Here is a 251,902-nt window from a genome sequence, read left to right on the forward strand (position 1 = left end):
CGCACGCCCAATGATGGTCCACGTCGTTCGCCTCAAACCTTATCACGCGAGGATTGCCCTCCCAGTGAGATATTGCCATTTGGAACAAATATTGGGGGCGAAGCCTCCTGCATGGCACTTGGGTGCTCCCTTACTACATATGGGAGACACCCTTAAGGCAAAAGAAAGTCCTTGAAGAGCAATCCTCCTCATAGCTCTGGAAATGATCTTTCGTTGGTCCTGACTTGAGGTGCTCTTCATGAAAGATTCCCAGTAGGACTCTGCTAAGTTCGGTGATGGGGGATGAGGAAAGGTGGGACATGTAAGAAGGATGTGTAGGAATTAGTGCCTCGAGCATCGGGTCGATGCTTCCTCACCGGGGGAGCTAATGCTGCCAGTGTGGAGAAGACAAAGAAGAGAAGCAGAAGACGACGAAGTTCCCGTTTCGCGCTCGGACCGTTCGCCCCTGGACTTCACCAACACCGCGGGCTCTCTGTGTGACCGGCTCTGCGGCCTTCACACGCTTTCAAGGCAAGAGGATTGGCCTGCTCGACAGAGAAGTCCGAGCTCCTAAGAGTATGACGAGGCAAGAACCGCACTCCCGAGGAAGAAAACCTGAGGCTAAACGTCCAACTCGAGGGGCAACTAATCCCGGAAAAAACACTCATCAGAATATTAGGAATGTGGTTACAATCGAACCAAAGATGCACCTACACCCTAACAATACTTAAAACAGCAACCAACCAAGTGGCCCGCATGTTAAGGATCTCGAGGAAAAGACACGGCATGAAAGAGGCAGACACGCTAAAACTGGTCAGAAGCCTGGTGATCAGCAGAGTAACATATATACAGCCTCCCATACTACCACTGCACAAACTACGAAGCGCAACAAGCGGACGCAATCCTGAGGAAAGCCCTCCTACCGCAATCAACATCAACCGACAAACTACTGGCTCTGAGCCTATAAAACAGTCTCGAAGAACTCCAAGAAGCGCAAATAATAGCGCACATCTAAAGACTAAAACTATCAGCAACGGTCAGAAGACTCCTGAGCAGATACGGCGAAGCTACCATAAACGAGACACTAAGCACGGAGACGATATCGAATGAATACAGAAACACCATCCAAGTAACACACCGATACCCAGGAAAAAGAGCCAGGATCGCGCGTAAAAGCACTTCCACGGTCGCCACAGGGCGTGTGGCGGCAACGCGCATGTGGGGATTGGGGTGGGGTGGGGTGGAGGGGGGATTTCCGAGTGCAGTCTGCCTGTAAAAAAAACCTGTTTCGGACGACGCTCGTTTCGGTTTTTGTGAGATAGTAAGCGTTTGTTCGTATTGCCTTATCTTTGCAATCGCCCATCCTTTAAGAAAGAATGGAGATGGTTTGGTCGGCTTATATTAAAATTTAAGATCGTAAAGTTCCATCGACTGTTTAGGGACGCCGTAGTAGAGGGCTTTGGAAATTTAACCATTTAACTCGCATGGGATTCTATTAACGTGAACATTGCACAGCACACGAAGCGCCCTCGGTATATGGATTACCAAATAATGTGCGCATCAAGTTTAGATAGATAATTTGGTGTTTCTTTTACTTTGCTTGCTTTAACTGATGCATGAAGAATGTAATAATAAGAATCTATGATAATGGGGAGAAGTACAGAGAGGAGCGATAGCAGGAAAGGACAATTTTGTGCATTATTTACAAAATAAGAAAAGTGAACGAGTTCGCGCACGCGCGCCGTTGATGTCTCCTTCGCAACGCTGGAGGCAGGGATCTTTAATATTTACCAGTTGCGAGGCTTCCCATAAGGCCCATGTATAAAAAAACGGTTTCGATTGGTCGAAATTCAGGTGTCTACGAATTGTGGAGGCGCCCGCGGCAACTAAACAGCGTTTAAATGGCAAAATCGCCATGAAAAGTAAAATATATGTTCCGAGAGTTGCAAGACCGGAAATTTCTAGAAATAAAAAGAGGCGATTTCCAGAAGGCGATGAAAAATGTTTCTGGCAACTGTCTGGATGTTGGATATATATGACGTTGGATAAAGACGCCTTATCTTCATCCATTGCATGTGCATAGCAGTGTATGCTGCTCATTTGTTTATATTTACCTCTGCAGCGAATATATCATGGATTGATTGCCTTCGGCGAAATCCAAGGTATGCAGCAGCCATTTCGTGGGAAGTGCAAAATCTAACGAAGGGCACGACCCAAGTATTTCCCCGTCAGCTTACAAAAGAGCAAGTGAAAGTAGTTGATCTGGACGATATCACAGGCATCACTTTAAAGTTGTAAGGATGTAATCTGGGCCGGTTGGCGCATTGCATAAAGCCAGCAGCGCAACAGTCAGGATACTTAAAAAGTCAGCAGATAAATATATTGGACCTCAGTATGGTCCAATATATTGGAGGTCAGTATGGACCTCGGTGGGTGCTGTCGGGTCGTAGTGGCGAAGGATTGGTGGCGAAGTCAAAAGACGGCGCAATGCGTTGAACGCTTCGTCGCACTCGACCGACCACGCAGTTAAGTCATTGTTTCCTCCGAGTAGTTTCGTCAGGGGTGCAATTATTGAAGCAAAATTCTGCACGAAGCGCCGAAAATAGGAGCATAGACCTATGAAGCTTCGAAGTTGCTTGAGCGAAACCGGCTTAGGAAACTCCGCCACTGCGCGCAGCTTGGCCGGATCAGGGCGAACACCTTCCTTAGAGACGATGTGCCCCAAAATAGTCAACTCCCTGGCACCGAAGTGACACTTCTTGAGATTCAGTTGCAGGCCGGCGTCAGTAAGGCAAACCAAAACTTGCCGCAAGCGCTCTAGGTGCGTAGCGAAGTCGGTGGAAAAGACAACAATGTCGTCCAAGTAGCAGAGGCAGATGTGCCACTTGAACTTCCGCAAGATGTTATCCATCATCCTTTCGAATGTGGCGGGCGCATCGCACAGACCGAAGGGCATCACATTAAATTCATAGAGGCCATCTGGCGTCACAAATGCGGTCTTCTCTCTGTCAAAGGCGGCCATTGGTACTTGCCAGTAACCTGAACGTAAATCAAGAGATGAAAAGTACTCGGCACCTTGGAGGCAATCAAGAGCGTCGTCTATACGCGGAAGGGGGTAATTGTCCTTGTGGGTAATTTTGTTGAGGCGCCGGTAGTCGATACAAAAGCGAAACGAGCCATCTTTCTTTTTCACTAGCACCACTGGTGAAGACCAGGGGCTTTGTGATGGACGGATTACACCACGTTGTAGCATGTCCTCAACTTGCTCATTGATCACGCGACGCTCTGCCGCTGACACACGATAGGGGCGCTGTCGAAAAGGCGAGTTAGAGCCGGTCTGAATGTGATGCGCGACTGTGGAAGTACGGCCGAGAGGTGTGTGGGCGGCGTCGAAGGCGAAGCGAAATGTCTGTAAAAGGGCCACAAGCTGAGTCCGGTAGGTGGAAGGAAGAGCGTCATCGATGGCGGTTCGGAAGAAGTCGTCTGGCAACGAATCAGGCGTCGGATCGGACTGCAGAGCATCAATGTAGTTGCTGCGGTAGGTCTCGGAGGCATCCAGGTCAGAGAGAAGGTGGGCTGGTTGAATAGAACCCGGAGATTCCCCACGTAGCAGAGTAATCGGGTGCGGAGACGGATTGTAGATGAGTAGCTTCGTGAAGCCACCGTGAACATCGAGAACAGCAGATGGCAGCGGCAGGTGCTTGCGGTGGATGAAGGATGCAGACGGCGTAAATAAAACACTAACGTCTGACACAGCAGGACACAAAAGAGGCACAAGGGCACAAGCCTCTGGTGCTACGTCGACATTTTCAGCGATGGTGAGCTTTTGAGGACACACTGAACGGTTGTCGTCGGGCAGTGCGTCGCACAGTGCAGAAAATTCTACTTCAGCTCGGGCGCAATCGATCACGGCGTTATGTTTAGACAAGAAGTCCCATCCGAGGATCACGTCGTGGGAACAAGATGACAAAACGACGAACTCGACACTGTACAAAATACCTTCAATGACGACACGCGCTGTACATGCTGCTAAAGGTGCAATTCTCTCTTCACTGGCAGTGCGGAGTGACAAACCGTTAAATGACGTCGTAACTTTTCGTAATCGTCGGCAGAGTTGCTCATGAATCACTGACACTGCAGCACCCGTATCGACCAGCGCATATACGGACAGACCATCGATAGAAATCATTATAACGTTCGTGGGAGAAATATGAGGCCTTGAGCTTTTCGCAGAGTACGCAGTTCTTGCCTCGGGAACCGCGGAGCTTAGTTTCCCTCATCAGCAGGGGGTGGTCGCCGGCGCATTGGTGACAGTGACCTGCGACGTGGAGAAGGAGAACGATTGGTCGTGTACGAACGCTGTTCGGCGGCGTATGCAGGAGAAGACGGAGCAGAACGAAGCAGCGGTGGGGAGTACTCCGAAGACGCAGGCTCGGGACGCGCAGCCATGCGGCGACGGCACCGACGGGCCACGTGTCCAGGGCAACCACAGTAGTAACAAATTGGGCGATTGTCAGAAGTACGCCACGGGTTGTAATAGCGCGGAGTCGCAGGATGAAGCGGAGCCGTTTGAGGAAGCGGTGCATGGCGTAGGACAGGCTGCACGGGTGGTAACGGCTCAGGCGGAGGCCGCGCAGCCACTGCCGCGTAGGTCAAAGGGGCTGGGACAGACGGTTTGCTATATTGTAGTGGTGCTCCGACGTATGTCAAAGGAGCGACGGCAGGAGCTTCAGGAAGCGTAGGAAGGGCTTCTGCGACTTGTTCGCGGATGACTTGCTGCAACTTTGGCGCCAAAGAAGAGGAAGCGTCAGGACGATGGGGAACGAGGGACAGTTGACGGGCAACTTCTTCTCGAATGAACTGCTTGATTTGTTGCAGCAAGGGGGACTGTTCTGCGTCAGCTGTTAAAGCTGCAAGAGGCTCCTGATGTGAGAGCGAAGAACGAGTGATTTGACGGCGCTTGCGTAATTCCTCAAAATTTTGGCATGCATTGATGACGTCGACCACGGTTGCTGGGTTTCTGGCCAGAAGCATCTGCCACGCGTCATCGTCGATTCCTTGTAAAATATGACTAATCTTGGCCTGTTCTGTCATTGAAGCGTCCACGCGCTTGCACAGATCTACAACATCTTCAATGTAACTCGTAAAATTTTCGCCGGGTAGCTGTGCACGGCGGCGCAAGCGTTGCTCAGCGCGCAGCTTGCGCACTGCAGGCCTACCGAAGATATCGGAAAAAGTAGTCTTGAAAGCAGACCACGAGGAGATATCGGCCTCGTGGTTGCGGAACCACAGGTTGGCAACGTCCGTCAGGTAGAATATCACGTTATTTAATTTGAGACCGTCGTCCCATTTGTTGTGCGTACTGACCCGCTCATATGATGACAGCCAATCTTCCACGTCGTGGTCGCCGGTTCCGCTGAAGATGGGAGGATCACGCTGGCGCAAAGCTCCAGCGCAAAACACGGCGGATGAGGGGCCGGTTGGACTGGGGGTGGTAGCGTCGGTCATTGCTTGTGTCGGGAGTGTGCGGCTTCGAAGCTCCAGGACGGCAGGAAATCCTGACCTCCACCAAGTGAAAGAGGGTGTTTACTGTCCTTTAACAGGGATAATAGCCCTCTCCAAGTTGCACAAAGAACCACACAAGAGCACAGCCAGCCTAGGCCTTCCACAAGCGAGCTCGAGCAGCGCAGCGGCACTTTGTCGTCCTTATCCTCGTCTTCGTGGTTTTCTCGCCTACTTCATCCTTGTCTTCGTATATCCTCGTGTAGTTCACTACACTTACTTTTAATTTGATGGTTTCCGATGGCGCACTGATGAATTTGTATGGCGACCATGCCTGATGACATGTAGACTTGGTCGCCATACCTTAGAGTATCCAATGTCCCCCACCTGCGTGACAAAGGCACCATCACTGGTTGCTCGTCAATGCATGTCGTAAATGAAACGCTCAGAGTGATTGGCTGTTGGAGACACCATTCACAGCACTGCAGAGGTGTCTCATTGTACTAAGTCCTATCGTTGAAGGCAAGTGCAAAACAAAAACATCCGACAAAGATGGGAACGAGCACAACGCAATGAAAGGCGCTCTCGGTAAGTCATCTCGAACGCTGCACAATTGGTACAGGAAAAACTGAAATCGTATTGACCAAATGGGTGGGAGGTGAGGATGGTGGTTGCTCACAGTAAAAAGGCAATTCCAACAAAGTAGACTAGAACATGTGGAGTGCAATGGGAGTTCCAGGGACATTGACACTACACAAAAGAGCTACAATCGGGGTATCTACAATGAATGTATATTGCGATACTCGCAGTGCAATCATGAGTGATACCACGCATCCCAAGGATATCCTTCACATATCCCAGGGACATCATTCGCAAGTTTTCTTTCCCTGTGTAAACCATGCACCAAAACATCTGCCAGCAGAGAGCCAAGTCTGAGGCGATGCACAGAGCAAGTTTTGAAGCCTCTCTTGCTTGCAGATCAGCTGCACCCTAAATGAAAATGGGCATAGAAATATGACATTGCTCCATATTTGCGGCCAAGTCGGCAGCACAGTAATATATAACAGAAGGAAGGCTTTAATGAGATTGGTTAGGGCAGCCAACCGGAGGTTAATAAAAGCACAATTTGCCAACTACAATTGACTTGTTGGTCATTGTTCACATTTTTCTTCCTTCATTCCATTAGCTTCAAGGAGCAATTAAAATTAGTAATAACCATATCGATATACTTGTGGAGCCCACAAGAAGGGTGGAAAATAAGTGGGCACTGCTGCAAAAATACAGGGCATAACAGAGGAAAAGTTCAACAAACGGACACGGGGGCAAGATGTTTTCTCAAAAAAGCAAGCACAATCGAGGCAGTTCGAAAACCGGTAGACTACGACTAGACCCAGGAGGTTTGATGATGCCCACCAAAAGAACTTTCCTATATATGCAAGAAGCACAAGCCATAGCTTAAGTACTGGAGTCCTTGGCACTCTATCTAAATAATGTGCCTCGGTGCCAACATGGCCACTGTGTACATTTCATGGTATGGTTTTTTTTGCTTTCTTGAAATATTGGAAAAGCTCAAACTTAAAACAGGCAAGTACAGCGTACGCTGTGGCTTTTAATTGTGCAACACAGTTACACTCTTCGTGATATTTTTTATCTCTTTGATGCTGTCAGAACCTGTTACACAGCCCATAATCTACAAATCCCTTTAACTATTTTGAACCACTTCAGCGGCAGAAAAACAAAAAGAACAAGATCCAGGGAGAAGGCCCCAGTCCATTAGCCTGCATTTCGAAAGAGAGACTATTTCCCTGTTGTCGAGCTGTTTGTTGATTGCCAGATTCTCTCCAGGCACGTTTTTATTCTGTGTTGCCAGAAATCCCAATTTTCCCTACCTTCTCTCTCCAGCGGCAAGAGAAAGCTGGCTTAGCTCGCAACTTGTGTAAACAGTAGTGCTGGCTTCGCACGCTGAGAATAGTTTCAAAACGAAAAACAGACAAGGAAAATGGACGTCACCAGAAGAAAAACACATAGCAGATGCTGTATCGCATACTGCGACACAGTGCTATGCTGGCCGAGCAAGGGGGAGAAGGGGGAACAAGAGCATCAATCTCTTGCAACTAATCATTCCTTTTCCTTTCTACTTAAAAAAACTTGGATGCTGTAGTGAAGATGATGTGTGAAGAACAAAGCTAGGATGAATGAAGCTATCGTGGAAAAGAGTTTCCTAGATTTCCCCCTTTACATGAACCAGAGCAAACGAGCAGCCCTCCCCCCCACTGCCCCCCTCCAAACTAGGAGCACACAGCACCCAGTGGAAGTGAAGGAAGCCTACTTTACTCACTACCCACAAGGCAGTGGGGGGCAAAGTGCTCCAAACTCTCCAAGTGCACCTACCATCCGAGGGAGGTGCTACGATTGTCCGTTTTTGGTGCGCAAAGTTCTTGACTCCAAGACGACGCTGTCACATCAGGCACCCAGTGCTCACTCCAAGCTCGTTCATGACAAGCCTAAAAAGCACCGCGTCTCGGCTTAACGTTGTAGCAACAGCGCAATGCTCTGGTTATTAACTGAATGACATATTCAGAAAGTGGTAGATAGGAGCGGTAGAAAAACCACAAGGAAACAAAAAAAAAGGCAAATACAAACAGCTACGTTACTTGCACTGTCTGTATGTGTGTGCTTTCCGAATAGCTCCTTCCGGTAATGGCCAGAGCACTACGTTGTCCTGTCTTTCATCTCTCCATTGCGTTCTTCGCTACTGCAAAAATGTCGATTTAATTTGACATTGTCACTCAAGACAATTGAGAGCCAAACACTTGCATCTCGCCACATTCCAATGAGATCCTTTCAATAACGTTCATTCACATACACGACGTCTCCACCAAAGAGCGTGGAGACGGCCGGCTCTGCAGTGGAAGCCAGTATGCGCACAACATGCCTCCTTGCTTCAGACTCCAGGTAAGGTGGCACAAACAATCGCAATCATTATTCCACACTACTCAGTTCCAACCTGAACAATCCTTCAACGCAAACTATATGGCAGATGCCGGATGAGACGAAAGGCCTACATACCATGTGGGACGCTCCTAGAACAAACCATCAAATAGACAAAGGAAAAAAAAAGCAATCCTTGCAGGAAGCTCCCAGCATGTTGAAAACCATTGGATGAAGTCTAAATCTGCACAAATCTAATAACTCACACCAGTGGTTTTCACCAAGTTCTTTTGACACACAAGTTGTACAATCTATGGTGGCCTGCCTACCGTGTTTTTCTGCAAACTCTAGACACTCCGAATCCAAAGTGCGAAAGTGGAAAGAGCTCCTAAAAGCTAATTCCCTACCGTCTACCTCTCTGTCAAGACCGAAAATATTATTTCAAAAAAGAGCTAGCGAAAAGCTCAAAAACAGCTATGCTGAAATCTCCTAGCAGGCTCATCCTAAGTTATGAATGCAAATGCGATGGAATTGGTACTATGCATGCCACTAAGATAGTTATGAGATTGGTGAGTAAGAGAACCGTAGTGTGAAGATCACAGAAAAGTAATGCCCGGTTTGTTTCATCAAGATTCAAATGACAACGTGCCAGTTGTATCATGTGCAGTAGGCGTAGTATGTGGGGCACATGCCGGAACACTTCTAGTGAATCTGCCACATTAATATATTGCCAGACGTTGCAGTCGGGGGCATACAGGGACGTCAATGTCAATCTAACTCTTTCGTGCAGTTTCCACCATGTGCCTGGCAACATGCTTAACATGCTCAGGAAATGAACGAAACGCAAAGAGGTGTTGAAAATGGGAAAACAAGACTGCACGATCCCATACTGACCACCGACAGCAACTTTAAAAGAAAGGACAAAGCCATGTCGTCACAGAGAGTGCCGACTCACAACTAGATTTTTTTATCAGAAAGAACACACATCGTATAGCACCAACTAATGCATAAACGTAAAAAACAAAAGTGCAGATAAGGCAACCAGAAGCACATGTTGGTATGTTGAATCTGGGTACATGAATTCTTTACCGCATAGAGTTAACTCTAGAGAAAGGGTTTGCAATTTTTTTTTTCCATATGTAGAATGCCTCACAAATCTCCACTGTCAGCCAATCCGTGAACATAAGATGTCAGATTGAGCTGGTGCTTGACATGTACCGCCAACTGGTCAATCTCTCTAAGTTTTGTTGCTCCTGTGACCTTTGACCTTCAACACAGATCCCCATAGAGAGGTTGCACAGGACTGTGCAGGCAATTTCGTCACACTTAAAGCGTGAAACGTAGGCGCCAAACAAAAGTATGCAAAAGACAAAAACAATAAAAAAGGCACGCCACTTTGGCTCCAGTACAATCTTGCTTTTCGTGGGCGTTTCTTTCCCAGCTTTTCGTTTGGCAAGAACCTTTCACGTTTTAATGATTGTCCCCCAACCGGACTACTTTTTGTCCAGCTCTAGTGTTTACAGCATGCATTTTCTTCCACTCCTCTCTTTGCCTCAAACACCAAGCAGAGAGCACTTGGGAATGAGGCATGGCCCTGGTTGGCTTGGGAAACAGACTTCTCCCACGCTCACCCTCTGAGCATGAGCATGGATGCTATTTTGAAGACACGGGCCCTCATCCCACAACGGAGAGGACAACGCGTTGCTTTTGCTCGAGAGTTATGCTTGCTACTGCATATTATAGGACTGCTGCCTACGAGGCGAACGCTACAACCTCCGCGCACTACTTCTCCCTCCTCAAGGGCAGCCGCAGTGCACGAAGGCAACGGAAAACAAAACGAAGTGCAAGTTTGTACAAAGTGGGTGAGAGATCGCAAAAGCCCACCACTAGATGGGGCCCAGACCACGCGCACGAGGTGTGGACGTTAGGTGAGCGCTTTTCAAGATAGCTGTGCTTAGAGAGTCCAAGTACTACAAGCTGAGCAGCCCAGGTAAATCGGGACAGAGGTGCGATTCTGAACAGACTGGAGAGACGTACGCGTGTTCCATTCGTGGGACCTCGCCCGGCCGCTGTGATGTTGGGCTGCGATTAGGCGCCGAGCACGCTAAAGGTAAGACTATTCGATTGCTCAGTACCGTAACGAGCAAGTAAGGAGTCATAATGAGGGGGCCGAGAAGGGACCGGATGGTTCCCAGCAGACCAAGCTTCACTTGAATTTGCAGCCGAGTGCTGCAAATCATACGTGTCAGACATGCGCGGTGCTTAACATGCACAAGTCCCACAGACATGAAAGCTGCGATGTCACACCAAAACACTGCAGTTGCCTTTGTTTAAACACTGCCTACGAGGCACAACGATGTCCGCTCGGTTGTCGATATGTAACTATTACATAGTGACAACCTTTATTTATTTTTGAGTCGCGGAATTCATGTCTTTTTGTACTTTTTTCTGTATTCTATTTTTGTATCTAAATCTTTCGGCAATGCACTCTTTACTGTGTATTTCGTGTATTGTGTATTTTTTCTGTGTATTTTTTTGTGTTGCTTCATAAACTTTCTTACAATATTATTATTCTTTATATTGCCTATCGAAATCTATTACCATGGGAGGTCCCACCTGCGGTCTTGTACCATGGAACCTCTCGCTGTATATTCTTGTATTGTTTTTTTTATTCGAAAATAAACTTTCAATTTAATTCCAACACACCAGGCTGTTACTTCGACCTCATCATGATATTCTCTTTCACATTGTGCACATGACCTGCTTCCAAAAGATTTGTTCCTTTTGTGATGTTTGTGTCTCGAAATAATTTTTCAGCCCCATTGATAGCTCCAATTCCCACCTCGACAATCAGCGGCACACCGCTAGCAGACACCATCCCTGCGGAGACGCGGAGGGAGCCTTCCTGACAGGAACGAGGAACCGGTCGTGTGGGGCGCTGAATGTAGCTTTGACGGTGGCGGCACCTAGCGGGTGCAGGATGCCTATGAACCGCTTCTAGATGGCGCGACAATTGATAGGCACCCGAAAGGTGCGTACTAAAACCAGTCACTTTTTGAAGCAGAGTATCCCAACATGGTATGATCCAAAAGCTGTGGCTGGGCGGTGGCCCTTCCGCCTGCTTCCGTTGCAGTTGCTGTGTCGAGTACACTGTAGTCCGAAACAATAAAAAAAGCATTTAGTAACAGGCTAAGCCGTATTACTGCGCCGACAAATCGCAACAGCAAACTAAATCTGTTTATTAGTATTTGACTATACCCAACACAGCAAACTGCATCAAACACTTGAACTGATAATTTTTTCTATTTTGCATAGGTAAAAAGGAAAGATTTAACAACTTGCACCGAGGAAGTCTTCTGGGGCCATCGATCACTGCAGACTTGAGTTGCGTCTAATTTTATAGGCTAGTTTACCGTGATATGCTCAAGGACCCGTTTGGTGAAAAATCCGCCCTCGGCGTGATACAAAACCATGATGGTATGAAAAAGAACTGAACAAGGGTAAATGGGGTACGCCTCAGTTCGCAGATGAGCCAACGTTTCGACAAGTGGACTTGTCTTCGTCTAAAAAACCATGATGGGGTAGAATTGCAGCATTAGGAGTGATTAACCGCAGGAAATTGTTTTCCCAAGAGGCGAAATTAAGACCGCCACGAGTCAGACATGCCACCGCTGCGCCACCGAGGCAAAGTTCATTCGATTGGGTTAAAACGCAATGCGTGAAAGCAAGCGTGCCAAATCGTATGCCAGGAGACCTCAAAGCGACGGAGAGACCCTTCTACACTGCCCAGAGTTTTTTACACACCTCCAGACGGCAAGAAGTGGCCGCCCGTGCAGCTGTATGGTGGCGGCTGGTTCAATCGTACAGGACACGGTGAACGCCAATGCCGCCTGCTGCTCATTAAAAAGGCTCTCTTTCTCTTGCTTTCCTTCGTCAGTACTGCTGTTGCTGTGACTTGTTTCGCTCATCATTCCTCTCTTCTTCCCTAGAGGGCAAAGTTGTTTGGAGAACTCGGAGAGGGCAGCGTTGCGTGAGGTCAGCCATAAAAGCATTCTGGCGGCATTTCGGCTCACTAAAGTGCTTATTTTGCCTTCGCTAGGCATTGCAGCACTTATCTTGCCATCGGCTAGGAATTGCAGATGCCCTTGCCACGTTGGAACCAGACGTCTAGAGGTGAAAGTTTTGGCAAAGAAAGTTGTTCAACATCATCATAAACCAGTGAAACACATCGGCTATGGCACTCTTTGGGAAGGCTACCCTTATGCCTTTAAAATCGAGCCACAACATCAGGTTGACAACAGAATGCACATCAACGGCTTCATATCTTTGAAAAACCGAAGGCCACGCAGAGGTACACTCGAAGTCACACTTCATTTTAATACAACATTCAACCACTTGCAGCAAAATCCGCAAGGGCAGATTCCAAGGAGTCCGACAGGGCAGAAGCAACCTTATCTGAAAAACAGAACAGCCCAAAGCACCATCCAATGAGTACACAAACACACACATGCATGCACACACAATATGTGAACTGTCAAGAGTTTCTTCTAGATAAAAAAGAAAGAATGGCACCATAACGGCAAAAACTTGAATCTAAGAGGCCATTGAATTATACCTCAGTGAATCATCGGCGATAAAAGCAAGTGCACAACAGAAATAGCACAGTGTTTGGCACTATGTGGTGCACCCGCTAATAGAGTCGACAGCTACATTGTGGACGGTGCAAGAGGGGGACACATACATCCACCAGAGTCACCTTCGCTGCATAAGCTAAAAGCTAAGAGCCAGAAGAAAAGTGAAAAAGGGAGGAGAAAACAATAACACGACCAGCGGCTACTGCAGAAAAAGAAAGGCGTGACAGCATAAATCGCTTGCGCTCGCCAGCTTCCCTTGAGGATCATCGTTCACTTCCATGCAGTTTGCTACTCATATATCACTAATATTTTTCATTTTTGCCCCCAGTCTCCCACAGATACTAATTAGGATACAGTCGTAAGCTATTAGAACATATCAAAGACCACCCTGTGTAGACACCGACCCCCGCTTTCACCCAGTCACACGAACATGCCCGCATGGCCAAGGGGCAGCATGTTTCACTTGGGAATCATCTCAATAGGAACCCCGAGTCAGCCGTGCCTGCCATATTGGCTATAACATGTGGCCCCGTGACATCAAACAACCTGACGATTGGTTGGTGCATGGCCATGCCACCAGCCAACATTTGCCTGCCATAGGCGTTCGTGATTTTTTGCTTGTAAAGCCGGCACCGACAATGCGGGACTTTCCTCGAAACAGGACCTTTAACGCTACGACTGATCAGACCAAACTTTTCGAGTGGCCTAACATGAGCTTGTCCCTACAGTTCACCTCCTGCATATGCGATCTCTATCTGCAGCTATCGATCCTCATGATGACAGGTCATTTTATTCACTGTTTCATGAAATGCATATTTGGGCACACAGTAAAACCTTGCTGGTTCGAACTTCAAGGGAGTAGAAAAATCCCCCAATGATTTTCATGGGATCTGAAAATTAAAATTAATTATTCAAAAATCACATATCCAAAACAGGCCCCAACAAATGAAACGATTATAACAAAGCCTGTTTCTATTATCGATTTCTTTCCTTTTACCAACCTGGTCTTTTACCTGACAATATGCGATAATTATACAACTGATCTATTTGAGGTACCACATTCCCCACAATGATATTGTTTTAAGTGGGTTGCATTTTTCTTCTCTGCTCAGCTCATTTGAGTACGCTTGTTTTCTATTTAATCAATAAAATGGCTTGAAGTGAAACGATCCCTCATTTCTACTCAGTGAAAGCTGGGTTTGCTTAGTCCTTTCTCGAGTCTGTCAGCCTGGCAAACACGTCATCTAAAAGACTTAAGCTACATGCTGCACAGCCAAAATGGTGTGCGGAATTCAAGCTCGCTTACCTCAAACTCTCGGCTTATTCATGCTGATACATACCGAAAAAGGCAGATGTCAGCACAAACTCTACATAAATGCAGCAAACTTTTGATGGTTCCTTCAATGTTCTAGAGTTTATACACCAAAGCAAATGACTTGCTTCGTCTGGGTCTTCAAGTGTTACAAGTTCTTTGTCCCAACAAGGGCCCCAATATTCGGTAGGCAGACAAGCACATGCAAGCCAGAGTTCTTCCTTCAACCCAACTGGAAACCACACAGAGAAAGGACACCATAGCTCACCAGAGCGCTTTCGCTTCTTGAGCATTTTTTTGAATTCTTTACGCCGAGCCCTGTTCTGCTGCAGCCCGGAATCGATCACACTCTCGCTGCTTTTGAAAGGCCTGGTGACTGCCGCCTTCTTAGGTGTCACTTCTGTTGCCGTCCACTGTGGACCCATCAGCTCCTAGAAACAACAGGAAATGTGCTGTAATTAATGTTTCAACGATGCAAAGACCATTTTGGAGCAGGCTTGCAGAAGGTTCTCGATATCGAGAATGGCAGGAATGCAAATACTGGGTGTGTTTCAAATAATCTGTACCACGGCTCATTTAAAAAAAAAAAGACCCCCCCCCCCCCCCCCCCCCCCCCCCCTACAAATAACAGCACTGCATGAAGATTTGAATGGTGGATGGTTGCAGATGGTCGCATTTATAAATGCTTCCCAATCACCTCATAGTTTAATAATGAAAGATGAATCAAATTTTTTACATTAACATTAGTGCAAGTATCTATGAAAAATGTTGCGGTGAATGATCAAAAACGTGTATTTTAGCCATTTTAGCCAGCCCAATCATGATTCATGTGGTTTTTGTGTTTGAGATATCGAATGAATTCCGCTCACCTACCGTAGTATTAAATGCACATGATGAGTTAAAACAAGATGAAAATTTTGGCCCTGAATACAATTTTCTGTGTTATAAATATGCCTGGCTTAAACATAACCTCTTCATTTCACTGCTATAGCCCCATCTCCACGTAAATGACGCAAAGCACTCTCCCACCTGGCCTGTATCCATACACGCACTGGTTTCTTCTTCAGGCGCTAAGTCTGCAGTACCCATGGACTCCAGAGGGACCACATCCATTGGGCGCACCATGGGAAGGCCTAGCAGAAAAAAAAACAGTCATTCCCAAAATCTTAAAATGTATAGTAACATTGCAAGTTCTCCTAAGCCCTGTCCATAAAGAGTTGCCGCGGAAAGGATTTCAGCATCATATTTACACATAAAAAAGTAGAGTTCAGGTGTCCCCTTGGAGCTGGGAAACACTGCCGTTGTGGAAAAATAAACTGAATTGAAATTTAACTGAATTCAATGGTTGAAAAGTTTTCAAATTCCATTTGCAACAGGTACATTTTTTGCTGTTGGGCAAACTTCAACATGGTCAGAGAGCCACAGAATCAATGCTGAGCAAGGTAAAAATTTGGACACAGCAGCCCCCAGCGTCTCACCAACATTTACCACAAGCACTACTGCAAATTTTTAAAAATTTCTATTGTGTTCTATTTGGCTACAAGCCCCCTGAGCTCTCCTGCAACCTCTAACCACGAGAGCCTTCAGGGATACTCCGATTAATGAATGATTAAACAACTGACAGAACTAGAGTTGCACCTACATGCCTTTCAGCAGCAGAAAAACGACACACACATCAATGCTGGCGCACATCAAGACGGCTTCTGCATAAGCATTCATACTGTGTAGCAGTAAACCCGTGAATCTGGCTGATAGCCAGCACTGTGAACCCTAACAACTACCAAAATCCATTTGCATCTCAGTGAACATAACTAATGAACCCTGGCACAATGGTTATCTGCATCTGAGATTGAACACAAATGGTGTTTCCTGGTTTTGCCAAGTGCTCTGCTTTGCACACACTGTCAAGACTGTCAAAGAGTTGCTCCAAAATCCTGCACAGCGCTTCACCAGTGTGATTTCAACGTATCGGAAGCATGTGAATGTGAGAGAAATATGCATGGGCATTAGAACAGCATGACGCCATCCCAAAGCAAAAATACAAGACTGGAATAATGCACCAAGCAACATCCAAAGTGGCCCAACTGATAGATGCATGTGCCCAATTGCAGCCGCAAGACTGCGATAAGGAAGGCGGAACTGAAACTATGTGAATAGAAATGGGGTCTTCCGATCACTGCGCTTGTCAGAGTTCTCGTGAGGTGCGCAAGCAACACTGTTCCATGCAATTCAAATTTGGGGAGGCCTATTTCAGTAATCCCTGTGGCTGTGCGAGTCATACCTTGTTGCGACCTCCTGCCTAAATAAATCCGTGCGAGCTTGTCTTTTAATGAATTAACAGAGGTCAAATTAACAATATTTACTGTACCACAAACTTTGAGAGAAAAAGTAAATGGCAAGCTGTTGTATTCAACAGTGGAGTGTGGAAAGCCCCTTGCCTCTTTTCACAGATCCATCCAGCACCTAGCGTCGTGGCAATGCAGCCACAATAAAGGCGCACCTAAGCACCGTTTCTCATTACACATGATACACTCCCGATTCTGAGCAGGATTAGCTGTAAGGCAAAACCAGCAGAAACCACACCTTGTAACTCGCGTTCTTCGTCTTCAGCGAGCGCATCCAGGTCAAACTCTGCGCCCAGGGCTGACGCAATGCTGCTGCCTTCCACACTGGCCGGGTTCTCGGGGGGCTCCGTGCAGTACTTGATGCGGCCACTGAAAAATGCAGACACAGGCTACTGGCATCCCGCGCATGTTGCTGGTCCCCAAAGTGACTATGCAAGCCCACAGAGACACCCTACCAGTTCCAGTCTGCGAGAACTTTGCGGGCGGCAGCCCCCGAGTCGGGCAAGCCCCCCCGACGCAGGCGACCCATGCGCTTGGCCAGTATTAGCAGCAGCTCCTCGGGTGAGCCGTATTCGGGCAGCCGGTACTGGAGCATGAGCTGCTCTCGTGATGCCCGTCGCAGGATGGAGCACGCAGCAGCTGCCGGGTCTGCCAGGGATTGGGGGCTTTTAGCGTTGCGTAGTGCCACTTCAATCGCATCGCCCGAAGCCAGCACCACGCCGGGGCTGTCCAGTAGCCACACGTGCTTGTCCAGTTGCACCCGCTGCAAGCACCTGCACAGTAGTGGAATACGCTGGCCAAGTTAAAGGAGCCACAGGGTGAAGCTACTGTGGTGGCCTCTATTTTCCTCGCCGTGCAAGATTATCGGCCCACCTGATACCGTGCCCGGTACAGGCTACCTGAGCGACTCACTTGGTAACCCCTGGCACGGCTCCCACTGTGCAGGCCCGAGACCTCTTGAGGCTGTTGACCAGGCTGCTCTTGCCCACATTGGGATAGCCTGCACACAGGGACCAGTTGCACTCAGCTGCTTACAACTCTGCCAATACTCGCTACTCTCTGCAGGCACAAGTTTGCCTCATACGGAGTCTGAGTGCCACCATGGCAGTTGCGGGCATGGCAATCAGTAAAGGCAGATGAAATTGACCAAATTTTTCAAATAAACCTCACTTCCATAAGCTCATATTTATTCAACTAGTTGGTTATATATGAGCTTTTATGGCGTGTAAGCGACTGTGGCTATTATGTGCCAAACACAAGGCCAAATAAAACGCACTTCCAGAGCTCACTTATTCATCCGTAGAGTCGTTGCTTCCAGCAATTTCATAATTGCAGGGTTCGACTATATGTGGTTTTTTCTTTATGTTGACTCCGTACAGAATAACTCAACAGAGTATCCTTCTTCTTTACATTTCTAAAACAACACCCAAATAGCTAAATTGCCTGAATGTGTTCTTGTAGAGTAGAGCACTGACCGACAACACCAACCGTGATGCACCCCTGGATGCCCTGGTTGCGGCAGTAATTGCCCAGCAGCTTCAGCAGCAGTTGGGCACCCAGGCAGGCCTTGGTCTCACCAACGGGAGGGGCCCCCTTCTGCTGAGACTGCGAAGCAAAGTGCATTGTTGATTACCCCACCTGGTACACAACAGCAGCAGCGGAAAGACTGCACTGACCAGGTGCTGCCTCTGGGTCTGGGTGGACGCCTTGAATGCCACAGTGGGCAGCTCTCGGCGAAGGTAGCGCAGCCACTTGGTCAAGTTCTCTCGGGGGATCAGGTCTGCACATAGTTGACTCACATCACTGCACAGCAATGGGCCAGCAAGTGTCGGCCACAATAACTTGCCTTTCATAAGCGACAAAAACATTCTTGCTTCATAAATACAAAAGTAGTATGTACATGACACATGGGTTTACTGTCCCTAAACAACGTCGGCTATGACGGACGCCATGGCAAAGCACTCTGCATTACGGATTAATGCAGACTACCCAGGGGTTCTTGAATATGCACTGACACTGCACAGTACAGTACACAGGCGAAATGTGGCCTGGACGGAACTCACCTCCCCAAACTCAGCAGTTCAGTGGCCAACCAGTGAGTTACCGTGACAAGCAAATACTCATGTGGCAGGCTACTTTACGAGGTGAATATTCTACTCATTCACTTCAATCATTTTATCATGTTCATGGCCATCCTCACGTAAGAAGCTGTATGTAATAGTACTGTGAAAGCATTTTTGTGACATCTCAGGGCAATGACCATTTCAAGAGTACCACTGCACAGGAGCAGGCAGTCAGCTGCGGGGGTAGTGCTTGATGTGTTGGGCGCCAATAGCAAGTCTGGGCAATGCATCCATGCTGCCATCTGCTTTCCAGTGCATACTTTTTGAACGAAGCTTGGGGTAGAGCCACACCATATATAGCAAGCGTTAAAATGGTTTTGAATCAACTGAAAGCGCCGCTCTGAGAAAAGCTCTAGATAAACACTATTTACAAGGCAATGCATTTTAGCTTTTTCTCTGGCAACTTACATTTACGTGTTGAAATCGTGTCTGACCAGAAAATGAAGGGTTCTACGTACGCACAATTGGCTGGTCAGCATATTCTAGAAAGTCTCTTCTCAAAGGTGACTCAATGCACGTGACCAGACTGTACTACGCACCAATCTTGTTGAGCAGCAGCACCAGACGCTTGCCCCTAGACTGCACCAGTTGCTCCAGCTGCGGACTGCGTGTGCCCAACGGGTCTCTTGCATCCAGGACCTGCAAAGGTTCCCACCCGCAGTCAGCACACTGGCCCTGCCCTGCTTGCAACCGATGATCCCAGCTTATGTACAAATGCACCTCATTTTTATTTCACTTCTAATTTCGAGACTTCTAATGAGTGACCTACATTTTTGATCCCCATTCAACTGGGAACCATGATTATGTGACCATGCTGTGATGGCATGCATGGTGGTGTTGCCGCTGGACTGGCTGAAACACTTAATGTTCCAAGCAGAATGCTAGGCACCTGGTTTCGATAGCACACAGAGCGCCGAAAGTGTTCGGTTTAATTAAATTAATGCACCTATACCGAGGGTCCTCAACAATTTGGTTTTTCGCAAGCCATGATTGCTTTTTATTTCGTGGGTATGCTTGACTGTTTATTGTGAATGTATGCTCTTTTCGATGTCATTCATTCTAGAGTGTTCTGCCACATACCATCTGAATCACCCTGAAAAATTCTCCCGCCTTAACAAGAGGCTCGTTTGCTGTGAAACCATGACAAAACTTACGCTCGCATTGTTGACATTTTGTGGAATAGTAAGTTTAACATAGTAAGTTTAACAATGGTGCTTACCTGGTTTGGCCAAACATGGTGAGAAACCAGAACCGCCTGCAGAGAGACTGAGGGACCGAACGACGCAAACGCTGAATTTCTGGCGAAGAGCACTGGTAGCGCCATCTGGCATCACTATGAAAGCGTACCGTGCTTGCATCGGCGCTTCAAAGCCGTGGTGGTTTCCTCCAGCAATGCTAGCTGGTACCACTACTGCCTTTTGGCTGAAAAAAAAATTGTGCTGGCATTTTTCGCTCCCCAGTCTCGTCACAGACAGTTCTGGTTTTGCATCATGGGCAGCCAAACCAGGTAAGCACCATTGTCATACTTACTAAGCAACAATAGGGTTAACGCGTAAACTTTGTGCATAGTTTAATAGCAAACGCACCTCCTGTTGGAGCGGGAGAATGTTTCAAAACCATTCAGATAAAGTTGCAGAACACTATATGTACGCTGCGGATAAAGGCAACTGGTAGCAGCTACTTGAGGCGTTGCAGCATATCATCTGGTTATGAACAGGTTTCACTTGGCACCAATGATAATCCCCTAACAGGCAGCGCTCACTCATATAGCACGATATTACTAAATATCCTGAAGGCTACACTTCTCATGTGATGTGAACAAATCTCTGGTTTCGTTTTGTCCATGGGGTTCAACACGCAAAATGACTCCGGCAATAAAAAACAACCAGAGTCCTTAATGTGCGCTGACATCGCACAGTACACGGGCAAATCATGTTATGCTTCACCAGGGGTAGCCGGATCGAACCCGGATCTCCTGGCTCGGTAATCAACTGCTCCTTCCACGAGGTTTCTGCATCCATCCTAATCAACACTTCCTGTTTGGTCAATGCATCCAACAACTACTAAAAGCGCACTGTAAAATGTCATAAATTACTGCCCATAAGCAGATCCTATGCTGTCAACAGTCAAGTGTGTATGGCTGTATGCAGCAACACAATCAAAAGTTGCAGTTTGCCACCTCTGGCAAGACACCAATGGAAGCCATCACTGCCACAATAAGCCACTCACCTGCAGCACAACGTCAGCGGCCTCGACGACTTTTCGCATCTCCTGATATCCCGTCCGGTTGGCTAGCTCTTTGAGCAGCTGCTCCTGACCAGTCTGCATTAAGTGGTCACGCAATACACCCTGCACGGCCAAAGGAGAGTGCTTTTACCATGTACACAATGCTCCTACGTTTTCAAGCAATGAGTGCTGCTGTTTGGGTATCGCGTCACGCTATAATGCATCGGACCTATCTACGACAAATTTCACATGACTTTGATACAAGCAAATAGCAGTACAAGATCGCAGAGACTTTTATCACATCAGGCTAGTGCCTCATTTGCCTAGTACCGGAGCAAATGGGTGCCAGAATGCATGAAGGCATTTAAAAGTGCCCAAATACACTTAGTCAAAACACTGGTCACGATGTTACTTAATTTGTCTTTCAGTCAGTGCCAAGACACTTTTTATTGCATACAAATATATGTGCACACTTCCCTACCTTAGCCAATTGCCATTTTGTAGTACATAGAGCGTGGCAAAAATGCGTGCAAGCATACGACTTTTCACCACTTCAGTCCAGTATATTTTGCATTGGGCCAAGCAGTTACATAAGGGATAAAATCATTAAGAAACAGATGCAGTAGTCAGCTAGCAGCCAGCACTCACGCTGACTACGGCACTCTCGTACTGTGCCTGGCGCTTGGCTGCATCGTCTTGCAGTTCTCCCAGGTCCCTGTGCTTGGCATGCTGTTCCTGGCGGGCCTCCTTCTGGCGACGCCGCTGCTCCTCACGCATCTGCTGGTGCAACTGCGCCTCCTTGAGAAGAGCCCCCTTGAAGGGAAGGCTGTTCGGAATGCCCGGATCCTTGGGCTTGTCTGCGTTTCCAACAAGGATGCAATTTTCACGGACCATGGTTCACAAGTGCCTGGCTTTTTTTTTGTTGCGAAACAACACTACAACAGCCAAAGAGAGACCTCGGGTGACCGTAGCTACGCCATGAAGAGGCGTAGCTATGGCCTCCTCATAAAGAAATCAGCCTGCCATGATATTAGAATTCACATTACCCCTATGCCACGGGTCACTCCTTTCATATGGGAGGGTGATATCAGAATTACCCTGCCAGAACCGTTTGCATTCTCGTTACCCCTACGACACACAGGCACGTCACTACGGCTTGGTTGAAGCGCGACTTTATGTGTGGGCTGGTAGCGTAGGGTAGGTAGCTTTCAAGTCATACCCTTAAAGGATAGGCTTAAATGTCCCAAATAATGTAGCACCTTAGACTGATAGGGCGTGATAGGGGAATAATGTAGCGGGCAAAAGAAGCTTCCGCAGTTGCTTTCGCAATTCAACTAGGGTTAACTAGAGGTAAACCACAACAAATTTTTTCCCCCTTTGTGCGGGGAGATAATGAAGTAAAGAGAAACAAGGTGCAGCTGCTGACAAGACACTGCAGAGAAGCAATCTACATTGCTGTCGGGCTGGTGTATCCGCATTCCACTTCTACGCAACCGAAATCCTACATGAGAGAAGTGCCTTTGCAAGAACTTTATATTATAAAGTCCAACATGTGAGAAGCGACTTTACAAGACCTGTTATAAAGCCGACCACACAACAGTTGTCAATGCAAGAACAGACGTCAGGATGGTTGACGTTGAAATCAGAAGTCTGCAAGGTCTGCAAGCAGCGAGTGCAGAGCAACACCGCTGGTCACAGGACTCGCGTATTCGCTACTTAAGCGACACTAGCTACAACGTTACTGAGTGAGAACTGACGAAATTTCTCATAATGGTTCAACCCGTTCTCATCGGTGCGGGTACGAAATATTCAATCTCTCTACGCGACAATTGATCACTAGACCACTTCGGCAGTCTGCTACTCACGTTTGCTAGGGTTTTTCTTGGCTTCCCTCCGTTTCTTCTTCAGATGCTGCCGCACCTGTAATTCCACACCGTGTCAGAAACGACGACCAGAGTTCACGACGTTTAAATGTCCGGATATAGAAACCCACCTTTTTCTCCACTTTGTAGCGCTGCCGGCATGACACTCGCTTACTCTGTTTCTCTGAAAACGCACGACAGAAATCGTAATACGACGGCGATTCAGACAAGACCAAAAAAGAAGAACGCGCAGCGCGAAAACGTAACGTCAGACTCACTCTTCATGTTCGGCATCCTTCTGTCAGACAAGCAACGAAGACACTTCTCTTAAGTTTTTCACGTCAATGTGTGTTCACCAGCAACACTCGCAGATCATCAACTCTTGCCGTTAAACATAGATCATACCAGGCTTGAGTTGTAATTTAGGATAAGTTTCGGACAAACATTTTCTCACGTGGTGACCGACGGTGCTGCTAAAGTTATGCTGACGGACACCGTGAAAATAAGACTAGAGCAGATCAACTAAAAGCATAGTAGAAGTCTTCTTTGAAACAGTAACAGTAAGCGCCAATAAATTATAATATTTTTCTTATTTAAATAAAAAGTCATAAGAGTAATTAGTGAGGAGAGACTTTGTATTCACAAGGGGTTTAAGATTGAGCGATCTATGCAACGTTACTAGATCCCACGCAAAGCGGCGCCGTCGTCGTCGTTAATGGCGGCCTCCATGCGTGTCATAGAAATACGCGCAGTGAGCTGTTTTGCGACAGATGTAACGGTTTAGCTAACCGTGCTGCTTCTCTAATTTGCGTACATAGACGAAACTTTAACTAGTTTTGTCCATTGTATCTTCAAGATGACTGTCAAGCAAAAAGGTGAGTGATGTAGGGAAACACATTACCCCTTTGGCAGCGGGTTCAACGCTCACACGTTTGCCTTGCCTATGTGTGCACATAGGCGTTTCTCAGGAAGCGCTTAAAGTCAAGGTAATCTCGGAGATCATCAAGGAGCTTCTGGCAGCTCAGAAGGAACAGAAAGATGTCAATCTCAACAGGTGGGCGCGGCTTCAAAGCATGCTTGCGAGGTTGCCACTGCGACTGATTGCGTTTTGCTCGCAGCGTCAAGTGTCAGATCTCATCCAAGTACGGGCTCAGCTCGCAGCCGAAGATCGTCGACATCATCGCTGCCATGCCTCCCGAATACAAAAAGGAAAGTGAGAGCCAACGTCATCGACCTTGCCGTTAATTTTACGCTTCATCCTCACGCAGGTGCTCTTGCCCAAGCTGAAGGCAAAGCCCGTGCGAACGGCCAGTGGCGTAAGAAGTTGTCGCACAGTAAGTGACCGCGGGTACTGAGACGGAATTCTTTGCAGATCGCAGTTGTCGCCGTCATGTGCAAGCCCCATCGGTGCCCTCATATCAACATGACAGGGAACATTTGCGTGTAAGCAGATCTCGCTGACAATCGCGGCTGGATGGAGTGCGAGTGGAATGAACGTGACTCATGTTTTTTTTTTTTTTTTTTTTTTTTTCCCAGGTATTGTCCTGGAGGCCCGGACTCGGATTTCGAGTATTCCACGCAGTCCTATACTGGGTATGAGGTGAGTGGTTGATCGTACTTCTGTCTAGTTTCAGCTCGCACTGTTCGGCTGAGGAATGGGCGCTGTCGTGGCAGTCATTGCAACTTTCACTTTAAGCAGGATACCTAACCGCAGGATAAATGATATAATGGAGGCGCATATAATGTGCTCTCACCGTGCAGCAGAAAAGAGGGCTTCGAGGTTCATCCCCGTGCAAGTAAGTTGTTTTCGTTGGGCAAAGTGAGCTGTGTGTGGAAGCTTGTGTGACAATATTTGACTGTGCCAAAGCTAGCCATAGTTCTGCCATCTTATGTTGCCCTCTCTGAGCAGTAACCTGAATAAGCGTGCGACATGAAAAAGCAGTTGCTTAATGTTGATACTTACCGGACATTTTTTTCAGTAAGCCCTTCGTAATTGGCAAGCACTGTGCAAAGGAAGCATACAATCTTTGAAACCAAGTGAAGCAATACTTTCTTTTTTCTTATGATGACATTGATTAGGGTTGGAAGTTACTTGCACAATGAATTTAGTTACAAGGTGCATAAATTTGCAGATAAGGCAAACATGATGGAGGGGTTATTTGTACCCACAGTCCCTGCAAGTTGTGTCTGTGCTCTGATGAAGCTGCAGGGTATCTTTTGAAGGTATCTGTGTTGCTTGCATCCTAACCTTGATTGTACACAGTCTCTATCGGTAGCAGTGGATGTGGAATTCAACAGGATAGTTAAGCGGGCGAGTTAGTGATAAATTAAAAAAAAAAAAAAAACTGACAGTAGAGTGGATGTGGAGCATCTTGGTATACTAAGTGCCACCTAGAATGTGGTCGAATGGCAAGGGGGATGGACGTGCAAAAACCCTCGTACACTTCTGCATTCTGTGCAGCAATGTGCTATCTGAAATCACTCTGAAAGTACTGTTCCACTTTAATCAATTTCGCCTTAAAGAAAAAAAGAAAAAAAAGATTGTATTGTGCATTTATTTCTGCTTCCCTTAAGTCAGTGACTTCCTGCTTACTGAGTCAATCATTTTGCTTTCATAGCATCATAGCCACAGTTGCTTTTGCGCCATTAAACCTCATATAACTAACGTTTTGCTGTCTTGATTATAAGCAGCACATATATGCCATGTTATGTCTCTCCATGCAGCCAACATCTATGCGTGCCATCAGGGCCCGGTATGATCCATTCCTTCAGACAAGGCATCGTGTTGAACAGGTAGGCTATGAGAGTAAGCAGTGGCTTGGCTCTAGGCATTCTGGTCACCTCAGATGAATTAAGGAACTCATGCATTGTCATCTGTTCCTCACGACAACTAATGTCCTCAGCATATGATTTGCCTACTGTGGTATTGCCATAGTTTATATATACTCTGACATAGTCCTTTTGATTGTGTCTGTGTTTTCGCTGCCGAGGCTGGGCTCAGCTTGTGATATCATAAGTTTGGCCTCTCCTTACAGTGAGGTGCCTTAGGATGACATGTTCAATAGTGTTTTCATCTATCTCTAAAGCCAACCAGTTAGTTGGAGGCAAGCAATTTAGAGAGGCATGTATGGTTAAGTCTTCACAGTTGTCTAATAGCAGTCATGAAAATGGCTATTTGAAAAAAAACTGAAATGATGTGTATCATGTGACAGTTTTCAAAAGAATTAGTATCTTTGAATGAACTTGCGTCCACAAAACAGGAGGGAGAACCTAGAGGTAATGCACCTGGCAGTCATACATACATGCCCAAGTCTGGTTGTTGCCATCGTGAGACAGATTACATCTACATTGTGATAAAAGGTCCTCACTATTCTCTTCCATTACCTCTGTCTTCGACCAGCAGTAGCCATCCAGTCGTAGCATACTGTATCATCTCATATCTCCACCTTATGTTTGCTCATCACAGCTATTATTTCCTGCCCCCTTTTTCTCTCTCTAACAGGCCAGGAGTTACCTGCATAAGGAAATGTGCATGTCTCCCTCAATGACCGTTTCTTTCACTTCGATTTGAGTGTTATCAATGTGAATTTATGCTGTAATTCATGTTTTAGTTTGAGGTTACTGTTATTTTTTCTGCCCCATACACTATGCTGTTTGTTAGTAGTGTCATAGATTTTCTTTACTGTAGTAGGTGCAATAGTAGTGCAGGAAGTTCTGAGTACATACGCAGCCACGCATCACAGTTATATGTGTCAAAATGTAAATAGAGTTATTCATTTCTTGCACAGCTGTGTGCGTGTGTGGATGTTTGTGCAGCTCCAGCAGTTGGGTCACTCGGTGGACAAGGTGGAGTTCATCGTGATGGGAGGAACTTTCATGTGCCTGCCTGAAGATTACCGGGACCGGTTCATCCGGAGCCTCCACGATGCCCTGTCGGGGCACAGCAGCTGTTCGGTGGCCGAAGCCGTTCGGTACAGCGAGCGATCACGCACCAAGTGTATTGGCATCACCATCGAGACACGACCCGACTACTGCCTCAAGAGGCACCTGGGGTGAGGAGGCACCTTTCATGAGTTATGGCAATGCCACACGCTACTGCAACGTTGCTGTAAATGGCGCGGCATGTAAAGCTGATTGCTCAGCATGCAGTGGTTGCATACGGATGTGCCAGAATCCCAGTCACTGATTCACCTGAACAGTGATTTCATGATGCATTCCTTTAAGCTTACCTTTACTTTAATGCGAGCATCTAGACGCATACACGCAGCAGACATCTTGTCCATACCCAGATTTACCAAATGCTTCGGAATGGTATTGGCATTTTCCACCACCCCAAGTGCTGTTGGAATTTGTACTACCATAAGGGTAAACATGCAGTAATTTTTTTTTCTTCAATAACTAATCTCCCCATGAACTTAGTGTGCCTTCACTATAGCATCACTAGCAGTGTTTTCTGGTAGGCTGATTGTCTCTCGTAGCCTGAGTTGCTTGAGGATGTTAAACCCTGTAAACCAAAACTGATAATCAGTGGGATTCGTTTGCCTTCAAAAACTGCAATAAGATGATGACGAAAGAAAAAAAGGACAGCCAGACAGGCATGACACAGTTCTCTTTCTGCATGTGTACGCTTTCTTCTTTTGTTCTCTTTTTCCTTCTTTCGCACAGTTTTTGAAGCTGTACGCATCACTAGCTTCAGGCAACTCAAATAAAAGACAAAGATAAGGGCAGAAGTTGCTTGGGTCCATATTTACTTTTCTTTGGTTTGCCTTTAGCTAGTTGCATGGGACACAGCTTAGCCCGGAAATTAATCAGGCCCTGTACCCCACGCGTGGGGTGGACTTTTCGCAGGGACATGCTGCAGTATGGCTGCACGCGCCTGGAGATCGGTGTGCAGAGTGTCCACGAAGATGTGGCCAGGGACACCAACCGGTGAGTCAGCTTCTGGGGACTGGTTGAGGACAAAGCTACTGATTTTCTCCTTCTTGAAGAGAATGGCAGGAAGAAGAATTTTTATTTCGCGATACCGTTGATGCAGAAGAAGTAATGGAAAAGAGACCTATACTCCGTTTCATACATCAGGTGCAACGCAGTGAAAGCTACGCAAGTAGTCCGCGAGAAAAAAAAAAGGAGGCTTATCACTACGCACTCATTTTGTGGTCGAGTGGTTCCTGCGGAAACGGGCTCTATTCCGAGCATACACATTTGCAATAACTTGCTTCGCATGCCTAGACATTTTCGCAATGCGGATCGTATAGCAAAAATGCGCACCGAAGAACCATTTTCTCAAAAAGAGATGTGCAGCGCAGAGGGCACAGCCAGCGCCATCTAGTGGCACAGCTGCAAGGTTGCGGGACAGCGAAAACGCGACACGGAAAACGACATAAAAAAACATACAATTTCACTGAAGCCGAACCTTTCTCCCTAAAAAAGGTGCTCTTCATGAAGTTTATGGCAAATATAAGAGGTATTAGGCTTGCAGACAAAATAACTATTATTTCCTCTCGTCAAGAGCAGGCACTATTTTTCATGGAGAGCGCAAACAAGAGCTGTAGCTTTGGGAGTGTTGCACTTGATGTATGAAACGGAGTATAGATCTTTAGCCCATGGAATAGTTATGGATTAATTCCATGAATATGATGTACTGCTGTAATTCAATCCACTGGGACTAGTAAACACAAAAACAGTAGTATATATAAAGTATAGCTAGTTATATATATACTATTGCATGCAACGCGAGATGCCCACATACTTTTCAGTGTCGGTGTCTGTTAAAAAGCCCCAGATGGCCAAAAGTATCTGCAGCCCTCCATTACGGCATTACTCATATTTTGAGTCACTTCGATATGCTAAACATGATAAACCAAACTTGTGTTCATTCTTTGCATTTCATTTCATATATTTGGTGGCATTATAAATCTTGTATAACTTGAGATTCGTTTTGTAAACTTGTGAAGTGGTTTAGGTTCAAGTGCTGTCAATGAAATCCCTACATTCTTTATTTATTTTCAAGAAGTTTGTGTACAGAAGTGACTCCTTTGTGACATTTGCCTACTGTAAACAGCAGCATTGAATTTAGTTTATTAAATAATGGCAACAAAAAGCATGATTTGGAAAACTCTCTGCTTCTTTGTGGGCACTAGTAAAGTGAATGCAATCAGTATATACACACACTGCTCACGGATAACTCGAGGAAGCTCTTGTACTTTATGCAACCACCTGTCTAGAGACAAAATTGGGCGGACACGCAAGTCCCGCCTGATATGACAATCTGGCCATATCACCCACCAAGGGTTGGCTTACATGGAGCACACCCTGAGTGGTCGTGTTGCTCAACTCTGTCCAGTGATAAAAGTAGCCAAAAAAGGAAGATAAGAGACATGGGTGATGGTAAAGGCAAGAATTAAACGAGCAGGAGGAAAGGGAGCAAGGCATGTACAAAGGCCCTTTATTGCTCCTGGCTCTCACTGTCGGCACTGTGTGGGGCTCCTGAGTGATGTTATCACTGACACGGGTACCACTAGATGTTTGTTGGCCTTCCTTGCCCCTGGGTTAGTGCCTGGGTGAAAGGCTACAGCCTGCCAAGATTTCCAGCCAAAATTTTTATTGCTAGACACCAAGGAAAACAAATAACGAAAATCAAGGAACACAGATGACATCGCAGCTGCTACAATGCAGTGCTACAAGTGATGGTGGTGACGCTTGATGTCAGAGTAGACGTTTTGCATGCTGCCAAGCAAGAAGTCGATCGGCAGAGTAGCAAGGCAAAGCTACACCAATGCATTACAGGCATCCCTTCAACTTTTGGAGCAGCTGTCTCTGATGAAGTTTGCGTTACCTCACCATTGAAGGCTCAGCTGTTAGAGTACTTGAATGCTGAAACTAAGGATGCGGGATTGAATCCTGGCCACGATGGCCACGTTTTGAGGTCGGTGTGCGTTAAAGAACCCCTGTGGTTGAAACTTCGCAGAGCAGTCTACTGAAATGTTCCTCATAGCCTGAATTGCTTTGGAATGTTAAACCCTGTGAACCAATTGGGAGAAGGAGAAAAAAAAGCATGCCGTCTGGCTTCTGTAATGAAGCTCACTGATTGACTGGCAGGAAGAGACATCAGCAGACTGAAATCATAACTATACCTTTTGATGTATCTTCATTCACCTTCAGAAAAACATCCAACCACCATCTAGACGACCTGGAAAGGTGCCCAGTTGTGTGCACAAAGACATGCAGTGGTCTGCAAACACAATCATGAGAGAAGATGCAAAACTTGATGTCAAAGCATCAATGGTTTTTAATGCCGTTGCCCACACATAGCATAGCAAGGCGTCGCCCCTGTGTTCTTACTCTTTGTGCACCGCATATGTTAGCTTCATGATTTTGTCTCTGAACCACATCCGTGCATCCCAACATATGCACGTTCTGACAACACAAACCTATGCCACAAGGCAGTTGTAGCCTGTCAGAAAACCTCACCTTGTGCTGCACCTTGTAGTCAGCCACTCCATTTCTGGCTGTATTTGAATTACTTGCTGTACAATAGTGTTACTTAGCAGTATTCGGTGGTTGTGCTGAGGATAATGAAGTGCGAGAGACTCCCAGAAGGAAACGACGCTGAGGGTGGGGAGATCTCTGCTGTCGTCAACGTTAGTTGTGCGAACAGTTATCAGACTGTGGATCAGTTGTGCGAACAGCTATTGGACTGTGGATCTTCCCCGTAACGATATGTACAGATTGGAAAGGGGTGTGTACTATCACATTTTAATGGCTGTTGTGTCCCAACTCTTTTTTTTTTTTTTGGTGCCAATACTACACATTTTGTAAATGTCTCTTGCACACCAATAGTAATGCGTTTCTTTGTCAAATGTTTAGGGGAATTCCCCAAGGTGGAGTAGATTTGTAATAAGGGAGTAATTACTCATTGCATCCACCCAAGCGCAGCCATACGGCTACAAAGGAAAGCTATACAGCTTTCTCAGAAGCTTCGTAGTTAAAGAAAAATTCGTCCTGATCCGGGAATCGAACCCGGCACCACCGCCTTTTCGGGGCAGTCGCTCTACCGACTGAGCTAACCAGGACGGTCAGCAGATCAGATGGTAGGGCGAGAGCGAATTGATCTATAACTCGAAGTGGGAATGGTGTTTGTCAAATGTTTAGGGGAATCCCCCAAGGTGGAGTAGATTTGTAATAAGGGAGTAATTACTCATTGCATCCACCCAAGCGCAGCCATACGGCTACAAAGGAAAGCTATACAGCTTTCTCAGAAGCTTCGTAGTTAAAGAAAAATTCGTCCTGATCCGGGAATCGAACCCGGCACCACCGCCTTTCCGGGGCAGTCGCTCTACCGACTGAGCTAACCAGGACGGTCAGCAGATCAGATGGTAGGGCGAGAGCGAATTGATCTATAACTCGAAGTGGGAATGGTGTTTGTCAAATGTTTAGGGGAATCCCCCAAGGTGGAGTAGATTTGTAATAAGGGAGTAATTACTCATTGCATCCACCCAAGCGCAGCCATACGGCTACAAAGGAAAGCTATACAGCTTTCTCAGAAGCTTCTCAGAAGCGGTGGTGCCGGGTTTGATTCCCGGATCAGGACGAATTTTTCTTTAACTACGAAGCTTCTGAGAAAGCTGTATAGCTTTCCTTTGTAGCCGTATGGCTGCGCTTGGGTGGATGCAATTAGTAATTACTCCCTTATTACAAATCTACTCCACCTTGGGGGATTCCCCTAAACATTTGACAAACACCATTCCCACTTCGAGTTATAGATCAATTCGCTCTCGCCCTACCATCTGATCTGCTGACCGTCCTGGTTAGCTCAGTCGGTAGAGCGACTGCCCCGGAAAGGCGGTGGTGCCGGGTTCGATTCCCGGATCAGGACGAATTTTTCTTTAACTACGAAGCTTCTGAGAAAGCTGTATAGCTTTCCTTTGTAGCTGTATGGCTGCGCTTGGGTGGATGCAATGAGTAATTACTCCCTTATTAGTAATGCGTTTCCTCGCATGGTCTCAATTCTGGATGCTTTGCTTCCCTTCCAGGGGCCACACTGTGCGAGCCGTGTGCGAGTCGTTCCAGCTGGCCAAGGACGCCGGCTTCAAGGTCGTGGCGCACATGATGCCCAACCTGCCCAATGTGGACTGGGAGCGCGACCTCGACCAATTTGTGGTGAGGGCCACGTGTTGGAATGGGCTTAAGCACTGGTCGTGCCGTCGTATTGCTTCTCAAGACGTATACACGGGCACTAACATGTGCTGCGCGTGAGACAGTGGCAACTTCTTCTGTGTGCTCTTGTGTCTGTGTCCTGAAGCTATCAATTCATATCAACTCTGTTGTCTTTGTGAGCATTAGTGGGAATTCCCCTGGTGGTCAAAATTATTCTGTGGCCGTCCACTGCGGCACCTCTTTCTCTTTTTCTTCTTTCACTCCCACCTGTCTTCCTTCCCTTAAGGTGATTCAGGGGTCCACCAATAAGTGTGAAAGTTACTGTGCCTTTCCTTTCCTACAAACCAATTTGCATTTTATTTTTAGAGCTGTGAAATATTGAATTCATTGACAACACCTTGAAAACCTCTCCTGTATTGTTTGTTATCGTTTAGGCTAGTTTGAACATTGCTGGAACAAGGGAGCGCACCTTTGAGAATTATGCTTCAGAAAGTTTGGTTTCACTATTGCATCAGTTGCTGTTTGGTGAATAGCTTTTTGTGTCTGTTTCAGGTTGTGCATAGGACACTGAGTGTTGTGCTAAGGGGAACCGGCGAAAAAGTTATTTCTAGCCATGTTATCCTGAAAATAGTGGGCTAAGTTCTGTCCCTGAATTAGGCTCTCATTGACTGTCCCCTCTTGGGGGGGGACCACCACAGGAGCTGTTTGAGAACCCAGCCTTCCGCATGGATGGCCTCAAGATCTACCCGACGCTGGTGATGCGGGGTACGGGCCTGTACGAGCTGTGGAAGACGGGCCGCTACCGCAGCTATCCGCCGGGTTTCCTGGTGGACCTCATTGCCCGCATCCTGGCTCTGGTGCCCCCTTGGACGCGAATCTACCGCGTGCAGAGGTGTGCTTTTTTTATTTACCAAGGCGCTTGTTTGAAGGTTGCAACCTTTCATCACATAGGGGAACTGCCTACATGCTATTGACAGTGATGGCATGCTACTTCCTTGTGCAGGGTCCAGAGCCAGGTGGCCTCTTTTTTGTTTTCTTTTAAGGGTCATTACTTACTCTGGCATATGGCCCAGAAAGGAAATGTTTGAAACAAGTGTACAAGCACAAAGTGCGAATTTTTGGACGATGGTCGCACATGCTGAGCGAGTGAAGGCGCAAACGAAAAGGCGAGGCAGAGAAAAAACACTTAAGGCGTGTGTCCTCTTGTCCTCGTCTTTTTTTATGCCGTGCTTTTACTTACTTAGCACTGAAAATGACTTTTTCAGGGAGTCTGAAATGTTGTCCATGACAAACTGCATTTTGAGTGCAGTACTAGGTAGGTGTGCTGATATTTGCTGTGTTTACTCGGCGTTCCTGGTGTACCCAAATAAAAGCAGGAAAGTGAAAGCAGTGGGGCAACATGTTGTGGCGTTAGCAACATTGTTCTCATGAGCACAGATTGAAAGCATACAGTGCTTCTAAGGGCCCCTGGCACTTTGAAAAATCTGCATGTAGTACACTGTTTTCCATGCTCAGCAGACAAAAAGACACACGGCTGCGTGTTCCTCTAAAGTTCTGGAATATCTTAAATATACCAAGCTGCTCAGAGCAAGAAACCCAAGGCCATCGCGAGATGGGACCACGTGGCAGTTTTTGTTTGAAGGCTGTGATGAGTGGTTGCACTGCAGTTGCTTGCTGTGTGGTTCCAGGGACATCCCGATGCCTCTGGTGACCTCTGGTGTGGAGCACGGTAACCTGCGGGAGCTGGCCCTGGCCCGGATGAAGGACTTTGGCACTAAGTGCCGGGATGTACGTACACGGGAAGTAGGCATCCAGGAGATCCACCACAGGGTGCAGCCTGATCAGGTGAGGACACCACGGCCCTTGTCGTGGTTAGCTGTGCTAGTCTGTTCCTGTGCCTTGAAATGCAGGGGAATATTATCAGTACAGTTGAGCCCACTTATAACGGCCCCACTTAAGGGGAACCTTTTTCTTTAGCCTTCATGTTTCAGCCCCATAGGTGAGTATACAGGTAAGATGTAACTGTTGCATACTTTCCGCTTGAGCAATACAGTAAGCTGCTACTCATAATCTGTGAGTACTTGCTAAATGCATTACATCCCAATGTTATCTCTCTTATCTTGTCTTTATTTTAATATGCGGTGACTGAATTAATTTCCAAACTTTCCTCCGGCATTTGATCATTGGGTTTCTTCCTGCACATGAGGGGTGCAGCGTTTTGAGCAGCTGAATCGGCCCCTTGCTTCCTTGATGGTGAGGAGATGGGGGCTGTGGGTGCAGGTGGAGCTGGTGCGTCGTGACTATGTGGCCAATGGGGGCTGGGAGACATTCCTGGCATATGAAGATCCCCGGCAGGACATCCTGGTGGGGCTGCTGCGTTTGCGCCAGTGTTCGGCTGACACCTTCCGCCCTGAGCTCCTGGGCGGCTGCTCCATCGTGCGCGAGCTGCACGTGTATCCTTCTGGCTGGCAGCCTTCCTGGGGGGTGGGACAAAATAAAGGGTGCCTGTATTAATAGATTACGGTAAAATCTCCTTAATTTGGCCCTTATGGGACCAGGAAAGATGTTCTGATTATCCGAAAGTTTAACTATCAAATGTCCCTAAAAAACTGTCAAGTACCATGTGCATCCCAAAAATTTTACTTGCAACCAGTATATTTAAACAGTTTTCTAGGTAGTCCTCTTGAATTAGCCTTATTGAACAACAAAAAATGCTCCAGAGGAGGCCATACATTAGTTCTACTTGTCTAAGACACTCAGTCTTCTTTAAAAATATGGCTACATTTAGCTAGGACACTGGATGCCAGTTTCAAGTACTGTCCAGGGTAGCTACACCAGTCCCAAGTGTGAGAATAAGCTAACCTAGGCAGAGAGTGTGACACACATGGCATAATAAAGAGAGAGGGTAAAGGGGAAGAGAAGATTTGTTGAGAAGGCAGGGGAGAGATGTAGGATGAGCGGACTGTGCAGTGTGCAAAGGAGCAGCTACCAGCCACTATGTGCAGCTTGCCTCTGCTACTGGCGGCAAGGAAGGGAGTGCTGTGTTTATGCATAGCCTCCTTAGTTTTCTGGTTGCCCTGAGTAGTTTGAGCGACTGTTGTTAACACTGCAGTGTTTTCTGTGCGTCTCCTTAAAAGGGGGAATCCTGCCCCTTTGTTGTATTTGTGGTCACATTGTATTTGTGCAAATACGGTTAGCGGACCTCATAGCACAGGTGATTATGAGAAAGCTATGTGGCTAAGGCACTCAAGATACTAATTGGCATTCTTGTTGCAGTAACCTTGATTAAGCTGACAGGTAAGCTGTTTTTGTTTGCAGCTTAATCACAGATGCACATTGCTGCTCACTGCAATTTTGTGTGCTACTGTCCGTTCCTATTCATAGCCAACCTGCATCCTTTAAAGTAGTGCCTGGCATTGGCAAATACTTTTACAGCTTGGCCAAAAAGATTAAGCTGACAGGTAAGCTGTTTTTGCTTGCAGCTTAATCACAGATGCACATTGCTGCTCACTGCAATTTTGTGTGCTACTGTCCGTTCCTATTCATAGCCAACCTGCATCCTTTAAAGTAGTGCCTGGCATTGGCAAATACTTTTACAGCTTGCCCAAAAAGATACACATGTGAATGAAGCGAGGACATCACTGGGATAAAGAAACCTTATTTTCTACGGTGACATATTTTATATCCCACGAAGTGAAACCAATGATTCTTGTATATTTTGTGGGAAGTTTTTGTGCAGTAGCAGCTGCTGGCTTCGCCTTGATTGCCCAAGGTCATTGAGAAGTCAATTTTTTCTTGCCAAGTGGCTGAATCTGCCCTCGGTATCTCGAAGACTAGTTAATAAAAATTTTCACTACCTGTAAGTACCCAGTATGGTGCAGGGTATTTCTAAACTTTATGAATCTTACTAGAAGACTCGTATTATATTTGTGCAAATATGGTATAATACTACCACTTTGAGCAGTCGATGGTATGATGACTTGTCCTGTAGAAGTGCGCGGGAACATTGTTGCCAAAGCTACAAGCACTAGAGGCATTACCTTGGTAAAGCAGATAGGGGAGCAAGCATGTAGTCTCCAGCAGCCCTTTGTTTGCTACCAGATTCTGTGTTTCGAGCGATCTAATGATAAAATCAATTTCATTTTTATCGTTTCGTTCCTACTGACATACATGTACAGACTTATCAAGAAAGAAAGAGCATGTAGCTGCTAACACAAAATTTCATGGATTCATGGAAGACTTAATCAGAACTGTGGTCAGCATCTTGTGAGAGTGCAGCTTCAGTTATGTGAGGCATGCATTGTGATCGAGAAATGAAGGAAAATGCACTGTTACTGCTGTCACTAGCACATGAAAAAATCCTGCTAAGGTATGTGCCATTAACCAGCAAAATACTTAGACAAACTATCAATTCTACAGATTTAATTGTGTTGGTTGCAGTGTGTGATAGTGCAGGTGCGGCACAGATGTTGACTTTTGCGTGAGGATGTTTATTACTGCCCACAATTGGACCTTGACCCAGTTAATGATACAGGTATGGCAGCGTGGTCCCAGTGAGCGCTCGTGATCCCACCAAGTTCCAGCATCAGGTGAGCCGTCATATTGCATGCTGCCATTTACGTGTGGTTTTTGATGAAGTTGTGCCAAAATATTATTCCAGCAACTTAGAGCCGAGGACAGTGTTAAAGAAGCTGAAGTATATGTGTTCAGGCATGACACTGGTTCCTCGACACAATGTGTCATGAGAAAGATAACAATGCAACCCGGTCTCGAGCCCTTTACAACCTACTGTTAGCGCACGGCGTGCATGTGTTTTGCAAATCTGCTTCGGCAGCGCTGCCAACACTATTCCAAATAAATGAGATGAACGCACGTGCAGAGGAACAATTAGCTCAGGTAGGGCTACTTTTGGGTTCTACCGTATTTATTGGGCTTTTGTGTAGCACGGTCGTGTATAAGGTCACGAGAAAGATTTCAGACATGCCGTGTGCTGATAGCTTGATTGCAGAATCCCCAATCACACTTGCTTTAACAGCGCCATCAACATCCTAGCGTTTGGTTTGTTTTTAGAGTAGAACCCTGCCAATTCGAACTGTCAGCATTAGAAGTGAGTTTGTTTAAATATAAGTCCCAACTATACATGGAGGGTGAATGCCGCATGTGAGAAATTTTAATTTCGGTATGCAAATTAATGGCAGATGTCTGGAGCCAAAGTTTCTAAAGATGTGTAGTTCAGCATACAGTGCTCTTGGTGTGCACACTTTGTGATTCCTCTGGTGTTGGGCCCATTTCAGAGTGCAGCAGCAGCTTGTGTATGTGTAGCTGTGATTATGGTCATCTGTCTCCTCCCACCTCTGTCCAACAGGGCTTTGGTACATTACTCATGGAGGAAGCGGAGCGCATTGCCCGTGAGGAGCATGGATCGCATAAGCTGGCTGTCATCTCTGGTGAGCTCTTCCCCTCGCGAGTCATCACTCATATGGCACCTGACCACACCACACTCTTCCGCCGGTCGTGAAGCAAAGCTCTGGGGTTATTCGGCCTCTTAAAAACATATGAATGGTAATGAACGCGGGCAGGCAACAACAGTGCTTCGTCAGCTATCCTGTTGCCGACCGCAGTGTCTGAGTAACTCTGGGTTTTTTCACGAACGAATCTCACTACAACAAAGTTCGCACGACCTGCAAAAAATTTCACTGCAGTGGGAACCTCGCTGTAGTGAAATATAAGGCTAGATCACTGCCAGACTGGGCTGGATAGCTCAGGAACAGCGTTTAATATTTGTGGTTTTTCACCGTAGAAATCAGCATCATGGCGGGATTTTTGGAGTGCTCCAGAAATCTCTGCCAATGAACAAAACCACTAAAAGCCAATGCAACCGCTCCCCTAGCTGTCAAAACAAGTTTTTTGTTTTGTTTTTTTTCTGCCTTTGTCTTTTGAGAGTCCTTGCTAAGACAGCGCTTTTTGTGGACATTTCACTGTGGTCATCTCGAAGGGGATTACGAAATAGTTTAAAACAGTGATAATTTCATATATCATTGTCATCACCGGCCTTACTATGCCCAATGCAGGGTAAAGGCTTCTCCCACATCCCTCCAATAAACCCTGTCATATACCAGCTGTATTCATTTAATCCCTGCAAACTTTTAAAATTCTTCTACTCTAAGGTCGTCTTCCTCGGTTAAAGCATAATGTCTGTTCTGCAGCTTGCACAATGGCAGCGCACCACTTTTTATGGGTGCAGTGCTCTTACTGCTCTGAGGGCCACCAGGCATCAAAAAGGGGACACACTTTCATGTGCCCCTCCATGGGCATGCGAGCCATGGGGAACAAGTTCTATTGAAGTTGGGGATTGCGTCAAAGCTCCAGGAGATGGGGCTTTTGGGAAAGCCACTGGCAATCATTAGAAGTCCAATTCTGTTGCTAGTAAACTCAAAGTTCAGTAAGCTAATTAAAGGTAGAGTATGGTTGATTTCTGCATTGCCTTTAGCAGTGAGGCTGACCACACAAGAGTTGTCGCAAGCCTTCGGTCAGCTAGGCTGGTCTCACTGCACGACAGCTGGCACACCGAACGCTGGCTTCCCTGCATGATACATCGAAAACAAGAACGCCAGATCGATGGCCACTTCCAAGTGTACATGACATGCGCCTCGTCATGTTGTTTTACAGCACTCAAGGCTGTGCTGCCGACCAGACTCCATGTGCTAAATTTGATTGTCAGGGCATCAATAAGATAATCACCTTTTGCAGGGGCACAGCGCACAGTTTGATATACGCCATGCGCAGCGGCTATAGGGGCGCCACTGAACGCCGCATAGCGCCGGCTGTCGGAACCCAAGGCGGGCCTCATGCGGCAAGCGTGGCTGTGGTGCGCGCGTGCGATCTGCCGCTTGTGCGCGTCTCGCGGGCACTTCCGCGGTGACAGTGTGCTCAAAAGGATTGCACTTTACAATAGTGGACATGTGTTCGATATCATGGTCGTCTGGAACTACATCGCCTCCATATGCATCAAGTGTCTGCTGTATACGAGCGTCAACAAGGTTACGTACGAAGTGGAGGTCATTTTGAGTGCCCCGCTTTCATAACAACGTCACACTAATTCGTTCATTCCTTCACCTATGAATCAATGTTCTTTCTTTGCTTAATGGTACACGCTTGCTTCGTCTGCATGCAATATATTGCTACAGTAAGCTAGGCAGCGTCGTCGAAACTGCGAACGGTTTCGTACCGGTGCGACCGCAGGAAAAGCCAGCGAGCTTGCAAACCAGCATTCTCAGCATCAGAAAAATAGCGCATATTGGATTGCTGTAGCAAGAGTTCAGTCTAAATAGCAAATGCAGCGACATGTTATGTTTTCGTAACCTTGCCAGACAACAGAAATTAACACTGGCTCTGGCCATCAAAGTAATTGCGTGGCAAGTTTCAAAACGCATATTGGCAACTATCTCTACAATAACCCGCTGCAGTGGCTCAGGCTAGTGAGGAGGATCGAGTTACCGGACCGATGTCGATCGCACCGCCTGCGTTTCGGTGGAGGTGAAACGCAAAATGCAACCGTGTGCTGTGCGATATCAATGCACTCTAAAGATCGTCTGGCAAAGTGTTTCACAAATTTAATGCGTATTGTATCTTTCCGGCCAGCGGAGGCGACCACATTTAAACAAGAAGTGTTCACGGAAAGTGCAATGACAAGCAGAAAAAACTGAAAACATAGTTATCATTCAGGCCTGCCACACGGCAAATTTAATGCCTTTTTCATCGAGTGACGCTCGTTCAAAATGATATTTGTTTGCTGCTGCATAAGAAAATATGACATTTGATCAAAATGACATTAGGTATCGAATGAGTTTGAGGTACTCATCGGAATGCGATCAACGAGAAAGTGTGTTATGTCGGCACCAGAGACTCGGTGAGAAGGTACTCCCAAAATAAACTACAAAAGTGCCACCGGCATTAAATACTACTGTGCTCTTATAATTTTGCAGCCAGTCATCTATGTGAACTATGCCAAATAACATCGTAAAAAAAAACGCACCCACCGCTGCCAGCCAACCCATAGCCACTGCACTCAGCACAGGCAGAACAGGTCGCTCCTGCTGCTGCGGTCCGGCGGCGGCGAGTCGCTGACACGCCATTTTCAGTCGCCACCTTCAGAAAAGCATGCTCTGTTCATCTTAAATAATATGCGCTTAATTTGAGGAAGGAATCTAAAAAGATATCTTTAGTGAGGATCGCTGTTATGTAACGAGATTTTGGAAGAAGTGATAACAGCAATACAAGCAAATTTCTGCCTTTAGCAGCTGCCGCTGGTGTGACGCAGCTCATCCGATTTCGTTCTCTAGCTGCGCTGCTGAGGCATCGCTGAAGCTACACCTTCAGTTTACTCTAAGACAATTTGTGAGACAATTGAACTGATAGTAAGGCTGTTTTAAGAATAGGAAATTTACTATTTCCAAAGCACTTCCAGCTACGGCTTCTAAGCGAAACCGTTTAGGCGTTAAGGCCTAGCAACGAATAGGGCCTAGCACACAGTCAGAACGCCGTCGTCGGCCGCCTTCGCGGGCAGCGTCATTGCGGTAAGCAGGCGGCATGCGATGTGGCAAGCGTTACGAATTTGCCATGTGCTTTCTTCAATCAATCAATCAATCAATCAATCAATCTTTATTTCAGTTTGTACATACAAACTGAAATATATCTGAGCATATCTTGATGAGGCTAAGCTCGAGCATCTTCCGACGGGTTTTAATACGCCAAGCGAACGTTCTGGCGAATACGTACAGGAGTCAACGGGGCTGTATGCTGCGCCGTAGGGCGATACTCGAAGGTTCTATAAAAGCGTCACCGGACAGTACACTAGATACTGCCTATTTTACATGTTGCTCTTGACACTTGCTTTAGTGCGGAGAGTGTACGTTGTTGAAACTCGTACGCGTTCCGCAGTCGAGCGCAGACGTGCGTACCTTTCGTACCCTTTCGTAAACAAGCGCCGCCGACACAGCCGCTAGATTCGTAATTGATAGTCCTAATCAAGAGGTTGGTTACAAGGAATGCGAGACATGAATGTCAATTTAATGGCTGCTTTCGTTTACAGTGCCGTCATCTTCGCAGCATATTGAAGGCACTCTAATATTTGCATATCAATCACAGTTACTATAACTTGGAAATGGCATTAGCTTTGATCGTGTAGCAGCGCGTCAAAAAAATGACATCAACCTGAACAAATGTCATTCAGTGTGATTGCTTGCTTTCTGCGTCGAACAGCCGCGATTCACTGCCGCCGTCGCTCTCGTGAAGCATCACTGGAAACTTACACAAACGTGTTCCTGGCAAGGTTTTATGTGTGTTCGAAAAACCAACTACACAGCAATTCTTCCCGGATATTGCTAAAGGTTGACAGCGGCGTTATATCTGTTAAACCGCAACTAAAGATGAAAACACGACGCGTGCGCATAGACGCTGACATGAACAGCGTCTAACCAAGCCCGCCTACGCTTTGCGGTTTAGCGATAGGCTGCGCTGTCGGCGTTTTGCGCATCGCGTATACCGAATGTCCGCTGAACAGGAGCTCGATAAACACAAATAACACTGCTATACTTATGCATGGGATTTTTAAGGGGATATTCTGCTAGCTCAATATATGCAGTAATTCGATATATCCGGAGTCAATATATTCGAGATCAACTGTATTCAAAAGTGCATTGGAAGACACGCAGTGAAACACATATGCACTGCGCTGAATTAAGCACTGAATTTTGTTCAGGAAGCATATCTGTATGCAGGTTGTCCCACGTAACCTAAAGTTTCAAGAATGACAGGCACTTTGAACACAGACTGGAGTGGATGCATGATGTTGGCTGTTGACTAGACTAACTCTAGCTATTTTTATTTTCTCTTTAATTGATTAATTGCAATTAATTATTGAAATTTCGAAATGCTGGCTGGAGACCTAAGTGTGATATGTAAAGCTTTAGGGTACTACGAAAAAACACTCAGAATTGTTTCTTGCACAACATAAATCGCACCCTTTTTTTTTTCCTTTGATATACGAAAGAAAAAGAAACCATGTTGCTTACACAGCACCAAACCGCCTGTCAACAACTCGACGACTGCTTCAAGTCTCGAGTCTGCTTCCCTCTCATGATGGGGTCGAGCTGCCCTCTGCCTGGGGTCAACTCATCACTGAACTTCTCTAAAGTTCATTGTCGAACTCTGCAAGTCCCAAACGATGGTCAAACTAAATCTGTGACAGGCTGCTCGTGGACTGCTGTTCTGCTCTCAGGAGTCTTAATGGATTTCTACTTTTGATGATCACTTTGCATCTCCTAAATAAACCTTGACCGGATAATTGGGGATGCTATATGCACTTTGTGCAGTAAAAAATTTGATTGAGGGAAGGTAAATACAATTCTACGCCTGAAACTATTGATGCTTGATGGTGATTCTTGCACAGGTATTTAACGCAAAGGCATTATATATGGCTCGTCAACATTGAAACCTGGTATCTCTTAGACATCAGCGTGATGACATCACCAGTACTGATAATATAGTCATAATGGTTTATAGTGATGAGCTATAATGCAATGATTAATGGCTGTTACTAATTAGTAATGGCATCAGTGATAGTGTCAGGGATAGCAGCCTTTGTGATAAATGCTCTTAGAGTAACTTAGGGTGTAGGCCTACAGAATCATAAAGGACATTACTAATGGTGAGGGCCATTATTGAGAATGTGAAGGCCTTTAGAGCGGGGGCTATTGCATTCGCAGTATGCAAGTAGCCTTAAGTGCTCTCCGTAACTTTACTCTTCAGTAAAAAAATTTAAGAAAATGATACAGATTCTTTGGAATGAGTGAAAGTTGCTATATTACGCGACAGCTTGTGTGGCTTGCTTACTTGAAAAGTCACCGTTGGCGATGCTATTGTGGTGTCGGGAAAAACATGCACATAATTTTGTATCAAAATTGAAATGCAACCATTCTTTGTATACATCATTCAGATTGGTGTTACGCCATTTCGCTTCCAGTTTAGCATCCAACTGCTAGTCAAATTGGAAGCTGGTTTGCGATAGAAATTCGAAGGGTGACATATGTACCTTGTTCTTATGCTATAAGTTGCAAGTTTAGGCATCCACCAAGAAGGGAGACAGATACTTCGCCTTCCTTTCCCCAAAATGCAAACCAGCGAAAAAATATCGCGGAATGAAAAGGCAGTGTTAAAGGCAGCATTGTGTCTATTCTTAAGAGGAAGCTTAAGCATCCTCATAATTTTTTTCAGTTCTTGAAGAATGCATTTGCTGTTCATTCAGTGTTATCACTGAGTTGATGTGCATTAGGCTCAGGACAACGTGGTTTTTTTCACCATGCTTTTAAAGAACTTTGGTCTCATTCTTCATGTTCACTAGTGGCTGCTCAGGACCATGACTTGAGTAGTTGAGGATATTTTCTAATCCAGATTTGACTGTACTATTGAAAATTTGTTCTGAGTTTGTGAGAAAATGTTCTTTCTGTCTCGTTGCAGGTGTCGGCACACGCAACTATTACCGCAAATTAGGCTATGAACTGGATGGTCCATACATGTCTAAGGTTCTTGTAGCTGATCCTGCTTGAGTGCTAATGCTAAAGTTAGTTCTTGGGCGAGCTTTATTATTCATAAGAAGCACAAACACCTGTACATAAAATAGTCTTGTTTACTGCTGATTGCTTCGTTGATTCACGCTGTCAGCAAATTATCAGGGCTACCTCGTGTAGTACCACCTTGCTCGCAGTGATGGTCGATTATTGCCTGCAGTAATGTTTTTCTTTTTTTGTTGTTGTTTTTGTGCTGATGTTTGTTCTGACCGATGGTGGCACATTGGTTAAGGCACACAACTATTTATTCCAAAAACTCTTCTTTGATCCTGGTCGCGCAACTGCATTTCAATGAAGGCAAAACACAATGCGTATGTTTACTAAGCTGTGTCAGCGCATGTTAAAGAAACTTGGGTGGCTGAGATTATCGGAGCCTTCGTCTTGCGTCCCTTATGGGTGATGTTGCTTTGGGTCATTAATCCCGCCTTGTGTCCCTTGTGGGTGATGTCTCTTTGGGCCATTAAACCAGTCTTGCGTCCCTTATGGGTGATGTCGCTTTGGGACATTAAACCCTATCAGTCAAACTATCTCCCATGCAATGTTGTCTGTGTGCATATCTCCTCTTGGATGCTGGTACGTTGAATTATACGGACACTAAGAGCAAATGGAAGGCCTGCATCGACATATTACTGTGTTCTATGGACAAATTAGCTTGCAAAATTATAAACTAAGGAAGGCCAAATAAAAGAAAATGTGGGGACACTTAAAGGGGCACTAAAGAGCATTCTGCAAAAATTCATTTTTCTTTTATTTTGTTTCTCCAATTATATAGCTTTAGTAGCAGAGAATGCAGGCGTTAAATAAACCCACAGCAACAAAAATACGCCCCAACTCTGCTTTCGCAAGACTTAACTTCGTCACTTTGTGGTGGCCAATGAAAGACCTTTGAAGAAGCCTAAAGCAATCTTCATTGGTGTTTTTGAATATGATGTAAGTAACATATTGATAGAACCACTGCATATTTGTGGCTCAGAGTGCATGCGACCAAAACAAGCCAGACGCAAGTGCATTACTGTCTCAAGATTACTGTGTCTCACACTGCCACAACAGAACGGCAAACTGTCCTGCAATTTCCTAAAACTTATTCCACACGTTAAGGGATTCCTCCTACTCTCTACAGGAATGTTTTATCTGATATTAACATCAATATTTGCCACAGAGGAAAATATTTTGGAGTTTATAGGAATTCTCGGGGCGTGTATATCAGGTTCCCGCAAATAATAGAAGTAATAGATGCCTTTAATATTCTCTTTAGTGCACCTTTCACTCATTTCAAGAGTGGAATGCGATCACGTTAGAAGCTTGTGTTACTGCTTTTGGTTTCTTTCATGGCAGCCTGACATGCTAGTTGTTCCTTTTTTATTTTTGGTAGGGGTGTGAGGACATCGAAATTTTCAAATACGAATTGAATTCGAGTAGGAGAAAAAAATTGTCTTCGAATATCGAATATCTGATCAGTAAAAAAATAATAATGGAAATTGAAAACATACCAAATACTGTCTTTTTTTTTCTTTTCAGAATTAACATGTCTTTGCCAATAAAATTAAACTACAATTGCACAGAAGTGTACGCTCTACTGAAAAATCCAGTATAAAGTTTTACAGAATTTTGTAAACTGGTTTTTTGAACAGGAAGGACCTGCATGAAACTGGGTGGAGCTGTCATATCACCGCTGAATACAGTAAACTCGTTAATTCAGTCTTCAAGAGGCCAGAAAAAATGTCCATACGATGGGCCTGCAAAAGCTGCCGAAAAACATTTGCATCACAGCAACCTTATCTGATGAACGCCTGCAAGAAGGTCATCGGCATTTGAGATGAAACCGAAATGAGCATGTTTTTTGTTTTCCCGGTTTTGCCAAGAGCTTCACTTGGTGCACAATGTCGAGAAGGCCCTCTTCACAAAGTGGTCCCGTCGCGTTTTGGAAGTGCTTCACTGCAAATTCACGCCTTCAAACATTGCAGAGAAGCATCGCCAAGACACGACGGGGCGTTTTGTAAACAGGAATCTCTCCTTTTGCGAACGTGCCTTCCTGGCACTGCAAGTCTATGCGGCCAAGCATTGCGGTGAAGCGCGCAGTGCGAGGAAACTGTGGCGAATTCGAACATTTTCAGTGCATTCAGCAATTTTTGAATATCAGTTTTTCGAATACGAATCTAATAACAAACATATTCGATTCGTATTTAAAATTTCGAGTATTCACACACCTCTAATCTTTAGCACTTAAAAGATGTTGCATATCCGGACTCTACCACCGGTGCTGTCTGGTATGTCATGTCACCAGTGACCAGCGCATTTCTCAACTGCCAGCACACCTGCGAACTTGGCCCCAACTTGAGGTCTTTTTGACGGTGCATACTTCTGCGATCAGTCAGGATTCAACTGTGCTACACCTGCGCGTGTACTTGCCAGCTTGGCATGTCTAACAGTCTCTGCGTCACACAACCCACTGACCAGTCAGTGGTCAGCCATGCCACGTGCCCGAGCTCCTGCCAACTCTGCCATGTCACACGATCTCGTGACATTACAGCCCACTACCAATTAGCGGTCAGCAGTGTCTCCTGCCAAAAGTGCCACAAATTCCCTCTGATTGGTCGAGAGGTTTTGTCACGTGGTCTCATGACTCTGACCACAGCTTGGCGATGACGTCGCTTGACCTGACAGCCGAGCGCTGATTTGCTGAGGCTGTAACGTTATAGTGTTGGCTTGCACATGCATGTGCCTAATTGGTCTTGTTTTGAAAATGACTTTTGCATGAATGAAAGTCGACGAAGACTGCGATGCACACCGCGATAAAGTGGTTCACATGTGTGATGTCGGGCAGAGGCGACAGCGTAGTTCCTTAATGCAGTAGCCAGGGAAATTTCAATTTTAGGCAGCTTATACAGCTCGTTCGGCAGAAACACCGTTGCATAGTAGTACTGTATTAGTAGCTGGCGCCGCAAGTCGGAAATCATCGAGGTTGCGTGAAAATCGTATCATAATAATTTGGGGTTCTAGTGATTTATGATTGACTGATATGTGATAGGTGATGACGAGGTAATGAAATCATTGTAAATAATCGATTAATTAAAGAAATGAGAAAATGAAGATTCAAAGGCATTAAAATGCTCAGAATGAAAAGCCAATGTTTGATGATTTCAATAAAAGCTTTAGTGTCTAATTTATGAATTAATAGAAATAATTAAAATAAAAAGGGGAACCAAAGGTGTTAAAATGCTCAATGAAAATCCAAAGTATAATAATGCTGATTAAGAAAATTTAGTGTAACTGATCAAGTAGTTGAAAATAATATAAAAATCAAACATTGGAAAAAGGAGTGCAGAAAGGTGTCAACATGCTCAGAGTGTAAAGCCAGTGACTGCCGATGCCAAGTATTGGTGCATAAAAATGGCCGTAGTTTAGCTTCGGTTAAACATAGTGTGAATCGATGGCTTCAGCATGGGAACGCAGGAGCGGCGGCGGCGTTTCGCAAGACGCTCGTCACGTTGTTCCGACGTTTCCGCCGCTCTTTTGGCTTTAGCCCCTTGTCCTCTGGATCGTCAGATGCAGCTAGCGACAATCCTAACGAGCATGGCTGGCTGCTCAGTTGCTATTCCTTCGAGTCCATGGCACGGCCGAGGCGCGCGTTTTCTTGCCACGCAGATGGTGGTGGTGTAAACTTTATTGGCCATAAAAAATGCAGGTGCTGGTGATAGTGGGTCGCTGATCTTGTAGCGAAGCTCGACATGAGCTGTTTCCAGTAAGGTAGTGCCACCTCTGGAGAGGGAGGATGAGTGTAGGTGAGTAGTACATGAAGAAAATCGGCCGGCTTGCCACATAGTCGGCAGGAGGCGGAGAAAAGGTCGAGGAAGCGTCCGTGCATGACTATTGGGTTTCGCAGTGTACACGTTTGTAGTCGCCGCCAGAAAATTGATTGCATGTTGGATAGCGATGGGTGAGGCACTGAGTATATCTGCCTATTGGAGCGATAGTATTCAAGAATTTCTCTGAAGTTTAGCAGACACTTTCCATCGACGGAGGCGACGGAGTGCTATCCCGTCCGGAGGGTACGATCTCTGGCGAGGGCGTGTGCCTCTTCGTTTCCGGGTAGTCCCGTATGAGCTGGCGCCCAGATGAGCATTACGTTCAGCTGGTTGGGGTCCAGAGCTAAAATTTAGGATGGCTGTTTGAGAGTCAGTTTTATTTTGGTGCCGTCTATAATTGGAAGAGATGGCTAGAGTGATAGCCGCCTCCTCAGCTATAAGGTGTAAATGGTTTAACGCGTGAGCAGCTGACGTTTGACCCTTGACCTTGCCGGGGTGGCGCAGTGGTTACGGCGCTCGACTACTTTGCCCAAGGACGCGGAATCGAGTACCGGCCTCGGCGGCCGCTTTTCAATGGCGGCGAAAAGCAAGGCGCCCGTGTGCTGTGCGATGTTAGTGCGCGTGAAAGAACCCCAGTTCAGTCGTGTCCGACTCTTCGTGACCCTATGGACCATATCACGCCACGCGTTACGGTCTGTCACTATCTTCCTAACATCACATAACTTCATCTGCAGCGCCTCGAGGATGCTATCTAACCATCGCGTTCGTTGCCTACCCCTTCTCCGGTAACCCTCAACCTTTCCCAACATCAAAGCTTTCTCCAGCGACTCCTCTCTCCTCATCAGATGACCAAAGCAGCTGAGCTTTAACTTCAGAATTTGACCCTCCAATGAGCAGTCAGGGTTTATGGTCGACAATATCGACTGATTTGATCTTCTGCCAGTCCAAGGAACTCGCAAGTCTCCGCCAGCACTACAATTCAAACGCGTCACTTCGGCGGTCAGCGTTTTTCACAGACCAACTCTCGCATCCATACATCACAACTGGAGATACCATAGCATGAGTTATACGGATCTTGGTTGCCAGTCTGATGTCTCTGCTTTTAACTAGGGTAGGCGTTTAATGCCAGCCATGGCTCTCCCAAAAGCAGGCGCACGTCTCCTTATTTCATGGCTGCAGTAACCTTCCGGGGTCTTGGAGCCCAAGAAGAGAAAATCTGTCACGGCTTCCACTTCTTGTCCCTTGATGCTCCAGGACTTAATAAGGCAAGACGCCATGATCTTTGTCTTTTTAATGTTCAGTTTAAGCCCAGACTTCTCACTCTATTCCTGTGCGCGCATCAGAAGTCTCGAGTTCCACCCCAGGTGGTAGAAATTTTCGGAGTCCTCCACTACGGCGTCTCTCATAGCCTCAGTCGCTTCGGGACGTTAAACCCAACAAACCAATCCAAACCAATTTGATATTTACCTTTGGTGGGAACACAGCTATCCGCAAGTTCCAACTTGACCTCGAAGCTGTTTAAAAGTCATCGCAAGCAAACGCGGTGACCTTGGCTATGGTGGCTAGACATACCTTGGCTTTACCTCACGTAGTGAATTAGCTATGGCTTCAAAAATTTTGAAACATAAAACGTTAAAAACTGTCTGTAAGTAATAATAATAATAATAATTGGTTCACAGGAAAGGAAAGGCAGAGTGTCACACTTGCTTCTGTGAGCACCTAAACCCCGTCTTAAGGGAAGGGATGGAGGGGTAGAAAACATGGAAAGAGAAAAAGAGGAACCGTAGCTGAGGGCTACGGAGTATTTCGTCCACCTCATTAACGTACACTGACATCAGAAGGCGGAGAATATAAATTGTAGAGAAGCCTGGAAAGCCCTGTTGCGGAGCGAGGTCCCTGCCCCATAGCAAGCCAAGTCATCTTTATTTCAACATCGCAGAGATGTTAGGGGCGTAGCCAAAAAGCCTAACAGAGGCTTGACGAGGGGCTACGGCCCCATAAAAACACTTGGCAACGCACTTACTATTAAACCGCTACCAAAAAACATGCACCCTGCTTTTCATGAAGGCAGGTGAAAAGCAAGAGCAAAGGCTGTTGAGGCCAAGTTAGAAAGCTCTGAATATACTGTTTATGTAGACGCGGCGGAATACAAAGGAGGCAACGCTTGCTATCGTGGGCGTGAACGACTCGGGTAAAACATTAATGGCAGGTTCAATAAAAACAAACTACTCATGGACAGCGGAGGAGGCGGCCATCGCCATGGCGATGGTCGGCACAAAAGCGGTTGCCATAATTAGTGACTCCAAATCTGCTATAAACAATTTTGCGAGGGGCATGATCTCTAAACAGACAGAGCGAATTTTAAGATATAAAGACTGGAACCAAAAAGAGGTGGAATTAATATGGGTGCCGGCACATTTGGGGAACAAAGGAAACGAGTTGGCTCACAGTATAGCTCGAGGTTATGTCAGCCGAGCAGTGAGCCAGGTTGATTGCCCCAATTTCTCGAGCGATGCACTAATCTCATTTCATGACTACACTAATCACTTTAAACTAGAAAGGCGGATATATCCTCCACCAGACAAGAAACTAGACAAAAGGCAGGAAGTAATCTGGCGTCGGCTCCAGACGTGTGCCTTCTTCAGCCCTTCTAAATTAGCGCACATGTACCCAGCACAATACAATCCAAATTGTAAACACTGCGGCGAAATAGCTGCATACGATCACATATTATGGAGCTGCAAAAAAGCGCCGCCGCCAGCGGACCTACTACCAGTCCCTTCTTTTGAGCGGTGGGAGGCTATACTGGCCAGCTCAGACCCGTTAACGCAAGTTCGGGCTACTGAGTGGGCTCGAAAGGTCGCCGAGAGCAACGGACTTGAGGCCATCTAAGTGTAGCGCCCACAAATCGCTAATTGCTGACAATAAATGTTTTCCAATCCAATCCAATGGCAACTTTGGTACGACAGATAGCAATACAGATATACATTTCTTTCTCTTTTTTTTTATACAGAAACAGCAATACGGCAAAGCAATACTTCCAAATAATGAAGAAACAAGGACATAGACGCAAAACAGAAGGCATTTTTATGAAAAATACAGTTTCAGTCAGTTCATAACCAACAGCAACAAGCCATCCGCCTGGCGGAAGAAGCCGCGAAGAGAAAAGACCTCTTTGCCTGTTTCTGATCGCGGAGGTCTCGGCTCCCGTCCCTTAGGCCTGCGTGCCGGGGGCGGGGATTGGGGGCCTCCTTGTCTGGTGGAAAAATTGTTATCACATCACAGTGGCTGCTCCGGACCCTACGGGGCTGGGAATGGTAGACCGGGCCTTGCCGCTTGCGGCGGAGGGGCTCGCCTGTTACCGGCGCACGTGTCTGTTGTAGGCCGTCATTGCACCCGCCACTGCTGTGGTGGCGGATGACGGCTGTTGCGACGCGCGTCTTCTTTTTCTTCCTTCTCTATTTTCTCCTCTGTTCGCACGAGGCAGCTGAGGTGGCTCAGCTACAGAGCCAGAGGAAGGGCGGCAGTTCCTGGTCCTACGGGGCTGGGACGGTGGGTCAACGCCGCTTGTGGCGGGAGCTAGCAGTCACCGAATTTTATTGCGAAAGCAATACTGCTAGCACTTTTCTGCCGTCGGTGGAGGTGGTGGTGGTGAAAACGTTTAATAAAATTTAGAGTTACATGAAGGTTGCTCTGAGGTCAGGCTTAGTGCCCTTCCCCTCACAAACACTACTAGGTGGAGTCCCTAGTACGGGACCCCAATGGCTTCCGCTGCCGCCATTGCGCGTTTGACCAAGGCCTTTTGGGCTTACAGGTCGGCGGCTGAGGCCGCGAATAACCAATGTATATTCGCCAGTCCTTAGTCGTGGAGGTTCCAGCCCCCGTTCCTCAGGCCTGCGTGCCAGGAGCGGGGAGTAGGGGGCCTCCTAAATCGGGTGAAAATAAAATTTTAATCAATCAATCAGAGCAGGGGCCCCAACTCGTCTCTTCAACCGTAGTCGTTCCTTCGCTCGGCGCGGCGGCTACTACGTGACGGCCTCCTCGGCCCGCCGCGTGAGTGCGCTCGCTAGGAGAGGATAAATGGGGCGCCGCAGGCGCGCTCCGCTAGTCATGTCTGAGGAGTTGTACAAGGCGTCGCTGGAGCGACGTGCTGCGCGCAAACGCCGGCGCCGTGCCGAGGAGACATGAAGAAAGGCAAGAGCGGTTGGCTAAGCAACGCGCCTATGCCACAGAATAGCGAGCCCGGCGGCGTTCTACAAGTTCAGTGTTCAGACCAAGAGTCACTACTTTACAGACCACCAAAGCGTGTTCATTGGAATAAACAAACAGTAGAAACCATGTTGTGTCCAGAGTGAATCCTTTAGGGGCACAAAAGGCGAAGCCATGCCAAACCACCAGCAGAGCCAAGCGCAGCCAGGGAGGTGTTGCTTTCGCAATCACTCAGGCTTGACCAGAGCTAAGCCACAGCTAATTTTTTTTATCTGTTGTAGGCCGTCATTGCACCCGCCACCGCTTAGGTAGTGGACGACGGCTGTTGTGGCGCGCGTCTTTCTCTCCCTCTTCTTTTTCTTTCTTCTCTACGTTCTCTCTTCTGTCCGCACGAAGCCGCGGAGGTGGCTCAGCTACAGAGCCAGTAGCAGGCCCATGCATTTTCTTTTCCTTCTTCCTACAGCCACAAAAACAACAACAAGAAACAAGGTCCGAGCTTGCCGGTGACGACATCGATCAGTTCAGTTCAGTCGTGTCCGACTCTTCGTGACCCTATGGACCATATCACGCCACGCTTTCCGGTTTCTCACTATCTTCCTAGCATCACATAACTTGATCTGCAGCTCCTCGAGGATGCCATCTAACCATCGCGTTTGCTGCCTACCCCTTCTCCGGTGAACCTCAACCTGTCCCAATATCAAATCTTTCTCAAGCGACTCCTCTCTTCTCATCAGATGACCAAAGTAGCTGAGCTTTAACTTCAGAATTTGACCCTCCAATGAGCAGTCAGGGTTTATTGTCGACAATATCGACTGATTTGATCTTCTGGCCGTCCAAGGAACTCTCAAGAGTCTCCGCCAGCACCACAATTCAAACGCGTCAATTCTTCGGCGGGTAGCCTTCTTCACAGTCCAACTCTTGCATCCATACATCACAACTGGAAATACCATAGCACGAGTTATACGGATCTTGGTTGGCAGTCTGATGTCTCTGCTTTTAAATAGGGTAGGCGTTCAATGCCAGCCATGGCTTTCCTTCCCAAAAGCAGGCGCGCGTCTCCTAATTTCATGGCTGCAGTCACCTTCCGGGGTCTTGGAGCCCAAGAAGAGAAGATCTGTCACGGCGTCCACTTCTTGTCCCTTGATGCTCTAGGACTTAATAGGGCAAGATGCCATGATCTTTGCCTTTCTAATGTTCAGTTTAAGCCCAAACTTCTCACTCTCTTCTTGTGCGCACATCAGAAGTCTTGAGCTTCACTTCACTTTCTGCCATTAAAGTGTTATCGTCCGCATATCTGAGGTTGTTGACATGTTTTCCAGCAATCTTCACTCCAGCTGAAGACTCATCCAGACCGGCCTTCTTCATGATGCACTTAGCATATAGGTTAAGTAGACAGGGCGACAGTATGCAGCCTTGTCTCACTCCTTTCTCAATCGGAAACCAATCAGTAAGACCATGCCCAGTTCTGACTGTGGCCTGTTGCCCTTCATATAGGTTCCTGAGGAGACAGATGAGGTGAATTGGAACTCCCATCTCTTGGAGAGCTTGCCACAATCTGCTATGCTCTACGCTGTCAAACGCTTTCGCATAATCAATAAAGTAGAAGTAGATGGGTTTCTGGAACTCTCTTGCTTTTTCCATGATCCAGCGAAGGTTGGCAATCTGGTCTCTAGTTCCTCCGCCCTTGCGAAACCCAGCTTGGACGTCCGGAAGCTCCCGATCTACATACTGCTGCAGCCTACATTGGAGGAGTTTCAACATCACCTTGCTAGCATGCGAAATAAGCGCGATCGTGCGGTAGTTGGAACAATCTTTGGCACTGCCTTTCTTTGGGATGGGGGTGTAAACTGACCTCCTCCAATCCTGTGGCCCCTGCAGGGTTGTCCAAAGTTGCTGATATAATGTATACATAACGTTAACAGCGTTGTCATGGTTGAGGTTTTGAAGCAACTCAGCTGGAATGCCATCAATTCCGCTAGCTTTGTTCTTAGCAAGGCTGGCTAAGGCCCATTCAACTTCTGTCTTCAGGATGCCCGGCTCGAGATCAGTAATCACAACCATCTTATGTTGGGTTTGCACATCCGGGTCCTTCTTGTACAGTTCTGTGTATTCCTGCCACCTCTTCTTTATCTCTGATGCTTCAGTGAGGTCCCTGCTTCGTTTGTCCTTTATCACGCCCATCTTAGCACAGAAGCTTCCTTTGATATCTTTGACTGCCTTATACAGACAGAGCTTTCGTGTTCCCTGTTGTCCTCAACAGTTTGGCACTGTATGTTCAGGAAGGCATTCTTCTTGCTATTTTCTGAAAATCCGCATTGAGAACCTTTTATCTTTCTCTTTCCCCCATAACTTTTGCCATCCTCCTTTCCTCAGCTATTTGCAAAGCCTCTTCAGATAACCAGTTTGCTTTCTTGCATTTCTTTTGCTTTGAAACTACCTTAGTAGCAACTTCTTGCATTATATCACGAACATCAGTCCACATCTCTTCAGGCTCTCTGTCTTCTAGATCTAATTCTTGAAATCGATTCCTCACTTCCACAGCATATTCTGATGAAATTTGATCCAGATCATACCTGAAAGGCCTTCTAGTTTTCTGCGTTTTCCTCAATTGAAGCTTAAATTTGGCAACAAGATGCTGATGATCGGTGCCATGATCGGTGCCACAATCGCTTCCAGGCCTTGTGTTTACTGCTTGTATAGCGCTTCTCCATCTCTGCCGGCAAAGAATATAATCAATCTGATTCCTGTACAGAACGTCCGGTGAAGTCCATGTGTACAGGCGCCTTTTGTGCTGTTGAAAGTGAGTATTCGCTATGGTCAGGTTGTTTTCTTGACAAAACTCTACTAGCCTCTGCCCAGCTTCATTTAGCTCACCGACATCGATCAGCAGCCTATAAAAATAATAAAAAAAAATGAAAAATCAGTGTCCATGACCGCTTGCTTTTCCGTCATATCATTAACGGCTGAGCTTAAGTGTCCCACTACTTTTTATTATTCCGAAAGCAGGATACGGCTGTCCTGTCGGAAATAAGTGTCCGCTAAACATGTCGGCACGAAAACGTCGCCTTATATGGATGAACATGAAAATGTATAATGGTGTTGAGTTATACGTTAATGATTGTGAATATGTACAAGTGTGGTTGACCAATTGTAATATGTTAATTAAATCAACTGAATTAATTTAATGTTCTGTTCGAATCAGCGTTTGTGTCAAATGTAGGTGAAAAATAGTGTGTAGAAAGTTTACTTGGTGCGCAAAATATACTGTGATGAGATTTAAAACAAAATTTTTGAAGATAATTTTCTAATGCGTAAATAATATATATAAATAATGCAATTGCCAAGATCATGTGCAGACAGCTGCAGCGTACGAGGAATAGCAATGTTCAATTGAATTCAATTAGTTAACGAATTAGTTCTTTAACTAATTCAATTTCTAAAGGTGCTGCATTCATGTTACACGACCACGTCCTGTGGCAGTCAAGTTGAACAAGTATGTCACGTGGCTATGGGAGTATCACTTGACAAACTCATGTGAGTATAAAATGTCTGGTGGTGCATGTGATGTGATAACAACTTTATTTTTCCACCAGATAAGGAGGCCGCCAATCCCCGCCCCCGGCACGCAGGGATAAGGGAGGGGAGCCGAGACCTACGCGATCAGAAGCAGGCAACGAGGTCTTGGCTCTTCGCGGGTTCTTCCGCCAGGTGGCTATGAGAGTACACGTCACAAGATCACGTGACAATCAAGTTTTATTGGAATTTCAGGTGGCTATGAGAACGCCATGCGACGGTGTACCGTCCATTCCAGCACTTGCATGGGCGCTGCAACGAACGCGCACCAAGGAATGGAGAGAGAGAGATTTTTTTTTTTTTGTCAGTGAGATGGTAATGGCCGAGTTCCTCAGCCGTTCCAGGTAGCCGGCAGTTGCAGTCTGTCGATGACCTAGCTCTTGCGCTCTTGCTGTGGCCCGGGACTGGACGTCCAGCTCCCGACTGGCGAGAATAGCTTCCCATTTTTCAAGCGAAGAAGATGCGACTAGACCGGGCTAAACAGACGGATGTAGATCCTTCGCGCAGTCCTGATTATGTGGTCTAAGGTGGCAAGCTCGCCGCGCAGTTGGCAGGACGGGTTTGCGATATGTGAGGAAAGATATTGGAAAAAGTCCAGGGGTACCAGGGGTTTAGCTGCGAATGCGTTTGGAGGCGCCGCCATGTTGTATATATCCTGTTCTCGGCTGAGTGAAACGTGCGGAGGAGGCAGGCTTGCTCTAAGCTCTTTGTAATAATTGATCATGACCTGATAGGTATCCAGTGTCTCACCCCGTGTAACACCCGCGTCCGAGACCCCCATCACCAGTTCGACTAAAACATCGAGCATACTCGTGAGCGGCCTCATTACACGGGACGCATAAGTAGGCCGGGACCTATACCCAATCCACTTCCTTCTTATTTTTTGGCATTGTACTAAGAATTTTGTAAGCAGTAGCGGAAATACAACCCAAGTTGCGCAGGGTCATTTTGGAATCACTGAGAATGGTGCTGGTGTCGTTCTGAAGATTGCTATTGCAGCCTCTTCGGCATCTTTCATTCGGAACGTGACCACCGAATCTGGTATACATATCCCGCGGGAAATTCTCACCGCGCTCACAGCGAAATCTTTGCTAGTGATGTATTTTGCCGCATCAACACTCACGGCAATATCGTCCTAACGCCTTCGCCCTGGCCCTCCGCTTGCATGTTCTTGGCGAGTGGTTTTGACCGAATGTGTTCTCCTACCCATCTTAAGTGGTAAAATAATTTGTTTTGAAGGGCCCCACCCCTTAGGCCTAAGCTTTTCACGATACAGATCTCCGCTTCTGGATGTCTGAGCTTTTGTTCTTGAGATGTCAGTTGTGCATCAAGGAACTCTTCGAGGGTGCTTCCGATCCCAGAGACAGAAGTCTCGCGGTGGACGTGTTGGGAGACCGAGAGCCGCTTTTTACGCTTGCCACAATTTAACGTATCGGTTTTCCGGGTGTCCAAGTAATTAAGGGGTTGCGTACACGAGCCGACTGACGACAAAAGCCTGAACGTTTATTTCTACTGTGCGGTTTGACTGGGCTGTTGAGGTGGGCAGTCGTCGAATCTTTCCTGTGCTACGAGAGCAGCCCAGTGCCCAATATGGCAACGCCTTTCACCCCTTTGAAAAATTTGCAATGTGTGTGACAGCACACGACCCGCCAACTAATCAGAGCGCGGTATAATGCCACCTGCTAACTGCCACCTGCTACAGGCATGCTTGTGTTTTACCGCTCGAAACGCCAACGCCAGATTCCCTGCAGAATGAGGCCTGTAGTAAACGTAGTTGCGTTGAAATATTATCCAATGTTGTGTCGGTTCCGATTATTCATGCTTGATGTACAGCGTCAACCTTACAAACGAAGATAATGATTTCATTTTAATGGTGTAACGAGGAGCTTGGCGAAACAGCGTTCATGGTTTACGTGTTCGCTCTATGCAAAATGGGGGTCAAAGACCCATCTTTCCCGAGCATTGCGCTCCTGAGATATGCCTAGCCGAGGAAAGCCTGTGTGTATCAGAAAAAGGGTCCACATGTTGCTGGTCGGCACTGGACTCTTCCAAGAAGCACTGGAAGTGACCGCGTTGATTGCTAAGGCATGTCAGGTCCGTGGGCTTAGTCTTTTGTCTTCGCTCTGTATACGTGACTCCTGTACACAGAGTAAGAGAGCGCTTCTCGTCGTTCACGGGAGAACCAGAACGCCGAACTCGTCAAGGAGAGAGGGTGCACGGATACGGTTCGCGAAACTCGTTCCGCCCTCGACGGCCGCCACTCCAGAACCGCGTCACTCTGTCAACACGCGCCTTCATCGACAGCTAGCGTGTCATCGTCTGTTGAAATGGATCGCGGTCCCTGACTTCTCGTAACCTCACCACGGCACCCGCTGTTGCGCCGACCTACGCATCTGCGCCAGGTGTGTGCACAGTTCGCTATACAGATCTAGGCGGCTCTTGTCACAAAGCAGAAACCGTGCGCTAAGCCTGCGTGCGCGCGCGCGCGCGTGTGTGTGTGTGTGTGTGTGTGTGTGTGTGTGTGTGCGTGTGCGTGTGCGTGTGCGTGTGCGTGTGTGTGTGTGTGTGTGTGTGTGTGTGTGTGTGTGTGTGTGTGTGTGTGTGTGTGTGTGTGTGTGTGTGTGTGTGTGTGTGTGTGGGCGGGCGTATGAAGAGTACTGAAGTGTAGTTAGGACAAGCTCGCGCTGGCCAATCGCACAAACAAGATTCAAGATTTCATTGTGGAAATCTTGTGGAAAACAAGATTTCCTGCCCGTCGCTGCTTGATTATGAAGAAAGTGTTAAGAACGTATGCCGTTATGTTTGGCATTTGCTATTGGGTATGTGCCATCCTAGGCCGAGATGAACAAGCAAAGCTCACAAGACGGCTACTTCAATCCTGCCGCGGTGGCTTCGTTAGGGCACTCGACTACTGAACCCAAGGACGCGGGATCAAATCCCGCCGCGGTGACCGCTTCTTTTTGATGGAGGCGAAACGCAAGACATCCTGATGCTGATGTGGCCTTTCCGCTTACACAACACTTTGGATTAGGCGGTTATAAAATTAAAGAAAAAATAAAAAGCGAGAAAACTTTCCTAAATTACAACTGTTCGTGTGGGTGAGTTTGTCACCAAACACTGTACTGTGTATTTTGTGATGACAAAGCATTGATTCACAGGAGGACTCAGACTGGCACCGGATGTCACATCCTCAGAACTCTCGATGTTCACATCCCGGCTAACGACCCCCCACTCCTCTCCATCCCACGCCCTATCCACTCCAACTTTCTTGTCAAACCCCTTCCCCGAAACTCCCATCCACAAAACCACGAGCCCCGCCGCCGAACCCGGGCAAAGGCGCTCCACAAATATTACGGCTCCGAGACGGATGCCGTACGGGTGGACGCCGCATGCTCGGGCGATGAGGCGGCGGCAGCCGCGGTGAACAATCCCCTTCAGTCCATTGCAACTCTCCCTCCCCCCCCCCCCCAACTCTCCCCCTCCCCGCCCGAGCTCTCTACTTCCGGGCAGCCGTAGAGCCGCCTGATTGCGATGGGATGGACGAGAGGCTGCAAACTTACAAGGAAATTTTAGAACACTACAGGCTTAGCAGAAGGTCCCTGCCATCACCGGACCGAACGCTAACAAGGAGGCCGTCGCTTGGCGGCGCCTGCAAGCTGGGAATTTCCCAAGTCCTGTCTGGCTTTTCCACACGCAAGTGGAGGAAAAGGCGGACGATAAATGCGAAACCTGTGGAGAAAGGGGTACTCTGGATCATATAATCTGGCAATGCCTTGATTCCCCTGGCGCCAAGGAAAACATAAATAGTAGAGAAGCCTGGGAACTGCTACTGCGGAGCGAGTCCCCTCCGCGAAGAAACACCGAAGCCGCGAAGAAACACTGTCGCTTCGCCTGTCTTTAGTCGCGGAGGCCCCGACCTCCGTTCCATAGGCCTGCGTGTCGGGGGCGGGGAGTAGGGGGCCTCCTACATCGGTGGAAAAATAAAGTTCATAACAACAACAACAACAAGAACCTAGGTAGTCGAAATTTCCGGAGTCCTCCACTACGGCGTCTCTCATAGCCTGAGTCGCTTTGGGACTTTAAACTCCAAAAACCAAATCAAACCAAAAGCCGCCACCGAAACTCTTTCGCAGTAGTAAACAAATACTGCGTATTCGTGTAGTTCTGTATTCCTCGCAAGAGTGCGCATGATGTTCATGCTGTCACTTGTGATGTCATAGTGTTCAGTCCAATTAGAGCGGCTTGTCACAGCAACGTCATGCCTCATGTCCCGAACGTGGCGATGTGCACCTGCTTTGCTCTCTCCTCCTTCCTATCATTGCTTCGTGATGCTAACGCCACAAAACCAGTCAATGTGCCTACTCGGAGCATGCAAAGGTCGATGGTCGCATACGATAACTAAACATTTGGCCGGATGATTTTATGTGACGTCAACAACGTGGCTGGAGCTCGTCTGGATAGCATGGTTTGGTTTGGTTTGTGGGGTTTAACATCCCAAAGCGACTCAAGCTATGAGAGACGCCATAGTGGAGGACTCCGGAAATTTCGACCACCTGGGTTTCTTTAACGTGCACTTACGTCGCACAGCACACGGTAGTCTTGATTTTCGCCTCCTCCGAAGAACTGCCACCGAGGCCGGGATTCGATTTTGCATCCTTGGGAACAGCAGTCGAGTGCCGTAACCACTGCGCCACCCCGGCGGGCGGTCCACAACAGCCGCTGATGCATATTCCAGTCAAGCGCGTTCATTCAGGCGCACTGTTGCAGATCCAAGGTAGCGAAGGCACCAGGCAGAGGGGTGAGGTGGCTGTTCCTGGCCTACGGGACTGGGACTGGTAGGTCACACCGATTAATTGCGGCGGGGGCTAACCTGCCACCGGATTTGTATCTGTTGTAGGCCGTCATTGCACCCGCCACCGCTTTAGCGGTGGACGACGGTTGTTGCGACGCGTGTCGTTCTCTCTCCCTTCTTTTTATTGCGAAGCAATCCGGGGTGGTGCAGTGGTAAGACGCCCGACTACTGTGCCGGAGTACCCGGGTTCGAACCCGACCTCGGCGGCTGCGTTTCGATGGAGGCGAAACGAAGGGGCGTCGTGTGCTGTGCGATGTCAGCGCACGTTAAAGATCCCCAGGTGGCCGAAATTACTCCGTAGCCCTCCACTACGGCTCCTCTTTATCTCTTTCCACTTTCACTCCCATCTTCCTCCCTTCCTTTACGGCGCGGTTGCGGTGTCCACAGAAATCAAGTGAGACAGTTACCGCGCCTTTTCCCTTCCTATAAATAAATAAGTTTAAATCAGTTTGCGCGATGTCAGCGCACATTAAAGATCCCCAGGTGGTCGAAATTACTCCGTAGCCCTCCACTACGGCTCCTCTTTCTCTCTTTCCACTTTCACTCCCCCTTCCACCCTTCCCTTACGGCGCGGTTGAGGTGTCCACAGAAAACACGTGAGACAGTTACCGCGCCTTTCCCTTCCTATAAATCAATCAGGTACTTTAGCTACCACCTCAGCCTGTGCCATGCCGCGGCCGCATAGCCACGCTTGACCTTTCGCGTGACCTCGCTGCGTGACGTCATACCATTTTCGTAAAAACGGGGCCCCATCTCACGCCGTCGCCTTGCGCGGCGCACAGCCACGGCCGCGGCCTGACTCCCGCTCCTCTCACCAGGGGCGCTGCGCGCTATGTGACGTCATACCATCTGCTTAAAAACGGGGCCCCATCTCACGCCGCCGCCTTGCGCGGCGCATAGCCACGGCCGCGGCCTGACTCCCGCTCTTCTCATCAAGCCCATGAGATGCCGCCTCCAGCCTATATGCTTCGGCAGGTTGCAAAGAGAAGCATCAGCGAGCTACGGAGACAGAAGAAGAACGAGAAGAACGGCTTTCCAAGCGATGAGCTCAAGATGCAGCCAGGCGAAAAAAAAAAAAAAAACGCTCAGCGTCTTCGGCAGCAGAATCAACAGCAGAAGCAAGTGAGGAAGTTATAAGTTTGGCCGACAGTGTGGAATGTGCATCTCGTTCCAGCACTACTAGTTCGGAACGCCGGAACGCAGCAAAACGGGAGCGACGTGCCCAAGAAACTCCGGAACAGCGGCAGCAGCGACTCGAGAAGGAACGTGCGTATCGAGAGAGGCAGAATGAATCTTGGCTAATGGTTTACCTGAACGCATCAACAGAAGAATGCTCATCTGCACAGGAGTCTTCAATAAAGATCCTAGAAGAGACCCATCGTTCATCGAAGCCCTCGACTCCAGATATTCCCTTGAACTATGCCAACTGCAACCAGTGTCAGCAACTCAGTGGGGAAGCAGTTTAGACTTAATCATGTACAGACCTTCTGACGAATACGTGATAAGTGATGTGCAGACCAAGAGTCATTTCTTCACAGATCACCGAAGCGTATTTATAGGTTTGAATAAAAGATGAAAACGAGTAACATGTGTGTGTCGTCATTCTTGTCTGTGCGTGTTTACTCATGCCAAACATAGTAGAAACATAGCACAGCCAAGAGTATCACCATAGCCATACTAGCATAAGCATAACCAGAGCATCACCGCAAGCGGTACAATAGCAGAACCCACGTATTGCTTCGCAATTACCAGGCTTAACCAAGCTAAGCCACAGCCAATTTTTATCTTTTTTCTTCCCTATTTTCCTTTCTGTCCGCACGAGGCAGCGGAGGTGGCTCAGCTACAGAGCAAGTAGCAGGCCCCGTGCATTTTCTTTTCCTTCTTCCTACAGTCGCAACAACAACAGGCACCATCCACACACATATATGTTCAAAAACTCACGCCTTCAGCGCCCCTGGGTGCTGGTGTACGGGTCAGTTTTCATTTAATTACGTCACGTGTACGTACGCTATGGCGCGAATTTTAAAGTGGTATTTTTCTGAGTCCACTTTGCCGTTTTACGACGCCGTACTTTTCAGGCAGCCTTTAGGCGCTAGCCAACCTTTGCTAATCGTCATTCAAAATTTTTCTGGCCCTGCTAATTCGTGCAGTTGGCAAGCAAACAAATGTGACTGGTGAAGTACACGGCACAGGAAGGGAGCAAATAGCAACTCTTCCAAATGCACAAGCTGAGCACACGTCTTATTAAAAAATGCTCACAACAACTCACTGTGAGAGTCCATCGGGAAACTATGTAGCGTAACACCGGTGGCACAGTCCTCGCTGTCACGATGTGCCACTGTGTGTGCTGCATGCCGAGAGCCCAGCTCGATAAGCGATAAAAATTTAGAATGAAACGAGAAGCGTACCAAAGCTATGCGACAAGATGGTTGCACGTTGAATGGGAAAACTACGGACTGATAAAATTAGGAAGCATCCTATACGAACGACGAAGCAACTAGTTTGCAAGACGAGACTTCCCAATCGGCACATTTTGAGACAAGCAAGTTGACTTCGTACCGTTCCCGTGTGCACCAGCGCAGTCTGCGCTAGACGACAGTGATAAGAAACTGGACGCAAATTTTCCAGTCACTAACAGGTCTCAGACTGACAAAAGAGTCGAAATAGCAGCAATTTTCATTTTTTTTTTCTCATTTCGTTCAGTCCGACCAGACTGTCCCACCTAGGATGCACCAACCTAAAAAAATACCAAAGCGTTCTTACAAACTGAAAACAAGTGGATATCTTTTATTTATCTAAGATTTATCTCACATGTCCGCTAGTATTATTTTCTTTTCGCCTACTGGAACATTTCATTTCATTTACTGTACCCTCAGGGCTTTCGCATTACAGAGGGGGTGGGAGTAGTAAAACAAAACAAAATCAAGTACAAGAGGAAGCGTGACACAAAACGATTCTATTGAAAATAGCTCAAAACGAAATTCAACAAAAAGGAATATAGTATACACGAGTCAACGAAAAGCAATCAAACAAAAACATAAAAAAAAAATTCGTGAACCAACTTGGGATTAATCAGATTTCAACAGTGCGATTAATGCGGCTCTGAAACGCGCAGGGTCGATGATGCAAGTAACTTCCTGTGGAAGATGGTTCCAGTCATTGCATGTTTTAGGAAGGAAGGAATTAAAGCAGGTCATTGTCCTACAATGGGGAACAGCGACTTTTTGAATGTGGTCGATGCGAGGCGAGATGAAAGATGGCGCTTCTATGCAGGTGACCTTCAACTGCGCGTTGTGGTAGTATAGCTTGTGGAAAAGACAAATGCGTGAAAGTTTACGGCGAGTAGACAGTGATTGACGCTTGAGGTTAGATTTCATACGCGTAACACTTGCTGCCCGATGATAATTTCCAACTATGAAACGGGCGCTTCAATTCCGCACAGCCTCTAGTTCATTTATTAATGTGATATTACGGGGTCCCAGATGGAGGATGCATACTCGAGTTGCGGGCGGTTAAGTGTGGTGTACAGTAACATTTTCAATGAAGGTGGCGATGAAGAAAAATTTCTGCGGGCATACCCAAGCATGCGGTTAGCCTTCGAAGTGATGTGCTTGATGTGAAAATTCCTAGAAAGATTATAAGATATGTTAATGCCAAGGTATTTGTAGGATGATACCGATTCGAGACGAGTACTATTAAGAAAGTAGTCTAAATCTGTTTGTTGGTTACGAGTGACACGCATGCATTCGCATTTAGGTGTGTTTAATTCCATCTTCCATGATTGGCACCAGTCATATAATTTGTTTAAATCAGTTTGTAGGCATGCAATATGTCATTCGAATTATTAATTACTCTATAAATTGCACAGTCGTCGGCAAACAAGCAGATATAAGATGAGATGTTAAGAGGCAAGTCATTTATGTAGGTCAAAAATAATAATGGCCCAAGAACCGATCCTTGTGCCACGCCTGAATGCACAGGGGCTGATTGTGAATCGTGATTGTTTACACAGACGAACTGAGTGCGGTTACTAAAGAAGGCACGAATCCAATTGGGTATGTTAGGATCAAGGTCAAAGCGGATCGTTTCAAAAGCAAAAGAGAATGACTTACTTTATCAAAGGCTTTTGAGAAATCTAAGAATAGGCAATCTGTTATGAATCCAAAGTCTAGAGAGGCATGAAGGTCATTCAGTGAAGGTCATTAACTGTGTTTTACACGAAAAGAATTTGCGAAATCCATGCTGCTTTGGAGTAAAGAACTGGTTAGATTCTAAAAAGTTAACAACTTGACTAAATATAATGTGCTCGAGAACTCTACATGGGACGGAAGTAAGTGAAATGGGACGATAATTAAGTGGATCGTGAGTATCTCCAGATTTATGCACTGGAATGACTTTTCCGGTAAGCCAGTCATAGGGAAGGATGTGATGATAAGCTTTGCGAGAAGAGACATTGCAGTATAATAGAAGAATACTCAACAGTATTTTTAAGGAATTTGATGCTGACATTAGGTAATTAACGTTTTAAACATAGCTCTAAACGCTCAGATGTGGATAGGAAAGTTGAGGGGCATGAAAATGGTCCGACTCAGGTGCTTCCGCTCCGCCGCGGTGGCACAGTGGTTGGGTGATCGCTTGCTGAACCCTGTGGAGTGCCTTTTGAAACATGCCCACATGCCGCGGGTTCGGGCCAGAGCAAGCCGAGTGCACAGCTAGCATCCACTGGACGCCTGCACTTTCGCTCCGAAGGAAGCAAGATCCCAAGTTCATGCACACGTGTACATTATACAGAACGCTGCATTACAAACACTGCACTGACTCCCAGACCTCGTTACAACCCTATAGCTGAGTCACAGCATCAGAGAGCGGGACCGTGGCGCCGCGGGGCCACGCGCCTGATGTAAAGGCTACTGAGGCTCGCCGACCGCATGGACTGGATTCATGTATACAGTAACTCTAGCGTGGACTAGAGCAACTAGAGTTACGAACTCTAGCGGGGACAACCAACGGAATAAAGCGCGCGCGACACATCACGAGGAAGGATTAGGGATGCGTGGAGCATATATCAACGACACCGGTCGCACATCGATGGCTCAACGCGCGTCGCCACAAGCACTGGTCCTCCCGACTCAGAGCGTCGGCGCCGCACAGTCGAGTGCTGCGCTCTGGACTCCTTTCGTGCCTGGACTCGGGGGATAATAAACGTGCCAATTTTACTAACAGCCTAGCCAAGTTGCAGAGGAAGGCTTGTGTACTACTTCATCTCGATTTGCAACAAAAGAAGGTGCGCACGTTCACAACCCGCGGTCCCCGGCTAAGGCCGGTAAACGAGGAGGGGAAAAAAAAAAGAAGAAAAAAAAAAGAAAACGCACGCACTGCATGCTGTTGCCTGAGTCAGTGAGGGTCTCCCTGTTCGCTGCTTCCTGCGCACGGCCTGACGTCGAACCCGCAAGAGCGCCGTCACCTCCCTCTCGGACTGACGCCACAGGAAAGGAGGTATAGCTAGCAAAATAGCAGCAGCGATGTCGGTCCGGGGGCACAATCTCCACAACCCAAAGGACATGGGTTCAAATGGCGGCCGCAGCGGCCGCTCTTCGATAGAGGCGAACAGGGGTTCGTGTGCTGTGCGAAGTCAGTGCACGTTTAAGAATCCTAGGTAGTCGAAATTAGCCATTCACTACGGCCATAGCCTGAGTAAATGTACAAGCTTGAACCCTACGACAACAACAACAACAACGAAACAAAAATGCATCCGACAAGGAAGCCTTACTGTAGCCCTTTTTATTCGGACAAAAATAACCTCCCGCGAAGTTTACGAATGCCACATGAAAGCTCTCTCCGTGCCCGCGAATCTGCCATCTAGTCCCGTATTTATCTCCAGCTCAGTGTCGCCCGCATCCACCCAGATCTTTTCTCCTCTGTATGCAACCTCTGCGGGGCACTCAGAGACTCTCAGAATATATTCTCTACGTTTGCTCTGAGCTCCAGCTACTATCCGAATGACAGCTACCCGACATAGAGCATTATAGGTTAACAGTGCAAACGTAACGGGAGCACGAGAGAAGAGGACGACACAACGAGCACTGATTTTCAACACTAGAGATATCGCGGTGTCCAGCTCGGACCCGGCTGCACAAAAGCGTCGCTGAGAGCCACCCGGCCACCCTACGCGATATCCAGCTAACCTATGAGTACAGTCTCTAATTATAAGGAATCAATCACTACCACTACCGTGATTACAGCGCTCTCATCCGTGACTCCGTAAAAGGCTGCCGAATGCGCGCCTTCTTTACTCTTCAGAGCCGAGCTTCGCTTAGCTGCCGGTCGCGAGATAGGCGTCACGGACTGCTGACGTCGTGCTTTTCCGGCGCGTCGGATGTACCCGCTGCATCGTGCATACGAGCCAGACACAACGCATCGCAGATGGCGCGAATCTGCAGCACTTTCACGGAAGGGAACACTGCAATCGCACATTGTAGACCAAATCTATAGCGCTGTAATCGCGGCGCAATCTGGCACACGGAACGCGCTTTCTAGCGGTGTTTCTTGAAATTCTCGGGCTTTCAATCTGTCATGTAAGAATGGCTATGCTAAGCCGCGCTCGGCAAATTTCCTTGTTTTGTGGGGGTTCAACGTTCCAAAGTGATTCAGGCTATGAAAGACGCTGAAGTGGAGGGCTCTGGAAATGTCGACCACCCGGGGTTCTTTAACATGCATGGACGTCTCACAGCACATGGACTTCTTGATTTTTGCCTGTATTGAAAAGTGGCCGCCGAAGCCGGGATTCCATCTTGCATCCTTGGGCACAACAGTCGAGCCCTCTAACCACTTCCGCTACTGCGGCGGGATACAAATTTCACAGCTAAGCGTTTAGAGCTATGTTCCAATAATGAAGTTTTACTAAGCGTGGCGAACACACTTCTTTAGTAGGCATGGTGTTCCTATACTTCACTTCCATTCTGCTTCTGGGTTGAACAACTAGCTGCGATTAAAAATAAAGTCCAATCAATCAATCAATCAATCAATCAATCAATCAATCAATCAATCAATCAATCAATCAATCAATCAATAAGTCAGTCAGTCACTCAAGCAAGCGAGCACCTGCGGGGAGTAAATCGTGGTATCAGCAAGACTACAGGCGCTTGCGTTTGGAACTCAGGCACCGACAGTGACGCCATGCAATGTTTTCATTGTAAACATCAGACAGCGATTCAAAATTAAAAAAAAGTGTGAATAAGCACGCGTTAGTGATTCAATCGCATGATGACTACAGAAGCACAGATCAAGCGTGACAGTACAGTTCTATAGAAAAAGGGAGCCAACAGTCACTGACAACAAGGAAAGTATAAATGACTTTTATTTCTGTCGGTCAACGCGAAATACTAATGTAATCGTGGAATAACCGATTAGAAAGCAGAAAAACAACCACATGGTGCTGGTGGGTTTCAACCCACGACCTCAGAATTACGCGATATGTTGTGTACTACTAAGCTATATGGCGACGGCTTGTGATATAGCAACGATTCGTAGGCCTGCCATGTCGATCCCAAGAACGAAATGTGCGTGTAGGACGTGCCTGCAATATTACAAAGTGCGTAATAGTGTAAACATTTGTAGCCTGCGGACTGCATTGCAGAAAATACGATAAATCTAACTGACTACACCCTCGCAAACTTTCTCAGAGGTTGCAGGCCCTGTACTTCCCTGTACTCTGTACCTCCTTATTGCCCATCGGCGGAGACAACGGGCCAGGCAAGATACTTAAAAGGACTGGTAATTTAAAAAAAAAACGAAACCTGTGCCCCCCCCCCCCCCTCCCGTAGGCCAATAATTGTTACAAACATACTACCGTGAAGGCAGCCTGCGGACACAGTAGAACTAACAGCAATATAGGGGCCGCTTCGACTTGGTATTATGGCGAGGTCTAACGAAATAAGACATGCCCTTCGAGGCAAAGGTATACACATATGAGGAAGGCATGCAGCAACGACCGTTGATGTTACTCCCATGCACTGGCAATGAGCCCGTCCGCTTTGCCTTACAGCTCTGTACACCAGCGCGTGGCGGTGCGAGGCGGCCGAGGAATAACAGATAGAGAAAGAAAAATGGCGAAGGGCGCCACGCGCGAAGTGGCTCGTAGTGCGCGTAGCCGCATTTCCCGAGGGGGAGATACATCGTCCTTGCGTGTCACAACCCAGGTTGGGCAACGCGGTGGCCCCCGTCGACGCTGCGGCGCGTAAAGGAGCGGCCGTGCGGGCCGCCGACGAAACAAGGACGGAAAAGGCTGCTCGGATGCCGGATTCAATGAAATTAGCTGCGAGGAAGTGGGTAAACACGTGGTCTGTCATCGCGACGGACCGAAACGTATTTACTGACGTCTCTGTCATTTTCCTTTCAACCAGACGTTGTGGCTTGAGCGCTTCATAAAAAAAAAAAAAAAGAGAAGAGTTCAACGCTGCTGAACCGAATATTGAGCGAAAGCAATAGCTGCGCGTGACCAAGCATTCTTCTTCTTCTTCTTCTTCTTCTTCTTCTTCTTCTTCTTCTTCTTCTTCTTCTTCTTCTTCTTCTTCTTCTTCTTCTTCTTCTTCTTCTTCTTCTTCTTCTTCTTCTTCTTCTTCTTCTTCTTCTTCTTCTTCTTCTTCTTCAGCCCACATAAAGCCAGCCCACACATAAAGCCCCGTATGAATGTGCCTTAGTGGCCTATAGGGGTAATGAAATGCCAAGGTCTTGGCAGGCTTATTCTAACATAAGCGTCCCATGTGAAACGAGAGACCCAAGTTGACAGCTCCTGCCAGCCCACATATAAAGCCCCTCTTTAACCAAGCCGTATGAACGTGCCTTATTGGGCTATAGGAGTAACGTGAATGCCAGGGTCCCGGCAGGCTGATTCTGACATAAACGTCTCATGTGAAACGAGAGACCCAAGTCGGCAGCTCTTGCCAGCCCGAGTGTCACGTTGGGTGTGACGTCACAGCGTCACGTGGGTAAGACGTAACTGCGGCCGGGTCACGCGAAGGCTGGACAATGCGAGTAGTATTGCTTTCGCAATAAAAATATTCAATCACTGCTGCGAGCAGTGGACGATTGAGGCGCTCCGGAAGGTATCTGGAATGTCTAGAAACAATTTCCAGCTGTGTAACTTCCAGGAAGTCACGGTCTGTCGTAGGCGGGGGCTCGCGGATTGATCGCCGCCTCGGCCTGTCGCTCGAGACTGTTTGGTCAGCAAATTTTTCTATAGCTGTACCCGTGTATTTAAGTACTGCCACCGTCGCCTCACTCGCGGCATTTGTTCCTGCAGTCTTTATTAGTGGTATCTTTTTTGACAGAGACATATGTCGTAACCGCGCACCACGGACCCAAGAAGACCGCTACGTTCACGACATCGACGCGGGCCGTTGTCTGCACCCGGCGGCAAGCGGAAACCTTTTTAAACGATCAATGCGTGGTGTTCGTAGAGCCAAAATTCTACCTTGTATCTTTAATGATTTGACTTCATTCACCTAGCCCTCATAGCCACTAGAGCTTTGAAACTAAATACACTGTAATCATCATCATCATCATCATCATCATCAGCCTGACTATACCCACTGCAGGGCGAAGGCCTCTCCCATATTTCTCCACTTAACCCGGGAATATACATGTAATATACACTGTAATAACACTGTAATATACGTGGCTTAATACATTTTATTCGATCTATCGACATTGATCACATGCGGGGCTGATGTACAGATATCAAATATAAAGGGAGTAGAACGAAGTGGGCGTTCCAGGCATTACAGTTTTTTTTTTAAATTTTTACTGCAAAATAATTATGTAGCTCCGATGCCGAGCATATTTGCAGCATGTGTCAGGTCTGCCATTTTGCAATGAAAACAACGACACTACGCCTAATTTCACATCGGCTTGCTGCTCACCTCTGACAAAAAACAAACAAACAAAAACAAAAACGTTCAAAAAACTATCCGGCCTCAAGAGGTTGGATAGAAATGTAATCTTCCACACAGTTGATTGATTTCCAAAAATAATTTTATTTACAATGACTATATGCTCTGCTAGTATTGTTCTAACATGGTTCGCCAGACCCACTCTCGTGAACAAAATGTCTCCAGGACGCAAAATGCGCTGCAGCTATAACGCCATAACCCTGTTAATAAAGTGCCCGTGACAGGGTTGTTTGACATATGACATTTTTGCATTTTACTGAAAAGAGCCTGTGATCGCATTCCCGAAGTTTCAGTTCCCTGGAAAGTGTTATCGCGTTCGAAGTGGGAAATTCCTCCTATTGACAGCAATACCTGTACAGAAGTGCTCGCATTACGTTGCAAGGGCATCCATGGCGCGGCGTCGTAATGCAAGCTGCAGTGCCAAAGGACATGTCATATTCCTTTTGTGTGAAATAGAGGCAGTGAACGTCCTTCGTGCAGGAGTACGTCACTGAATTAAAGGAGTCCAATTTTGGGGGGCTCCGTCTTCAAGAGGATGACGTGATAGCGTAGGCGACCACGCGAAATGTAAATCACTGCTTTAACCAAGCCACATGAACGTACCTGCGTGGTCTGGGGGTAACGTGTCTGACTCGGCATCCAAGAGCAATGGAAAGTTGATTTTGATTCCACCTTGCCACCTCAGATGGGCAATCCCAGTTGCTAGCTCCTCCTATATGGTCTCAATGAGTGAGACAAACCAACGAAGAAACAGCTGTGCTCGTCCATGTTAGCTTCAAGCAACCACATGAGAGCGCCATGTCATTGACTTTTCACTCACACCAAGACTGGATTTTCTGAGTAACAGGACATTTAACACTATCGCGTAGTAGCATAGCTTATCGTCAGTACGTTTATAGCCTGGTGAAAATTACTGAGGAGACGCAATGCCGACGGCCGGTGGGCTGACGCTTTAGCCGACGCACCAGTCGTCACATTGCACCGGCGACGACACGAGTACGGCCAGCGATCGCCTATCGTCGTTGTGCGACAGGCTTTCAATCAATCAATCAAACAAATCAATCAATTAATAATTAAAATTCATTGCCAAAAGAATCTTGGTCACCCTGGGCGATATAAGCTGCAAACGCCCAAATCTTAATCGACAAAGGCCCACAGGGAGCATAACAGGGCAGCTGTAGACGTTAGATTTTGCATTACAATGTAGAAGATGTTACAGGCCAGCGACGCCGACAAAATCGATGGTCATTTTGGCGAAGCCTGAAGCTCAAATAGAAAAAAGTAAAACAGGGGCGTGAGAGTGACGCAGGACCGTCTTTTCTGCATGCGCTTCTTCAGGCTTCTCAAAAATGAGAAAACTCCACCAACTATCCCATGAAACAGCCTTGATGAAACCGATGTGTTGCGCCGTGTCTTCGTGAGATATCGGAGGCTGAGCGCAACCGTTCACGCCTGATGAGGCAGCGGCGTGGGTATCTTCGTATGTCGCGGGGAAAAAAGCGGGACGATCAATTAGTATGTTCAGGCTTTGACCCTCACTAGCGAAGTCCTTAGGGTAGGTGTGTGCATAGTTTAGCGATTGGTAATAGCGAGGTTACAATAATTATAGGTTGTAAATGCCCGTTGAGTGTAGTTCTAGCTATTGCGACCTCAAATTGGCGATTGCGTTTACGTCGCAATACTTGCCTGCAATAAACGGCAAGTACAGCTCTGAATGATATGCGACCGAAGATCGGCAAGGGAAGCCGAGAGACGGGAGCCATTAACACTGCCGCTTCATACCCTTAAAGAGGCAGCTTCGTGTTCTAGTGCAGCCTTGCGATGGTTTGCTTCTTCGGTTATCGAGTCGACGCAGGAGCGGACAAGAATTGGCATTCGGCAGTTCGAATGCGCCACGCCCTTCGCAGCGTACAGCAGACACGGTTATAACACCGGACGCGTTGCTTTTCACATGCGGGATCACGTAGCCGCCAAAAGAACACTGCATAACACAGTATATTATTCCAGGTGTATGCAGCACGACTCCATTTACTTCGGCTTTTCCGGCAATCTCAAGACAGGAGCCAGGAATGAGGCCACTTTTCCAAGTATTCCTAAACTCGTGTACTACACAGAAGGCCTCGGAAAAAAAAAAACATAATCAAGTTTTAATTTGCAAGGCCAAATAAAAAGAAAACTTTCCGGGTGGCCGCCATCTGCATCGTGCATCTAAGCTCCTTAGCAGACGACATAAGGTTGGTCTGCTTTGGAGATGTGAAAAATAAAAACGCAGCAGAACAGCAGTAGCATAACAGCAGCAGAGCAACAACAACAACAACAACAACAACAACAACAACAACAACAACAACAACAACAACAACAACAACAACAACAACAACAACAACAACAACAACAACAACAACAACAACAACAGCGGCGGCGGCGGCGGCGGCAGCGGCAGCAGCAGCGGCGGCGGTGCCGGCGGCAGAGGCGGGCGGCGGCAGCGGCGGCGGCAGCGGCAGCAGCGGCGGCGGCAGCGGCAGCAGCGGCAGCGGCAGCGGCAGCGGCAGCGGCGGCGGCGGCGGCAGCAGCAGCAGCAGCAGCAGCAGCAGCAGCAGCAGCAGCAGCAGCAGCAGCAGCAAGCAGCAGCAAACAAACGCCAACCACGTCGACTCCTTGCGAAATGCACTGGTCACTGGCCTTGTTGAAAGCTGTGACAAAAATGCTTCGCCTCGGCCCGAAATCTGCCGAGGAACCACCGAACTCCTGGCGGTTGTACGACAGGTTTTCAGATGGGCGCCGGACAAGGCTTGTTATACATTTCGCAAGAATTCGACTGGTTGGCGCTTGTCCTTGTGTGTTCTCTGTCTTCGCCTATTACTGCCACGCCGTTTATGTCAAGTAAAAAACTTGATTTGTTAATTATAAGTGAAGATTTGTTTCTTCACTGAGGTCTGTCACGTAGGCCTTGCTGTACAAGCCACATGTACAAACCGCATCGACGTATCTTTCGCAGGGTTTAAAATAACTGACCGTAAGCAGTAAAAAAAAAAAATAACGTCTGGTATAACGCGTTGAGTTTCATAAAAAATGGCGAGGGTTTGAGCATAACATGAACCTAGATATGGTAGCGAAAGCTCTGCTAGACATCGCTTTCCATAGTTTAGGAGCGTAGTACTGCATCGTTTGACGGCTTTGCGATTTTTTACTGTTCTAAATAAATAAATAAATAATAAATTGATTTACAGGAAAGGAAAAGAGCGGTATCTGTCAAACACTTTTTCTGTGGACACCTGAACCGTTGTTGTTTTTGTTGTGGCTGTAGGAAGAAGGAAACGAAAATTCACAGGCCTGCTACTGGCTCTGTAGCTGAGCCACCTCCGCTGCCTCGTGCGAACAGAAGAGAAAATAGAGAAGAAAAAAAAAAGCGGGAGGGAAAGACGCGCGCCGCAAGCCGAACAGCCGTCGTCCACCACCGAAGTGGTGGCGGGTGCAATGACGGCCTACAACAGATAAAATTTCGGTGGCAGGCAAGCCACCGCCGCAAGCGGCGGTGACCTACCTGTCCCAGCCCCATCCCTGAACCGCGCTCTAACATCGCACCATGTAGTGTTGGCCCTAAGCACGGTGCAAGAATATTATTCTTGCACCGTGGCCCTAAGGGAAAGGAGATGATGGGAGTGAAAGTGGAAAGAGAGAAAGAGGAGCCGTAGTGGAGGGGTCTAGTAATTTGATCGCCCGGGGATCTTTAGGATGCGCTGGCATCGCACTGTACACAGTCGCCTCTCCGTTTTACTTCCATAAAAAAGCCCCCTAATAATAATGATGTTAATAATACTATTAATAATAATAATAATAATAATAATAAGAAGAAGCGAATTGCAGGAAACGAAAGGTGCAGTATCTGTCAGACTTGTTCTGTTGACACATGAACTGGGCCGTAAGGGGAGGGAAGAAGGCGGCAGGGAAAATGAAAAGAAGTTTGGTTTGGTTTGTGGGGTTTAACGTCCCAAAGCGACTCAGGCTATGAGAGACGCCGTAGTGGAGGACTCCGGAAATTTCGACCACCTGGGGTTCTTTAACGTGCACTGACATCGCACAGCACACGGGCGCATTGCTTTTCGCCTCCATCGAAAAACGGCCGCCGAGGCCGGGATTCGATCCCGCGTCCTTGGGAACAGTAGTCAAGCGCCGCCGAAGTAATTTCGACCACCTGGGGATCTTTTAATGTAATAATAATTGGTTCGCAGGAAATGAAAGACGAAGTATTTGTCACACTCGTTTCCGTGGACACCTGAACCGCGCCGTAAGAATGTTGTTTAAAATTCGCGAAATGAAAAGGGGGTGTTAAAGGCGCCTCAAGTCAACTCTTAAGGCGAAGAAGCGTTCCATTAATTTTCTAAAATGAAAATCTCTGATCGCCTGAATGCGCCAAGTGCAACGAGGCATGTGAATAGTTCAGTGCGCTCCGTTCCAAGTTATACTAGTTCACTGAGCTGCCGCAGGGCGATTTCTTGAAAATCGCGACTAAGCGCTTTATGCATTCCAAATTAGCAGCGCATAACTGCAAGTGCCGTGAGAGATAGATGATGTCCAGAAGGTTTCAAGAATCTGGTGATATTGTGCCTAGTACGAGCGCGGTGAATCTGCGCCAACTCAAAAGCACCGAAAGTGGGTTGGCGCATGCGCAGAACAGTCCAACTGCAGCTCTGCCCATGCTTATTGTCGTTGGGGTTGGTTACTCATTGCGGGAACACTTAAGCGCGTGGTTTTACCATTGGGATCCTACGCCGCCGCCCCTACAGGATACAGAAATCTGGAGGTGAAGGGTGGCTGTTCCTGGACCTACGGGGCTGGTTGATTGATTTATAGGAAGGGAAAGGCGCGGTAACTTTCTCACTTGTTTTCCGTGGACACCTCAACCACGCCGTATGAGAAGGGAGGAAGGTGGGAGTGAGATGGAAAAAGATAAGGAGGAGTCGTAGTGGAGGGCAAATGAGTAATTTCGACCACCTGTGGATCTTTAACGTGCGCTGACATCGCACAGCACACGGACGCCCTTCGTTTCGCCTCCATCAAAACGCAGCCGCCGAGGTCGGGTTCGAACCTGGGTACTGCAACACAGTAGTCGGGCGTCTTAGTATTTCCCTGATGGGGCTGGGGCAGGTGGGTCACCGCCGCTTGCGGCGGGAGATGGCCTGCCGCAGAATGTTTATCTGTTGTAGGCCGTCATTGCACCCGCCACCGTTTCGGTTGTGGACGACGGCTGTTGCTGCGGCGCGTATCTTTCTCCCTTTTCCTTTTCTTTCTTCTCTGTTTTCTCTTCTGTCTTTCGAACCCGACCTCGGCGGCTGCGTTTCGATGGAGGCGAAACGAAGAGGCGTCCGTGTGCTGTGCGATGTCAGTGCACGTTAAAGATCCCCAGGAGGTTGAAATTATTCCGCAGCCTTCCACTACGGCTTTTCTTTCTCTCTTTCCACTTTCACTCCCACCTTCCTCCCTTCCCTTACGGCGCGGTTGCGGTGTCCAGAGAAAACAAGTGAGACAGTTACCGCACCTTTCCTTTCCTGTAAATGAATCAGTCTCTTCTGTCTGCATGAGGCAGCGGATGTGGCTCAGCGACAGAGCCAGTAGCAGGCCCGTGCATTTTCTTTTCCATCTTCCTACAGCCACAAGAACAGTCGGGCGACTGCGCCACCCCGGCGGGGCGGACCTACGGGGCTGGGACAGGTAGGTCAACGTCGCTTGCGCCGGGCGCTAGCCTTCCACCGAAATTTTATCTGTTGTAGGCCGTCATTGCACCCGGCACCGCTTAGGTGGTGGATGACGGCTGTTGCGGCGCGCGTCTTTCTCTCCCTCTTTTTTCTTCTTTCCTTCTCTACTTTCTCTCCTGTCCGCACGAGGGCTCCTCTTTCTCTCTTTCCACTTTCACTCCCATCTTCCTCCCTTCCCTTACGGCGCGGTTGCGGTGTCCACAGAAAACAAGTGAGACAGTTACCGCGTCTTTCCCTTCCTATATAAATAAATCAGGCATCGGAGGTAGCTCAGCTACTGAGCCAGTAGCAGGCCCGTGCATTGATTGATTGACTGAATGTCCTTTATTGAATGGGAAGGCTCACGGCCATGAATGGGGGTAAATGGGAGTAGACAGAATGTTCATTGTTTAGGTCGTCACTCAAATCATATTGCTCTAATCAGGCCATTAAGCGAGCCATACTTGGCAAATATCATCTGTGTGTTAGCATCAGTTTCTAGAAGGGAACGGTAGTTCAGGCGGTCGGGTTTGATCTCGAAGCATCCAGTAGAAAAAACAGGGCAATCCCAGAGTAGATGAGATATGCCGCCGCGCGTTAGAGTCGTACAGTGGGGGCACGTAATCATTTCCTCTGTATACTGACGCCAGCGGGCCATATTACGTAAGCCCGTGCATTTTCTTTTCATTCTTTCTACAGCCACAACAACAACAACCCTACAGGCTACAGTTAAACCCCGCCGCGGTGGCTCAGTGGTTAGGGCGCTCAACTACTGAACCGAAGGACGCGACAACGGATCCCAGCCCTGGCGGCCGCTTTTTTATGAAAGCGAAATGGAAGGCGCCCGTGTGCTGTGCGATATCGGTGCAGATAAAGAACCCCAGGCGGTCAAAATGTCCGTAGCCCTCTACTACGGCGTGTCTCATAGCTTGAGTCGCTTTGGAATTTTAAACCCTACAAAAACCAAATCTAAAAGACTGGTCTGCTGACAATTTGGAGGTGGTGAAGGGTGACTGTTCCCGGCCCATAGGGGCTGGGACTAGTAGGTCAACGTCGCTTGCGGCGGGGGTTAGCCTGCCATCAAATTTTATCTGTTGTAGGCCGTCATTGCACCCGCCACCGCTTCGGTGGTGGACGACAGGTGTTGCGACGCGCGTCTTTCTCTCACTCTTCTTTTTCTTTCTTCTCTATTTTCTCTTCTGTCCGCACGAGCTTCCCCTCATGGGGCTGGGGCAGGTAGATCACCGCCGCTTGCGGCGGGGGCTGGCCTGTCCCTGAATTTTTATCTGTTGTAGGCCGTCATTGCACCCGCCACCGCTTCGGTGGTGGACGACGGCCGTTGTTGCTAAAGAAAATGCACGGGCCTGCTACTGGCTCTGTAGCTGAGCCACCTCCGCTGCCTCGTGCAGACAGAAGAGAAAATAGAGAAGAAAGAAAAGAAAGAGGGAGAGAAAGACGCGCGCCGCAACGACAGCCGTCGTCCATCACCGAAGAGGTGGCGGGTGCAATGACGGCCCACAACAGGTAAAAATTCGGACAGGCTAGCCCCCGCCGCAAGCGGCAGTGACCTACCTGTCCCAGCCCCAAACTTGGTTTCTCGTATATGGACTAAATGACACTTGCACCGCATGTTCGCAAGAAACGCGAATAGTGTCGAACAGGGCTCTTGGTAACGAATCATCAGCCTGACTACACCCAGTGTAGGGTATAGTCACCCCCTCCAATTAATCCGGCACTGGGCGAGCTGAGTCCATTTGATTCCTGTAAACTTCCTAACCTCATTCGCCCACCTTACTTTCTGCCGATCAGTGCATAGGTTTGCCATCCCTTGGAGTCCATGCATGCAGTCTGTCACCCTTAGAGACCACCGCTTATCTTGCCTATAGGTATCACCTTTGCCACCTCGTGACGTAGCCGCATCACCGAGGCGACGGGAAACAAGGCAGGAGCGCCGAACGCGCATATAGGTTCACCCAGCAGCAATGACACACAAATGTGGGGTGTAGCGACAGCCGGTGGCAACACACAAACGGGCCAAGTGCGTCCCGCAGACAAGCACACGTGACCTTGTTTGTCCGCCGACGTCGCCACCTCGCGTGGCAATGAGCCGGCTGCTTCCACCGGCGACGCATCACAGGCGTCGCGCAAGCGCCATCGGCGTGTACAGCGAGCAGCGCCGACAGCGGCGGGCCCCGCCTTGGGCACACGCGCGGCGTCGATAACGAAGGGCGCGTCACTACAGTTTCGCGGTGCGCCGACGTTCGACAGCGCGCGCAGTGCGGACACCGCGACTCCGTCGACACCATGGCCGGCATGTGGTTCGTCGTGTGCGTGCCCAAGGATGAAGGCGAGTGCCTCTGCATTGTGTTGTGTCGACGGTCTTTGACAGTGTTCCTCAGCCGTGCGCTTAATGTTTTGTTTCCTCTCTAAATTTCCGGGAGGAATCCGATTTATGTTCCTTAGCAAATGACCCAGTTCACGCCGCAGCATCTTGAAGCGAGTGCTTTGCATGACTTCGCTTGTGTACACCCCCTTTACCAGTTTCAAACTTTCGCCTATGGCTCGATGGAGGTTTTCCCAGCTTACCAGAACAATTTTCGGGGAATTTGCAAAGCCAACGAAACCTCAGCGTTTGACCCGGCGCCTTTATTTTAGCCAGAATACTTGCATGTAGACAGCTGATTGTTGGCGAACGCTGGTAGGCTGTCAGCATTAAGGTACATTGGGGGTCAACCCAACTTGATTTCGCTAAACGCCCAGGTGGGCTGGTGAAAAGGGCGCAAACGTTGTTGATGCTTGTCGCGTGGGTCTCGGGACCTATCCTCAGATATAAGCTGGACAGCTAAAATTTTTACGGTACACTTTTCGAACTATACGCATTTCGCGTGCTGACGTTGATGCTGCGAAGCTACGCTCCGATGCCCCGTGCACTTGAAGCGAATAGCGCGCGTTGAGTTGCCGAGTCTGCGAAGAGCATTTGTGCACAATTCGGGGATGGGAATCTGTTGGCTGAGCCTTCCCGGAAGCGTTTCTTGGCGCTGCCATGCTTAGCTGTCTGCGTCGAAGTAGGTTTGCCGAGCTGAAGAATTCTCTTTCGGTGAAATCTATCTGACCAAGCTTTCATTTTTTTTTTTTTGTATGTGTGTGTGTGTTGACCTGCTGTGTGGCAGGTGGCCTATAGGACGTCCTGGAGGGTGCATTGCTCTGGCTTAGCGTGCGGTCTGAACTATCTGAGACAAATGGACTTATTTCACTTGCTTTTCTTTGTCTGCACTACATGTGCGGTACAAGTGACGCTGCCTTCGGTAAAACACTTTTCTATGCGCGTCAGATTACACGCGGCTCGGTATGATTTAATGGCGAATTCTTCCTGGAAATTGTGTGGAACACGAGCGCGCTATATGTAGTATGTTCGACGCGCGAACGCTACGCTTCTCGCATTCTGTTCCGGAAGGAGTTCGGCTTGGGCGGCACAAGCTGCATATAGGAGTCGGTATATAACTTACAGGTGATGGCAACGGTCGGTTTTCTACCGCTGAAATATTGGTCGCCAGTTCTACCGCTGCCGAAGCTCCCCAATTCAATGCAAGGTGAGGCGCAGTAGGTAATTCGGTACGAGAATCCAAAGTGGTCGACCCTAGTCCGAAGCTCCCACATCATGCAGGATGGCAAAATCACAGAGCGGACCAGTTTGGCCAAGAGCGCATAACATGTAGGTTTGGTTTGACTTGAGAGCACGTGAGATTTTGCAGCGGCCGCAAGCTTGTCCACCTGAAATTACTTATTCGATAGTCTAGTTCGATCCGGCCGCTCTTTGCAAGCTGAGATGAAGGCCAGGACGGGTATTAGGACAATTTCTGTAATGCAAATAATAATAGCTCCTGCGTTAAATCATATTGGTTCCTGTCACCAATTATTTTTGCTGACCAACCAACGCCGCTCAAAATCGATTTTTTTTTCAAGTTGAGAGTGAATGGGCTTTTTTTGCGTCAACAGGTCTTTGCGTTAACAGGGGTCACAAACAAATACAGCTGGTGTCATTACCTCGGGGAATGTCTTCGTTTTGGCACTTTTAAACGCTGTAGCTCTTTCGATTCCACCACAATTATTACTGAGGAAAACGGTCTGGTTAACTACAGTTCGTCGATTTTTCATTGCGGTGCGACTGATAGATTCTGTTGGAAGTAGAAACAAGAGAGCGCTGCACGTTAAGAGCACTGTAACACCAGCCGGGACTCAGATTCGCTTCGTCAGCTTCAAAACACGCGCAGAAATCCGCGAGCTGTCGGCGTGCGTCAACCTCCCCACTCGGAAAAGAGCACAGAAAATTTTCTGCTGCCGCAACAAAATTTCTGCATTTTTTAAAGCGAACATATTGAGACAACTGAAAATTTTGTAGTAAAATCAGTTTTGCGTGCTTAATACAGAAAAGTATTAGAGAACTACAAAATGCAAAAAAAGTACTGCTAAAAAGCAATAAAATTACAAACAGCACTGACGAAAGGTCGGTTACGACAAGACTACGGAATATTTTGTCGTATTTCTGACATGGTTCTGTAGTAATTTCTGACTGGGTCATGTTCTGCCGGGGCGGATATTGAGTCGGCGCCGCCTTATGAACGCTATTTGTAGCGGTGTAATGATGATGAAATGGGGAACCTTTTGCTTACGGCAAATCTTGTCTTCGAGAGCACTGCTTACGCACGACGGGTCAAAAGTCTGTATGCGGGGGTAAGAAAGCAGAGGGGACATGTTCACACAGACAGATCTGAGAGCAGATAAGGCAAGTACTGTTATCATAAGAAGCAAAAAAAAACTATCATGTCAGCTCGATTCTGTCCCCAGTCGTCGAGTGCATACATCTGCTAGGAGCACTTCTTTCGATGACCCTTGCGAGGCTTGACAATAGGATATCTCCGAATACGATGCTACCGCATCGATTTCCTTATTCGTTGCAGTCGTCTCGGGTTTCCTAGTTCTTGTGAATTTTTTTTTGCTTCTTTGCTCACTCACTGTGTCAAAGATTTCCCGGGATATCACGAAGCTGTAGTGCACTTGGCTCGTTTCGCATATGTGACGCACCGAGCGAGCTGCGCGTCTTCCGGCAAAGACGCTGCTCGACGGAGAAAGATGCGGCGCTTGTACGAGCCACCGTGGTCTGAAGAAAACGAACGAGAAATTGGTAATCGCATGAGGACTTACTTGCCTCAGTGCCGACTACCACCGGCACCGGCGGCTGCTTCAAGAAGTCTCGGATACCCTCTAAGGCTGCTCAATGCTCCCCGCGTTCCAGGAATGTGTTTTATGTATTCACGTTTTAACGCTTCATGGCTTAACAACGTAAAACAAACAAAAAAGCCCATAGTTTCATAGCAGATTTGTCCAGTTAGGTCACGAGACGTACCATAAAGCGGAAAACGGAAGTCATGCGTATTTAATGCGTGCCTTTTTTTTTTCTTCGTATCTTCAATAAGAGGCCTTCGACACTAGATATCATGTTGCAACTGTGCCTAGTGTATCAATGATTGTTTTCATAGCGGACAAGTAACTTAGCTTGTATGTGGTTTCTATATGAACAGCTTTCAGCAGCTTAACCATTTTGTATTTATCAGTTAAGCTATCATTGCGGTCGAAAGTAAATGAAACAACTGCGATAAATGGGTAAGTGGCATTGACGCCGGTACAGGAGTCCCAGAAAGAGAGTATATATGTAGGAGCAAACACAAGGGAAAAGAATTGCGGAACTTTGACAACGTTGTCGATCTGTGCCTCAGCATAACCTAGGCCCTGGCGCACATTCTATGGGTTAGTTCCTGTGCTAAACAGCAACTTCGTAATCCAGTACACAGTCTGTTTTACGATTTTTCTTTTCAGGGAGTTCGTTTTAGAATTTCGGTAACTGCTCGGCAAAAAAACCAACCAACAAAAAAACCTGCATGTTTCTACGGAAACAAAGCAACTTTTTTTTTTTTTTTTTGGTGTACGCAGGTGTTGGATGTTTGGTGTATACTGTGTGACACCTCGGACACCCATACTTAGCCGTGCGGGGCATTAGTGTCCGCAAAATGAAAAAAGGGGGCCCCTGCTGCATATGGCTGAACCGATGCAACGTGTTTAGGGCCTTTACACCCCTCTGCGGAGCCAACGCTCCGATTTGGCCCCCGCTTCCTGGAGACGGCGAAAATCCCGAAAATCCTAAAATCCCCGAAAATCCGGCCTCCGCGGCCGTCCGCCTGCGTAGGCGTTATGGGCAGGTGGTAGCTGGCAGCTGACATGGCGGAAAACTGGATGGAAGTACAGTTGGCTGACATTGATTGGCAGGAGCTGCCGGCTTGAGCCTCCTCTTTCGTATGGGAGGGTGATGTCAGAATGAGCCTGCCAAGAGCATTCACGTTACCCTTTGGTCACGCAGGCACGGATTGATTAAATCGGGCTTTGTATGTATCGTGGATAGCCTAAGCTTTAGCGTCATACCCTTAAGTGAAAGCCCTTCGAAGTTCCCATCTAGGAGCTCAAAGTTCTGTGTTTCAGCTCTCGCACCTGTCTTTTCCTCCGTTGTTGATTTTTCCTGACGATGAGGATGGTGAGGCCAGCACCCTGAGTATTTGGTTCTAGTAATAGAGGGCAATGCTTGCATGCAAGTTTCTGCTCCATCCCGATGTTGGGCTCATTCATGGCCTCTTCTCTTTTAACGCGATGTAGTTAGAGCCTCCGTTCTGCAGAAAATCCGCCCTTGTTGACAGAAAAATCAGGGGCACTACTCTGGCAGCTGGTATGGCCAGGCAATGCTTATTCTATTATTTGTGATTGATGTAACGATACCGCATGCTTTCACAAAGTTGGAAGGAGCTCTCAACTCAGGTTGCTTTATCTGAATTGGAATGGCGGGATAGGCAACAATCTTCCAAGGCTCTCGGATGCCGAGTCCGGCACTCCTAGGCCATACAGTCACGTTTGTGCGGCTTGGTTAAAGCGTGGCTTTATTATTTCAGTGTCGAGTGGTCGCTTACGAACGGTAGCTGGATAACGCGGTAGCATAGAACTTTATGCTAATAAGAACGTGGGAGATATTAGACTAAAATTGAGGGATTGGTAATTAAGGGCCAACGAATATACATGTGCGCGAACGAGAAACCACAAAGGGAGCCGCAGACGGAAACAACTAACGCTATCTCGTCATACACTGTAAACGGATATTGTGTTCTCTGTAAAAAAGAGGGCGCGCCAACTTGGCATCGCTGTTATTTGGCAATAATAAGAAATATTCCGATTTTTCATGTTATCCGTAGAGAATACCCAGTGAAAACTGCTCGACTTGCGCTTTACTCCATAGTTTCAGTAACCCTAAAGACATCGTGGGACAATGATGAAAGATCAAAAAGTTGCAAATAGTGATCTTGATAGGCGTTAACCATCAATCCACGCAGCTCTCTAAATACATATCGTGGAACTATCTCTGATGGTGACTTGAAACGCTTTACGGAGGAAGCCTAATTGCATGGGATCACTAAAATAGCGAAATGTTTGATGTCTACTAAAAAGACCAGGAAAGAAGACAGTGTCAAGAAGCGCGTCGTTCCCTCATTTGCGGCAAGTATTTTTTGCGATTCCGTTGAGGTAGGCTACATAAAATTAAGACAGAATATATAGGAAGCCATCTCGCTGCTACAAATGCCAGAAGTATACGGCCCACTCGGAGCTGCCCTACCGAATCCCTTTCACCCGTTTACTCCATTTTTACGAAGTGCACATCCAAAGCACGGTTCGTTGACGAACCTCAATCAAGGGAACCTTTATTACTCCACCTTGAGGTAAAGGGGAGGAACTAGAGCATTACTAAATTCCATTCCCGATGTTCCCTACGGCACGATCCGCAGTCATCATAGCGCAGCCTTCGCACTGTTTGCTATTTCATATTACCATAGTTTTACAAAGAGCGACAAATCCTGCAGAAATTCCTGGCCCTTAAAGAACTGTGTAAATTCTATGAAATTCTACACAGGTGGTTCAGAAATAACGTGTTGGGAGTACAAACGTACAAGCAAAATGGGAAAACACATTACTGCTACCTTAGTGGGCAGCCGCTTTTACTGCTGCGTATTGCGTACTCGCTGTGGCTATTGGAAAAATAAAGGGTATATTGTCACGGACAACAGGGCTAGACGTAACAGACGACAAGACGAAGCTGTACCAGCAGGCAAAACGTTCGGCGCTCAGCACGCGAGTCAACTTCAGTGTCCTCTTCTTCCAGGCGCAGCAAGAAGATGGAGACACCAGGTGGCATTACTCCCCCCCTTAAAAAAGAGAAATAAGGGACGGAGCGCGAGGTAAGGTGTCCTACGCAACAACGAAACAAGCGCATAGCGCACTACCGCGTGAAATAAGGCTTCATGCGGACGACGTGCACGACCTCGGAGCGTGGTTGCCGACGCGAGGGCTGCACAGTACCCACTGGAAGAACTTCGTATGTTACTTCCGTGACTCGGCGCAGAACTTCGTAAGGTCCGAAGTAGCGGGAAATCAGTTTATCACACAAGCCGGGCCGACGCACCGGGGTCCATACCCAAACTTTCTCTCCGGGATGGTAGGCGACGTGTCGATGACGGAGGTTGTAGCGGCGTGCATCCGTGCCCTGCTGTTGCTGAATGTGAATTCGGGCAAGTTGACGTGCTTCCTCAGCGCGCTGAGCAAACTGTTCGGCGTCTGGCATGAGTGGATGATCATCTGTGCAGGTCGGAAGCATAGCATCCAACATCGTCTGAACGTCACGTCCGTAGACTAGGCGAAATGGTGTAAAACGCGTCGTCTCTTGGGTGGCCGTGTTGTAGGCATATGTGATGTAGGGAAGAATTTCATCCCAGTTTTTGTGCTGCCAGTCTATGTACATTGCGATCATGTCGGCGATGGTTTTGTTGAGTCTCTCCGTGAGGCCATTCGTCTGCGGGTGATATGCAGTAGTTTTTCGGTGGCTGGTATGACTAAGCTCGAGCACGTCGTGCATGAGCTGTGCCGTAAAGGCGGTGCCTCGATCGGTTACGACTAGGGACGGTGCGCCATGACGCAACACGATTTGCTGCATGAAGAATTGAGCGATCTCAATTGATGTGCCCCGCTGCACTGCCTTGGTTTCCGCATAACGAGTGAGATAGTCGGTCGCGACTATAATCCATTTGTTACCCGTCGATGACAGCGGAAATGGGCCCAGTAGGTCGATGCCGACTTGGTCAAACGGCGTCCGAGGTGGAATAACAGGTTGGAGCAAACCCGCGGGTTTGAGAGGAGGTACCTTCCGACGTTGACACTCGCGGCAGCCTCTGACGTAGCGATGGACGGCGTCAGAAAGTTTAGGCCAATAATAGGCTTGACGAACTCGAGCGAGTGTGCGTGCAAAGCCTAAGTGGCCGGAGGTGGGCTCATCGTGGCAAGCAAAAAGGATGTCGTCGCGCAGGTCGGCCGGCACGACAAGAAGGTGCGCTCGATCAACAGTGCTGTAGTTTTTCTTGAATAAAACGCCATTCCGAAGACAGAATGCAGAACGGTGCCTTCCAAACTGGCGGGGGACGTCAGCAGCGCGACCCTCCAGGTGGTCAATGACAGGTCGAAGGTCTGGGTCAGCTCGCTGTCGGGTCATTATATCTGAGGCATTCAGTAGTCCAAGAAAACTTGTGTCATCCGTGGCGTTATCGACAAATCCGACGGGTGCCCGCGAGAGCGCGTCAGCATCTTCGTGCTTCTGACCAGACTTGTACACAATGGAGTAATCAAATTCTTGAAGGCGAAGGCTCCATCGTGCTAGGCGCCCTGATGGATCACGGAGATTGGCCAGCCAGCACAGAGAATGGTGGTCAGTAACGACTTTAAACGCGCGTCCATAGAGGTAAGGCCTAAATTTCATAGCTGCCCACACAACTGCGAGGCATTCCTTTTCCGTAGTGGAATAATTTGTTTCAGCGCGCGAGAGCGTGCGGCTGGCATACGCAATGACCCTTTCCACGCCAGCTTGGTGTTGAATGAGTACAGCGCCAAGGCCGATGTTGCTGGCGTCGGTGTGGATTTCGGTGGTAGCGTCTTCATCAAAGTGCGCAAGAACAGGAGTAGTTTGCAGTCGTCTGCGCAGCTCCGCAAAAGCCTCCTGTTGCTCGGCGGCCCACACGAACTGTGTATCATCCCGCGTGAGGCGGTTTAGGGGTGCGGCTACCTTGGAAAAGTCGGCGATGAAGCGGCGGTAGTACGCACACAAACCCAGGAAACGTTTTAAACTCCTCTTCGTGGTAGGAACGGGAAATTTTGCGACAGCGGCAGTTTTGTCGGGGTCTGGCCTAACGCCTGCGGCACTCACGAGATGACCAAGAAACTTCAACTCTTTGTAGCCAAAGTGGCACTTTTCGGGCTTGAGCGTCAAGTCAGCTGACCGGAGGGCATCTAATACTGCTCGAAGGCGTTCAAGGTGTTCTCCAAAGGTTTCAGAGAACACGACAACGTCGTCGAGATAAACTAAACAGATTTGCCATTTGAGGCCAGCGAGAACGGTGTCCATCATGCGCTGAAAAGTAGCCGGCGCTGAACATAGGCCGAATGGCAGCACTTTAAACTCATACAGTCCATCTGGGGTAACAAAAGCTGTTTTTTCGCGGTCCCGCTCATCAACCTCAATCTGCCAGTACCCGCTCTTCAAGTCAATGGAGGAGAAGTACTGGGCGCGACGAAGCTTGTCGAGTGAATCGTCGATACGGGGCAGCGGGTAGACGTCTTTTTTAGTGATGTCGTTCAACTTTCGATAGTCAACACAGAAGCGAAGGGTGCCATCCTTTTTTTTCACAAGCACGACAGGGGACGACCACGGACTGTTGGAGGGTTGGATGACACCATCACGAAGCATCTCCTGAACCTGTGTGTGAATCGCTTCACGTTCGGTCGTTGAGATGCGGTACGGCTGCTGGCGTATAGGGCGGGCATCGTCGGGAGTAATTATACGGTGCTTCACAAGAGGCGTCTGCCGAATTTTCGATGATGTCGCGAAACAAGCACTGTATTTTAAAAGAAGAGAACGTAGGTCGTGCTGCTGCGTTTCCGAGAGATCTGTACTAATATCCAGACGATCAAGGGATGGGTGCACATTTTCAACTTCTCCGAACGTAAAACATTCAGAAACGTCCGCTAAGGCGTCGGCGAATGCGATAGCGGTAGCGCGGAAAAGATGGCGGGGCTCGTTCGTGAAGTTAGTCACCAGGAGCTCAGATCGGCCGTTACGGAGATGGATGAGACTCCGCGCCGAGGTGATACCGTGGGTGAGCAAAAGGGACTGGTTGCCCTCAGCGACCGCCGTTCCGTCACGCAGTTCATCGCAGTTAACGGTCACAAAAACACTGGAACGTGGCGGAATAGAAACGCTCTCGGCGGAAATTCGAAGAGGGGCGTGGCTTTGGCGGTCTGCGGTGTCAGTATCATCCGCTTTCTCAGTTGAAAAGGTCACGGTACGCTTCCGGAGATCGATAATGGCCCCATACTCCCGAAGAAAATCGACACCAAGGATACAGTCGCGGGAGCAGTCAGGTATTACAAGGCAGCTTACAACAAACGTGGAGTTGCGAATTTGGACTCTCGCCGTGCACTGACCGCTCGGAGTTACGACATGCCCGCCAGCGGTTCGAATCTGCGTGCCAGACCATGGCGTCATCACTTTTTTTAGAAGCGCCGCTAGCTTCCCGCTTAAAATGGAAAAATCAGCACCAGTGTCTACCAATGCGCTAACCTTATAGCCGTCGAGGACCACGGGTATATCCAGCGAGAGTCTATCTTCACGTGTACGAACTGTCGTCGGGGCCGTCAAGTCGCGGTCGCTCACGGGTGGCGTTGTCGGGGGGTCTTCGTTGCGTCGATTTGAAGCGGCCTCGCCCCCTGAGGTCGCTGTCTTTAGTTTTCCCGGCTCGGACTAGACGGCCGTCGCTGCGCCATCCAGGAGGAGCTGGGCTGCGAGGATAGTCGGCGTGGAGACGGAGATCGTGACTGTCGTCTAGAAGTTGGCGCCATGCGCTGCTGGGCTACGTAGTCCTCAATATCCCGGGGTCGTTGGCCTAAAGGAGGGCTACGCATGTCGATGGGGAAACCCTTCAGTCCCAGTTGTCGATATGGGCACTGTCGATACAGGTGGCCAGGTTCCCCGCAATGGAAGCACAGGCGCTGCCGATTTGGGGCACGCCACAGGTCTGCCTTTCGGTAGGGTGGTCGGCGGTTGTCGATGTACGGTTCGGGGTGGGCTGAATACAGCGAGCCTTGGTCGGGTGGCGGTAATTGTGTGGAATCGGTTGGGGCACGTCGCAAGATGTCCGCATAGGTTGGCCGACAGGGCTCGGTGGAAAAGGATGGCGGGTTAGCGGATGGTACCGAAGGCCGAAATGCTTGTTGGAGCTCTTCTCGGACAATACTAGCGATAGAGCCGATCGTCGGCTGGGGAGCACCGAAGAGCGTCTGGAGCTCTTCGCGCAGAATGGACCGGATGATGTCGCGAAGAAGGTCGGGACTAGCCCGGAAGGCCGAATGCGGCTCCGTGAGCGAAGCGGCGAGTACCGGCCTGTCGTAGGTCGTAGACCGCTGCTGGAGCATCCTTTCCATCGTGACTGCCTCCGAAAGAAACTCTGCAACTGTGCTCGGCGGATTGCGCACGAGCCCAGCGAACAGTTGTTCCTTAACGCCGTGCATGAGATGGCGTACCTTTTTCTCTTCGGGCATGGCCGGGTCAGATCGTCGGAACAGCCTAGTCATGTCCTCCACGTACATGGTTATGGTCTCGTTCGGCATCTGTATGCGAGAGCGTAAAGCCCTTTCCGCTCGTTCTCGGCGATCCGGGCTGGTGTAGGTGTCCAGGATGCAGCGGCAGAACTCGCGCCACGATGTTAGGGCGCCTTCGCGATTCTCGTACCATGTACGAGCGCCATCTTCCAGGCTGAAGAAGACGTTCCTGAGCTTTGCGGCGTCGTCCCACTGATTAAATGCGGCGACGCGTTCAAACTGGGTGAGCCAGTCTTCGACGTCTTCCGTCTGACAGCCGTGGAAAACCTTAGGCAGTCGTGGGTTCTGGAAAGTGTAATACGTTGGCGTTTGCATGACAGGTCGAGGGGCGGCTGCGGTGGTGAATTCCAACGGCCCGTGCTCAGGTGGTAGGCCTAGGTTCCTCCGGCTAGTGCGGTGAACAGGCGTGTCAATTGGCACAGGACCTGAATCCTGGGTATGCGGAGGAGTGCGGGACATATACTGGGATCGATACCCTGCGCCGACACCAAAATATGTCACGGACAACAGGGCTAGACGTAACAGACGACAAGACGAAGCTGTACCAGCAGGCAAAACGTTCGGCGCTCAGCACGCGAGTCAACTTCAGTGTCCTCTTCTTCCAGGCGCAGCAAGAAGATGGAGACACCAGGTGGCAATATATAACGTTGCAAACAGCCTTATTTGCATTCTACACGCCTACTCGCAGCTCTTCAGCGTAGGAACTCGATCACACCGCTGCTCGGATATCGTATACCCAATACAATGACTGCATACTCCAGGATGTGAAATAAAGTTCTGCTTGGCGGCATTAAAGAGGAGAGCAGACGTCTCAGACTGGTAACAAGCAAATCCAGAACGTAGTTATTCACCGAAGCTAGCCGCTCCCTCCGAGAGGACCCTGTAGTTAGCGCCGCCGGGGCCCGGGGCAGAAGATCATCGCCGCCGACAAAGCGACCCTGCCGAAATTTGAACTGGGCTCAAATTTTGCGTTAGGGAGTATATTGCTCATTCTTAGAAATTTCAAGGCGAAAGCTTTCTAGGCTCATGGTGAATACCTCGCGTCTACAAGATGTCCGCGAGATGTCAGTGAGACGTGGCAATAGGTTCTAACTTCAACACATAATTTCGCCGGTAATGACGTCACAATATGTTCTGATGACGAAGCCAAAGAAAAGAAAGCAATGAAATTACGAGTACACGGACACGCAAGATAGATGAAGAAGAAAAAGAGGAAAGGCCTTTGCCATTAAGTTCTTAAACGAAGCTAAATTCATTCCTGTATTTTTTTTTTTCAGGTTTCTAAGGGAAGCAAATGTATTAAAATGTATAATAAATGAGGCTGCCCCACTAAACACAAGATATAACATTGCGATTGGCTTATTGTATCCTCAGCTGTTTATTCGTCACTCATCGCGACCAAACACAATGCAAGTCGCATTCTTCAACTTCGGCATCGTTGGACAGTCGGATCAGCCTGTACTCTTATCGTCTGTGTGCACATTTACATTCCGCGTTCTTGCCAGTTCCTTCGCAAAAGAGTTTGGCAATTTTCTTCTTTTTGCTTGGGTCATTGCATCGACGCATCGCGACAGTTAGCCATAGAACCGTAGTGTACAGCCTTTGTCATAAGTGTAAAGTCCGTGGGGTCTGCTTCTGAGCCACTTCGTGCGGCTTGTAATTCATTTCCAGTGTTCCTTGTCCCTTGATTGTAAGAATATTTTTTGTCCTACCCTCTCCAGTTTTAGGGACCTCCACTAATGCTAAATCAGCTCCAATAAACGGCTCAGAAACAGACCTCCTGGGCTCTGCACTTTTGACAAAGGCTGTACTTCTCCTGTCCCTTCACACACTGCTGAGTCGTTCCGCATAGGACCTTTCCAATTCGATGATTCGAGCAATGTTCCTTGGGGTGTCTCCTGATTGTTTTCTCGCCATAGAATGAATTGCGATGAAGCATAATTAGTTTCGCAAAGACAGGGTGTCGATTAAGGTACGTGTAATGACACATATTTTTCGTCCGTGAAGTGCTCGCATGGTTTCTGTTTTCGAAATCCTTCGCGCCTATTTTTGTTCCCCCATTGAAGGGGTGGCGGTAGTATACGCCGAAACAGTCGGTCGCACGTTGTGCCTTTGAAGGCCGCTGAATTCGCCCCAGTCGGCAGAAGAGAATACACCTTTTCCGCGAGTACTGGACCTGGTGAAGCACATCTATCTTTAGATTAAGGTTAATACGACTGACTGTTTCACCATATACCACCCACCGTCACTTGATTGCACGAACAAAAATAGGCGGGAAGGATTTCGCAAACACAAAACATCCGAATATTTGACGTACCGAAAAATATTCGTCGACGAAACCTCACAGCCATTCAGTCTGTGTCGGGTTTTGCGGATATTTTATGGTTTTGCGTCGGTATTGATGAGCAAAATAGCGCATGTTCGGTTTTCCAACCACTTTCACAGCGGACGCCTTTTCGTCAATGTCATAGCAGGCCTTCGCATAAGCGTGGATTGCGCAGCACGAAAAAGAATTTCCCTCAGGCTGCCAGCCGGTATCACCCTTTGTCGCGCTGAACGAGACAAGCGTGTATGGTACCGTACCGTACTGTAATACAGGTGCTGTCGTATAAGATGAGTATCGAGTCGGCGTTATCTTTATACGCATCGCTCTCGTCCGCTTCACAAATATCTCGGCGCTAAGTCCGACCCCGTCGCCGCGACTCGCGAGTGACCCAGCGCCAACACTGTACTGTTCATGGTTACGGCTGTTTTATGGGTTGACGGTGGGTTCCCATTCCAGTGGAGCAGCCTCCCATCGAAACTGCCAGGCAAAAAAAAAAAAAAAAAAAAAAAAAAACGCAAAACAAACTCAGAACTGAAAGAAACTTGATTGTTCTCGTGTAAGTATGCTCTTATTCGTTCTGTTTCGGCATGAACACCCATTTGGCTAAAGCCAGCCATGGTCCCTTGCTTTAACGCCCAGTTGTACTTACCGATTCACGGCGCGCCTCCTACACCGCGCTTAGCAGCAACAGATTGAGATTATACAGCGTTTCGGCGAAGTCTGCCTCTAACATTTAAAAATAGGCTTCTAGGTGTAATATGAGGACTTTTGCGGTACAGTGATACCAATATAGGTGCACATAACAAAAATAGGAAGATAATGTTAACTTAATGTTAATTTGAATAAATTTCGGGTTATCTTAATCACACATATATCTGGCCAATTGTATTTACCATACCAGTTTTCAGGATCTTGAAAACGCGACTGTCCTTCACGATGATCCAACAAGTTTGGGATATTTCTGGTGCAGCTTTAAAATCGTCGCCTGCGGAGTACGAATTACGACGTCTATCAAAACGCGTCACACCGAAAGTGACGCGTAGCCCATGCACAAGGCTTTCTCCGAGCAGAAGCCTGAAAAGCATGCACCCGCATGTCCTGCGTGCGCCCAGTGCCTCCGAACAGGCGACGGACACCATTCCTTGTTCGCCTCAGCTGCAGCGGCTGCACAACTCCGTTCAGAGGAAAAGAAGCGAAGATCCCCGAATAAAGGACCACGACAGACCAGAATCCTACATTTTTGATCGCATGCATTCTCTTAATGAAATGAAAACGGCGTTCCTCATTCTTTGGAACTGCCGAAGTCTTCCTAAGAACGTCAGCGACATTAAATATCTCTCACAATTTCTTGGGCTGCTATGTTTACAAGAAACTAACTTAGGACCTGGAAAAAAAAAATCTGAACACTAAAATATCTTTGTGCGGCTGAGAGAAGTCGGGTCGACTCTCAGGAGGTGTCGCTATTTTTATACAGAGTGGCACTGCAACCAGGAAAATCAGCTCAAAAGTAAATATGAAGACATTGCTGTTACAATTCTTCATTTTAAAACGATAACAATGTATGTTTGTAGTATGTTAGCCTTTTATCTTCTCCATGAATCATTCCTAGCAAACCACGTCTTGGGAAGCTCCACCTAGCTGACCGTTGATTGTTCACGGTAACGCGCTTTGGTAAAAGGCAAGCTCCACGCCCGCACATATTGCAAGTTTTTAGACTAGACGAGAAACTTCATAAAATACACGACTTTCTATACAGATGGTTAAAAAACAGCCCAATACATTGGAAGTGATGGAAGGAAACGGCGAGGTAACATCTATGCTCATCAATTTTTACTGCTGAATGTTATGCTGTACGTCTCAATAGCTGTAGAAACAATATTAAAGAAAAACATTAAAAACATTATCTACTCAGACTTAAAGCCTACTCATAGCACTGTGCCACAAAAATGCAATAAAGGCCTTAATTGGAGATGTAATGCAAAATGCCAAAGGCTGACAAACAGAAGCAAAGACAAATAAATTTCCGCTCGGTCTCTGGCCACATGTGGAATCGGTGAGAACGAGAAGGATGACTATCATGGTAATAACAAAAAGGCATGTCTCGTAGCATGGCAGACTTCATGGCATAATGGAGTAAACAACATACTGCATCTGGTTAAGCTCATCATTGAAGAATGGAAGTTATGCTGCCATCAAAAGCACATTATTGAAGCAATCCTATGTCGCCTGCGCATTGAACATACACAATTCAGTTCAGTTCAGTTTATTTTCCAGTTTTGTTGGAAGGTTTCCTGGATAAAAGCTGCTAGTGCAGCTTGACTAAGTCCAGGAAACCGTTGCAAGGCATGGCGTACACAGCAAGCGTGTCAACAAAAATCTAACAATGAAATAATACAAACATAATGAAAACTCGCCATATACAGCAGAAAAGAAACATCAGAAAGACTCACGTATAAAAAAAAAGTTTCATACAAAAGTAACAGAGCTGTAAAGTAAATAAGAGAAAATAGAAGATTGCTATATTAATGCAAATCAAGTAAATAAGAGAACCTTACAGCCATCTGCACAAAGGTAACACAATACATACGGAAATAATGCATATAAACAAATCAAAGCAAGATATATTCATTTCATAATTTAACAAAATAGCTCAGTACTTTTTTGGTAAAGCCAGAAGTGTTTTTAAAAATATTCAAAGTGCGAGGGAGGTTATGAATTAAAGACTGCAATTTGTAGTTATTACGAAAAAACGGCATTGTCCATGTGTCTTGATTCCTTGTGTCCACCGAAGCATGGCAAAATTCTAAAGATGCCAACGTTGATAAATGATTTGTGACATTGTCGGAAGGAAAATACATTGTTTGCAGAAGACAGAATTCATAAAGATTGTCGATGCGAATGATGTTATGTGTTTGAAAGATGTCTGTTGTGGGAAATGATCGTTCAAGGTTAGCAATCAGGCGAACGATTCTTTTTTTGTAGTACAATTAATTTGTCTATATTAGTCTTTGTCGTCGTAGATCATACTAAATTACAGTAAGTTAAATGGGAATGGAAGAGTGCATAATAAATCTGAATTTTACATTTTAAGAGCAAAGTGCTGCGACACCGTGACAGTGCACCTACAACAGAAGAAAGTTTTTTGCAAAAATAATTGATGTGCGTTTCCCAGCATTACCTATGCTCCTCAAACAAGAAAGCCTACATGCGAAGTTTGTGATGACGAATTAACAATAAACTGTGCTCTGCTGCCATACACAAAACTTTAGGAAATAAGAAAAAGGCATTTTTAATACCCATAACTAACACATCCAATTACAACCAAGCCTCTCGCTAGGAGAAAGACCTTTGTTGAGATTTCACGTGTTCTGGATTTTTTTTTTCTTTAGAGGAAGTGAACCTTCTAAAGAAACTCTGAACTACCCTATCTGACCAATTTGACCTATACAGAAGTATAATTTTTAACACAACGCATTTAACCCTGAGTTTGGCGCATGATGGCCTGAGCTGCCTGTGTGCCATAAAACCCAACACATTATTAGCCTGCTTTGTTTTCCGCCCACAATTATATTACTATGGTGTAAGTCTTCCTGTTTTTTTTTCTTGTTTTTTTAATGAATGATATGATCCTCTTAAATACCTTGGCTATGAAGAAATGCGTAAAACGGCGTTTGGAATCACTCCGATGTGGTCATTTGTGTGCTATACAATCACGCTGTGGAGCTTTAGCAGGCGCGCTTACCGTGATGGAAGCGGAAGGCTGACGGCGCCAAATGGTGAACCAGCTTAGTTCGGTCGAATGGGATAATCTCTCTGCTGCCTCATCCGTCAGAGGGAACCCGATGCCAGCTTGGCCTCGTAAGTGGACCGCCTCTATCGGCGAAACGGGCAGTTTCAGCGTATACTATGTCGTGGCCACCGAAGCTGCTACATGGCTTTCTTTTCTTGCGTTGTTTAGAGAAAATGGGAGAAGTGAGTCTATATAACAGGGTAAAAACGCAAATAGCAACCCTGAGCGCCACTCCACCTTTTAAGCGAAAAAAAAAGCTTGTTGGTGCAGTCGGCTAGCGCTCTCCTAAACGTGTACAACTGTCGGAATCCCACTGTTAACTGTAAATTACTGTTTATCATTGTTATTAACTGTTTTACGTACTTGCACAAAGCAGGTCAACGGCCATTTGCCTCTGATCGTTTGTTGATTTTGATGTTGCATTTAGCGGCGCTTTTAGGCAAATTTTTTTTTTTTTCATTTTCGCGTACAAGTTTTGCTTGTGTTTTTGTACGCACACATATAATGTACGACTTTTCGTTGACAAAGCAAGTCAAACCCGTATGTGAAACACGTGGAGAACTCACTCTGAACCTCGTTTCATTCTCATGCGTGAACCTTTAACATCATAATAAAAATTGTTTTACTGTATTTTCAAATGAAAACTTTTGCTGATTTCTCTTGGAATTATTTTGTTGATTTGTCGTGTTTCCGATGGAAAGAAATGTCTTGCACAAACTGCAGAATAAATGAAGTGTGCTTCATTAAACAAACTATTATAACCTTGTGCTTGACGCATCACAGCCCTAGCTGCTTATGCGCTAGACAGCCTCGGCGCTGTTCTGCGATTAGCCATAACCACGATGCGACGCTTCTAGAGACCTTCACTCCTTGGCTTCGGAGATGCCCCTTGCATGTCCGCGAGGTCTGTGATTATTCGAACCACCAAGGTTGAAGAGAAGTCCTCGTTCGTGTTTTAGCGGTGTGCTTCAAATGGCCAACTCCACTGAGCGCTGATACTTGGAAACCTCTACTGCTGCTCGCCAGACACGAGTCAAGTGAAGTTTGGAAACCATACTAATGCCTGACTTAGCTACCCCACACCTCCGATCTGTACGTCTGTGTTCTTGTTATGGTCCGATCATGTGTAGATGGAACGAATTTTACGTTCGTACGGCTTCAGCTCCCTGCGGATTTGTGGCAATCCGTATACGTCGGTATTGCTGTCTCAGCTGAAGGGATCTCACACTTCGAGTCAGTCCATTAATACCACAGTTAGGGCATCTTGCCAGACATCGATCGAGCTCGAGTAAGCTCCGGAAGCAGAGTTGCTTCCTCCGTTCGCTCAAGAATGGCGCTCTGTTCGAGTCTCATAGCCGGCCATGCATAGCACAGGCGCGACCGATTCCCGGACTTCATCTTCGCACCGTCGAGGTCGTCCTTGAGACGCCGAAAGGTTCCCCCTGTGCGTTGGGCTCGCTCACTCTCGGCATGTTTGCCATGCAAAGCGTATGGAGGCATTAATTCGCTGCGCTGTGCGCACGCATAAAGGAATCCTCGCTCTCCCCTCAAGTTCAGGGGCTCTGTGATCGCGGAGTGAGGTGGCGGCCACGCGTATATTTGCCGTTTCGCGATGTGCATGTAGCTGCGTGGCTGTCAGAGCTGACGGGTCTTCAGTGCTGTCAGCTTTTATGTGCACTTTTTCGAACCTGGGGGTGACAGACAGCTCGCGTTAACCAAATACTGTTCGGCATATCGCGCATTATACTGCGTAAAAAGCGAATAATTTTCATTCTTGCTCACAGAACTAGATGCATTGCCAACTTTTTTGGAGAAATGATACTTTACAGTGCAGTATCATAGCAAGGTCAAGGTGTAAGGAATTGCGCATGGCATACATATATATTGTGTATGATGTGCATGGTATGGTATGGTATGGTATGGTATGGTATGGTATGGTATGGTATGGTATGGTATGGTATGGTATGGTATGGTATGGTATGGTATGGTATGGTATGGTATGGTATGGTATGGTATGGTATGCAATAGTATTGTATATATGGCGCGTCTCAAAGCGACATCGTCTTTGACGAATGCTGCGGGGGAGCGCTCCGGCAATTTCGACTGCCGAGTAGCGCTCATTAACATGCACCGAAATCGTACAACACGGGTGTGCATTTGCATTTCGCTTCAATTGGACAGCGTCGGACGCGGCCAAGATTCCATCCCGCGTGCTAGGGTCAGCAGTCGAGCGCCCTATCCACTAATCCGCTACTGCGGGGCACCCACTAGAAATACATCAGCTGGCTTGTTAGCGAGGTAGCGCTGAAATGTCTTTCTGTGAATCCATATCTCGCAAACTGTTGTAGCTCACATGCAAAATGTGTTTGAATACACGTGTTCAGCGAAGGAAGGAACGCTCCATTGTGCCGTGCTGCCATTTTCCGTGTCACGTATCGCTCTTGAAAGCTTGTTTGCTCCGGCGGCGGAGTCGTTTCTGGAGTGAATCCGCGCCTGATAACCTCGTAGTCGTGTGTGTGTGTGCTTGTGTGTCGTTAAGCGTGCCTGTTTGCTTATCTCGACCGGCACAATTGTGCGTGGTTTTCGCTCCCGCCCGACTGCATCGGCTTCCGAGGACGCCGCGAACGGGGTGAAGGGTGCCGACAGGAAGCGACACCTTGGCTTAAAAGGGGTGCATATGCTCCCCCATAACGCAAGTGAACTAACCCAGACTCTTGTTTTCCCGAGATGCAGGCCTTTTCGAGCAGTCACCAGATTCGTTTCGGGGTTTCAGTGCTTTACACGTTTAGATAATATACAATATGCTATGCCTACCCATCGCCCCGCCAGGGTGGTGCAGTGGTTACAGCGCTCGACCACCGTGCCCAAGGAAGCGGGATCGAATCCCGGTCTCGGCGGCCGCTTTTCGATGGAGGCGAAAAGCAAGGTGCCCGCGTGCTGTGCCATGTCAGTGCACGCTAAAGAACCCCAGGTGCTCTAAATTTCCGGAGTCCTCCACTACGGCGTCTCTCATAGCCTGAGTCGCTTTGGGACGTTAAACCCCACAAGCCTATGCTTACCCATCTCTGAAGCTGCCGTTGAGACACTGTTGAAATTACCTGTAAAATATAGACAACGAAAATTACCGACTGCCAGAGTCAGTCCAGTTAGTTTTCGCTCACGACTCTGACTCCGACGCCAGGAAGACGAGGGCTGTGGGATGACTTTTAACTATGAGTCCGTTATTATTTGGTAACAGATAAAAGAACTACATGTTTTGAGGAAAACAAACAGGATATATTAGGCAATGGAATACATGGTACGTCCGAAGAGGACCGAATAATTTATACGCATCTGCTTTGGGTCTACGTCTCGACGCTTGCTAGCAGTCTTCCTCCTTTTCCTGCTGTGTTCGGAGCCTCTTCAACGCCGACCGCCCTGCGCCGGAACCAGGGACTCACAATTTGTGAACGTGGCTATTGCGGTCGAGCGGCTTTGATGGGTAATCTTCGAGGAACGCGTTTTCGTTCGGCGCTTGTTCGTCTTAGAGAGTCGCGCTTTCTCCGAACGCTGCAGTTCGGTTGGAAATACGGATACATGGAACCGCGATTTATGTCAGTGTGCCCGGTGTTCTCGTCTGTTTCTACTTCAAGGCCTTTAAAATTGTCGCGTTATAAAGCAGCCTTTCCGACTATCACCTCAGGCTAACGTTCCTGGAGTGCGTTGTCGACGTAACCCAGCCGTGGCATAGCGAAGCCCCACCTGCATCGGCTACCAGGCGGCAGAATGGAGAGGGAAGTGAGCTTGAGAGACAAATGATGACTTAAGGGATTGTGAAGTTGTGAAGAGGATGGAAGGACGAGCAACCGGAAGGTGATTACTGTAGAAGGGAGAGGGTATGATGAGAGCCGAATAGGGTGCAACCTGTGCGTGGTGCTACGTGAGAAGGCGAGTAGTGACTACCGTGAAGCATAGTAGTGACACAGCAGGAGGACGGAAATGAATGGCGGGTAAGCGTGCTGCTAGTGAGGAAAAGACGGAAGCTTTAGGTGGAAAGCGGAGGATGGTACAGCAGAGGTAGGGGTTACACTATATTTGAGCTGGCTGATACGTAATTATGTCGCGACGAATATGGTCGCGAGACTACACGAGGTCAGTGGCTCCGTCAGATATTTTTTCGAAGCGCCTGGTCTGATATTTTCTGCTGTCCGCTCCATACCAATGTTAGCAAAGGGTCACTTCAACACAGAAACACGAACGAGAACTTCATTCTATTCATGCACTAAACCGTCCCTTTCGACTGCTTCCTCGTGACTTCTACAACTGCTGAGACGTCACGTAACCCATACATAGTCATCGTCTTTGGGAGCGAGGTTTTGGTGAAACACCTAGAAAACATCTCCTGACACTATGTAGATCTCACGAGACCTTGGTGTGAAGGCAATTGTAGCCGAAGCATCATTATGTCTGCTATTTACTGCTTGCTTAGAGGGTGTATTCAAAGAGATGGAATGGGAGCACTTACGCATTAGGGTCGACAGAAAATATCTCAGTAATCGGAAATTCGCAGATGACATTGCCTCGTGTGGTTTAAAATAACTAGCGAAGCGCTGGAAGTGGTAGGCGAATATGCCTGTCTACTTAGGGCAGGTAGTGACCGCAGATTTGGACCACGAAATGGAAATAACTAGGCGAATAAGATTAGGATGGAACACATTTGGAAAGTATTGAAACATTATGACTAGTAGCTTATTGGTATCCCTCAAGAGGAAAGTGTATAACAGTTGTGTCCTACCGGTACTCGTCTTTAGGGCTGAAACATGGAGGTTAATCAAGAGAGTTCTACTTAAGTTGACCGCTCAGAGGGATATGGAACGAAAAATGGTGGCTGCAACGTTGAGATAGGAATTGTGAAGAGTGGGCCAGAGAAATAACTGAAGTTACTGACATTCTAATTGAAATTAAGAAGAAATGGACATGGGCAGGACATGTAGAGCGGAGAGAGGACAACCGATGGTATCATCATCATCAGCCTGACTATACCCACTTCAAGGCAAAGGCCTCTCCCATTTTCTTACAATTAATCCGGTACTGAGCTAGCTGCAACCATTTGACCCCCCCCCCCCCCCCCCCGAATTTCTTAATCTTATCCACACACCTAATTTTCTACCGCCCCCTGCTACGTTAATCTTCCGTTGGTATCCAACTGGTTACTTTTAGGGACCATCGGTTATCCTCTCTTCGAACTGCATGTCCTGCCCATGCCCATTTTTTGTTCTTAATTTCGACTAGAATATCAGTAACGAGTTATTTCTCTGACCCACTCAGCACGCTTCCTATATCTTAACGTTACACCTACCGTTTCCCGTTTCATGGCCCTCTGCGTTGTCCTCAACTTAAGTAGAACCCTTTTCGTTAACCTTCATGTTTCAGCCCCATAGGTCAGTACCGGTAGAATGCAATTGTTACAGTTTCCTTTTGAGTGATACCGGTAAGCTACTTGTCATGTTTGAGTACATTCCAAATGCGCTCCATTCCAATCTTATTCTCCTAGTTATTTACTTTTCATGGTCCAGATCTGTGGTCGTATACCTGTCCTGAGTAGACATATTCGCCTACCACTCCCAGCGCTTCGCTACCTATTTTAAACTGCTGTTCCTTTCCCAGGCTGTTCAGCATTACCTTAGCCTTCTGCATATTAACCTTTCCTACATTTCTGCTTCTCCTGTCTAGATCATTTATCATTAGTTGCAGTTGGTCCCCTGAGTTACTTACTGTGGTCTCTAAGAGTAACCAATTAGATTCCAAGGGAAAGTAAGCGTAGCAGGGGGCGGCAGAAAATTAAGTGGGTGAATGAGGTTTAGAAATTTGCGGGGGTCAAGTGGATGTAGCTAGCACGGGACCACGTTAATTGGAGGAAAATGGGAGAGACCTTCGTCCTGCAGTGGGTATAGTCCATCTGACGATGATGGTGGTGATCGTTGTGTGGGATATTGGGGAGTAGTGTAAAAGTGCACATATGTAGAGGCGTGTGTCCCTCAGATTTTTTTGCCTTAGTCACGGCCGCTCGATGAAAGCGTACCGGTATCAACTGGCCACATCTTGGCATATCGCGGCACCAAAATGCTCGAAGATTAGTGTTCAAATTTCACATACCGATCACCAAAATTTTCGTCAGCCTCTTCCGCCTATACTTGCTAATGTTCTGCTCTGGTCTGTGGTGTGAGACGGTCTCTGGTCATCATTCTTCGCCTCTGCGGCATCCCGAAGCTTACTTGTCTGCAAAAACCACGCATGGCGGCGTGAAGGTGCCCATACTGCTTCGAGAAGCTTAGCGTTCATGAAATATTTATACACTACGACTTTGCACTGACTCGCGAAACATTGTGCTTGCGAAGAACATGCCGCTAGCAACGGTCGGGCTTGCTTGTGAAGGAATTTCGTTCAGCATCTGCCCAAATATCGTGTCTCTTTCTTGCGCAGGAGGAATAGCGTTGTGCATAGCAGCAAACCTGCGAGCATGTTTGATGCGCTGTCTTGCGAGGGGCTTCATTGTCCTCTTATCGGAGAGCACTGCGCTCTGACGATAGGGCTGCGAAGATAGTGCGTGCGTTAAGGGGTAAAGTAAACAGACCGTCGCCTCCGGTGATCTTTTATGGCCTGTACTTGAGGGTCTGAGGCGGTGTTTATTTCTTGAGGGCCCATATGTCACCACGACACGAGATTGTCGTGCTGGGCAGCGAATGGACTCGGAACGCATTGCCTAGTGCACTGGCGTGGGCTAGGATGAATAATATAGTCCGAATCACACCGTCTTATTGAAGGGTGCGAGGAAATGGAAGATGGGCTCGCTCTAGGCTCGCACCTAAAGCGCAGTGAAATGCTGAGGAATGACGCCCATGGGTGCGTCCGGCTTGACACCTCTAGTGTAAATCACCACACGCCTGCCTCCGAAGCCTGTTTTCTATTCAGGCCCGACGACCAGAAGCGTCCTTGCGTTAAAACCTCATGCGCAGCCAATCCAATCAAAGGCACTCTAAGCGAGCAGCCGGTGCGGGAGAACAACTCATCCCTTTTCTTGTTGCATGCTAAAGGCGCCACTAAGGGCAACTCCATCCAATTCTTGTTCTTGGTAAAAGGTGGCTTTTAGGCTGTATCTAGCACTGGTGACGTGTAACAATACTGTTCAGCAGAAAAATATGCATTTGTTGTCGAAGACTGCCCAGTTCCCAACTTGGCACTTGTCTGGTTTTCGTGTGAACTCAGTTGGGGTATTAATGCCTCGCACAAAATGTTAGTCGCTCACGGTTTCATCAATAACACACGGGGCAACAGGAGATTAGAAAAATTTTTATTTTTCAGTGACTCCACTCTGGATTGATGGATGGGATTTTAGGAGCTTTTCGTTTGAGACGTGTTTAAAAACGCTAATAGCTAGTTACACCAACCTCTGATTTCTCACAACAATGCTTAGAACTTGCATGGGATCCCTCGAGATTAAGTCTTTAGTGAACCATACGCTATATAAGTTGTGGGTCGCATCTCTAGGTTCCTGCCTGCATTTTAAGCCACCAATATTTCGACCATTTCTAATGCCTTCTTGATACTGTATATGATGGCACGCAGTGCCTACACTACTTAAGAGGGCTGAGAACCCTCTATCAGTTGTGTTGTCGCATCCCTTTAACGACCAAGAATGTCTTGAAAAATAAATTAAATTTAGCATAGGATAAAAATATATATGAGGTATACTTAAGCCGCACCTTTAAGGGTATGTGGTGCTATATAGCGTAGGCTATATAACGTATGAATGTGGGGTAATGTATATGCAATGGTCCTCGCAGGTTGATTCTGGCATCGCTCTTTCACATGATAGGAGAGCCCCAAGTGCGCAGCTCTTGTCAAACCTAACGTCAGGCAATCCTACGTCCAGTCAGTGCGCAGCCATGTCAGCTGACAGCTACCACCTGCCAGCGCCATGCTCGTGAATTTTCGCTCACAACGTCGCCTCTAACGCCAGCATTGACGAACCTTTAAGGCTATCGCGTTAAAATAATTTTCAATTCCAATTAAGGCAAGTAACCTCCTCCGTTTAAAGCAGCTGTTTTGCTTCCGCTGCGACCGCCGCGATCATTGCCAGAACAGCGCCATCTGGGCAGCGAAGCTATGCACCCCATTCTGTGGACAGTTCACTGCGCTTCGTCAAGAAAAATCTTTCACTGAAGTCTGCTTCAGTGGAGAAATGCGAAAACAGCGTTTTTGCTGCTGATGATCCTGAATGACGTGACAACTCTTTGCACCGTGACTCCAGTGTGACGTCCTCACCTTTTACTAGCCATCCTGAATCACTTGACATGTCTTCGATGTAACTCCACATGATTAGTATGAAGCTACATATAACTCTCATGACGCTATGACCTATGATAGCGCCTAGGATAACGCAGTGGCTAGTCATGGCTACATGGCTTGTTATAGCGCTGTATGACTGAGTATTACGTACGCTTTATGACTTAGCATTACCCCAGAAGCGATATATCTGATAAGATGATATACACCTTCGGGCGACGTCGCGTGGCCGTTTGGCACCGCGACTTCCGGCAACACATTTTTCGGACTCGCCCGACGACAACTGTTCCTTCTCATGAGCCAAATAAGGCTTCCGCCTTAACAAATTAAGATAAGAGAAAGAATGGGCCGTCAGGCATTGGTCGCAATTCTGTGTCTGTGCACCACCACCGCCACCAGCTGCTGGTTACGCATGAACAAAGAGAACTCGTATGACTGATTTGACAACACGGTTGCAACTACAAACATTAAAAACTACTTGGCAGCGTGTCAGACTTTTTCTTTGCGAGAGCAGCGCAATTATGACCTTTAAACCTTCAGGACTGTCTCACATTCTCGAAGCTATACTCAGTGGAGGTCAATGGCCAGTAGGTATTGAGGTTTTTGTACTCTGTTTGCACACAGTGTTAGCTGCATTTGCGCAAATAAGGATCATCCAACGTTGCCGTTCGCCCTCGCGCACTTCAGACATGGTGCTATCATCAGTACTCAAGAGCTAAACGGATTCCCTCCGTGTTACTACTACGGCTGAAAAGAGGGCGAGGGGTTTGCTGATACGCTGCTCTGTATTTTTCATACGAACAAAGCTTCCATGACGTCATGCGTTTATCTTGTTCTTGCGTTTCCTGGGACAAGCACTGACGCACTGCTTGTAACGAAACGACGCTCTCGATTCTTACTGGTGCTATCAGCCATACACAGGAATGATTAGTTTTTCACCATACTGCTAACGACACACCACCGTAGCCTTGGAGGTTGAGAAAAGTTTTCATACCGCAGATACCGACTGACGATGCTGCAGAAAGCCGCCCGCCCAGTGATGGATTTCTGGCAGAGTTTTTTCGGACTTACGAAGCAGACAAATGGGCCTCTGCAGGTATGCGGTTTCCTAAAACGCGTCTGGCTGTCAAACCTTCCCGCTGGGCTGCGGTGGTCTTGTCCAGTTTCCGACGAATCATGCTCGTTGCGAACTTGAAGAGTTCGTCTTGTGCTTGCAGCCTCACAGAGACAATTCCGAAGAGCAGACTACGCGTGTTAGAGGGCTTTAGCAGGGCTGGTGTGACTCGAGACTTCCGAGAATCTGTGCGCGGCAGTGAAGAACGCAGTGATTATTGCTTTCAGCGGGATTGCTCTTGTTGCGTGTACTCGATGTGGCTGCCCACGGACTGTTTTTGTCGCTGCTCCTCAGGTTCCAGTACCGCTAAGAAACCCCCATCTGAAATTTGGTGGAGCCTCCGAGTAACAACGTCGGTCCTGGAGCTCTCTCTCTCTCTCTCTCTCTCTATATATATATATATATATATATATATATGTGTGTAGCCTCACACTCATCATACCTGCGTTGCCTGAGGACTTCAATTACCAAGCCGCGCAAGCGGGCCCGCGGGACCGACGAGCATAACGTGAAAGATAGCGCACTTCTTACCAACGGATGAATCTTTACACCAAATGGGATGACTAGACGAAGCTCAATAACGTTTTTTTTTTTTTTCTCATCGGCATAGCTAACTTGCGGTACCGTAACCCTGAGGGCGACATCCGCACTTGGGCTGCTTTTAAAATGAAGTTCTCAAAACTGTTTGGTCGGCCGGCTGTCAAGAAATTGAGCGCAGAGCAGCGCTTACATTGAATGGTTACAGCAGGTCGGCGAAAACTTACAAGCTAATAGAAGTCGTCAACTTATGCAAACGTGTGAACGTCATGTCTGAGGCCGACAAGATCAAACACACCTTGAAAGGTATTGACAATGCCGCCTTTCAGATGCTGTTAGCGCGCCACTTGCGCATTGTTGCCGAAGTGTTCACGCTCTGCCAGAGATTCGAGGAGCTCTGCAAGCGTGCACGGTGTTGACGCGTCAGCGCGAAGCTTAGGTTGAATCGTTTTCCAGACTGACTCCTTCATGTGACAACTCCTCACTGCTGCAGAAAATCAGCCTTCGTTCATGAAGAGGTGGCGCGTCAGCTTTTTAAACTGCCTCCCTCAAGAGCAGCCATCATATTTGGCTCCCTCCGATATGCTATTCATAAGCAGGTTGCTGAGCCGCTTCCGTCTTCCCATCTGCTATCGCCTGCTGCTTCCTTGACTTAAGCCGACGCCTCCCAAGACCTGTCGCCGTTCCCCTGACGTACGCCGACGTCCCCTCAAGGCCTGTCCCCGGACCCTTAACTTACGCCGTTGTCGTTGCTCGAGCACGGCTGCCTACTTAATCCGTACCCCTGCTAAATATTCTATGGGGGTTTGTTAGAGGTACTGGAACCCGTCGCCCGAGGAACAGCGGCGAAAACATTCCCTGGAGAGCTAGAACGAGCACTCGTATAGCGATAGCGATGCTGCTGAAAACAGTGCTTACAATCTGCATCACGGCAATAGACAGTTCTGATTTTTTTTTTTTTTTTCAGTTTTTGTAGGGCATACTGCACTGAAGTGAAGCAGATTTAACATTTATGAAAGGGGTTCAATGCGATCAGTTCGACCCTGCTAGATGCAAATGCTGACATTGTCATGTATGCGGTCGCTGGAATGACGTTATTGACAACCAAGCACATAAACAAGGACACGGCTATCTTCATTCCTCACACTTTCGTGATCCTCATGGACGTAAGATTTTAGTCAACAGAATGACGAAACATTTCATACTCTGGCTCGATGAATTTTCCCTCAATCCTTGGAGGGCATGGAAAAATGTGGATGCTATTTTGACAGCATTTATAGTGTATCACCAAGTCTTGCAAAAAGGTCTCTAAATAACATTCTGTTGGTTCTGTTGATTCGAAATATCACTTTGATATATCATATGGATGGTTTAATGGCTACTTAAACATTAAATCTTAGAAGCTTTAGATGCTTATGCGCCATAAAACACGACACATTGCATAAATATACTTTATAACTAGCCAAATGGTGACTTCCAATTTTTAGACCTTCCGTGGTGGCGCAAGGTTAGGGCGCTCGACTGCTGTACATTGATGGGGTATGATGACTTGGTTAGCCCCTACAATACCTAGATGGAACCCATGCAGCATGAACAGAGGCAAGCCCAATTTGGGCTTGCCCACATGCTCTCCCCAAGGGTCCAACAGGGGTTTTAGGTGAGCTGACCTTGCCCCTTTTGCTCATAAGGGACACTCAAGTGCCCGACATTTTGCGCTGCCTGGGCAGAATGCAGGATCTAATTCTGGCTGCGGCGGCCGCTTTTCGGTGGAGACAAAAAACAAGGTTCAACTGTGCTGTGCGGTGTCAGCGCACGTAAAGAACCCCAGGTGGTCGAAGTTCCCGGAGCCTTCCACTACGGCGTCTCTCATAGCCTGAGTGACTTTGGAACGCTAAACCCCACAAACTAAACCAAGCCAATATATTCTAATGTGGCTAAAATGATCCCATGTCCAGAATGACAAGTTCTGCCCATGTTTTTTTTTTTTCGTTTACCTTCAGTTGCAGTCTTTGGTAAAACCAATTGCTTAAAGAGCAACTCCAGCTGGCTTTCGAGACTCTCGTAATATAGTCTTCTAATAAAAGTATCACTATGCATTTACAAATTCACCAGTGTTCGGGTAGGTTGTCCCGCAAGTAACTGTCAAGTAATTTCGATGCTCGAAGCGCCTAACGTTCAAACAGCACCGCATTTGGCTGATGTACAGTCGTGAATTAAAGTGGTATACAGCACGCAGCTGGTGGTAGAGCTCGGGGAAACTGCACTTAACACCATCTTGAGACAGCGACAGGGACCGCGATATATGCGTGTCGATAAAATCGATAAAATGGCACATCGCCACGATTGTCTCGATTACAGATAGCAGTTACTAGATGTTGTTGAAATGCATTTTTCTCGAGCTCCGCCACCGGCTGCGTGTTGTATACCACGTTTGCTCATGACTGTACTTTACCACATGTCAACGGCAGACGGTAAACAACACCCTCCTGAGAAGTGGTAAAACGCGACATGTTTTGTTGTTCAAGACCACCTTTTTTTATTGTTCTCATCCTCGCGATCCTCTTGTGGACAAATCGTGGCCAGCTTTCTCATATCGAACACGACCTTGATATTGTACCTCCTTGCCAGCTCCTTTCAGACAAAGTGGGAGCATCTGAGCGTGTAAGGGATGACAATCGACATTCGGCGCTCACTATCTATCCGACCTCGCCAGTTGGCTCCTGCTTTGACCTACCGGATCACTCTATATCCTACCTTGGTGATAACGTGATCGGTAAAACTACTGCTTGTCAACCGTCCGACTTCAGTCCGAAACACTTTTCGCTACAAGGTGATGACAGGACCTAGAATTCCATTGCTTGGATAACCGGCTGTGTTCTGCTGCTGATTGGTAACCCTTCATGCCATGCGTTTTAACGTGCCTCCACGTTGGTGGTATCTGTGCAAGTAGTTAGTTTATATACTTGGTCGTTTTCTTAAAACTTCAGTTACGAGTCAGCTGGCTGGTACCTCCCTTCTCGTGCTCTGTGTTGTTTGTGTGCGCTGTTTTGATCATGAATCTCCAACTACCTCAAACATCTCGGGGGATTTTTGCGCTTAGCACTGCGTTCTGAACGGCATAAGCATCAGATCCTTCTGTCAGATCCCATAAAAAGGTGCAGTCATATTAATACAGTCTAAGCTGACATATGAATAAGCCTGAATGGAATACTGAACAAAATAGTATACTATACCTGCTAAAACCAGTTGTAGCTCAATAAAGGTCATGCTAGAACAAATAACAATTCATTGAAGTCATTTTGTGTCTCCTCGTTAGACATACACACCTTACATATTCGCCCTAGTGGCGATGGCTCGGCGTTAGGGTGCTCGACTGGCGAACGAAGGAGGCGGGATCGAATCCCGAGCCTTTCGATTGAGATAAAAAGCAAGACGCTCGTGTGCTGTGCGATGTCAGTGCACAGTAAAGAACCCCAGGTAGTTGAAATTCCCAGAGTCCTCCATTACAGCAGTTCTAATCTACTGAGTCGATTGGTGACCTTAACCCCATAAATCGAACCAACAGATGCCATGAGAAAATGAAAGCGAACGGTTTCCTTTAGCAATTATCGGCCCGTCACATAGCCCGTCGCATACAACACTCACAAGCGCGCTGGAGCGGGGAGGCACTGAAATACACTCGGCTGAAACTCGTAGGGCGCACGTACGTTAGCCGTCGGTGGGCCTGGCAGCCGCTTTCTCCGTTGAGAATGAGACCGCTCGCTGTCGGAGATCGATGATGGCGCTATATTCCCGCAGGCAATCCACACCGAGAATCAAATCACGAGAACATTCCCGGAGAACTACGCAGCTGACAACGAAAGTTGACGTACGAATCTGGATTCTAGCCGTGCACTGCCAAATAGGATTAATTACATGCCCCCCAGCCGGGCGTATCTGCGTGCTACACCATGTTGTCATAACCTTCCTAAGATGCGCTGCAAGTTTCCCACTCAAACTCGAAAAGTCTGCTCCGGTATCCACTAAAGCGCTGACATTATGACCATCGATGCACACAGGGATGTCCAGAGATAGCCGGTTTCGTGAACCAAATGCTGTCGTTTCTGCTCCAAAGTCCATATCTGTTCTCATTGGGGGGATTTCTTTGTGCTGACATTTAGCGGCCTCGCCCCCGGAGGTCGCTCTACTCAGTTTTCCCGGCGGGGGCTTGGCGAGCGACTAGGCGGTGCTCGCAGGAAGTCAGCTGTTGTTGAAGGGGATGGCCGACGTGGAGATGGAGACCTGGATTGTCGGCGTGCCATACGGAGGTTCTCTTGTGCGAGGTTGTGAAGCTGTATGTCACGAGATCGTTGACCGAACGTGCGTCTAGGTGCGTTGGCGTAAAAGCCCTCCGGTTTGAGTTCCCGATAAGGGCACCATCGGAAAATGTGACCAGGTTCCCCAGAGTGGTAGCAAAGGCGGCGGCTCTCAGGGGCCCGCCAGACGTCCGTTCGTCGTATGTGTGACCGCGATGGCCGCACGTACCGCGTTGGTTGCTGTACAGGAATGTACTGCGTTGGCAGCTGAGCGGGCATGCACAGGGTTGGTGGTAATGTAGACAACGGAGCGAGGACGGGAACTGGGCGTGGGAGAATGTCAGTGTAAGTCGGAAGAGGATAATCAGGAACATGGGTACTTTGAGCTTCAGCAACATGCAGAGATGGCTGCGTGACTTGCTGAATGTTTTCGAGGAATATATGTGCGACAGAATCACCCCTGGGTTGGAACGTGCCACAAACCTTCTACAGTTCCTCGCGTACAATTGCACGAATAATATCTCGGAGGTGGTCAGTATTGCTTACAGCAGCTGTAAGAGGCCCGGCAGCAGTCGTAACGAGAATTGGGCTGTCGTAGACAGGCGAGCGCTGGTGTAGCATCTTTTCCATCCTGACCGCCTCTGTTAAAAATGAGGTAACTGTAGTTGGTGGGCTACGCACAAGACCAGCAAAAAGCTGCTCTTTAACCCCATGCATCAGGTGGCGCAGCTTTCTGTCTTCAGGCATGTTGGGATCCGCACGTCGAAATAGTTTCGTCATGTCCTCAACATACATCATGACGGACTCGTTTGGCATCTGTATCCCAGATTGCAGAGCGCGTTCTGCTCGTTCGCGCCTATCCAGGCTGACATACGCCTCTGTGATAAGACGGCGGAACTGAGGCCACGATGTTAATGTGCCTTCTCGGTTCTCATACCATGTCAAAGCATGGTCTTCCAGGCAGAAAATGGCGTTCCGGCGTTCCGTAGTTTTAAGTTTTCGTCCCACTGATTAAAGGATGCGACTCGTTCTGAGTTAGCCAGTCCTCAACATCTTCATGCGCAGTGCCATGGAATGATTTCGGCACTCGGGGGTTTTGAAGGTAAACAGGAGTAGCTTGCATGACCGACGTAGTGCTTTGCGTGGCTGGCCGGAAGTTCGTTGTTGAAGTGAACTCTAAGGGCCCGTGTTCAGGAGGAAGGCTCAGGTTCCTCCGGCTGACGTGATGAAGTGGCGTGTCCGCAGGCAAAAGCTCAGTGTCGTTGGTTCGCGGAGGGGTGTGCGACATTGAAAGGTCAATTACTCAGCCGGCTCCACCAAAACTGTCACGAAGACAGGGTTTTATGGACAAACGGTAACAGGGCAAAGACACACAGGCAAGACAGGGGTTCACGGGAAAGGTTCACAGGAAACGGTAACACAGAGACACAGGCTCAAGAGTCCACAGTCGTTGTTGTTGTTGTTGACCAAATAACTTATGACACATACCCACAGAGGGGGATCGGCCGAGAATTGGGTAGCAAAGAAAATTTTTGAAGTATATACTTGCATAAAAAGAAGTGATTTGAGGGGTAGAGGAAAGGAAACAACACGGGAAATAAGTTAAATATAAAATGAAAAGTGGTAACAAACACGGGTGATTGACACTGCAATTGTAGAACAAGTGATGTGTAAATATTTAGCAAGGAAAACTATTTGATTTCAGTAAAACATTTTGCATAGTGGTGAAAACAGGCCTGTGACTGTGCCCAGTGATGGCGGCGCCAAATGATAACAATATCGGGCTGTTTAAACTGAGACTAAGCTGTTGCAATGGCCTTTCCATCAACTGTCTTCTCAACGTAGTGAAGCGGTGGCAAAATAATAAAAAAGTGATCTAATAATTCCTTTCACCGAAAAATAATTCCTGTTCACCGCAAAATGCGCAGGCTGGAGAAAGTGCCAAACCAGACCTGTAAAGATAGAAATTTAAAGGCGGGATACGGCATCGCAGCCTTGTTAGAGAAATTTCAAGTTGCTGTGAACGACATAATTTTCTATTCCAAGAATAATTTAGATGCAGGTGATCAGCAGATCTTAAAAGATGTCCATTTTTCATATTTAATAAGACGTTTCTTCGAAACCTCGCTGCGGTGATGTACGTGGTCGCCGGAAGGATAGATAATACGGGGCCATTAAGGGGCTCTTTTGCCAAATTGTCAGCATATTCATTTAAAGTCACATTGCTGTGGCCTGGTACCCATACCATATGTACAATTTTCAAATGTCTAGGGATCAGGGGGAGAAAGGTTTTTACTATTGCAGAATCCACTGACGAAGAGAGGGATGAACACAAAGGTAGAGAGTCTGAAATTACTGCCACTTTAGAAAAAGAGGAGTCTAATTTCCGTAAAGCGAGTACCACCGCCAGAAACTCCGCTTCAAAAATTGGGGTGAAGTCCGGAAGCCGGACAGGAGAAGACCAGTCTAAATGCGGACAATATATACCCACACCCGCCTTTTCAATACATTGAGATGCGTCAGTAGCTACTACTTAACTCGTAGAAAGGCTTCTTAAATAATCTTCTAATAATCCGTTTAGAATAACGGATGATAAGTCTTTAGCATTATTCGAGAATATGTCGTGAAAGACAATTTCAACAGACGAACCGCTGGTTTGTATGGGTAGAATACTAGAAAAGGAAGCTTTTAAGGGTCCAGCAAATTTCTGACCATAACTACCTGCGGGGTGTGAAGTTTAGGCCAATGGACACCGAAAAAGGAGGTCGATTGACAGCAAAAAATAGACATAGATCGGTGAAACTCTGATTCATATATCCTTAGGTACAGTCCTAGCTAGCCCAAGCGCACGAGAGTCTAAAACTTCGTCTTTCAAGCTCTACCTCAAACCGCCAGGTGGCAATATCTTCGTTAGCAAGACAGCACGCCTGTCTCCTATATCATTTCTGTGCGGCATGTACAAAAGGGTGCGTGGCTTTGCTCTAAAGGCGTTGCTAGTTAAGGCTGTGTACATACTTTTCGTAAAGTCCCATGTCTTTCTGCCTGTTCCCTGCTTCACTAGAAACCTTCGTTGCACAGCACCTAACGGCATGCTCTCTGGAGAGGACAACTAGCTAGTGGGCTGACCCCAACTACGGATGAAGGGGTATCCTTGGACAGCATGCGTGCGCACATTTGGTGTGCCTTGAGCCTCCCTCCCCCTATTGTTTGCAGAGCTCTATCGCGAAAGTGCTGTCCATATGCATGTGGTACTTTGTTTTAGGGCAGCCGTGCAGCTGTGTCCTTCCTAAACCTCCGTGTGACATGTTTGGAAGCCTCCGCTGATTCCTCCCCTTGCCAGCAACCTTTCTGTGCGAACAGATCATCGGCGCCTTCATAGCCCGATAGCAGCGTAGTGGAGGCCGCTTCCATGGACGACGATATCGATCCGACCAAGGCAGCGTTTTGCGCCAGAGGTCGTTTCCTTCCATGCAGCTTACTTAGCTAACTACGAGCCCTACTCACGGCTAAAATGGGAGCGAATTGGTAATAAGTATAGTTCATGTCACCCCCGTGTAATACAGCATTCTATCTGAGTCCACGCTTGCGGTTGGATAGCCTCGCAAACCAAGAAGTCAGGGAAAATGAGGACTTTGCCTAGAGCGGCAGAATTCTCATTTTTCGTTTATTTGCTGCGCATTGTTCCAGTGATACGCCGAATGCTGTACACATGCGTCTGTAGCAGCTTTGAAAGAATGCACATGCGCTGTCAAAATGTTATGGAGCACTCTTCGACGTTTGAAATTTTTCATGCGTACCGGAAAAACGATGCGGTGGTTGAAGGATCATTCATAGTCGCACTAGCGGCATGTGTTAACATACATGTATAGTGCTTCTTAATTTTATTTTGTCAATGTCTTACCAGCGGCATGTACTAACATAAGTGCAATATGTACTTTAATCTCGAAAGCATGTTCCGCACTGCAATGGCTGGCGCCGTACATACAATCGCAAATGGAAGAATAGTTGGCGCAGGTGCTAATATAATAATTCATATAACTAAATTCATCACGTAGCTCTTGGCAAAATATGTACTTGGGAATCTTATTTCCATCTAGCTCTTCTCGAACGAAAAAGATGGCGGGAGTTTTTCAATATGTGTTTTTTAATTTCGGAAACTAAAAGCTTGAATCCGAGAAAATATAAACGGGGAAATCCTAAACAAATTATAGTACGTATCCTTGAAATATATATATATATATATATATATATATATATATATATATATATATATATATATATATATATATATATATATATAAATATAATATAATATAATTTATATTGGCCTAACCTGATTGTGTGCCATAAAACCCAGTGCACAACTCACAAGTAATGTCTTTCTAAAAATATTTTCTTCTATTGAACTCTGCATATTTTGGAAGTATGTCTTGCCTGAAACACTCGGCATATTTTTTGCGGCTTTCAGAAAACTTTCTCGTGTACTGTATGCGATTCCAATTTTCGGCACCGGAAATTTTCCTATACTTTGTTCATGAGCACATAGAGTATAATAAAGCTGAAAACAGTTTCTCTTACGACTTTATTCGAGGGACAGTCCACTTTTGTACAAAACGAGGCAAGAGTTCTCTTCCCGAAACCCTGAAGACGCGAGCCGGAGCGCACGCACTAGCAATCGTTTTAAGGGGTATCGCTAATTTTCTCAAGCCATAGTCACTCAGTTCTTGAGCCTAGATGCACGTATTGTATCCTCGAGTGTTTCAATGCGACGTGCAATCTTATTATCGTGGGGATGCTGCTGCATTGGATATCAGGGCGTGCATTTGCAGCCGCAATGGTGCGGCCGGAAACGCGAAACTGGAAAAAGACTGCGCTAAACCGCAAAAAGACTGCGCGAAACTGCACAAAGACTGCGCGAAACTGCACAAAGACTGCGCGAAACTGCACAAAGACTGCGCGAAACTGCACAAAGACTGCGCGAAACTGCACAAAGACTGCGCGAAACTGCACAAAGACTGCGCGAAACTGCACAAAGACTGCGCGAAACTGCACAAAGACTGCGCGAAACTGCACAAACGCTGCGCGATATTGCACAAACGCTGCGCGATATTGCACACACTGCGCGAAACTGCACAAGAAGGCGCGAGTGCACAACAATGCGCTTGTGCACACCTACACACAAACCCGGTCGGTTCAGTACTGTGCACAGTCGGCACATGTTTTCATGGTTAGCGGAGCCGGACTTATGAAAAAACCATTTTATTTGTGCATTTATTGAAAAAAGGAGCCCTCAAGAGCCGATGTGGAGAGAGACGGGAGTTTTATGGTAGAAAAACAATGCAGGAAAAATCAGCCCCAAAAGTATCGAAAAACAAAAAAGTGCCAAAATATAACCTAGGGCATTCAGAAAGAATTCACACGAAATAGTGTTGAATTATGGTATAAAAGTAGGAAGTTAGTTAAGAAATATGGCGGAAACATCGGTATCATATAGACAAGTCAGTTCGTAAAACTTAGATCTTGTTTTCTCTTGCTGTGTGGGACTCCAGATATTTTCGTTCCAGAAGACAAACAATAAATGGCCCTTCAGGGAGGAGAAGCTGGCTGATGTTGTTTTAACTTTTATTACGCCGATCACACTGAGCTAGCCGTTAAATCTCTCACTTTGACAAGACACGGTGCAACGTGCTTTGTTCAGGGCTAGACTAGATTTAAATAACGCACTAAGCAGCGGGGTTCAGTGGATACGTGACAGCAATATCGAAATGTTTCCAAAGGGGGGAAATTTCCTTCTGGGTTTCGCTTGTGGTACACCGAAAAGTGTAGCAACACGGGCAAAGCGCTGCTGCTCGTCACGTGCCGTTGCGTGCGCACGCGCCAGCCGCTGGCTGTGCCGGACGTCCGCTATTAGAACGCCGCTCGCTGCTTCGTTTTGTCTGCCTGTCTGCGTGGGGAACACAGCCGCATTTAGCCAGCGCACACATGCTTCCCGACACTGTATCCCTCCTCCTTCCTTGTTGAAGCTGGTCACGGGTTTTCTGATGACACGTAAATGGTGGGGCGCGCGCGTTGCGCCCGATTGCAGGATCCCGTATGTGAAATTGGCGAGGCGTTTCGTGAAACGTACTCATGAGGAATCGATGCTTCCATATATGCATGCAGGACGCCACTGGGATGGCCCCTGAAAGGCGTGAAAAAATTTGCACCTGTAATAATGTTATTATGGGTGTACAACTTGTACTCTTGCGAACCCCTCTCCAAACCAACCTCCATCAGGCAAAAAAAAAAAAAAAGCGCATACATGGTGTATGGCTTTCATATCCTTTCAGTTGGTGCGATAATTTCGCTTGCTCACTTCCACCAATTACCAGTAATACTCCATAGCTGAAAAGATGCCCATTGTTTCGTAGTTGCCCAAGTGCCCACTGTTTTGGTAGGCGCTAGTGGTTTTCGTGCGGCTTTTATTGATTTATAGGAAGGGAAAGGCGAGGTAACTGTATCACTTGTTTGCTGTGGACACCTCAACCGCGCCGTAAGGGAAGGGAGGAAGCTGGGAGTGAAAGTGGAAAGAGAGAAAGAGGAGCCGTAGTGGAGGGCTGCGAAATAATTTCGACCACCTGGGGATCTTTAACGTGCGCTGACATCGCACAGCACACGGACGCCACTTCGTTTCGCCTCCATCGAAACGCAGCCGCCGAGGTCGGGTTCGAACCCGGGTACTCCGGCACAGTAGTCGGGCGTCTTACCACTGCACCACGGCTTGGAACGGAAGCTAAACAATCGGTACTAAAAACTGCAGACTATGTCTCGTGTTTCCTGGAAGCCCGCCACTAGCTGAGTTTTCATCATCATCGTCATCATCATCATCATCAGCCTGACTATACCCACTGCAGCGTGGAGGCCTCTCCCATATTTATCCAATTAGTCCGGTCCTGTGCTAGCTGTATCCACTTGACCCCTGCGAACTTCTTAACCTCATCTGCCCACCTAATTTTCTGTCGCCCCCTGCTACGCTTTTCTTCCCTTGAATCCAATTCGTTATCCTGAGCGTCGATCCCGACCGCGGCGCCTGCGTTTCGATGAAAGCGAAACGAAGAGGCGTCCGTGTTGTTGTGACTGAAGGAAGAAAGAAAATGCACGGGCCTGCTACTGGCTCTGTCGCTGAGCCACCTCCGCTGCCTCGTGTTCCACCGGGGTGGTGCAGTGGTAAGACGCCCGACTACTAGCTTTGCCAGAGTACCAGGGTTCGAACCCGACCTCGGCGGCTGCGTTTCGATGGAGGCGAAACGAAGAGGCATCCGTGTGCTGTGCGATGTCAGCGCACGTTAAAGATCCCCAGGTGGTCGAAATTACTCCGTAGCCCTCCACTACGGCTCCTCTTTCTCTCTTTCCACTTTCACTCCCATCTTCCTCCCTTCCCTTACGGCGCGGTTGCGGTGTCCACAGAAAACAAGTGAGACAGTTACCGCGCCTTTCCTTTCCTATAAATAAATCAGGCAAGTCAGGCCGCTGCCTCGTGCGGACAGAAGATAAAATAGAGAAGAAAGAAAAGGGAAATAAAGACGCTCGCCGTAGTAGCCGTCGTCCACCACCGAAACGGTAGCAGGTGCAATGACTGGGCGATATCAGCGCACGTTAAAGATCCACTCCGTAGCCCACCACTATACAGCTCATCTTTATCTTTCCACTTTCACTCCCACTTTCCTCCCTTCCCTTACGACGTCGACGTGGTTTAGGTGTCCACGGAAACAAGTGTGATGGATACTGCGCCTTTCCCGTCCTGTGAAGCAATTATTATCCCAAGCGACCATCGGTTGCCCTCTCTTCGCACTACATGCCCTGCTCATGTCCATTTCTTCTTCTTGATTTCCATTAAAATGTCATTAACTCGAGTTATTTATCTGACCCACTCTGCACGCTTCATATCTATTAGCGTTACACCTACCATTTTTCGTTCCATAGCCCTCTGCGTTGTCATAAACTTAAGTAGAACCCTTTTCAACAGCCTCCACGTTTCAGCCCCATAGGTGAGTACAGGTAAGATGCAACTGTTGTATACTTTCCTCTTCAGCGATACCGGTAAGCTGCTGCTCATAATATGCGAGTACTTGCCAAATGCTGTCCATCCCAATCTTATTGTCGTAGTTATTTCCCTTTCGTGGTCCGGTTCTACGGTTATTATCTATCCTACACATATATAATCGCCTACCACTTCCAGTGCTTCTTTACCTATTGCAAACTGCTCTTCCTTCCCTAGACTGTTAAACATTGTCCTTTTTAGGGGTAGTAAAGTGACTTGTGAGGGGTGGTAATAAAGTTGTCGCATTAATACGACCAAATCGACGCATCTTTGACTCAAATTGTGACTATGATTTATGACTCAAATCATGAAGTTTCTCTGGGGACCAAAATTTTTAATGTATTTTCGCCTCATTATTATTGAAACTCGTTGTCCGGACAATCGACGAGGTGGAAATGCACAGAAGCCCATTGGAGCCTAAGCATTTTTCCGCGTTTATATGCACACTGATGAAAGCAAAACATCTATTATCACACTCGTATATGCTTCATGTTCTGCACTTTGAGTGCAGGCCTGTTTAGGAACGCGATCAAATAGTGAGAATTACTTGATCGGTGATATTTTTTTCTTGCGAGGTTTCATGCTTTACAGTGTGGTATCTGAGTCGATGCACCTTGCCATTTTTCGCATTGCATCAATTAGTGAACAACTCTTCTTCAGCTTCTGCAAAGTAGGAAGCTGAATTCAGTCCCTTTCGCCGGACCGATTGCTGACGTCATGCATGTCACCAGTTGTTGTAGCGGTGAATAATTTATCCATGACACGCAAATAAGCGATCATACAACCCTGGAGGTGTCAAACGGTACCCCATTATCTCAGACATTCTGTATTCTGGGGTAATGAGCCTGTTGGTCCGAAAATTGTCAGATTTCAAATTCACTGTGCACGCCAACGCAAACAGGCTGACACTAATTGAAGTGTGCTTGTTAGGGTACTTTTTTTCTATGCGATTCATTACCACGGAAGACTCGTTTTATGAAAACGTCTGTTCGAGAACAAAAATGCCTACAGTAATGAGGCACAACTTCATCTTTGTTCCACGAACGGTTCTTACTCCATAGTTCATGAGTTAGGGCTGCACTTGATCGGGTCCTCAGAACTCGTTTTTGCTTCCAAGGGAAAATGCATTTCTTCATTAACGCGGTAACTACAGCGGTGTTTTTAAATGTTCTTTCTTTTGCTCATTTGCAGACCTCTCGAAGCAGAAACAGCCGCAGCCACAGGCAGCCAATGGCACAGTTCGTAAGGACGTCAACGGCCAGCAACAGGTCGCGCACACCTCTACCAAGCAGGTTGGTGGATTCGTATGCACGCGCTATTAATCTAGTCCGTTAGGATTAAAACATCCTTGCGAACTTAAAACGAGTGCCCGTCTGTCAGTGCGCAGTGACTTCCACAAACTGGAAGCATAAAAAAAAAAAAAAGATATCTCGGATAATGCAGCTGTGAGAGGGGTTCGCACCGTCGAAGCGAAATGATCAGCTTCGCTTGGCTACCCGACCGTCGCTGCAGCCTTTTGCACCGCGTGTTCAAATACTAGCATCTCGCTCTGTGCTTTGCATAACAACTTAGTGACTTCCATACGTACGCGACGGTCCAAGTGGAAGAGCATGCGAGCACTTGGACGCGCGAGGAAATCTTTCAATGCCAGGCTGGTGTAAAGAGAGTCCTTGATGGCTACATGAGGTCTTATTTGGACAAATTGGGCGATACCTCAGATGAATTCTTAAGTCCTTCCGGGACGTCAAACCTCAAATTGAAAAAAAAAAACTCAAATCTAAAATTCAGCCGCCATTGTTGTGAATAAATTCAGTTAAACGAAGACCGCTCACGAAATCGCAGCCAACATTCCAATGCATCCCCTTCCGCATTAAAGGGCTACTAACCCTGGTCTGGACATTTTTAACAAAGTCCAGCATTTTGATCACGTATCGGACAGACGAAAAGAACAGGTGGAGTCTTGGGAATACTCGATACACCGACCTGTAGATGTATAAGAGGGGCCTGGTAGCATCCCTGCTGTGTTCCACATGTGGTGTGCGGTTATAAGAACATTACATTATGTGCTATCCAGGTTACAGCGGGGAAGAGTATTATGTTCGCTTACCTCCAGAAAACAGGAGTCCCCAAAGTTTACTTCAGTACATTGTCTACATGTGCGGAAACCGGCCTGTAGAAAACAGGTTTCACGCCTTTTATTTTCCTGCAGGATTCGGCACTCCAGATGATAGCAGCGATAGTGACTATTCACTTTTACGTGTGAATGTGTGTATGTGCCTGACATGTGAACGCTATTTATTATTTAAGTGGCGCTATGGCGGAGCAATTACTGGCAGAACCCGCAAAGCTAACTTCAGTCGTAGCAAGCAACAACATCAACCTCTCTCTAGGGAAGAGTGGGTGATTACCTGGAAAGGCATACACAGGTGAAGCATTTGAAATATATGAAGTGGGAAATGACGATGCCAGCAAAAGTTAGGAGCAACTACTCTACTGTACCTTTCGCTCGGGAGTACCAATTGTGACACGTGTATGTTTCGAGATCATTCATGAGCTCGCAGCCACTAAGCACAGTGGGTACCGACGACAGCCCACGGGCTCAGCTCGTGCTAACATAGGGGAAAGTTCGGAAATAAACTAATCTTTTCCACCATCCTGTCAGGACATCTGACATTTTATGAATTAGTAATGATTACTGATTAATATTACTGATTTGATTATGAAAAAGCATTTGACTCAGTCGAAACCTCGGCAGTCCAGCAGGCCTTGCAAAATCAGTCACGGTAGGGGAGCGATGTGTGAAAGTACTGGAAAATATCTATAGTGGCTGAACAGTAACCATAGTTCTGCATAAAGTGACAAAATGTCAATAAAGAAAGGAGTTAGGCAAGGAGATACGATCCCCTCAGTGCTATTCACAGATTGCTTAAAGGAATTATTGTTATACTTGGTACGGGAGCAGTGAAGGATAAGGGTTGATGGAGAATACCTCGGTAATCTGCGATTCACTGATGACATTGCCGTGTTAAATAACTCAGGGGACGATTTGCAAAGAACGGTTGATGATCTAGACAGGAAAAGCAGAAATGTAAGCCTAAACAATTAATATTCGAAAGACTAAAGTAATTTTCAATAGGCCCGGAAAGGAACGGCCGTTTACATTAGGTAACGAAGCATTGGAAGTAGTAGGTGAATATATCTACTTAGGACAGATATGGTAACTGCATGTCCGGACAACAAATGGAAATAACTAGAATATTATAATATAGCTCATTTGGCAAATACTAGCAGATCATGAGTAGCGGCTTATTGGCATCGCTTAAGTGTCGAGTATATAACAGTTGCATCTTACTGGTATTCACTTATGGGACTGAAACGTTGAGGCTAAAGAAAAGGGTTCTACTTAAGTTGAGGACAAAGCAGCGGGCTATGGGACAAAAAAAAAAAATGGTAGATGCAAAATGGAAAGCGGGCCGAGTGGTTCAGAGAAATAACTTGAGTTAATGACATTCTAGTGGAAATCAAGAAGAAGAAATGGGCATGGGCAAGACATGTAATGCGAAGATAGGATAATAGATAGTCGATAAGGGTAACAAATTGAATTCCAAAAGAAGGAAAAGGTAGCAGAGGGCGGCAGAAAGTTAGGTAGTTAGGTTAAGAAGTTTTCAGGGGTCAGGCTCATGCAGCTAGCACATGGGCCGGATTATTTAGAGGAATATTGGCGAGACCTTTGTCCTGCAATGGGTATAGTCTGACTGGTTATGATGACGAGCGCGTTGTTTTCTAGATTGAAGGTGCAGGAAAGGAGACTGCATTCAGTTCACGTTGTGGCTCAGGAAGTCCCATCGTTCGCGTTCTGTTCAGCCGTGACTGTTGGTTCTTTTACGATCTGAGCCCGTATTTGCTCGTGGTTGGCCTTGACGACGAACACCGCTGCCGATGCAGCAGCACACGGGCTTGCCGACGGCATTCCGGTGCGCAGTCAGCAGAGGAGACACCGCGGCGGTCGAGCACCGTTTCGGCTTCGGCCGCATAACTTGCATTTGTCGCGTTGAGAAATTTCTGCCGTCTGCCCTGTTTGCCCGCAGTGCTATTAGAAACTCTCGAGCTTGACACTTGTGGAGTCGCACTAGAATCAAAGGTCAAGGGATGCTGCGGTGCACGGACCAAAAGTTGGAAGGGGCAGCGTTTATTTAATCAGTGCTTCACTTTTTCTTTGAAGAATAGTCTAAGCCCTAGGTACGCTCTTGCAGCAGAAGGCAAACTAAATAGAACAATTACGCAAGGAAACGTATGTCAGGCTGGACATTCAAGAACTGAGAACATACGCTTTTCCAGCAAACATACGTGCGAAGAGTCCGAAATATCGCACTTTGGGCACTAGGAAAGCTGTCGATCTACGAAAGCTGCCTCTGAAGGTTTTTTTTTTTTTTTTTTTTTTTTATATATATATATATATATATATGCAATTTATTCTTGCGGTGCTAATTTCAAATTTCAAAAAGGCTAAATATTTACTTTCACGTTTACTGCCTCTTACCGCGTGGACCAGGGTTCAAAATCTAAGAGATTCCCTGCAAGACTGCGGAGCTTCCACAGTTTTGTTCCCCAAACGAATTCGCGAATGGAACAAATTGTATTCAAATTCTGCTAGCATTATGTTTATTGGTGTTTTGTTTTTTTGTGCTACAGTGACTTCTTAAGTTTTTGTATTATATGTGCATTTCGTATTGTATGCTACTTGCAGTAATACGGAAAGTTGAGCTAGTTGGTGGTGGTGTATGCTACTCGTGTCATCTTTCTTTCTTAGCATACCCTCCCGCACTCTAATGCTAGTTTGCGCAGACTATAAACTAATTATTATCAGCGGACATGCGCACATCGTTGCGTTTCATTTCTCGCCTAAAAGCACACTAAGAATGAAAGCCGTGAAGTCAACACCGAATTCAAAACGTTAGTTTTATACCCCTAAGAAACGGCTTTCGTAGTTTTTGCACTAAACACTTTCATAGAAACTTTTGATGTCAAGCACAGGCCTAGTCAGTTTCAAACACTGTTACGCAGGTCGCAATAGTTTTCTTATAGTTCCGGAAAATATAGCTTTCGAATCTGAGCGCCCGTGTAAGAGCAAACCAGCAGGCGTTTGCCTGTGGAACAAGTGGGGATGCTGGCGAGAGTAAAGAGCTATTAATGAACGTCTTGGATATGCTGTTTTTTGTGGGCGACTTTAGTGCTCAGGCAGTTGCTATATCCCGGTCTTTCCCCGCAACTAATGTGACGTTCTCTTCAACTATAAAAGCGCTGCGCTGATTCAGTAACGTAGCGTCAGGACACAATGATGGGACGAATAAAAAGCAGTTGTGGCTCAATATTTCCGAATCCCCACTGGTCAGATTGCTTTCTATCTGCTTATAGAGCTTTTCAAGTTGTTTACAAGTGCTTACTAGTCGCGGAGTAGGTATAGTGGTTCGAACTCAGTTCGCAAAGTCCTACATATATTAGGTCAGGCCAGTGTTAATTGGACTGATTGGACTTGTGTTTTTCGTACTTTTTACTTGGCGGCGCAGGCTCTTCAATCCTGCTTGGAGGAACTGGGCGTGGACGATGCAGTGTGGTGCTCGCGGAGCTCCGACAAAGTCTACCAGGTGAGATTGTACGGCCATAGCGCTGCTGCAAGATTACCGCTTACACGCAAGGAACTTGTAGGAGGCTGTAGTAGGAGGCGATAGCATTGAAGGCTCGTTTAAGCGGAAGCTCGGTGTTGACCTTGTGGTGGTGTCACTCAAAAGCATGATTGGCTGGCGCGGACCGGAAGATCACGTACCATGCCGCCAGCACATAACTAAACACGTAACAAATCAATACACTATGGCCACGAGTGCCTTTCAGGAACATAACGGCGCGAATTATTGAGCTTTTCTGGTCGCTGCATTAGACCACTGGGCCTTCGTAGCAATTTTGTCTTTACTATATAGGAATGCAGCCAAATACGGTACTCGTGCCTCAAATAACTGGCTGCGCAACACGAGCCGCCACACCTCCACAGTTCACCGCCATCACTAAAATCTAGATACGAGGAGGCGTGCATATCAAATCACTTTTTATTTCACCACAAAGGAAGACTCCAAAAGAAAAATCTCCAATGAGCCTGACGGGGTTCTGGGTCCTGTGTGTGCACAAGTACAATAACAGCGTCTGAAATACTATTGAGGGGGGAAAATATTTGACTTACCGGCAGAAAATTTTAATTACAAGAACACAACAAACCAATGTGTAATAACAATAATGACACAACGTTAGTCAACACACAAGCTCGAAAAAAGAAAAAAAAACTGACAAAGAGAAAACAAAATTCCGCAGTGCAAGTAGTGCAATACCAGCCTAAAACTTCAACCGAAATCAATCATGCATGTAGTAAATAGTGTCCGAGGGAGCTATGTCTACCTGTAAATTCATGGTATAAATGTGATCACATCATCTGTACAAAATAGCCATCATAACTTCGTAACAAACAAGAAAAGGAAAATTGAACTTCGTAGTTTCATAAATGGGCTTTAGAACTGGAGCCAATTTCAATGCCGTTCTCAGCTAGACTATTTTACGGTGAAGGAAAAATTATAAAGTAACTGAGGTGAGTAGAAAACGTTTAGTCTGAAGCTAGTACGACCGTTACAACTTGAATAAAAACTGATGAAACGACCGTTACAAGTTTCAAGGAGCTATCTTATTTAGTGACAATTAAATGGCAATTCTTATTCAGGATACCTATAATATTGTCCCCGATTTAGGGCGAAATATAACCCCCATATGCGCTACAGATCATGTGCTCTAAAAAAAAGATGTGCTCTAAATATATATATATATATATATATATATATATATATATATATATATATATATATATATATATATATATATATATATATATATATATATATATAGAGAGAGAGAGAGAGAGAGAGAGAAAGAGAGGTCAGAATGTTATCAGGCCCCTCAACTGAGCCACCCCTGCGTTTTGAAGTATGTCCAAAGATGCATCTCTTTATACTTTCTAATAAGAGATTAGTATTCTGAGCCTACTCGTGCAGATTAAACCAAACTGAGCTTGCATGGGGTAAAATACATCCTCGGTCTTTTCCAATAAGAATCATATCATACATTCATCACCGTAGACAAGAGCGCTGCGTTTTGAAGTATGTCCCAAGATGCATCTCTTAAAGTTTAACGGAATCTCCTGGAAAAACCAGTGAGGCCGAAGTTGAAGCCCTTCGAGAGCGAGAGTGGGAGCGCGCAACTACACAAGGCACATGCAGACGCATATAGCCTTTCGACATCTGGCGCGGGGAACAAACCGCACGGGGGAAATTTGTGGTTTCAATTTCGCCAATGGCCCACCGTCTAGTTTTCACGTCACGATAGGCAGCATACATGGCAAAATTACTTTTGAAAAGGAATTAAATTACATTACTAATTACTTTGCTGAAAGTCGCAGAAAAGTAATTAAATTACATTACTCATTACTGCTCCCAAAAAGTAATGAAATTACATTACAATTACTTCTACTGAGTAATTAAATTACTTTTAAATTACTTACTAGTTTTCATCCATGCATGCAAAAACTAAGCAAAGCTAGTAAACAAAACAACTTGTTCTCCAGACGCGAAGCACACCCATTCTTTCGTCTTCCCGCCAAATTCCGTCCCAGAGAGCTATTCCTTCCCTCTCTCCTACAGTACGGGCGATTACAAAAACAAGACTACCGCAAAAGAAAAAAAAAACATGGTCGAACGGTCTTGAAATGACCGGCGAACCCAGCGTCTTGCTGGCCTGGAACGGTATCCGCCATTTGGAAGGCCCGAAGCTAGGTTATTTATTGCTTCCGCAGTCCCAAGAATCGATGTCGGTACATTTGTACTCACTGCACAGTAATGTTCAAGCCACGGTGCCTCACTTCATGGACCCTTCTGCCTATCTCCCCCAACCCCAATCCTCCCTCGCCCCGTGGCGACGAGTGTAACCAGGCACCACTGTGCCCTAGCCGACGCAACAGGGAGTGACGCTGCGCCGCGTTCCAAACTAGTTTTCAGCTCCAGCCTTCTTGCACAATCTCTCCCTTCAGCATTCCCTTGACTCCTTGTATCCTGCTGCTTGGAAAATGGTTGAGGTCTCAGACGCACTGATCCCCTTTTGCAGATCCGTTACGCTGGCTTCGCTTGCAGCACGCCCTTCCTGCTTTCGCGGCACTCTATTTCGTTGTCTATTGAAAGAGTAGTGGCACATTTTTGTAAAAGCAATTTCGAAAGGAATTAATTACTTTTGCTGCGAAATTACTGCTAAAAAGTAATTCAGTACATTACTAAATTACCAACCCGAAAAAGGAATTCATTACATTACAAATTACCGAGAAAAGTAATTAAATTACAGTAATTCCATTACTGTAATTCAATTAATGCTATGCATGATAGGCAGTCATGTCGATGCCGACTAACCTGTACAAACTGCAGTGCCCACAAAGCGACCATTGCAACACTGTCGAATTCAAGTGCTTGAACTGTGAGGGCGCCCACCCCGCGTACTTACGATCTTGTGCAGCCTTCCTGGAAGCAATCGTGATAGACATTACATGCGGAGAAATGTGGGAAAACGTGGACATTTTTAGTCTGCTGACGCTGCGAGGTCTGGGAATAGTGGGAACGCAGTGCAATGCTGCTGATGTGAACCCACCGCGGCTCCCCACCAAGCAGTTCTTAAACCATACTTTCTTTAGCTTTTTAAAACTTTTGCCTACATACCGTCATTCCTCGCGCTTATTGCATTGTAGGCCCGAAACACCATTCAAATCACCTGTACACATTATCCGTCCACATCATCTGTAAAAAAAGTTATCTTTTTTACAATCATTTTAGATAAGGCTAACAAACCGAGTCAACCACCAACCTTATGCTTGGCGCTCTTTAGCCACATTAGCCACAGTTAGCAATTAGTCAGTTACATAAAAAAGTAACGGGGCCAATTTCCTTGTGGCATCATATATTGTAAAAACATCACCTGGGAAACAGATAGCCGCTGTGTGAATCACTTGAGTGGGGATGCTAGCAATGCGTGTTTGCAGGGCGGCGAGCAGATCTCTGCCGAAATAAGCATTTAACAATGGTAAGACCATACCACTGGAAAAGTGCTCTGCGGACGTGGCCAAACTTTATTCTCAAGGCACTCCGGTGAACGCCTTTGCGCATTACTCGTGATCGCAGGTGATGTTTCCGTGCGAATCCGGAGAGGACACGGATCTGGTGCTCAAGTCTCTAAATTCCAGAGGGATCGGACTGGACGCTGGCTCTACTGTTGGGTTAGTATGTGGCACTGCGATGGGCAACCAATAGAAAGCATAGAATTTCTTTTTTTTTTCATGGGGAAAGGGGGGGGAGGAGGGGGGGGGTGCAGCACAGCGGGAAATGTTCGGTAGAACGGAATTGGAAGGAATGGTCTGCAACCGCTGTGTAGGTTCAGGTTTAACGCGGTGTTTCGAACGTTCCCGGGCATCTTGCCAAAATCAGTGAACCATGCTTATTTAGTAGGCCTCATTGTACGTTAAAACTTCTTTTGTTTGAAGCAGCAAGTTGTAAAAAAAAAATTTTTTTTTCACTGTGCATGGCTCGACGCATGCTCCTCGTTTGACGCGAAATGCGGGGAAACTTTTGAAACAAACAAATGCCGCTCGAAAGACGGGTCAAGAAAACTGTCAATGACCCAACTCACTGTGTGATTTTTTGCTCTCAGTTGTATACTTGGCAAAGATGCAACAATTTTCATCTCTGCCTTAACTTTTACAAGGCACTGTCAATTCTCCTTTCTTCTCGGCTCCACGTGACCGAAGCGCGCCATAGCCATTCTCTCTCGTTACGTTCTCTTGGTTTAAAGTAACACTGGTTTAAGATACATGCGCACTACCGTTGGTCACTTAGTGGCACTCAGGAGTTAATACGACGAACGCATTTCTAAGTGGCTTATGCGTTTTCAAAGGTCGATACAAGCGCAAAGGTCCGAACAAACACCGTAAGCCGTTTGTTGACGTTTCCAGTCGGGCGAGTTTGTTCATTTTCGTGACGTGAACATTCGTTTGCCAGGTAACATGAGTTGTACTACGTACCGGGCGCCGAACGTAAAGGAAGAGGGAATATTTACAGGGCAGAGTGTATTTAATTCCGGAACAGATGTGTACGCACTCCTGCGCGGAGGATCGCAACACGTGCTTGCAGCATTGACACTTGCTCTCGTGGTGGTGCTTATCACTGGACCATTTCCTTCCGGTTGTGGAAAGGAAGTTTGCTGCCCTGTTTGCTTTGACACTTGCACCTAGACGACATCTAGGCTTTTCTCCCTGCGTGTGTCTGCTTCCGTAAGCCCTGCGTGGGCGCGAAATCCCTCGACACAACTAAGGGGGCGATCCGTTGCCCTGACTTGCTGTCGCAGCCCGCGTGAAGCTGCTTCCTTTTCATCCACTCATAGCAGGACGTCCCTTCTGTCTAACGCAGGATGTGATCAGATATCTCTGAAAGATGGGGTGCGATTGCTGTTTTTTTTTTTTTCCTTAGTGATCTAGCTAGTGCTTTTTGAATGACATTGACGCTCTTAGCGTGCGAAAGACAAATGACTTGAAGGCTAGCTCTGTCTAGAAAGCCACAGTTTCTGCAGGCATTCCGAAGAAATTCACGGCAATAATGCTCACTTTCTGAAGAAAACAAAATTATTTTGCTCGTAACTTTAGCGGTTCTGCCTCACACGGCCTGTTTTAGAAAACTTGTATGAGCTGTGTATGACGTCAGTGTGATGTATTACAAATTATTTCGCTTTGTTTTAAAGGGTTGTTCCATGCGCTATATTCTACCAAGGTGGGGACGGCAGCACACCAGAGAGCTTTGAGTAAGTATATACAGCATTCTAATGCGACGTTATTCTTCAGTATTATCGGTCTGGCCGCTATTCTGTACGCTTACATGGGTCGAAATATTTGAACAGTCAACACTCATCGCTGCATTAGGGCGGAAAATCGCTTGCCATAATTGCTGGCAGGTGTCCCATTGAAGCATTTTGGTAGACGAGTTAGTATGCAGTAACATTTCTGTAGCCCAAGAGTGCAACTTAAACTCGGTCACTCAGTAGAAGTCCTGCGAGAATTCGGGCCTTAATCGTCTATACTGATATGTGCATGTGCATTGGTATGGTGGGCTGTACGGCGCAAGTTGATTTTTTTTTTTTTTTTGTCAAACTGAGTGCTGAACCTTTGGTGGGGTGATTAAAACAAACAACGGGTCCAATCCTTAGGGAGGAGACGACCGGCTTCAAAGCTGCCCAGCAAAAGTTCCTGAAGTCTGTGACGGCGCGGCTCACAGTAGCTCAGGTTAGTGTCATTTTTCCTGCTTGAAATCAAAGTAGCCGGAGCCTTCTACCGTGAGGCAATCTGAAAATGCCTTTTATAAGGATATTACTTCATGCTTCTGCAGAGGACGTGCACCCGTCTCGTGCACTTCTTACTGTGAAATCACCAGCTCTGCGACAATGATTCACATTAGGCGTCTGGCTGTATAGCCGGAGCGGGAAGTCTCCCTTTGCCACAACCACCGCACACTATTCCCCTTCCTCTTCGGCACCATCGATCCACTTCCCCGCTCCACCTACACCCTACCAATCTACACCCTAAAAGCGCCACCTACCTACAACTTCCAAAGATTATCGTCGAATGATTTGTAACGACGAGGATCAGTAACGAGCTACGCAACGTGGCCAAATAGCGCCCTATTCCTTTCTTTACAATTCAAGGTTTACCTATAAGCCATAGTGCGTAGCTAGTTATAAATCCTCAGCATCTCCCATGAGTAGAACATGCAAGAATGTCGGAAGGGCCAGACTACACTCCTTAGAAGCAAACTAACTGGGCTCTAAAATTTTGACAAAGACTGTACATACCGTGCGAACCATCTTGCCCACCAGGAGGGTTTTTGCCGCTGCACGAGAAAAGCGCGCAAAAATAGCCAGGCTGGCTCTACCAAAAACAAACCGCGCCAACGCATACCCTTTGAGCAACGTGACCATAATGATGACGCTTTTTCAGTAAGACGTAAAAGGAAGACTATCGGAGCGTGAGATGTGCTCGACTTTCCCAGCCCACGTTCATGCAAGTTCCGAGTTTTTCGCTGTCAACCGGTTCTCCGACAAACTTGCGCCACCCACGTTGTGAACCCGGGCTCACGCAGTGAAATCATGGGAGTATTTTGTGTTAATCTACCAACGTGCCTTTTAATCAGAAGGAGTAGATTTTGCACAGGATTTTCCGCTCTGCCTTGGGCGGCGACGGCTCCTGTTTGTGTTGGTTTCCCAGATATTTAAAAGATTTAAATCTCGGGAAGCAGGGCGCTATTTGGCCACGTTGCGTAGCTCGTTACTTATCCTGTATGCTTTTTTCGCAGGTCGTAGAGGGCGTGCGGTCAAACGGGGAGCTCAACTTCGACTTCGTGGCCTTCATCCTGCTGGCCGGGTGAGCACTGTTCTTGCCACCAGCCGAATGGTGGGCTGCGGCCTTATGTAGAAGTTTACACGGACGTCAAGTTCCCTCTAGCGCTCCAATTTTGCCAGTCAAGAAGTTGTGCCAGGAATCCGTGACTTGTTTGAACACCGATCCCATCTCACAGGGGTAAAGTGGATGTGTAAGCGAAGACGCGTTATGGGCCGACGAGTGGGTCTTCTGGAGGGACACACGTGCGGCGCGCAGGAAGTGATTTCCGTCCATGACGCAGCATGGCTTCTGTAACGGGCGTTTACCATTGTCTCCCTTCAGTCATTGCACCTGCATTCTGACACAGCACCGATGTGTCGCCGTTGCCACTGGTTCTGCACTTGACAGCGATTGCACTGTGTTCATGTGCGCTTGCATGCGAAACCCTTGCTTCCCTTCTGCTCGTTGCTTCCTCGGAGGCGAGCAGGTTAGACGTGTCTAGTCGCCATAATGTGGAGGACTCGTGATTATCATATGCACGCGCTGGTTGCGACAGCTTCGTTTGCGGCCGACCGTGTGAATGGGACATCGACAGAGTGTTGCGATGGCTCCGCACTGCAGAGCTTGCGTTAGCTCTGAAACTGGAGCGACGCCTGAATGGCCAAATAAGAGCGGCGCAAGGTAACAAGCAGCTTTGTGTGGCAATGATAGAGGGGTTCCCGTGGCTTCATTGGTGCGTGGCAATGAGAAACTCTCTAGCGTAGAAGATTGGAGGCTTACGAAGAGGGTTTAATTAGGTCGATTAGCGTGCTACATGGAAATAGACGATTATCACCATTACTTAGGTGTAACTCTGAGAGACGGCGAGGGGGGAGCGAAGTATATTGCAAAATAAGCATCAGTTAGTGGCATCATAGTCGAAATACAGCGTGACAGGAAGATATTAGGGGATGTCTTAGAAGTGTTTCTTAGAAGAAAGCCAGCGTAGGGCTAGTTGTGGCCAGGAGGGTAAGGTGGCCGGATTAGATTAGGTTGTTTGCGAAGATAATGTGCTTGTATAGATGGCACAGTACAGGGTTACCTGAAGGTGAATGGAAGAGGCCCCTTTCCTGCAATGAACGTAGTTGGGCCGATATGAATGAATGAATGAATGAATGAATGAATGAATGAATGAATGAATGAATGAATGAATGAATGAATGAATGAATGAATGAATGAATGAATGAATGAATGAATGAATGAATGAATGAATGAATGAATGAATGAATGAATGAATGAATGATATTTCTTCGTCCCCTCCATGCGCAGGATGATCGCGGCGCTTGGTCTGATGGACAACAGTGTGGTTTCCATCATCGCCGCCATGCTCGTCTCGCCACTCATGGTACGGCCCCTCCCCCCAGTCCTCTGTGAAAAAAATTCACTTCCACCACGAGTCTCTCTTCCAAGTTGTGCAGTGGTACTGATGAAGGCTTCAGGGGGGTGAACATTCCTTTCGTCTTCGAGAGGGAACCATGGCATTGCCACACTATCCGGCCCAGAAGCAAATCCCTCGGGCTGTGTTTTTGACGCAAAAGAAGCTTCACCTCACAATTTCTTGGGAGGGGGGAAGCGGGGTGGGGGGGACTGAATGAGGAAATCCGAAAAGCAAGCTTAAGCTCACTGAAGCGGGAGGACCCCTTGAGTACATCGCGTATGAGATTGGGGCAAAAAATGGTCGAGAAGGCAGAAGAGAGTCCGGATTTGCCAACCAGCGTACACGAGATGACTGAATGATTTTGTTTAAAGCAGCAGCTTCATTTCTTCATGTTGAAGTACCTATAAATAGAAAAAGCCCAAAAAGGTCAGGGAATGCCTGCCAAGGTACAGCTATCATAGGGATTAAAAAAAGCGATGGCTTAATTTGGTCAAGCATGGTTATACACAGAAGCATTACTTAGCCTCTTTTAGTTAACAGCGTAGTACCGAGCGCCGCGATTAGCAGTGAAGTAGGCCAGTGATCAGTATAGAAAAAAAAAAAAAAAGGAGGATGCGCTGGTCACAGTTGGGACTGTTTCTTTAGGGCACAGACACGTGAATTATTGACGAGTTGCAAAGCGTTTGCCTCAATATACGCGGACAGGATTCGATAGTTTACTAGCATTATGTGGCATTAAAACTGCTATCAAATTAATGGCTATCACGTCTGCATGGACACTTATGTCGGGTCAGAAACCGAAACGCTGAGAATTAAAGGAACCACGGTTTGTTCTGAATTAAGCAATGAGTCTCGGAGAAGAGAAGGAAGGCTCAATTCGAGTTAATTCTATCAACAGCCTGCAAATATTTTTTTTTTGTTCTAATGGATGTACCTCGCAATAAATACGTTACTTTTTAAACTGCTGTAATGCTGTGTATGGTGAACCACAGCAATCGGTACTGCCCAGGTTTGGGCGAGGGAGATGTATATATTAGCCCTTGGTTTAATCAAGCCGTATGAATGTTCCTGCATGACCTAGGACTAGAATGCTTGACACTGGATTCAAGGATTCCGCTGTGTTTGAGTTCCACCTCAAATTTGCTGCACAAGATAGCAGCTCCTGTAGCCGTGACATGTGCTCTCATGACGTCACACAAACAGCCGACCAATCAGTACCCTGCGTTGTCATCTGTCAACTACCCCCTGTCAGAAACATGCTCGTGATTTTTTCCAATAGACTAAAATACGACGGGTTCTGGGCTAATGGAGCATATAAGGATTTCGCCCGAATTTCTTATAAAATCGTGGTGGCAACGCATAGCAAGTCTTATTGTCCAGGTCAGAGTGCCGGCAGGCATGTTTGACATCTCCTTAAGACTATACAGTAACAACAATTTTAACGGATAGTTTTGGTTGCGCGCGCGTTTTGCGTGGTTTCGAACTCTCTTTTACCCTCCATAACCGGTGGGGACACGGGATGTCGCGTAGGGTCCCATTGCCGCCATCACGTTTGGCATCATCATCCGGGACAAGTCACTGGTCAAGGTCGGCCTCCGCACCGAGCTGATCGGCCTGTGCCTCTGCCTCGTGTTCGGCTTCGTGTTCGGCCTGATCATGGCCTACTGGGGCGACATACAGGGCCCCGGGGGCTGGGGTCCCAACACGTGGCCCAACTCCGAGCAGACGGCCCGAGGCCAGTGGCGCAGTCTGTGGGTGGGTGCCCTGGTAGCGCTGCCATCGGGAGCAGGCGTGGCCATGGCCATCCTGGGCGGCAACTCGGCATGCCTCGTTGGGGTGGCCATCTCTGCCTCCCTCCTGCCACCCTCCATCAACTGCGGCTCCTTGTGGGCTCTATCCCTTATGAAGGTCTTCAAGTCTCTGGGGCAGGACCCCATCAACGTAAGTACCTCTGCTCTTTCGTTAAATGGTTTGTGAACATCGTTTGACTATGCGCGCACTTCGCCATGTTCTCTCGGCACTCTTTGGGCTATTTAATAGCACCGTAGTGGAACCTGTTCAGCTTGCTGGACATTATTCTAAAAAGTGCTTGATAGCTTTTGTTTAATTATGCAGGCCAATATTTTGGCCCAAGCAGGAGAACGGCAATCCTCTTCCAGAACCCCGTATCTCTTACCTAATGCCCAGCGTTCTTCTCTGCTAATAGACGCATGTTCAAGTAATTGTCCCTGATATACTTGGGAACTTCTACTATCAAATAACAATGTGCCCAGTTGCAGTCGCTCACCTACTAAATTCTGATTGCTCTAAATAGTTCTTATTGGGATCCGGTTAAACAGCCCCGTCTGGACCGCTGGCTTTGTACGGAAGTAAGAACCCTTTCGAACTACGGGATTTGCTGATTTTCATGGCCTTCCTTTTAATGATAACTCCCAATACGAAGCCCTTTTCCTTGCTTCTATAAATAGAAGCAAGGAAGTAGAAGCCTACTACACCGGTGCTGTTCTTGTTCAGATCAGACGGGTATTAAACCCCTTCAACCCGGGGCGACTTTTATTACCGCCTCATGAGACGCAGTTGAACAGGATATTAATGGTTCTTACCTGTTCAACGTATGCAGAGTAAGGAAAAATATACTTCGCTTATATGTAGCTGCGCCTGGAATAGACTTAGTTACAGCATCTCGTAGATCGCCGACAGCCGCCGATCGCCATTCTGCTCGTGTCCCTCGTGAAAGCCTAAACCTCTTCAATCGCGCGACCTTGATGCCGATCTAGTAGTGTTCGGCATTTGCGTGCTGTGATTCAGCCGCCTAATTGCGGCCTCGGGGTGTGAATCGTTGCAGTTGGTTCCACGGCTGCGAAGGAGAGTCCTGTATTGCTCCGCGAGTAATCACAAAGTATAAGCGTCTGTCGGCAGCAAACTTTCTTGTCTGCTGGCTACCAGGTTGCTGGTTGTCATCATCATCATCAGCCTGGCTATACCTACTGCAGGGCGAAGGCCTCTCCCATATTTCTCCACTTAACACGGTTCTGTGCTAGTTGCATCCACTTGACCCCTGAGAACTTCTTGACCTCATCCGCCCACCTAACTTTCTGCAGCCCCTGCTACGCTTTCCTTCCCTTGAAATCCAGTTTGTTACCCTAAGCGACCATCGGTTATCCTCTCTTCGCACTACATGTCCTGCCCATGCCCATTTATTCTTGATTTCCACTAGAATGTCGGTAACTTGAGTTATTTCTCTGACCCACTCTGCCCGCTTCCTATCTCTTAATGTTACCCCTACCATTTTTCGTTCCATAGCCCTCTGGGTTGTCCTCAACATAAGTAGAACTCTCTTGGTTAGCCTCCACGTTTCAGCCCCATAGGTGAGTACAGGTAAGATGCAACTTGTGTATACTTTCCTCTTGAGTGATACTGGTAAGCTGCTAGTCATAATCTGTCAGTGCTTGTCAAATGCGCTCCATCCCAATCTTATTCTTCTTGTTATTTCCTTTTCAAGAGGTTTTACCACTACATTCCTCTTTCTGCAGCCATAGTTGCTTATATAGCCATACCAGATTTGAAACACTGAATCCATACTACTGCATGACTTGCGGTCAGTGTCTGTAGTTTGCCAGAGGATGGCGTCATTTGTGGTATGGGCATTGACCTGTAAGCGCCTTTGTGCAGCCTTTATTCTTCTTCCATGTCAATGATATAGTAGACTTGGTGGTTCATGACATCACTGCAGTCGGCTCTGGCTAACCTCAAAAATGTGGACTAATATATACTTGGCATCCAACTGCCCAGCTGGTATGCGATCATAGAACAGCTTCAGTATTGTGCAGCGCCAGCCGTATACGTGCGCTGCAACAGTGTTCGCTGGCGGGTGTGCAGGTGACAGTGCCGATTCCAGGTACGGAGCTGAACCGCACTGTGGAGACTTACCCGGCGTTCGTGGCTTATCCTGGCTTTAATGCGTACTACTTCGACAACGCCAACATGCACAAGGAGTGCGCCGTGATGGCCATCAACTCTTTTTGCCTCACCGTGGTCAACATCCTTTGCATCATTATCGCTGGAACACTGCTTCTCAAGGTATTGTTGCACTTTCTTATCTCCCATCATCAATGAACGCAGCATTCGTAGGTAGGTATTCGTATGAATGTCCACGACATGCTATAATGCCCGAAAACTGGCTTATATAACCAATGTATGCCTTCGTCTCCAATTTGAGTCTTCAATATGGGCACTACACCATAAATGTTTAAACATAGTTATAATCAATAGAAAACAAAGCTGCTGGTTTATCTCCAACTATAGCCACCAATTTAGTGTATCTGAACAGAAGTATGAACGTTGGTATCCCGTATTTATAAAGTCGCTACTAAGTTTCACTTTTGTGTTTGTTTCACAGCTATGCACACACCAATAGGCCTTCGCTGATGCCGCGTTCTATGGCGCACATCTATCCGCTTGCGCAATCATTGCAATTTTTCGAGCATCCTTACATGCATGCAAGCTTTCAATCCATCCGCACTCCCCTGCGACATATCACTTGAGAATGAACTTGCTCAATTCTTTGAGCACGTGCTCAGCTTGTGCTTCTAAGGTTAATCCGCCTACGTCTTCTTTAAGACGATAGCCTTGCTTGTCTCATGCAGCGCTGAACCTGTCGCCGGAAGTGATGATATTAAAGGTACGTGGTGGGCCGTAATGGCTTGAGTAAAACATAATTTGTGGCAATTATTTATAAAGTAGATGACGGTCTCAGCGGCAGCTTATAAAAACCGGGTACAATAAATAAGACTGGATGCAATGAAACGTCCTTGTAGTATGTCTTAACTGATAGCGAGTATAAAGAATTGTCGTAATATACCATAATTAAAACTGATATCCTTCCATGCCTCACTGCTGGCTCCAGATCTGTCGTCACAGTTACCATAGCAACTGTGACGCCAGGCGTTGTCGAGCCAAAGAAGCGGCAAGTGGGACATCATGCACCACAGAATTAAATAAGATGTATTTTAATGTCAATATTTGAACATAAACACAAAATTCTCATAGATGTCAGTGACAACGCACTGGACTGCAATACCAATATACAAGGGGCAACGTGGTTGATTATTGATGCGGTAGACTACAGATTTTCAAATACAGGCGCTATGCAGTCTAGCATCTGCTCTCACAAACGAACCGGGGAGTTTCGAACCAGAAACAAGAGAGAACGAAAGAAAAAAAAAAAAGAAAACTACAATCCTAGGGCACATGATCAGCCAGCGCACGGCTGGGATTTCATGCTCCCAGCAGCGCACTCGCTTTAAACACACCGCTATCGGCTTACGACACGTATGTCACTATAGAGTGGCAGGGTCCTTCTATTGTCACCTCTGGCGCGCCATTTTCTCGTAATGTATCACTAACGGACCTCCGTATGGCGCCAAATTTGCCCCATTTAGTATCGAAATTGTGACGCAACCGTCATTCTTGTAGCGTGGCATACCAGGGGGTGTCATACCATTTAGCTACTTGACATCTGCTAGCGTAGTTACCGATAGGGATTCGAGCCGGCACGTGTGCCACCAATTATATGCCCAATCATCTCTAAAATACGTGACAGCGTATAGCAGCCTTTTCAGAAGAGTGGAGTGGGTTCCTCCAGAGGAATATGGGGAGGAAAGGAGAGGGCGCTGTCAGAAAAGTAGAAAGGGTTCACAAGGCTACCAGTCGCGGGGTGGCGCGCACCACAAGAATAAATGTGGGAATCGGGCTGCGCTGCGTGCACGAGCTTCCGCTTTCATACTCGTAGGCGGTCCGAAGTGGGGCTAAATTTACATGCACGTGCTTGTCTTTCGCCTTGTATGCATTCGTTGTATTTTTATGTATCCCCATGTGCTGTTTTCTATAACATTCATATATATTTCTTGAATTCGTTAGAATTTTATATTTTGGTTTTGTACAAAGTTCTTATTTTGCCAATTTTTATTGACATTTATTTGACATTGCAGTGCCATTACAAAATTCCCTTCGGTGCCTGTAGGTTCAATAAATTAACGAATAAGTCTGTCAGTTGATTTCGCATCGCTTCGGTACAATGGGCCCTGTACTGCGTCGCCTGGTTTCGCATCTCCCTAGTATGCCCGCCTGCGTTTTCCTTCTCTGTGGGAATTTAGTCACCATACCAGCGCCTCGGGTGTCTCTCCTACGCGCTAATTATGCAATTATGCAGTCCACTCAAATTTTCTGCTATCGATTTCCAATTGGAGAGGGTTAGGCCGTGTTTGTCCTCTTACAAGCACGTTTCGCATTGATAAAAGAATTACTCTCGTATAGGATAATATAAATGTGCCTGGGTCCTGCGTCTGTCAGATAAGGTGAAAAGTGTTGCTTCTGTGCCGTTATCGGTTGCTTTACAGCAAGTGCCAAATTCGGTAAAGAACTAAAGCCCGAGCTGTTGTTTTATTTCTCCACTTTCTCGCAAAACGCGTCGCCTTGCAGTAACTACTTTTTTTTTTTTTTTTTTTTTGTGAAGAGAAATTCAAAGGGATGGCTTTGAAATGGCTCCTGATGGTGACATGCATAACAGAATTCAACTGCGATGGCCTGTAAGCTTGGAGGAACGGGACCTTGGGGCTGCGCTGCCGTGCTAAGATAATGTCAAAAATAGTTTATCCTTTCCTCGCTCCATATTCGTCGACGTTATTTATCTGGCCGATCAGATAAAAGGAAAACGATGAACCAAAAATGCGCTTCCATTTCGAATTTTCCTTCTGGGCCCACGTCCTGAGTCTGTTGTGTTTAACGTTGCGCCTGATCACTAAATTCTAATTGATTTGTATAGTACGCTAAAGTCTGGCTACCTCCGCAAAGCGATCCTCGCATTCCTCTTATTTTTTCGCGTTTATATGCATCTGTCCCGCTCTTGCCATACCTGCGTTGCACTTGCAGTATTTATTGTCATACTAATATAATTTAGTATTTTGATCATGCGGTTAGCATGCACCGTTAGACATTTAAAATTATATTTGTAATTTAATTAAATTTATCTTATTTCGCCAGATATCTGCGCATAGTAGCACCTCGGATAAAAGCTGTGCTAGACAGCTTAGCGAGGACCAGGTGTTAATTACAGAGGAGCGCGGTGATTAAGGAAAATAGGGGAGCAACAGAACAAAACAGGCCTGTTATAACCGCATTTCTACAAGCTTTCTGTCGTGACGATATGCAACATAAAATAACTCTTTTGCTCTGAAATAGTGTAATCAGTATTTATGAATATATTATAAGTGCTGATATTGGTTAGATGCATAACAGATGCTCTTTTTTGCTTGTATCAGAGCATGTCACTACATCACTGAGCACGGAGCTACTGTTGTGTATTATTGCAGCACGAAAGATGCGCTGTATCCTGTAAAAAAGCCCTTCCTGCTCATGACAGAAATATGTAAGGAGTGATTTTCAGCAATGCTCTCTCGGCACCACAGCAGTGCATTAGCAGCGACATAAGGGTCCTCAGAAATGAGCCATATCATCAGTCACTACTCGTGACCAATTAGCCCATGACCAGTTTTGGCAGTAAACATTTGTGGGCAGAGTTGGCCTTTCAGGTCAAAATGAACTTTCGCTCTAAGTTAATTGTGCACCGAAGGGCGCGATATTCCCTTGACAGCTATTGTTTTCTCAACACGTACGTATTTTCATGCGCGCGTCCAGATCAAGGAAATCGCCCCCGAGTCCAGCATGCCGAGAACGCAGCGCTTCTGGAAGCATGACATCAAGGTAAGAGTGCGCAGTGACTCGAGCGGAGCTGACTTCCTAAGAAACCTAACGGGTCGAGCAGCATTGGTCCTGATTTTTCATTGAATACAATTTCTCAACTTTTCGTTTGCCCGTCGTAGTGCGCCATTTTATTCACTGCTTTGGGCTTCTGAACTTCGTATTGAATGTGTGCTTGCTTTGAAATTACCGCTAGCTTTGCTTTGATGAAGTAAGGTTCTTACAATCGTCGTTGTTGGGACAGGCATATACTGCTCTCGCATAGCCCACCAAGGGAGGACGCAATTATATCATGCAACAGCTGCAGAGAATCCCCCACTTTTATCTCCGGCAACGGTTAGCAACTCTTGCGAAGCCCTGCTGTTTCTGAAGCAACTCACGGTGAAAATAACCCAATGTGCCCGAGGTAATGTCACGGTTGTTGCCTTCACCTTAGTACGGTCACGTTTAACAGAGAAGCACCCTTGTAAGGCGATTAAGTTTGGCACTTCCAAGTGGGCACTTGCAAGCAAGGCAGGCGCTGTCATTGTGCTGTATCTTCACTCACTCATTGACTCTCTAGAAAGGATACAAAATATGTCTCTCCTTATCCGGCAACTCCTCGATACCCCCCCCCCCCTCCCGGAAGGGTATGGGGGAGGGGAAGAGGAGCGGCAGATACCACGCTGTCTGAATCCGATAAGAGGTTTAGACCCCGTACTAACGTATGGTCACACGTGATGTATTTCGTTTTGGTCGGAATGAAAAATGGGCTTGATATTCCGGGCTTCTACTGAAAGGAAAAGAGTAAAAAGCAATGTGCGTGTGCAAAGACAAGCCGTATTTTCAAGCTTCTTTCGACTTGTCTGCAATATATCGAACAGAACATCGCCTGCCTCAGAACCATGCTGATTTTGTTTTCGGTGTCCTCGCAGGTTGCACGCGACTACAACCGAACCCTTCACGAATCCAATGACTTGGGCCAGGAGTTCCTCCAGGAGTGGGCGGTAAGTATCAGGAGTGCTTTGACACCCTTGCAGCTTATGAAGATTGCTCTCGTTTAAAATCGACTGTAAACAAGCTCTGTCATGCGTTTCCCGTATAACGATTTTCTGGTGCACTTATAGTTTAATTTTATTACTTTACTGCGCATTTCAGCATAAAGAGGGGGGGGGGAGGTGAATTGAAATTGCTGATTTGCAATCTAGTCACAGCTGTGAAGTTAGAAACTGTGGTTGCATTTAATTCTATTTAACGAAGCATTTATGCTGTTAACTGTTCTCTCGGGGAAGGTGCTTTCGCTATTTATCTTTTTATAATTGATAACCTCCTCCTCTTTTTCCATTGAAATTTCGTATGCAATGTTTGAGAGTCACTTCATGCAAACGTGCAGAAAGTCAGTGGCGTGGATCCCAAGATCATGTGCTCGGATGACCCGCAGTCACGCATAGCGCAGCTACAGACGTTGCAAGACATCCTCATGGTAGGTGAAAAGAAACATGCCAGATTGTAACAATTTGTTTCTGCTATTTATATCCTATGATTTATGCACTGGTTCTGGAATTATACCCAGTTGAATTTTGAATCATAGATAAGTAAAGGTCACAACGGTCCTTGTTAGTTTCTTCTTCCAATTGGAATCATTAGATCAAAAGGTTGAAGCTTAGCAACGCATCGACCTCTCCGAAGCAGATCTTTGAGCAAATCGCCGGCTCTTAAGCAAAAGGCACGGATTTTTTTTTTTATTATGTGGTATTATATCGCAGCCATCTGTGAGAGAACGAAGGATAATGTATTTTGCACAGACAAGGCAGCTGGTACTTGCGAATTCGCATGGGCGACGTGTGTACGATGCGTCAGTGTGGTGTAAACTGCAACTTTCGAATTGCTTCATGCACAAATCGACATTCCGTACGACCTGCCTGTGCCCAACAAGCCGTTAAAATCACTCGCGTTGGAAGTCAACGCCTAGGTTTGGGGACGTACCGTAAAGAACATCTGAGCCCCGCTTTGCCGGTGCAGACGCTGACTCGATGCTTGGAGCCTTGTGTGAGTCGAGGCGAGCAGAGAGCATCTTAACTTCGTCGCTGGATTCAGCGTCAATCAGCTGGTCTGACCCCAAATGTTTATGCATGCAGCCTAATTGTTTCCTTTTGCTCGCTTCCGCAGGACGCCGAGGACGACGAAGTCTACCAGACGGTGACAAGGCATTTGGCCAGTCAACCGGCGGTAAGTACTTTGCATTTTACTGACATTTTGTACAAACACCCCGACCAGTTGACCAGGGAAATCGTCGAGGCGTATAATATGGCTAAGAAAGAAAGATTGTGTGTCAGCAAACCTTCCCTGCTTCTGCGTGACTGCGAAGTTGCATATCTGGACATCACATAGTAACACGTGCGGTTTGGTTTTGGTGTTTTATTGTTTCTGTACCTTATATCAATGTGTTTTCTGCGATTAAACTTTATTTGAGTCAGCGCTTGTTCCTGTTGTTTCTTCCTGTCGTCCCCGTTTCTTCGCGCTGTTTTTTTTTTTTTTTTTTTTTTTTTTTTGACGATGTATCACCAACTCACCCGCTTAACTATCCTGTTGAACTACTGCGTCGAGAGTACTCGTCGCAAGTGAATAATCTGTAGTGACTTTCATATAGAAATGTGACAATTTCCTAATGCTCGGTGTGAGATAGAAGATTTAATCTTGGCTCTCTGGCTATTTGGTTCTTGCGCATCTAGGCAGCGCTTCGCTGCAGGTGACCATTTCTCTGTTCCCCTCCAGCACAGCGTTGCATTGATGCCCAGGCAGGAACTGTTAATAAGGGAAACACGGCAGGTTTTTCTGAAAATGCGCGCGCACTTCCTTTCACACTCTCTTCGAATGGCCATGCACAAGCTGCAGCTGTAGAGACCAGATGCTCAAAAGCTTTTTGTGAAAAGTGCAGCGCCTTTAATGCTCGAAAAGCGGCGGACATATTAAAAATTGGTGAGGGCACTTAAAGGAGTGTAGACACCAAAGTTTTCATGAAATGATGCGCCGCACATTACCGAACATCATTTGCTCTGTGGATCATGCAAAAAAGAAGTAAATCGTTTGTTGGTTTGTTGGTTGGTTGGTTCACAGGAAGGGAAAGGCGCAGTATCTGTCACACTTGCTCTGTGGACACCTGAACCGTGCCGTAAGGGAAGGGATGAGGATGGGAGTGAAAGTGCAAAGAGAGAAAGGGGAGCCGTAGTGGAGGGCTACGGAGTAATTTCGACCACCTGGGGACCTTTAACGTGCGCTGACATCGCACAGCACACGGACGCTTCTTCGTTTCGCCTCCATCGAAACACAGCCGCCGAGGTCGGGTTCGAACCCGGGTATTCCGGACAGTGGTCGGGCGTCTTACCACTGCACCACCCCGGCGGGGCGTAAATAATTTGTAATTGATTTTTTTTTCTCGCACAGCTTTGGTTTTGGTTTCAACCACCGAAACACGACTGCGACGTTAGACGTGTTGAGGTCCAATGAGACGTAAAAAACGGCAGTATCTATTGCTGCTTTCTTGGTTTTAATTTGCACGTAGGCTTGCGCAAGCCTACTGAAAAGTTATAATCGTTGTTTATTCATTTTTTTTAAGTTATGGCTTCTTTATTACTCACGTGACCAAAGCGCGTTTACGACGGCAGTCTTTCAGCGGGTGAAACTGGAACTGCACGAGAAAAATTCAATCATGGTTAGTTTAGCTTGCATAAGATAATTCCGCGTGGTGGCTCATATACACGATAGTCTTGCGCACTACTTAATAAAAAATAAAAATAAAATAAACACAAGTGTAATTTTTTCTGTGCTACTTTAATGCTGAAAACAGTATGTGGTATCATTCAAGTGGGCAGCTTTATCTCCTTTGTGGGTTTGCGTCAATTTCGTTGTATTCGTCACCACATCGCCCGGCGCCGATCGCTGAAGCCATGAAGGAACCGGAATTCAGCGAGGGGTTAAGCGATCATTTTTGAATTATACTTTGTGGGTGCTCCTATCTGATAGGCCTTTTTTGGTTACGTGACCTCCATGATATCACTGCCGCGACCAACCAGAATTTCGTCTCGCTGTGGCGGGAATTTGGTGACAGAAAATGCAATGTTTTCGTAATTAGGCTTTTTTTTTTTTTTCTGCGGACACAGCAAAGCTTGGCCCGGCGACTGACCATGGCCGCCTTGCCCGGTGGTGGCCTTCCGCCCTGTGCCGATCCGGCGGACGTGGAGTCCGGCTTAAGGCGCCGACGGGGCAGCCAGATGGTCTCCAACATGCTGCACAACTACGAAAGGCGCAGCAGCAAGTGCCTCGGCGTTCACGCATACGTGAGTCATCGCTGACTGTGGGTGCCCGTAAACATTTTGTTTTTGTCAAAAGCATTATATGGCTTAAGAAGCGCCAAATCTCAATCCTTGAAGTTGTCCGCCATATGTGACACCCGGAAATGTTCCCAGTCACGGGGTCGAGTTCCTGGCCCTACGGGGTTGGGACGGTGGGCCAACGCTGCTCGCGGCGGGGGCTAGCCAGCCACCGAATTTTTATTCGTTGTAGGCCGTCATTGCTCCCGCCACCGCTTCGGTGATGGTGGACGACGGCCGTTGTGTGGCGCGCGTCTTTCTCTCCCTCTTCTTTTTTTTCTTCTTTATTTTCTCTTCTGTCCGCACGAGGCAGCGGAGGTGGCTCAGCTACAGAGCCAGTAGCAGGCCCGCGCATTTTTTTTCCTTCTTCCTACAGCCACAATAACAGTCACGGGGTCACAAATGCCGGGAGATCAACTAATTGAAATGAGCTAAACTTTTAATTACTAAGGAATAAAAATAATAATGAACAGTAAAATCAAATAAATATTAATAACAATAAAACTAAAAATACATAACAGAGAAAAGGTAAAAAATTAAGATAAAAAATTTCAAATTCAAATAGACAATAAGAAATAAAACAGCATTAAACAATAAGGAATAAAAGTTGTGGACGTCGGAAAACCAACAAAATGCAGTGCGAGCTCATAACGTAACTAGGCACTTTGGATTTGTAGATTCGTATTCGAGGCGCAACAATGGCGCAGCAGTGTAAAGCCTTGCCTGCAAGAAGGGTGCGGTTTGAATCCTCGTACTGATTGATTCTCCACCGTAGAAACCCGTGTGTCGATGGAATTGCGTAAACAGGCTCAGGACACGGTCCAATACCGGAACCAGAGGCGACAATGCACGCCTTCATCGGAACATGATTTGACACCTTGGTGGCCGCAAAACGATACGAAACTCTTGACTTCCAAATACCACGACTTGATAATGAAGCTGCAGTGTAGGGAGAGTGAAAGTGGGCAGTAATCTTGACGGCGCTGGTGAAAAATGAAACAGCTTTTTATAGCACTTGATTTAGGTAATGTCTTATTTTGTGAAGATTGTGTATAATGCAAGCCTAATAAATCAAGTAAAATAGGACGAGTGATTTACGCATTGATAATTTTACATCTTTTAATAACTGAGCTGAAGTACGCATTATGTTCATTAACTTGACGGGGTCCTTGGTGCAGATAAAATCAAGAAAATTTCACCATAAAGTCGTTGTAATATTTGTTTTTTCTTTAAGGAGTTGAATTTACCGAAACAGAGACAGAGAAAAATGCGAAAGTTTTTATCTGCGTAAACGTTAGCGCTATTAAATGTTTTACCATGTTTTCAAGCTAAATGTGACCAATGATAAAAAAAAAGTTCTTTTTATCCTGGCCTAGGGAAACCAAATTGGACTTTCAGTCACATGGCCTTGTATGCTGTAAATATTAATGAACAAACTGGCGTTAAATATAATATGTACACTATAGGAAATGGATCAGTTTGCTACCAAGCAATATGTTGCACAGCGATTAAACTCACCCTAAGTTGGCGGATGATATGAGCACACTCGAGTGTGGAAAGTGTTCGCAGTTGGCGCAGGATGTGAATGGCGACCTCGGTACTGCACAGCCGACGCAGCTAATGCTGATGACGACGCACTAACACACGGCATCAAAGTGCTTTTGATCACGATCCTTTACCTCACACATGCAACAGCGATGCCCATCTTGTGCGCCATCTCTGGTAGTTGAGTTTAACACATCTAAAGAAAGTAATGCTAGCAGCACCAGGGAGATTTGAACTGATAAAACGTGCTGGCAACAGGCTGGCTAGCAAATTTAGGTGAACTGTTAGTTGCCGCATGTTCACCCGGAAAATATCGCCTAAATTTGTCATGCAAGGTGGCCTCAGGCGCCGCCTTGATTGAAGTGGCACGTCGTTAAAATCCGTCCATCCAGTATGGTTCCATGCCTCTAACACTCACGCGAATGCCGATGCCGTTGCATGTAACTTGCTGGGCACCGCTTTGACGCCAAGAAATGTGACAGCGCCGGGAGACGAAAGAGCGACGTTTTCTTCCCAGGACAATCCTAGTCCTGTGCGGGACACCTTGTCCCCTCCTCCCGCGGGTGGTGCGCCGCTGTCCCGTCGGCGCTCTTCGGTGCAGCAGCGCACCAGCTACTGGCCCTCCCGCTTCTCGGTGTCGCCCGTTGCGGAGCCCCGGCGGAGGGTGTCCCGAGCAAGCGTGCGGCCAGCGGTGTTGCCCGAGGAAGAGGACGACGAGACGTCCAGGATCTGAGCAAGGTATTAGGCCTTGCTATGCACTACCTTTGAATGCAGCCCCCTTTTTTTTTTTTGCTTTCCCTTCCTAGCAACTTCAAAAGATGAGAAAAAAAAAAAAAAAACAGAAGGCCCCTGTCGAATAATAGCGGCCGTCACCTTCGTGCATCCCGGAGTGAGTAACCGGATGTTTCAGGGAAGCCTACCGGTAATTTTCGAAATGGGCTTTTGGTCATGGAAAGCACTTTCCCGAACATGAATGTCGGGTCATGCACCTAACGTGGCGCTCGAGCATCACTGCCGTGGGCACGTAGATCATGTGGTCACCTGCCCTCTAGGTCAGCCCAAAGTCAAAACCCAACAATAGGATGGCAACCTAGTTCTCAGGAGTAAATATCTACTTGCGTTTTAAACATGAAATAATTTTAGCTCCTGCTGCTTGGGACGTTGAGGCAATACCGAGAGCCGACATTCTGGCACCGAACGAGATTTAACGAGTCAAGTTCTCCGCTCTCTAAGGCTTCCACGCCTTTCCCAAGGATGGCGCCACAGACACCACCCGACACCGGCGGTCGAGGCAGCAGCAGTTCGAAGAGCGTGCAGGCATTTGGATCAAGTCTGCCACTGTGCTACGGCGTTGCAACTTATGGCCTTTTTCTGCAATTCAATGCCATCATCGTCACAGCTGCTTAAGCCGAGCAATGAAGCTGCGGAGAGTTGTCAGTCACTGACTACAAATATCTTGGTGTTTAACTATAGTGCACATGGGTTGGCACATTAATTACATAACTGCGAAAGCAGGTCGTGTGTCGGGTTTCCTACGCACGCATGCCAAGAGATTTTCATTAAAAATAAATCAATGTTGTATACAACTAAAGGCCTGTACTATAATACGCATGTATGTACAGTATGGGACCCTAAAACTAAATATGCCATTGATAAAATAGACAAGGAGCAAAACTATAGCTGTTTGTCTCTTTTTAGATAATTACATCAGGAATTTCATTGTGTCAATAGTGCAGAAAAGGTTATGAAGGGTTTCACTACAGAAACGTGGATATTGAGGCTGAAGTTTCAGACTGATGGTATGTGTCCTTGCATTGCTTATTTCAACCGCAGCATATTTAATAAATCGCGGGCGGTTATCAGCACCTGCCAAGGCGACCACGTATCGGATAGCACACTTCAACTTTGGCTCCTCGCTGTCAGAGTGTCGTTTTTAAGGGATTTGTAGCGTGCACGTCGGCAGCATCGGCCAGGACACTTTTGTGAAATAGATGGCATTTATTTCGTAAGAAGGCTTTCTTTGTGCTTACAATTTTTGTAATTGTGTTTTCTGTATTTTATAATTGCCTATGTGCATTGTATATTTCATAGAAAAAGGTTCGTATCAATATTATAAAACGGCAAATTCCTACCCGGGAAATTCCTATTATTTCGATTGTTATAAAAAAAAACTTGGTTAACGCGTGTGCATCATAGTATGCCACAACGTATATTTAATAGTTATCCGTATTCTTATAATTTTTCGTGATTGTGGTTTTTCCTTTTTTTTCCCCAAGGAGCGTTGCTCCAAAACTGTTCTCAGTCCTTCTTTCGGACATCTCTTTGCAGGACGGTCACGTCGGTTGTCAACGTATGTAAATATACAGGCAGCAGCAAGGCTTCGACCATATGAGTCTTGGAACCTGCGCGATCTGCTATCGACACCCATAAGCGCGCGGCTTTCAGCGCCTCTCATCAGCTACGATTGTCCACTGGCTCGTGTTTAAGTTCGCTCGATTTAGCCTTGCTCGTTTGTTTAGTCCTCATCGCTGATTTTATTCACACTTGCGCATTGGGAGAATCAAGAATGTGCCCCTTCTTGCCTCTACACAAAGGGCACATTACCCGACTGCAAGCGCTTTTAGTCACTTACAGAAGGCGCGTCACGGAGTTCATAGCTCGTGAACTTAAGGATAGCAAATCTACCTAGAGGAAGGCAGTGTTTGTAAACTGAAACTGTTTTATGAAATGGCACGCATTTGCTACGTTGATTGTCTGAAGTCTTGCAACTTTACACAGGAACCTCACCAGGCCTGTCCCCTACTTTTATGTACAAAAACAAAGTGCTTCCGATTCGACTCGTACAGTTTCAAGAGTTTTTATTGGTGTATGGCACCAGGTCGAAGATTACTTGAAGCTTAGAGCTCTGAAAAACGTCAGCATTTGGAGGCTGCAGACGCCCTTCTTGGCATATGTGCCCTTTGGTTAGCGTTAACCTTGACTCTTCCGTGCTGTGTTTTCCTCGCGAGAGCCTTACAGTAGACTCTGTCGCTCTTCGCTGCATTTTATCTTTCGTTTATTCACTATTTTCGCGGCTATGCAGGTGTGATGTCGAGGTAATGACAGCTCTGCTAGCCTTGGCGCGCCTGCAAACGCGAGTAAATTATTCACACCATTATGTCTTTTAATGAGTTCTTGTGTGTTTTATCGAATGGCATTTTACGCTGAATCGATCGTTCTTGAATACGTGCCGCAAAGTTCCTGTTCAGTTTGATGTGCTGCCGCGGAGATGTGCGTTTAGTTTAATGTTCGTTCTCTGTTCTTGCATCCACTGCTGCTCACCTATCAGTGTATAATATATAGAGGCCGTCAAAATGCCTCGTTCATATTGCACGCCGTCGCATTGTTGTGAAATAAAGCGCGTTCACCATACTTTTCTTTTGTGTGTGCTTGCCTTTGTGTTTGCCTACCAAAATAGTAGCAGAATTCAAGGAACCGAAAGGAATAGGATGTGTTGAACGTTCCGACGAATTATGCGAAGTCCTCGACAAAAGATAACAGTTGAAATCATGCAATCACTGATCAAAGGCTGCAACGGCATTTAGGCTTGTTCGCGGTTCACTGCGCCGGTTTGGTGTCATATATCGCTTTTTTTCCTGGCAGAAAACAACAAAACAAAAACAGGTGTTGGTATCTGGGAAGAAATGTCTCTTGCGTCATGTGGATCTATTAATGGCAAAATAATTCCATAACAAATAGAATGTTTTCTTTAACCTTGGTTTCTATTATTCGTTGTCAATTAACTACAAAATTTAATTGTGTGTAAAAATGTAGCTACTGGCGTTTTCTTTTTCTACTAACGAATTTCCTTTCTTGAGGACTGGCTATATGCTGTTTTGGGCCGAAACGTAGTTTTCGGCCTAAACACCATATGCCCGCCTGAAGAAATCAAATTCGTATTCATGTAGGTCATCCTATAACTGCCTACTGGTACGCCGACGATGACCCCAACAGCGACTCAGCTCAGGCCAGAAACGGACTCCTAAGAGCTGCGGTCTGAAAGAATGCATGATTTAACTTATAGCTTCATGCATTCATATTCTAAAAAAAAAAAATTACACCTTCCCTTCAGGGTAAGTTTAAAAAGAAGCCAGAAGTCTTAGAGGCAGCAGATGTACTGAAGTGATTATTTTTACGCGTGTTCTATTGGAGCTTTGTTGAGATAAAATATTTGGGATAATCATGTAGATAGCTATAAATGTCGATGAAAGAAAAGACGTCACATGCCACCGATTGAATTCGAACGTCCTCTATACCTTCTCGGTAGTTGGACTCCGGCTGAAATTGTCCCGTTAAGTCGAGAGCAGCTCCCATGAGAACGAAACTACTTACCCACGCGTGATCGAAAGGAGTCTGGTACACAAACCACAATTGGGCATGTCACAACGAGGACCACGTGCACATATATACTCCGCAGCACAAAACAGACAGCTACGGTAGCAATAAATGCTTTCCACCACCACCGCCTTAATGCTTATAGAAACTGGTTCGCCGAAGGCACTCGTTTTTCGGAATGAATACCCAGATTATGTATATTTCACAGAAATGGTTCCTCGGTACAGGGCGTGACTGAGATATATCCCTTTACTGCGCAGAACAGGTAATTTCCTGAAGTTCAGCATGGTTCAGCCTGTGCTGCAGGATCATGATTTTAACGGAACTTACGCTTGTGGACAGTGTTTCGTGTCTTTATAGCGAAAGTTAGGCAATAAATCGAAGGTGACGGGCTTTTGTCCTCACCCTATGCAGAATGTGCCATCTTATTCCAATCTCTCCGTCATCCTCCTCAATCCCACCGCACCCCTGCTCCGAGCAATATACACCAGGTGCGGTGACAAAAGTGTCTTACTATTCTCTTTCCTGCCTAGCTTCCAATGCTGAACCACCACAAAAAGCTCTCCGCGAGTATAAATTAACTGCGGAATCGTCGCCCTAATCAGTGGGTTAATCACTGCAGCTTTGTGCAACGGATTTCCAACTGGGACGTGCTTTCAGGTGCTGACATCGCGGCACTAACGCGCAGTCACGTGACGACTGTTATCCTGTGGCCTTGAGTTTAAGTTCACTAATGGTGCCCACACGAAAACAGCTGATGTTGGTACTATTAAATACACGTTACAAAATTTTCATAAGAAATGTTTGTTTGTTTTGGCTTGCTTTTTAATATTTAGCTTCCTAATGCGACTCAGCCTATAAGGGACGCCATTAAAGGTTCGACAGTTCTTATTTTCTTTTGCATCTCGATTCTTTGAGATGTACGTCGACTTGGCATGTGACGTGTAGTTGACACTGAGGCGAAGGACGATGACACTTGGAGAAAGATAAACAACTTTTTATAACACTAGTTACAATATGAACACATATATACAGGAGATAAGAGCGACTTCACGTTCAGTTACAACACTTGACTCAGGACTGCGCATCGAAATGGCACTCGACACCAATTTCGAGCTCCCACCTCTTTCACCATGGCTTCTCCAACTACGGGGCCTGCCTGATTATTCTGTCGAAGCGTGGCCAAGAATATTTGAATTTAATTTTGTGCTCTTTTTGCAGCCTCGCACGTCTGTTCATTCGCCGTGCATGGACACCAGAGTCCACCAGTTCAGCCTTTCTCACTCCCTCACCGCCGGCCCCAGAGGCCCGGAGAGCTCTGAAGACTGGGCGAAAGTTTGTCATTTCCCGAAATAGCTGGAGCGATGAAAGAGGGGGAAAGCGGCTACATCGGGTATGGAGCTGAATGGTTTCCCCCCTTGAACGCTTTCCTTGTTTTTGCCACGGTCTGTCGTCACCTGACCTGGCGCCTCGACTGTGGAGAGGAGGTACTGCACCGCGGGCAGGCGCTCATTCAGCCGCACTGCCCCCGCGAGGCTTCTTGAAACATCTCTCTGAGCCGTTGTCTCGACGGGTGCAATGGGACGGTTGCATTATTGCCACTGCGTCACAAGCAGTAGTGAAAAATAATTATTTATTTATACCACAAATGCCCCTATGGGGTATTACATGAGGGGTGGGCTGTTACTGTTCATTGGCGAGTCTTTCAATGAATGCTTTGAAGTGTGCTGGATGAGCGTGATGAACTGCTTCGGCAGGAAGGCGATTCCAGTCCTTTGCTGTCTGGACGAAAAAAGCATTTAGATGTGCAGTGGTATTTGCGGATGGCAGGTATACTATTTTATTGTGATTAGGTCGATGGGATACGCGGTGACAAGGCATGATGGAACTGTTTCCTAATAATGAATGGTAAACTTTATGAAAAAATAGAGTTGACCATTTAGCTCGTTGGTCAGACATCTTAGAAGAAGGCAGCAGAGCAGGTCTCCGGAAATACCGACCACCTGGGGTTCTTTAATGAACACTTATATCGCTCAATACCCGGGCGCCTTGGCTTTCGTCCCCTTCGGAAAGCGACTGCAACGGCCTGCATGAAATATCTCTTTGTTCTTACAATATTAACGACATAGAACTAAAAGACCCGTTCTAAGAAAAATCCTGCGTTGGCGTTTGAACCGAAAGATCCACAGCAATCCAACGAAATGCACTTAAGGGCTCCATCAGCTGAGCTCCCGCACAGCCACTCTAGCGATCAAACATTCATGTGACGGCGGCCCATGACATTGGTGGCCATGTCGGTTGCGATCTTCTGCGAAGCAAGGTCCTCGGATCGGAGTGCGACTTCCTCACCCTCCCAGTCTTGACTGCTACGATCGCATTCAGAGAGGGGGGGGGGGGGGGGGGAGAGAGAGGATTTGCCGGGCAGTCGAAGTATATGGATTAGAGCGCTCTTTGGGGATGCGCAGAAAGAGCAGGCCGGTCATATGGGACGATAAAGAGAGATAAGTGTCGGACACGAGGTGCGACTGAGCTTGGCAAATTAACGCTACTGCTAAGGTATTGGCGACTTCGTTCCTCAGATTCTCCAAATGCGTTAGCACTCAAATGAGCTCGGTGTGTGGCGGTAGATTTCGGGTTGGCCATCTCAGTAGGCACCGAACGGACGTATGCCCCCTTTCGCGTGCATAGTTGAGTGGCCGTTTTTGAATCGCAAATTATGCGTGATGCAGTGTAGTGCGTGAGGGCTCACTTCTCCGAAGACATACGGAGAATATGTATTAGGCTTAATGGAGATTGGGGTGGTAGGCGACGATGACTTCACAATTTGTGGCGCATAATGCGCCGACCGAATGGCGGTAGAGCCGGTACCATAATGTTGATAGAGTAATGCCGCGCTCTCTCCCGACGAAGCGTGTAATACTCTGGGTAGGTTTGCAGGCAGGGGTTTAATGACGGGACTCTGGTATATAGCGCGGAAAATTGGTCCGAGATCCGGGCTAGCCGCCAGACTGATAATATGTGTAGACGTCTGAGAATATCTCTGCCAGTTTGAGTAGTCGTTAGGCGTTAGGTGTGCTACCGTGACCCACGGCCACAACGGTGTTGTGGAAACCTAAGTAATAATTGATAATAGTTCATAATAATAATATTAATTGGTTCACATGAAAGGAAAGGCGCAGTATCTGTCACACTTGTTCCGCGGACACCTGAACTGCGCCAAAAGGGAAGGGAGTAAGGTGGGAGTTAAAGTGAAAATAGAGAAAGAGGAGCCGTAGTGAACGACTACGGAGTAATTTCGGCCATCTGGGGATCTTCAAGGTGCGCTGACATCGCACAGCACACGGACGGCGCTTCGTTTCGCCTCTATCGAAACGCAGTCGCCGGCGGTAGGGATCGAACTCGGGTGCTCCGGCACAGTAGTTTATCAATTTAACCACTGCTCCATCGCGGCGGGGCGGACACCTAAGGCTAGTAGGCGGTTCGTGGAGGTGCTCTGTGGTAGTCTATGTGGCCGTTTGAATAAATGTGTCAATGGCTGCTGCTCTGGTCTGATTGAGGCGTAGTTAGGTTGTGGTATAGAGGATGCGGCTGATGGCAAAGACATGTCACTTTAAAGGTGTTCGCTTCGCCTAGCCCGTGCGCAACGTGATGTGTGTTGGCGTGTACACCTCACGTGGTCTTTGCACCCATTGCTTTTAGCGCAAGTGTTCAATCAGCTCAAAACAAACTTAACACATCTTTATTGAGATGTATATATGCTCAATGACTGACAATAGAGCTTGCTATGCGAAAGGTTCGAGTCACTGAAGCTGCACACCGGGATATCCATGGACCTGTGGAGGCCAGAAGGTCGGCCGTGGGTGATGGTGGTGGTGGAGCTGCTGCTGTCCGCATTCAGAGGCTGGCGTGGGTTCCCGGGCTCTGACTGGACAGTGTCCCGATAACACTGGAGGAAGAGGCTGCTGTGTCGCGGGAGCGTGCTCCGTGCCTCCGCCATAGTCCTGAAGGATGTTGTCGATGGCAGCAAAGAACCTGCGCAGATGCGGTGCGCGGGTGTCAGGTCGGCCACCTTAATTCTGTAATTCCGAGGAATTAAAAACGTCGAATAAAGGGCATGAACTTACAGGAGTTCATCGCTAACTGTCCACTGATTGTTCAAATGTAAAAAAAAAAAAAACATTAATTACGAGAAATGGCAATGCCATCTATATACAAACGCTGAAATTGTAGGCTATTTTTCCGTCACAACTAGCTTTGATATTTTAGTCATAATCAAGAGAAATTGGCATAGACATGACACGTAATGCTTAGGCAAAAAAAAAAAAAAACGAGAACACTGAAGAACCTGCAGTGGAGAAATGCGAAAACCTGTGCGTTGCTGCTGCACACGGTAGATCGCGCGCTCTTTGTCGGACACAACCAACGTTCCGTTAACGCATCAAAGTTCAGCAGAATTGGTTTTGCAGAAAAGGAAAGTCGCAGTATCTGCGGCTCGCGAAGGGTGGTGGTGGTAACTTAATCTCCAACAGATACAGGATAGGCGTCAACCTATCTGCCTACACGACGGCCTGGAGCCCTTGGACCCGGGCGGCGTATTCGGCCATTCAGATTACACCTAGCTGAATCTCAGGGTGTGATCTCAACAGTAGTCTCCCAAAAATCATCTGTTTTTGTCTATCCATATCATATGTACCAGATCCGCCTTGTCCTGAGATAGTTTGCACCTATCTGAGAATAGCTCCGGGTACCACTGAGGTGGGGTGAAGTGTGGCTGTTCCCGGCCTACGGGACTGGAACGGTAGGTCACGGCGGGGGCTAGCCAGCCAACAAAATTTTATCTGTTGTAGGCCGTCATTGCACCCGCCACCGCTTGGGTGGTCGACGAGGGCTGTAGCGGCGCGCGTCTTTCTCTCCCTCTTCTTTTTCTTTCTTCTCTACTTTCTCTCTTCTGTCCGCACGAGGCAGCGGAGGTGGCCCAGCTACAGAGCCAGTGACAGGCCCATGCATTTTCTTTTCCTTCTTCCTACAGCCACAACAATTGGTACCACTGACAGGTTAGCTGGATTCGGAAAAGTCCTTGGGCATTAGTGCAATGGTCGTCATGCAGGACGGACCTGCAGCTTGTATATCATTGTTTTATATAGTGTTGAACAGTGTGTATTGTATATACAGTTGAATCCCGCTATAACGAAATTCACGGTGCACGAAAAAAAATTCGTTCTCGCGGAACTTCGTTATCGCAAAAATTTGACGTGAAACGCAGAAAGAATTGCCCAAGCAGCAGCAAAGGCGTTTAATGCCAAAAATCTGTAAGCTTGGTTTGCTTACGCTTCACGGCGAGCAACGCCGTCACGCGATTTTCGCACTCGGTCAGCAAACCCATTGCAACATCGTCGTCTCGGACAGCAACGAAATTCCTGATGACATCAAAAGCGTCCATCACCTGTACGGCGGTTGCCGCAGCCGGCGCTTCCTGTACGTCGTCGTCTTCTTCATCGGAAGAGTCCTTATCATTCCGGGCAGCTTTTATGATCTGCTCATCACTCACATCTTCGTGAACAACAACACAAGCGTCAGCGCCGATGTATTCGTCGAGCTCGAGATTAGGCGGCACGGTTCCTATTTCTCCCAGCGTTTTCCAGGCGGCCGCGATCCCCGGAGCCGGTGACGCCTTTTCGTCGTCGTCTGTAACGCCTGGTGTTAGGCCAGCAGAGTGTACGGGTCGACCTTCGGCAAATCCGGCGTGCCTGAAACAGTTCACAATTACTGAGCGCCCCAGTGTGCTCCAGGCAGCAGACATAATCTGCAGTGCCACGTACAAGTCCACCTTCGTGTCTCGGCCGGTTTGAGTGTTAAAAAGCAGCCGCTGAATTAACCTCCCGCGGTAAGCGCGCTTCAGGCTAAGAATCACGCCCTGATCGAGAGGCTGTAAGACAGACGTGCAATTGGGAGGGAAAAACATCAGCTCCGTGTTAGTGAGCTTGACTTCGTCGGAGTGATGCGCTGAACAATTGTCCAAAAGCAAGCAAACTTTACGGCCCTGCCGCTTCATGTCGCGGTCGAATGCCATCATCCACTCGGTGAAAATAGCGCGGGTCATCCATGACTTGTTGTTCGCCTTGTACTGCACAGGTAGGCTACGAGTTCCCTTAAAACAGCGCGGCTTGGCACTTTTGCCTATGACTAACGGCGGACGCTTGTCCGAGCCATCCATGTTTGTGCAAAGCAGCACTGTGATGCGTTTTTTGCTGTGTTTGCCGCCGTGACAGCGCTGCCCCTTGAAGTCGAGCGTCCTAGCCGGCAACATCTCGTAGAATAGCCCGGTCTCGTCGGCGTTGTAAATGTCTGCAGGCGCGAAGTTGCTTAAAATTCCGGCCATGTTACTCGCCTTCCAAGCAGCTGCTCCGTCCACGTCTGCTGACATTGACTCGCCGCACAACACTTTTCCAACGATGTTATGGCGGGCCTTGAAACGGTTTAGCCAGCCAATGCTGGCTTTAAAATCATCAATGCCAAGTAGGCATGCATAGTTCAAGGCTTTCTGCTGGACGATGCTTCCGGACAGGGGGACGTTGCTGGCTCGTGCTTCCACAAACCACGCATGCACTGCTTTGTCCAACTCTTCATGGAGGGGCCGCGTCACCTTTTTGTGCTTCGAGGATGTGCCTGAAGCAAGTGCCATTCTCACGCTGTCCTTATTGCCTAGAATCGTTGACAGCGAACTTGCAGGAATTCCGAAGTCTTCAGCAATTGCCGCTTTCTTCCTTCCGCTTTCTGCTTGGGCGATTATTTGAGCTTTTTGCTCAAGGGAAAGAGTTTTGCGTTTTTTCACTTGCGTTGCCATCGTGTCCTGCGGATGAAAACTCGTCGTTGTCGAAGAGAAAGGCAGCGAGTGAACAACGCGACCACGACACAAAGCCAAAATGGCGGAACTGCAATCACGTGATTTCATGCTTAATGTGGCTTTGGATTTGACTTGGACTTCTCGCCAATAAAACTAGTTTCGGTTTCGATTTTGAACGCGAAAATTTCGTTGAAGCGGAAACGCTCTGCAAAAATGGTTCGTTGTGCAGAGAAATTTAGGCCATTAATTCTTATAGGATACTCGCGGGGAATAAAAAATTATTCGTTGTCGCGGAAATTTCGTTGTGGCGGTATTCGTTGTGGCGGGATTCAACTGTAGTGTGTATATGAGCATGTATTCTTAGTTTTTGGAGTTGCAATAAACTTCTCTTCAGTGTTTGTAAGTGCCTCCAAGTGCTTTATTGGATCTTATTTAGAGTCCTATCTGTTGGTGGGTATTCTAACCTGTTTAGCCGATAGTGATCTGTAATCTCTTTGTAGCTGACTAGCCTGTCCCTGTTAAGAGTGTACTGAGGATCAGAGCCTACTCGGAATGTGAGACCGCGGACAAGCTTATGAGCTCCCTCATTTCCCTGAAGCTGGGAGTGGGCTGGTGCCCATATTGGCCGGATCTCGCTGACCTGTCTCACGGACAACACAGCAAGGCTCAGGCTTACGCATTTATATAGTGCAAATTCTGCAGGGCTCTCGGAACGTTTTTTTATTAATTGATGCTCATTATACACTTTTGATCACTATCGCGCATTTATTTGCCTCATTAAGTCAGAAACAAATCCGATTCCAGTTGGCGGGTCGTCACATTCATTGGACATCGATATTAGTCGTATGGCTAATGTCGACGTATGTTTGAGTTTACTTTTAAGTTTTTGGCTCTAATTAATTAAGTAATCATCCTATCGACATATTTTTTCCTGCAACATCATCATATCATCTATCGATTACAAGAATTCGTTTGATTTTTATCTTCTGAGAACGGTACAACGGCTGCGGACACGTTTTGCGGACACGATATTGCCGACATAGCCTAGTATAATGCTTTCGCATTAATAACCGATGGTGGCAAAGTGGATTGCATTGGAAAGTAAGCGTAGCAGTGTGCGGAAAGAAGTTACGTGGGCGGATGAGGTTATAGGTTTGCGGTGATCAAATGGACGTTACTGGCACAGGACGGGGTTAATTGGAGGAAAATTGAAGCGGTCATTGCCCTGCAGTAGGTGTAGAATGATGATTGGTTGGTTGGTTGGTTGGTTTGTGGGGTTTAACGTCCCAAAGCGACTCAGGCTATGAGAGACGCCGTAGTGGAGGACTCCGGTAATTTCGACCACCTGGGGTTCTTTAACGTGCACTGACATCGCACAGGATACAGGATCCCTGTATCTCTGACTGCTGACACTTTCTTTAGCAACTATATTATGAGACCATTAGTCTGAATAATTTCTAAGTCCGTGTAGTAGTTTTTCTAGCAGATATGGAACTATTACCGTCCTTACGTCGCGTATCACAGGTGATACGCAACGCATTACCGTGAGTGGGGCCTTCCAAAAATGTATTCAGCCGTTTCCTGCAATATGTTTCAATAATATTAGTTCTTATATATACCTCACGCTTTAGTCATGTCCTCAATGTCAGCCCTCTATAGGTTATGGCTGAAGCTTTGAGGCATATATATAGAAAACATTTTGGCCGTTTCAAACCCCGCAGCCTTGAAAATTTACGAGCATGCCTATGACAGATGCTAATTAGGGTTTGTGAAAAACCCTAAAACACTTGTAACCTCCGGTTCAAAGCCTCGCAGCTTCGAAGGGTTACGAGCATCCCTTTGACAGGTGGTAGTCGGCAGGTGGCATGGTCGTCGGGTTGTGCGGTGTCACGAGACTCCATGATGTGGCTGAGTCTTCATGCGCTATGTTCTCGGGCTCCGCCTTTACGACTAGAGGATGAGATCGAACTTCTTGCCAGGACCTTGGATTATGAATAAGACTAAGTGTCCCTAGACCACGATAGCGTGTTCCTACGGCGTAGTTAAACGGGGTTTTAAATTTATTTCGGGTGGTATTTGGCATAATGTGGTGTCTTTGAACTACATGTTATAAAGAGGCAGAATTCAGATCGGTGAATAATCTAGTGGCAAAGTGCAAATACCCGGATCATCAGGAGGAGTTCCGGCAGGGGTCATTTATGCTGTTACACCATAGCCTTATAAAGGAGGTGCCTAAGTGTCCCTCCAGCTTTCTTCTTTCAGGCATTAATCCAACGCACCTCTGAGAGATGTCCGGATCGTCCAGTGATGTGAGCACGTAGTCCTCGTCACCGGTCTCGGTGATGACATGCGCAGGCTGCGGCGCATCAGCAGGTTGCCTGGGTACCGAAACAGCCATTTCACAACCTTCGCTGTGGAAGCGTAATAGCTGATAGAACACGGTATTAGCATGACAAGAGAAGCGAGTTAAGAGACACGCAAGGATACATGCACATCATATAAGTGAGAAGCTCGACACTCTGAAAACGTACGAAACCATAGAAAACTTTACTTCTCATTCAATAGCATTAGAGGCTCTGACACTAGCACGACACAACACCGATTCAAAGCCAAGGGCGATAACAACGGTGATGCCAACCCTTGGGCAGACGGCAGACCAAGCTGTCGCACTATAGGCTGACGATGACTCTAGAGCGATCTAAAACAAGCCGTCTCCCCAGTGTGATATGTTTTGAGGGCCGAGTGTCAGTAGTCAGAGTCTTAATAGATAGCTGGCGAGCAAAAACATTCTCAAAACGCGAAGCCGATTCTCTGCACCATGTCGACGACGAACAAGTTTCAGCACTGATATATAAAATGTATAACTGCTTCATGGCGTTATACATGCCTACGTTGCACTGTATCGTTTGAATTATTATTGTTTTCGGTGTTAGGTTGCACCTGCTGATCCTCCGGCACTTCAGAAGTATGATTTGGTTTATAGGGTTCAACGTCCAAAAGCGACAAACTATGAGAGGCGCCACAGTGGAAGGTTCCGGTAATTTCGACCATCTGGGATCCTTTAACACGCACTCATCGCAGAACACACGGACTGGGAGGCGGCCCTGCTAGGGCTGTCAAGACCTCAATGCTCAAAATGCCTTGGTTCAACGGACGCGGGCGGCGTTGCTTGCCAATGGGGCCCCGGAATAGGGGCTCCACCTAGTATTGTGAGGGGAGGAGACCGATACGTCTCTAACCCAAACACCTCTCTGTAACCATTTAATGGTTAATAAATGTTTTAACCACCACCACAGCACACGGGAGCCTTGCTTTTCGCTTCCATCGAAAAGCGACAACCGCGGCCAGGATTCGAACCCGCGTCCTTGGGGACAGAAGTCAAGAGCCCTAACCGCTGCAAGCGCTTTCAAACAGCAGATTATAACAATACCAAGCAGCCTGTTTCACCGCCTCATTATCTTCACATCTGCGTAATAGCCTAATACTGCCTCACTCGCTATCATCTCGAAGATGTAAGCGTTCAATGTGTACGTATCTCTACCGACACCTTCAGTAGGTCATTCCTAAACTATCGCAAAGTGGAACGAACTTCCTGAGCTGCTTTCGCTGAACTAACTTCACCTAAATATACAATGTCGTTTCGCTAACAGAGCATTTCAGTCTGTTAATTCAGCATCGTATCCTCTTATTATTTCAACGTATTCGCTCAGCCAAGCTGAGCTTGTAGTCGCGTTGAACCAACGTGTTGTGCCTCATCAGGGCCATTCAACGTGAATGACTGAAAATTATGATGGCGACAACATGCGAAGGGAATCTTTAAAATCCACCGCCCAGGTGGGAACCTACCTTAGTGACAGCTTTTACTGGTGCTAAGGCTGCATGGCTATATGTGGTCCGCATGATATATGCCCGATGTGCTGAGAATGAAGTACTGGCATTGTGTGCGAAGGCTACGTCGCCTGCTGCCACTTGGCAGAGTTGTTCAGTACCCGTGTTTGATTTCTGAGGAGGTTCAGACAGCGTCGGAACCACTCACGCAGTAGTATGACACGCGACTGTCTTATTACCATTATTTCTCAATCAATCTTTATTTAAGTTTGTACATACAAACTGGGGATGGTGAGAAAAAAGCAGTGAATTATGCACCGCTTGACGGGCCTCACCACCCCTACAAGTCAGCAGTAGGCACAAGGCAAGAACAACCACTGGTAAAAAAAAAAAAAAATGATTACAAGTGCATCTATACAGAACAAGGTTGACAGAACATATCTCATAACTGGCAGCAATAATAGACGCAGAAGACCGTGAGGCTATAACACAGAGTGGCACAGTACGTTCAAACACAATTGACATCACTGTAGCATAGATTGCTGAATAAAGCTTTCGGGAGACTATTCGCATAATATGCTTTCAAATTGTGTCCAACAGTGAGTGATTGCGAAGCGTACATGTACGAAGCAACTCAATTCCAGATATTTACAGGAATCTCTACAGTACTTTCATTTGATGTCTTTGGAACCCCTGCCGCTCACGAACAATTTAGGTGCAAAGCTGTCACACCACTGAGCAACCACATCGGCATTCGGGTAATTAATGCGAATTTTTATTTTCAACACGAGTCCTGAAATTCTCTAAATGGAAGGAGAAAGAAATGATTGGTGTTTGAGCGTGACTTGAATCCAGTTATACGAGCGAAATCTCTATTAAGCAAAGTTTTGCATTATTTAGCAATATTGCACATGGTTTAACAGCTTTAATTAAGAAGATCATGGCCAATAGACGCGAGAGCGTATTCACCGCGTTTTCATTCCTCGACTTTTTATATATATTTTTGTTTGATCCTACCAGTGCGATGACGCGAAGTGAGAGTCAAAAAACCTTGGCACACGAGAGTACACTCGATGCCCCACAGTACTGTTTTACTCCAACGGACATAGATGCATGGTGCATACCTGCCGTGGCGGTTGTCAGGCGGTCTGCTGTCCGCAGAGAGGATCTTGTCGATTACCTGGAAGACTGAGTCTGCGTGCATCTCGATGGCAGAGGACATCATGGTCGCCATGCTGCACGGGTCCGGAGCCTGGCGATATGAGGGCATTTCAAGGGATATAAAGAACCAGATTTAGGTTAAAGTTGGAGACAAGCAAGCGACACCACTTGCAACTTTTACCGCACGCAGTTAAAGTGTGTGGTTCAGGTACAAGATACTTGCCCTAGTCGCAATTCCTTTCTACCCCTGATCGGTAAGGGTGTGAAGACGGTCGGTATTTGCGGCCTCGCAATGGAACTTATTCATTCTTACCTGAGTGATAGAAGTCAATTAAAAATATTCTATCTCGCGTTAATAGTCTAACAGTCACCATTTATTAATATAAACAGCGCGAACACGAAGACAAAGGACAAGCTAAAAGAAAGCCACAGTACAAGCGCTTGTACTGTGGCTTTCTTTTATCTTGTCCTTTGTCTTCGTGTTTGCGCTGTTTATATTAATAATGAATAAGTACCAACTCGCCCAACAAAGTATCTTGGTAAGTCACCATTTATATTCCACGAGGAAACATTTTGGCCCATTTTCTGATTAATATGTCTATTATCAATGATGTTACATTGCAAAAAATAAAAATTGCATAAATGCTGATTATGCAAACCATCTTCTTGTCACCTGGTGAAGCGGCATTAATACTGACATCGTGCTTGAAAATTGGTAAGATTATCTTTTGATAACAAAATAATGACAAACATGAACAAAAATATTGATTTTTTTTTAGGCCCAAGAACAAAAATGGCATACGTATGCCATTTTTGTTCTTGGGCCTTTTTGTTTGGGCCTTTTTGTTTTGCTGTACAGCAAAACAAAAAGGCTATTGTACATAATTGATCGACATTGGAGTCGTGGGTTCAATTGAACCATCAGGAGTCGCCCTAGATCATGTGCCCTAGAATCACCGTACAAACTTTTTGGTGGGAGGCGTTCCCCAGCTGCCAGCCTTTTACTTCAAAGAGCTTCCTTCCAAAATTAAACTTAATTTACAATTATGTATTTCTTTGCCACCTAAATTAGTACTGCGCCATTTGGGGTACAAGTTTCGCTGCTTATATTAATCGGATATTAATTTTCCAGAAGAGAGCAATCTGTTTTGTCTGCAGTGCACTGTTTGGTTTTCCCACCCGCTCCTACTTCAGAGCCTGGTATTAGTTGAATTTCTGAACCTTTTTAATTTCCAACTAGTCTTGACTTACGCGAGGCAGCACAGTAATTTCATACCCATATTAGTTCTGTGCAAGCAAGGTACAAAAAATAGGTACAGAAAATCGGAGGGAACCGAACCAGGGATCACGGGGAGCCTCAACACGCTAGTCAACGCGTCGACTAGTACACTTGTCTTTGCCTACATGTCAAAACGTTGTCTAGCGGACTGAGTCTCCCTTTCAACCCTTGTTCAGTTTCATTTGTTATTAGTTCAATGGGAAACTCGAAAACAAAAACAATTTATTACAAGACAAGATTTGCTGAATATTGGTTCCCAAGCACGCGCTACCAACTATTCAAGGCAACTGCACACTTTTTCACACTCTACCAAAATAATTAAATAGCCTTATCATCAACAGTAGTAAGCACAGCTTATTGAGGTACTTGGTCTCCTCGTAAATTATTGTATAACCTATCCTTCTTTCGTATTCTTTTTTCAGACATTGTATAAGAATTCGTTCCTTCTTCTCCATGAACTGAATTCTTTTATTTCTGAGCACGTATATATTATTACTGCTGTCTTATCGCAATTGGAGGCCTCAGTAGGCCACAGCATCAGTTCTCTCTCTCTCTGTTTCTATCAGACTATGTGTTGACATCTAAGCGAGGCACTATCCGGCTTCTTGGGGTCCTGTCTCCAGCACTAACAGCTCTAGATTATGGCCGGGCTAAAGAACTAAAGGCCACCTAGAAGCAGAGGCTTCATCTCGTTACACGTATGTCAAATAAATACGGTGAAGCTAACCAGACAGTTTGTCTTAGACTCACTCGAGCAGCAGTCATCAACAAACTTACCTATGGAGCACTGGCCAAGCGCAATGAAGCCGCTCTACAGATTATGTTTCGAGCAGCTTTACGCACTATAAGCGGCCTCTCCTGCCACACTCCCTGACGGCCCTCGAAGCATCCACTACATTACCACAGCTCTTAGGTTTTCTCCGCGAAGCCCGCCAACGGCATAACGACCGTCGCTCTCACAGTAAACAAGGCATTGTATTCGATCACTGGGATCGTTGTGTTGCTGTTTCCAGCGATTTCACAGGGACGCTTCTACCTCCATGGCAACGCTAGTACATAGGTCACCTCGTTGCCAAGCAATTGCACGTGATCGCCCAATACGCCGCATTGCGGTTCAACGAATAACATCAACTAAAGCTGATGACAGAATGGATATTTATGTAGACGCATTGCTAAAAGACAACGTGCTAGCAACAGGGTTTGCCCAGAGTACCCGTCCTTCAACGGTTCTCGCACTCGTTACGCCCCATGGGTTACTCCGACCGACGGTGAGCTCCTGGGGCTCTATGATGCGCTAAAATACCTACAGTAGAACCCTTTATCAGCCATGGGCCAAACCTCACTCCAAATCACACTCATCAGAAACTTTCATGCCGCCACACTTGACCTAAATGAACCTACTACTACCAACCTAATCGTGAGCAAGCTCCATCGCACTGTGTCCATATTCGAAGAGAGTGGTCATTGCATTCGTGTCGTATGGACTGTATGGATATTAGTACAGGGGATTAGTCCGCTCATGAACCAGCAGGGAGCGTCTACTCACTTCTACTCCTGCGCTAGACCCTGTTGATAGACATCCTGTGCGTGGCTCCCAAAGCTCCATGCGATCAGATGAACACTGCCATCCACCATTTTCGATTGAACTGAATTAAGAGCGCAAGTCACCGTCGGCTTCATGACACCACCCCTCAGGGTTTTCTCGCGGACACCTTCAAGCTATCTCGCGCTGAAGAAGTTTTCATTAATAAGCTTTGTGCTAATGCTGCCCACACTCCTCGCATTCTCCACAAATGGCTAGTACCGCATCGCCCGCGATCGTTACTGCCGATTTCTCAAGACCGCAGCGTATTGAAATCCCCGTACCGTCACTTTAATTGCAAGCCAGTCCTATTTAACGTAATATGGCATTGCTTCTTTCTTGACCGAGGCAGGAACGCCTTGGTTACCAACCATGACACACCCGCAAATGATATCGCCTTCAATCAACTTCTTTCTCTCGGCCTCCATAACATTAATGAGGACCTTGCTGCCTATGATAGACGAAGTTACCTTATAGGAGCAGTGTGAGATGGAACTCCTCACCCTGCTTAGTGGATTGCTCCTGACTGCGGCTTGTACCCTAAGTCTTCGAGTTGAACTATTACCTCAAGGACCTTTTTCCCCTTATTCTTCATCCCCTAACTACTTCCTCAGGCCTTCCTCCACTAATAAAAGTCCATTCATTCATTCATTCATTCATTCATTCATTCATTCATTCATTCATTCATTCATTCATTGAAAGCAAAAGCTTCTTCTCCGCTCCGTAGCTGCTTCGCCGTGTGCGCCTGTGCGCGTGTTTGACCTTGAACTGAGGAGAAACCACGGGGTAGCTACGACATCACTCCGCGGCGGCGCCGAGCCCAAAACCGATACAATTAACCGAGGTATAACCGCGCGCTCACTTCTGCCTAGTCACGTGACAACCTTGACTTTACTCAACCGCACCTACGCTGTACCTATGACGCTCGCTCTGTCTATCCTTCACTGCCTCTTAACCGGTCGGTGTCAACGGATCGCAACAGCTCTCCACAATTTCACGGCAGCGATCGTAATGGATGATCCAGGTGATCGCCTCGTGAATGTGTGCGTCTCAGAGGTTGCGAAGACGACAGGCCGAATCCGATCATCCAGAGAAATGTAACTCGCCGAGAGGATGCCGTACAGAGACGAAGCGAGGGGAATCGAGAGAAATGTGCCACTGCTTTCGCGTTAGTTACTTAGGTTTATCAGGGTTAAACATTTGCCTAATTATTTGGTTAAGTTCTGCGTGTATCCAACATGATTATGTGCAGTTGCATGCTGCTTGTGTCATGAGATTGACTGAGGAGTAGTCAAATTTAGGTTTGCAATTTTTTTTCCTTGATTTCCCCATAGAACTGTATATTTTATGAAAATAGTTCATTCAATCATTCATTGAAGTGTCAATGTTCCTGTTTTGAACAAGTATCACCGTAAAGCATGCCTTCGTGGAAAAAATTGTCATTCGTTTTGTGGCGTCAAATTCATCTCAATAGCATCTTTGTTCTACCTTTATTGGTTTGGACGCACCTTGATAGTGTGTCGTATTATATGTGACTATCCCTGAAATATGCAATTTGTGCAGTCGCCCGGCCTACAAGATATCACGAAGAGAGAAGTAATTAAAACCCACTGCTAATGCGTTTGTTAGTCATTTCCCTTTAACTGATGAGTCCTTCTTGGCCGTGACATACCTGGCGATAGTCTGGCGTTGAAGCGACGGTTGCTGCTGCTGAAGAGACCCCGCAGAGGCACTCAAATGGCGGGCACGAACACTGCCACGCGCTGGCCGCCGCGCAGCCACCGCCAGCGCCACCAGCCGGGGCCGCTGTTGACGTCACTGCAAGAGCAACATGTTCAGCGTTGCGCTGCCGCCATTGCCTGGTACCGAAGTCAGCGTCGGTACAGCCCAAGTGCATACGAACACAGGTGGCATCGCGCACAGCCGATTAAATCATCGCGGTCATTTATACGCTCACTTAGGAGTAAAAGGCGCATTACTCGAACCTCGCGATGATGGATGCCTGATTGTTCATAGGGGATTAATTACCGTTTTGACACGATTGAAGTGGTGCCCCGTTTCGCTCATAGCTCAGTGAAATTGACGCCTCGCTGACCGGTGGCGGCAAAATGCAATAGAACGCTCCAAAATTTAGTTTCAGCGAACGGTTGAGGGATCGAAATTAGATCTTTTTCCTGGGGTACAAATTTCCCATGGGGAGAATATGCCGATTTTGTCCTTGGGTAATTATTCTTCCTCACCACCTTGGACACCAGAGATGACTATAGGACCACTCGCTAACATCAACCTTGACAGTAGCCGTTACAGTATGCGAACAAGGGCCCCCCAAAAATAGCTGCAGCAAAATGAGATGAGATCATGTGAAAGTACGATTCTTAGCGATAAAGGCGATGACCACGCGAATAGGACAAGGACCGGAGACATAGAAGCACGAACACGACACCATGGGCAGACGCACAAAGTTGCCTTGTTGCTTTGTTTATAGTATGAGACAGAGCCGCGGGCTACTTGGTTCATGACGATAAAGACTATGCCCGCACGAATAGGACAAGGACCAAAGACATGCATAAACTTGTGCTAGTATAATGGCATAGTCATAGCTTTTATCGTCATGAACTAACTAGCCCGCAAAAGCGTTCTATTACTGTCCCTAACTTTGATGAACTTTTGTGTTGGATGAGATTAATGGTCCATGTGTACATATCGTTTTTTTTTTTTTGTGTGTGTGTGTGTGTGTTTTTTTCGATTTATGTGACAAGCAGATTATTTTTCTTCGTCTCTAGTAATCTTTGCTGTAAAGCCACCTGGTGGAGAGAGACCGCGAGAGACATACAGCCTGGTTTGAGTTGGATTGGATTGGAGAAACTTTATTGATCACGAAGGTCAATAGGATGGGATCAGTGGCCCTCTAACAAAGGGCGACCTCTCCCGCCCAGTCCACAAGTTTGGCTTGTGTGTTCTTGTCCGGCCGCCCTCAGAAGCCTAAGTCAGGCCCCCTGTGAGAGTGCTGGTTGAAGGCCATTTGGGGGTGGAGTTTCCTTACAGCCACATAGGAAGTGTTCACTCGCGAAGCTCTTAACAGAGGGCGCCCCTCGAGCAAGTACGATAGAGTCACTGGAAAATTTTCAGAGTACCGCAAAGGTGGCCGCGGGCGCCATCTTCCTTCCAGACCGCCGCACCAAGCCGCCGTCTGAACAGCGAGTGACCACATTCGTAGACTTCTAACATGTTTTAAAGCCTGCAAAACTGAATGATTTTGGTATGTCTATTCAGAACAGTACCACCAGTGATTATGTGGCCACTAAATTTATTACTTTAGTCCGCAATCGATGGGTAAAAAAAAGTGCGTAGGTGAACCAGCGGACACTTCAGGGCGCCTGCTCTTGTAAATCGCCGGCCATTTGGATCAACTCGTGTTTTACGCGCAGTGCAGTGGTGTTCCAACATTATAAAGTGATCAAGTGTGGAATAGCATGTCTGCGAAGATCGCAGGAATGTATGTGTATATTAAGTCGTTAAGAATGCTGTCCGCCGGCGCCACTGTGGCAGACGCGGCAAAGACACGGAGGGTGAGGAATCGCTTTGTATTAGCAACACAAAGTGAAGCAGCAGGTTCGCCGAGACAGGGTAAACAAACTAACATATAATTTACTGTCGCCGTCACTGCGCCAAGAACGCCAAGCAGGCTTTGTTGAAGCATATTGTATTGCGTAAACTTAATTCTTTAGTGGAAAACTAAAGCACTGATCGCGCCCATTTTCACCCAGAAAAAAAAAAAACACATGCCTTACTATATCATCGCTATCACAGCGCGGTTGTGAATATCGTACTTTTCATTGTGAAATATTATCTCTTATGTTGTTTCATCGTCATGCGCCTCGTACCGGAAATTTGCTAGAACGTCGCTCCTTAACTGCCATCAAAAATTAAAATGACATCGCACATTGATGGCATCTATGTTTGACACACATTTGCCAAATTGGTTGGTTTAGTTTATGGGGTTTAACATCCTGAAGCGACTCGTGCATGAGACACCGTAGTGGAGAGGTCCGGAAATTTCCAACACATGGGTTTCTTTAATGTACAACAGGAAATAAATAACTAAAAAATCTGTGGATAGAGTTTATTGTACATTTACATGAACAATAAATTAAAAAAAAAGAAGGGCTGCTGGCGGTCATCGATCCTCACATGAACACGCGCCCGTACGCATGCATGCACGAGTAGAGTGTGTGTGATTTCGGAGAACTGAATATAGATGTCTCTGATGCCGGCTGACTGGATATTTAACTTAATGTGGAGGTAGCTTTTGCAAAATTCTGCATGTAAAATGGACGTTGCATATTACTACGCACGTGCGGCACACGGCGTTGGAAGGTAAACACATGTTGCCATTAGGCGAACCATGTTCACGTTGAATATTTCGTGCGCTTCTTTCGCGGCTAAACGAGCAAAATTTCAGAGCAATGAACCAGCGTATTTCGCCCAAGAATTTTTCCTGGTCGGTTCTGTGAAGCCACACATACCACTGATGCAGATCACTTTTTTCGTTCATGCACAAAGAAAATGCATTTCTAGACTTTGGCCAGGTACCGCACCAGAGGCACAGCAGAATTTATCACGTGTACACTGCGAGAAACAATCCGAAAAATAGGAATTCTCGCGCAAGACACGTATTCCGAGCGCGCGCTTGGAAGGGATATGGCGACGCGAAGTCACGTGACGCGCATCAGTAGGCGAGCCGACGAAAATGCCTTCTCACCCATGGTGGCGGCCGGCTGGCGGTGGAACAGGGGCTGCGGGGCGGTGGCGGTCGGGGACAGCTTGAGTAGCCCATCCAGCGGGCTTCGCCAATCCCTCGTTGAACGCTGAACCTGCGCGTCCGCAGTGAAAGAATGTTGCTTTTCACTGTGTCTTCTTAATTGGATCGAAACATATCTGCGAGCGAGCATGCGGGTTCCGCGCACAGTGCGCAGCTTGACTGCGAGAATGATTATTGCGATTCCACCAGCCCGTCAGCTCTCGAGTCGTGCGTACGCTGTCAGTGCTTTTGCACCAACTCCAGGTGAGCGAGGATTAGGTAATGCAAGACGAGACAATCCGAACTGTAGTTCAATTTTTTACAGGGACGGCATCTGAAGTACTGGACAAAGAAATAGGATGCGCAAAAGAGACGATCGCTTCAGAGGAGAACACAGGACAGGCGCATCGTCATTATGGTGCACACGAAAAGTTCCGAATATTCCCATGACACACCTGCTCGCACCTCATTATTTTGTGTTAGTACCCTAATGCAGCAGATATAGCAACCATCTAACGTTTTTTCCATGCAGCCTGCCCTTTCTCTCCACTCTCATCGCAGCGCTGTCACAGTGCACGCGTCGTTCAGTGCCCCACTTTCTCTTCTGCAGTCTTAAGGCTGGCTCCTAAACGAAAAAAAAACAAAAAAAAAAATATATATATATATATATATAAGCTGAGGTGGAGGCACACAAAAGAAAACAATGGTTTATTTCCGACGTTTCGGCGTCGGAAATAAACCATTATTTTCGTTTGTGCGCCCCTACCTCATCTTATACATATTTCTGGATCCTGGAAGACTTTTACGAAACACACACACACACACACACACACACACACACACACACACACACACACACACACACACACACACACACACACACACACACACACACACACACACACATATATATATATATATATATATATATATATATATATATATATATATATATATATATATATACATATACATGGTTTGCTTGTTACTAATGGGCCAGAGTTAAATTCAAACAAGATGTCACACAACTTTCCCGATTATCTATTTTATTCCAACAGTTTCGGACGGTGGACCGTCCTTCTTCAAGATCGAATTCTCAATTCTACCTTGAAGAGTAGAATTCAAGGTAGAATTCTGAATTCTACCTTGAAGAAGGACGGTCCACCGTCCGAAACTCTTGGAATAAAATAGATAATCGGGATAGTTGTGTGATATCCTGTTTATATATATATATATATATATATATATATATATATATATATATATATATATATATATATATATATATATATATATATATATATATATATATATATTGCCCGCATTTCTCCGCACCTAGATTTTATCAACTCATGACACGTGCATATCGATTAAAGAAAGTATTCCGCAAGCTTTATTCGTTAAGGCTGCTTCTGTGGCCTCATCTCACCCGCTGGCGGTTGCCGTTTTCGGAGCGCATATTTCTGTCAAATTTATCCCATGTTTGCAGTCATTCATAACCTGTCTGACCGTCGATGCTGCCTTCGACGGTCCGGCAGATACGAAGCAAACTATTCGGCATCATGAAAAAAAAAAAGAAAAAGCAATCGTATAGTTATTGATTCAGTTTGTTAACCACTGACGTAGTGCGCCGCAGTGTCCTAACGATAACCATTTCCCATCACAGATTGCACCGTTCTTTCGGATGATCGCGCCAAGCCTTTAAAGAGTGCTTCTTTTCTCTCTCTCTCTCTCTCTCTCTCTCTCTCTCTCTCTCTCTCTCTCTCTCTGTAGGAATGCCCAAAGCGAAGCGGAGCTTTGCGACAATCGTCAGCTGTGCTGTGAAGCCGAGCGTATGCGGTAAACTCGGCAGAGCGCGCGCCCGGTGTCAGCCGTGGATTGAGCGGGGCCACCTCATCAGGCTGGGCAAACACGGCTCTGCGGGCCCCCGAGATCAAAGGCAACCGCTGCCGCAAGAAGGCGCCGCGGTGCACGTTCCCTTCGGAGCGCGGCGCTACGAGCGATGCTCTGGAGGGCTGTGAGCGCGCATACCGTGTTAATGCGAACTTAGCTGCGACGCAGTTACCTCCCTTGATTATATGGATACCGTTGCATCTGAAGCAAGAGAAATTTTCGAACCTAGAACAACTCCGAAAGCATCAACAGCTCCTCATCAGGATCCGCACTAAAGTTTCACTAGAAATATCCACCAAGAAATGGAAAAGGTCAAAACCTTGAGTGATGACTGACATCCAAGAGCAGACTAAGATTACAAGGGTCAAAAAATGGCCACGGACATCATGAATATCTACCTTGGCCCCAGATGGGCTAAGTAACTAGATCGTAGACCATGACACCAAGAGAAAGCTTCCAAAGTCCTGCTATAAAGGATATGTTGTACAAGAGATCTATGACAGTGTGGCATGCTTCTGCTGTTTCGTACAAAGTTTCCCGACAATGAACTGGGCGAGCACCCTCGGCAGCATTGTACAAAATATAACCTTATCCCATGCAGTACAAAGGCAAGAGCATCGTTGTGGTTCCGGTTGGCGTGTTAAGATCGCGTCAAAACGGTATGCACTGCCGTGGGTTCCGCCGGTGAGAAACACAGCTGGGCGAACGGTTCTCGTCGTACATTTTAAGTTTTTACATAAAACACGAGCTGGCCAAGGGGCATTTGAGCGTCGAAGCTGCTCGCGATCGGTATACGCTCGAATGGCTGGAGATTACGCTGCCCCGATTACGCTCCCTCGAAAGGAGCTTCGCCAATTATCGAACACTTCAATGAACTCTGCACAGGTAAGGAGATCCCTTTGTTCTTTACTGTTTTTCGAACTTAGTTTGCTCTCTTAGCTCTGTCGTTGTGGGGTACTTTTATTAATTTACTATTACAAAAAGAGCCTTTGCGCTACTTTCATTCAGTTTGTCTGCCTCTGCCAATAGACCGATGTCACAAGGCCCACTGCGCATGCGCGCGCTTCCCGGAAACAGTATAGAGTTCTTTACTGTTACCAAGAGAAAAATCTGGCACCAATGTCTACGGAAGTCTGCATGGGGCTTCCTAGAAACCAGTGCAGCCACCGTGAGCGCTCTAAGCAACCTTACATGTGAAATTATGAAAAATAAGTACGTACTGTTTTACAATCAAAGCGTCCTAAAGTTCAATGTGCTAATTGTATATTGCAGCAAACGAGCAGAAAAGCATGTAAGTGTGAAAAGTGTTTAAAATAGTAGATGGTCTGACGAAATCAGTTGTTTTTAAGCTCAAGAGGCACATCTTTCATCGCAAATACCTTTTAAACATGTATCACTCAAACAAATTCACAGCTTTCTCACCGGCACTTCTGAAGACAAAAATGCTCAGTTAGTTTTGTCTGATTTTGCGCTATGCCCAGTGTGGATTAAGCACACTATATTCGAGCCTCGAAAAGTCGCCTACGCTCCAAGTAGCGGTTTTCACCATGCCTTGACGCTGCGCGTACGGTCTTTGCAACTAAAAATATGAAGTAAGAAGCGAAAACCTGTCCTAACACAAGTGATGGTCATCTTCTTGTAAATTAAGCACGGCTTGCAGATATTTCCCGTGGATGAATTCTTGAAGTCGCTTCTGCGTGCATTTATATAGGCAACCGTTTCTGGCTTCAAAATCTGCCGTTAATGTAACTGTCGCTTGTCGAAGTATCTTGCGTTTCTAAAATATAGTCAGCTTCACGCATCCCCAACGTCCACAGTAGCCATTTATGCATATGCAACGTTTTCTGAGACAACTGGAATGAAGCATGCCTATATGAGTTCAAAAATCAACTATGGCCTTGCGCTTGCCATGCGCTTTTCCCTCATATAATCACAAGTAATTTTCGCTTAAATGACATTGCGGTGCACAAATGCACAAACAGAAATACTGTTTTCGAAATGAGACACCTCAATGATGCCACTTTGTGCGCCCGAAAAAGTCCGATTGTCCCGCACCAGGTAGGGCCCCAGCCCATGATGCTTAGAGCGTCCTTGGTGGCTGAAGTGCAGAGCCGCCAGCTTTCCTAATAGTAGGAAGCAAAATCTGGCGTCCCGCTCCTTCTTGCTACATACATACATACATACATACATACATACATACATACATACATACATACATACATACATACATACATACATACATACATACATACATACATACATACATACATACATACATACATACATACATACATACATACATACATACATACATACATACATACATACATACATACATACATACATACATACATACATACATACATACATACATACATACATACATACATACATACATACATACATACATACATACATACATACATACATACATACATACATACATACATACATACATACATACATACATACATACATACATACATACATACATACATACATACATACATACATACATACATATTGGTGATGCAGCAGACGACGCCAAGGAATCCCAGTCAGTTCAGTTCAGTCGTGTCCGACTCTTCGTGACCCTATGGACCATATCATGCCACGCTTTCCGGTCTCTCACTATCTTCCTAACATCACATAACTTCATTTGCAGTGCCTCGAGGATGCCAGCTAACAATCGCGTTCGCTGCCTACCCCTTCTCCGGTGACCCTCTACCTTTCCTACCATCAAACCTTTCTCCAGCGACTCCTCTCTTCTCATCAGATGACCAATGTAGCTGAGCTTTAACTTTAGAATTTGACCCTCCAATGAGCAGTCAGGGTTTATGGTCGACAATATTGACTGATTTGATCTTCTGGCAGTCCAAGGAACTCTCAAGAGTCTTCGCCAGCACCACAATTCAAATGCGTCAATTCTTCGGCGGTCAGCCTTTTTCATAGTCCAACTCTCGCATCCATACATCACAACTGGAAAGACCATAGCACGAGTTATACGGATCTTGGCTGGCAGACTAATGTCTCTGCTCATTACTAGGCGGTCAAGGCTAGGGCTCTCTTTCCCAGAAGCAAGCGTCTCCTAATTTCATGGCTGCAGTCTCCTTCCGAGGTAATCTTGGAGCCCAAGAAGAGAAAATCTGTCACAACTTCCACTTCTTGTCCATTGATGCTCCAGGAATTGATAGGGCAAGACGCCATGATCTTTGTCTTTTAATACTCAGTTTAAGCCCAAACTTCTCACTCTCTTCTTGTACGCGCATCAGAAGTCTCTTGAGTTTCACTTCACTTTCTGCCATTAAAGTGGCATCATCCGCATATCTAAGGTTGTTGATACGTTTTCCAGCAATCTTCACTCCAGCTGAAGATTCGTCCAGACCGGCCTTCCTCATGATACACTCAGCATATATGTTAAATAAGCAGGGCGACAGTATGCAGCCTTGTCTCACTCCTTTCTCACTCGGAAACCAATCAGTAAGACCATGCCCCGTTCTGACTGTGGCCTCTTGCCCTTCATACAGGTTCCTGAGGAGACAGATAAGGTGTTCCTGTAGACTCTTGTTAATACATCGTCCTGTTTGTCCTATATAACAGGCTCCACAAGAGAGTGGACGCCTGTACACAACACCTGTCTTGCATCCAACAAATGGGTCTCTATGTTTCACTCCACATTCTTGCTTCTTCGATTCTCTTTCCCTTTAAATAGCCGGGCAAATCCTCTTCATCTTGTGCGGGGCGGTCAATGCGACGTCAACACCATACCTCTTGCCTACATTTTTGAGGCCATGTGAAATTCTGTGCACATACGGTACCACCGCAACCTTCCTCTTCTTCTCACCCATGCTGGACAGGGATTTCTGTCTGTGCGTTCTTTTAAGGCTCTTCCGTACCCGGCAACTGGCCTCATTAATAGCCGAATCCCGATAACCGGCCTTTGCAATTCTTGTCACTTGTATGTCAAAATCTTGCCCATGCCGTGGTAGCAAGATTTCTTCAACGCATTTAATAAGCATGTGCTGATCATCCCATTCTTCACTAATTTGGAATGCCCCGAATTGGAGCTTAGCAAGGGCTTCACCGATCTCAGGTTGAATTCATGTTTGTTTTTATCTGGGCCTTGGAGTAAAGGGCTTAGGCATAGTTGTGAGTCAGCGCTTGTACTGTGGCTTTCTTTTATCTTGTCATTTGTCTTCATGTTCGCGCTGTTTATATTAATAATTAATTACCGGGATGCTTCTAACCAAAAATTCCTCCTTCGAGTTGGTCGAGTTTGCTCTCTTCATGCTGATGCTCCCGATCGCAGGGACTCGGACATTCAGTGAACTGCGCATCGTAAACTACCTAACCAAATGCGAACATAGATGACGAATGCCGCCTAATTACTCGATGCGGACCATGAAGTCAAAGTGAATACCACTCAAATCGGGAACTGCTCGCAAATATAGTCCAAAACATTATATGAAGGCTTACGTTGTCAGCAGCGCTGGAACCCTGCCCCTCAGAGTGCTCGGCAAATCAAAATGAAGCAGAAGGCGTCTTTATGCGAGTGAATATATATATATGCTTGCAGTCAGCACTTGACAGAAAGGAAAAAAAAATGCTTTTAGAACGTTAACTTAAAACTATGGAAGGGAGGCGGGATATGCCACAGAATGGAAGTTTTCGTAGCCCGAAGTTTCTACCCTTAAGCAAAATGGACGCTATCTATATTATACTAGTTCAAATATTTGTTTACAGAGTGACCACCGAAATAAAATGCGTCAAAACTATAGCTTTTCTGTGCAAATATTGAATTTAGTGGCTTTAAGCGTGTTTTGGGGGCTTCTTATTGCGTGTTTTCTATTTCTAAGTTTGCAACACTGCCGCGGGGAAGCTTTGTATGGGCTCGCGCGACTTACATGAGTATAAGAGCGCGAGGTTACTGTCCAGCTCAAGTGCATAACAAACGTGCCTTAGCTTTCATGTAGTGGTATCACCGGAATGAGCACTAAATAATAAATGTGACTATGCGCATGCGCGGACGCAATCGCAAGCTCATTAGAACCGGTGGCGCCAAGCACTCAGGGTAGTAAATGAGTGACTTAGTGCACATTAAGTAACTCGGCTGCCATGGCAACACATGCGGAGTGCGTTATCAAGATAAGGATAAAACACCATTTTATGCAACACTTTATATGAAAATAACGAGAAAAAAATCCGAGAGCACTGTGTAGAATCTACACTGGAGAAATGCGAAAGCCTAAGCGTTTCTGATGCACACGGTGCATCATGTTTGCTTTCATTATCATTGTCAACTAAATATATCGTCATAATCATTGATAATGTCTTCATTGTAATTATCACTAATTGCAGCGTCATTGTAATCGCTACTATCATCCTCACGGTATACAAGGAGAATTATGATGTGTGGCGAAGTTGGTTAAAGCACTCGGATGGGGAACCAAGGGATGAAGGTTTGATTTCCGGCGGAGAAAGGATTTTTATTTTTCTGATGACGTCATCGTGACGTCATTTTATTGACAGCTATAGTATGACCGAACGAACGCCGACAGTATGAGCCATTAAAGGCTTTCGCCTTAAAAGTGATAAACACCTCCCAAAACATCTGGCGCATAGCGGCTGCCGTATATGTAAGCCGCGTTCACTTCGAGCGGGCCAAAGTGATATGCCTGTACGGCAGTGTGCGGGGTGGCGATTAAGGAAAACGCCAAAAACACATACCAAGTAGAAAAATAAATACGATGAGGCGATTATGCAGCAGCAGCGTAATACGTTAACTTTGATACTCCAAACGTCTACTATTATATTTTGTTCTTTCCTTGTCACTATCACGTTTTGTTTTACAGCCACTATGGCATTTTCTTTTTTTTGTGTGTCATGATTATGTCAGCGTGTTGTTCAAAAAAGCACCAGGTCTTGACTGCCGATGGAACTGGAAGCGCCCTGAATCCCTGACAATGCGCCGGTTTCTGCCTAACTTTTGTGGAGCTGCCGTTTAGTTGTCGCTGTGCCCTCCTCCATTTCGCTGACCATGCATGCCAACAGATGCACCGCGAATAAAGCTCCCAGCGAAGGCACACTCAGTGATTGTACACAGAGGACGATTTATTGAATGAGGAAAACTATTTCTATCCATGTAGTATAGAACCCTACTCCAAGGCGACCTCTGCGACCAAACAATGGCGAAGATATATTAGTTCATCACGGCTTCAGGCGGACAGCTCATTGCTGTTTGCCGGGGACCTAAACCTATTCCACATCAAAGGATCTTGACAGTGATCGACTCCAAGCACGTGTTGTGCAACCGGAGCAGTGAAATGACCGCTCACAAGATGAACTGAAGATGTTTCCATAGACGGAGCTCATACATATTTGTTGCCGAATTTCTCCTACACACAATTGTTCCGAATCACTTTTACCTGCAGCGATTCTGGCAAGGTCCTTTGATGTGGAATGGGCTGATTTTGATCGCGGTCGCTTCGCGAATCGAGCAAAGCGGATCACGACGTTAGCAGTGGATGTATACAGGTACAGAGCGTTCGCTGACAGTCGGTGGGAAGAATAGGGTCCTCATAAAGGCAACTGACCCGATGGTCAAGCCTCGCCTGATAAATAATTTTAGTATGGTTCCTTACTTTCTGTTTTCGTTATTTCTTTTCAAGCCAAATAATGAGCAAGGAAAGTCTCGAGGAGAGAGTTGCCCACTGAAACAGTGCGCATGCGCACTCGCTCACAAGGCGACCGCTGTGGCCGCTTGGAGGCGCCTGGGCGACTCGCAAGCGGTGCTGCTAAGTGGCCCATTTCTGGCGTCATTAGTCGGGGAAACCGTGGACCGGACTGAAACCTAATAATGCTAATGGGAGGCAATTTGGCGTGCTCCCTCTGTCTCTGCCGCCGCGGCGGCGGAAGCGCGTCCCGTGCGTGAGCGCCGAACAGGAATTCGCCCCCGTCCACCCCCTCTTCGCTATCGAGAGCCGCCGTCGTGCACTACGTATAGCTCAGTTGTTCCCACTTAGACGGCCCTCGAACGTTGTACAGCAGTTCACGAGCAGCCACAGGTGAAAAAGCAAAGAGAACATCCGATTGTAAATAACAAAAGGGAGCACTGAAGAGACACGACATCCCGGCGGGCTTCTAGTCAGCTTCACTTCGGCCTCAGTGTTGCCTCGCTCATTCTTTTTTTTTTTTTTTTGCGATTCTGATGTGCAGTTCCGTCCTGCTCCAAACAGCGTTCACGAGCTAACTGACCGCTTAGTTGATAATTCCGTTGTTGCTTCCAGCGCAGCCCAAATGACATCCTAAATAACGCATATTTTAAATTCAAAACACTGGAAGGGAACAAACGACTGCCGGGGAGAAGGCATTTGAGCCGCCTGGAACAATTTTCTATCCTTTCTTGCGGCTTCGAATGTTGTAGCTGCAGCGATTGTTGCCCAAGCTTTTAAGATATATGGAGGTCCAGCAAATTTTGTTCGTGGTGCGCGTGCCTTCAGCTCACATGAACACGCATGCAAGGGAAAAAAAAAAGAGTAAGGTGTCAGAAAGGCGCGGTCATTAAGGGTTCGACCCTTGTCTGCGTATAATGCGAGCCTTCCTTTTGGGCTACGTAAAGAGGCCTTTTACGGCGCTGTTTCAAAACGCTAGAGGGAAAATTATGCTCGAATGAGTGAGATCCGTAATCTTCTGTGCCAGACGCATCGACCTACTCTATTCCTCCCCCAAACTTGTCTCCGACCGAATCTTCACGTTTCCGCTGTGCAGTGACGGCTGTTGTGAGGCACCTTCGGACCAGAATCCAGTTGAGTTGTATGCATGAAGTTAGCGCAGAAACCTGGACGAAGACACAGAAGAGACGCATGCCACGAATGACGAGCGTTTATCATTCGTCGTATGTGTCTCTTCTATGTCTTCTTCCAAGTTTTTGCACTAACTTCTCTTATTGTAGAACCAACTATAGTTCGACTACACGCCCAATTCAGTTGAGCGCTTGCCTGGTGTGGGGGAGAAGGCATGAGGCAGCTCTCACTCCTTCGGACTGGACGAGGTCGAAATGCCTGGCAGCGATTACTCCTTGTCTTGACAGTTAAGCTCGAGAGTAGTCTGAAGAAGGAATATGTATGAAAAATAAAAAGTTGTCTATAATTGCACATACATGTCTTGCTCGAATTCTTTGCCTCAATCAATGCCAGAAGTGCCGGGGCCAGCAGATCGCGTTCCTGCTCAAGTATGTTTCCTTTTCCTTATGTTTTCTCTTGTGAAATCTATTTCCTGTTCATAACATTTCGTCTTTCCGTATGATCTTTTCCGCACTGAAAAGCAATTCAACCAAACGAAAAAAAAAAAGGAAGTTGCATCACAGCGGATGTACATACCTTATACCGTCCACAAGTGAACCATCCCCAATACCCAATTCATATCCCGTGGCACCTATACCCAATGCTTTCTTATTGGGGTCCTTGTTCAGTCCAAATATGAAAGTATTATTTCCTCGACTCTTATTTATCATGCAGTCGAGAAAACCAAAATACATAAAAAGCATATTCACGATTTATGCTATCTAAAGACGCATGGGCTGTAGTAGGATAAAACTGAAAAAAAAAAAAAAAAAAAGGAACAGAAGTTGCTAACTATGAGCAGAGGTACGCGAAGTGTGTATTACTCCGCTGAGCTGTTAACAGGATAACATTCTGACATTCCTCTGTATCAAACAAGCCAGAATAATCGAAATCCTTGAGCTTATAATTTGGTCTGATGGTTAGCTTTTTAGTTTTAGCTAGGCAACCAAAAGATTCTTAACAGCGAACTACTTTTTGTCACGGAGGAATTGTGTGGGGCGGTTACTGCAGACGTGAGTTGTATCTATTACTACAACCATACAGCAGTGTGGAATGACTGGAAAAGGCTATCAAACGGGAGGAACTGCTTTTTGGTCTTCAGCGTGCTTCGTCGAAGAACAGATTGCGCATGATCTAGGCCATCCTAAGTAAAAACCGACAAAACACCCAGGAGATAAGGCACATAAATTGCCTATGACAATCTCGAACAATGTAGAGCCAGCTGCGTGGGGCCCACACGTAACCATATAAATCTGATAGCATCTCTTGCGATGCACCAAACTATAAATTGCTGCACGCACATGGGTTCGTGCTCGAACAAAATAGATGACAAATCTCTGCGGCATTAGCCTCTTGTTAAATAATTACGAATCACCCTAACGCATTTATAACTAAAATAAAACAGGGCAAAAATAAACAACTATAGAAAGCAAGAAATGAATTTTTACTACTCTGCAATAGCGTTCGATCGTATGCTGCTACTCTTTTTAGTTATTCGAGGCACTCCGACGCAATGAATCAGCTTTTCCTTGTTTTGTTTTTTTATTATTGTTACGGGGCACTCCCCCGTGACGTGACCCAGTGACGTGACCGCTAAGTTGCTCCAAGACGAGGTAGGGACCCACGTAACGGGGCATGAATTTCTCGCACAGGCCCACACGGCGGGCCGGGAGCCAAAGGAGGACAAGGGAGCCTGGCGGATAGCGTACATCTCGATGGTGATTATCGTAACATGTTTTTGGGCCATCTAGGAAGCTCTGACGCAATCCAGAGCAATGTATAGGGCGGAATAGGCGCGTGCTATGACATCGGAAGCATGGTCTCCAGCAGGCAGCAAACTGTCGAAAGGGAGCAGAGGAGATGGTGAGTCGCGAGGTTGTATCGTGACGGGACGAATTGTGCGCATATGTGACAAAAGGCAAATTGACGTCACGATGGTGGTCAGAAACGTACATGGACAGCATGTCCGTCCAATTAAGGCGCTCAATAAGGCCATTTTGGGGGGGGCTGATAGGCCGTCGTGAAATTGTGGCGGGTGGAACATGAGCGGAGCAGGTCGTCATCAACTTTACAAATGAAGCAGGAGCCTCGATCCGAAAGTGTTGACGGGGAGCGCCATGAAGCAGGATGACGTCGTGAAGAAGTAAATCAGCGACGTCGGAGGCACAGCTGGTCGGGATAGCTCGAGTGATAGCGTACCGCATTATGTAATCAGTGTAATCTAGCTGTTTCCGGAAGTCGATGTCGGGAAAGGACCAAGGTGGCAAAGACCGACGATGGAAAATGGGTCAGGGTAAACTTCGATTGGTTGAAGGTGACCACTAGGCTGAAGCTGCGGCTCCTTCCGACGCTGGCACAGGTCACAAGCTGCAACGTAGTGGTAGAGCCAGAAAAACCGGCGTACGCTATCATACGTGCGTGACGCTCCCAGGTGCCCTGCTGCAGGGACACATTATTATTATTATTATTATTGATTGTTGCTTACTATATTAGATTTATTTTAATTCTTATTGTCATGTTTTTTTTTGTTTTTTTTTTTTTTTCACTTTTAAAGATTATTCTAACTATGGGTAACTAACCAATCAATTTCGGCTTTAGTATTGAAAATCAATCACCTGTCAAACTTCCCATCCCTTACCCAGCACTTATCGATCAACTACAGGCCTCCAGTATTCCTGGCACGTTCCGAACACTTCCGGCAACTGCTGACAACACCTGAGAACACCCGAGCCGAAAATGGGTTAAGCGCCCAACCTGGAGTACGGCGACGGCTTATCGACCAAACCAGCTGTGTATGCTGCGCGTTAAAACACAAATTCAAACCTACCAGCGTGCTTAGTGTAACTGAGGCGCACGCCGCACAACATATACAACATAATCATAACGCATACATATGCAACTTCTATGTTAGTTGCATATGTTTGCTAACATATAGAATTCCTAAGCGCCGGCTCCAGCGCTGGCATGACTTGACTCCATCGGGAACGAGTTCGTCAAATTCTCCAATTCCATTGATGATCTCGCACGGACCGAAGTAGCAGCGCCAAAATTTTCGCCCAGTCCACAGCGGCAAACGAGCGTCCACTCCCACACAGTCATCCGGCTTGTAATCGGTGTGGCGTCGGCATACATCATAGGGATGCATAGGGGTCTGTGGACTGTTAGTATCTTATAATTCATTACCGAGCTAGTCGCCGGGCTTCCTCTGCGCGCTGAAGGTAAGAATAGAAGTGACATCGTGGTACTCTTCAGTGATGTTTGGCAGCATAGCGTCCATCGTGGTCGTAGCCTCCTTCTTTGAACAATTAGCCTATAAAGGCATCATCTGAGTAGTCTCCTATATGGTGGTGTTTTATATACGCGATGATTACTATAGGGAAGGTTGGAATTCAGTCTTGTGTTCGGAGTCGACATATAAGGCGAGCATGTCAACAATCGTTATCAGACGCTTCGCAAGGACGTTGGCCTGTACCTTCCAACACCTTCCAACAGAAGTACCACTTGGCAGGGATCTTACTTAGTCCAGCGAGTCAACAGTCACCACGGTTATTCAATTGTCGCCTGACGCTGACGTTGGGAAGGGGTAAGAAGACCCCTACCAACTTGTTGAAAGGGCTTGGCTGGTTGTGGTATAGGGTAGAATAATCCGGCCGGATTTATCGGTGTTGTCTTTCGTCTTTGACGCTCACGGGAAGTTTTTACGTTATGTGTGACATCTCCGGTAGCCGCGGCCAGTGACACACGTCCTTAATCCGGCGGAGCATGTGTGAGACCCCTATAAGTTGCCTGGCGTCGGCTCGTGGTGTCAAGCCATGGAAGCTGCATGTCGACACTGGAGGCTGGATACGCAGTTATTCAGCCACAGCAGCTATGACGTCACTATGCAGCCGAAACCGAGGTGACCGCACGCCTACCTTTGCCTAGTCACGTGACAATCATGACGTCCCTCAACCGCAACTTCGCTAGAGACAAGGCACGCGCTCTGTCTAATATTCTGCTGCTACTTAGCCGGTGCTAAGGGATCGCGAAAGCTCAGCAGTCGTCATGGATGATCCAGACGTGACACCTCGTGAACTGTCTGCACCTCAGAGGTTGCGAATACGGCAGGCCGAATTCGATCATCCAGAGGGACGTAACAGAGACGGAGAGAGGCGGGTCGAGCGAAACGTGCCACTGCTTTCGCTTTGATGACTTAGGTGTGGCAGGGTTAAACCTTTGCCTAATTATTCAAATTAATTAATGGGTTTAAACGAAAGTAAAACGAAACGCTTGTCTGATGCAATACCACTGTAAAAAAGGGGGCAGGACCTCTCTCAAGCTTCCGAGCTTTTAGTCCTGTCTCCTTCTCTAATATAGAGAAAATAAAAGGCTGATTGATTGATTGATTGAATGTCACGGTATCTGTCACACTTTTTCTGTGGACACCTACACTGCGCCATAAAGGAATGGAGGAAGGTGAGTGTGAAAACAGAGAGAAAGAGGTGCCGTAGTGGCGGGCTATTGTAGCAATTCCGACCACCTGCGGATATTTATCGTGCACTGACATCGCATAGCACACGCACGCCCCCTCTGTTTCACCTCCATCGAAGCACAGCCACCTATGCCCTCTTACGTTACCGTACTGTGTACTCTTGAAGTTAGTGCGGAGGCAAGCCGTTTGCGCGTGCCTGCCCGTCTGTTAAGTACCTGCCTGAAGAATAATGTAAATCATTTATTTCTTTATTTATTTGCAGTACTTCAAATGCCTTTGCGAGACCATGAAGGACCACTGAGAATAGGCATTCTGTTGCGTCTAGGGAGGAAATTTGTGGCCCCGTTAGTTACGCAGTCGTGATCAATTAAGTCCAGACAATTGACTCATGCACGAGTTCTCGTCGTCGTCGTTGTTGTTACTTTTGCTGTACTAGATGACAAAAAAAGTTAGTTATGCCTAAGCTATGGTTAACCCTCGTTGAACTGCGAAAGCAACGACGGAAGCTCCTTTTGCCTGCTACGTTATTCCCCTATCATGCCCTATCAGTGTAAGGTGCTACATTATTGGGGACACTTAAGCTCATCCTTTAAGGGTATGACGCGAGAGCGTAAGCTACCAGCCCACATATAAAGTCCTGCTTCAACCAAGCCGTATGGAAGTGCCTGTGTGTCGTAGGGATAACGAGAATGCAAACGCTTCTGGCCGGCTCATTCTGATATCACCCTCCCATATGAAAGGAGCGACCCGAGTTGGCAGCTCCTGCCAGGTGCATATGGGCATAACGTGAATTCAAATGTCATGGCAGGCTGATTTTTTGTTCCTGACAATCCGTTTTCCAATATAGTTGTTCTTTTCAATGCCATTAAAACGCTTGTGTACAAATACTTTATTCGACAATATATAGTTGATTTCCAGGACATGACGTCCTCACGCGAGAACGCAAAATGTTGCTTTCGCATTGCACTAGGCTTTCTTCTACAATTTACGCGTGGAAACATCGCCTGTGAATTCTTGGCTTCAAAAAAAGAGTATTTTTGCGTTATTTGTGAATTGCTGCCTTTGTGATATTCCGCAACGACGACTGAACATTGCTTCGTCAATTCCAGGGACGCAATTCAGTTCAGGGATGTCTTGCAAGGGACCTTGAAAAAGCGAATTGGTTTGATTTCACAATCCATTCGAAATCTCACAGTAGCGCAATATGTTGATGTATACCTCTTGATGTGTTTTTACATATCTAATGGAAAATTAAAATGACGGAGCGGCACAGTGAATCAGTTGTTTCGACAAAATCTCATTTCTGTTAAATGATTGCTCAATTGAGGAAAGTGTATGACCAGGTCGGCTTTGAACCACAGTGGCACTCTCTCTTGGTGAAGTTATCTGCCTTACCTTCCGTCGGGTTCTCGTTTAAGCTGTATATTGAGGTTTTTTTCTGGCGTTTCATGACACCTCAGTAACTAGTGCACGTAAATATAATCCACAATTTCATTGTATAACTACTGTGTTAAAAAAAAAAAAAAGTCACAGCTGCGACGTTCTGTACACGAGAAATTTTTTCGTTGGAATCCACTGCGCTCTGAGAGCTTTTTCTTTATTTATTTTTTTCCTGGGCTCGGTGGCATATCTTGGTACCGGTGGCATATGCCAGAAAAACACTCTGCTTCAGAAGCTGGGCTCTGCCACAATATCATCATCATCATCATCATCATCATCATCATCATCATCATCATCAGCCTGATTATACCCACTGCAGGGCGAAGGCCTCTCCCATATTTCTCCACTTAACCCGGTTCTGTGCTAGCTGCATCCACTTGACCCCTGCAAACTTCTTAACCTCATCCGCCCACCTAACTTTCTGCCGCCCCCTGCTACGCTTTCCTTCCCTTGGAATCCAGTTTGTTACCCTCAGCGACCATCGGTTATCCTCTCTTCGCACTACATGTCCTGCCCATGTCCATTTCTTCTTCTTAATTTCCACTAGAATGTCGGTAACTTGAGTTATTTCTCTGACCCACTCTGCACGCTTCCTATCTTTTAATGTTACCCCTACCATTTTTCGTTCCATAGCCCTCTGGGTTGTCCTCAACTCAAGTAGAACTCTCTTGCACAATATAGTTGGGAAGAATTTTTATGCAATTATAATCTTGATAAAAATAAAGAAACAAAAATAAATTAAATTATGGCAGTGATAAAACTATTCCACGTATATCGCAATCATCTTGACTGCAAACGCAAACATTCGCAATAAGAAATTATAACCGGGATGCAACCATCACAGTTATGAAATCCAATCTTTCCCTTCCACCGCTACAATATCGCCGTAAAATTAGTTGTCTGACACTATTCCTTAAGGCACGTCATCACGTTGCGCTACACGACGATTTGATATCATTCCCTGAATGCATCTGCCGTCAAATCTATCATCGCAAGGTTGGCATCATAAAATGCCACACAAACGTTTTTCTTTTCTTCTGTCATATCTTCCCCGGACATCCGTGGAAGAGAACCGCGTCCACCCGATATTGCAGCCATTGCATACAATCAAGGATTTTCACGACGCACTAGCTAACTTTATAGCCAAACGGGCGAGTTGGTGGAACATATTGGATGGAAAAACAGCGCAAAAGACGAACACCACAGCGCTCGTCTTGTAGCTAACTTTGTTTATTCTGCATGAGGTTGATTTTGTATTGTAACTGTTTTCACTGTATTGTATTCATTGTTCTGCATACTAATTAGCCCACTCCCCACTATAATGCATTTGGCCCTGAGGGCAGAATAAATAAATAAAAATAATGAAATCAATTAAGTACAACACAATACACAAGGCTAAAAAAACAAGTGCATGCAGGCTTAAAACATGAATGTCCCACCTTATGCTCCCAATGAATATTTTTCTTAACTTACTTATTTCTGCAATGGTACTGGCGAAATTCCATTAAGTAGTAAGTTCAGAATGTCGGTGTGGTCATCCTAAATTTCTGGTATTTATGGGGCCAATATCTCTGTGCCATAATTTTTGTTTGATCGGGACATCGTTATAAAGTTTGTAGCATTTAGTATGGAGTCTTATTAACCTGACGTTGTTTTTTTTATTAGCTTTTGCGCTGCTTGTTCTGCACTGGCTTCCAGCAATAGTCTTTGTTTACACTGCGTCATTTGTAGTATGTTTTAACGCTTACGTATGGAACGGCGATTTCAGTGAACCGAGTGTCACTGAGTGTATCTTTATAAGCTCTTTGTAATGATAAAGGGCAATTTATATTTATTTTGGTCGTCACTTACCACACTAGAGAGGAGTACTGGGTCAAACGTCGATATACTACAATAAAATACAACTTTACTAAACAGCAGTGTCTAACTATAGGCAGTGGTGCGCAGCGTGTGTGACAGTGAACATAATTATTTATATTTGAGTGCACCTAACGAGCCAGGGGCACTGAAACTGTTGTGCTAATAATTTCGTTTGATGGTCAGTTATTTATGTAGTAACAGAAAAGCTATAAGAGGGACCTAATTTCCGTCACGGAGGAATTGTGTGCGTTGGTTAGAGACTTAAATTACATCCGACTATAGTGCGCGGTAAAGGCTGCACTTGACATCTGATGAAAAGAACACCCGTAGATCATTTGACACAGCAGTCTCCACAGAGGTCAGCTTCTAATGTCGAAAGAATCCCATGATACACGACGCTAAGCAATCGAATACTTGTTGAAGATGACCTCCAAAGTGAATTTCTTTACACTTCATCCGCGAGCCACAGGAAGTTTCACTGAGCGACGACAGTGCGCTCCAGCGCGTTCCGATGACAGTTGGGACAGACGCAAATCCCACCGAACATAACCTGTATGATTCGTTATTTTCAAAGCTGTGAAGGAACGATGGACACATGACGAAGGCACGAGCCGCGCGCTTACTTTAACTTTATTGCAGGTCAGCCTTAAAAATAAAAAAAAAAAAAAACGAAGCACGCAGGACAAGAAGATTAAGATGTGCTACTCGCGTTTTGTTAACTGCAATCTGTAACTGCTAAATCTAAGCCACTGTAATCTTAGTTTGTTTCTACTGCTGATATGCAGCCTCTTGTAGCGCGCAGGACGACCTTGCGCTCTTCACACTCACTGTCGTCGAAACGCGACTTTATCAGCTTTGTTGTTGTTGTTGTTGTTTTTTGTTTTCGCAGTGCAAGATACGCCAAAATTCATCTCGAATGATTGGAGCCAAGCCACACTGCTAGCACATTGTTACAGATTGTTCCAGTTTCATTTGACCGGTTTATACAGACGTTCCTATAGCGACAATAAATTGAGAGCTATGCAGATGACGTTCACAGTTCAACGACCGCCGAGCTTGCTGCTATTGGTGCGTCCAAATGAATTAGTTCATTTGCGAGCGTACCAACACGCGACAATAAATGCTGGTTTGTCCCACAAATAAAGTGAAGTGAAAGTAAAGTACTCGTGCCTGCTTCCACGCCCTTGTGTTCAAAGCGTATTTTTAATGAACTTTACCACTTTGCACCTAAATCCTGCTACACAGAAAACCATTCCAATATAATGCACCAAGGCGGCAATTCAAAGAAACGCAGGGCACCTTAGAAGTGCTTACAGCGTCAGACATCCTTTCAATACTTGCTTCCTACTGCCAATTTAAGGACGATAATTTAATTTACTCTTGTGAAGCTATGTCATTTCATCTTGTTCGTTTTCTCGCGTTGTTTCAGGTTGTCACGGTACCTGCCTATAAAGAACTGGCACTCTGCGCAAGAAGATGTAAGTCAGCGCCCCCGTGCACATGCGTCTCCGTTGCGCTGTCTCAAGAAAGAAAGCATAATAGCCTACGAGAAATGTACGCTAAATCAACGCCAGCTTCTTTCCCTTATACAGCGCTATTGGTAGGAAGGCTGCTTGCTCGACTAACCCGGCCATCTCGGTGTTTGTTACCTGCCACAAGCTCTGAAAAAGCGCATCCCCTGAGTCTATCGCACCGACTACCACAGCAACCGCATCCCCTCTCGCTGTTCCGCGCGTGTAAAGCTCGAACAGAGCGCGCCCACTCCTCTCATCACACCGGCAACCCCTCAACAACCGAAGAGGCGCATGAGACAACTGCTTCGTGGCACTCGATCCCGTTCGCAAAGTACGCCTCTAGCACAGAGCGAGCAGACCGTGACATTTTGCTCGCCGCCCAGCCGGACCACCGCTCTCGCGAGACGGGGATAGCAGGCGCGGATCGGCGGGAGCCGAGTGATCGACTGACGTTCCCTTCGGCGAAGCGCGCGGCCGTTTGTACCGGGAATGGGAGGGCGGTCATTTTTCAGCCGAGTTTGAGAGGCAAATGGGCGCTTGTTTGCGCGCCGCCAGAAAAACGACGGCGACCATGCCCTCCTGACAAATGGAAGCTGCTCGGGGGGTTACCGCACCGATCGCCGAGATGCTTCAGCAGCTGCGCCCATGCTGCCGTCGCTCTCGCGCCGTCGTTTTCACGGCGCCCGGACGGCGCCCTTTGGCACTGCTTCGGCAGCCACTGTATGTACGCGAGAAAGTACCGCCGCCGCGAGCGTCGCTTATCCGTTTCTTTTCTCCCGCCTGCTGGAGGCTGGGTCCAATGAAGTATCTCGCACTAAACGGGAGAAGCGCATCTACCTTGTGGTACTAGCGGATAACCAGTGCAGTATATCAACGAGCATGATGGCATGCCGGTGCATGCAGACACAGAAGCCGCATTTCCGGCGGAGGAAATATACATTGATTTTAGTGTATTGATATTCCCCTGTACACATGCGCGGTGAAGGTCGAGGCTGCTTGGAACCCGGAATGGATTATCTGTGTACTCACATTTCAGCGGGCGTACAAACAACCTCCAAAAACTGTGCCGCTCCTCGTAATTCAGTACGGTGTTCACGAATGTACTGGCCGTTTTTAAGAGATGACTAAAATATCATTCCTTTCCTTTTCCTGGGTACAGTATGCTCTGTTCTGACCGAAACAACAAGAAGCAGTTGCAGCGTGAATTGAGATATCTGCCTACTGCAGCTTCCCGACATAGAGCACGGTTGACCCGTACTACGATATTTTAAATGCATTTAAGAAGTCCCTCGTTATTAGTACTGTTTCAAGCTTCTAGAATACATACATCTTCAGGTTCCTTGATAAATGTTGTCGCCACGTTTATTTCGTCTCCGATTCTGTTGAACTTATCACGTACGATTCTGCCCGGAAGAGTCAGAGAAAGAGGCCTGACCTTTGCTGCGACGGGGTCCATTGGCGCACGCTTTGCCCTGAGTGCCCTCCGGGCTTCGGCCGTGGCCTTTGGCTCGGGAGGTGGGTGGTCGTGTAGGCCCTTGGCCTGGAAGAATACCGCCGACTCGGTGTGGCGCCAGAAGTGAGTCACAGGGTAGCCGCAATGGCCCCGGCACGGTTGCACCTCCAGGCGGCCCGGGCATCGCCGGTTCGGGCACGGCTTGCCTACGACGTATACGCACAACTTCTTTAAATGAAAGGGCATACTCGAAATATGCAATAATACCTTGCTGCTTCTTGCGCGCCTTATCGCAGATGGCTGGTCGCAGGTGGACCCGGTGTCCCTGGTCGGAGGTGCACCGTAGGCTGCATACGAGCACCCCGAGGCAAGACTTCTTGAGGATGTGCACATTGTGGTTGTTTGTGTTGCGCATGGCCCAACCGGAAGAGTGCCGCCGGGCCTCCTCGCAGTCTGGCCGGTACACGTAACGGCAGTGGCCATCAGCCCACTCCTGGTACTCGTCGAACACGCTCACCTGCAATCCGCAAAGTTCTTTCTCTCTCACCACATCGACAGTTCGATAAAGACTTCCACTGACGCTAAACACATGTACCGCTGTGAAAAGCACCGTATGAATAAGCTTCGATTTTACGTTAGCGCCGCTGAGGAACGTTATCGGATGAAGACAAGCGGAGTCTATTGTTTGACAGCACGAGTGAATGAACAGCCCGAAACCACGGAGGGGGTGAGTCGTAAGATAAGACTTCTGCCTGCCGCGGTGCTCTACTCTCTGTTCTCTTTAACAGCCGTCACGAAATCGACGAATGCCGTTTTGTATAGAACAGCCCCCTTGACTAAAGGCGCCCGTCAGGCGCGCCTGATTTGACACGCTGCTGACAGCTGGCGCCGCGCAGAGGTCAAAATTTGAAATGTCTCGCACAAAAGCGTGCTGCAAAGACTTCGCTCTATTTGCAAACATCTCCAACAAAGCCCCTAATCTCCTTCCCTTCAACGCTTTAAAATACTCAACGCTTGTATTAAACGCAAGAGCGTTTTCTGGTGCGGTGGTTAATTTTCTATAAATGTTGGAGAAACTGCAAATAATGACGCATATTGGAGACTTCGTTCGACTAATATATATTATTGTCCCTGTGGTCCCAAAACTGCGCTATAGATACGAGGCACACCCCGCTTAATAACCTGGAGTTACTTTGCGTGACTGAGAGTTATTTATATAGTGGCGAAGCCGTCAGAAGCTGTGCCTGTTTTTTATTGAGCTTCCGCAGAAGTTTCCCTCACGCTGTTGGCCCGGGAATACGTGATCAGTCATAGAATGTTGCATGTAGTCATCGGCCACACAGCAGCGGATACAGAATTACATCTGCAACATTGAAGATTCCAATACGACTTGCATGGTAAACGACTCGCTAAAGAAGTCACCTTACAACACTAATTGCCTCTGTATAGCCAGGACGCGCTATTTGAACTTCCGACCCGCTTTGTGAAGTGAATTTCTCGATCAGTTCGCACCCAGGAACGAAGCCACGGCTGTGACGAAGATGTGCAGCCTCTTTCAGATGCGTCGAATTGCAAATGGCGGTTACGCCTACTTTGCCGCCGTCCTGCATAGCGCAGATGAGGAAGCTTGACTGCCCATGCAACCTCATGTAGCGATTCTTCCAAATGTCGAGAAACGCGCTAAAAAGCGCTGCCTGGAGCCGTATACTCGTGCACCCAACCTTACATAACGACGAGCGTCTGCTTGCACGCTGTCCCATCCGATCGCCCACTTTTAGCGTTTTAACCTTTCCTCTTACCCGACGGTGGGGTGGGTTCTAGGATTATCATCGGTTGCCCCGCTGAATCCGCAACAGTCGAAAGGGGGAGATGCGGGGGTCAGACGTTTTTGTAGAGCTCGGGGGAGGAGTGCCGGCGTCGTGACGCCGTCTGCTCGGAGCAGTGCGTTTGCGATGGGAATCGCCCCATCCGCTGTGGAGGGTGACAAGCGGAGAGAATGCGAAAGAGCACGACAATCTCGGCGTGCTGATCTCCAGAGTTGTTCGCCGACACTAGAAAACGGCCGTCGGGGACACGCACGGCGACCACTGTGGCCGGCGCGATGGCATGGCATGCGAATTCGGTGCGTTAGCTTTATTTGGTTCCTTCGTTGGCGCAGAGGTTTCAAGATGTATACTGAGCGAGTGACTATCGAGCTTGCTAGTATAATGCGTTCTTTACTATTTTATATGAATCGGTTATTTTAGATTTTTTTTTTTGACACTCGATACACACGTACTCTGCGCTTTGCCGAAACATAAAAACAGTAATGAATAAACAAAAACAAATAAGTTACGCAGACCGCGAGAAATAAACGAGGGGAATTGGCTGGAGTACATTTGGTATAGGCAGCGTCGGGTTCCCTATAGTAGCCCGCAGATATCTCAAAAGTAACAACTGTACATTGCCATACAATTAACGGGGGTCGGGAAGGAGATGTGTGTGTGTGTGTGGGGGGGGGGGGGGGGGGGCTAACTTAAGGACTAAATAAAATAACCTAAATAGCGCAGCCAGGAGTAGCAAAGAAAGTGAATGGGTCTCCGACCTTCGGGTTCTCGTACAGGGAAGCGGAAGTTTGGGCCAATTGGTATAGTCATAATACGTACGATACTCTGAAGGCCTATCTTACGGTTTCACAAAATCGATGGTGGTTTCTCCTTCTTTCTTATTTAGCCAACATTTTTTTCAACTAGAATACAGCGTCGAAGAGAGGTTTAGCCATTATCATTATTATCATCCTCAGTCGGGCTACATCCACCGTAGGGCAAACGATGGTCTCATATTTTTGCAATTAACCCGGTCCAGTGATAGCTGCATTCCACTTGATCCCCGAAAACTTCCTAACCTCATCATCACATCTAATTTTCTGCCACATTCTTCTAAGCCTTCCTTTCCTTGGAATCTAATTTATTACCCTTAGCGACCATTGGTTATCCTCTCTTCGCACTGCATGTCCTGCCCGTGCCCATTTCTTGCTTTTATTTGCACTAGAGCATCGTTAAGCCGAGTCATTTCGCTGACCCACTCTGCGCACTTCATATCTCTTAACGTTACACCTACCATTTTCTATTTCATAGCTCTGCGTTGTCCTCAACTTAAGTTGAGTCTCCACATTTTTTTACCCAAACATCGCCCCGAAATGGGCTTTTGGACAAAACGATTTCATTAATTAGCGTTTATTTCTTGGCCCACAATGTTCTTCTCAATTGTCTTTAAACTTTACCCATATCGTGTTCCTTTCTACGGCTAAAGGCTGTCCACAACTTAAACTTCGTGGTTCATCTTCTTTCTTCTTTTTATTCACTGCGATGGCACCGTAGCTTTTAAACTGAGCTGCTAATAGGGATGTTGCGGGATCGAGTCCTCGCCGTGGCAGCCGCATTTTTATGACCTTGAACAGCAAAAACACCTGTGTGTTCTGCAATGGCAGCGGCACGTTAAATAATCCCAAATTTTGCCTCAATCTACCTGGATGGCGTTTTATTTTGTTGATATCATGTGCATCTCAGGGAAATTAAATCGCACAATGGAAAAATGCTAAGGGAAATTCCAAGGTGGAGGAATTAGAGAGAAATTACTCAGTATAATCCATCAAACACAGCTATAGCTTTCCTTTGCAGGCATACGCATGCGCATGGGTGAATGCTAACGGCTAATTATTCCTTTATTAGAAATATATTCTACCTTAAATGATTCCTCTAAACATTGGACCAACGCTGCTCCCAACTCGAATTTTGATCAATTAGCCCTGACCCAAAGATTGATCTGCTGGTCGCATCTTGTTGGTCGAGCAACTGCATGCCCTGGGACCGGGGTTCCGGGTTGGAACTACGGACACGGGCAGATTTTGCCTAAACTACGAATTTTCTGTGGCAATCGTATAGCGTTCTATCCTAATTACTTAGTAACTAAAGTAATTACTTTGTAATTAATTAGTAATTATTTCCTTGTTATAAATTCGGCATTTTTTCGCGCCACGATGTGTGCCCCATAACTGAATGCCGGTGAAATAGGGCGGTTATACAGCCCCCCATTAAGTGATAATGGCAAGCTGATATCTGACCTGTTAAGTACCTATACCTTCCAACGCTGAAATGAAGAGGAAGTGGGCATATGGGCAAGATTATGTCATAGCGTCGAAGACTATTTTGCTTGGTATAGACTTTTACGTTTCATTACTTTTGAACTCAGAAGTTGACCAACATCTGTGGAACTTTAAGTAAGCTTGAATCACTTCTCTAAATTTGCAACACACATGGGCAATCCCGCCAGTGAGTATCTACCATTCCAAAAGCGGATGAAGACAACAGCAGCAGAGCCACGTAGCATTCTGAAGAGATTACTGGTGCTATTTTGCGCAGTGACAGAGTGAATTCCAGATCCAGGTGATGATGCCGGTGAGATAATGAAATGAGCAGGGCCATGGCAGCAGTGTGCAACATGGGCAGTCAAAGATTTGCAGCCTTTGCTTTGCAGCGGGTGCAATAGAGGTTCATGACGTTTTTGATGATTTCCGCCAATACGTTACTAATGCGAATTTGGCTTACGGTAATATCTGCTTGCCCGTTATTAAAGATTATTTTTATTGTGCTTTTTTTATTGTTTCGTTCACAGAGAAAGATTTCACCCAAGACTGGCGCCAATCGTGCAGTTGACGCTTTTACGCACATCAAGGCCGTTTCGAGTGCAGCGCAAAATCAACACTCACTGACTCCACACGTCTCGGCAGAGAGAGAAACGAATAACCCGGAAAACTTGCGTTGAATGTATCGAAGGCATTTCATGCCATTGACTCGCAAGAGAAAAAAGAACGCATTTTTCGCGCGCTCAGCATCCAAGTGACACATTATCGCGTCATCTAGCGGGGTGCATCGGCGCGTGAAATAGCGGCATTTTCTCGCGGACGCACCCAAGTTCCTCCAATAGTACGATCCGTGCCCGTTCCAGACGCGCGCTCTGAACTCGTCGAAGTGACCGACGCTCAGTTGGGTGCGCCACGCACCCGCGAACCCGTCCTCGAGGGGCGTCATGTCTCCCTCTGGTCACGAGTTGAGTGACGTGCATGCGAGGAATACAGATGCACCGCCCCGCTCCTACGAATAGCACTTCCTCTGTGTGTGGCCGTAGGGAGGACAGCAGAGGGAGCGGCCTGCAACCCAAGCATAAATATGCACAAGGGGGTGGACAAGGTCTCTCTCCGTGAAAGGGGGGGAGGGGGGGGGGCGCACTAAGAAGCAGTGTGCAGGCTCACAGACAACCCGCTGGCTCGACTGAGACGAAGGAAGAGAAAAAGGATGGAGACGGGAAAATGTTTGGTCTGTTGGACTATATTGGATCACCGCTAAGCACTTTTTGAAAGAAAAAAAAAGTTTTAAATTAGCCACAAAGCCTTAACTATATACTGCGCCGGTCACCCAACGTCCTTCGTCTTTGTCCTCCGAAAGACTGTATCGAATTTAATAAACTGATCCTGACACGCAAAAGAGCTAGCAGACAGTACAGTGGGCACAGTAAGTAGTCCTTGCCTGTGTCAGAATCGTCCTTTTTGGCAATGTTAACAAGACCGTGGCGATATGTTCAACCGAAACGCATAAACGGCGCACGCATGTGGACCGCCGGGCCGGAACGTCGAGCTCCGGCATCCACGCGCAAAGCGTGCTATCATTCAGTGCGTTGCAGATGGCCCCTGGTGCGGTTAGCGGTCAAGCTCACGGCCTGACCGGATGGCGCCCATACCTACGGAGCGATCTCTGAGCCGGCAGTATGCGCCGCGTGGACACGCAGCGCACAGCCGTAACGACCGGTTGTCGACCGCGGCGGCGTCTATTACGCGTCGGGCCATCCCTCGGGGAGGACTCGAAGGTGCGCCGCTCATCGCGCCTCTTGTCAGACCACCCCGCGCTTCTGGTTTTCGTGCGGCCACCGCGGGAGAGCGCCGCCGTTCAAGGGGCCAGATGAAGTGCGAATAGGAGCGAGGCTCGAAGTCAATATTTGTCCGGGGCACGAAGAAAGGTGCCGGCGTGCTGCCTCGTTTGTCTTGAACGCAGGCAGATACTGAGTCTGCGCGCAGTCTCGAGGTGTCCCACAGAATGCGGCGCTAAACCTGCTTGTCGTCGGCCGTGGCGTAATAAAGTGTCAAAAACAACACCCTCGTACTGTTAGTCCAGTTTGAAAGGAGACGGTCTAGGTGCGATAACCCTACGCTAGATAATAAAGCCGATTGCCTTTGACAGTCAGCGTCAAATCGGAGAAACATGCGCCTCATGTCCTGGATGACCAGTGTACCAAGATACATGCCCCTTTGTTCAGCTTCCGGCGTACCTTGGGCACGTGGCTGTCGTTGATGTCCCAGTCCGCCTGGTGGCCCGGCCCAGCACTACAGGCCTGGACCATGGCCACGTCCCTGTGCCCCGTGGCTGCAGTTGGCGTCGCCTCCTCCGCTGGGCCTGCGTTGATCCACTGCAACGCGACGCCTGCTCCGGCCGTCCTCGGGAGCCGCCGCTGATGAGTGCGATGGCACTGCCTGCAGGGCACAGGTCGATCATCACCTTTTATCATAAACGGTGCTGTCGCCCTCGGGTGGGAAGCGATAAAGGCTCATACTGACAAGGTAGCGTCCAAATTCTCAAAAAGATTTCTTATAACGACATAGGGAACAGCCAAGGGACTCATCAAAATATCCTGCGACTCAAGTTTTATGACAGATGTTTAAGTGAAAACGGAGAAGCGGCTTTACGTGCGGGAGATGATGAAATCACAAGAGGCATGAAGTGGTGAAACGAGCTGTGAAGCATGTAACTCAGACTTCTATATAGCGCTGAACAATAATGGGGTTCAGCAATATTTTTCTGTGAAATTTTACAGCTAGGAATCGCGAGAGGGGAATGCGTTTGCCGACTCTCGTTGTGGTGGAAAGTTTCGCCCTAAGTGCCTGGCGCGGCAGTGTTATTAATGGCTCCCGCTTGCCGACGTTCGTTGCGGATAGCACGTACACTTTACCATACAGCAGTAAGCTACATTATGTGAAAAACCACCTGATATAATTCCTGCTTAACCAAGCCGTACGAATGTTTGGTTTGGTTTATGAGGTTTAACATCCCAAAGCGAATCAGGCTATGAAAGATGAATGTGCTTGCGTGCTGAAGAGGCATGCTGCGTGTCTGAGTCGAAATGTAAGGGTCTTGGAAGTCTGGCTTGTGACCTCGCCCTCCCATCTGAAAAGAGGATCCAGGGTTGCCAGCTCCTGCCAATATCGACCATATCGACAATGTAGTAAGGCCGCGTGATGACACGCAACTCGCCGACCAATCAGTGTCTGGTCGTGTCACGGGCCATGACCGTGACTTTCAGCGCACAAAGTAGACAGTGCCGACACCGGAATTTGTGGAGAACGGGGCCTTTAACGCTATCGCGTTAAAATGAGGTGTGTTAAGCAAGGAGGGCAAATTCATAGGCACCACACAGGTCGTTTCCGGCAACGGGTGGGCATAAACATGGTTAAGTGCACAGCATAGCGATTATCTGCAGACTCTAAATGTAGGGCAACACAGACCACGTGCTCTGTCGTCACACGTGCAAGTGCTTGAGTGCGAAAGGCGGTCAAGTAATTGCGCGATAATCCGCCGAGAACATGGAAGGGTACCAGAAGAAGGTGCGAACGGCTGGTTAGTATACATATTGAAAAAAAGAATGAAACAGCGCTAAGGAAGACGGGTAAAGAGAGGAAAAGCGCAAGTGATTATCCCTCTCTTGTCCCGTCTACCTTTAGCGTATATAGCTTCATTATTTTGTTCAGTGTGGGAAGGTATGAGTTGAAAAATATGCAAATGACATCATAAAGCACTATCTCAGCAGCTGTGGTATTTTGCACCACACGAAAAGAACTTCAAAAATTCGGCGCTTATGGAGTCAAGGAGCGTTTTCACAAAAATAATCATTTGAATGCTGGCCTAAAACTAACTGACACAAGAAATTCCGTAGGCTATACGCACACGTCTAGAACTTACATGCTTGAGTACCCAAGCGGCGGAAACACTCTTCCCTTCAGAAGTGGAGTTCATGTGACCCGCCACTGTTGTGTTCGGTTAGACCGGCTTTAAAAAAAAACGGAGGTCATGACATGCTTCTATGTATACCTTCTCGCAGCTCCGCCAATGTCCCTGCAGACCCAGCAGCATTCCAATCAATGCTCTGCCTTCTTGTGCGGCCATAAGGCGCGGCAACATCTTTTTGGTGCTTTCAGCACTCAGAGCTAAAAAAGACGGTGCGCAATATCAAGAAGGATGACAGGACAAAGCGCTGAACTATCAATATTTATTTCGAGAAAAGTGAGCCCGTATTAAAGAGGTGCTCTATCAGGCCAAGTGACCGCGGCGAAACGAGAACCAAGAGAGAAAAAAGCACACCAGGACAGAAACGCGCCTGTTTTAAAAAAATAAATAAAAACAAATTTAGATCATGGCCACAATATGATAACTTAAAGGCAAGCTGAAACACTTTTAGAAAAAAAAAGAGTTCTGCGCGACATTTTATAGTGTTTTGTACGCTGAACAAAGACTATCATGCTTAAAAATGGTAGAAATGAACGCAAACGGGAGTTTTTACAAGAAAAGGAGCACCAGCGGGTTCGCCCTCAAAGCAAACGCGGCTGTTGTCCGTATAGTTGATAGGGCATATCACGACTTCATTCTCGGTATGCCTTGTCGGCGCCGGTGGCGCTGCTGAGTGCGCGTTGCTTGGTGTGACTTGACAGCTCGATTTAAAATACGGTTGATTATTCTAACAATCTAAAACAGCTTGGACACTTACCGTACGCGTTCGAGTAAGACGCTGTCGAGTAAGTCAGCAGCGAAGCTAAGTGAGCACATTTGCGCGAGTCGGAATTTAGCTCCGAGTGCGAAAAGTGCGCAGCTTCCCTTTACATGCAAAATCCCGTTTAGGCAGCAACAAGTCACACTGTATAAAGTGCAATCCTAGTCCACGTTTATACAACCTTCGAGTATCGCCCAACGACAAACGCACTGCAATCTTTGCAGCTTCCGTGGTGTGCTGTTCAACGCAACGCTGCAAAATGGTCGCTGCAGCATGAAATCAGACAAGTTCGAAAAGTCTGCAGCGCCGATGTTCACTGCAACACTGCCGGCAATGAGGGCGGGCACTACTCCGCGGTCGTCGATAGGCATATTGTTTCGCATCGACGCCACGGCAGACGACGCTTTGGGATTGAGCAGCGCTGTAGTAAACGGCCTACTCATAGAACTGACTCACTGCCAATCCCTTTGTTTCACAATTAAATAATGATATCATTAGGTACGACGCCGCCTTAGCCGAGGAGTTAATGTATGCAAGAAGATCGAATGAGGAGCGAAGCACCGCGCGATGACTGCTGCTACACAGCTGCAAAGAGAAACTTCCTTGTAACGCAGTTATCACTCCTGCCAGCATCTCGGCACGGATCAGCGATCCTCAACAAGGATTAATTTTTGACATTCCGTTAACCCTGGGCTTATTATTTAATATAACAATAAGTTTTACCACGCTTTATATGTACATTGTTGTGTTATCCTTTGTATTCGCTCTGACATGCAGCAGCTCTTGTTTGGCTGCAGCGCATTGGAACCCACAGTCGAGAGCATGCGCATTGACTATGGAAGCGGCCCGCTGAAGGCGGTCCTCCATTTCCCCAAGGCTTACCTCGGTGGTCCAAATTGTAATGTCGTCTGCACATAATGCATCTCGAGTGCCTTTCACCCGGGCCAGCTGGCTTAAGCGTCAGAAGAGCGAGCGGCGCGGAGGTCGTGGATCTTCTTCCTCTTCTGAGAAGCAGAGTGCACTGTGTCCAGCGGGCCATCTCAAGAGTGCTATGATCGAGAAACGCAGAACTCGTGGCTCTTTCTGCTCTGAGAAATTTCCCTTGGCTCGTGACTCTCTCGTGACTCGGCACCGACGTCGATGCCGAGTCACGATCGAATTCTCTCGAATTATTTGCCTCAGTATATCGCAAGGACCCTTAAACAGCACGCTTAAACAAACGCTTAAAGACATAATTGGAACGCTGGCTCAAATTATGCCTCAGGAAGTATTGTAATCACCCTTAGAATTTTTTTTTTTTTTTGCTTCAGCCACGTCAGGTTGGTTTAGATCAGAGCTGAGCATTTGACCTAAAAAACTGCAACTTCAACCCCAAGTGAAATTCCAGGATCTCACTCAACCGCAACCTCACAAGTTGAGGTTGAGGTCTCCTGAGGCGTGCCCTCAACTCACTTTTCCAGATGGTACCAGCGACCATAACCTCACCTCAAACTTTCATTGTGAGGTTGAGGTCGGACGCTGGACGCCAAAAAATAAACAAAATAATAAAATGTCAGCGAATGATTTCTTTACGAAACCATCAAATGAAAATCCACCTGTTGAGCATTATCCTCCAGCCAATTATCTATAACGGTGCCGTGTGACAGGAATGGCATTTAGAGCTCCAAGGGGATGCTCAGATACCTTGAGCATAGGATTGAAAAGAAAGGGAGGCCGTGGCAGTGTGAAACCCAATTGGAAAACATTCAAAGGCATGTGAGATGTGGCGTTTCATCAGGGTGTTCATTATTTTCGGCTTATTTTGATAATTAACCAATATTAATCATATATGTTCTAAATTATCACTCTAGAATCGAATGCGTTTCGTTACGCTGTTAAGAGGGTTAAGAAATAACCAGTGCAATGTTTGCTACCAGCGTGCCTCCTGGATAACCATTTTTCCGGCCTTTACGGAATGCCCACGAAATTCTAAAATATACCATGTGACTTCGCGCACACTGCATTTATACAAAACGTATTTGGCGGGGCTCAAGAGTCCTACCACGTGTTTTTGAAGCTGCGCCACTCAGTTCGAGCCTTCAGCTTGAGGGTCGGTCAGTGGCAGGCGGTATAGCTGGCAGCTAACATACCCGAGCTCTAACTGGCGGCAGGGTTGCCTGACATGCACTACGTTTGGCAGGAGCTGCCAACTCGGGTCGCTCCTTTCATATGGGAGGGTGATATCAGAATCAGCCTGCCAGAATGGTTTGCATTCTCGTTACCCCTACGACAGGCAGGCACGTCCATGCGGCTTGGCTGAAGCGTGGCTTTATAGCCTGGTAGCTTAAGCTCTCGCGTCATACCCTTAAAGGATGAGCTTAAGTGTCCCCAAAAATATAACACCCTAAACCGATAGGGCGTGATAGGGGAATAATGTAGCAGCTTCCGCTTCTATCCAGGTTTAACCAGAGCTAAAGGACAGAGTTTTTCCTTGCATTACTTGGGCTTTCTGAAAGGCTGATGGGGGGAAAAAAAGAAAAAGTGTGGGATCCGTTGGTAGAAAAAAACTGATCGGTTCGTTTCTTAGTCCGCTCGGTTACTTAACTAGAAGCATTTGACTGATAGTAAGTAAGACTAATCAATAGATAATCCTATCAAATTACAGAATAACAAGAATTGAAGAACATTTCAAGCAGTACGACGCTGCCGAACGTATATATCGGCCTTTAGCTCCATCGAAGAGGGCACACCTCGATGGTAGCATTGCTACGTAAATTTATCGGCTTGAAATAGTTTCTGTTTACTCGATTTTAATTACTTCTTTTTATTTTTAGTGTACTTTTTATGATGTGATCAGGTGATATGCATGAGGTCCCGTGATAGGTACACTGTCTCGACTGTGAGGTAAACACCTGTCGCAACGGCAATGTCAAGTATCGATTACGGCATCACCCCAAACTCGCTGAATGTGTGCAGTAGAGACTACGCTCTAAAAAATCCGAGGAGCGCCACACGACGGGAAACAATATGGTAACTGCACCTAGCTTCTGCGGTTATTCTTCGATAACGCTGCGTGGAGCACTCTGCATATATACAAATGCATGTAGCGAACGTATGCTATTAGATACGTAATGGCGCATGCTGTGAATTTTGACCGCTTGGAGAATTCTTGCGGATGATTTGCACCTGAAGGACCCTGTAACTCCCATGGTTCCTGGAAGGCCTCGCGTAAACTTTGGTCAGTACATGATATGTTGCTACAGTGCCACCATTTTTTGACATTCTAGATGAAGATATGCATACTGACAGGACTTGATAGTTATTTTGTTTTTGTTTTTAGGGGGGAGGGGGGGGGGGGTTGCGTGGAGCCTCAAGAAAATATAATGAAAAGCTTTTTCGTCAGATTTCCTCACACATTCATATATTTTATAGTGCAAATGCATCAGAAGCACGTCGTCAAGAAAATGCAGTAGGCAGTGTCCGGCTTGCCACTTCCACTGTTTATGCACGAATCATCCACCTTTTATGGGTTGCAGGTGCTGTTACGACCGTGCATCCGCATTTGCGCGCTCTATTGTTCGCCTGTGGGCATGGAAAAGTATTGTGAATATGTGGTGATGGTCCAATGGCTCTAAGTGAGCCTGTTTCCAGGAATCCTGTTTTGTAAGCCTGTTTTGCTTTGTGGACAACCTGCAAATGCCAAATTGACCCTGTCAAGAGAACGTCTGGAAAAACACAAAGAAACGTCCCCCTGCGGGAAATAGCAGGAAGTGCTTTCTTTTGTTCACCCTTCCAGTCGAGAAGGGCTATCGTCCAGTGAGGAATGTCTACTTTCCTAAGGAGACGACAGAGTGACATTTCCGCTGACGTGCAGGACAAGAAAGGAGCATGACGCATACAGCCATTAAGTGATTTCCCAGGAATGCAGGAAAGATTTGCAATTGTCGAAAACGGACAATGCTGGGAGCGGATGCGGCGCCACGTGCACTCGGGTTTCTGAGAAGTAAAACCACTTGTCAGAACCAGCCTGTGGTTTCTTTGCTGAAGAATAGAAATGTACCTCCTCTCCTCGCCGTTCCCAAGCTTTTCCCGCCAACAAGTGATCACGCCCAACGAATGAATGCCGGACCAGTCAGTGCTTCAGACCATCAGTGCAGTGATGTGTTCGATTGGATGCCGATACCTGAGGGGCGTGCCCTGGATTTGGTTGGTCAGCATCTTCAGAGAGGGGCTGGACATAGGGGGTTTTAAGGACGCTGCAGAGCACGAAATGTCGCTCTGGGCCCTGGGTAAACGGCTCATCCAGTCGCTTCTTGCTATGAACTCTTAACGCTTGCCATTTTGCTGATGTACCCTTCATTTTCTTGTAAATAATCTTGTAAATAAGTTTTCCCAAAGTGCCAGTAAACCTGCTTGTACATATTTCACCAACTTCGAAGATTCAGTCCTTCTTCAACCCCGAGCCTCTGCACGCTACCAAGTGAAGGCCGGGACGACGTAGCCCCAGCGTCACGACAACTGGTGATCAGCGGTGGGATCTGAATCTACAAGCACAACGACTGGTGACCAGCGTTGGGATCTGAATCTACAAGCCACAACATCTGATGACTGGAGGTGGGATCTGGATCTACATGCTACAACATCTGGTGATTCGAGGTGGATCAGAATCTGCAAGCCACAACATCTAGTGATCGGAGGTGGCATCTCAAGCAACAAGCAGGAGCAACAATCGGCCAACAAGAAAGCAGCTCGGAACATCGATCGCATGTGTGGGTGAGTGCTTGGCTTTTCTTCTGATGTGGACCAGGTTCTAGAACAGGGTTAGATTTTAGAACTGGTAAAAAGTGTTGAAACGCCTTTAGGTTTGGTAGTTTGCACTGTTGTTTTGGAAGTAGCCGACACTCGGAGCGATCATGGACCTACAAAAGCTGCAGAAACCGGAACTGTTGCAATTGTGTGAGGAATTGGGAATTGATACAAGTGGTTTGGCACGAAAACCCTTGATTATAAAGGCAATCACTGATCTGGGAACCGATGATGAGGAGCTCAGTGAAGCATGGAACCTCATCGGTCAAAAAAAGGAGCAGCTCAGACAGCAGAAAGAGCGGGAAAAAGAGGAAAAGAGGCGTGAGCGTGAACTTGAGAGGGAAAAAGAGGAAAGGGAGCGCGAACGTGAGTGGGAAAAAGAGGAAAAGAAGCGTGAAAGAGAAGCAAAAAGGCTGGACCAAGAAATTGAGCTCCGGAAATTAGAACTAGAGTTGAGCAAGAGGTCGGGCAATTGTCCCCAGCTAGCGGTACCTCTTCTCAACAAGGAGGCAGATTTCAAGATGTCAAAGTACATGCAGCCATATGTGATATCAGGGGATATCGGTCTGTATCTGGCTAACTTTGAGAGAACCTGCGAAAAACTGTCCTTCCAGCGAGACACTTGGTCTCAGAGATTATTGACGGTTCTGCCCTGCGAGGCAGCGGAGGTTGTCGCGCGGCTAAGCAAGGAGGACGCGGACAACTACGAGAAGGTCAAAGCTTGCCTTCTGAGAAAGTATAGGCTTAGCGCCGAGGCGTTCAGACAACGTTTTCGGAACGCTACTAAGTCCAGGGACGAGAGTTACCCTGAATTCCTGTACAATTTAAGAGTTAATTTGGGCGAGTGGCTAAAGAGCACTGATTCCTACAGTGATAGGGACGCTGTAGTCGAGCGAATTCTTTTGGAGCAGTTTTATAACTGCCTCTCAGAAAAAGAAAGAAATTGGTTACAGGACCGAGGCGACATTAAGTCGGCAACTGAAGCTGCTGAACTTATTGAGGAGTATGCTTCGCGCCGACAATTCAGCAACCCAGCAGTGGATAGGCCCCGCAATCCCAAGTTCAGTGTGAATAACCGTCAGAAAAGGCACTTTGCTAGATTTGCAAACGAAGAAAGGAAGGCTTCTTCAGGCAAACGCCATAGAAAGGACGGCAGTGAGAAAAGTGGGGAAGTGACCAACGCGCAGAACACAAAGAACAAGCTTGGGGCTAGGAAGCCGCTCACATGCTTTAGGTGTAATGAGCAGGGTCACATTGCCGTCAACTGCCGGAAAGAAAAGTTTGTTTTCTCGTATGTCAGTGACTGCGATGAAAATATGCAGCTTTTGGAACCTTACATGCATGACCTAGTAGTCAACGGGAAGCCTTGCAAGGTACTGCGCGATTCGGCCGCAACGATGGATGTTGTCCATCCGGCGTATGTGTCGCCTTCCGACTATACAGGACAGTGTGCATGGATCCGACAGGTAGCTGAGGAACAGAGTGTGTGCTTGCCGATCGCGAACGTGGTCATCGAGGGCCCTTTCGGCGAATTAACAACCGAGGCTGCCGTTTCAGGAAAGCTTCCTAAGTGCTATCCGTATTTGTTCTCCAACAAATCGGACATGCTACTGCGAAAGAGGGGCATCCTTTTCGGAGACAGAGTTGTGCAAGCCTTAACACGTTCAAAGGCGCGAGAACTAGCTACACTGCTCATTCCAGAAAAATCCACAGCGGAGGAAACGGCAGTTAAAACAGTGGTAAATGCGGAAGATAGCAGGTCAGAAAACTTTGAGAGCGAGGCATCTCAGATATGTCAACTTGAAAGGGAGCTTGATGAGACGCGGAATGAGGACGTTCTTGAGAGTAACCTCTTGCCGCCAGTGTCTAGTAATCTCACGAGACTTTTAAGTGGAACCCGAGAGGACTTAGCTATGGAGCAAGCCAATGATCCCAAGAATAAGCTCGAAGTACAGTGGGAAGGACCTGCTAAAGTCGTTGCAGAGCTTTCTGACACTAACTACGCAGTGAAAATCCCCGATAGGCGTAAAGCAGTGCGCATTTATCATTGCAATCTTATGAAGCCTTATGTGCAGAGGGAAGCCGTGGTAAATCTAACGTTAAACCTTCCCGAGGAGATGGGGGATAACTTGATTTGCCTCAGCGGAAAAAGAAGCAACGCTCAGGAGCTTCTCAAAAAGACAGAGCAGAGAGGAGAACTAAAGAAATCCCAGCTGTCCGATCTGGGCGAAATAATAACAGAGTTTGAGGCCTGTTTCGTGGACAGGCCAGGCAGGACTGATTTGACTGAGCACGATATTGAACTGACTTCAGACGTGCCAGTGCGATCAAGGTGCTACCGATTTTCTCCAAGGCAAAGAGAAATTCTGGATAGGGAAGTAACTCGCATGCTGGAATTGGGAGTAATAAAACCCTCGGAAAGCGATTATGCTTCGCCTATGATCTTAGTAGAAGCTCCAGGTAAAGACCCTAGGCCTGTGGTAGACTACCGAAAGCTAAATTCTCTCACCAGGGATCAAGTGTATCCTATTCCGAATATTGAGGAGAGAGTAGAACAGGTCAGTAGAGCGGCATATGTGACTACGCTGGACCTTACTCGAGGATACTGGCAAGTACCGCTCACTGAACGCGCCAGCAGATACGCGGCTTTCGTCACTCCGACGGGCAGCTACCAGCCAACAATGATGAGTTTCGGGCTCAAAAATGCTCCATTTTGTTTTTCCCGACTCATGGATAGGGTGTTAAATGGGTGTGAAACATTCGCGGTGCCTTATTTAGATGACATTGCGGTTTTTTCCGACTCATGGGCGGACCATATGGTACATCTAAGAGCTGTACTGAGCCTTTTGCGTCAAGCTGGACTAACCGTAAAGGCCGAGAAATGTTGCCTGGCAAGGGCGACCGTGGACTACTTGGGTCACAATGTAGGTCAAGGTTTCAGGAAACCCAGCGAGATTAAGATTTCTGCGGTAGCAGACTATCCGCGGCCGAGCACGAAGACGGAAATTCGAGCATTCCTAGGTCTGACTGGGTACTACAATCACTACATCCCTAACTATTCAGCTTTGGCTAGCCCTCTGACCGACGCTCTCCGCAAGACAGAACCGACAAATGTAGTCTGGGACGAACAAAAGGAAGCCTCCTTCGTAAACCTGAAGGCTGTGCTGATTAGCCGTCCGGTATTGCGAGCTCCAGACTATGGCCGAGAATTCACGGTCCAGTGTGATGCCAGTGATCGAGGGTTAGGTGCTGTTCTCTGCCAGAGAGATGACGACGGTAATGAGCACCCCGTGCTCTACTTGAGCAGAAAACTGAGTACTAGAGAGAGGGCTTATTGCGCGTCAGAGAAAGAATGCGCTTGCATTGTATGGGCCATTCAAAAATTGCAGTGCTATCTTGGAGGGGCCAAATTCACCGTAGAGACGGACCATTGTCCCCTGGCTTGGCTGCAAACTGCGACATCGAAGAACAGTCGCCTTCTTAGGTGGAGCTTGATTTTACAGCAGTACAATTTTGAAATAAGATACAAAAAGGGGAAGTTAAATGGGAATGCGGACGCGCTTAGCCGCTCTTTCTAAGCGGTCCGAGATGTTCCTCACCATGTATCGAAATTGATAATCAGGTTTTTTTTTTTTTTTCCGCGCGCTTGTATATGTGTGACTATGTAAAGCAGCACGTTTGGTTTTCTAGGCATACGTGGGTCCTGAACGTCTTGAGAGTGGGCTTTTCTCGAACAACAATGGCAGTTTTCTTTTAACCTGGTCTCTTCAGACGGGAGCCGAGTGCTTGTTTGGACATGTGGTTGAGTTTCAGACAGCTCGAGCAATTTGGCCTACAACAATCAAGACAACGCGACAAGCAACAGCGAGCTTCAAGCGTTCACGTGCAGGCCATTAAGTCGTCTCTTCATGCAGCAGCTGCGGCTGCTGCCCTCCGAGTCTCTTCTGGCGGGGGAGGAGGCTGTTACGACCGTGCATCCGCATTTGCGCGCTCTATTGTTCGCCTGTGGGCATGGAAAAGTATTGTGAATATGTGGTGATGGTCCAATGGCTCTAAGTGAGCCTGTTTCCAGGAATCCTGTTTTGTAAGCCTGTTTTGCTTTGTGGACAACCTGCAAATGCCAAATTGACCCTGTCAAGAGAACGTCTGGAAAAACACAAAGAAACGTCCCCCTGCGGGAAATAGCAGGAAGTGCTTTCTTTTGTTCACCCTTCCAGTCGAGAAGGGCTATCGTCCAGTGAGGAATGTCTACTTTCCTAAGGAGACGACAGAGTGACATTTCCGCTGACGTGCAGGACAAGAAAGGAGCATGACGCATACAGCCATTAAGTGATTTCCCAGGAATGCAGGAAAGATTTGCAATTGTCGAAAACGGACAATGCTGGGAGCGGATGCGGCGCCACGTGCACTCGGGTTTCTGAGAAGTAAAACCACTTGTCAGAACCAGCCTGTGGTTTCTTTGCTGAAGAATAGAAATGTACCTCCTCTCCTCGCCGTTCCCAAGCTTTTCCCGCCAACAAGTGATCACGCCCAACGAATGAATGCCGGACCAGTCAGTGCTTCAGACCATCAGTGCAGTGATGTGTTCGATTGGATGCCGATACCTGAGGGGCGTGCCCTGGATTTGGTTGGTCAGCATCTTCAGAGAGGGGCTGGACATAGGGGGTTTTAAGGACGCTGCAGAGCACGAAATGTCGCTCTGGGCCCTGGGTAAACGGCTCATCCAGTCGCTTCTTGCTATGAACTCTTAACGCTTGCCATTTTGCTGATGTACCCTTCATTTTCTTGTAAATAATCTTGTAAATAAGTTTTCCCAAAGTGCCAGTAAACCTGCTTGTACATATTTCACCAACTTCGAAGATTCAGTCCTTCTTCAACCCCGAGCCTCTGCACGCTACCAAGTGAAGGCCGGGACGACGTAGCCCCAGCGTCACGACAGTGCCAAAGTGCAGATAGGGAACGCAGCACTATCACTTGTAAGGGAAAGAGTTTATGTAAAATACAATTCTGCTACTGGTGTAAGGATAATGGTCAGATTATAGTATCCTGCCTGGCAGCTTTCTACCCTAACACCCGTCATGCGAGGAAAGGACAAACGCAAAGGGTACTGAGTAGCAAACAAAATCTAAAGAGCTTCCAAATACCCCGTTCTGCAAGCTTGGGCTGAAAGAATGCTGCTCATAGGTCATGGCATCCACTCTTTCCAAGAGGGGCAAGTGACTCCCAATAAGGGGCGCTGGACACAGCGGCGGAGCATTTCAACCCCGGTTCGAAAGGAATGCTAGTTAGAGTAAGCCCTGCAAAATACGAGAAACGTTGACCTCAAAAGCTGAACTCAGCGAAAGACGACCTCGTTCAACCTCAAACTCATGCATGACCTCGTGCACTCAAAACATTTTAAGCTATGGCCGACCTCACTCAACCTCACCTCATTTCGTGAGGCTGAGGTCATTTTGAGGCTAAGGTATCGATCTGATGAGGTCGAAGCTTGAGGAGCTTGCCTATCTCTGGCTTAAATTTTAATATTGTTTATATCATGCTGTTATCTCAGTTCGGCGTAGTTTCGCCACAAATCCCGAAATAATTGTGCTGCTGTGCAAAGGACGGTCGCATTACAATTTTATTACAAATCACGCGTCCTTCATCAGGTTCTATTCCGTGTCTGCGCAAGACCGAGCGACCGTGGCAAGACTTTCTATTTTTCTTCTTCCTACTGATTGTCGCGTTACAACCACAACTAAAGCAGCGACACTTGTCACTTAACGCCGCCGCATTAAAGAACCGTCCCTGCGTCGCTTTTCTATAGCCCGCATGTCTCTTCAAGTGCGTGAAGCATGCCTGGCCCGGTGATCGGCATACGATGCCACAACACTGTGGAGTACTGCAGTATCCACGATCTTAAACGAGCCTGGCCATAAGCCATTTGGTGAGAAGTCGTAAAATTAAAACTTTTTTATTGCTGTTGCTCGCAGCGCGATCACAAGTTTTTGATCCTTTGATTGTTGTCCTACCTGCCAGTCTTTTGTTTTTTTATTTGCTGCTTTCAAATGTGTCTTCTTTACCCAGTTTTCATGCTATATGCTTTGTTTTTTGTTTTTGTTTTTTCACTTATTTCTCGCGTTTCGCCCACTTTTATGTTGAATGTCTTTTTTCGCTGATTTCATGCCATTATATACATCGTGACTATTATCGTAACGTTTGCAGTTGATTTGTATGCTCATTATTATACCCACCCAGGTAATGACTGTTGGCAGTTTAAGCCCGTACAATAGCTGTCAGTAACGTCCTGTGCTGTCTCCTTGCCTCCGTCCTCCGTTTCCGCGGTTTTAATTTTACGATGTTCATGATCTTATATAGTATGTATAGTATAGACGAGATAGGCCATCCATGTGGAGCTTCCCTTGGCGAGGAGAAGTTTTGGTCATCTGTCCAGGTAACGTCTGTAATGTAACCGTTTAGTAATCAAACATAGAGTGTGGCAGGCATTACCCGATACTTAACCAAGTCATAGAGGAAGCGCCCTGACTCTCTGTCTAGATGGTTTATGTTATCAGTTGGCAAATATTTATTTTATCTTGGTGTGCACTGTTTGGCACGAACCTAACGTTATCTGACCTTTTCCAGTGAGTACTCAAGGTGTATATACAAACGCTAACGCAATGTCATCAAGTTTTTCATAATAGCAATCAAAACAGTATAGAGTAGCACTAAACGTATAGGGCTGTCAGAGGCTGCGCATGAGAGAAATTTTGAATAGCGACTGCACAAATAATTTTCCAGAAATTTAGCCCCAGTTGTCCTGACGATGTCATGAAACTGTCCTATACATTAGGTGCTCCACTTCTGGCATGCTGTTCCAACAGTCTATTTCGACCGGAGGCATGCGAAAATATTGAAAACGGTTCACACCATTCCTGCTTTCATGTGGGGAGATAAAAATTGATATGATAAATATAGGACGACTTCCCTCAATCCGTAGCATCAAAGCCTCTCGAGCGTATACAATTTCATTGAATATTATGACATATCTTGCCAGCTCTCAGCTAATCTTTCCTAATCAGCACAATTTTCATCGCAGCCTCTCGGGTAGGACACAGTTATTTGAATTACTAACCCATCTGCATCACTCCATTCACTCACGTTTAGCAATCGCTGCCATCTTCAATTACTTTGCCAAAGCGCATCCCTCACAATAAACTAATTTACAAACTAGCGTATTGAGGTGACGAACGCATTTATTCACTGCATCAAAATTTTGTTATCTATAGCAGAGTTCAATCTGTCGTAATTGATAAGTGAAAGTTCACTCCATTATTGGCTAAGCCTGGCGTTCCGCAGGGGTCCGTACTTGGACCAGCTGTTTTCCTTCTGTACGTTAATGGCATAAATCGTGACATCAAATCATGCATCACAATACTGATAGATGACTGCGTTATATACCACTGAAATAAACGTCCTCATGCGATGATATTTTGAACGAACATTTAAATGCCGTCTCAGATTGGTCGAACGTGATTGGGACTGCATGGTGTCGGTCGTGGACTGGTATTCTAATTAGCTGTATAATCAGAAGGATGTGCAGCAAATTCTGTCCGCCGTCACTAAGAGTTTGTTCCTGCAAATTTCTTTTTTCTGTTGTTAAGTCACTGTTTTCAGGAATTTTCGAAAGTTCACTGAAGCACCCTATACTTATTATAAAAGTATTTATTACTTTGTTTCTCACTTTTTGCTGGTTGGTGACGCCGGTGAAGTGTATCTGCTACAAATTGCACAATACCATCCTTTCTGCCCCCCCCCCCCCCTAATTTATTGGCCGCTGAGAGCCTTTAAGTTATGTCATTAAATAAATAATAATTTAGCTAGGAAAAACGCAGCCGTGCAGGATTCCCATGAAGGGTCCCTTGCTGCTTTTCCCTCTAGATGAATGAATGGAATACATAAGAGTGCCCCCTTTGAAATGGAGTGCACATGGCGACCGTTGCCACCATGCTCGTTTTTTTTCTTTTCGTTTTCTGGAAAACAAAAACACGAGCTATAGAGCGAGAAGCATTAGCCTCCATGTTTGGAGTTCCTCGCTTTCCTGACTATTTTCTATAGGCCGGCAATTTACCCTGATGACCGACCATCAACCAATGCTGGAACTGTTCAGGCCTCACCGTCACCATCGATGGCCGCCGCACGAATTCAACGGTGGGCGTTGTTCTTGGGTGGCTACCCCTACAGTGCGTGCCAGGGAAAACGCTACTAACTGCAACTGCTGGCTGCAAGCGCCGACTGCGGAACCGGTGTCTGACGGTGAGCCTCCAGAGTGCGTATTTGCATTGGAAGCCATGGGTGAAGGTATAGTGACGACCCACGAATTGCTTAAGCTGACTGCCAAAACTCGTTGTCAGCCAAGTGTCACGCACTTCATCGTGCATCAGTTCAGTTCAGTCGTTCAGTCGTGTCCGACTCTTCGTGACTCTATGGACCTTATCACGCCACGTTTTCCGATCTCTCACTATCTTCCTAACATCACATAACTTCATCTGCAGCGCCTCGAGGATGCCATCTAACCATCGCGTTCGCTGCCTACCCCTTCTCTGGTGACCCTCAACCTTTCCCAACATCAAATCTTTCTCCAGCGTCGTCATCTCTTCTCATTAGATGAACAAAGTAGCTGAGCTTTAACTTTAGAATTTGACCCTCCAATGAGCAGTCAGGGTTTATGGTCGACAATATCGACTGATTTGATCTTCTGGCAGTCAAAGGAACTCTCAAGAGCACCACAATTCAAACGCGTCAATTCTTCGGCGGTCAGCCTTCTTCACAGTCCAACTCTCGCATCCATACATCACAACTGGAAAGACCATAGCACGAGTTATACGGATCTCAGTTGGCAGAATAATGTATCTGCTCTTTACTAGGCGGTCAAGGCTAACCATTGCACTCTTTCCCAGAAGCAGGCGTCTCCTAATTTCATGGCTGCAGTCTCCTTCCGAGGTAATCTTGGAGCCCAAGAAGAGAAAATCTGTCACAGCTTCCACATCTTGTCGCTTGATGCTTCAGGACTCGATAGGGCAAGAAGATGCATGATCTTTGTCTTTTTAATGTTCAGTTTAAGCCCAAACTTCTCACTCTCTTCTTGTACGCGCATCAGAAGTCTCTTGAGTTTCACTTCACTTTCTGCCATTAAAGTGGTATCATCCGCATATCTAAAGTTGTTGATACGTTTCCCAGCAATCTTCACTCCAGCTGAAGACTCGTACAGACCGGCCTTCCTCATGATGCACTCAGCATACGTTAAATAGGCAGGGCGACAGTATGCAGCCTTGTCTCACTCCTTTCTCAATTGGAAACTAATCAGTAAGACCATGCCACAGTTCTGACTGTGGCCTCTTGCCCTTCATACAGGTTCCTGAGGAGACAGATGAGGTGAATTGGAACTCCCAACTCTTGGAGAGCTTGCCGCAATCTACTGTGATCTACACAGTCAAACGCTTTCGCATAATCAATAAAGCAGAAGTCGATGGGTTTCTCTAACTCTCTTGCTTTTTCCATGATCCAGTGAAGGTTGGCAATATGGTCTCTAGTTCCTCTGCCCTTGCGAAACCCAGCTTGCACGTCCGGAAGCTCCCGATCCACATACTGCTGCAGCCTACCTTGGAGAATTTTCGAGATCACCATGCGAAATAAGCGCGATCGTGCGGTAGTTGGAACAATCTTTGGCACTGCCTTTCTTTGGAATGGGGATGTAAACTGACCTCCTCTAATCCTGTGGCCACTGCAGGGTTGTCCAAATTTGCTGACATAATGTATACAGAACGTTAACAGCGTCATGTTTGAGGTTTTGAAGCAACTCAGCTCGAATGCCATCAATTCCGCTAGCTTTGTTCTTAGCAAGGCTGGCTAAGGCCCATTCAACTTCACTCTTCAGGATGCCTGGCTCGAGATCAGTAATCACAACCGTCTTATTAGTAAAGCGGGCAGTTAAAAGAGGTCGCGTTACTTTGGTCCGTAACAAGGCTGTTTTTCTTCCCCTCTGATATTTCGCGATATTTCAATCATTTATAAACTAAACTGCACACTTACGTAAAGGCTGTGTGTTATTATTTTCGAACTAAAATACTTATAAATCAATAAAACATAGTGTGCGGTAGATCTAATTCTTGATTGGTAATTGGTAGTGCGGAATACAGAACGCCTAAGTCAGCTTACTTTCGTTTTGGTTTGGTTTGTGGGGTTAACGTCCCAACGCGACGCAGGCTATGAGAGACGCTGTAGTGGAGGACTCCGGAAATTTTTACCACCTGGTATTCTTTAGCGTGCACTGACATCGCACAGCCCATGGGCGCCTTGCTTTCGGCCCTCATCAAAAAGCGGCCGCTGAGGCCGGGATTCAATCCCGCATCGAACAGTAGTCGAGCGCCATATACACTGCGCCACCCCGGCGGGTTCTTACCTTCGTTTTATTCATGAGAATTTATGCCTGAATACATATCTTGTCTCCGCTTAGAAGAGAAACTTCTCAGTTCTAAAAAACTTGATATTGACACTCTGATGAGTCTTGAAGCATTACCAGGCGACTGCATGTCCATGAGGACAGCTTCGCCGTATAGCGTGCCTCCTCTCGCCGATCTTCGTGCCCATGCACGAGAGATCGATTACGCGTCCGACGTGCTTCCGACGAACGTGATAATTCCCGTCCAGAAGAGCACCGTGACACGACGCTCGCATTTTCCGCTCTATTCAGGCACGCACAATGCGCTGCTAGTTATCTGCACCACAGACCCGATATTATTCGCTGCATCGAGGAGAGGGGACACGCCAACAGTCGAATATGGCCAAGCAGCAGCAGAGACGTCGCGGTTGAGTAATGTGCAGTAATAGAGTGAGGCCACATACGCTCGCCCGCCTGATCAGGTTATACGTTCAGGGATATCACCGCTGGTATTCACGGGCTCGTGACCCGAGCTCCCTCATCGTTGTCTTGCATGGACACCCCGGACGCTTCTCAGATCGTTATATCCCAGTCTCCAAGCCGACACGTTGTCGTGTTGCTTCTTTGTTTCCCACACTACACTCGTTCTCCTTCAGTATATGCGCGCCGAAGCCGGGCGATATTTTTGTCGCGGCGCTGCATGTGCTACACGTGCTATAGGCGGGGAGCAAGGGGAAGACGGAGAGCAGTGCGCGACGTTTCGGCTCTCGCGGAACGAGGGAAAGCATTTCTCCGGATAGCGCTGTGTAAGTGCTCTCGTCGGATGGGTTCAGTGGCGTGTCACGATCGCATATTAGAGCATATTAGCGACGGGCGCCGATGTGCTCGCGCGGTGTGATTCACGGTTATTGGTTTGGCGGAGATCACGACACCGCCTAGGGGGATGCCGCGCGTTCGTTGAGCGTGGAAGGGCAACGACGGATCGGTGGTGCGAGTACGCCGTATACTGCTCCGGCCACGCATGTCTTTGGACGGAGCAAGGAGACACCTTTGCTACGGTATACCTGTGCACACTTAGCTCTGTTTCATGTATAGCTATTGTACGCAATTAACAAAACTTCACTATATATATATATATATATATATATATATATATATATATATATATATATATATATATATATATATATATATATATATGAAGGGAAGAAGCCAACAACCGGCGAGGCCAAAGAAAGCATTGGGGATTGTACTTTTTTGTTTAATTTTTACTTCGGTAATCACGTAAATTATTTGTAATGTAATCTGTTTAGGGGAAAGATAATTAAATACAAGCTAGAAGGAAAATCAATGTGCCATTGGCGGGATATATATATATATACAAGTGAAAAATTCATGTACCCTCAGTCTTGAGAAAGGCAGGGCTCCTGCCGAAACGTCGACTACAAATAAACTTGGAAACAGTATGAAGCAATTTTTCACTTGTATGTAACCTCTAGCAACCAAGTACGTCTATTTACTTATGCTATATATATATATATATATATAAGGCGTGGCCAGTCAGTTCACCTCTTGTGCCATAATAATTGGTTCACAGGAAAGGAAAGGCGCAGTAACTGTCACACTTCTACTTCCATTATGACGGAAGGATGTAAAAAATACCCCTCTGAAATAAAAGTTCGAAATGATTTCGGTTTACGGGGCAAATCTGACAAATCTACTCAGGATGTAGTGGAAGGCTCCAGAAATTTTCACCATCCTGTGTCGTTTAACGTGCACTGATATCCCACTGCACACGGGTACACCTTGCTTTATGTTTCCATTCAAAAGCGGCCGCCGTGAATGCAAATCTATACCGCGTCCTTGAGTTCAGCTGTCGAGAGCAGTCGGCAAGGTTTAAACATGGACGGTATATGCGCTTCTGCCAGCGGCGAAGAAGCAACTGCTCTTCAGCCCTCCCGGTTGCGCACCTATATATATATATATATATATATATATATATATATATATATATATATATATATATATATATATATATATATATATATATAGCGGCAAGGAATTTAATTCTATTCATTCTTATACTGTGTACGAATTATTGAATAAATTTAACTTCCAGGCCGTGCCGCGCATACCTCGTCAAACTACCAGTTCCTTTCTAAACAAAAAAAAAAAAGCGCTTTAATGCGATTGGTCTTTGCCGCCATACTTTCAGGAGAAAGGAAAACTCCAAACTATACAGCGCGACCTTATACACTTACACGGGACGAGATATAAAGTGCACAGAACAGCGTTCACTAGCAATTAAAATCATTTTTCTGCAATTACCAATCGTTGTGCATGCCCCACTGGAGGCCAAAATCAGGAAGGCAATACAGGCGTGTGATGCGTAAAAACAAAAAAGCAAAGTGCAACATGTCAAAGCTCACATTCAAGATCTCTCTCGTTTTCCAGCAGAGGAGGGTACATTGATACATTCGCCCTGGACCCTTGCTCCTATGTGCGCTTTATTATTTCCCTTGCCAACGAGTCGCACTCATTGCACAATGGCTCTCGGTAGATGTCCATTCATTATCACCGCTTTTGCAGTTTCCACAGTGTTTTACTATACGTTTTACGTTCCTTCTAATGGGAACGGGATGAGCCTTACAAGAGGTTACGTCTGGTCTGGCTCTTGATCTCGGATGGTGGCATGACGTGCGGCGACCTCTCCAGCCCACTCTACCAGCCGCCTTTGTGAGGCCGGTGCGGAGCTGGAGACCGCGATCTCCCAATTCCTCTTTGTCCGTGAGGTTCCAGCGAGATGGTGGTTGGATTTCTCGGCAGAGATATAAAATGTGGTCGAAGTTGGCTCTCGGAGCCCCACAAAGAGAGAATTCGGGTTTGTAATGGCCTGGGTGGATAAGGGCTAGCAAAGTCAGTGAAGGGAATTTGCGAGCCTGGAACTGTCTCCAGGTAGTTTGTTGTTCTTTCGAGAGGGAGACGTGTGGTGGGGGATAGACAAGTCTTTGTTTCCTGTAATGGAGCGTTATTTCATGATATGTGACGAGCCGGTCCCTAGCGCTACCTTGGTCTATACGGTGTGCCCTGCTCGGTTGACGTACGCTCGGGCAAGAGAGTGGGCCACTTCGTTGCCGGGGTTACCTGCGTGGGCTGCACCCAAAGTATTTGAACATGTCTGGGTTTTGTGGAGCAAGAATTGAGAATTTTTCGTGTGGTAGAATGAATCTGTCTCCGCGCAAATTCGTGATTGCTGTTCTAGAGTCGCCCAGAATGAGTGTGGCAGCGGAGGAGGAAATTGCGCTTCTTCAGCTTCAAGTGAAGTTGTTGTTTTGATCGAGCACGAGGCTATGTGTTTGAGGTCATGCGACGCTACACTGATGGCATAGGCCGAATTGTGGATGTGCTCTGCCGCATCCACGTAGCTAGACCGCGTCTTTGTCGTTTGCATGAGCTTTATGTAATGTCTTGGCGCGAGCTTCGCTTCTGGCCTGGTTGTGAACTGGTGTCCTTGATGCGTGTTGGGATGGGGTGGGTGTTGTTGGGTGGTAGACCTGTTGGCTGAATCTTTAGAGAGGCGAGAATGTGTCTACCTGTACTTGTAGACTCGATATTCTGTCTATCTGAGCTGCGCGGTGAGCTTCAGTTAGTTCTTGTAGTGTATTGTGTATACTCCCATGCATAGGAGATGGGTGGTAGGAACTCGTTGTGGGAGATTCAAGGCTGACTTGTATGCCTGTCTTATTAGTGCATCTCCTCTTCCGTCTTTGTGAGGTAGAGGCAGGGAAATGAGTAAACCATCCGACTAATCACGAAAGCCTGCATCAGCCACTTACAAGCCTCGGTGCCTGTTGGCTATTCTTCTAATCAGTCGGATGGTTTGATATGTCATGATTGTTAGTTTGGAGATGGTCTCCGTGTTTCGGCCATTGTTCTGTGAGAACATGCCTATGAATGTGTATCCTTTGAACTTCTGGCACTGGTAGACCATTGACCTCGATGTGTATGGAGGGGCTTTCTTTCCTGTTGCGGTTCGGGGTCGGGTGGAGTAGCAAGAGTTCAGACTTGGCAGAGGAGCACGCGAGGCCTATAGAGGCTGCGTACTCCACTACCGCGTCCATACCTGCTTGAAGGGTTTCTTCCATGGTCCCGATATTGTACATGGTGGCCCATAAGGCAATGTCGTCTGCATAGAAAGAGTGGGAGAGGTTTGGGATACGCTCTAGATTGCGAGCCATGGAGATGAGAGTGATGTCGAAGAGTAGGGGAGTTAAGACTGATCCCTGGGGTGTACCTCTGCTGCCCAGAGGAAAGGAGGGAGACTCCATAGGACCTAGTTTGATTTCCGCTGAGCGGTCTCGTAGGAAAGCTGCATGCTATGTAGGTATGTGTTCGAGTCCCGACATGTAGATTGGATATAAGGCGTCTACTATGGCTGTATGTTGGACATTGTCAAACGCCTTGGTGAGGTCTAAGGCTAGCAGTGCTCGCGTGCGTTCGCAGTGTCTGGGATGCAGGATTTCTTCTGATATTTGAAGCATTACGTCTTGTGTTGATAGATGGCTTCTGAATCCCAGCATCGTGTGGGGAAATAGCTCTTTTGTTTGCATGTAATTTTGGAGTCCGTTTAGGATTACGTGCTCAAACAGCTTCCCCAAGCATGAGGTGAGGGAGATTGGCCTAAGGTTTAACAGGTCCAACGGTTTTTTGGGCTTGGGGATGAAAATGACCCTCGCATAGGTCCGCTCTAAGAGAAGAGTACCTTCCTTCCATGTGCTTGTTGAAAAGTTCGGTATAGGGCTTGAATTCAGTAGCGTTTTGTTTGTGATCCTGTCTTCTCCTGGCGCAGACATGGTGCGAAATATGAACATTGCTGCTCTAACCTCCCACGTTGTTATGTCCGTGTCGAGCTCGGGGTTTTCTACGCCCGAATAGGAAGGTAGGGGTAGTTTGGGAGTGGTTGTGAGGTATACCTGTCTTTGAGATTCTGGATCAGGACATCATCATCCATACATATTCTGTGAATTAGGCGCGTAACATTACGCTGATGAATGCTCTTCGTGTTTTGGGGTTCTAAAAGGCAGCGCAGAAATTTTCATGGGAAAGCGTCTTGTTTGTTACTGAGACCGCGATCAACTAATCGTTCCCCCTCATCTTGTACGGCCGCCGCTGCCGATCAACTCTGCGACTACGACGCCTAATCTAGCATGAAAGCCGTGAGCATTCCTTTTTGCAACAGAGTGTCGGTTAATAGAATATTGTTTTAGCCTTTGTTTAACCTTGATCTGGCTTAGTTGTTTTCTGTGTAACTGTTACCCTATACTTAATATATCTGTAATATTTGCTTTCTTATATTTATAGTCTTCCTTTACCGCAGTGTTTGTTCATTGTCGGGTTTTCCCTCTTGTTATTTACTGAGCCATCTTTTATCCTTATCGTGTCGTGGCGCTTTTTGTTTTGTTTTTTTGTTCTGTTATTGGAGTAGCTATATATATCCCATTGGTTGTTAACAAAAAAAGTCACTTCCTTGAACTTATTCCTCAATAGCACACCGACACACGTACTGCACGGGTTGACCGGCCTAACTTTTAACATATATACATGTTTTCTCAAACCTCATAAAGGGACAACGGGTATCTGTAAAGGGGATCCCGCGCCTCTGTTGACCGTAAAGGTGGGGGTTTGTGATATCATAGGAAGGTCCTGCTGCACAAGCAGCAAATACCACTCGCACAGACAACGACTGGAAAGGTTCCCATAAAATTTATGGGGGACACTCAAGCTTCACCTTTAAGGGTATGACACGATAGCACATACGCTACCAGCCCACATATAGAGCCCCGCTTTAACGAAGCCATACCAACGCGCCTGCGTGAACTATAGGAGTAACGTGATTGCAAGGGTCCTGACAGTCTGATTACGATATCACCCTCCCCTGTGAAAGGACTTTAAAGGAACCAAGATGCGCTATAAAAAGACAGCCACAGGTTCCTTTAAAGCAATGCACCAACTCGCCCAACAAGAAGTTCTTCTAAACTACCTGTGAAAGGAGAGGCCCGAGCTGGCGGCTCCTGCCAAACGTAACGTCAGGCAACCCTATGTCCACTCAGTGCGCCGCCATGTCACCTGCCAGAAACCTCGATAGCAGCGCCGCCGTAAAGACGCGGAACTTTCGATGCACCGCCTGCCAGAGCCATGCTCGTGATTTTTCGCTCACAAAGCCGACGCCGGCGCTGCATTTTCGATGAACGGGGGGGGGGGGCGTTTAACGCTATCGTGTCAAAAATGGTTATTGGGTACAAAGGGCGCAGCGAGAAGTCGAAGGAATGGCAAAATTTCAGACGAGCAACACAAAGTGATAAGGAAGAAACACGGGCACTCGACTACACGTGGGCATACGCTAAGCAATTGTGAAAGCATTCGCGGGAAAGCTCGAGAACTATAGAAAAGTCTGATGTAGAGCCTCGGTCAAAAGTCCTGAAGCCAAAGGGCTTTCCTTTCAGCTACAAAATTTAGCCTTCACGGCGCCATTAAAGAATAAAGGGCAGTGAAATACAGTTTTTTGCATGCTAAGATATAATTTCCCAGCATTTTGAATGCCCTTTGGCCTTTAATGATGACGTGATGGTTCCATTTTTCAGCTGAGACAAAAATCATTTGGCTTCAGGACTTTTGACCAAGACTGTATACGCGGACTCAGCTACCTACAAGGACGAAAGACAGAAGGCAGTTGCGATGGTGGTCAACTCGAGAAAAAATGAGGTTGCAAACATATCGACCAGAGACTACTCTATAACAGCAGCAAAGGAAGTCGCCATGGCTATTGGTACGTGGCTTAAGGCCTTCGGAAAAGACGGCCGCTAACCATTTTAAGAGAATCTTTAATGACTTGCCAGAGTTTCAGGAGCGGCATGGTGAACAAGTCTGTGATGCGCGTACTTCTTGAGGCGACTTGTGATCGGATAAAAAAAAAACAACACTCAAGGAGAAATACAGCAAAGAGACATGATCGGTACGTATCTCGGGATATACGTATACGGTATGGAGCTCGTATAGCTCGGAGCTCGCAATTATATATACTCGGCAATCTTGGCGGAGGTGAGGCGGATGTGCGTACCAAAAGATTGACGTGCTACATTGTCATAAAAAAAAATCAACTATGCGGAGCAATGGAATGCAATGCTAGCCAGCGACCGCTGTGAATACAACCGATACAGCGCGCTCTACGGGTGGAAGAAGCAAGTGGAGCGCTGAAATAAGGGCTCTAATCTGCACTGAAGGCTCCATGAAAAAAAAAAAAAAAAAAAAAAAAGGAGAAACCGCTAAGAATACTCTTTAAGAGCAATAAATTAAGCTATTCAATCAATCCGCCTTGGGAGCAGAGCAACGTCATCACTTTTTATTTTTATTTTCATTCTGTATTTTCAACTTATTTTTAATTGATTTTATTTAATTTTCATTCATTTATTTTGTGTGTTTTTGAATATTGTCACGAGACTATCATATTAATTGGTGACGTCATTTATTACTAATTACGCCATACCACACACCTCATTGACTCCATGCTTTTCTACAGACCCCCCCCCCCCCCCCCCCCCCCCCCCTCTGTCTTCAGGACTCTTGCAATCACGTGACTGGGATAACTTTTCGTGGACATTTACTGCGGGCAACTTTCCGCCTCCGATTTTCTTTCTCGGCAGCCATATAAGGCTCCCAGTGAATCTAGGGAGCAGCAGTACAGCGCTGGTAGCGCGTGTGGAACAGAGGAGATCACATTACACTTGCGCCACGAAGTGACGTGATTTCTGATGGATGACGCTGTACGCGCGCAACTGGCATGCGATTTCGAAATGGCGCCAAAAATGACCCAACTTTGTCCATCAGGCAAAGGTCGCGTTCACAAAGTTCTAAACCCAAATGTACGTGACTCTCAAGTATAAATAAATATCTTAATTATCTGCAATCAGCTACACACCAGTAATTATTAAAAACTGAATTAAAATTGAGCTCAGTAAACTAAAGCTAACCTGATTCGCCTAGGTATACTTTCACAGCGGTGTTACTTCGCAGGAAAAGCTAACCTCGAAACTTCCGAATAAAAACATTTGTGACGCGCTTCCTTTAAATGCCTTAAAACGTAACACACAGATGGAGAGACCGGTACGGCAGCCACGATCCAAATTAATACTGAATTACAATCGCAGAACCCGAGCACGCTCTGCGACAGAGCGTCTGAATCCGGCGGAGAGGACGGGCCCCGACTTTCCGTTTGGAACACTCGTGCTCCGGCCGGAGCAAGTATAGGTGGCGCTCGTTAACTGATGGAGGAAAAACCCGTTATTCATGTACGCGTGTCATATGTTTTCAAACCTGTAACAGATTTACGTTGCTCCCGCTGCTCCTTGAGATGGTGTTGACATCAACAGTCTATGCGATTATGTTGTTCACGCGGGCGCATGCACATGGTTAAGCGATCGGCAGTTTTTTTTTTTTTTTTACTTAAATCCACGGCGCAAAGTTTTCGTCTCCCAAAGCAAACCAGTAACTGGATGGCTTCGAGTTTACGAAACAGAAGCACATACAGAGTTTCCGCGCATCGTTTTGCCTTTGTTCTCCCAGCTGAGGCTGGCCTCCGAAGAGAAAGCGCCAGTTCGCGACGTGAAGTTGCATCCATAGCGACGGCAAGTATACTGATAGTCTGCTACAAAGCGCAGAAGACAGAGCCGGTGCGGCGACAACAAGCTGCCGGAAATGTAGAGAGTCGCTGAAGGAATACGTCACGCAAATTTCCGGCCGGTCCCGCCGATTTCGGTGGAGCAGTTTTGACTGCTCCACGGAGCGACCTTGACTCAGCGATTAACTTCCATCTGCGTTTGAAAAATGCGATTCATGTTCCAAATCTGCGCTTGGAATACAGTTGCTACAAAAAGAGCAGAAAACATTGCTCTGGAAGTGCTCCAGCTCTGCGAGTGGAATTCACCATTAGCAAGACCACCCCATAAAATACGGAGGCCAAACAAGAGTGCACAAACGTAGTGAATGCAAAAGCTTGGACGTCTCATTGTGAGTTTATATACATGATGTAGGTCAGAATCCCTGTCGCAAGCTATAGCCGCCAATTTGACTAGCAGCTAGGGCAAGGAAGAGTCATATATATGACACCAACCGGAATATTGTTCGATGAACAACCGGTTATGCGCCCGCTGTTAGAACTCGACCGCGGACGGTCGCGTTTCAGTGGAGGCGAAACGGAGAGGCCTCCGTGTGTTGTGCGATGTCAGCACACGCTAAAGATCCCCAGGTGGCCGAAATTATTCCGGAGCACAGCTACACTTCGACACATCTTCCTCTTTTGCTTCTTTCTCTCCACCTTACTTCCTTCCCCCGTGCGGGTCAGGTGTCCATCGAGGAATGATACAGATATTGCACACTTCCTTTTCACGAATCTAATTTTTCAAGCCATTTTTATTCTCATTTTCATCTACAATTGTGAAAGTCAAAAGAGTGGTTTTCGTTAAAGTTACATGCGTCGACGGTTGGGTCCCTGTTGCCTCCGACATGATAGCAAATGTAGGCGGTATATGAAACAAAAATTCAGTGACGTCGCCAGAATTCTGTAGATGAAAGGTTACGACAAAATGTCGATACGATAGAAGGGGAGACTGGCACTACACGGAGGTCTGCTCGAACAAATGGTGAGCCCCAGTCTGTGAGAAGAGGTGAGGCATGGCCTTTCGGGGCTAGGAACAGGAGTCTTCGCAGGTTGTGCCGAAAGGCTCCTGTCGTGCTCGCCGCTTCAGCTGTAGTCTTAAAGGGGTCCCGAGTACATAGCCATTCCTTATATAACGGTAATCTAGAATGACCTTATTGAAAGACTCGACTGGCACAAGCGGTGCCCCCCTCCCTTCTGTCCAAAGTGTAGCTTGTACTGGCATTCTGGTATATAATGAACCGTACGCATGTTCGCGATGGCCGTCACCCGGGAATCGCGACAACGGTCAAATTTAAACAAATTTTAGATGGCGGTGTAATGAAGAATGCCCATTTCGATGGTCGCACCCAAATTCTGCTCAGGCCATGCAGACGAGAGAACCCTAAAATTTCGCCCGGATCACCCGGAGATGTACAAGTATAAATGCACCGCCCCTTTGCGCGATTTGCCGGCGTAACCATGCAAGTTAAACACATGGCATTGTTTTAGGAGTGTTGGTCGGCACCAGCACCCGCCGATGGAATTTGATGTAATGGGGCTAGTAAGGCTTTCACCTTAATAAGCGCTCAATAACACGTATTTACCAACAGCGGTTTGTTACTCAGGCAAAATCATGCACGAGGGGGATATAGTCGAATAGTTAACCGCGCGAAGAAATGGGCGTAGAAGGTCATCAAGCTATACGCAGAATGAGCCACGTGGTATATAGTGCGTGCACGATTCTCAGAGCGGAAGCGATGCAAAGGCACATATATGGAAGCATGCAAGCTGAGCAGGGGTGTGTTAACACAGTGAATTACAGTGCGCGCAAAGTTTGTAGGCGTCAGGACGTGGTGAAGATAAGCACCGCGCGGATGCGACTCAAAGTGGCTCGGATAGGGACTAAGGAGGCGGCCGTCCAATGTCCGTTTCTTTCGTTTTCCCTGCGAGGGGTGGAAAGCGGCGCGCGCAAGCGGCAGCAATTTACATTACCATACGCCGTTATCATGAAGTGAGGCATGTGTTTACCGTATACGTATACTCTCGCTCAACAAGGACGACCCACGGGGGGCGAAATTACAGTGTCGTTAGGCCGTGTTTTCCGGAGATCCTCACTTGCGAACAGTTCACCGGGCCGTTCGAATGCGTGACTCGGTAGATCCATCATTGCTGACGTCTGGGCTGCGTCGCTCGACCTAATATTCGCGACTGTCGGCGGCTCGGACTGCTGGCGTTTTTGAGTGCTGATGCGTCGGGCATGATGTGGCTGCCGAGTTGTTCGTACGCTGTTGCTTTAGTCTGACGGCCGATGCTGCCCCAAAACTTATTGAGCTGAGTATCACCGTCAAGAACACTGGCCCTATTATTCTATGCGCGAGGACTAAGTTTTCTTTTCGCAGACATTGGCCGGATTGCTTCGGACTGATCCGCAGAAATTTTGGCGTCACTTGAACAAGTTTAAAGAAGAAGCCAAGAAAATAAAAATAGGTGATTAAATAAAATATGGTTCTGCTGAAATAGCCGAGAAGTTTAATGAATATTGTTATTATGGGGTGTTTACAATATTAGACAAATATAGGGTTTCTCTCGGAAATCTTTGGGCTCCCATTAGCAAGGACAATAATACCGTCTGACTGGAAAACAGCACGTGAATTTCCCGTCTTTAAAAAGTGTGATCGGCTGACAGTTGAAAATTATCGACCCATTATCTGTATAGTTGTAGACTGTTAAAGCATATTGTGGCCGGATGCTTGCCCAGGTTTCTTGATGATCGTAATCTTTTGTCTGATATTAAGCATAGGTTTAGACAAGCTTTGCCCGCGTGCAGTCTCAAACTGTATCGTCCGTGCATTATTTTGCGCGTGTGCTTGACGTGAACGGCCAAACAGGTGTCATTTTTTTCTCAGCTCAGAAAATTTTTTTATAAGGTGCCTCACAGCAGACTTTTTTTGAGATTGGAGTGCAAGGTGCTCGTTTTAATATCATCCAATGGGTTCAAACCTGTATACCTATAAAACACAGAAAACAAATGTAGGAATTAATAATACCCAATCAAGTGTGCTTAGTGATTATTCCGGAGTTCCGTAAGGAAGCGTGCTTGGACCGCTAATATTTTTAATTTGTGTAAATGATTTAGCGCGGCTATCCCTGACAACGTATCTGTCAAACTTTTCGCGGATGATTTCGTGGTCGAAACAAATGTTATCTGAACAAGATCACAGTTCTGTACAATGTGGTGATTGCAGCTACTGACAAACGCTGTTTGCAGTGGGGTATGGAACTAACACTGAAAAACCATTTCTTTTGCGAATAAATAGAAAAACAAAGTATCCGAACCTGCTCCATTACTTTATTCACGGCAGGGTTATTTCTGAAACTGAAAATTATAAATACCTGTCTACACATATATTACCAATATTTGTGTGAGTGCGTCGCGAACGTTATGGGTTTCACGAAGGCAACTAAAATCTGCTCAGTACACCTAAAGAAAATGGCTTATGCACTTCTACAGCCATTAATCGACTTTTCTTCTCCAATGCGGGACCTTTTCGTAAAAAAAAAAAACGAAAAAAAAAAAGACAGGCATCTTGCAGCTTGAATGAGTAATAGGAAAACGTGTAAGATCCATATTTGGAAAAATAAAAGAGATGGTTCTCCATAACAATTAATGATTATAACTAAATTAACACTACAAATTCCTTGGAAAATAAGTCGATAACATATATCTCTTCAACAGCCTGACCACTAAAAACAAATTAGTTTAACTTGCACAATGCATCAAACCTATAGGAACTCGTAACGTTCACGTATGAGCACTCACTTGCACCAATCTCCGCTATAGGAAATGTGTCATTGTGGCTATGCATCTGTTGTTTGTGCAAGCGGATTCTTGGACGACGTCGTGCCTGAAAACTTCGGCTTCCACCTGCTATAGATCTAGTCTGTGGCCTTATAGAAACGAAAGGGAAGTTGGCATTATATCTACTTGAAGAGCGACAGTTACCCCGCTACTCACAGAGGGTTTGCCGGAACTGTATCCGCGAGGACTGTATATACTGCATGTGAGGACTCAGACGGTGCGGTAAATCTCTTCGGCGGAAATCACAACAGGGACTTGGCCTCTGGTGAGCAAACTTCATCACTTTATTAGACACATGACATTCATCATGCGCAGGTGCATGTCATGCATGGACGAGATATATATAGAGTTATTCGTTTTCGGGTTTTATATATTTTTTTAATTTTGTCGAGTAAAATTCGGGAGTTATTTTTCGACTTGATAATAGGGGGGAAACCGGGTTTTTCGTGAAAATACTCCTAAAGTCGGTTTTTATTGGGTTAAATTCATAAACTAATCATTTTTTCGATTTCTGTTAATTGGTGAGTAACGATTAGGAATAGGTTTGGGTTGCTTTCAAGAAAGTAATACATAATTCGGCGTTACTGTCGTAATTATAGCTCTCAGCTATGTGCATTACCGAGACCTGTCTGATCTCTGGAGGTATCCTAGCTGAGAGAACGTTCCCACAACGTCCCATCTGCCATTAGCTACACAACAACGTCAAGGCTGCATTTGCTGGCCTAGGGATAGCGCACAGTTGCGTCATTCCAATAGTCCGTCAGTCCAACACTTTCATTTGTGGGGCTTGCTTCCAGCAATTACTGGTTAAACTCCTCGCGGGGAGAATGTATACACATCGCCCGTCACGGAAATAGAGAGGTCAGTAGTCATAAAAGGACTGACTCAGCTTCTGGAATGGATCGAGTAAGGCACCCAATTTCTACATTGTCAACTGATTTTCTTCTTGGTCTGAGATGTTCGGTTTCAGAGTGCAGCCCCATTTTGTGGAGATTTTCGCACAAAACTCTCCACAACAAGTTTTTACTAATGTGATACTGCTCTTAGGTAGCATAGACAAAACATCTTTTGCTCTGTCGCTTTTACCGATCATTGTGGAAAACTCGTTGACAGTCTGCTGTATACCTTGACGTTTACGAGGGGATTGAAGCTTGCCATAAGAACTTTCCCGCTTTCAAGCGTTTTCTGGACATCTAAAAGTGGCTCGAGTGCATATCTCATTCTTCGCATAAATTGAACCGCTTTATTTATTTACCGCTCGAATAGCTTCTGCTATACGAGCATTTAACAAGTTCCGTGGGCACAGTTGTTCTAGAAACCGGGAAAAATGGAGTTTTACCCGAATTTTTTAGAAACATGTTCGGGGTGCAAAAAACCGGGTAAAATCGAGTTTTAGCCGAAAGCGAACAACCCTAGATATATGCATATACAGTCCATCATGGCACTGACGAAATGTGTATGCCTACTTTGAGCGCTTGCCTCAACATCAAGCGATATAATTGGCGTGACAATTCGCTGGTATATAGTCTGCCCCCCACTGAGCGAGCAGAAAATATCCCTGTCCTGCATGTTTAGTTCCTATAAGGGTGTTCATTTTGTGCTAGAATTCGTGTGAAAATGAATGCATCTCTTAATGATTACCTGCGTTGAGTTGTAATTAAAAATATTAGCCGCCGGGCTTCATTTCAAGTATAAAGCTGCAGTTGAGAGTTTTCTGGTGCTATAGTCAATACAGTCATAATAAACGGCTTTTACAATGAGCGTCTTGAACATTATCCTCTTGAAACGCAATGGAAAACATATTTCGGGGCACCTCCTTAATACAACTGGCCCATGCAGGGCCAATTCCTTTCTAGGCTTATATAGATGCAAAACATTAAAGGCAGTTTTTTATGTGGATCTAAAATCAGAAAATGCCACAAATTCAATTTTCTCTAGTCTTTGGGATGCATCGCATAAAAGTGCTATATAAAGTAATTAAACTAACATTTCAAGATTAAGCCCGTTATATTTCATCACTCTGAAGGGTAAGAAGAAGCATCGATACCGTGACAGAAGGCAGCGCATGTAGACGCTTTCGCGTGTCTTATATCCCGTGCTGCAAGCTCCGTGAAAAGTTAATTATCGGTTTTTATTGATTAAAACATTCGAAATAGATTTGGGAGACCACGTGTACGTGTGAATCCTACATAACCCCAATATTAAGGTGAATAGATGAGGTAAACTTTATGAAGGAAGAAGGGGTATGGGAGATGAGATTTACCTTCCAATTTCTGTTCTAGCATGAGCGTTATGCCCTCGATCAGCCTTTAAAATGCAGATGCTAAATTGAGCTTTTCTGCCACATTTTCGTGAGTATTTGATTTGAGACAATTCCTTGTTACTATTGCTGACATGCAGTATTTTCAGCAATATATGTAGTGGGGACCTTTGTGTTCATGCATCATTCCGTTAGCATAGATTTAACTTCAGGACGCAAACTAACTTTAACCTAAACTATACTTTTTAAGACATAAGCTTAAAAATTCTCCCTCGAGCGTAAAACTACTTGCTTACAATTCACTAATTAGACCGAAACTTGAATATGCATGCCTTATTTGGGACCCGTTTACTAAACACAATATCACCCGTTTAGAAAAGGCACAAAGAAAAGCTGTGAGGTTTATTTACTCTAAATTTTCTCCGTATGACTCACCCTCTGAATTAATGCAGGTAAATGGTACTGAATGTCTGATCAACGAAGAAAAAATTACGCTTGCAATTTCTTTCCGCACTTTGAAATCTAGACGTAGCTATTAACCTTCATCATATCTGTCGCTTTTATCATCGAGGCATACGCGCCACCATCATCCTAACTCGCTCACGCCGTATTTCGCACGAACTGATTTATTCAAGTTTTCATTTTTTCCTCGCACAGTAACCGACTGGAATGATTCATTATTGCCTTTCTCCACACTTTGATGTTTATTACCTATGTTATTATTGTTCTGCTGCCATGTTACCACCCTGCTTGGACCTGTACAAGGTTCGCAGTATTGAATAAAGAAAATTCATTCTTGAGCGCAACTGAGATTACATTGAGCGGATTTGTAGGCATTTGAGACCGAATTGAATATAGTCGGCAGTTTAGATCCTAGCATAGTTGGACATGTGGTTTCCGGTTTAAACTTCACTACAAAGAAGAAGAAAAAAACGTCTTTAGCAATTTAGCACTCCAACCCAGTAAGATTATATTTCTTATCGATTGTTATAGACTGCAGAAGGACTCAATATGTGGCAAGGTGAAATTTAATGTACATTTTTGTGACCGCGTGTGGGCAAAGAGGAAGTTCGTTAAAACGTCAAGTTGGGCTAGTTGGTAATTGCTTGTTGGAATCATTTTGTAGCGGTAAAAAGACGGACACGAAGAACACGAAACACAAGGAAACACTAGCGGGTGTCCCTTGTGTCCGTGTTTTTACCGCTACAAAATGATTCCAACAAGGAAGTTCGTATTCGGGCTCATACAACATTCCGATTCACGTGCTGGGGTTTATCACCCTGCGCTCAGGCCAACAGCGAGGGCGTGACGCTGTTATATAGAGTTGGCAAAACAACGAACACGGGACAAAATTGAAATAGGACATATCGATATATTGGCACTGCCTGACTTGTAGACGGAGTGACGGGAACAGTTGAAAGCATATAAGCAACAAATCAGGCATTTCCACCACCATCAAAGTCATCGTGGTCACGTGGTGAACATTCTTCGTCTCTCTCGGACCCTGAACACGTGCATGGCCCGGGAATCCCGCACATCCCGAGGTAGAGCTTTCCGTCGCGACATATATCTTCCCTCCATGGGCCCCTATTATGCATTCATGGTGCAGTATACTGCGCTGATGAATACGTAAGACATGCCTGAAGTTACAGCAGATACTGTCAAAGAATTAAGGATTCCTCGTATAGAAGCTGAGAAAATCAACTATAGGTCAGCGCACTCACTCGGTGCACGCTCTCGTATCCACTCTTTCATAGTCAAATTTGTGATTGGACGTGAGAGCGAGTACGAGGGAGTGACTGAGTGTTAGTATAGTCTTGATGGTAACTCAGAGTGAATAACCAACTCCTTATGGTGCCGACCTACATGCTTTCGAGATATGTGCTGTGAAGGGCGGCAATGCATGTTCCCGAACATCGGCTGAGCTGAAAACAAGTTTTGTCTGGGATCATTCCGAAGGCGTTGTCGAAACACTGCAGAACGAAAATTTGCCACACGCGTCCGCCCCACAACAGGCGCCTAATGGCGATCAAAAAATGGCATGCTGCGAGCGTTGCCGAGAGGAAAGGATGGCGCGCGCGTTTCTTCTTCGGCGTCTTTTTGCTGCTTTTCCCGCCGGCACGCTTACCTGTTCCGCAGAGTGCTGGCGCTGGTCGTAGATCGCCCGGCAGCAGAGCCGTCCTCGTCTGCGGCGGTCATCGGCGACTCGCACGGCCGACCCAGCGGTACACGCTACGCTGCAGCCTCAAGCCGCAGCATCAAACGCACCCCTCGTTCCCCCTCTCCCCCGTTTACCAATAGCAGCGCGTGCGGTCTGCCAGCCTCGGAAGGCGCTGCCCAATCGGCGAGCGAGGGCCGTCGCCGCGAGTTCTGATTCGCTACTTTTTTTACGCTCACCTGCGTGCGGCTAACCAATCGCTGTGCCCCGCCTCCGACGTTGGGCTGAAGCCCCAGATTCTTCCTTTGAGCCCAGGGTCGGCCAACGGTGCCAGCTGTTTTATACGAGGATATACCCCGGACTGCGACGAGATGCCTTCTTGCGGGAATGAGGCTTGAGCTGATCGATTTCTCCGTTCGCTCGAAGTTAACTCGCTTTATTTTTTTTTTTTTTCTCCTGCTCGTTCGAGGTTCGCTCACTTTTTTTCTTTTTGCTTTGTTCGTGGGCTGGAGGGGAGACCGACGGCGGTGTCCCGCAGAGAACGCGTACTATGCGCACGCTAATGACTGCAGGCGTGTGACTGGAAGAGAGTGCACACCTGTTGGAAAGCGGACAAAAAGTGCGCGCTTATCATGCAGACGCAATCCTTTGGCTACCATACTCGCTATTAGGGGAAATGTATAACTAGAGGTTGTGGGGGGTCATCGCCGGCTCTAAACTTTTTATTGCTGGAGCGCGACGCGTCGCTCCAGAGAGGATCGCTCGCGAGCGCCTATACCGTCACTGGCGTTTTCTCATGAAATGACAAGAAATAGCAAATTTATTCCATTTTAAGCTTTTATCAACAACTGCCAACAAGTAGAAAACGACTTTAAAATCACTGAGGAGGTTTTGGATATTTCACGTGATAAAAACTAACTAAATTCCGCAAATAATGAATGGAATTTATGACGCCTACTTCTTATGGGGAAGGCATAAGCAATGCTATAAAATAAAACCATGGGCTCAGTTTCTAATTTTCTTTTATATCTTTATTCTACATTATGGAATACCTTTTAGTACCTGATATTTATGAAGAGCTGAGTGTTATTGCTGGCAGTTTAAATGAAAATCGAAGATGGTGACGTTTTTAAATTCTAATGAAATGTCTCCATTTTTAACATCTTTGAATTTTGGCCAAACTCGAAGTAAGAGAGCGAACAGACAACTCCAGTGCTACCAATTTTCGCAGGAATAAAGAAGAGGGTCTGCGTAATGTATACAGGGAAAAGGTTTCAATGACAATTTATTGGATCGTGCCAGAATATACGGTTAAATATTGACAATTTTTAGTACAAGCTCTGAGTTCTATAATTTTTCATAATTTTAAACAATATAATGCAACGTCTTAGTCTCTAATGATTCTTAGGTGCTGGGACAGATGAATGGACGTATGTATGTATGTATGTATGTATGTATGTATGTATGTATGTATGTATGTATGTATGTATGTATGTATGTATGTATGTATGTATGTATGTATGTATGTATGTATGTATGTATGTATGTATGTATGTATGTATGTATGTATGTATGTATGTATGTATGTATGTATGTATGTATGTATGTATGTATGTATGTATGTATGTATGTATGTATGTATGTATGTATGTATGTATGTATGTATGTATGTATGTATGTATGTATGTATGTATGTATGTGCATGGATGGATGGATGGACGGACGGATGGATGAATGGGTGTCTGGGTGAGTGGGTGGATGGATGGATGCGGACGGCCGGATGGCAGTTGCCATCATGCTGGAGTTTTTGTTTTTTCTTTCTTTTCATCTCTTAAATCTTGAAGGCTGTTAAGGATTCGTAAACTACTTCGTCATTTTAGTTACTATTATTAATTTATTTTTACCCTTCTAAACTTATGTCATCTTTCTACTTTTCGTCCACCAATCTTCAGTCGCTTTTGTTAACCTGCACCGCAGATTCATTCGCCCGTTCACTGGTGTCTCTAAACCTTATAGTGCCGCAGGAAGGGAGCCAACATCTGAATGGATACTATCACATTCGATTATGAGATGTTCGATTGTCTTCGGATCTACCGCACACTGCATGTGTCATCTTCTCGGTTAAATTTCCTTTTGTAATTGCGTGTTCTATAAGACACCCAGATTTATAGCTTCAAAAAGCAGGGCATTGTCTCTTAATTTGTCAAAGAAAGATTCCTTTCATACTTTTCCAGTTTAGATTCCACGTGATTCAGTCCAACACGACGAAGGGGCCATCGTACTTGTACAGAAACTTCTCATATAACTCTCGCGGCTAGGCATCCAAAGCCAGACGAAGACTCCAGGAGAGTAAGTGCACCGCACGATGATGCAGGTCGTAGTGTTATTTTGCGCGGCTTTGAGAATACAATACATCGTGACGATATTTTTACACTCAGTTTCTTTTCCACAGAACACAACCAGTTTTTACCGCATGTGTTTTCTTACCTTGTTTAACACTCCTTATTTCTCCGACCTTTTCCCCACCATACATGGTGGTTAGTTCCCTAGTTCTTTTCCTCCATCTTGAGTTAATGATTTTTCAAATCAGTTCAGTCGTTCAATTGCTTTTTAGTGTACATAAATACTTCAGCTTCCAACCTTTTTCCTCGGCCGTTCCGCATACAATATATTTTTACCCTTAGCTTCCCCTGTTGGAGAGATGTCCAGCCAATACCTCCCTGTACCGCTTAGTTTGTGGTTTTGCCAAGGGCACCTAGTGCTAATAGCCCAACAACTCTCTGATTCTAACTAATCTCAACTGCACCTGTGTTTTTTAGCTCAAAATTGCATTCGCGAAAATAAGACCTGACACCATAATACCATAATACCTTCATACCTGCTGTTTCCCCACAATACCCCTATACTTCATTACCCGGGCATCTTTATTTCTATCTTTTACGATGATATACTGCTAGTGCTTACCCACGTATGTCAGTCCTTCGCTTAACCATACACCGAGATATTTATATTCTGCCACTCTGGGTCTAGGCCTTGCATTTTAAGCACCTTTGTAATCCACAGGCCGGGCTATAGGCCTGTTGCGTGCAAGAAAGAATTGTTAATGCTTTTTTTTATGCGTTCCGTGCGTCTGCCAAGCTGCATGTGTATAAGGATAAAAGGAATGAGTGCCATTATCATGCATTGAAGGTTAACATAATATTGTTTACTTTTTCCCACGGGGAAAGTTCATTTGGTCTTTCAGCTGGACAAAAAAACCCAGAAATTAGCGTTCATAAAAGAACGCGGCTTCTGCGTCTCTTTCTTGCAATGCTGACTCTGAAGCATCTGTTTCTTTAAGCTTTACCGATCTCCTGCCTAAATCGAAAGTAAAAGAAGACTTCCTTTACTTAGATATACTGTTTTATGCTGTTACCTGCAAGGCATTGTAACAAAAGTACTCTTTACGTCCAGCCCTTAGACACTTCTATATGCTGTGATTTATATTCGATGCTTAGACCTGGTAGAATAGAGGGCCATCTTCAAGATAACACTTGCAAGTTGTGCACGAAGCTGATCGAGACCTCAAGAACAGCCGTCTATATCTATACTATTGAATGGAGATGGGGTAAGATTGTTTGGTCTAGTTTATGGGATTTAATGTCCCAAAGCGACTCAGGCTATGAGAGATGCCGTAGTGGAGGGCTTCGGAAATTTCGACCACTTGGTGTTCTTAAACGTGAGCTGACCACACGGGTTGTCTTGTTTTTCGCCTCCATCGAAAAGCAGCCGCCGCGGCAATTGGATTCGATCTCGTATCCTTGAGCACAGAAGCCGAGGACCCTAACCACTGCACCACCGCAGTGGACTGGAGATCTGGTAAGAGTAAGATTTTATCTTTGGTTCGTATTAAGAGCTATAAAGAAGCTTCTTAAAACAGTTTTTAGCCACGAACGTATTCCAGCACATTCTCTTCGTTTACAGATGAGCCAGAGCTTGTTGCTAGTGGTCACTTTCCAGAGCAGAAGCTCTCCCATGCCAAACCTGAAGGTCATGTCGTTCTGAAAAATGGCCTTCAATCTGAGGAGCGGAGGCGTGGCTGTGATGACGTCACTGGGCCACACCGCCGCAACTACGGTGCGGAGAACAGGCGGTGCAACTGCGTTGGGCCACGTGACTCACCGCTCGCCTCGTATTTGCGTTGAACCACGTGATTCGCCGTTATTCTGATAAAACCTCGAAGCGTTACCTTGGCGTTGCAGACAGCGATAGAGTAGTCGCGCGCTGGAACCAGAGCTTCAGTTGTGTTTCATTGACGTTCGCAGACAGCTTCCACTTTGTAAACTATGGGTTTGTCACTAGTAGCAGACACCTTCACATGTAAATAGCTATTGAGTTTCGCACTGAGAAACACGCATGTGGTTCAGTGTAATTTAGATCAGAGCGCATAAATGGTTGCGCATAAATGGTTGCGCATATGCTCTACGTCGTTACATAAGCGGATACTTCGACATTTCTATATCCTAGGTTTTACTACTTACCACAAGTGTATATAGACAGTGAAAAGCGCTAAATTCGCTGTTTTTTATTTGCCTTCAAATAACTGCGTTATTCTTTTTTCTCGGTTGTTACCGATTATATAAAACTCCATTTTTAATGATACATTGGCAGATAATAGTGGAAAATTTCTTCACGAAGGTGCAAATAATATTTTCTGGAAGTTAGCGCTCCAATTAAAGATACTTTTTGCAGCATGAACCCGAAATTTACTTCAACACATAAATGCAAAATACGGAACTACGGGGCGCCCACTTCATAAAAGAGTTTTTCTGCAGTTATATTAGCATTTACGACAAAACAATTTTGTCTCATCACAGAGGTAAGACGGCATTTTTTTTTTTTTTTTTGGGGGGGGGGGGGGGGGGGGGGGGGGGTAAGTGCTGATGGAACCAGCCAATGTTAAAAATGCATAAATATAGTTTGGGACCCTGAACGGTGCAATAGATAAATCTGTATTCCTGATGTGAAAATGCGCAGTAACCTGTTTTTGCATGTTGATATTACTGTTTATTACAAATGATAATTTTTTCTTAACTACTCTAGAAGTAGTAATTCCTGTGGCCGTGTATTTAAGACAATATATGCGGTGTGGGATGCACGTGCATCTCGATTTCCCGCAGCTAACGCGGCGAAGTGACGAGATGATGCGCGCTTGCCACGACGTGTTGGGCGAAGAAGGCACATCGCAACTACATCAAAGGACGAATTGGGCCCGGCCGCCAGAATATTAAAAAATCATGGATACCCTGACACAGGCAAATGCCTCCTCTGAACACATCAAAGCGTGGAAGGGAATGAGTGCGCCCATGCCGCTGCCCGAGCTCTCCTCCCCCAGGACTAGACACCTCCATCCCCTACCCTGGCCCGCTGGCGATGTAGGGAGACTCGCAGAAAATAACCGCCCCCGGCCAAGGGGCTCTCCAAAGTGGAGGAAGTTAGATGGCGACACCTGCAGGCAGCTGCGTGCAACTCACCAGCCTGTTTAAATACAATACACCATGGGTACTGCGACCCCAAATGAAAACTTTGCAGGAAGAAGGCAATCATGCATCACATGGTATGCATGGCCTGCCCAAACAATCCACCTGGCGACTCAAACGCAGTGCCACCTAATTGAAGAGTAATAAGAGGCTGCCCTATCCAGCTCCGGACTCGAGGCTCAAAGAGCCCTCCTGACACGCGAAAGGCTATCAGCGGCAACCGTAGGAGTCCCTGACTAGGGACCCTACCCACACATCCCCTTCCCTTATTTCTCAATAATTAAATTTTTCAGTCAGTCAGACGCATTTCCTCCGCCCCCTACACAATGTCGCGACGTCACGACATCGCGATGGCCACTTAGGGAATTGTGCACTTCAAACCCCAAGAGAAAATGTTTGCTTCTCGAAGTGCAATACCAAATGGGATAAAAATTGATGAGGTTTATCCCGGTTAAACCTAGTTATCTGTGCGTAAGCCCTTTTGAGGATGTCTACATATCAGCCTGCGCCGAAGCGTTTACGCACTCAGACTGGCGCGCACCTCATTCATGGTCGCACTGAGCAACCAAGTGCAGAAGAAGCAGTTGTTGAAACCTCGCCATGCGTGTCAGTGGAGGGTAAAGAACCGCACGTGGTCGAAATTTCCGGAGCCCTCCACAATGGCGTCTCCCAGCTCAAGATCAAACGCGCAAGTAAATGACCTTCAAAAATTGATTATCCGACAGATGCAGGATAGCAGTCAGCTTATCCGCACGGCGGCCTGGAGCCCTTGGGCCCGGGTGGTGTCTTCGGCCAGTCAGATAAACCTAGCTGAATCCTTTTTAATTCAGAAACAAAACATATTTGTAATTAACAGTCATGTGATGTATTAGCTTCCGTACACATGCCCAGAGTAAAACCTCAGAAAAACAAACCACAGATCAATGGCTAAGGCTCCTCACAAACCGATAGTATAGGACAACTGCGAAAATCATAAAACATCAATAAAACGCAGGCACACCATGCATTTCTAAGAAAAGCTATTTATTTACTGACTATCAATAACGATGACAGACTGATGCATTCCTTTTGTCTTTTTCGAACATGATAGGTTCCCATTACCGCCTCGTCCAATCGTTTGCTGACGAAATAAAATGCATATCTGCGCGACTAATGACTTGTACACTTCCTTGTTTTCTTTACTACAATCAAGGCTGGTGCTAAAGAGCACTAACCGTAAGTGCAGTGAAGATGAAATACTCTGATCAGAGAGTGACCTAACGCAATCTGCAATAAGCCCAATATTAATACATAAACTGGTCTGTCCAATACAAACTTTTTTATATTTGTTAGGTAGGCATACCCATTCTCCTGATATCACCAATGCAACGCCAAAAAGCCAATCTTTGATGTGTTGTGGCGAAGCTAGGCCAAATGTGCGGCAAAGCCCGTTTTAGAGGTTTGTCATTCTCAAACATTACGAAAGGATTCCATTTGTAAAATTCTGCGAAAAGTTAGTAAGCCGAAAAACAAATTTCAAAGGACTGGACTTTCTAAAAGCACTTTCTAAAAGACACAAAAAGTGAGAGAAAAAAACACGTTGTTAGTTTCATAATTTGGACAATTGCATGCAGGCTGCTCAGGACTCGCGTTAACTCGCACTCTTCGCCCATAACCCGCGGAATTGGAATTTTTAAACATTAAATATATTCCGCCCTTTTCTTATTTGTTCCTATCCCTTCCCTCAACCCTTATTGTACAGTGTGGGGGAAAACTCGTACGCCAACGTAACCCGGATGTTGCTAATGCTGACTTACGCGATACTGGCCAATAAAAAGGGCTGTTTCTTGATAAGTTATCGCGACAGTTCCTTCCCGTGCTGCTCCGTCCACTCAACTGCGACGTGCAGAAGCACAGAGGACACAAGATGGAAGCGTCTCCTGACTGGTTATGAACCGGAGACTGAAGAACGCGTCGACCTGTAGGCACTTCGGTAGTTGGGACAAAATGGCAGCACGTTGACTGGCTGGAATGCTGCCAACGAAACGGCTCTATAAGCAGGGACTTATATACTATCGCATTCGACTATGAGATGTTCGATTGTAGTGCGCGCGCCGCTGCTGTGGAATTAGGGCGGAAGAGCCGACGGTAGCGATGTCGGAGGAGTTCCGTTTTGGTTGCCAGATCGCCAAACCTGTTAGACCTGCGGCGAGAAGTTTTAGATTGCGAATTGACTCATTGCGCTTCACGCAATGCAAGGCCAGGTGCCGACTTCTTATTGCCGGGTACTGCATGCGCAGCGAGGTTTTGCCATGCTGCCCGTGCGTGGCACTGGAGCCGCTGCAACGCAGTCTCGACGAATAGGGAATTTCGTTTCCCACTGAGGCGGCGGTTTGGTGTGACGGGAAGGAAAGACCTCAAAATTTTCGGGTGGACCAAGGGAGCCGTTTTTGAATTTTACTCCTGTGAGTGCATGGTGCTGTGGGACTGGCCTTCTATAGACAACATGAGCTCTTCAACGTCATCATAGTCAACTAGTGAAGGAATTGGAGCTGTTTTTGAATATGAATTCCTCCAGATGGTGCACTGTGATTGATCCTTCGCGGTCACGTGACCTCCATGATGTCATCACCATCTATACATGCCACACTTAATTTCGTCTCCCAGCGGTGGGGTTTCAGTGTGCCAGGAGTTTTAATGCCATGAATTTAAAGGCTTGCAAGACCTGTTTTGCCATTAGCTGTAACAACGCGACAGCATAACAACCTCGTTGTGAGCTCCCATAGGCGACCGCATGTGTAATGAATACCACACATACTACATAGGAAATGCGTGGCTACAAATGAAGTGCATCATCCGGCACAGATCCCGCCGCCGTTGCTCGGTGACACAGCGCTCTACCCCTGACCAGGTGACTCGGTTTCGATCCCTGTCGCTTTTTACTGTCGCATGTACTGTATGCTGTCCCTAAAGAACCTGGTCAAAAGTTTCTGGCGCCCTTCATTCACAACGGCTTTTGTTTTGGACGTTAAACCCCATATACGTCTAATTACATAGTAACCAAGTCATGCCGTACCATAAGAAAAGTGCCCATGTAGGCATAGAGTTTCTTACACTAACTAGAGGGAAAGCTGAGGGCGCTGCACTTCAGCCACCATGGGCGCGCTAAGAATTATGGGCCGGTGTGCTACTTGATGCGGGACAGCCGGTTTTTCTCGGGTGCGTGGAGTGGCGCTACTGCGATGTTTCTTTTTTTTTTTTTTTTGTCATCATCATTATCTCAAGGTGCGTACATAGACCGCAAAAGCCATAGTAGCGAAGTCGCAAAAGCAGACGTCGCCAATAAAAGGTTTCTCTTTCCCGAAATGCCACTAAAAACTTTCTGAAGTAATTGAACAACCATAAATATTTTCATAACGGTTTTTTTCTTTTGATGTTTGCCTATTAGGTGCGAAATATAGGTATTTGTGCTGCTCAAAACTAAGCCAATGGGAGAAAAAGCCATCGCTTATATTCGATAAATCTCACACTGACATGTGGTTTCTCTCTCTTTTTGCAATTTGTAGTCACAATATTCAATGGTAGGACATTATTTACGGTAAACCACGTTTACCTTTGCATTAGTTTTGGCCAAAAGTTGTAGTTCTGCACTCGGTAGTTCTCCGGCCCATGATGCTTTGAGCGCCCATGGTGGCTGAACTGGTGGAAACTCCATGTAAACTCCCATAGACGGCAGCACAACTTTCCCTCTAGATAAGAGTAAGCAACTCTATGCATGTAGGTACACTTGTTATTTGTGCTTGTTGCTAAATGTTGACTGCAGAGTTGGCACGTAGTTTGGAAACGGCATAGCGTCACTCTGAAGCTGTATATTATTGGCCGTCGCTCTGATTCATTCTTACTCTATGCTTTACGGTATAAGACACGGTTCTAAAATGTTTTATGCTAAAATGTTTTATGCTTTACGAAACCGGTCATGAGACGTATACTGTCTGTTTCAGAAAAGTGTAGTGTTCGAATTCTGCAAAAACAGAACGGTACATATTGCGCTCAAAGTTTCACGTCACATCGCGGTAAAGCAGCAAATAAAAATGGAGGGGGAGGGGTGCAAAGTTCGAAACAGCTGCAAATATCGGCAGTCATTCAGCGATCGAGCCACCAACAGTCCAAGTCCAGCAGGGGAAGGCATGCGGCAGAAGTTTTCTTAAGGAGCAGCAGCGAGTGGGCGAAAGCACCTGCACGCAAACGCTTCAGAAAACTATAGCTTATGCATATGCATGCATGTGCAGACACGACTGGCTTCTCCTCCGGTATATGCACGTACATGGCCCGGAGGGCGAGCTTTCTCTCGGGCCGATACGCACGCGTCACCGCGGGTGGCGGTTTTTCGCTTAACCGCGCATTAAGCACAGGACCAACACGTACTCCCAGAGGAGGCGATCCTCTCGGCGGCGCAGCGGGTCCGTTTGGCAGCGCGACGGGTCGGCGCAGTGGAAGGCTGTGTCGTCGTAACGAGTTGCCACTGGGACGAATGGGTCGTTGACAAATGGCCGGCCGACCACCACCTGGGAGGCCGTCGCGGCCGCAGCGGGAGGCGAGGGCCCGCTGCTGCGGCTTCCGTGCGACGCGCTTCTGTATACGCCAACGCACGTGGCCGCTCGCCCTGGGAGGAAAATATAAAAGGGCGCGCGATTTCGTTAGCTCTGCGGAATGAGTTTATGCTGCTGAACGGTTTTCGGTGTGTGGCTTTTTTATTTTACTTTCTTAAGCTTCGTGATGGTGTTTCTAGGGAGCAAATCGACGCATTATATAGCACAACGGTAGTATATAGCGTTAGTAGTAGTAGTAGTGGCAGCGGAATACAGGCGAAGTATCAGTAGAAGAAAAAAATTACATCTACTCGCAAAGCAGCGTGAATCGCGAAATTCAGGCAGAGTGAGAGAGAGAGAGAGAGTTAACTGTGTCAATATTTATTATTCTCTGCCTTTTTCAGCCCTTCCCTCTATTAAATCGTTCGCATGTCCGTAATCCTGCATGACTGCGTCATAACCCACACGCAATGCGCCTTCGGCAGAGATAGGACACTCACGCCTCTAGTTATAAACTTAGGTAAAGGTGGTACTGGTTTAAAAAAGAAAAGATAATTAAGTTTTCAAAATTCGGTTGTAACCGAAAAGGGACAGTATTTTTGTTGCATATAGTTAGCTGACCGCTGGGTAGAAAATTTGGTCGCTAGCTGTTGACAGTTAATTAAGGAGTTCCGAGCCTTGACAACACGGCAATATAATTGGATCAACGACACATTTGATGTGCTGCTTCACTAGCTTGCACGCTTCAGTTGACCGAAGCTCGCAGCTTCTCGACGCCTATAAGCTATATGTTCACTATCATCAACCGCGTAGAGCAGTTAGACGATTACCAGTAATCGTAAATAGGCGTCCAGAAAACGTTATAGGAATACTCGTCATCACAGCAGCATGCCGTTGTAAAATCGCAACGTCTCACTCCGGCTCGCTGACAATAGCTCGGTCAACCTGCGCGCTGACCCGAACAGACTCATGAACGCGAATGTACTCAGACCTCACGTGCACTCACTCCGATTCTTCCGGAGGCGGCCACTCGTTTCGAATCACCTGACCTCACTCATGACTATAAATAAAATGAGACTCATGGCTCACTCATAAGTCGACTCAAGGCTCATTTGAGTTCATTTCTAATCACTCACTCATCTGGACACAGTCACCGGTCTCGACTCCAGGCTCATTTGATTAAGATCACTCGTTTTGACTCGGGACAAACATGTGCTCACTGAACTGAGCGATTTCCTAAGCCCAAGTGGCACCGACTAAAGCGATTACCCCCAGGCAAGAGGGTATACTTTTTTTGCGGCCTAAGCGGTTTGGTTCATCGTTTCTCATTCCGTGGGCGAAGCGACAATCGTAATTATTTGCTTGTCATTAAACATAATAAAAGTTTAATATTGTCACGTAGTGGTGACAATGTCGTTGACACCAAAAGAAGACACAGGCTTGATGGTACTGAAATTAACTCTTTATTGGGCGGACTTGCGCCCGCAAAAGAACTAAGCAACTCGGCGGCGGCGATAGCAACAAACGTGCTCGTCGATCGTCGAACAAAGAATGCCTGTCACACTCGTCAACGCTCAATTTAAAGACTGCTCAGAAAAATCTAGATAACGTCGCAAACTGCTACTAGCAAAACCTGGAACATTGTAGAAACATGCGCAAGGGATCGGAATCTTCGAGACAGATCTCGGCTCATCTTTCGCGACAAAGAAAATGATAACGCGTCGTATCGCGACAACGAGCATGAACAAACACGGGATACGGAATTGATACGCGTGCCAGGATCAGTGATAAGCCTGCATGCCGGCAGCTGCTAAAAAAACAACAAATACAGTTTTGAAGGTTTCGCCGCAATATCGTAGGTTGTCAGCGGGTGGAATAAAAAGCAAGAAAAACTCTACCTACCTTATGGTGTATAATACTAGTAACATTAAGTTATAGTGGAAAATGCACAAAATGTGCCACAGGTGCACCCAGGAATACGGTCCACTGCATTCTCTTCTTCGGTCGCCTATTATAATTACCAAGCTCAAACTCAAGAAAGAAAGAAAGAAAGAAAGAAAGAAAGAAAGAAAGAAAGAAAGAAAGAAAGAAAGAAAGAAAGAAAGAAAGAAAGAAGGAAGGAAGGAAGGAAGGAAGGAAGGAAGGAAGGAAGGAAGGAAGGAAGGAAGGAAGGAAGGAAGGAAGGAAGGAAGGAAGGAAGGAAGGAAGGAAGGAAGGAAGGAAGGAAGGAAGGAAGGAAGGAAGGAAGGAAGGAAGGAAGGAAGGAAGGAAGGAAGGAAGGAAGGAAGGAAGGAAGGAAGGAAGGAAGGAAGGAAGGAAGGAAGGAAGGAAGGAAGGAAGGAAAATATTTAAATGAACTTAGCATTGTATGAAGTAATTGTGCAGCAGCAATCAAGAAATAATATTTCATTTCAAACAACCATTCCAAGCTAGCTTTGATACTTTCGACTAACAGTGAACTAGATAAGTTGCACACTGGAAATCATGTTCCCTTAAAGCTCCGCGAAGCAGCAGTTCAGGTCAGTTGGTTCAGCATACAGGAACATAGGACGGCAATTTCGTGACTGAGGAGTGACAGATAAGAAACATTCCCTCAAACTGATGTCAGGCATCACTCGAGAGCATCGAGAAATGCTCAAGAAGAATACGGTTGAGCCGCCACGACCGACGAGCAATCGTTCGCGGTATGCCTCACAAACAATGGATCCCTCGAATCGCATGCGGCACTGAGCAGCTATGTCGGGGACCCGCAAAAGGAGCCGTGTCTGACAATCAGCAACTGCAAAGGCCATATATATATTCGAGACGGACAGTTCCGTTGTCATTGCCTCGGGCTGCTGCAGTTCGTTGGCGGCAATCGGTGGGCCTTTTATCGATGGCGTCCGAGTAAGTCGCCACCTTTTCCCCACTCTGGCACACTCCCTCACCCCAGCTACCTCTCTCAACAATGGCGCGTAATCTGGCAAGTGCACCGCCCAGCGCGCTCCCGAGTGATGCGGCAGAGCCAGACACGCGTGCCGTGCAAAGAAGCGCGATGCCAAGGGGCGCTAACGGCTTCGCTAAGCCCTGGTATCCGTTCCGCAAAGTAAGCCGCGTTGGGAGGATGGGTCCTCGATAAGACGATCCCGCTCTTCTTTATGGCCGGATCAGCGACCACCGCTTATCTCTCTGGTGCTCCGGCGCGCTTTATCGGAGACGAGGTTGTTTGTTGCCGTCGGAGGGGACAAAATACAGCCGTATACTTCAGGCGTTCGAGTACTCCTAGCGGTGGCGCTTTTCTTCCTCGCCTTATTTATTTTTTTATGTATCGCTGAATCGGCCGTATAGTCCGGCAGTCAGCATAAATCCCCTTTCCACGCAGCAGCGCTGACGCCCTAATGTCCAGAGCTAACGTACGAAGCACAGGCGCATATAATTGCGTTAAAGGGAGTACGATCACCAAATCGTGACGCTTCAGTTTAGTGCTTTGCGAGATTCACACGCCCTTCTAAAGCGCCGTAGCCGCTTTTAAGGCGTTATTATAACTCACGGGGCTTGTATTTATTCAGTTCCAGTTATCTTCCATGATTTGCGCGCGCACATCATTCGACCATCTGAAGTCGTCAGAAATAGGGAATCAACAGAAATAGTATCTAAAGTATCCTACTCCTTTTCCTGAATTCTGTAAGGTTTCTCATTCCCGAGACAATATAAATGCCCGCTTTTTTGTAAAACCTGTCCTACATTAATAATTAAACTCATTTTTCGCACAAGGCATAATTATTACAAGTCTTCCCCTCTCCTATTTTGAAAATCTGGAAAAATTGTGCTCTCCTCATTTTTCCATTCAATCATTCTCTCGTTATGCGCTTTGTTCAGAATGTACGCGAGTTAGCTATAGAGAGAAAAAAGATAAGTGAACATTGAATAAAAGAATAAAGGCTTGTTGTGGCATCCCAATTTATAAAACACACTTCATAGAACATTGCGAAGCACTTTTCATCGCCACGTGCTTGAAGTGAAGGCCTGCGTGCCATTCCACCGCTGTACGGTCACTGGAGCCTCTGGATATACAAACCACAACGGGCGAAACATGCGGTGCCGGCCACCATGAGCTATGAGAAGTACGAAAGCAAAGCTCTGGTGTTCTTTTTGGAACTCCGCTCTCGGAGAGCTGACAATAGATAAATCTCTCTCGTGTTATATGAGCGAACAAACAGAAAATGTCCGCGCACTTCTTTTCTAACTTGTACTGCAAACTTTCCTCACTACTATGGACCTTTGCATCGAGTGAGGAGGTTGTTGAAACATCTCCTCTCTGGACTGTTGCAAACCAGTTCCGCTGCCGCCTCCACCGTGTTGACGTCAGGCGCACACAACAGCCCAGCAAGCAATATGGTGACGCCCAGGAGGCCCTCGTTGCAAAGGTCTACAGCTGCGACCTTTTTCCGGCCGCTGGGTTTAAGTTAGACTTTAGTTTTGATATACTTCACAGTGGTTACGGAAAGATGTTCTCTATATTCTGCCGAAACAGCCCAGTATATATATCTAAAAGCTCCGACGCATCTAATTTCGGAGAGACGCGCATGCCCAGGGGTATACAGGCGGCGGAATTTCGGCGCGCATGGCTGCAAGTATAGTGCCGAGTCTGGCGTTTCATTGGAAAAGTCCTTTCGAGCACCTACGGTCCCTGAAAAGGTAACGCTAACTCCTGTGTCGTTGACTACAACGCCATTTATCGGATCTTTTCGGGGACCATAAAAATGAGAGCATAAGCAACGGAAACTTTCAATTCAACTCCCTCGATCGGTGTCAGAAGTAACCGCTTATTATATTCTTCCTGCGTAAATATTTTAATCGCAAGTGCGTTTATTGCTGTACTAAAACTCCGCAAAAGCTTACCTTCTTGTTGCATGCTCTCTGTATAGTGAAACAGATCTGTATAATCAGCTGTCTTCTTTGCCTTGTCATGGGCGTGTGACAGACGGCACCGGTATACTTCACTGTCATCTTCAGCCCCAGGTTCCCATCATGTCGTTGACGTTGCTGGGTTCAAAAAGCTTAACGCTTTTAATCACGTTTTCACCTCGGAGGAAACTTATTAGCCACTCACCATCCGAAGCCCCGACGCGTTTGCAAACATATGGGAGACCTGCGCGAAGAAGCGTTACGAGGCCGTGGTATCGTCTGTGCCACCGTCTGGCAACGGTGCAAAGTTAGTTCTCGTACCTTTGTCACGCCGCTTGAGAACTGCTTTTCGTGTATAGCATTATAGGCTGCCTAGTTTCAGCTACAGCATATTCAGACAGTGTAGCGCACGAGAGAGCATGTCACACTCTTAGAGATCTTGTGCGGTCACAGAAGCGTCAGCTGCTACATCGAGAGTTAAACGTATATACGTATCCGGCTTCCCAATTCGCATTTATCGTGCCGTTTTAAAACGGCGGCTCTGAAATAACGCTGCATACTTTTCCATAGAGTTCTTCAAAGCATACAGCAACTGTGGACGAACGGTTGCCTGCATTAATGCACACTGAAACCTCTCAGTAAATTTTGTATCCATGCCTTTACATGAGTCGCGCTTCCGTCTTGCTCCGGCCGCTGAGGTTGATCTCATGCACACGCACGTGTCACGGCATATTAAAAGTTCATCGCATCTGAAATCATGTTTTATACCGTCGCAATGGTTTCTGCAATGTATTCGACTTTTTTTTTTTATTTTTCATGAGGTGGCGACATCATATAGCTCACTGTGAAATCACAAAGAATGTTTTCAAAGCATCTGATTGTATTCAAATCAGGTGCCATCCCAATAGGGAAGCAGAAGTGGCCATTTGTGGCGCTGAACGCATGCAGCGCCGAAGGTGACGACGACTGGCGGGCTCAGGGAACCGATTGATGGAGTCAGTCTTACATCGTTAAGGGAATAACAGCACAAGGCAAACTGGAACGAATAAAGAAAACGACAAGCACAGGATAGCACCCAATTTCTTTTGGAAGTGTGCACTTTCACACCTGCCAGATCATTAATTAAGCGAGGTTCAAATACCTGCTTTCATCCTGTATGGGAAAGGAAGTAAGTAGTTGAAACCTGGATAAGCCATGATTTGGCAGGTATAAAATGAGTGAACTTCTGCACAAAGTTAGCTGCGAGCAGACGCCTGTCTAGCTTTCTAGGCGAGTTTTATTCTGCCCCCATCCCACTTTGCTGCAACGAAGTGCCACGGCCGCCTCCGAGGTTTCAGCCGGTTGGTAAGCAGTACATCGAGAGACCAGGTCAGAATGCGGCGCCCCCCCCCCCCCCCCCTTTCCCCGCTCTCCCTCTCTCCTCTCAACAAACAAGCACTCACATGACCTGCCTCAAGCTGGCAACGGCTGGGCAACAAAACGCCATTTATTCCGGATTCCTGACGCGAGACACTTGTGGACTCCACAGCCGGGGACAAATGACCCCGCACGAAATTTATAGTGTACTCACTGCCAGCCGCATCCAACCGCAAAGCTGCGCATGCATTGGCTTTTTTTATTTCCTTCTTTTCCGCGTATTTTGCAAATAAATTCCGGTAGGTGGACTCGATAAATGACCAGTCGCTATAAAAATGTCGACAGAAAACAGTTCGGAGCCCATTACCTTCCCGTCACGACGCGGAAATATTTGCGCGAGAAAAGAGGTTACAAAAACCTATCTCAACGACTGGAAAAATATGCGACACAAAATGTCACAACCTGTGAAAGCATCGTGCTATATAAACACCGTTAAGTGCGACAGTTCATTTTTTCATCCTCGCTGTCAACAGCCGAGCCGAGTCCGATATCTCGGTATTAAAGAAACTGGGCTCTTCACTCCGGACTGTCGGCCGCCCGTGGCTGCCCTTTGTTTTTCTAGTCCAGCCTAAATAACAGCAATCTCATCTCCATATGTTGAGAGTGGTATAATAAAGCGGGTTATAGCGAAGCAATGTGGCAGCTTACCCTCATTGAAGTTCGCGCAAAAGGCAACGCATCTAATATCTCGTTTTTATGAAATAATTTCAGTGTGTCTGTTAGCGCCAGACCTCTCAGTCCAATGATAAGCCATATTGTTTGCATGTTTGTATGAAACCAGGTAGACTCGCACAAAGAAATCGAAGAAACGTGGCAAGTAAGTGCCGAGCCTGGGTTTCGAACCCGTGGCGGCGCAAACATATCAGCTTTGGTGGCCGCTGCCTGGAAGCACGATGCTGTCGCCAAAGTTTTATTTCTCTGTACAGCTATAGAACTTAGAAGCACAACTGACTGGTCTCCAGCCTTAATTAGCCAAGCAGCAGCCTGATAGCCCATAACACACATACACAGACGCACGCGCACGCGCGCGCGCACACACACACACACACACACACACACACACACACACACACACACACACACACACACACACACACACACACACACACACACACACACACACACACACACACACACACACACACACACACACACACACACACACACACACACACACTCCCGCACGCATGCACGCCGAGATTTAGACTCCACGATGTGAGTTTATCATCATCAGCCTGACTATACCCACTGCAGGGCGAAGGCCTCTCCCATATTTCTCCAATTAATCCGGTTCTGTGCTAGCTGCATCCACTTGACCCCTGCGAACTTCTTAACCTCATCCACCCACCTAATTTTCTGCCGCCCCCTGCTACGCTTTCCTTCCCTTGGAATCCAGTTTGTTACCCTAAGCGACCACCGGTTATCCTCTCTTCGCACTACATGTCCTGCCCATGTCCATTCCTTCTTCCTTATTTCCACTAGAATGTCAATAACTTGAGTTATTTCTCTGACCCACTCTACACACTTCCTATCTCTTAATGTTACCCCTACCATTTTTAGTTCCATTGCCCTCTGAGTTGTCCTCAACTATAGAACCCTCTTGGTTAGCCTCCACGTTTCAGCCCCATGAGTTATGAGTTGGCCATACTCAAATTATAGGTTAGCAATTTCGGTCAAAATTTTTGATTATTCGTGCGGACACGCTCTGTCCACAGCATAGATCGCTCAAATTGCCCGGCATTTAAAACTGTCACTTAATTATTTTTACTATCTACATTATGTCCTTAATCAATTCTGTTTTATTAGTTACCCATAAAATTGATTACTACAAGTTCGTGCGGACACTTCGGTTGAAAGGTTCTGTCCATGCCGCTGATAAGCCAACAAAAGCTTTCGCGTTAAAAGGCAGCCAGACAGGGAGTCCATCTGCTGCAGCATATATTCCCGTACCAACTATTTTCTGAACCGAGACGTAGATAAACGTGGCAACTGCGCGTAGCAGTCCATTAGCGGCTATCCTAGAGGTTATGCAGTCTAGCGATCGCAAAAAACTCACATGGAACTTTCGAACATTCAGTAGTAGGCAGAACGCTACATTATAGGGCGTGATTTCAGTCTTTTCTGGGAGTCCTTTGAAGAATCCCTCCCCTCTCCCAGAAAAAGAAAAGGAAACATGCATGCGGCAAAACACAAAGCCCTGATCAATAGTCTCTGGCTGCTGACAAAGAAGGAGTCCAGTGACCCAGACACATCCCTTTAGCATTCACGTTTTGACAGGTAACGTCGAAGTGTAAAATTAAAGAAAACATTTTGCTGAACACACATGTGTTGCACCCGCTTTAATACCTTGTTGCCTAAGAGGCGAGGCTGCCAATACAGCGGTGCACTAAATAATGGTTGAGTCAGAACTTGTGTATTCTGTTTTCTGGAGAGGCTGTGCAGGTGGTGGTGGAAACGTTTATTGGTTAATTTGAGTTTGGGAACCACAGAGTGGCCCCGCTACATGGTCGGCGTCCCTAGTCCGGGACACCGCACGACGAGGCCTCGTCTCGCGCCCGTTTCACCAGAGCCCGTTGAGACTCCAGTGTGGAGCAGTTGAGGAGGGCAGTCTCCCATGCCACTCGGGAAGGGGTAGGGGAAGGGGGGAGGTGAGGATTTCGAGTACAGGCCCATACCATGTGACAGATATCACAAGTCTCTCCACGGTGCGGGCATCGCCCATTCGTGTTAGTATCAATGTTTTGAAATTGCAGGACAGAAGAGAGCGCCTGTTTGCAGGCGCCTTAAAGTTCTTTCCCCCGCCTTACTCAGCCCCTTTGCAGGAGCCAGGAAAAGGTTGTGGTTGTCGCTATAATGCTTTATGATTTCTTTGAACTGCAGAAGCGGCTGGTTTGCCACCGAGTCAGAAGAGTTTTGATGAGGAGCCCAGTAGCATCCTGGCCAACTTGAGCTGTGTAGGTACCCGAAGGACATTCCAGTGTCAAAGGCCAAAACCATTTCGATTTATGAAATTTGAAAGCCGCTCCCCAACTCTCACAAAACTGCTCACTGCATGCAAAACCTCTACAGAACTCTCCTTTTATCAGAACAGAAAAAGACAACGTCACCGTAAGATTGTGACTGATGATTGCATTGCAAAAAGAAAACAATAATGTAGCACCTTATCAAAGGTTTTTATTGCGTAAGCAATACTGCGCCAGGTTTCGAGCCATCGCGTATCCCCGGCGGACGCCTAGAACGAAAGCTGACGCACCGCTCACTCCTGTCCTCACGGACTTCGCACTCCTGGCGTTCCACGGAGCGCGCTCTCTCACCGCATGCGATGCGAGCAAGGTCCTATGTTGCATGCACGCGTCGAAATCCAGGTGATCGTGCGCCAAAGCGGTGGTCGGGGCACACCACTCAGGGTCCAAGAGGCGGACGGCCGCCGCCCAGGGTACGGAATTGCGCAGTAATAAAAAAAGACGATCGCTAACAGGAGTGAAAGTGGAAAGAGAGAAATAGGAGTTCGCGTCCGGGTAAATCAGTTGCTATGTGGTCTTACAAGGAGAAGCATCGGCGATGCGCCGAAGCCAGAAAACGGCAATGGGCTCAAGAGACTGCTGAAGAACGTGAACAACGGCTAGCAAATTGCGAAGAGCGCAAGACGCTGCTAGACAAAGAACACTAGTCATTCATTGTGTATCGCGTCTTTAATCGTGGCTAAACACGTCAAGCTACAGCTGCAGCTACACTATATGCCGAACCTTAAGCGCAACCATTGTAGTATTGCTTGCGCAACTTGCCAGGTTTAACCAGAGCTAATCTACTGCCAATTTTCTCCCCATTAATATATCTCAATTAAAGCCGCTCGTGTAACCTCATCTGGCGCTCTAACATGGAGCGTGCGATATGGATACGGTTTTGGATACTACGGCTTTTGATAAACATACTTGATGCGGCCATAATAGATTAGCGCTACAAGCTGCTGACGAGAAGAAAAAACCTTGAACCTTCACTTGTCATTTTGTAATCTAAGTTGCATAAGGATATCGTACAATGACCTTCAATAGTTCTGAGCCTGTAATCATATCTGCTTTTTGGGACCACTATTGTGTGACTGGTATCGCAGATGAAAGGTAAAAAGCCTACGCATTAGCAGCACTGAAGGCTACCAATAGGGCAGGTCTTATAGGCAAGGCATAAACGTTTGTAAAACTCAGTACTTAAACAATCCGGGCCAGGAGATTTCGGAGAACAGAAACCGACGATTTCATCTCGTCTAAAGTAATACAGCGCCCTCGGTGACCAAACGCTGCTCATCTTCAAGCCGGGGAAATAGTTATTTCAGGCAGCCGACTTCTTACCTACAAATATGCTCGCCAAAGAGCTGCGTATGAAAGTCCTCCACACACGCGCCACACCTTGTCGTGCACCCCTGCCACTGCGCGTGCACATGCATTCTGGAAAACGCCTTAGTTATAGTACGTCTCCGATGCTCAGACCTCTCAACCATTGTTTGATATACTAATGCGTGATATTACTATTCACCCGGCCGTCAAAGTTTGTGTATGCAGACGTTATTGCTTTTTTCGCTTCCGCCACAAATATTCACAACCTATATCGCTTGTTACAAGATTATCTAAATGCTCTGGAAGTCTGGCTGGACAGCCTAAGGTTAGCTTTAAATGTCAGCAAACGTGCCGTCCTCGTATTCCCACAGGCAACCCCTTCTAATATTTCTTTGTCATATCATTTCTATCCTAATCCCGCAGGTTGGTTCTGTTAAATATTTAGATATAATATACGACTCACAGTTAGACTGGAGGCCCCAAATTAGAAATCTTGTGCTTAAAGGTGAACGTGCCCTTGGCCGGTTGGTGAAAATCAGCAACAAAAAATATGGTATGCGTCGGGACACTCTGCTCATGCTTTATAAGACGTGCGGTCAATACTTCGGCTCCGTTCTCTTTTATAGGTACCCAAGGTACAACCTTGAACCCCTGCTTGTTTTGGAACGACGAGCTCTGCGCCTTTGCTTAGGTCTCCCCAAAGGAGTGGTTAATGCTGTGCTGTACTTCGAAGCTAGGATACCTCATCTAAATTCGCGGTTTCAGCTTCTCACTGTACGTACGTTTTTAAGGTCTTTGGAGCCTGTTCCTGGATTGGCTAACCCCATATTTACTTCGAACCCATCACACTTCTTTGATAATATTTGGCCTAGGTATAAGCTCCCTCAAGTTGTGTTTACCAATTCCCTGTTGTCGAAACTTCCCGTATCAATAAATTATTTAGTACAAGTTGATCACCGGCAGCCTGATACTGTAATCTCACTTGATAACACTCTCCAAGGGAATACTAAGAAATTGTCTGCCAATGTAATAAATGGCCTTATAGAGGAGTATCTAGACAATTTTCTTAGCCATATTGCCATTTTTACAGATGCCTCCCAGCAGAATGAAAAAGCAACTATTGGCATATACTCCCGGACTCTTGACGGAAGTTATTCATTTCGGGTCTCTGACTATATGCCT

General features: G+C 46.7%; 4 protein-coding genes and 3 non-coding genes across 7 annotated transcripts; 3 read left to right on the forward strand and 4 right to left on the reverse strand.

The window, feature by feature from the left end:
- Positions 1 to 12,764: 12,764 nt before the first annotated feature.
- On the reverse strand, positions 12,765 to 23,416 carry LOC146178147 (guanine nucleotide-binding protein-like 3 homolog). The gene is made up of 14 exons (XM_084577970.1): positions 23,193 to 23,416; positions 23,046 to 23,098; positions 22,918 to 22,972; positions 21,701 to 21,909; positions 21,056 to 21,175; positions 19,366 to 19,465; positions 18,380 to 18,483; positions 18,179 to 18,308; positions 17,616 to 17,703; positions 17,159 to 17,476; positions 16,942 to 17,072; positions 15,388 to 15,491; positions 14,627 to 14,789; positions 12,765 to 12,867 (listed from the first exon to the last, which is right to left on the reverse strand). Exons 1-14 carry the CDS (start codon positions 23,206 to 23,208, stop codon positions 12,800 to 12,802), a joined length of 1,659 nt encoding a protein of 552 aa, XP_084434096.1. The 5' UTR covers positions 23,209 to 23,416; the 3' UTR covers positions 12,765 to 12,799.
- A 206-nt stretch (positions 23,417 to 23,622) lies between these two features.
- Positions 23,623 to 43,766, forward strand: Elp3 (elongator complex protein 3). Its single transcript, XM_084577971.1, has 16 exons — positions 23,623 to 23,789; positions 23,872 to 23,968; positions 24,033 to 24,121; positions 24,181 to 24,230; positions 24,287 to 24,357; positions 24,451 to 24,514; positions 25,639 to 25,707; positions 26,731 to 26,966; positions 27,763 to 27,843; positions 31,947 to 32,073; positions 32,769 to 32,962; positions 33,759 to 33,915; positions 34,351 to 34,523; positions 36,605 to 36,659; positions 37,436 to 37,517; positions 43,588 to 43,766. Exons 1-16 carry the CDS (start codon positions 23,771 to 23,773, stop codon positions 43,674 to 43,676), a joined length of 1,653 nt encoding a protein of 550 aa, XP_084434097.1. The 5' UTR covers positions 23,623 to 23,770; the 3' UTR covers positions 43,677 to 43,766.
- TRNAF-GAA (transfer RNA phenylalanine (anticodon GAA)) lies at positions 30,913 to 30,986 on the reverse strand. Its single transcript has one exon. It is a non-coding gene; the product is annotated as a tRNA-Phe (tRNA).
- On the reverse strand, positions 31,198 to 31,271 carry TRNAS-GGA (transfer RNA serine (anticodon GGA)). Its single transcript has one exon. It is a non-coding gene; the product is annotated as a tRNA-Ser (tRNA).
- On the forward strand, positions 31,716 to 31,789 carry TRNAS-GGA (transfer RNA serine (anticodon GGA)). Its single transcript has one exon. It is a non-coding gene; the product is annotated as a tRNA-Ser (tRNA).
- Positions 43,767 to 77,947: 34,181 nt separating the features above from the next.
- Positions 77,948 to 148,040, forward strand: LOC146178152 (uncharacterized). Its single transcript, XM_084577972.1, has 17 exons — positions 77,948 to 78,166; positions 118,267 to 118,367; positions 122,643 to 122,720; positions 126,327 to 126,421; positions 127,936 to 127,995; positions 128,398 to 128,473; positions 129,540 to 129,607; positions 130,874 to 130,949; positions 132,513 to 132,923; positions 134,862 to 135,062; positions 138,678 to 138,743; positions 139,655 to 139,726; positions 140,113 to 140,202; positions 140,889 to 140,948; positions 142,880 to 143,056; positions 145,152 to 145,372; positions 146,963 to 148,040. Exons 1-16 carry the CDS (start codon positions 78,124 to 78,126, stop codon positions 145,365 to 145,367), a joined length of 1,890 nt encoding a protein of 629 aa, XP_084434098.1. The 5' UTR covers positions 77,948 to 78,123; the 3' UTR covers positions 145,368 to 145,372; positions 146,963 to 148,040.
- A 4,755-nt stretch (positions 148,041 to 152,795) lies between these two features.
- Positions 152,796 to 195,519, reverse strand: LOC146178153 (uncharacterized). The gene is made up of 8 exons (XM_084579709.1): positions 195,336 to 195,519; positions 189,243 to 189,492; positions 188,958 to 189,181; positions 168,465 to 168,576; positions 165,375 to 165,520; positions 160,805 to 160,932; positions 158,132 to 158,230; positions 152,796 to 153,040 (listed from the first exon to the last, which is right to left on the reverse strand). Exons 1-8 carry the CDS (start codon positions 195,405 to 195,407, stop codon positions 152,809 to 152,811), a joined length of 1,263 nt encoding a protein of 420 aa, XP_084435835.1. The 5' UTR covers positions 195,408 to 195,519; the 3' UTR covers positions 152,796 to 152,808.
- Between the last annotated feature and the right edge of the window lie 56,383 nt (positions 195,520 to 251,902).

Source organism: Amblyomma maculatum, chromosome 9, assembly GCF_055883805.1.
Source record: "Amblyomma maculatum isolate TAMU_Amacu chromosome 9, ASM5588380v1, whole genome shotgun sequence".
Taxonomy (NCBI): domain Eukaryota; kingdom Metazoa; phylum Arthropoda; class Arachnida; order Ixodida; family Ixodidae; genus Amblyomma; species Amblyomma maculatum.

What these genes read in the sequence shown, in the direction of transcription:
- LOC146178147 (XM_084577970.1), bottom strand. An exon ending in GCTGCTGCTCAACAAGATTG is followed by an intron (nt 18,484 to 19,365) that starts GTGCGTAGTACA and finishes AACTATGTGCAG; the next exon opens with ACCTGATCCCCCGAGAGAAC. An exon ending in AGACCCAGAGGCAGCACCTG is followed by an intron (nt 18,309 to 18,379) that starts GTCAGTGCAGTC and finishes TTTGCTTCGCAG; the next exon opens with TCTCAGCAGAAGGGGGCCCC.
- Elp3 (XM_084577971.1), top strand. An exon ending in AAAGATGTCAATCTCAACAG is followed by an intron (nt 23,969 to 24,032) that starts GTGGGCGCGGCT and finishes TTTTGCTCGCAG; the next exon opens with CGTCAAGTGTCAGATCTCAT. An exon ending in ACAGGGTGCAGCCTGATCAG is followed by an intron (nt 33,916 to 34,350) that starts GTGAGGACACCA and finishes CTGTGGGTGCAG; the next exon opens with GTGGAGCTGGTGCGTCGTGA.
- LOC146178152 (XM_084577972.1), top strand. Translation starts at nt 78,124, where the DNA reads ATGGCCGGCATGTGGTTCGTCGTGTGCGTGCCCAAGGATGAAG. An exon ending in CGCACACCTCTACCAAGCAG is followed by an intron (nt 118,368 to 122,642) that starts GTTGGTGGATTC and finishes TTGGCGGCGCAG; the next exon opens with GCTCTTCAATCCTGCTTGGA. An exon ending in CGCGGCTCACAGTAGCTCAG is followed by an intron (nt 128,474 to 129,539) that starts GTTAGTGTCATT and finishes CTTTTTTCGCAG; the next exon opens with GTCGTAGAGGGCGTGCGGTC.
- LOC146178153 (XM_084579709.1), bottom strand. Translation starts at nt 195,407, where the DNA reads ATGGTCCAGGCCTGTAGTGCTGGGCCGGGCCACCAGGCGGACTGGGAC. An exon ending in CCAGCCGGCCGCCACCATGG is followed by an intron (nt 165,521 to 168,464) that starts GTGAGAAGGCAT and finishes TTGCTCTTGCAG; the next exon opens with TGACGTCAACAGCGGCCCCG. An exon ending in CCTGACAACCGCCACGGCAG is followed by an intron (nt 158,231 to 160,804) that starts GTATGCACCATG and finishes TTCGGTACCCAG; the next exon opens with GCAACCTGCTGATGCGCCGC.